A 288358-nucleotide genomic window follows, 5' to 3' on the forward strand; every position below is an offset into this window, starting at 1 on the left:
GTCCTAACCAAGGACCTAGGAACTGTTCAGGTAGCGTCGGAGGATATAAGCTGTTCCAAGTAGGGTAGTTTTTTTGTAAAATCAGGGTATTATTATTATTTTATTATTATTATTTAACATAGGTCATGTACAGATCCAATCACTTGATATGCAACACTAATAGAACTCATTGCAGGTACAAATCCAAATATAAATGTAAATAAAAGAATAACATTATCAATTGGAAGGGATCTTGAAGGTCTTGTAGTCCAACCCCTTGCTCAAGCACCATAAAATTGCAACAGGATACATGTTATACAAGTAGTCCTCGACTTACAACATTTTGCTTAGTGACTGTTCACAAAGTTACAACAGCACAGAAAAAAGTGAGTTATGAACATTTTTTCATAGTTACATTCTTTGTGTCATCCCCATGATCATGTGATCAAAATTCAAATGCTTGGCAACTGGTTCATACTTATGGCCATTGCTGTGCCCCAAGGTCATGTGATCACCTTTTGCAACCTTTTGACAACCAAAGTCAAATGAAGCCAGATTCACTTAACCGAGTTACTAACTTATCAACTGATAACAGCTGTGGCAAGAAAGGTCGTAAAATGGACGGAAAACAAATCTCACTTAACAGAAATTTTGGGTTGAATTGTGCTCGTAATTCGAGGACCACCTATAATTGGTTGTCTAAGGAAACTGACTGTCTAACAGCCTCTGATGTGATTGCAATGAAATCATGCCGGTTCCTTGAAATTTCCTAAGGAAGCATTCTTAAATTCAATGCTTTTGTGATTTTGGCCAAAAATTCTTTAAAAAGAACTTTTCACTGTTTTTTCCCTCCCTTTTTGCAGAAATGAAGTCGGTTGCCAGAGAAATTAATGCACAAGTTATGTTTCCCATTGCAAAGAGGGATTCTGATCTTTTATCAGATGTTTATTGATGTTAATGGCCAGATTAATCTAAGATGTTTAACAACTTGCATGACAGCCATGTTTTATATCTGTATAAAAACTAATCCTGGCAATGACTAGTTGTCTGCTGGATGTGAAAACACTGCATGGATGTTGTAGTTGGTGGGAGTGTAAGTTGACTTCCGAAATAATTTATAGATCAGAGTTTTCCAACCTTGTCAACTTTAAGATTCATAGAGTCCAACTTCCAGAATTCCCCAACAGCCATGTTGGCTGTAGAATTCTGGGAGTTGAAGTCCAGACATCTTAAAGTTGACAAGTTTGGCAAACCTTGATCTACAGAAAATATATATATCTGCAGATCCTACCCTGGCATACTTAGGGTAAATCTGGATGTGGATTATGACTGTGGCATCTTGTCTAAAATGTGTCAGGACTGGACATAATAAGACTGATAACCTTGTTACCCCTTCTTGAAGTTCCTCATCTTTTTACCTGAAAGATTCAACCAAAAATCACTATCCTAGGCAAAGCTGTTATCCACGGTATGTGGAAGATTATAACTTGAAATTTAAGAAGAAGAATAAGTGGAAAGGAGGTTCATTAACAAGTGATAGGAATGTAAGAAAAAATAAGACATTGTGAACCCGAAATTAAGAGGAGAGGCAGTTTTCTCTAGTGGGTAAGGCATCAGACTAGAAACTAAGTTGTAGTCCTGCCTTCCTTAGGGATGAAAATGAGCTGGATGACTTCTGTCCAATGGGTTCCAGAAGACATCGATTTCTAGTTCTGCCTTAGGCACAAAAGCTGGCTTGGATCACTCTGGGCCAGTCACTGTTTCTCAGCCCAACCCATTTCACAGAGTTGTGGGGAAAATAGGGGGAGGAAATATGTTCCCTGTCTTGAGTTATTTATAAAATAATAAAAGACAGGATAATAATATCAGAAAGAAAAGAATGAAGAAAGGGAGAGGGGGGGGAGTCTGTAATAGACAAAAGTGGTCAAGAAGCTATTAAGTCAATCAGAATACACCTGGAAGGGACCTTGGAGGTCTTCTAGTCCAACCCCCTGTTCAAGTAGGAGACCCTATACCATTTCAGATAGGTGACTGTCCACTCTCTTCTTAAAAGCCACAACTTCTGAAGCCTAGCTATTCCACTGGTTAATTATCCTCACTGAGGAAGTTTCTCCTTAATTCCAAGTTGCTTCTCTCCTTGATTGGTTTCCATCCATTGTTTCTTGTCTTGCCACAATTGAGCCCAGAATGTATGTTGCTAAGCGAGAAATTCCTTAAGTTTTTGCCCCATTGTTAGGGTTTGAGGATTAACCCCTAGCAGAGTATTGCAGCAGTAGTCAAGCCAGGCAGCCAAAGGAGAGCGGAAGGGCCCCAGAGTATACACACACTGAACACAAACACTGTTTGTAGTTTAAATAGTTTTTAATCCAGTTAGAGTTTAAGCATTGTCATTCAGTCCATTAAGTCATTCACAGTATTTCCATCCAGTAAGACTCACTAGTATAGTCCAAGTTAAGAGTCCTTGCAATATCTTTATCAGCCGATAAAGATATCTTCTCCTCCTCCGGTTTCACTCTCCAGAGAAACAAACGCTGGATATTCAGTAGAATTACGCAGTAAATCAGCAAAACAGTAGCAAACGAAAACAGTTCAGTCACAGGCACTCACAGTCAGTAATCACAGTTAGTCGCAGCAGCACACAGTTACAGACAGCTCAGACAGTAACTCACAGTAACAGCAACAGACAGTAAGCTTTCCAGCTTCTAATGCTTCCTTATATTGTAACTTCTAACCGCACCCTTAATCGGCTAATTGCCTGCTGCATTGTGCTTAAAGTGATAAGCACTTAAACCATGATATCTAAGTTTTATATATTTATTCACCCAAACCATATTTGGTATCAATGTTATACCTAACATACTCCCTTTTGGGTGAAATAAATATATAATATCTTTACAATCTTATCCCATATTTTTCACAACTCTCCTGGTGCTTACTGGCACCTTGGGCTTTAGTAAAATTATCAGCTAAATTGTCCTCCGACATACAGTACTCTAGCTGAATCATCTTACTTCTTACAGATTGTCTCACGTTTAGATATCTTAGATCTGTATGTTTGCTCCTTGTTTTTACTCCAATATTTGTGGCCATTTGAATTGCTGCCTGATTATCTTCATGTATAATTATAGGATAATCTACAGTTATACCTATATCAATTAACATTTGTTTATACATTATTAATTCTGTACATAACAATGATAAACAGGAGAATTCTGCCTCCATAGTAGACAAACTTATATGCTGTTGTCTTATTGACTTCCAGCCTATTAATGTATTACCCAGCATTATGGCTGTTCCTGAAGTCGACTTTCTAGTGTCTCTTTCTGATGCAAAACTAGCATCTGCATAAGCACTCAAAATTAAATCACCCTTTGGTTCTAAATACAATGAATAATTCATTGTCTTTTTAAGATATCTTAATATCCTCTTAGCTGCAATCCAGTGTCTTTCACATGGTGCAGAATTGAATCTAGTCAACTGATTCACACAGTACGATATATCTGGTCTAGACCAATTACTAATATAACTCAAACTACCAATTAAAGATTGATAAATCACCTTATCAAACTCAGGGCTTTGTACATCAGTGTTGCTAAACTCCTGACTCATTGGAGTCTTAGCTGGCTTACAAAGCTCCATCTTGTAATCTTTTAGTAATTTGCTTATCTTATCTTCCTGAGATATCTTAAAACCTTTCCGTGTTTTCTTTATATTCAAACCGAGATACTTCTTTATCTCCCTAATTGCTTGATCTTTATTCTCTTTCCTAATGATGCTATTATTTTATTTGCTTCATCATTAGTTTCAGTTATCAATGCAATATCATCTGTGAATAGTAATAATAATGATACTTTCCCATTTGTCTCCCTCTTAAACAGACATGGATCGGCTAAACCAGCTTTAAATCCTATATTGTCTAGTTCCTTTACAATATACTGGTTCCATTCATAGCCTGATTGTTTAAGACCATAGAGGCTTTTCTTTAACAACCAACAATCATTATTATCCTTATTTTCACTTTTAATACCAACAGGTTTTTTCATATAAATAATATGTTTTAATGGGGCGTGCAAGTAAGCAGTTTCCACATCTAAATGGTTAACTATATAGTTTTTACTAGCTGCCCACACTAAAGCTGCCCTCAAGGTTGCTGCCTTAAGACTAGGTGCAAACACCTCATCATAGTCATTAGCATTCTGCCTAAAACCTTGGGCTACTAACCTTGCCTTATGGATTAAATTACCATCCTTATCTGTTTTTACCTTAAATATCCATTTGCAGCCAATGGATTTCTTTCCTGCAGGTAATTTGGTATTTTCATACACCTTCATATCACTTAATGAATTCAGTTCCTTATTCATTGCTGTATACCATCTTTCTTTTTCCTTATTAGGATACTTATTAATTTCTTCTACAGAATTAGGAACTTGATTAATCTGGCACACTGTGTTAGCCTGGTACCTATCAGGCGGTCTAGATACACGTGTAGTTCTTCTGGGAATTACAGGGCTTACAGGAGGACTTTGTTGAACTACTACCTGTTCATCTTCCTCATCCTGTTCAGCTATTGAATCTGTTCCTTCCTTTATGGGCACTATTTCATCCTGTATTTGTCTCTTTACTTTATTTTTAAAGTTACAGGGATAACTAATGGGATTTCTATAGGATTCAATAATAACATCTTTATTGGCATCCTGTTCTAATTTCTCCCATCCTTCATGTTCTAGAAATTGGGCACTAGCACTACATAACACTTTAGATGTGCCTTTCTCCCAAAATCTATATGCCCTATGGTTTGCCTGATAACCAACGAAGAAAAATCTTTTAGCTCTATGTTGCCCTTTTTTTCTGAGTTGTGCAGGAATATGCACCCATGCTGGTGCACCAAATGTGTGCAGGTAACTTAGATCAGGTTTCCTGCCATGCCATCTGGTGAATGGTATTTCACCTGTTGTTGTATTAACAACGTTATTCAATATGTTATTAGCACACATTGTAGCCTCCCCCACAAAGAATCAGGTAACCCAGAATCAGTTAACATTGTTCTAATCATTGCCTGTAGTGTTTGGCCTCTTCTTTCAATAAAAGCATTATGTTCTGGCCTGTATGGAGCAGACTTCTTATGCTCTATTCCAGCTACTTTAAGTCTGTTCTGGAATTTGTTATTAATAAATTCCGCACCATTATCTGTCACCAGGGTTATCAGTTGTCGTTTAGACTTTCTTTCAGCAAACCTAAGCCAATTGAAAAATGTTGATATGTTTCAGTTTTGTTTTTCATTAAATAGCAAAACCCATATCTAGAATAATGGTCCATAATGCTCAGTATATATCTAGCACCCCCATACTGGGTTTCTTTGGACCTATTATGTCTGCAAATACCACTTCTAAAGGTTCTTTTGTTTTGAAACCATTTAGCCTATTTGCAGGCAATACCTTGCTCTTATCTTCACAGCAAACATTACAACGCAAATATTTATCACAAGATTTTAACCTTATTCCTTCAGATAACTCAACTGTACGTTTTAGCATTTTAAAATTTACATGCCCCAAACGCCTATGCAATAAATGGATACATTCTTCATGAGGCTTTATATTATTAAATACAGTTTGTGCCTCCCCTTTCTTACTATTATCTAAGACATATAATGTTCCATTTAAAGCTGCAGTTACCCTTTTGTTATCTTTTTCAATTATGCAATTATTATCTTTAAAAGTAATTACATAACCTAATTTATCTAATACCCTTACTGAAAGCAAATTAAACTTTAGTTGCGGTACATACAACATTTTTATATCCTGGTTTATGTACGGACAACGTGCAAAACCTTGACCTTTCGCTTTCAGGTTCCAGCCGTTTGCAAGAGATATATGTTGAGTACTTGTAGACATTTTTATAAATTTTGTCTTATCTCTTGTGATGCAGTGGGATGCGCCACTGTCAACCACCCATAAATTATTCTTCACATCAGAGTTGCTAAACGTGGCTAGTTCAAATGCTTTCTTTGGCTTTTTTACATTCTGGCTTTTTCTCTTTTTGCAGAATCTTGCCAATGTCTCTGCCTCCACAATTAAAACACTTTTTAATTGTGTATGCCGTTGAAGATAAATTCTCTTCTTCCAGGTGCTTTACTTTGCTTTGCTGGTTTCTTTCAAGCTTTGAAGATAATTTCTCTTCTTTCTTATCTTCTCTCAGCTCGTCACGCTCACGCCTTCTTCTGGCTTCTTCTAGTAGCCTGCCTGTTATGTCGGTTAATGAGAGGCTCTCTTTTGGCAATACCTCTAACGAAGTCACATAGTCATCATAGCTTTGATCTAATGAAGATAATATTATGTAGACTTGTTGCAGTTCATTAAATATAAGCTCTTTTTCTTGCAAATCTTGAAAAATGCTCTTCATACAGTTTAAATGAACTAACATATCTCCATTCCTCTGAAGATGCGTTCGAAAAAGCTTCCGTGTAAGATTTATATGTGCTCCTACACTGTCCCGAACATAAATCTTCCTGAGGTTCTCCCAGCAGTTTGCAGCATTTTCTTCTCCACGAATATGGACAAGCTGCTGATCACAGAGAGTCAGTCCTATGATGCATAAAGCCTGCTCATTCTTCAGTTTAAAGTCTTGTAACTTTTCGTTATCATCATCATTAGCAGGATCCCAGCTACTCACATCTGGTGGGTTTGCTATAATGTCCCACAAACCTTCTCTGCGTAGAAGTAAACTACATTTCATTGACCATGAAACATAGTTTGTTCCATCCAGCCTGGATATCATGGACAGTTGTGACAAATTTACTTGTGCCATTACTCTTCAGATATTTTGACTATTTTAAACTAATTAAAACAGTTTGATTTTACAGTAATGTGCAACTCACACCAACTCTCTCTGCTATATCCTGGTTAGTTAGACTATGCTGCTGGGCCCATAACCAATGTTAGGGTTTGAGGATTAACCCCTAGCAGAGTATTGCAGCAGTAGTCAAGCCAGGCAGCCAAAGGAGAGCGGAAGGGCCCCAGAGTATACACACACTGAACACAAACACTGTTTGTAGTTTAAATAGTTTTTAATCCAGTTAGAGTTTAAGCATTGTCATTCAGTCCATTAAGTCATTCACAGTATTTCCATCCAGTAAGACTCACTAGTATAGTCCAAGTTAAGAGTCCTTGCAATATCTTTATCAGCCGATAAAGATATCTTCTCCTCCTCCGGTTTCACTCTCCAGAGAAACAAACGCTGGATATTCAGTAGAATTACGCAGTAAATCAGCAAAACAGTAGCAAACGAAAACAGTTCAGTCACAGGCACTCACAGTCAGTAATCACAGTTAGTCGCAGCAGCACACAGTTACAGACAGCTCAGACAGTAACTCACAGTAACAGCAACAGACAGTAAGCTTTCCAGCTTCTAATGCTTCCTTATATTGTAACTTCTAACCGCACCCTTAATCGGCTAATTGCCTGCTGCATTGTGCTTAAAGTGATAAGCACTTAAACCATGATATCTAAGTTTTATATATTTATTCACCCAAACCATATTTGGTATCAATGTTATACCTAACACCCATTTTATGACTTTTCTTGCCACATTTGTTAAGTGAATCACTGCAGTTGTTAAATTAGTAACATGGTTGTTATGTGAATGTGGCTTCCCCGTTGACTTTGCTTGTCAGGATGTTGCAAAAGATGATCACATAATCCCGGGACACTGCAATCGTAAATCACGTGACCATGGTGATGCTGCAACAGTCAGAAGTATGAAAAATGATCATGTCACTTTTTCCAGTGCCATTATAACTTCAACCAGTCACTACATGAACTATTGTTAAGTCAAGGACTACCTGTATATGTTTGCAAGATTCACAGTTTAAACAAGAATATACAGTATATCCTAAAATTAGGCTCTCATGGTACAAATCAAATCGACCCCATCAGGGCTATTTCAAACGTGTTAAGAGTTCAAATTCTATAACCCCGTGTTTCTCAACCTTCTCAACTTTATGATACATGGATTTCAATTCCCAGAATCCCAATTTCTTAGAGTTGCCAAGGTCAAAAAATACAGATAGGCCTTGACTTATGACCACATTTACAGTGGTGGGATTCAAAAAAATGTACTACCGGTTCTGTGAGTATGGCTTGGTGGGCAGGGCAGGGGAAGGATCCTCATTCCCACCCAAGGGTGGGATGCTACCGGTTCTTCCCGGTTCTAAAGAACCGGTAGCTCTGAAGAACAGCAGACACCAAACCAGTTCTGTGTTTTTGCTGTTTTGGCCCACCCGCCTGCCCAGGCTCTTACCTGTCTTTTATTTCCTGCTTTTTCAACCTCAGCTGCTTTGCACGGCACAGCTGAGGTTGAAAAAGCAGGAAAAAGAGGCTTTTCAAACGCTGTGCACCTGCATGCAGTGCTTATCAGCTGTCCAGGCGGTTCAGCTGAAGGGTTTTTTTTTTACACATGCGCGCAGCGTAGTTAACACCAGTTGAATCCCACCCATGTTTCCACCCCACTCCAGGAGAAGGATACTGTAAAATCCCCATTCCCTCCCCACCCCACTAACCTGCTTTCCAGCTCTGTTCTCCTGGGCAGGGCCACCAAAGAAGACCCAGCCGATCTGCTGGGACTCGGGAGACAGAAAATAGATGGGGGCAGGGCCAGTCAGAGATGGGATTTGCCAGTTCTCCGAACTACTCAAAATTTTCGCTACCGGTTCTCCAGAACTGGTCAGAACCTGCTGAATGCTACCTCTGCACCACAATTGAGCCCAAAACTTCTGTTGCCAAGCGAGACAGTTGGTGAGTTTTGCCCCATTTTATGACCTTTCTTGGCACAGTTAAGTGAATCTCGTCAGTTATTAAGTTAGTTAGCCCAGTTGTTAAGTGAATCTGGCTTCCCCATTCACTTTGCTTGTCAGAAGGTGGCAAAAAGGGATCACATGACCTGCAGGATACTGCAAGCATCATAAATAGGTCGATCATCAAATGCCTGAATTTTAATCATGTGAACATGGGTATGCTGTAACGGTCGTAAGTGTGATAAACAGTCACAAGTCTCTTTTTTCAGGGCTATTGTAACTGAATGGTCACTAAACGAACTGTTGTAAATTGAGGATTACTTGTACTCCTATAATTTTTAACCAGTAGGCCTTACAAAAAGATAATGGAAAATCTAAGAATTATAGAGAGTAGAGCTTTTATTGATCATTATTTAGAGAGTAGAATAAAAATAATTAAAAAAGAGAGAGGGAGAGAATCCCACTTCCTAATATCCCAAGTCCTTCCTGAGATGACCTCCATTCCACGTCCTAGTATTAGCATCAAAATGGTTTTGTCTTCCAATATTTTTTCGCTAACTTTGTATTCTCTTTCCGGAGCAGACGCCAGTACTTCATAGTGTCCGGGTCCAGTTCTTCTAACTTCTTAGGGGGGCCCAAGTCCATATTGAAAAGCCTGGGATGGGGAGACAGGGAGAGGGAGAGAAACAGCCATAATAAAATAAATTCAGTCATGCAGCATCTTGAAAAGCTTATAAAACAACAGGGACTGTGGCTTTCTATGGAGGAAGCTGACTGATTGAAAGTGTTAGCAATAGCAGTAACACTTAGACTTATGTTATGCTTCACAGCCCTCTCTAAGTGGTTTACACAGTCAGCATATTGCCCCCAACTGCTCTGACCCAGGCTTTGTCAGACGTAATTAAACACAAACTTGTTTTAAAAGCAAAACCTATTTTATTACAACACTGGGAATTACTTTCATTCCCAGCCAGAACTAATTATAAACAGTTCCCAATAATAAGCACACGCCTTTAGGTACTGTGGAATGTTGCCAAAAACGGAAGTCTCCAATTATCACAGAAACCAACCGAAATACCAGAAAAAAACAATAACCAGAGCTTCAATCTATCAAACTACTTTGCTTCCTGCAAAGCTTTTGTCATTGAGGTCTGACTTTTATCCCTTATGGGAGGGGCAATCACCTCCCAGCCTTACTCCCTAGTTGCCCCTTCTGCTTCAGCTGCTCTTGCCTTCTAGCAGCTCTACGCGCACTGGGAACAGGCTCCCCTGGGTCCTCTGCTTCGCTGCTGCCAGACTCCGAAGGCAGCACCCCGCTCCCAGATGGTCCTGGCCCCATCCCTGCATCGGACACAGGACCCGTATCCAAGGCCTCTCCAGACTCCCTAGCTGGTCCCCTTTCTCCCTCACTGTTCAACTATGCTGCCGTCTGCACCGGCTGCGGGCGAACCACAACACCAATAATCTGGCTTCTCATTTTACTGACTTCGGAAAGATGGAAGGCTGAGTCAACCTTGAGCTGGTGAGAATCGAACTCCTGGCAGTCGTCAGAATTAGCCTGCAATACTGCATTCTAACCACTGCGCCACCACACTGATCAAACCTCTGTACAGGTAGTCCTTGAATTACAACCACAAGTGAGCCCAGAATTTCCATTGGTAAGCAAGACAGTTATTGAGTTTTTGTGCCATTTTTATGCCCTTCCTTGCCATGAAGTGAATCACTGCAGCTGTTAAATTAGCAACATGGTTGTTAAGTGAATCCAGCTTCCCCATTGACTTTGCTTGTCAGGAGGTCAGAAAAGGGGATCATATGGCCCCAGGATATTGCAACCATCATAAATACGAGTCGGTTACCAAGTGTCTTGAGTTTTGGTCAGGTGACCATGGGGATGCTGCAATGGTCATTGGTAACTTTAGTAACATTAGAAGACTGGTCAGTAACTTTTTTTCAGTGCCATTGTAAGTTTGACCAGTCACTAAATGAATGGTTGTCAGCGAAGGGCTTATCTGTACCTGCCTTAGTCACTGTTCTTTTATTTTAAATCTGGAAACAACAAACACACATAAATAATTTGATTTGGAGACAACAACTTGGTCCTCAACACCAATAAGACAAAGGAGCTTATAGTGGATTATAGAAGGAACAGATATCCAGATATAACAGATATAACAGACATCCAGCCCTTGCTTATCAATGGAGACCGAGTGGAGCAAGTGGCCAGTTTAAAGTTTCTGGGTGTTACCCTAAAAGAGGACCTGACCTGGGGTGCTCGCATTGCAGCACTGGTTAAAAGGGCCCAGCAGAGATTATACAACCTGAGACTTCTCAGAAAACAGCAACTGAATGAAAAACTGCTGGTGACCTTCTAACTGCTGCACCATAGAGAGTATCTTAACATACTGCACCTCTGTATAAACCATACATAAGCCAATTGCACAGTGGCAGATAGGACAGCACTCCAGAGGGTTAATGTCATTGCCCAGAAGATCACTGGTTGCCCTCTGCCCTCTTTGGAAGAGCTTTTTGGCTCCCACTGCCTTAAGAAAGTTCAAAACATTCTCAAAGATCCATCTCATCCTGGGCACCCTTTTTTTGAACTATTACCATTTGGCAGACGGTGCAGGATAATAAAAACAAGGACAAATAGGCTGAAAAACAGGTTCTATCCCAGGGCAGTAGCTCTGTTGAATTCTACTGTATAGTGCAATATGAATGCAACATCAGGGGTTTTCAATACAAGGTATAGAATGTGAAGGATGTGTGTGTGTTTATTTTCATAGTCATAATGTACACTGAAGACGGTATTTAATTTCATTGTACGAGGTGCAAAGACAATAAAGCAAACTAAACTAAACTTATTCAGAGATCATCATCATTCTAGCCACTGTCTATTCACTGCAGGATGAAGGCCTCTTTCACATTTTTTCAACCGGTAGGGTTCTGAGCTTTCTTTTTGCCAATTGGACCCAATTGGACCCAGTACAACTTTTGATGGACAGTTGTCAAAGGGCTTTCAAACTTGAATAAGAAGTGACATTCGGAAGCAATGGAAATTTGATTCAAGCAATCCTCAACTTACGACCATAATGAGCCGGTGTGACACAGTGGTTAGAGTGCAGTACTGCAAGCTACTTCTACTGCAGCTAGCTGCCTACAATTTGGCAGTTCAAATCCTATCAGGCTCAAGGTTGACTCAGACTTCCATCCTTCCGAGGTCGGTAAAATGAGGGCCCAAATTGTTGGGGGCAACAGGCTGACACTGTAAACTGCTTAGAGAGGGCTATAAAGGCACTGTAAAGCAGTATATAAGTCTTAAGTGCTATTGCTATCGCAATAATGGAATCCGGAATTTCCATCATGATGGTCCTAAGTCGAGTCCTTCATTTACCCAGAACAACACAATAGCAAAGAGAAGCAAAAGACTTCTGTAGCCCCAATCTCAGGGGTGGGCTTCAAAAATTTTAGCAAAGGGTTCTCTGCCTGGTTGCTGGGTGGGTGTGGTCATGGTGGACGTGGCCGCCCTAGTTGGCCTCCTGCACCACAGCGGGGGTGGGGGGATGTTTTTGCCCTCCCCGGGCTCCGGAGGCTTTCCTCAAGCTTCTGGGAGGGCGAAAATGGCCTCTGCGGGCTCCAGAGACTCTGGAAACAGGCCCATTTCCGGCCTTCCTGAACTTCCGGGAGGCCCGTTTTTCGCCCTCCCCGAGCCTCCACACACACATCCTGCACTTACCTGCATCCAAAATGGGCTGTGTGGGGACTCCTGGGAGGGGAGGGGCAGGGCGGGCGAGGCAAGCCAGGAGAGGGATTTGGGGGTTCTCCGAACTGCATAGAATCTTAGCTAGGGGCTCTCCCGAACCCCTGCGAATCCCGCCCAGCAGCCCACCCCCGATTGGAGGTCATTCCTCTTTTGCCTGTCATCGTAACCGAGACGGGCCACTGCTTACCATTCAGGATACTCAGAGTCCGGCTTCAGCTCTACGTCCGTCCCTTCCTTGTAGATGTTCACCCCCATAGCATGAGTGGTGAGCTTAACTGGGTCCTTGCATATTTCAGGGCCTTTCAGTTCTTCTTTGGAAAGACCTTTCATTCTGCCTTTCGCTACTAAAAAGAAAATATTTATTTCAGGAGCTGCTTTGGCATATGTGAGTACATTATTCAGGAGTAGGGGGGAAAAGGGGGGTCACTCCACAGTCAAATCAATCTCTGGGGATATGGAAAAAAAAGTTGCTTTTACATTCCTTTTTCACACTCTAGGACAGGGGTCGCCAACCACCGGTCCGCGGACCGGTACCGGTCCGCGGAACAACTCCTACCGGGCCGCTGGCTTGCTGGGCGCCGCCATCTTTTTTTGATGAAAACGTGCTTCCGGTGAGGTCACCGGAAGCACTTTTTCATCAAAAAGATGGCGGCACCCAGCTGATGCCGGCAGCTGATGCCGGTACCAGGTCACGGCCAAAAAGGTTGGGGATCACTGCTCTAGGAAACTCAGGCTAACACCCTCAGAAAAAAAATACTTTCAGGAAGCAGTTCAGAGAAGATGGCACTTTTTGTGAAACAATAGCAATAGCACTTAGACTTATATACCGCTTTACATTGCTTTAAGTGCCCCTAAGCGGTACAAACTCTGCAGATATTGCTATCATGAGAACTAGCTACTTTCTGCACATACAGTCATCTGCTTTACATAACCCTCAAGCTATACTGTATACAGATAGGCCTCAAGTCACAACAGTTCAGTTAGCGACTATTCAAAGTGACAGTGGCATTGAAAAAAGTGACTCATGACCATTTTTCACACTTACGACCATTGCAACATCCCCAAGTCGCGTAATTAAAAGTCAGATGCTTGGAAATTGACTCATAGTTATGACGGTTGCAGTGCCCCAGGGTCATGTGATCACCTTTTGCGATCTTCTGACAAGCAAAGTCAGTGGGGAAGGCAGGTTCACTTAACCGTGTTACTAACAACTCCCGCGATTCACTTAACGTCTGTGGCAAGAAAGGTTGTAAAGTGAGGCAAAGTTCACTTAACAAGGTCTCATTTAGCAACAAATTGTGGGCCAATTGTGGTCATAAGTCAAGGACTACCAGTATTTTGATTAGTTTGGGCTTAGTGTATTGCCTGAACTTCTACTAATGTCATATATATATATATCCAGATTCAGCCACAGTTTTGTTCCACATAGTGTCAACCTTGCGAATTCTCAAGCTTCCTCTTTCCACCATGTATTCAAGATGGACAGTGATTAATGTTTATATGTATTTATATGTTAGGGTGTAGGAATATACATATTTTTGTATATAGCATATCTATATGTATGTTATGTTGAGAACAGGCAATAAAATTTCATTTTTAATGTGTGCGAGAGTGCCCACAGAAAAAAAATGTCAATAAAGGTTATCTTATATATAAAATATATAAAGCTTAGACTAATACAACTAAGAGATAGTTTTGCTGTAGTGGCTAAAGGCAGACCTAAAGGCAGACCTAAAGGCAGGCTATAGTTCAGTGTTTTTCAATCTCAATGACTTTAAGAGGTGTGGACTTCAACTCCCAGAATTCCTCAGCCAAAATGCTGGCAGGGGAAATTCTGGGAGTTGAAGTCCACACATGTTAAAGTTGATAACGTCGAGAAACACCGGCAAGGATAAGTAAAAAATAATAATCTAAAAGCAATAAGGTTTTAAACTAATCCACTGGCTCCTTCCCTCTAAAAGGCTGGGGCGACAGCACAAATCGAACTTCCATGCAGAAGAGCAATCTACCAAAGATAAACAAAGGAAGAGGAAGGCTTTAACAGAATAACGAAGTTGGAAGGGACCTTCTGAGGTCTTCTAGTCGAACCCCCTGCTCAGCCAAGAAACCATTTTCAGACAAATGGTTGTCCAGGATGTGCAAGGCTCTTCTTAGATGCCCCTCGCCCCTCCATCCGACCATGGAGGACGCTCCCTTCCACTCTGGCTTACCCGTTTTTTTGGCAGCATAGTTTCTGACCGTCAGCCGCGACCATGAAAGGCTGCAGACCGAGGAGCGGACAGCAGCCCGCAGCTGCAGCCCAACCAAAGCCATGCGACCTCGAAACCTACCCGCTGGCTGGGTCTGGAGGCTCAGACGCACGGAGTCGGCGCAGAAATCAGAGAGCATTCTGGGAAACGTAGTTCGTTTGCCTCCTCCCTGTTTCCTTTTGCGGTCGCCGAGCGCTGATTACGAAGACGACTTCACTTCTTCCTTCCCCAACCGGGCGCCCCTGCCTCAAACGTGCTGCATCGCAAAAGCCGTCTTCTTCAGTCCGCCTGGACAAATATTTCACAGACTGCAATAGGTTCCTTCCAGGGAAAAATCTCCGCAGAATCCTGCACTTAATGAAATGTTATAAAATGTTCATTATAATTGACGTCCAAATGGAAAACACTCCCACCATCCCTAACCCGCTTCGTTAGCTGAAGTCGTTGAAGTTGATGGCATATTGTAGATTTGCTCAAAAAAGCGTCTATATTCTATTGGATTCTGATATATTTATGACAGAGAACAAACTACTGGTGCAGTTCTTTTCCGTCCCTATCATACAATATTCAGATTTGTCAGGATAGTCCATCTGTCCATTCTTTTTTTTAAAGTTCACTATATCTTAGATGAGTTTAAAATAGAATCTCTGTGTTCCAAGAGATATTTAGTGTACGCAAAGCAATCCTGCGCAAAGATGAAAATATGTACAGCTTGAATTAATCCCTCCTCACTACAAAAATAACTATTTTTCTCCACTACACTTGACCCCTCAGCTATTTTTACTTATGATTGTACTTTCATTCTAATGTTCACTATGGATTTTGAGCATGCCACATCTGACAGGTCAATGATTGTAAATACACTGTAGTGTACTGTCGTGTAGTACTTACAATTCAATCCTAAGGAATTTGGACAACTTTCAAATATGTGGAATTTCCAGTCCCCAGTCAACAAAGAATAATTTGTGGGTTGATGTCTACACACCTGGACATTTTTTTTAGGTTAGAACCCACTCATTTAAGATTGCTGATTTTAAAAATTATGTTGGCTGGCGGATGCTGCTGAATTACAGCCTACATATCTCCGTAATCAGTAGGACTTTATATTATATTAAGGGTGAGAATAAGGTTCTAGAAGGCAGTATTTTCAACATTAAGCAAAAATGAAGAACAGGGGGCGGGGGCAAATCTCAAACTGACAAGAGGAAAGTTCAAAAATAATGTCAGAAAGTATTCCTTCACAGAAAGAGGCGTGGGGAACATTGAAACCAACTCCCAAGGGAGGTTGTGAGTCAGTCAACAATAACTGAAAAACAGAATGATGGAGTTGGAAGGGACCTCAGTGGTCTTCTAGTCTGACCCCCGGGCTCAAGCAGGAAACCTTATATCTTTTCAGACAGATGGTTGTCCAATCTCTTCTTTAAAATCTCCAGTGTTGAAGAACTTCTGGAGGTAAGTTATTCCACTGATTAATTATTAATTATTCTTGTCAGGAAATTTCTCCTTAGGTTGGATCTCTCCTTGATTAGTTTCCATCCATCACTTCCTGTCTGACTTTCAGGTGCTTTGGAGTTTAAACATTTGAGTTTTACCAGTAACATGCTTGGGATAAAGACATGTCCATCATCTGACAAAAATATAAAATAAAATGAACATAATTAAAAACAATTAAAAAGAAAAAAAACAAAAACAAAAAGGCAGACTTAACGGACTACTGAGTCTTCTTCAACCATCAGTTTTCTATGACTGAAAATTGGTGGAAATTACAGTCTAAGAATGAAAGAATGATAGGACAAGAAAGAATTTGGAATTAACAATAAACTCCAGCAATTAGATAAAATTTTATTAGGATCAGGCAAAAAAAACTCACTTTACAAATATTTCACTTCGTAACATACATTTTGGGCTCAATTATGGTCATAATTTGAGAACTCTGTATCTGTCCAGAAAAGGGGACAAGGAAGGGAATTATTTTAATTTCCTGTGACTGCAGGGACTTTAAAAAAAAAGTAGCTAATATAGATGGTAAAAATGCCAAATCCAGTTTGGACAACTGGCTGACTCTACCATGAACTACAATATGAATAACTATTATATAACAACCCTGTGGGAACATAGAGTTGAAAACTAGTTCAGAATGAACAGATTAAAATATTGTGGGATTTCCAAATATAAACTGATAGCGTGTTGGCACATACACAAGATTTAAGGGTGGCTGAAAAGACAAGAGTGTGGAAGATTGATGTGGCAATACAAGGAGATAGTAGGATAAAAGACAAAAGAATTGATAGAAATCACAAATTTTTCACTTTTCAACATAGATTTTGGGCTCAATTGTGGTCGTAACTCGAGGACTGCTTGTATCTCCAGTCACAAATGGTGATCACATGATCCCATTGCTGCAACTGTCAAAACTTGCCAGTTGCCAAGTGTCTGAAGTTTAATCATGTGACCTTGGTGATGCTATGACAGTCATACAAGGGAGTACCAATCATAGTCATTTTATTCAGTGCCATTGTAATTTCAAGCAGTTGCTTAGCAAATGATTGTAAGATGAGGACTACCCGCATCTACCTATGATCTAAAAGCTTGGTGTTCATGTATGGCTTCCCGAATCTTTTTCTATCTGGGAACTGATTCTTAAATAAGATGATATTTGAATTTAAATGATTTTTTTTTTAAAAAAATCCTCTTGTCCATGCTCAGAGTTAGTCTTGTTTTGTTTTTAAAATTGGTGTGGCCCAGCAGTTTTTTTCTCTGCTTTGTTTTCTAAGCAAGGGTCACAAAAAGGTAGCTTTTTGTTGCTGTGAGAAAACTTTTCAGACTGTGAGAAAAAATAAATTCCCAGAATCCCCGAGCAAAAGGCAAAGCTCTATGACAGAAAATTGGCTACGTTTGAGTGAACTTATTTCTTTCTCTCTCTCCTTCCTCTCTCCTTCCTTCCTTCCTTGCCTGTTGTAACTATCTGAAAAATGGAAGTCTGGACTAAGAAGATGAGAGAAATGCTTTGTAGTACATTACGTTTACATCCCTCAGCAAACAACTATATTGTAAGCCACCCAGAGTTACTCTCTAGTAAGATAGGCGGCCAATAAATTTAATAAATAAAATATTGTAGAGTTAGGGTACACCCTAACACAAACAAGCTGCCAGAGACCAGCAGCTTCCCCGGAATCTAATGTTACTTATTCTGGATCTGTGACAAAAAGTGGAACAGCACCATAGATTTTTAAAGGCAATTCAATCCTCATCATCAAAAGGCAACCTGATCAGCAGACGCATGCTATTCCAGGCTCTGCTTCATTTGACAAAGAAAACAGGTGAAATATGAGCAAGGTTTTGCATTACATCAGCAAACAGGACGGCAGTCTGGTTTGTACAGTAGGCAACCAATTCTTCATGTTGAAAGGAAATAAACTCAACTCTGCAACCACTAAATTCATTTGGGGGAGGAATGCATTTTTTTTTAAAAAAAGCTATCTTTTTGTGACTTGATGAAGAAATTGCAGATTTCTGAATAACATAGAAATCTGGACCATCCCGTCATGAAAGCTAGGCAAACTCTCCTTTTTCAAATTTGTAAGGCGGATATACCGATACTTTTACTTTGGAAAGCTAAACCTTATTGACACAAAACTACATCTCCCAGAATCCTCTCTGAGCACATGCTCAATCCTAATGGGAACGAGTGAGCGAGCGGGCGAGCGAGAGCGAACCCCAGGAAGAAAAATACGTGGTTGAATATTTTTATATATATATGTTCAGCTTTAATCCGCAATTTGCTGGCCTAATCCTGGCTCGGTATTGGATCCCGGCCCGCAAGGGATTCCGAAGAACTTGCGACTCACAAAGGGTTCATCTTTCTCTTCAAACTTGAGAGCCAAACTTTTCTTAGAAGTAAGTTTGTCCAAAGGGATGCTTTTGTTTTAAATCTTGCACTCGCCCACCCACCCAAATAAAGAGGGGATGGGGAAAGGTTTTCTACAGTGTGTAGATTGTTTTATTCTCTTAAAAACGTATATTGTTAGAAACTTCTCAAGCCCCTTTGGGAACTTTTTGAAGTGAAATCTTTTAAAAACGGCCAAATTTTGATTTCCTAAGATTGCTTATTTTTTTTTCGAGAACTATAAACTTTCCTATATAGAATAGAAGGCCAAGTGTGATTGGACGCACAAGGAATTTGTCTTGGTGCAAATGCTCTCAGTGTACATAAAAGAAAAGATATATGGAGGGGGAGTGAAAGAGAAATGAAAACAAGTTTAAAAGAGAAGATCATCAGGTAGATAATGACATCAGAGGGATAGTGAAAGCAATCTGGATCAGACTGAAACAAAAGTAGAAAATAAATTCAGAATTCAGAATAATTTATGCAGAAGACTTGAGTATTCAGAGGGCTTTAAACCTAGAAATTTTTCTTTCAAGTGAACATGCTAAGAATTTATCTGGCCTTTAAGATGGAGCAAAAAATGTTCACACTCTTTACGCTGCATATAGCTGTTTTTCTCTTTCCTCTTTTAAATTTAATTTGGGAGACGATCATTGCATTTCAGTAGCTAAAACTTGCTGAATATTTAGCCGCAGCAATAAATCAGTTATATTGTACTTTTCTTCAGCAACCAAACCACACTGCACTGTATATATCTCTCCTTTGTTGTTTTTTTAAAGCAGGCATTGCATAATTTCCTGCCTATTTGGAAGCAAAGAAGTGTCAGCCAGATTAGTGGGTTGCTGGCTTTTCAAATCGATCCTGTCAGCAGATGCAGCATCCAACTGCAGCATAACAATCCTAACAAACCAAGTTTTGTGAAAGGACCTACAAGGATGAGCTATTTTTAATGTCTTCACATAAAAATTATTACTCCAGCAGTATATGTGCTGCATTTGATATACAGTACAGTGTGGATCTTAAGCCTTGCTCCTTCTACAAACAGGATCAGTGAGAAGCCCAGAAGAAAAATGTCCCTAGTATTAAAAGCATTAAAATAAAAACTTCTTTAAAACTAAATACAATAAAACAAAACAGGGCAAGCAACTTTTAAAGCAGAGATGACTGAGCATGCTCAAATAAATGTGGAGTGTTGATTGATAATTTTTTTAAAAAAATACTGAGTGGGTGGAATGAAAGAGAATTCAGCTGGCTGGGACTTTGAACAGACTTGGTGGTGTTGTATTTTAGCACAATTGCTGTGTAGCTTCAGTGCCCTTTGCCTAGGACGATGGCCTTGGAGATTGAGTCTATGTATGTCTCTTTGGCAAGTAGCCATCCTGCTTTTAATCTATCTTTTTCCCTCAGTGAACCATGCACAGAAGGTTGCAACCATATTTTCCTATATCCTGGAAAATTCTCACTGCAGTAAAACTTACCAGTTTTTAAACAGGTTATATCTTATCTGTGTTTTCCTACAAAAAAAAGCCTGATTTCATTTAGTGGATCTTGCCCTTTAATCAAATGCATGTAAGGTAGGCTGTGTTACATATGGTATATTTTCTAGGGCTGCCTTTTGTGTGTGTTTGTTTCAATTTCATGTTTTGGGTCTTCCATTACATTATGGTAGTTTTATTTTCCATTTCCCTTTTTTCCCCCTTTGCTTGCATTTTAGGAAAATCCAAACTTTTGTCAGGATTAGAAATTGTTTCCTGAGCTAGAAAAAAACAGATTTTAAAACAAGTTAACAGGATGAAGCTTAAAAAAATCTATTTTTGTAATCAATCTCAAACCCCATTGGTCTGCCAACTTTTGTAGTTAAATTACAAAATTTATCCTACCGCAATGTTAACAAGTTCATCTTTTTTAAAATCGGATTACACTATTGTTAATAGGGGCAAGCACTTAATTTCTGCTAAGATGGCAGCTTTAAGCTACAGGTTAAGGAGGAGTCTGGTTGCTAACTTTGGCTTTAACCCAAGTTTGTACGTACAAATGGATTGCCTGTTACTAAAAATGGTGGATCGTGTTGTCCTTCCTCAAGCTGAACTAAGCGTTGTTGAAGCCATCCAATGCTTTCAGGAACAAGCTGTATATTAAAAACACACACAACTCCTCTGGTTTCTGAAAGTTTTGGGCAGCGTTGCCTGGAGAAAGGAGAATGCCGAATGCCGTTTTAATACAGTTAGTCCTCGACTTGCAAACATTTGTTTAGTGACCGTATAAAGTTATAGGGACATGAAAGAAAAAAAAACCCTTACCGCCGGTCCTCATTTTATCTCCGTAGCAGCATCCCTGTGGTCACATAATCAAAATTCAGTTGCTTGGCAACCGAAGTGTGTTTATGATGGTTTCAAAATTCAAAATCAAAAGTCAAATGCTTGGCAACTGATTCATATTTATGACCAATGGTGGTATTCAGTTTTTTTTTTTACTACCGGTTCTGAGGGCATGGCTTGGTGGATGTAGTGTGGCTTGGTGGGTGTGGCAGGGGAAGGATACTACAAAATCCCCATTCCCTCCTCACCCCACTAACCTGCTTTCCAGCTCCGTTCTCCTGTGCAGGGCAACAAAAGAAGACCCAGCCAATCAGCTGGGACTCGGGGTGGCAGAGAAGAGATGGGGGCGGGGCCAGTCAGAGGTGGGATTTGGCGGTTCTCCCAACTACTCAAAATGTCCACTACCGGTTCTCCGGAACCTGTCAGAATTGGCTGAATACCACCTCTGCTTATCCTGGCGGTCATGTGATCTCCTTTGGCAATCCTCTGACAAGCGAAGTCAACGGGGAAGCCACATTCACTTAACAACTGCGTTACTAATTTTAACACCTGCAGTGATTCACTTAACAACTGTGGCAAAAAAGGTCATAAAATGAGGCAAAACTCACTTAACAATTGACTTACTTAGCAACAGAAATGTTGGGCTCAATTGTGGTCATAAGTCGAGGACTCCCCGTATTTAACTACCCTGACAGTTGCCCTACCATGCGTTCAGAAGAATGATTTCTCTCCCTCTCACGCTTCCCCTCCCCAAAATGATGCCTTGTGAGAAAAGGAATGAAGCTGAAACTCCTCCTGCCTCTACCTGAGGTCCAAGATTACACACACCCATTTTGTTTCCAAGTGTAGGGTCATTGGTGTCGCGTCCTGGAGGAGCAATCACAATGGACGGTGGCATGGAAGATGCAAGTGAGGGGTTCGGGATCCCCTCGGAATCTGTAGTGCCTCTCCCCACGGATTTGGGAAATGAGATTGAGGCTCCTGTTGATTCTGGAGAAAATGCTTCCGTTATCCAACAACTGCCCACCTCTCCTGGTGACAACCAGGTTCTCCCGGAGCTTCCAGATCTGGATTCAGGGCCCTGCTACCCCAAAGCAGAAGAGATCAGGATTGGCCTGGATGGGGAGGGTGAGTCCAAAAGATGCTCGGAACCACAAGAGACCACTTCTTTGGCTCCTGAGATCTGCAGGTAAAAAGTCTCTCTTCCCTTTCGTGTATTCCTGTAGAAATGGGACAGATCAGCAGTCTCCAATTTTTCTGGCTCAGTGGGGTTGCGGGGGGGGAGAAAGGAGATGATTTTGTGGGCACACACTGCTTTCACAAATGCAGCATCGCATGTGCATGTGTGCGCTTGCCCACCACTTCCACAGCCCGGTTGTGAACGGGCTGTGGACTAGGGGTTGGGGACCCCTGGGTTAGACAGACAGATGGGTGGGTGGGTGGGTGGATGGTGTGATGACCCAGGGTGGGATACAGAAGCAAGAAAGTCACAAAAACAGGTGAAGTCCATTTAATTCCTTCAAATTGGCTTTGAAAGTCCAATCAGATAAGAACTGACAAGACTAGAAATATTTTCACACTTCGCTTCCAGCACTGGCCCATGCACAGTTTGTCCTTTTAAACAGTCCTCACAGCTGCAGCCCATGAAGGGGATCAAGGCCCTTTCCTCCCCCGTAGACCACGCCATTCACGTTTCTCCCTTATCCGATCCTCCCTGCATGTCCTAGGATGAAGAGGGGATGGGCCTGGGTCTTCCTCTGAATGCCCAGCCGGCGTCTGCCCTTCCCCAGTTTCCTCCACACTCCCACTCCCTGTCGGCTGTTCCTCCTCTCGCTGGGAGTCAGATTCTAATAGGGGCATGACAGATGGATAGATTCATCTATCCATCCACACACGCACACCTCTAGTACATGGAGGTTGACAATTGGGCAACGTAAATGGATTCACCGTGCGTCTTGTATATTTCTTGCTTCAAAAATGGGAGAAACAATTTCTCTTCATTTCTAGCAAAGGGAAGGAGCTCCCCGTGTTAATCTTCAAATTGCTCACTAAGGCTCAGAGTTTTGCTTTAACAGCCACTGCAACTCGTCCAACACAGCATAGTTAAAGCAAATTATGACTCGATGAGATAGAATAGCTGGAAGGGACCTTGGAGATCTTCTAGTCCAGCCCCCAGGAGACCCTACACTAAGAGTGTCAAACTCATGTCGTCATGTTGGCATATCAGGACTTTTCCCCCCCTTTTCTAAACCAGGTGTGGGCGTGGCCAGCACGTGACATATCTGGCCTGCGGCCTGGGAGTTTGACAGCCCTGCCCTATACCATTTCAAACAAGTGTCTGTCCAGTCTCTTCCTAAAACCCTCCAGTGATGAACACCCACAATTTATATATATGAATAAATTATGAATATGAATATATTTTGCATTGACTTCCCTTCTTGGGGCAGGCAGCTTCTCTTGTGACCTGGAGAAATGTTAAAAGTTTGGTTTTCCTCAACAGGAATGGTATGGAGGAGGGAGCCAAAACTTCAGCTCAGAAAGAGAACATATGCTGCACACCCAAACCAGACCAGGTCTCCTCAGAGGTAGAGAGTAACCTCAAGATCTCTGTTGACCAGGGTGAAATTCTGAAGGAACTAGAGGAGAAGGATGTGGAAGAGGAGATTCCAGAGGCTGACCAGGCCGAGTTCTTAAAGCTTTTTGCCCGACTACAGAGACTTAACCCTGGCTTCCATGACAAGTTGCCCACTCCTGAAGATGACCTCTTGGCTGCCTCTGACGGCGAGGAAAGCCACGGGTTAGGAGATGGAGACAGGCGGCCCCTCCTTGAGCATCCCGAGGACCTCCAGGGACCTCCGGACAAACATGCCCCTTCTCTACTCCATGTAGCCACAGGGCAGGGCCTTCGGGCAGCCGCTCAGCACCTCCTGAGATCTGTCCAGGGACAGAGAAGTGGAGAATTGCTTTCCTCAGAAGCCCACCAGGAGAACCTGCTCAGTCTCCTCCATTACGAAGGGGGAATTTCCATGGAGGAGGAGGAAGATGACCAGATAACCCTGGCCCACTCAGATGTGATGATCAGGACTGGATGTCAGAAAATGGAAGTTGAAGGAAGGGCTGTAACCCCAGAGAAGGTCCCTTCTGAACCTGCTTGTGATGATCTGGAAGAGAGAAGAAGGAAAGGACGCAGGCCCAGATCGAGGCTCCTAAAAGAATCCACTAGCTTGGAAGCAGCTGCCTCTTCTGACTCCAACTTGGAGGCCCGCAGCTGGGAAGGCTCCCCAGATCCAGTGGGGGGACCTGTCCTGAATCGCATGGAGGATTCCTCTCCCATCTCTGATCCAGTGGTGAGTATCTTGCAGGACAATGTTCACACATTGCTCTGAAAGTCATCAAGGGGCCTTGATTACTTTTTTGACTTGTGGGTTGTTGCAAGCCATGATTTATGGCTTAGCACCATGCGCAAACGCTGCTGTCGCTTGTTTAACCAAACTTGGTTTGCATTGATGGGGTTATGAAATCATTGTAAACTAGAATAGCAATAGCACTTAGACTTATATACCGCTTTACAGTGCTTTAACAGATAATCAGAGTTGGAAGGGATCTTATAGGTCATCTTGTCCAACCCCCCCACCCAAGCGGGAGACCCTGACACCATTTTTGACAAATCGCAGTCCAATCTCTTCTTGAAAGTCTCAAGTGATGGCGCTCCCACAACTTCCGAGGGCAACTTCTGTTCCACTGGTTGATTGTTCTCACTGTCCGGAAGTTTCTCCTTATTTCCAGGTTAAATCTCTCCTTGTTCAGTTTCCATCCATTGTTCCTTGTCTGGCCCTAGGGTGTCTTGGAAAATAGCTTGACCCACTCCTCTCTGTGGCAGCCCCTCAAATATTGGAAGACTGCTTTCATGTCTCCTCTGGTCCTTCTCTTCACTAGACTAGCCAGGCCCAGTTCCTGTCACCGTTCTTCATATGTTTTAGTCTCCAGTCCCCTAATCATCTTGCTTGCTCTTCTCGGCACTTTTTCTAGAGTTTCAACATCTTTTTTATAATGTAGTGACCAAAACTGGATGCAGTACTCTAGGTGTGGTCTTACTAAGGCTTTATAGAGTGGTATTAGTAGATTAGTAGATACTTGATCTCGATTGTATCCCTCTGTTAATGCAATTTAGGATTGCATTAGCTTTTTTGGCTGCTGCTGCACACTGCTGGCTCATAGTTGGTTGTCCACTAAGACTCCAAGATCCCTCTCACAGTTACTGCTATGCAGTTCTCTCTAAGCGGTTTACAGAGTCAGCCTTTTGCTCCCAATGATCTGGGTCCTCATTTGACCCACCTGGGAAGGATGGAAGGCTGAGTCAACCTTGAGCCTGGTGAGATTTGAACTGCCAAACTGCTGGCAGCCGGCAGTCAGCAGAAGTAGCCTGCAGTACTGCACTCTAATCACCGCGCCACCGCGGCTCATGATGATGAATGTGGTTTCCTTGGTTTTGTCTTGGTTTGTGCTTTGTTGTGTGAATCCTGTCGATTGAATAGTTATACAATAATAGGAATTAAATTAGATGTGGGCATTTTACAGTCTGTTGGCCACATCCGGCCTGCATTCTGTCCTTGTCCAACCCACAGCAGAGGAAACAGAGAGAAATCGTAAAATGGGGCAAACTCACTTAACAAATGTTTCACTTGGCAACATAATTTTTGGGCTCAATTGTGGTCATAACTCGAGGACTACCTGTATTAGCGGCATCTTTGTCTTCCTACTATCTCTTATCTATGCTGTTAGCTGTCTTACTTTAAGGATCATGCACAATAGCTGAAAGGCACCATTTTAATAATGTTGTGCATTCATTACATGGGTATCCTGCCAGAAACCAAATAATCTGGGAGATTGTCTCCAGAGGTTTAGTAGATTAGTAACAGATTAACAGAGTTGGAAGGGACCTTATAGGTTATCTAGTCCAACCCCCTGCCCAAGCAGGAGATCCTACACCCTTTTTGACAGATGGCAGCCCAATCTCTTCCTCAAAGTTTCCAGTAATGAAGCTCCCACAACTTCTGAAGGCAACTTCTGTTCCATTGGTTGATTGTTCTCACTGTCAGAAAGTTTCTTCTTATTTCCAGGTTGAATCTCTCCTTGTTCAGTTTCCATCCATTATTCCTTGTCTGGCCTTTGGGTGCTTTAGAAAATAGCTTGACCCCTTCCTCTCTGTGGCAGCCCCTCAAATATTGGAGCACTGCTATCGTGTCTTCTCTGGTCCTTCTCTTCCCTAGACTAGCCAGGCCCAGTTCCTGTAACCATTCATCATATGTTTTAGTCTCCAATCCCCTAATCATCCTGGTTGCTCTTCTCTGCACTTTTTCTAGAATCTCAACATCATAATGTGCTGACCAAAATAAGCTGCCTTCTGGTTAGATTGATCACCTTACGGTAAAAACTCATGATATCAGGTGTGCATTGTGACATCATGACACAACAGCATAAATTACATAGTTTGCACCAGTTGTGCAAAATCAGTACAATGTGCTTGCAATAAAATCATTACTACATAGCTAACGTTGGCCAATTCCAGATGCTAAGCAGGGTTGGATCTAATACTTTCATGAGAATCCTCTAAAAAATTCCAGTGCTCTTGGCTAGAAAAATTGGGAAATTAAAAAAAAAAATCAGAAAAGGGCAGGGGGAAATATCAAGAAGACAGCATGGATGCTGACACCAGGAATCAAGGATTATTTAGCTTTACAGAAAAATACGCTTAGGTCAAATTTCTAAAACAAAATGTTAGGCATCCAGAGTTTGAAGGGGATTAATTGGATTGATTTCTGCAATTCTCCATTTTTAGCCTTTGAGGTTAGTAAAGTAATTTTATTCTGATTTTGTATCCTGTTTTTATTATGTAAAGTTGTAAGCTGCCTAGAGTCTAGTAGGTTTCAGGTGGTCAGATAAATGTCATAAATAAATAATTAAGATCTCCCCAGCTTTACAAAGCCAACTCTTTTTCCCCCCTTTCCTCTTTCTTTAACAGAATAAAGGCAATGTGTCATCTTTCCCACCTTATAAAGATGGTAAGTGAAGAATTTTGATTGATTGATTATTATGTCATGTGAACTTTGGGCCTGCCCCTTCCTCCCTCCCTCTTAGCCCAAAGAGCCAATCAGATGTACCGGAGAACTAGGTGGATTAGAGCAGGGGTCTCTAACCTTGGCAACTTTAAGACTTGTGGACTTCAACTCCCAGAATTCCTCAGCCAGAGACCCAGGTTCTAGTTCCTCTTCAGCTACAGAAGTCATTGGTTAACTTTGGGCTAGTCCCTCCCTCTCAGTCCAAGAGCCAATGAGTCCTAGCAGCAGGGAGACCCAAGTTCTAGTCCCTTCTTAGACAGAGAAACTGCTTGGCTTTTTTTATTTGATTTGTCAATCGCTTACAAGATAATAGGTATAAGCGTAAACATAGTTATGAATACATGAAATGGATACATACAAGAAAAATAAAAAGAAACAATAGGACAGGGACGGTAGGCACGTTGGTGCGCTTATGCACGCCCCCTACAGACCTCTTAGGAAAGGGGTGAGGTCAATGGTAGACAGTCTAAGGTTAAAGTTTTTGGGGTTTGGGGAAGAAACCACAGAGTCAGGTAGAGTATTCCAGACATTGACCACTCTGTTGCTGAAGTTGTATTTCCTGCAATCAAGTTTGGTGCCGTTAACCTTGAGTTTGTATCTATTGTGCGCTCTTGTATTGTTATGGTTGAAGCTGAAGTATTCGTTGACAGGTAGGACATTGCAATGCATGATTTTATATACTATACTTAGATCGGACTGAAGGCGGCGTAGTTCTAGATTTTCTAGGTCTAGAATTTCAAGTCTGGTGGCATAAGGTATTCTGCAACGAGTAGAGGAGTGGAGAAATCTTCTTGTGAAATATTTCTGGACTTTCTCAACTGTGTTAATATGAGATACGTAATGTGGGTTCCAGACTGATGAGCTGTATTCGAGTATTGGTCTAGCAAATGTTTTGTATGCTCTAGTTACCCTGTTTCTCCAACAATACGGCCTCCTCCAATAGGAAGTCCCAGCATGTTTTATAGGCATGAAATGAAATTAAACCCCTCCCCCCCAAATTAAGGCCTATATTAAAACATGCGAAATGGGGGGGAATGGGGGGCTTGCCATTAGGAAGTACTTTTGTTGCACACCCGGATATGGTGCTGTCTGCGTTGACCCCGATACGAAGTGCCCCACCAACGCCGAGGTCAACATCCAAGCCGTCGCTGCCTGCCCGAAGATGCAAGGGGGGAGAATTAAGTCACCCCCGAAAAGACAACTTAGCCATTTTTTCGGGGCTCAAAAAAAAATAAGACCCGGCCTTATTATATGAGAAACACAGTAGTAGTGTGATATTACCAGAGAAAAAGCTACATAAGATTAGGTTAACAACTCAAATGCCTTTTTGGCTATGTAGTTACAGTGGGCTGTAGCACTTAGATCATTAGAGATGAGTACTCCAAGGTTCTTGACAGAGTTTGGATCATCGACAAGGTCTTGACTATTCAGCTTGTATTTTATTTTCTGATATTTTTTTTTTGCCAATATGTAAGACGGAGCATTTATTTGTTGAGATTTGAAGTTGCCATTTGTTTGACCATTCTGATATATAGTTGAGGTCTTTTTGAAGGGTAGCAGTATTTTCTGTGGTGTTGAATAGCTTTACATCATCAGCGAAGAGAACGCGCTTGCTCTTAATGTGATCACAGAGATCATATTCTGGAGAACCAGTAGCGAAAATTTTGAGTAGTTCCGAGAACCGGTAAATCCTACCTCTGACTGGAGATTTTACAGTATCCTTCCCCTGCCACGCCCGCCAACCCACGCCCACAGAACCGGTAGTAAAAACATTTGAATCCCACCACTGCTCGTAGGATATTGTTAACATATGCTACATAGGGTACCTTATGGTGATGAGGAATGGTTGATGACACTGAGAATAATAATGTTATTAAACAAGCCTTTTCTATATGTCTCAGTCCCAGGTCCCTGTGAGCCCGAAGATCTGTTGGAAGGGGTGATCTTTGGAGCCAAATATCTGGGCTCCACACAGCTGGTTTCTGAGAAAAACCCATCTACAACCATCCGCATGGCTCAGGCCCAGGAAGCCGTCGATAGGATTAAGGTGGGAACAGCAGGAATGGGACACCAAGAGGGAACCTTGATAGCTACATCTACAGGTAGTCCTCGACTTACAATCACAAGTGAGATCAAAATTTCCGTTGCTAAGTGAGACAGGTGTGAGTTTTGCCCCATTTTACGGCCTTTCTTGCCGCAGTAGTTATGGAATCACTGCCGCTGTTGGGTTAGTCACATGGTTGTTAAGTGAAGCTGGCTTCCCCACTGACTTTGCTTCTCAGAAGGTCGAAAAAGTGATCACTTGGGCCCAGGACACTGCAACCGTCATAAATATGAGTCAATTAAAAACCTTCTGAATTTTAATCATGTGTCTGCTGCAACGATTGTGTGAAAAACAATCATAAGTCACCTTTTTGGTGCTAGTATAACTTCAAACGGTCACTAAACTGTTGTAAGTCAAGGACTACTTATACTCAGTTGCATCGAAGAAAAGGGGGCTCTGTTCCAATTGCAGCAAAATGGAACCTCCATGTTCAAGAGCAGCTTATCTTTTCAGTGTAGTTAGTGGAGCATTAAGTGGTGAACAGGGTGGTTGAGCTCCACCACCCTGATGTGGGCTTTGTGTCTTTGGTCAACCATGTTGGGTTAAATTAGGCCAGATCTATTGGGGTCTTAAGGAAACCATGCCACAATTACCTATTATCTCTCCAATCCTGACCTCTTTCCTTCACATGTTTTCTTTCCAATGCAGGCACCAGAAGGAGAATCCCAGCCAATGACCGAAGTAGATCTCTTTGTCTCCACTCAACGGATTAAGGTCCTCAGTGCCGATACACAGGTGCATTGACAACTGCCCGCTCAAAAAGCATTCAACCTGCTGCCTCCATTTGAGATCATGTCCAGTGGACAAGGCCCAAAATGGCTGCCTTGGGGTTGCGGGAGGGATGGCTACTCACAAAATGTCCCTTATCCAGAAGACCCACAAATGAAACTATGCCATTGCTTCCTCCCTATAACCAGGGTGTTCCATTTAACTATATCACTTTTTTTAAGATTAGTGGGGTGGGGCATTGAAATTTTAAGACTGTGTTGTGGTGTGTTCTCAAAATGGCTACCGAGGGGGTGGTTTCCTCTCACAAAACGACTGCGGACAGGCTGACAGGAAAGAATTACACTTTTCTTTTGGGTATAATATTTTTTATTAAATAATTGCAATCTTTACAGTACAGATAGTCCTCAATTTACGATCACAGTTGAGCCTGGAATTTTGATTTTAAGTTGTTGAGGTTGTATGTTGAGACCAGACTTGATTTTATGAAATTTTTAGGACAGTCATCAAGTATGTCGCCATGGTTGTTAAGCGAATCACATGGCTGTTAAGTGAAACATGGTTGTAGGTCTGAATCCAGCCTATCCAATGGGTGTTTTTTGTTGAAAAAAATTCTCAAACATGATTACATAACCTCAGGATACTACAAATGTATAAATGTAAGCCAGTTGCCAAGCACCAAAAATCAAGGACTGCCTGTTCTAAAATCAAATCAATCACAAGCAGTGTCTGGGGGTGTATTGGCACCATAATTGTCTAACTCTGTTGTATGTGTATGGAGATACATCGCACATGCGCGCGTGCGTGCACACACACACACACACACACATATATATATATATGGCATCAGCTTTGTTCGTCCTCGCCAAGTTGTGCTTTTAGTTGTAGCAACGCTTTCGGCAGAATCTCATCTGCCTGCCGAAACGTTGCTACAACTTTAAAAGCACAACTACAATGACGTGGGAAAATACCCGAACAAAGCTGAATGCCATACATGTAAGTACCCGCGAAAACTTAAGAAAACAAATTATACACACACACACACACACACACAGATATTTTAACTCAATTTTACAACAATGTGATTTTTGTATGAGTTCTGGAAAGTGATGCATCACTAGAAATGTTTGTGCCAGTATATTCTGTGAAACAAGCCGTAGAACAAACTGGGGGCTCCTGCAACAGGCATGGAGGCCAGCCTGGCAGAGGATGATGTGAGCTGTAGTTCAGCACATCCAGAGGACACAGTTGAGAATATTTCCCAGACAGTTGGAGAGTATTCTGTGAAATGGCAACCTGTCATTTCTGGTCTATTTCTTCCTTTCTACTTCTCCGGCCTCCTTGCCACCTTAGGAAACCATGATGGATCACCCCCTCCAGACCATCTCCTACATTGCTGACATTGGGAACATCGTGGTGCTCATGGCCCGTCGGAAGCTCCCTCGCCGGGCAGATGCTTCCACCGAAAAACAGCTGTACAAAATGATCTGCCACGTGTTCCACTCATCTGACGTGAGTGTGGGGAGATGTTGGTGGACAACACTGACCAGCAGAGTTCAGATGTGCACCCACTCTCTCAATTAGAGTAGATCTTGTCTTGTTAAGAGCAGGGGTGTCAAACTCGGTTTCATTGAGGGCCGCATCAGGGTTGTGTTTGACCACGGGGGACCAGGATGGGTGTGCCCAGGGTGGGTGTGGCCAGCATGATGTCACTTGTGTTGGGGATGCCTATGGTGGAACTGAATGTTGTTCTAGCAAAAATGGGCTCCTGAGCTCTGTTTTCAGCTGTGATGGCTTCCTGCCAGCGAAAACGGAGCTCAGGGCAATGGGTGGGATGCACAGCCCTTGCAATCTCAGTTTTCGGCTGTGACGAACTCCTGCAATCTTCTGCCAGCAAAAACGGAGCTCGAAAAAGCTGCATGTGGCCCTTCGCAAGCTCCATTTTTGCTGGCAGAGGCACTGTGGGTTGGTCCTTTGCTATTTCCAGGGAGGCCCCATGGGCCACATCTAAGCACCCTGCCGGCCGGATCCAGCCCCCGGACCTTGAATTTGACACCCCTGTGTTAGAGTAACTGCACACTTGGAAAGAAGCTAGTCCCGTAACTGTGGAAATGCTTGTCATTTGCTGCTTCCTGCCCTACAGGCCCAGCTGATAGCCCAAGCCATTGGGCAAGTCTTTAGCGTGGCTTACCAGCACTTCCTGCGGGCCAGTGGCATTGACCCCAGCCAGCTGGGCTCCATGCAAGACCAGAATGATGATGAGAAGGATCACCCCAGCCTGATCGAGGGAGAGGAGCTTTATAATGGAGACCTGGCTCACTTCTCCAAGCAAGAGAACTGTAAGGAAGTAAGAATGGAGAGGAGGTGTTTTGCTAGAGGTGGAGAGCATTGGAAATGCCTAACCACCACAGAAGGAAGTAGCTACCACCCATTTCAAATGCTTCCCCTCTATTGGGCCTTAGAATTGGTTCTAAATGGTTCGGCAGGCCACTCAGTCTTCACTAATCTTGTCTTGGCCTGGTTGGCTCTCTGGATGCATTGGACTACAACTCCATGACATCACACACACAGCCTGTAGCTGGTTGGAATGATGGAAGCTGTAGTCCAGCACACCCACTGAGCTGGCAGGAAGTTCATTATTTTCACCATCTTGCTGTTTAGCTGCATTTCAGGCAGATACACAAGAAAAGATCAAGAGTGTGAAATGATTGTTTTTGAAAGGTCGGCCCACTGAGGGTTGTAGTTAATGAGAAATGGGAAAATCCCCAGCTCTGTGCCCCAAGAGCAGGGGTGGGCAAGTATGGGCCCTTTATAACCTGTGGACTTCAACTCCCAGAATTCCCGAGCCAGCCATGCTGGCTCGGGAATTCTGGGAGTTGAAGTTCACAGGTCATGAAAGGACTATAGTTGCCCAAGAGGGTTTATTAAATGTACTGGATTGATAAACCTTGGGAAAGATCTGTAAATACGACCGGTCATCAGTGGGCACACATACACACCCTGTAGCCATGTGACTATTTTGGGCGCTTGATAACTAACCCACATTTACAGCTTATTTGCAGCATCATCACATGGCCACATTTTATGATGTGTTTTTTTTTACCAAAAGCTGGCATTTACTTCCGGTTGTCAGCAAAAGTGGCTCATAGCAAACAATTGGTTCACTGAAAAACCCTCATTTTAAAAAAGGCCATAAAATCAGGCCAGTCATGTGAGTGATCCCCTTTAAAACCACCATGACCTACAACCATAACGGACAGGCCCCATTACTTTCGTAAGTGGAGGACTTCTTGTATTGTGTCACATTTTATGATAAGATATTCCAATTCATATTAATGGATAAAGAAATAAATGATCTTGATAGCCAGTAGAAGATCCTTTAAGTTGTTCAATTGGCTGCCTCCATTTTGTCCAGCGTGAGAACATGTCAGGATTCTCCAGAACGTTCCATCTTTTCCCCAGACCGTGAAATTTAACCCCAGAGGGAGTGGTTTGACGGTATTTTGGCAATAAATGTTCTTAATATAGGAAGTGGTTCTGGAAGAGTAATATCCAGAAAACTGACAATCTCCCTGGGTGAGACTGATTAGTCTTGTCCTGGGGGAAAAAAACAAAACAGAATATTCTCCTCAGAACAATTCATCTCCTGTGGTTGTTTTTTTAACTTTACACAGCAAAGCTTTTCCCAGTTTTTTTCTTCTTCTCAGCAAGTTATTTTTTCAAAGAAAACAATGATTTCCTAAAGTGGGTGAAACAAAGGCAAGAAGGCTAAATAGCAATAGACATATTTTCTTTCAATGGGAGGTGGGGGAGGACGAAAGGCTCATTGGGACAAAAAACATGTGTCCCAACCTGCAGCGGAAATACTCTGTGGTTTGTCAGGCCAAAACATGAGCAGCAAAGGAAAACATGGAACCCACCTTCTCTATTGCGGTTGATTGCAATTCCTTGTTCTCTCTGTCCCCAGGGCTTCTGAAATATATGACAAATTGCTGATTTCCAGTTGCACAAAGTATTTCAGTTGCACGATATTTTCCTGTTTTTTGTTTTTTTTAAAAAAAAAACAAGTACGTGCTAAAATAACTTGATTAAGCTTCAGGTGCATTTAAGAGGTCTGGTTTCACACACGCACTTTAATCTCTAAGAGGTCAGGCAGCATATAAATGGAGTACATTATCATCATATACTCAGCAAGGTGAAGTCACAGCTGCCAGGCCTTTAGCTGGCATTGATCTTTATTTGCACTGAGTTCTTCCCAACAACCTGGGAAGCTGTAAAGCATTGGCATAGTATATGTGTTTGGATCCGAGCCATCTGGCCTTTTGCCATTGACAATGAAAATATTGTCAATGTGCAGATTTTCTAAGTGCCATCCAATATTTTTTGGTGTGTCTGTGGAGATTCACAATCATCCTTTTGGTTGTGCCAAAAGTTGTCTCCCAAAAACCAAGGAAGTCCTGTTGCCTTTTGAAAAAGCACCTTTGGGATTTATTTTGGTAAGGCACCCAGTATACCGATAATCACTGGGACCACCATATCTGGTTCATGCCATAATCTTTCAATTTTGAATTTCAGGTTTTGAAACTGTGATCACCATCAATTCTTTGTCTTTTAGTCTACTATCCCCTGATTTTGCCACATCAATTTTCCACACTTTTGTCTTTTCAGCCGCCATTAAATCCTGTGTGTTATGTGCCAACACTCTATCAGTTTATATTTGGAAATCCCACAATATTTTAACCTGTTCATTCTGGACTATTTTTCAACTCCATTTCCCCATAATGTTGTTATGTTATAGTTATTCATATTGAGGTTCGTGACACAGTCAGCCAGATGTCCAAACTGGATTTGGCATTTTTATCTACTTATTATCGACTTTTATTTTTTTTTAAGTCCTCGCAGTCACAGGAGATTAAAAGAATCCCCTTCCTTGTCCCCTTTTCTGGACAGATACAGGGAGTCCTCAAATTATGACCATAATTGAGCCCAAAATTTATCTTACAAAGTGAAATATTTGTAAAGTGAGTTTTGCCCCATTTTACGACTTTTCTTGACAGAGTTGTTAAGTAAATCATTGTATTTGTTATTAGTAACATGGTTGTTAAGTGAATCTGGCTTCCCCATTGACTTTGCTTATCAGAAGGTCGCAAAAGCTGATCACACGACCACAGGACACTGCAACCGTCATAAATATGAACCAGTTGCCAAGCATCTGAATTTTGATCATGTGACCATGGGGATGCTACAGTGGTTGTAAGTGTGAAAAATGGTAATAAGACACTATTTTCAGTGCCATTGTAACTTTGAACAGTCACTGTTGTAAGTCGAGGACTACCTGTATATAATAAGACTTGGAAGTACGTAAGTCTGTTCCCAACTTCCATCAGCTATAGAGATAATCCTTGACTTACAACCATAATTAAGCCTGGAATGATGGTTGTAAATTGTGACAGTTATAAAGTGGATCACCATGTGACTGGACCTGTTTTCATGACCATTTTTGGGGTTATCGTTAAGCAAATGCCACAATTGTTAAGCAAACCTATTGTTCGTTATGGATCCTTTTTTGATGGAAACTGGAAATAATCCTAGTTTCCCACAAAACTAACTGTGGACTGGTTGCTGAGCCTCTAAAACAGAGGTCTTCAAACTGGACAGCTTTAAGACTTGTGGACTTCAACTCCCAGTATTCCTCCTCCAGCCATGTTAGCTCAGAATTCTGGGAGTTGAAGTCCACAAGTCTTAAACTTGCCAAGTTTGAAGACTCTTGCTCTAAAATATGGTCATGTGGCTGTGGAAGGAGAGAGGCCTAAGTTGGAATTTCAGAACCAGATAAGCAGTTTTTGAAGCGTTTGTCATAACATCCGACAGTCACCAAAGTGACTGAGGAATTCTGGGAGCTGAAGTCCACCCGTCTTCAAGAAGCCAAAGTTGAGAAACACTGATTTGGATGACAGTAGCAGTTGTAGATTCCCAGGGCACCATAAAGGATGAAACACTTGATGTAGTGGTGGGATTCAAAAATTTTTACTACCGGTTCTCTGGGCGTGGCTTGGAGGACATGGCTTGGGGGGCATGGCAGGGGAAGGATACTGTAAAATCTCCATTCCCTGCCCATTCCTGGGGCAAGGTTACTGCAAAATCCCATTCCCTCCCCATCCCACTAACCTGCTTTCCAGCTCTATTCTCCTGTGCAGGGCAACAAAAGAAGATCCAGCCAATCAGCTGGGACTTGGGAGGCCGAAAATAGATGGGGGCAGGGCCAGTCAGAGGTGGTATTTGCCGGTTCTCCCAACTACTCAAAATTTCCGCTACCGGTTCTCCAGAACTGGTCAGAACCTGCTGACTTGATCTCTCTCTTTCAGTGCAACAGATCTCTCCTCTGCCATTCGGTGTCTCCATACAGGTCGTCATCTCCAAGCAGAAGGGCGCGATTCTGGGCGTGGTGATTGTAGAATCTGGTTGGGGATCCATCCTTCCCACTGTGGTCATTGCAAACCTGATGCACAGGGGAGCGGCCGAGCGATCCGGCAAGCTGAACATTGGAGACCGCATCATGTCCATCAACGGAACGAGCCTCGTGGGGCTGCCCCTTGTCTCGTGCCAGAACATCATACGGGTGAGAAAGCGAGGACTCCGATGATTCTATTTATTACTTTTTTTGCTTGGGAATAAAAGAGAAAGCAGCCCTCAGGTCCAGCTAGAGGTCTTCAACTCAAGGCTGGATTCTCAGTAGTCAGATGAGCATCTGGCATAGAGCAGGGGGGGTTGATTTGGATGACCTATAGATTCTCTTCCAATTGTGTGATTTTAGTATTCTTTCAATCCCTGGGGAATCATGTGAGCATCTTCATTTAGCTTTCCTGGCAAGACTACCGTAGAGCAGAGGTGGGCAACTATGGCCCTTTTATGACTTGTGGACTTCAACTCCCAAAATTCCTGAGCTAGCATGGCTTGCTCAGGAATTCTGGGAGTTGAAGTCCATAATTCATAAAAGGGCCATAGTTGCCCACCCCTGCCCTAGAGCAGGGGTCTGCGACGAACAGTTGCAGGAGCTGGTTGAAGAGAAGAATCAAGGAAAACATGATAGCACTCTTCCAATATTGGAGGGGCTGCCACAGAGAGGAAGGGGTCAAGCTATTTTCCAAAGCACCCGAAAGCCAGACAAGGAATGATGGATGGAAACTGAACAAGGAGAGATTCAACCTGGAAATAAGGATAAATTTTCTGACAGAACAATCAACCCATGGAACAGAAGTTGCCTTCGGAAGTTGTGGGAGCGTCCCCACTTGAGACTTTCAAGAAGAGACTGGACTGCCATCTGTTAGAAATGGTGTAGGGCAGGGGTGTCCAACCTGGCAACTTTAGATTTGTGGACTTCAACTCCCAGAGTTCCTCAGCCAGCAAAGCTGGCTGAGGAACTCTGGGAGTTGAAGTCCACAAGTCTTAAAGTTGCCAAGGTTGGACACCCTGGTGTAGGGCCTGCTATGACCTATAAGGTCCATTCCAAGATGACCTATAAGGTCCATTCCAACTCTTGTTAATCCGTAATCTAAAACCCCCAGAATTCCCCAGCCAGCATAGCTCCCAGGGAATTCTGGGAATTGAAGCCCACAAGTCCTAAAGGTGCCAGGTTTGGAGACTCCGATTCCTAGAAGAAAGGACTGGCCAATCATCTCTCTATAGATATGCTCTGCCATTCCACTTTTTTTTCTAGAATATTCTTTTTTTCACTTCTGAGTCTAGCCTCCAGCCCTAGGATTTTCTCTTATCTGCCAACACATTATGTCCCATTTAGGTCTCTTGGCCATAATAAATATTACATACATATTAATTAGGCCCAGCCCTGCTTAGGGCTGTTTTGAACTCAAACCAGTTTGTCCGGCACGCAAAAGAGATGATAAAATTGTTGTTGCTCCCAGGCTGAATACGTGCTAGAAAAGCAAAGGGTGGGGCATAATTTCCAAGAGATCAAAGATCGCGGTTGATGATCTCTTCCAGGCCTTGTGGAAGCAAGGTAAAGGGTAGTCCTTGACTTACGACTGGCCAGGCTCCATTAGGTTCATAAGTCATGACAATCTAAAGCAGGTCACACACATAACTGGCCCAATCTTATGATTTTTGTGGCAGTTATTAAGCAAACGCCATGGTCATTAAGCAAAGCAATTGTTCATTATGGGCTGGTTTTTGCCAAAAATGGGAAGTGAATGTCAGTTTTCAGGAAAAATGTCATGAAATGCAGTTTCCTTCTCCAGGAGGATAACAGATAATCAGAATTGGAAGGGATCTTATAAGTCATCTAGTCCAACCCCCTGACCAAGAGGGAGACCCTACACCATTTCTGACAAATGGCAGTCCAATCTCTTCTTGCAAGTCTCAAGTGATGGCGCTCCCACAGCTTCCGAGGGCAAGCTGCCCCGTTTGGTCCTTTAGGTCTTCCAATAGAGGCCCCATCCCCACTGTAACTTTTTTTCTTCTTCTTTAAATGCTCCTGTAATCCCTTGCATAGGGATGGAGTCAGGGCAACTGAATGGAGCCGAGCATTTACTGGCTGGATGCCCTTTCTGACGCCTAAGATGAGTCCACAGCAGATATTTTCTTGTTGTGCCCAGAGAGAGAGGAATAGCTGCCGCTACCTAGGATCGAACTCACAGCCTCCTGATTGTGAGGCGAGAGCTCCACCCACTAGGCCACCACACAGTTCCCTATCACTACTATAGCTAAATCCATCCATTTATTGCGGGTCAACCTCTTTTCTTTGCTTCCACCTTTCCTAGCATCAGTGTTTACTCCAGAGTTATGTCTTCAGCCTCAACCTGGATTTGCCATTTCAGATGATTGATACAGTTCAGATAGTCCTCAGCTTATAACGACAATTGAGCCCAACATTTCTATTGCTAGAATATTCTATTGAGTCATCATGGCGAACAGGCGGCAATACAAATCTAATAAATAAAAATAAAATAAGCGAGATGGTTGTTAAGTGAGTTTTGTCCTATTTTACGACCTTTCTTGCCACAGTTGTTAAGTGAAGCATTGCACTCGATAAGTTAGTAACCCAGTTGTTAAGTGAATCTGGATTTCCCCAGTGACTTTCCTTGGTAGAAGGTTGCAAAGGGTGATCCCCATGACCCCGGGACATTGCAGCCATCATAAATAGGAACCAGTTGCCAAGCGTCCTAATTTGGATCATGTGACCGTGGGGAATGCTACCACGGTCGTAAGTGTGAAAAACAGTTCTAAGTCACTTCTTTCAGTGCCATTGTTAAACAGTCACTAAATGAATTGTTATAAGTTGAGGACTACCTTTACCCTGAGAACTAGTCGGGAGGAGCCATCTTCATTCTCTTTCTCCCACGCAAACGATCTAACCTTCGCTGCCTCTTGCTCTTCTGGAATGCAGCCCTGGGAATCTGGAATACATTCCATCACACCACCTACTTTCTGACTCTGCCCCCTTCATGTTCAGACCTGTTATGGAGGCGTCATCAGCTCCTAGTAGCATACACTTGCGGGAGGGAATGGGGTCTCTTGATTTATAGCAGGGGGCCTTCAAACTTGACAGCTTTAAGACTTGTGTACTTCAATTCCCAGGATTCCTCCTCCAGTCATGTTAGCTCAGGAATTCTGGGAGTTGAAGTCTACAAGTCTTAAAGTTGCCACGTCTGAAGACCCTTGGGCTAGAACCGTGATGGCGAACCTATGTGCGGAGCCATTTGTGCGGGCACGTGAGCCCCAGCCAAACTTAACTGCACTGTGCATGCATGCACCTCCCAGCTGATTTTCGGCCCATTTGAGGCCCTTTTCACCCACCTGGGGGCTCAAGGGAAGCATCTGCAGCCTTTGGAGGCCGAAAAACGGGCCTTCCGGAAATACCGGAAGAGCCGAAACCAGAAGTGCCGAAATGGGCCTGTTTTTCGGCCTCCAAAGGCTACAAAGGCTTCCTTCAAGCCCCCAGGAAGGCTAAAATGGCCTCAAACGGGCCGGAAATCAGCTGGGAGGCATGCACATGTGCAGTGCAGGTAAGGGGTGTGCGCGCGCATGCGCAGGGGGGTGGGGCGCATTGCATTGTGGGTGGTGGCATGCGCGCGCTTTCGGCACACCACAACAAAAATGTTCGCCATTACTGGACTAGAACTTGGGTCTCCAACCTTGGCAACTTTAAGCTTTGCTGGCTGACGAATTCTGGGGAGTTGAAAGTCCACATGCCATGTTTGAAGACCCTTGATTTAGAGCAAAATGGTCGTTTTTGGCTTTGCTAAATCAGCAGTCCCCCTCCTTGGCACCTTGGTGGCTCAGCTGGGCAGGTATAGAGGAGAACCGGGCTGCACAAGCAGCGGGCTGGCACGCACGCACATACTCACTGACTCACCTCTCGTGCAATTGGAGCTGGGCGTGTGTGTGCGCGCGCCAGCCCGACGCTTGCGTGGCCCAGATCCAAATAGGCCACGTTAGTGGTCTGCAGCCCAGGGATTAGGGATCGCTTTGCTAAATGATGTTGTCAACTAAAAAAAAATAATACTCCTTTGGTCTTTTTAGTTGCCAGCAGAAAGAGAATGGGGGGGAAAGCAGTGCATTCCTCAAATGCCTTAGATAATCATCTTGGCAGCCCAAAGCTGTTGGCAGGCAAGATTATTACTGGAGAGCATGATTGATGACTCTTGGCTATGGATGTGTCCCATTGGAGAATATACATCCACGGGGTGGGGGAAAGACCATGGTCAAGGGGGAAATGAATGATGTATTTTAGTGTCGGCTGCACCCAACTAACACCAACATGGCCATTCCTAATAAAACATTTTTTTTTACTCTTGAGAGATGCAGCTAGAGACTTATGATTTGAATGGGGGTAGATTTGTTGGAGCCCTGACAGATGTGCTGTCAAGACATTCTCCATATTCTGCAGTCAATCTGCATCATTTAGCAGAGCATTTCTCAATGTTGGCCACTTTTAAGATGTCTGGACTTCAACTCCCAGAATTCCTCGGCCAGCAATAAAACAAGTTACTGCTGTTGGTGGAGTGCATTGATCTTAATTTCAGGTCAACGTAAAAGTTTCTTTTTCCCCAGGATATGAAAAACCAGACTGAAGTAACCCTCAGCATCGTTCATTGCCCTCCTGTCACTACAGCAATTGTTCGAAGGCCTGGCACAAAATATCCCCTGGGTTTTTCTGTGGAAAATGGCATCGTGAGTAGTCTGAGGGGGCCTGAGACAAGTTAAGCCAAGCCCCCTGTTTAGAGGGAATTCAGGTTACAAATTACAATCCATATCGGATTGACGGTGAGGTTTTGGAAATTGGGGGTTGTGCCTGGGCAAAATCTTGGCACATGGGTGGGTGTGGGTTAGCCATACAAGTGGACTTTTTCCTGTGCCCAGATCTGTAGCCTCATGCGTGGCGGGATTGCAGAACGTGGTGGCGTCCGCGTGGGACATCGCATCATTGAGATCAACGGGCAGAGCGTGGTGGCCATGCCGCATGAGAAGATCATCCAGATCCTTAGCCAGGCGGTCAGCGAGGTACGTGCACAGCGTGAATCTCTAGTTTTGAAAAGCCGATTGTGAAAAAGCCACACCGAACGAGCTTCCTCTCTCCTCTTTCTTCCTGGGGATTTCTTGGGCGAGGATTAAAAACAATTCAAACCCCAAAAAATCGGACGTCAACAAATTTGTGAAAAGGTTTTTTGGAACTGGGGTTGATGGCAAACCCAAGTCCTTGACTTACAACCATTTGTTTAGTGATGGAATTTTCAACGGGACTGAAAAAAGTGACCTATGACCAGTTTTTCACACTTCCGATGGTTGCAGTCATGTGATTAAAATTTGGATGCTTGGCAACTGGTTTATATTTATGGTGGTTGCAGTGCCCCAAGGTCATGTGATCCCCTTTTGTGACCTTCTACTTAACAACTGAGTAGTGTGCAGTGCACTTAACCAGAAAGGTTGTAAAAGGGAGACAAAACTCAATAACTGTCTTGCTTAGCAACATACATTTGGGTTCAAATCATGGTCGTAAGCGGAGGACAAGCTGAGCTGCATCGATTGCCTGAAATGGCAAATACAGGTTGAGGCTGAAGCAATAAAGCAGAATCTCAGTAAAGGCCTTAGAGCTGATTTGGGGGAATGTCGGAAAAAGCTACAGGTGGTACGCCTTGACCTACAACCACAATTAGGACTGGAAGTCCCAAAGGTGTGGGGAGTATGAACGGATTTCCAGAAAAATTGCAGACTGCAGGAACCGTTTGCACTTCAGTTTGAAATGCAGACTCATCCCCAACTGCCTGCACCTGAGTTCAACAAGGAAAAGACCCAGCACAGAAAAAACATCCTTCAGCCAAGAAGGCTCCAGTGACCCTGAGGACACCGATAAACCTCCAAGTGGCCTCAACGACACTTTAAAAAAAAATGCAAATGACCAGCTGTCTGCAAGGAATATCAATATTTCCATTCCCCACCATCCAGTTAGAGCTGAAGAAGCTTCTTGGATGAGAAGGGAAACCTCTTCAAAGAAAAACCAAGAAAATCCAATTGTGTCTTGAAAAAAAGCACCTTTGGGTCAACCATGACCTGGATGACTGAGAACCTCCATAGACTATTAAGACTGGAACTTCCATTGCTCAGTAATGCAGTTATTAAGTGAGTCAGGTCCAATTTTACGTGTGTGCCATGATTGTTAAGCGAGTCACATGGTTGTTAACCAAAGCAGCTTTTCCATTTATTTTAATTGTTGGAAGCGGGCTGGGAAGGTCACAAGTGATGATCACATGACCCTAGGACATCACAACAGTCAGAAATACATGCCAGTTGCCAAGTGTCCAGATTTTGATTACATGACCTCAGAGACACTGCAACGGTCGTAAATGTCCGTTTTTCTCAGTGCCATCGTAACTTTGAACGACTAAACCAATGGCCGTACGTCAAGGACTACCTATATTAAAGCGTATCTTAAGACAAGCCGTCACACAGTCAAGTGACAGAAATCCAAAAACTCCACCTTGATTTTGGGTAGGATAAGTTGGGACAGGTAGAAACTTGGACCAGGGCTTCAAGATTGAGGTCAGCCCTTTGAAGCAGGCCGAGACAAGGAACCAGAGTTTGCAAGGATTCTTGGAATGCGGCCTAATTTTTAATGGATATAATAATCGAATCCCAGAAACCCAAATTGAAATGGGTGTGATAAGAAGAGAAGAGAGGAATGAGGAGGGCAGAAGGGAGGATTTTCCCTTACATTTGCAATGAATATAGGCCAATGTTTTTCAAACTTGGAAGATAGGTGGACTTCAACTCCCAGAATTCCCCAGCATTGCAATAGGCCAGGGGTAAGGAAACTTGGCTCTTTTATCACTTATGGACTTTAACTCCCAGAATTCCTGAGGGAGCCATAAAAAGTTCCCCATCCCTGGCCTACTGGTTTTTCAGTTGTGGGGGAAATAAATTTTTGACTTGAATGGGACTATTTAATATACAAGTGTAGGACATATATGTGCTACATTTATGTCGTACATTTATACATATATGTCCTACATTTGTATATTACATTTGTATATTAGACAGTCCCATTCAAGTCAAAAATTGATTTCCCCCACAACTGAAAAACCAGTAGGCCAGGGATGGGGAACCTTTCATGGCTCACTCAGGAATTCTGGGAGTGAAGTCCATAAGTGATAAAAGAACCACGTTTCCCTACCCCTGCTGTAGGCCAATGGTGGCTAACCTTTTTTGGCTCCTGTGCCAAAAACTATGTGTGCACGTGCTTGCATGTCAGCACCCAGAAGGCAATGCGCGCGCCCCTGCCTCAGTGCATGCGCATGCAATTCCCCCATCCCACGTCCCCTCACCTGCACTGTGCCTCCCAGTTGATTTTTGGCCCATTTGAGGCCTTTTTTGCCTCCAGAGGCTTGATGAAAGCCTCTGCAGCCCGAAAAATAGGCCCGTTTTGTCACTTCCAGTATTTCTGGAAATACAGGAAGTGACAAAATGGGCCTATTTTTCAGGCTGCAGAGGCTTTCCTCAAGCCTCTGGGAGGCTAAAAAAGGCCTCAAACTGGCCGAAAATCAGCTGTGAGGCGTGCGCATGCGCAGTGAGGTAAGTTTGCCTGCAGCTCATGTGCCAGCACAAATGGCTCTGCGTACCACCTGTGGCACACGTACCGTAGGTTCACTATCATGGCTATAGGCGGACTTCAACTCCCAGAATTCCCCAGCCAGCATTGCTATAGGCGGACTTCAACTCCCAGAATTCCCCAGCCAGCATTGCTATAGGCAGACTTTAACTCCCAGAATTCCCCAGCCAGCATTGCTATAGGCGGACTTCAACTCCCAGAATTCCCAGCCAGCATTGCTATAGGCGGACTTCAACTCCCAGAATTCCCCAGCCAGCATTGCTATAGGCAGACTTTAACTCCCAGAATTCCCCAGCCAGCATTGCTATAGGCGGACTTTAACTCCCAGAATTCCCCAGCCAGCATTGCTATAGGCGGACTTTAACTCCCAGAATTCCCCAGCCAGCATTGCTATAGGCAGACTTTAACTCCCAGAATTCCCCAGCCAGCATTGCTATAGGCAGACTTTAACTCCCAGAATTCCCAGCCAGCATTGCTATAGGCGGACTTTAACTCCCAGAATTCCCCAGGCAGCATTGCTATAGGCGGACTTCAACTCCCAGAATTCCCCAGCCAGCATTGCTATAGGCAGACTTTAACTCCCAGAATTCCCCAGCCAGCATTGCTATAGGCAGACTTTAACTCCCAGAATTCCCAGCCAGCATTGCTATAGGCGACTTTAACTCCCAGAATTCCCAGCCAGCAGCAGAGGCGGACTTCAACTCCCAGAATTCTGGGAGTTGAAATCCGCCTATCTTCCAAGTTCCCAAGTTTGAAAAAAAAAAAACTGATATAGATTAGGGGTCCCCAACCCGTGGGCCACGTGAGTGGCTGGCCAGTGCATGTGTGTGTGCGTGCCTGCACCCTTCCCCACTCGCGCTAGTGTCGTGTCGACACTAGTGATGCCGCAAGCGCAGTGCGAGCGCTAGCGACGCTAGCACGAACGGGAGTGTGCGCTCACAGCATCTCCTGAGTGTTGCCCAGGCGCTCGTGGCCTCATTTGCACTGCATGCACAATCGCAACCCAGTTCGTGTGCACACTCGCGGCCCTGTGCACGCATGCATAAAGGCGCCTCCATCACCATCCCGCCTTGGGCAGCCAACCCAGAAAGATTGGCCACCCCTGATATAGCTCATAACACATATGACAGCCATTTTGTGACCAGGCGAACATCCTCCCGCCACAGACCCTCCCCATGTGAACCTAGTGTGCCATCACACAGCTTCAGACACGCCCTGTGTTTTTCTCCTTCCTTGCAGGTCCATATCAAAACCATGCCAGCCTCCACCTATCGTCTTTTAACTGGCCAGGAGCAACCCATCTTCCTCTGATGGTTCTGCCTTGGCCAATGGCTTCCGGTATCTGCTTCCTAAGCTTGCTGCACTTCCAAATCGGAAGCCGGCCTCCGGGCTCAGTGCCCCAGATTCACAAGAGCTTTGGGACTGTTTCTGCTGCACGAACCCTCCAGCCAAGTTTGTTGTTGGTTTCCTTTGCTGGGGACATTTATCTGGGGACTTGTGAACTTGGCAGTTATGCCTATTGCTTGAGGTTGGCTTCTACACTAGAAAGCAAGAGATTGGAGATTGAACCATACAATACTGTACTGTTCCTGACCTAGAATTGATGGATTAGACTCTACCACTTGCAGGGGAGACCAGAACCAAAGTGGGTGGATTAGACTCTACCACTTGCAGGGGAGACCTGAACCAAAGTGGGTGGATTAGACTCTACCACTTGCAGGGGAGACCTGAACCAAAGTGGGTGGATTAGACTCTACCATTTGCAGGGCAGACCTGAATTAAAGTAGATGGATTAGACTGTACCACTTTCAGGGGAGACCTGAACCAAAGTGGGTGGATTAGACTCTACCACTTGCAGGGCAGACCTGAATTAAAGTAGATGAATTACACTTGCAGGGGAGACCTGAACCAAAGTGGGTATTAGACTCTACCACTTGCAGGGGAGACCAGAACCAAAGTGGGTGGATTAGACTCTACCACTTGCAGGGGAGACCTGAACCAAAGTGGGTGGATTAGACTCTACCACTTGCAGGGGAGACCTGAACCAAAGTGGGTGGATTAGACTCTACCACTTGCAGGGGAGACCTGAACCAAAGTGGGTGGATTAGACTCTACCACTTGCAGGGGAGACCTGAACCAAAGTGGGTGGATTAGACTCTACCACTTGCAGGGCAGACCTGAATTAAAGTAGATGAATTACACTTGCAGGGAGACCTGAACCAAAGTGGGTGGATTAGACTGTACCACTCCCAGGGAAGACCTGAGTTAAAGTAGATGGATTAGACTGTACCACTTTCAGGGGAGACCTGAACTAAAGTGGGTGGATTAGACTACCACTTCCAGGGGAGAAGAATGGTGTAGGGTGGGAAGAATTCCTTATTATGATTTTTTAAAATTCTAAAGATTTCAAAGCAGGTGGACATAAGCTTTCCTATTTTCCAAGGTGTTCCTTTTTTACACATTTTACATTTCTTAAGGGAAATATGAAAATATAGCATTTGGTAAATACTCTTTGAAGTGGTTCAGTCCAGAATCAGGTTGCCACGACATTGTCAAGATCTCCCAGGAAAATTAGAAGATTTGGCCCAGCAAGATTAGGGGTACAGTAGAAAATCTACCCTATTCTCTCTGGCTGTGTGGGATCCTACTCCCAAAATTCATTTCTGCACTCATACAAGTCTGGTCTTTGCTATTAGAAATCGAAGCAAACTCTCCTGGTGTCTGGACTTCAACATATTGCTGACAATTCTATAAGTTGCTTTGGAGCTACTGTATGATTTTTTTTAAAAATTTAAACTACTAATACAAACTTGGAAATGACCAAAACACTAAAATTATTATTTCCCAAAACAGATCAGAGAGGGAGCGAAAGTGAGAGTAAGTGCTTTTTTAAAAAATTGTATTCTCTGCACACCAAAGATGAGATAAATAAATATTATTTGCTTTTTTAAAGCATCTTCTTGCTCTCACTTGAGAATGGGAAGAGTTGTAAGAGTTGACACCTTTTGGCAAGACAATCCATGTTAAGCAGCCTTAACTGCTCAGGCAGCTGGAGGTTGAACTTGTTTTGTAAATGTTAAAATAGCAGAATTGCAAACTTCTCTCCAAAGCTTTCAGGAATGTCTAGAAAGTCTTAGAAACTGTATTAAGTTCTGGTTTGTTTTACCCTATGTGCTAAGCCTGGGTCAGCAGCATTCATGTCCTGGCTCCCAGTTCCAAAAATAATAATAAAATTAAAATCCACTGTGTTGTGTTTGCATTCTTGTCCATATTTTCTTGTGAAATTTAGGTGATTTTGTAGAATTCTAGTTTTTCTTTTTTTCCCTAGGACTATATCTTGGAGTCTGGCGGGCTGCTGACCTCTTTGTTAAGTAATAAACCATGGTTAAAAATGACGCCTGAATTCACACATTGCTGTGCGGTGAACTAAGGCAAAGTTAGCCTGTGTTGTTTGAACTCTATGTTTCAAATTCAAATTCCTGATAATATTCAATTATTTTAACACATTGGAAGAATGGTTTCCTTTCCCGCCTCAAAAGCCTCAGAGCCACTGATGCAATTTGTATAGGTTTTGCATGCGTGCAAACTGAGGAGAGTCACTGACCAACAACACCGCTGTTTTCAAATGCTAATTGGCATTGGGTTTTGCAACACACCTCCTCCTCTACAAGCTTCTGTCAAGAGGAAACGGTGTGCTTCTCCCCGTATTTGGGTAGACCAGGTTGCCCTGAGAGAAAAAACAGTTCTGTCAAGAGGTTTACCTCACAAGGCTTCTGCTTGAGAAACAACCATAAAAGAGGACCTGACCTGGAGTGCCCACGTTGCAGAAGTGGTCAAAAGGGCCCAGCAGAGATTATTCTACCTGAGACTTCTCAGGAAACAGCAACTGGATGAAAAACTGCTGGTGACCTTCTACCGCTGCACCATAGTATCTTAACTTACTGCACCTGTGTCTGGTTTGCCAATTGCACAGTGGCAGATAGGAAAGCACTCCAGAGGGTTAATGTCATTGCCCAGAAGATCATGGATTGCCCTCTGCCCTCTTTGGAAGAGCTTTTTGGCTCCCGCTGCCTTAAGAAAGTTCAAAACATTCTCAAAGATCCATCTCATCCTGGGCACCCTTTTTTAAAAAAACTATTACTATCTAGCGGACGGTACAAGATAATAAAAACATTTTTTTTTTACTACTGGTTCTGTGGGCATGGCTCGGTGGGCGTGGCAGGGGAAGGATAAAATCTCCATTCCCTCCCCATTCAAAATCCCCATTCCCTCCCCACCTCACTAACCTGCTTTCCAGCTCCGTTCTCCTGTGCAGGGCAACCAAAGAAGATCCAGCCAATCAGCTGGGAGGCAGGAGGCAGAGAATAGAAGGGGGCGGGGCCAGTCAGAGGGGGTATTTGCAGGTTCTTCAAACTACTCAAAATGTCCGCTACGGTTCTCCAGAACCTGTCAGAATTGGCTGAATACCACCTCTGCTGCCAAGATTGAAAAACAATCCCTCAGACTGCCTGAACGGATTTGAGCATTTGCAAAAAGCAAGTATTGTTCATTGCCAGGATATTGTTTAAATTAACAAGGAGATAACAAAATATCTTGCTTTTTTTCCCCCCCTTCCAAACCAGCGAGTCGGTCAGCATCCCACATTTGGTCTTCTTCTCTGTGAAGATCCTTGTAAACTTAGCTGAAAAGGAATGCTTTAATGATACAAAAGGCACAAATGATGGACGGACAAGCCACAGCTCCTCCTCCATCTTCACTCATCACATATGGAGAAGATTGTCACATACATTAAGGCAATACATCAGATTCCCTCATCCCAGGCTGCTCCTTGTCAACGGGCGCACAAAAATGCAAAAGGGAAGAGAAATCCCAAAGGGAAGTTATACGGATTTTAAAAAGTAATTAAATATGCTTAATACTCTGTCATATTTTTTTGATTAAAAAGGCAGAATTAAATCACCCTTTCTGACTACCACATTGCAAATTATAAAAGGGAGTTACAAAATCCTAGGGAACCAGAACAATAGTGCCCCTAATAAAGTTTATGCCAACTTTTGACCATAATGGGCAAGCTCCATTATGGTCATAACTCAAGGACTGTCTGTACTATAAATGTGTAGCCTCCCAATTGAACTTTTTTTTTTTTTTTTAAAAAAAGCTGAATCGTGAAGATTGAATGAGGCCAGATTGAATGAGATTTTGGAGTTGTATAGTAGTCAAAATTGGCCATCTCGTGAATTTTCGGCCTTAATTTGTGGTTGTGTGAGATTATATAGTTTAGGTCTGAAGTGAAAGGGTGAGGAAGGGGCTCTTGACTGCCAAGTAGGGAGCCATATTAGCTGGTGATTATACACAAGGGGAAAGATTTAAAAAGATAAAACACGGAGTGTTGTTTGTAAGCAAAAATAGTCCTCTGGTGGGGAAAGACAATATATGAGGTGTGGATTTAAAATTCTTGAGACAATCCTCAACTTTGCGAATGATGGTTTCTTAAAAGTATTGTGTATCAAGTTAAAAACATGAGGTGGAAGTTCTTCGCCTCACTTGAAGTATAAAAGTGGCCTAATGAGGCTGTGTATAGTATTCCTCCATCTTGGCAACTTGAAGATATCTGGACTTCAACTCCCAGAATTCCCCAGCTAGCAGAGCTGGCTGGGGAATTCTGGGAGTCGAAGTCCAGACATCTTCAAGTTTTTACGGTTGAGAAACATTGATGTATTTGCAGCTTGAAGCTTCTTATTCCGGTTAAATGGATCCAGAATGACATTAAAATGGTGGTAAAGTCCTCCCAGGCCATATTATGAGTTTGTTGGCCGGTGGAAATCCTTGATCTTGAGCAAAGGGCAGTAGTAACTTGAACGCACCAGATATCCATCCAGCTTGAGATGAAACTGCCCAAAGAAAGGACGGTGGAGAAGTTCAACTGAAGACCAAACTTCCATCCAAGGTGGCATGTTCCTCCTGGCTGCTCTGGGATGTCCCCAACTTAAGGCAAGACGGTGAAAGAGTCACCGGAACATTCCCGGAACAAGCACACGAGGACCTCCAGCCGTTGCAAATCTTGCCCTATTCCCCACGTTTTTAGCGCTCTATAGGAGAATCGAAGGCCTCAGAAGGGTGCCAGCAAAATTGGAATGACAAGGCCAGCTTTGCACGGCCATCCAAGTAAGTTGCAGGCGGGCAACGTAGCTGCTGGCATGGTCACAGGTCTGTGGCAGGTCCCCAGTCGTAACCATAGTCCTGGTCTGACTCAGAGTCGTAAGTCTGTGCATGGGTGAACTTCTGCCGCAGCGCTTCATGTTCGTATTCCCTGACAAAGAGATGGCAAAGTTGTAAATCAATGCACTGCATAGATTTTACACAGGCACATTAAACAGGTTGCATTAATAGAGGGATAAACCTGTATACTGCAGAGTCAAAAAGAGGGTTGTGAAAATATCTACTGACTCCCTCACATCCCGGACATAAACTGTTTCAACTCCTACACTTAGAACGACGCTATAGAGCACTACACACCAGAACAACTGGACACAAGGGGAGTTTTCCTCCGAACGCCATCACTCTGCTAAACAAATAATTCCCTTAACACTGTCCAACTATTTACTAATTCTGCATTACTATTACTATTAATCCTCCCATCCTTCCTTTCACCCATCTCCTCCCACTTGTGACTGTATGACAGTAACTTTGTCTCTTTGTATTCTTACGATTTTTACTAACTGTTTCCTAGTATGATTTGATTGCTTATTGTACCCTATGACTATCATTAAGTGTTGTACCTGATGATTCTTGACTCTTGACGAATGTACTGTTATCTTTTCTTTTTATGTACACTTTCTTTTTATGTGCATTTGCATCAAGACAAATTCCTTGTGTGTCCAAACACACTTGGCCAATAAAGAAGTAAGTCTGTCTGTCTATCTCTATCTATCTATCTATCTATCTATCTATCTATCTATCTATCTATCTATCTATCTATCTATATCTCGTGAAGTATTACTACCACCCTACAAAGCCTTAGTACGACCACACTTGGAATACTGCATTCAGTTTTGGTCACCACAATATAAAAAAAATGGTTGAGACTCTGGAAAGAGTGCAGAGAAAAGCAACTAAGATGATTAGGGGGCTGGAGGCTAAAACATATGAAGAACGGTTGCACTAATTGGATATGACCGGTCTAGTGAAAATAAGAACCAGGGGAGACCTGATAGCAGTCTTCCAATATTTGAAGGGCTGCCATGAAAATGAGGGCGGTTGACCTATTTTTCACAGCACCAGAAGGCACAATAAGAAACAACGGACGGAAACTGACCAAGAACTAAGGAGAAATTTCTTGACAGTTAGAACAATTAATCAATGGAATGACTTGCCTCCAGAATGCCCATGGAGATTCTCAGTGATCCAGGTCATGGTTTACCAAAAGTGCTTTTTCAAAAGGCAACTGGAATTTTGGCAACTGGTCCTCAAGGAAAAACAAAGTCTAGTTGCCATATGAAATTGCCTCCAGAATTTGTGGGTACTGGAGGTTTTTAAGAAGAGATTGGACAACGATTTGTCTGAAATGGTATAGAGTTTCCTGCTTGACCAGCAGGTTGGACTAGAAAACCTCCAAGGTCCCTTCCAACTCTGTTATTCTGCTTTCTGCCCTCCTAAAGGCCTTGAGATATTTGACCAGAATTTGTCTCCAAGAGAATGCATGCTACTTTTTCGAACACCAGATGCAAACTTAGAATGCACTGGATGGGTTCACACAACATGTTAAACCCAGTTCGCCACCAACCCAGATCAGCAATCTTAGTAACTCATTCTCACTGGCTGAGTCAAAAGTCACTACCCTTGCCTCATGAAGTGATAGGGACGTCTAGATTTTCCAGATAATACGTCTCATGCAGGAGTTGCATTAGTTATGGATATAATTCAAATTTTACCACATACATGGAGAGGCGTTTTGACTCCAACTGCAGGCTTAAGAAAATTCTTCCCAACCCATCACCAAGCATCAAATGAGTAGTTTATACCTGATGTCATAACTGCTGTGCCACTGTCCTTGGGGTTGGTGATCACTATCATGCTATAAGAAAGAAAAATATCCATTACAACTCATTTTATGGCACAGATTTCAAATGGTGGCTTGTGATGCAGTCCTAGAACGGCGGTGGCAGCGGAGGAGGAGGAGGAGAAGGAGAAGAAGGAGAAGGAGAAGGAGAAGGAGAAGGAGAAGAAGAAGAAGAAGAAGAAGAAGAAGAAGAAGAAGAAGAAGAAGAAGAAGAAGAAGAAGAAGAAGAAGAAGAAGAAGAAGAAGAAGAAGAAGAAGAAGAAGAAGAAGAAGAAGAAGAATTACACTTGTGTGCCATCCAATTTTGAGTGACTCACATCAATCAAGCAAATATTTATTTATTTAGCATATGGCACTTGTTAGCCAGGGATCACTGAGGTGGCTGGCTGCTTATGTGAAAGGAATTTTTACAGGCGGTGTTATCTTTGACGCCTGAATGCTAGTAGGCAATTGGGGGAGGGTCCTTTCTTGTCCCTCTGTGGTTTATTCTCTCACGGGGAATCGAGCCGCTGAGCTGCTGGCCTTGGCCTCGGCAGTGAGCAAGCCCAGCGTCTTACCACGTGAGCCACCACAGGCCCTCCTCAAGCAAAGAAATTAGAATGAATTCAAAACTATTAAAGTGACAAACCATTTCTGAAAAGGTTGCCAATAAAACAGTAGGGATTGGTCTGGGTAGCTGCCAGATCAGTGCCTCGAAGTCATCAAAATAAAGAGGGCGAACTAGTATATTAGACCAGGGGTCTCCAACCTTGGCAGTTTTGCTGGCTGGGGAATTCTGGGAGTTGAAGTCCTCCAGGCTTAAAGTTGCCAAGATTGGAGACTCCTGGTGCAGGCTACATCACCTTTAGGATCCCTTTCAAAGCCAGGAGGTTGACTCTCCTTACCACGTCAATGGGGTAGGCCAAAGCAGCTGCCACACGCTCATTCAGGTCCTGATCCAGGTTTTGTTCTGCCGGCTCCGAAGAACGGCTCAGAGCTGCCTCTTGATAGGGCTCATCTAATTCCTGGTCCGTGTAAGGTTCTCCTTCTGCGTCCGTTTCCTCATAATCACTGTTGGCCCGACTGTCACAAGTCAGGTCACCCATACTGATAGCCGAGGTCTGGTTTAATATGTCCAGGCTCTCCTCAGCCGAAGCATCCACCTGAAGGAAAAAAAAGGAGTGGAAAATTACAGAGTAGAAAGCAGATGGTTATTTGAGAAGGAAGGAAGTTTATACTAAGCCAAATCTTGTGGAAGAAGGGATCCCCATCCCCTGGGCAACGGACCGGCACCAGTGCATGGCCAACCAGGAACCAGGCTGTAGAAGCGAGTGAAGCCCCATCTGTGCAAATGGGGGATCCAGACAGTGTGCAAAACCACACCATCCAGTCCACAGAAAAAAGCGCCCTCCACAGTATCGGTCCCTGAGACCCAAAGGTTGAGGGTTGCTGTTGGAGAACTGTCAACTCTGAAGCGAACCTGGCTGTCTCCATTTTGTGCAGTCTCAAAGTTGCCATGAAGCCAGAGGGGGGAAGAGGACGGGGGAAGTAGATAGCTCAGATCCAGTCAAAACAAAAAGTTTTCCTGTGGGAACCAAGGTCATTAAAACAGGTGGCCATTGAAAGAGAAGAGGAGCCTGCTTTCCATCTTCATTGGACAATGTGACCAGTGACACCTGGGAGGGGGAAATTTGATTCGTTTAATTAGGTGAAAACCATGGGAACTGTTGGAGTTGGTTTTCACCGGCTATGCCGATATGATGTATCCAATAAACATATCCTTTAAGGAATCTACCTGCCTCGGAGTTATGCTTTCACTGGGTGCTGTGTTGTGGTTTGCCGGCAGCCTGTGCAGACTACAGTGGAATCGGACAGTGGGGAAGAATGGGGACCAGTCCGGGAGTCTGGAGAGGACTCGGATGAGGGTCCTGCATCCGATGCAGAGATAGGGCCAGGACCATCTGGGAGCGGGGTGCTGCCTCTGGAGCCTCTGGAGTCTGGCAGCAGCAAGGCAGAGGAACCAGGGGAGCCCGTTCCCAGTGCCCGTGTGCACAGAGCTGCTAGAAGGCAAGAACAGCTGAAACAAAAGGGGCGACTCGGGAGTAAGGCTGGGAGGTGATTGCCCCTCCCATAAGGTATAAAGGTCAGGCAAAGATGACAAAAACTTTGCAGGAAGCAAAGTTGTTCGTTCGGTTCAGACTCATTCTTGAAGCTCTTTGTACTTGGGTTGGTATTTTTTCTAGTTCATTTGATACTTCCGTTATTGGCAGCACTTCACAGAAAAGAAAGGTGGGTGCCTATCTCTAGGGACTGTTTGAGATTAATTCCGGCTGGGAATGAAAACAATTCTCAGCATTGCAATAAAATAAGTCTTGCTTTTAAAATAAGCGTGTGCGTAGTTATGGTCTAGGAAGCCTTGGTCAGAACAGGCTGACATTAAACCAACTCTGACAGTTTTTGCGGTTTTCAACTAATTAAAGGAATCAAATTCCCCCCTCTCAGGTGTCACTGGTCACATTGTCCAATGAAGATGGAAGGCAGGCTCCCCTCCTCTTTCAATGACCACCTGTTTCAATGACTTTGGTTCCCACAGGAAAACTTTTTGTTTTGAGTGGTGCTGGGTTATCTACTTCCCCCCGCATCTTCCCCCTCTCAGGCTTCATGGCAACTTTGACGTCGCACAAGATGGCTTCAGCCAGGTTCATTTCAGAGTTGACATTGGTTGCAATAGACTTTGGAAGACAACCCTTGAGAAACTTAAAGAGGTTTCGGACAAGCTACTCAAAGAAGCTTAATAAAATAAATAATTCATGTCTAATATATATAAAAAAAAATGAAAAGCAGACTAAATAGAAAACTTTTCTTACCAGATAATAAATAATCTAGATTTTTAAAAACAACAACAACTTCCTTTGGACTAAAAAGCTAACACGTTGCAGAGCCACCAAATGTGGACTGCAATCTGGATTTTAAAGTTATATTACTGCAGCATTCCACACGCTGGAACCCTGGAAGCAGTTGTCATGAATCCAGAGAGCATCAGGATGGGGAAACTTGCCTTGCTGCCTACAAGCCAGGTTAAAACCTGACTCCGCTGTGATTGTGCCCACCTACCTGTTCTTCCGTCATCCAGACAGGGCGGGCCTGCTCAATTTGGATAATCTCCTTCAGGGTCTGGTACCAGTTGTTGGACCCTCCGGCGAGGCTGATGGTGGCCGTGAAGAGGTGGCTGCAATACTTCTGCATCTTGGAGGCCTGCACATAGAGGCGCCGCGAACTCTTCTTGGAATCTGGCACCAGCCACTGCCTCATGGCCTTGATTCCTTGCCGGCTGTCCGGCTCACAGAAGACCACAATGGGGAAATACTGCACATAATTGAGACGTTCTACAGCAGCTGGTGTGATATCGAGCAATGCATGTTTATCCTGTTAAAAAGAGAAGTGAAATGTTAGTAACGCTTTACAATAATGTCTTGATAAGACCATGCTTGGAATACTGAATCCAGTTTTGGTCGCCATGAATGTAAACATGGAAAATAACTTCATGTCAACATAGTGTGATAGGCTTGTGGGGCTGATGTGTTGTGCAATCAGTTCACATGGTGCAATAAGATTGTGTGTGTGTGTGTGTGTTAGTAGGACCCACTGGATTGGGGAATTTATTTTTTTGTCTTCACTGTGAGTAGTATTGGGGGTGTGGGGTGTGCACGAAGGGAGGCTCAGCCAATCTTATTGTACACAATGTCAATGTTCCAGCAACACTCCATTCCAAACAATAACTCGGAGACAGACATCTTCTCAAAGGTTCCTTTTTATTTGGATAGTAACTGGCACAACTGTGGAATCCCGAATCTGAAAGTTCCGGGCTTCCTTACAATAAGTAAAAACTACAAAATCCAACCCCTTCACCAATCATCCACCACATGGCCCAATCAATCACTATCCATCTCCAGTTAAGACTTCCTCTCAGTTATGCGCCAACACAACCTGACCTTGACTCAGAAAAAGAATGTTATTGGGTATAACTAGATATACTCGAATATATTCCCCCCTCTCACTTTCTCAGGCTCAGATGTGGCAGCATGGGAGCATCTGATCTCAACATGGCTTCCAAAGCTGACACACACGTTGTACTCTGATAATAAAGCTTGATTTGATTTGATTTTGATTTGAAAAAAAGACGTTGAGATTCTAGAAAGAGCGCAGAGAAGAGCAACTAAGATGACTAGGGGGCTGAAGGCTGAAACGTATGAAGAATGGTTGCAGGAATTGGGTTATGTCTAGTTTAATGAAGACTAAGGGTGACATAATAGGTGTTCCAATATCTCAGGGGCTACCACAAAGAAGAGGGAGTCAAGCTACTCTCCAAAGCACCTGAAGGCAGGAGAAGAAGCAATGGATGGATATTAATCAAGGAGAGAAGCAACCTAGAACTAAGGAGAAATTTCCTGACAGTTAGAACAATTAATCAGTGGAACAATTTGCCTCCAGAAGTTGTAAATGCTCCAACACTAGAGGTTTTTAAGAAGACACTGGACAGCCGTTTAACTCCAATGGTAAAAGGTTTCCTGCTTGAATAGGAGGTTAGACTACAACAGCGGTCGCCAACTGGTGGGCCGCAGCCCACCGGTGGGCCGCAGAGAAATCTCACCCCCAGAGCATCCCCCCCAAAGCAATTAATCCAGGCTGCGCAGAAACACAAGGCAGCGCCACCCACATGGCCCGTGGGAACTCTCCCCGGCCACTCACTCCTTACCCAGCAAACTTGCCTGCTAAATTTCTATTTTTCCTTTTTCCGACCATCATCTGTTCATCATCTGTTCTGGAGATTTAGATTAGCTAGGAAGCAGGAAATGGTTGGATTTCTTGCTTTCTAGCTAGTCTTTAGATCTTCAGTTCTGCTTTTAAGCCGAACCTCCCTTAGGACTGAAGGTTCTATTATTCAGTGCAGACTCACGGCAAGCAAAGTTTATGTGACAGACTGAGCTAGCCGATGGTAGATAGATAGATCACTGAATGAATCTGTGATTCTGTGCGCAACTCAATCTGTCTGCCTGCTTTGCTTGGTTTTGGGTAAAAGTTGCTCATTTAATAAAAAAAATCAATATTTATATACATGGTGTGTTGTGAGTTAATTTTGTGAGTTTGCTTGCAAGCAAATTTTATGTGACAGACTCAGGTAGCCGATGGCAGATAGATAGATCTCTGAATGACTCTGTGATTCTGTGAGCAACTCAATCTGCCTGCCTGCTTTGCCTGATTTTGGGTAAAACTTGCTCTTTTTGTATAAAAAATTCAATATTTATATAAATACTTATAATATTTACATACAAGCCATGCCCAGCCAGTCACATGACCACCAAGCCACACCCACAAATTAGGCCACGCCCACAGAACCGGTTAGTGGTACCTGGGATTTTAAATTATGAGTTTGGTGGTCCCTGAGGTCCAAAAGGTTGGTGACCCCTGGACTAGAAGACCTCCAAGGTCCCTTCCAATTCTTCTGTTATTCTCTTAGAATGTCTGTACAGGACTATAATTTTAAACACCAACATTAAAAGTTTCATTATGTTATTTCCATCACCACTTCATTGCCTCACCTGCTTTGCAATTTGCCACACGGTGTCCAGTTTGATCACTTTAGATGTTCCTCCTTCTCTGATAACACTCTCTAAAAAAACAGAGAGAGGGAGAAAGAGATTTGAGAATACAGCTACTCCTTGAGTTACAATTATTCATTTATGACCAAAGTTACAACAGTGCTCAAATAGAGACTTGAAACCGGTCCTTGCAACTTACAACCATTAGGGCTGAGGAATTCTGGGAGTTGAAGTCTTAATGTGGGAGAAGTGGAAAAAATGCTGAACTTGGGGGGATTTCAAGGCACAGCTAGAGCAGTAGAGAATTCCAACAGGGCCCGAGATCCACCAGGTAGGAAACGCCGCTCCTCGTCCTTGAAACTCAAGCACACTCACCTGCAGTCTGAAATTGATCTGGCATCTCCGTGCTCAGTTTCTGCATGGCGATGTCAGCAATTGGGCCCAGGATCACCACAGGACGCTTAAAAGTGGCTGCATGAGAAAAATCACCTTGTAAATCAAGTTTCTAGTCCACAAGAGATTAGGAGAAAGACATCAGAGGAAGTATTGCCTTCCTTTTTTTTTTAGGGTTTGGCATCCTTCGAAAAATGATTTAGCAGTGCTTAAAGCAACCCAATATTTTCAGGGTTATGTGCGAAACTGAAAAAGGTAGCCAGGTAGTCCTTGACTTGTTAGCATTTGTTTAGTGACAGTTTGAAGTTACAACAGCACTGGAAAAAAATGGCTTATGACCGTTTTTCACTCTTATGAATCTTTACAGCATCCCCATGGTTACATGATACAAGTATGGCCGTTTGGCAACTGGGATATTTTCATGATGGTGGCATCATCCAAGGGACCTTCCAAGCTGGCTTCCAACAAACAAAGTCACTGGGAGAAGCTGGATTCATTTCACGAACGTGTGACTCACTTAGCAACTGTAGAGATTTCCTTAACTCAGGCAAAAATGTTCACAAAATAGGGTGTGACTCACTTCACAATTGTCTTGCTTAGCAATGGAAATTCTGGTCCCAATTGACAAGGACAAGACAAAACGGGACCAGGACAGGACCAGAACAGACCAGAACAGGACAGGATAGGACAGGACCAGGGCAGGACAGGACAGGACAGGACAAGACAAGCTTTATTGTCACATTTTTTTTCTGTGAACACACTGGAAACATTAAATTATGCAATTCTGATGCCTGCTCACAAAAGAAAAAAAAATATATACTCTCTCTCTCTCTCTCACACACACACACACACACACACACAGAGAGAGAGTATCATTTATTCAAATATTTCTGTCTGTCTGTCTGTCTGTCTGTCCGTCCATCCATCCATCCATCCATCCATCCATCCATCCATCCATCCATCCATCCATCCAGTTATCTATATGAGCCTTGATGGCGCAGTGGTTAGAGTGCAGTACTGCAAGCTACTTCTGCTGGCTGCCTGCAATTTGGCAGTTCAAATCTCACCAGGCTCAAGGCTGACTCAGCCTTCTGTCCTTCTGAGGTTGGTAAAATGAGGACCCAAATTGTTGGGACCAGTAGGCTGACTCTGTAAACTGTTTAGAGAGGGCTATAAAGCACTATAAGGCGGTATATATGTCTAAGTGCTATTGCTATCTATCATCTATCGATCAATCTATTATTTATTTATCTATCATCTATCATCTATCTATCATCTATCTATATCTTCTATCATCTATCCATCATCTATCTATCTTTCTATATCTTCTATCTATCATCTATCTATAGATATAGATATAGATATAGATATAGATAGATAGATAGATAGATAGATAGATAGATAGATAGATAGATAGATAGATATAGATAGATACACACACACAGAGAGAGAGATATATATACATATTAATCACAGACCATTTAGAATGCTTAGAACAATTCTAATTGTAAATCGAGGCCTACATATCTGCAACATATCTCCTCCTTCACTACTACAAGCACCTACCTTCCTTGAGTACAACCTTCTCGTAAGGCGGATAGTGGCCCTGCTTGGTAAGATTTGACAGATCTTCCCGGCTTTTGCGCAGCATCCGTTTGGCTCCCCGCAAACCTCGGAGTTTCCAGAACTCTGCTCGAGCCCCTAAAGCATTGGAGGTCTTTGACGTCGTTTTGAGAACCGATTCCAGACTGGCGAACTGTTCTGCCCTGGGGTCAAAAACGGCTGAGATCAGGGGGACAAAAGATGGAAGAAGCCACCTTGTTCTCCCAGTTAAAGCAGCTGGTTCAAACCAACCCCGATACAGGGTCAAGCCATGGCTGGAGAAGAGAATTGCAATAGAGTTGGGATAAGCTACAACGGCACTGAAAAAAAGTGACTTATGACTTACAAATGTTGGGCTCCATTGTGGTCATAAGTTAGAGTGTTGCAGTGGCCTTGAGGTGGAGCTCTCGCCTCACAATCAGGAGGCTGTGAGTTCGATCCTAGGTAGAGGCAGATATTTCTCTCTCTGGGCACACTGAGAATATATCTGCTGACCAAAACTCCGCACTGGCAGTAGGAAAGGCATCCGGCCACTCTGCTAGCTCCATTCACTTGCCCAAACTCCACCCCACAATGGATTATGGGGTCGTTAAATGATGATGATGATGATTGTGGTCATAAATTGAGGACTTACCTCTACACAGTGACATAACTACTCGGTTGGATATGCTATAATTTAGGGTTTCTTAAAAGGTGGCCTGAGGATCACTGGGGGTCTTTCCCCCAAATTCTCGTAGGGGTTTGCATAATCAAAATTATTTACTCAATATTGAAGATATTTGAATATATAATATTGAAAATATTAAACAATGTCACTCTTCTCATTATTTTTTATTTGCTAAAAATACGGGGGTTTTCATGGAAATATTGTATGTTACGGTCTAATGGGTTTTATAGTGTTATTTTACATTTCAAGAAATAAATACTTACAAATGTGTTTGTTTAATTTTTAATCTGGCATATGTTGATAAATATAACCCACACAGACAAAACGTTTTGGGGGAGCTCCATAATTTTTTAAAAGCGTGAAGGATTCCTGAGAACAGAAAATCTGAATAAACATTGTCATATACTGTAGGTAGTCCTCGACTCATGACCACAATTAAAATAAGAAATTCTGGTGTTAAGCAAAGCAGTTGCTAAGTGAGTCTCATCCAATTTTAAAACATTTACAACACCCAAATTTCGATCACATGACCGTTGGGGATGCTATGTAGGTTGTGAGAACTGGTTGTAAGTCACTTTTTTTTCAGTACTGTTGTAACTTTGAACAGTCACTAAATGATTCATTCTAAGTCAAGGACTACCTGTAATTGCTTCCTTCAAATGCCTGCACTTTGACATCACTTCAGGCCGTGATGGCGAACCTATGGCAGGCGTGCCACAGGTGGCACACAGAGCCATTTGTGCGGGCACATGAGCCCCAGGCAAAGTTACCTCACTGCGCATGCACGTGCCTCACAGCTGATTTTCGGCCTGTTTAAAGCCTTTTTTGGCCTCCCAGAGGCTTGAGGAAAGCCTCTGCAGCCTTTGCAGGCTAAAAATAGGACCATTTCATCACTTCCTGTATTTCTGGAAATACCAGAAGTGACAAAACGGGACCATTTTTCAGCCTGCAAAGGCTGCAGAAGCTTTCTTCAAGCCTCTGGGAGGCCAAAATCAGCTAGGAGGCGCAGTGCAGGTAAGGTGGCGGAGGGGGAGAATTGCGTGTGCATGCGCAGGGGGCGTGGTGGGGGCGTATGCATTGTCTTCTGGGTGCTGGCTCGTAAGCGTGCATGCACACACAATTTTTGGCACAGGAGCCCAAAAACGTTAGCCACCCCTGACTTAAAGGGTAGAGCTTGCATTACATATGCTCAGTTTGTTAGGTATAACATTGATACCAAATATGGTTTGGGTGAATAAATATATAAAACTTAGATATCATGGTTTAAGTGCTTATCACTTTAAGCACAATGCAGCAGGCAATTAGCCGATTAAGGGTGCGGTTACAAGTTACAATATAAGGAAGCATTAGAAGCTGGAAAGCTGTCTCTGTCTGTAACTGTGTGCTGCTGCGACTTACTGTGTGCTGCTGCGACTAACTGTGTCTTACTGTGACTAACTGTGATTACTGACTGTGAGTGCCTGTGACTGAACTGTTTTTGTTTGCTACTGTTTGCTGAATATCCAGCGTTTGTTTCTCTGGAGAGTGAAACCGGAGGAGGAGAAGATATCTTTATCGGCTGATAAAGATATTGCAAGGACTCTTAACTTGGACTATACTAGTGAGTCTTACTGGATGGAAATACTGTGAATGACTTAATGGACTGAATGACAATGCTTAAATTCTAACTGGATTAAAAACTATTTAAACTACAAACAGTGTTTGTGTTCAGTGTGTGTATACTCTGGGGCCCTTCCGCTCTCCTTTGGCTTCCTGGCTTGACTACTGCTGCAATACTCTTCTAGGGGTTAATCACCAAAACCCTAACATTGGTTATGGGCCCAGCAGCATAGTCTAACTAACCAGGATATAGCAGAGAGAGTTGGTGTGAGTTGCACATTACTGTAAAAACAAACTGTTTTAATTAGTTTAAAATAGTTAAAATATCTGAAGAGTAATGGCACAAGTAAATTTGTCACAACTGTCCATGATATCCAGGCTGGATGGAACAAACTATGTTTCATGGTCAATGAAATGTAGTTTACTTCTACGCAGAGAAGGTTTGTGGGACATAATAGCAAACCCACCAGATGTGAGTAGATGGGATCCTGCTGATGATGATGATAACGAAAAGTTACAAGACTTTAAACTGAAGAATGAGCAGGCTTTATGCATCATAGGACTGACTCTCTGTGATCAGCAGCTTGTCCATATTCGTGGAGAAGAAAATGCTGCAAACTGCTGGGAGAACCTCAGGAAGATTTATGTTCGGGACAGTGTAGGAGCACATATAAATCTTACACGGAAGCTTTTCGAACGCATCTTCAGAGGAATGGAGATATGTTAGTTCATTTAAACTGTATGAAGAGCATTTTTCAAGAATTGCAAGAAAAGAGCTTATATTTAATGAACTGCAACAAGTCTACATCATATTATCTTCATTAGATCAAAGCTATGATGACTATGTGACTTCGTTGGAAGTATTGCCAAAAGAAAGCCTCTCATTAACCGAGATTACAGGCAGGCTACTAGAAGAAGCCAGAAGAAGGCGTGAGCGTGACGAGCTGAGAGAAGATAAGAAAGAAGAGAAATTATCTTCAAAGTTTGAAAGAAACCAGCAAAGCAAAGTAAAGCACCTGGAAGAAGAGAATTTATCTTCAACAGCATACACAATTAAAAAGTGTTTTAATTGTGGAGGCAGAGGACATTTGGCAAGATTCTGCAAAAAGAGAAAAAGCCAGAATGTAAAAAAGCCAAAGAAAGCATTTGAACTAGCCACGTTTAGCAACTCTGATGTGAAGAATAATTTATGGGTGGTTGACAGTGGCGCATCCCACTGCATCACAAGAGATAAGACAAAATTTATAAAAATGTCTACAAGCTCTCAACATATATCTCTTGCTAACGGCTGGAACCTGAAAGCGAAAGGTCAAGGTTTTGCACGTTGTCCGTACATAAACCAGGATATAAAAATGTTGTATGTACCGCAACTAAAGTTTAATTTGCTTTCAGTAAGGGTATTAGATAAATTAGGTTATGTAATTACTTTTAAAGATAATAATTGCATAATTGAAAAAGATAACAAAAGGGTAACTGCAGCTTTAAATGGAACATTATATGTATTAGATAATAGTAGGAAAGGGAGGCTCAAACTGTATTTAATAATATAAAGCCTCATGAAGAATGTATCCATTTATTGCATAGGCGTTTGGGGCATGTAAATTTTAAAATGCTAAAACGTACAGTTGAGTTATCTGAAGGAATAAGGTTAAAACCTTGTGATAAATATTTGCGTTGTAATGTTTGCTGTGAAGATAAGAGCAAAGTATTGCCTGCAAATAGGCTAAATGGTTTCAAAACAAAAGAACCTTTAGAAGTAGTAGTTGCAGACATAATAGGTCCAAAGAAACCCAGTATGGGGGTGCTAGATATATACTGAGCATTATGGACCATTATTCTAGATATGGGTTTTGCTATTTAATGAAAAGCAAAACTGAAACATATCAACATTTTTCAATTGGCTTAGGTTTGCTGAAAGAAAGTCTAAACGACAATTGATAACCCTGGTGACAGATAATGGTGCGGAATTTATTAATAACAAATTCCAGAACAGACTTAAGATAGCAGGAATAGAGCATAAGAAGTCTGCTCCATACAGGCCAGAACATAACGCTTTTATTGAAAGAAGAGGCCAAACACTACAGGCAATGGTTAGAACAATGTTAAATGATTCTGGGTTACCTGATTCTTTGTGGGGGAGGCTACAATGTGTGCTAATAACATATTGAACAACGTTGTTAATACAACAACAGGTGAAATACCATTTACCAGATGGCATGGCAGGAAACCTGACCTAAGTTACCTGCACACATTTGGTGCACCAGCATGGGTGCATATTCCTGCACAAATCAGAAAAAAGGGCAACATAGAGCTAAAAGATTTTTCTTCGTTGGTTATCAGGCAAACCATAGGGCATATAGATTTTGGGAGAAAGGCACATCTAAAGTGTTATGTAGTGCTAGTGCCCAATTTCTAGAACATGAAGGATGGGAGAAATTAGAACAGGATGCCAATAAAGATGTAATTATTGAATCCTATAGAAATCCCATTAGTTATCCCTGTAATTTTAAAAATAAAGTAAAGAGACAAATACAGGATGAAATAGTGCCCATAAAGGAAGAAACAGACTCAATAGCTGAACAGGATGAGGAAGATGAACAGGTAGTAGTTCAACAAAGTCCTCCTGTAAGCCCTGTAATTCCCAGAAGAACTACACGTATATCTAGACCGCCTGATAGGTACCAGGCTAACACAGTGTGCCAAATTAATCAAGTTCCTAATTCTGTTGAAGAAATTAAAAAGTATCCTAATAAGGAAAAAGAAAAATGGTATGCAGCAATGAATAAGGAACTGAATTCATTAAGTGATATGAAAGTGTATGAGAATGCCAAATTACCTGTAGGAAAGAAATCCATTGGCTGCAAATGGATTTTTAAGGTAAAAATAGATAAAGATGGTAATTTAATCCATAAGGCAAGGTTAGTAGCCCAAGGTTTTAGGCAGAATGCTAATGACTATGATGAGGTGTTTGCACCTAGTCTTAAGGCAGCAACCTTGAGAGCAGCTTTAGTGTGGGCAGCTAGTAAAAACTATATAGTTAACCATTTAGATGTGGAAACTGCTTACTTGCACGCCCCATTAAAACATATTATTTATATGAAAAAACCTGTTGGTATTAAAAGTGAAAATAAGGATAATAATGATTGTTGGTTGTTAAAGAAAAGCCTCTATGGTCTAAAACAATCAGGCTATGAATGGAACCAGTATATTGTAAAGGAACTAGACAATATAGGATTTAAAGCTGGTTTAGCCGATCCATGTCTGTTTAAGAGGAGACAAATGGGAAAGTATCATTATTATTACTATTCACAGATGACATTGCATTGATAACTGAAACTAATGATGAAGCTAATAAAATAATAGCATCATTAGGAAAGAGAATAAAGATCAAGCAATTAGGGAGATAAAGAAGTATCTCGGTTTGAATATAAAGAAAACACGGAAAGGTTTTAAGATATCTCAGGAAGATAAGATAAGCAAATTGCTAAAAGATTACAAGATGGAGCTTTGTAAGCCGGCTAAGACTCCAATGAGTCAGGAGTTTAGCAACACTGATGAACAAAGCCCTGAGTTTGATAAGGTGATTTATCAATCTTTAATTGGTAGTTTGAGTTATATTAGTAATTGGTCTAGACCAGATATATCGTACTGTGTGAATCAGTTGGCTAGATTCAATTCTGCACCATGTGAAAGACACTGGATTGCAGCTAAGAGGATATTAAGATATCTTAAAAAGACAATGAATTATTCATTGTATTTAGAACCAAAGGGTGATTTAATTTTGAGTGCTTATGCAGATGCTAGCTTTGCATCAGAAAGAGACACTAGAAAGTCGACTTCAGGAACAGCCATAATGCTGGGTAATACATTAATAGGCTGGAAGTCAATAAGACAACAACATATAAGTTTGTCTACTATGGAGGCAGAATTCTCCTGTTTATCATTGTTATGTACAGAATTAATAATGTATAAACAAATGTTAATAGATATAGGTATAACTGTAGATTATCCTATAATTATACATGAAGATAATCAGGCAGCAATTCAAATGGCCACAAATATTGGAGTAAAAACAAGGAGCAAGCATACAGATCTAAGATACCTAAACGTGAGACAATCTGTAAGAAGTAAGATGATTCAGCTAGAGTACTGTATGTCGGAGGACAATTTAGCTGATAATTTTACTAAAGCCCAAGGTGCCAGTAAGCACCAGGAGAGTTGTGAAAAATATGGGATAAGATTGTAAGGTATTATATATTTATTTCACCCAAAAGGGAGTATGTTAGGTATAACATTGATACCAAATATGGTTTGGGTGAATAAATATATAAAACTTAGATATCATGGTTTAAGTGCTTATCACTTTAAGCACAATGCAGCAGGCAATTAGCCGATTAAGGGTGCGGTTACAAGTTACAATATAAGGAAGCATTAGAAGCTGGAAAGCTGTCTCTGTCTGTAACTGTGTGCTGCTGCGACTTACTGTGTGCTGCTGCGACTAACTGTGTCTTACTGTGACTAACTGTGATTACTGACTGTGAGTGCCTGTGACTGAACTGTTTTTGTTTGCTACTGTTTGCTGAATATCCAGCGTTTGTTTCTCTGGAGAGAAACCGGAGGAGGAGAAGATATCTTTATCGGCTGATAAAGATATTGCAAGACTCTTAACTTGGACTATACTAGTGAGTCTTACTGGATGGAAATACTGTGAATGACTTAATGGACTGAATGACAATGCTTAAATTCTAACTGGATTAAAAACTATTTAAACTACAAACAGTGTTTGTGTTCAGTGTGTGTATACTCTGGGGCCCTTCCGCTCTCCTTTGGCTTCCTGGCTTGACTACTGCTGCAATACTCTTCTAGGGGTTAATCACCAAAACCCTAACAAGTTTATTTACACTTTCTATTTATTTATTCAATTTATTCAGCACGCAGCCCATCTCACTGGTAAGGCGACTTTGGGTGGCTTACAAAATGGTAAAAAGATAAATATAAAATTAATAAGACTTTACAAGCGGCCTCCACTCGCACCGCCCGGGCTCCGCTCAGGTATCCGGCTGGGGCTGTCAGGAGTTGCTACCGCCGGCGCAGCTCCACGCGGCTCCAGTCCCGCGTTGCCTCGGGAAGGGAAAGGCAAAACCAGGATCCGCTGCTGCCGTTGCAAAGCGCCGCTGCGGCTCTTCCTTTTTGCCTTTCCCTTCCTGAGGCAACGCCGGACAAAGTCCGGTTCCATGTTTGCCAACAAAAACCAAGCCAGACAGCCCAGCTTTTACAGACCAAGAACTGAGGGACAGCATCCAGCTGTTTCTTGGCTGTTATTTTTTTTTTTAAACTAACAATTAATAATGAAAGTGACATTTTTATTTTTACTTATGCCACCCCTGCTTGGAATTCGTTTTTTGCACTGATTATGGAGCAGATTCCCCATTAGTAAGGTGACCAACCATCCTCCTTTAGGGAGGACAGTCCTCCTTTTGTAAGTTCTGTCCTCCCACGAAAAGTGTCCTCCTAAATGTCCTCCTTGTTGATATTTGGAGACTAATCTGTAAATCTCCCTATTCGATCGATGCCAAGCTGATCCGTTGTGTGTGATGTGACGTATTTGTATTTGACATGACGATTCGTCAGGGCTCGGTACAGTGCGACGAGACGCGATTATGAGACGCATGCGCTCCACACAGGAGAATTGTTTTGAGAGAGTGCGCCGCGCGCAAGTGGCTTTGTGTTTTTTTTCCCTTCCATTTATTCGTGTCCTCCTTCTCATTGTAAAAAAGTTGGTCACCTTACCAACGGGGACAGTTAAAATATTAATAACAGAGTTGGAAGGGATGTTGGAGGCAGGGGTGGGCTTCATAAATTTTAGCAGAGGGTTCTTCTGCCTGGTTGCTGGGTGGGCGTGGCCGTGGTCCTAGTCGGCTTCCTGCATCACGGCGGGTGTGTGTGCTCTCCCCGGGCTCTGGAGGCTTACTTCAAGCCTCCGGGAGGGTGAAAACGGCCTCTCTAGGCTCCGGAGGCTCTCTGGAAGCCGGAAACAGGCCCATTTCCAGCTTCCTGAACTTCCGGGAGGCCCGTTTTTTGCCCTCCCCGAGCCTCCGTGCATGCCCTGCACTTACCTGCATCCAAAATGGGCCACGTGGGGACTCCTGGGAGGGGAGGGGCAGGGCCAGCCAGGAGTGGGATTTGTGGGGTTCTCCGAACTGCACAGAATCTTAGCTAGGGGCTCTCCCGAACCCCTGCGACCTCCCCCCTCCCAGCAGCCCACCCCTGATTGGAGGTCATCCAGTCCAACCCCTTGCTCATTTCAGACAAATGACCATCCGGTCCCTTTTAAAAAAATCTTTAAAAATCAACAAGCTTCCCCCCGGCGGAAAACATACGCTTCTACCTGCTCTGGTTTGGGATAATGCCCTTGTCCAGCTCTTGAAGTTCCTTTCCGATCCGCAGAGCCAGCCAGCTTCCTAATTTCCCCCGGTATATCGTGTCCACCACGTGGAAGACTTCTCCCCGCGTAAAGCTCAGGGCCGAAGGCGTATCTTTCTCAAAATCAAAGTGGGTGCGGATGTAGAACGAATCTCCCAGGTTGGATTTGACCATCTTCTTGTAAACTAGGGAAAAGAGACCAATGGGAAGCACTCATTCCGGCTCAGCACAGCCTACCTTACAGGGATATGGTTACACATATATATATATATTTTAAAAAAAGGGAAGAATTCTCCACCCGTGACTGGAGTTGATGGCATTTTGGAACACTGATAAAACACAGGTGGGCAATTTCTTTTTAAAGGCATGTATCCGTATGTCCACCTTTTCATCCATCCCTCTTTTTATCCATTCATCTGATTTTCAGGAGCCTCAGTTGCTTGTCTGGCTGGGTTGGATTTGTAGGGCTGATTCTTTTTGATAGAAGGCTTAACAGAATATCAGAGTTGGAAGGGACCTTAGAGGTCTTCTAGCCCAACCCCCTGCTTAGGCAGGAAACCCTACCCCATTTCAGACAAATGGCTGTCCAACCTCACCTTAAAAACTTCCAGTGTTGGAGCATTTACAGCTTCCGGAGGCAAGTTGTTCCACTGATTGATTGTTCTAAAATTTATCCTTAGTTCTTGGTTGCTTCTCTCCTTGATTAGTTTCCATCCATTGCTTCTTATCCTACCTTCAGGTGCTTTGGAGAATAACTTGACTTCCCTCTTCTTTGCGGTAACTGCTGAGATATTGGAAGACTGCTACCATGTTACTCATAGTCCTTTTCATCAAACTAGTCATATCCAATTCCAGCAACCATTTTTATATGTCTTAGCCTCCAGTTCCCTAATCATTTTTGTTGCTCTTCTCTGATAATAATCTTGGTTGCTCTTTATTAGCCTCTCAACATCATTCTTACATCATGCTGACCAAAACTGGATGCAGGATCCCAAGTTTAAGGGTGCTAACTTCACCCATAACCACATCCCCTGACAGGAAACGCACACGTGGGAGGGAAAGGAGGGACAAAAAAAAAAAAATCTACAAATGAGGAATAAATCACTTACTGTCCTGTTTGTTTTGAACATGGAAGGTCACTTCTTCCCCTGGGAGCAACTCCATCAAGTACTGCACGGCATCCTCCCGCGTCAAGTTCTGGAAGGGCTTCTCGTTCACCTGCCGAAAGAAAGGGGCAAAAGGGGGTTTGCCCAGCACTGCCCACCTCATTTGCCCATCTGTATTGATCTTGCAATTATTATTATTTGAGGCACGTTGCCTTGCATTCAGGAAGTCGAGGTGACGTGCAGAGTTGAGGTCCGCAAATCTTAAAGGTGATGGCCCAGGTTGAGAAACACTGGTCTCCTCTGTAACTACATTTGATTGATTGATTTGTATCCCACCTTTATTATTTTTATTAGGGCAGCACTGTGGCTTGGTGGTTAAGATGCTGGGCTTGTCGGCTGGAAAAGCCAGCAGCCCAGGTTCGAGGCCCGAGCCCCAACAAGGCAGGGTGAGCTCCTGTCCTCGCCTCAGCTCCTGCAAACCTAACGGTTCGAAAGCATGCAAGTGCAAATAGATAAATAGGTACCACTTTGGTGTGAAGGTCACAGCACTCTGTGACCTCATGCTGGCCATATGACCGTGGAAATTCTTCAGACAGCGCGGGTGTCAACTAAAAAAAAAAAAGATGCCCCTTTGGTCTTTTTAGTTGCCAGCAGAAAGAGAATGGGGGAAAGCTGTGCATTCCTCAAATGCCTCAGATAATCATCTTGGCAGCCCAAAGCTGTCGGTGTGCAGGAATATTACTGGAAAACATGATTGATGACTATTGGCTATGGATGTGTCCCATTGGAGAATATACATCCAGGGGGTGGGAGGAAGGCCAGGGTCAAGGGGGAAATGAATGATGTATTTTAGTGTCGGCTGCACCCAGCTAACGCCAACATGCCCATTCCTAATAAAACACTTTTTTTTACTCTTGAGAGATGTGGCTAGAGACTTACGATTTGAAGGGGGGGGGATTTGTTGGAGCCCTGACAGCTGGCTCAATGGCCTTGCAACTGGAATTAGCACTGTCCCCTACACTGTCCCCTACAACACTATTGGAGTAAAATGTGCAGGGATTCCTTTACCTTTCATAATTCTTACAAATAACTCAAGGTGGGCGAACATATCCAACACACTTTCCTCCTCCCTATTTTCCCCACAACAACAACCCTATAAAGTGGCTTGTGCTGAGAGAGAGTGAGTGGCCCAAAGTCACCCAATTGACTTTCATGCCTAAGGCGGGACTAGAACTCTCAGTCTCCTGATGATTGGCCCAAAGTCACCCAGCCGGCTTTCATGCCATCAGAAGTTGTGGGAGCGTCATCACTGGTGGCTTTCAAGAAGAGACTGGACTGCCATTTGCCAGAAATGGTGTAGGGTCTCCTGCTTGGGTGGGGCTTGGACTAGAAGGTCTACAAGGTCCCTTCCAACTCTGTTCATCTGCTATCAGCCTAAGGCGGGACTAGAACTCTCAGTCTCCTGGTGATTGGCCCAAAGTCACCCAGCCATCTTTCATGCCTAAGGTGGGACTAGAACTCTCAGTCTCCTAGTGATTGGCCCAAAGTCACCCAGCCATCTTTCATGCCTAAGGCGGGACTAGAACTCTCAGTCTCCTGGTGATTGGCCCAAAGTCACCCAGCCATCTTTCATGCCTAAGGTGGGACTAGAACTCTCAGTCTCCTGGTGATTGGCCCAAAGTCACCCAGCCATCTTTCATGCCTAAGGCGGGACTAGAACTCTCAGTCTCCTGCTGATTGGCCCAAAGTCACCCAGCCATCTTTCATGCCTAAGGCGGGACTAGAACTCTCAGTCTCCTGGTGATTGGCCCAAAGTCACCCAGCCATCTTTCATGCCTAAGGCGGGACTAGAACTCTCAGTCTCCTGATGATTGGCCCAAAGTCACCCAGCCATCTTTCATGCCTAAGGCGGGACTAGAACTCTCAGTCTCCTGGTGATTGGCCCAAAGTCACCCAGCCATCTTTCATGCCTAAGGCGGGACTAGAACTCTCAGTCTCCTGATGATTGGCCCAAAGTCACCCAGCCATCTTTCATGCCTAAGGTGGGACTAGAACTCTCAGTCTCCTAGTGATTGGCCCAAAGTCACCCAGCCATCTTTCATGCCTAAGGCGGGACTAGAACTCTCAGTCTCATGATGATTGGCCCAAAGTCACCCAGCCATCTTTCATGCCTAAGGTGGGACTAGAACTCTCAGTCTCATGATGATTGGCCCAAAGTCACCCAGCCATCTTTCATGCCTAAGGCGGGACTAGAACTCTCAGTCTCCTGGTGATTGGCCCAAAGTCACCCAGCCATCTTTCATGCCTAAGGCGGGACTAGAACTCTCAGTCTCCTGGTGATTGGCCCAAAGTCACCCAGCTGGCTTTCATGACTAAGGCGGGACTAGAACTCTCAGTCTCCTGGTGATTGGCCCAAAGTCACCCAGCTGGCTTTCATGACTAAGGCAGGACAAGAACTCAGAGTTTCCCCGCTTTCTAGCCTGATGCATTAACCATAAGACCAAACTGGCTCTCCACACCAGGAGTCTCCAACCTTGGCAACTTAAAGATCTGTGGACTTCAACTCCCAGAATTCCTCAGCCAGCTTTGAAGTCCACAGGTCTTAAAGTTGCCAAGGTTGGAGTCCCCCGCTTTACACTTTCTTTCCATTACTTCTAGTTTTCTCCTTTGGAGCCAGTAATCATTCAAGCACATAACCAAGATTCCACATCTACCAAGATCAGAGGTAGCTCATTAGTCGTTCCCACCCCTAAGATACCTGAAGGATTTGGTTGCCTTCTTGGATGCCTTGCGTCTCAGCCGGGCTGCCCTCCTGCACGCCAGACACAAATATCCCAACGTCATTTCCACCAGTAAGAAGGAGCCCGATGCTCTTGGCTTTGACAAAACGCACCACCTTCAAATCGGGGCTGTACCTGCAAAAACAGAATGTGGTTCAAATCCACAGTCTTGTGTCTGGATTCTGCCATGCCAAAAAGAGTCTGCCACTGTGGAGCTTACCCTGAAATCCTGTCATTTTGCATCATGGAATTATTTCCTTGGAAATTGTACTCATCGGTGGGGGATTCCTCGGGATCTAGAAGAGGGTAGAAAGAACCCACGGAATCATTTATTTATCATATTTATTTATTTATCATATGGCACATTCACCTCACATTTTGATAACAACACAAGAGATAAAAATATGCAGTAAAAAGTAAAGGTTCTCCTCGCACATACTTGCTAGCCGTTTCAGGCTCTAGGGCAGTGGTCCCCAACCTTTTTTGTACCAGGGACCAGTTTCAAGCACAAACACTTTTTCAAGGACCGGGGGAGAGAGAGAAGAATCCGAGTTTGGTGGTTTGCTTGCAGACGTTTCATTACCTGACTAGGTAACATCTGATGTTGTTACTTAGTCGGGTAATAAAACGTCTGCCAGCAAACCATCAAGTTCAGGGAGCGCATCAGCCCTGCCTCCCTCAGCCCCATCCCTCAGGTGTCTCCCTCCCTCCCCCAGGTGTCTCCCTCCCTCCCTCAGGTGTCTGCCTCGTTCCTCTCTCAGTCGCTCTCTCGCTGCTCCACCAGCCCAGGAAGAAACTGCTTCAAAGAAGCCGGGGGGGTGGTGGCTTTTCCTGTCGCCACAGCTCCTCCAAAGCGCCTGTTTACCCCCACCCCCACCCCGCCCGCGCGCGGTTCAATCCACAGTGCTCCGTTCTGCCTGCCTGCCTGCCTTCTTCGTTTCGGAGCAGCTTCGGCTGATAAAAAGAGGCGAATAGTTATTATTCTCAGCCGAAGCTGCTCCCAAACAACCAGACAGGCAGGCAGGCAGAACTGGGCACTGAATTGAAGCGCGCGTGGGCGGGCGGGGTGGGGGTAAACGGGCGCTTTGGAGGCGCTGCGGAGACAGGAAAAGCCACACACACACCCCCCCGGCTTCTTTGAAGCAGTTTCTTCCTGGGCTGGTGGAGCAGCGAGAGAGCGACTGAGAGAGGAACGAGGCGGGAGGAAACCGAAGCTGCTGAGCCAGAGAGCAGGACAGGCTTCGGTTGCTTCCTCCCTCCCCTTCTTTCATTTGTGTCCTTGATCCCCGATCCCAGCAGCATTCACCGAAGGCGAAGAAAGCCGCCATTTTTTTAATTTATTTTTCTTTGCGGCCCGGTACAGAGTGCTCCACGGACCGGGACCGGTCCGCGGCCCGGTGGTTGAGGACCCCTGCTCTAGGGGATGGTACTCATCTCCATTTCTAAGCCAAAGAGCCAGCGCTGTCCGAAGACGTCTCCGTGGTCATGTGGCTGGCATGACTAAACGCCGAAGGTGCACGGAATGCTGTTGCCTTCCCATCAAAGTGGTCCCTATTTTTCTACTTGCATTTTTACATGCTTTCGAACTGCTAGGTTGGCAGAAGCTGGGACAAGTAATGGGAGCTCACTCCATTATACAGTGCTAAGGATTCGAACCGCCGAACTGCTGACCTTCCTGATCAACAAGTTCAGCATCTTAGCCACTGAGCCACTGTGTCCTTTTTAAATATGCAGTATGAAACCTAAAATACATGTAGTCATCAACTTACAACAGTTTATTTAGTAATCCTTCAAAGTTACCACGGCATTGAAAAAAGTGACATATGACCATTTTTCACACTTACGACCATTGCAGCATCCCCATGGTCTCATGAAATTCAGACAGTTTGCAACTGACTCATATTTATGACCATTGTAGTTTCCTGGGGTCATGTGATCCCCTTTTGCGACCTTCTGACAAGCAGAGTCAATGGGGAAGCCAGATTCATTTTACGACCACGTTACTAAGTTAACGACTGCAAGTGAGTCACTTAATAACTGTGGCAAGAAAGGTCGTAAAATGGGGGCAAAGCTCACTTTTTTTCAGTGCCACTGGATGGTCACTAAAGGAACTGTTGTAAGTTGAGGACTGCCTGTATAATACAGCAGAATAAGACAGCAGGGTAGAAGAGGAAGAACAGGAGAAAATCACAAGATACAACGACCTGCAATTAGAAGTAGAACAACAGTGGCAAAAGAAAGCAAAGATAGTATGAATAGCAATAAGGGCCTTGAGTGTAATTCCAAAATGTCTGGAGCACCACTTGAATACCATCAACATTGACAAAATCCCCATTGGTCAATTGCAAAAGGCAGCTTGACTTGGAAAAGCTTACATCCTGCAACTATACCTTCAACACCATCAAACATCAACATCTGCCTACCCCCCAGGTCTTTGGGAAAGACTCGATGGGTGGACAAAAATGCAAAGTCTAATCTAAACATCTGGCTGACGGTGCAATCAACCATAATAGTAATAATAATAATGAGGACGAGGACGTCTGTGTTTGCAAGTGATCCCAGATTTTTCCCCCTCAAGAGACATCGCTCATTATCATCGACCTTACAAGAGAAGCTAAGTTCAAGGCACTTACTAAGAACGGGTGGTGAAGTCAACTCTTCCGTTGCTGTCTCTTGTCTGCTGTAGTCCCTGTTTGATCTGGCCAGGTGGGTGGGGTGAGAAAAGAAGACAAAAGCCAGAATGATAATTTGAGGGAAAGAATAATATCTTAAAGCTCTCCAGGGTATCTTTTGCAATCATTATTTAAATCAGAGGTATCCAATCTTGGCAACTTTTAAGAGTCCTGGGCTTCAACCATGCTGGATGGGCAATTCTGGACATCCAGAAGTCTTAAAAGTTAATTATAAGACTTTGGGAGAGATTCTTACCGGAGAGAATCCCTTGTTGGAGATTGAGGAGAATGGGGTGTACTTCCCACAGGAGGGGGAGGCGAGATGTCTGAACCAAGATCAGATATATCTAAAAAAAAAACCAGAAAACTAGAATTATACAAGACAGATACTTTGTTCTGATTAATATTCCTCTACTTAGAAGCAAATGAATCTGATAAATTTGGACAAAGTAGGAAGTCATCGCGTGATTTGTCTGGTTGTTTTTACAAACCACGATTTAGTTATTTATTTTATTTATTTATTTGGTTTGTCAATTGCTTACAAGATAATAGGTATAAGTAAAAACATAGTTATGAATACATGAAATGGGTACATATAAGAAAAATAAAAGAAACAATAGGACAGGGACGTTGATGCGCTTATGCACGCCCCCTACAGACCTCTTAGGAAAGGGGTGAAGTCAATAGTAGACAGTCTAAGGTTAAAGTTTTTTGGGGTTTGCATGGCCATTCCTGGAGAGGAAAATATTTGCTCTTTTAATTAGGGGGAAAACCAGGGGAACTTTTAGAGTTGGTTTTCAATAGCTGTGCCAATCTGATGTATCCAATAAACAGATTCTTTGAGGAATCTACTTGCCTCGGACTTCTGCTTTTGGCAGAGGCGTTACTTGGAATGCTAATATTGACTTTGTAAACCGCTTAGAGAGGGCTGTAAAGCACTATGGAGCGGTATATAAGTCTAAACGCTACTACTATTTCTATCTCGGCAACCTCAGGAATCCACTTCCATTTCCCCCCACATCCTCTTTCCCACCCCAGTTTTTCTCCCGAGTCCCTCCTCACCGTCCAGGTGGGAACTTTCAGTATCGCTGTCTCTCACTTGAGGGATGTTGACCAAGAACTGGCTGTTATCACGTAAAACAAGTAAGGTAAGTTTTCCCTCAGACTGTTCGATCAGCTGTCGCGTCTCTTCCAAAGACATGTTCTGGCTGATGACACCGTTGATCTAGAAGAGATAAAGAAAGGAGTCAGGCCAAGTAATGTTTTCTTTGCTCAAAAGCTTATCTCCACCTTATGTCAGGAGCAAGATGAGCCATAGTGGCACAGTGGTTAGAATGCAGTATTGCAGGCTAACTCTGCCCATTACCAGAAGTTCGATCCTGAATGGCTCAAGGTTGATTTTGCCTTCCCTCCTTCCAAGGTTTGTAAAATGAGGACTCAGAATTGTTGAGGGCAATAGGCTGACTCTAAACCAGGGGTCCCCAACCACCGGGCCCCGGACCAGTACCTGTCCGTGGAACATTTTCTACCGGGCCGCCGGTTTGCTGGGCGCCGCCATCTTGTTTTGATGAGAAAGTGCTTCCGGTGAGCTTTTCCGGTTGGAAAGCGGCGTTTGGCGTCCCTGAAGGAATCCTCGCGCCTTAGTTTCATCGAAGGGGGGGCTTCAACAAAACTAAGGCGCGAGGATTCTTTCAGCACCCAAGGCAAGGCAAGCCGAGCGACCGTCCCGAAGCGAAGCCCATCGACAAAGGTACAAAGGAAGAGTTGAAGGTGGCGGGGAGAAGCGGGGGACGGCTGGCTGGCCGGTCGCTCGGCTCGCCTTGCCATGCGTGCTGATGCCGGTACCAGGCCGCGGATCATTTTGTGATGCCGGTACCGGGCCGTGGCACAAAAAAGGTTGGGGGCCACTGCTCTAAACCACTTAAGGTTGTAAAGTACTATGAAGCGGTATATAGCAATACCAACAGCAATAGCACTTAGACTTATATGCCGCTTCACAGTGCTTTACAGCCCTCTCTAAGCAGTTTACAGAGTCGGCCTATTGCCCCCAACAATCACAATCCCCATTTTACCCACCTCGGAAGGATGGCAGAAGACTTTATAGCATTTCAAACAAAATTCAGTCCTCTTAAAAACCTCCAGTGATGGAGCACTCACAACTTCTGAAGGCAAATCGTTCCACTGATTGATTGTTCTCACTGTCAGGAAATCTCTCCTTAGTTCTAGGTTGCTTCTCTCCTTGATTAGTTTCCATCCTTATTGCTTCTTGTCCTGCCCTCAGGTGCTTTGGAGAATAGCTTGACTCCCTCTTTCTTGTGACAGCCCCTGAGACATTGGAAGACTGCTATCATGTCTCCCCTGGTCCTTCTTTTCATCAAACTAGACAGATTCCTGCAAGCGTTCTTTATATATTTCAACCTTCAGTCCTCTAACCATCTTTGTTGCTCTTCTCGGCACTCTGTCTCAGTATCTTTTTTTTTAATATCATGACGACCATATAACTTCTAAGGGACATATTTGCTGTCTATTTTTAAGTGTTGTACCTTATGATTCTTGACTCTTGACAAATGTATCTTTTATGTACACTGAGAGCATTTGCACCAAGACAAATTCCTTGTGTGTTCAGTCACACTTGGCCAATAAAGAATTCTATTCTATTCTATTCTATTCTATTCTATTCTATTCTATTCTATTCTATTCTATTCTATTCTATTCTATTCCCCTATCCTAATTCTTATTCTATTCTATTCTATTCTATTCTATTCTCTATTCTATTCTATTCTACTCTATTCTCATCCTATCCTATCCTATCCTAATTCTTATTCTTATTCTTATTCTTATTCTTATTCTTATTCTTATTCTATTCTATTCTATTCTATTCTATTCGGATGCTTCTATTCTATTCGGATGCTGGATGGTGGGGTCTTCTTTGGTTGCCCTGCACGTTGGGATTGTGTTGCATTCAACTTCTCTATTGGCCTCCTATAGTCATCACAAGTGGGATGGGTGATTACATTAAAGAAATTAGAAATAAACAAAATCAATGAATGAATCAATAGTAGTTTGCGTGGAGGCTGTACTGCATTTGGAATTCAGGAGAAACTTCCTGACAGTGAGAACAATTAACCAGTGGTAAAGCTTGCCTCCAGAAGTTGGAGGTGCTTCATCACTAGAGGTTAAAGGAGAGATTGGACAGCCACTTGTCTGAAATGGTACAGGGTGTCCAGCTTGAGCAGGGGGTTGGACTAGAAGACCTCCAAGGTCCCTTCCAACTATTCTATTCTATTCTATTCTATCCTATTCTATTCTATTCTATTCTATTCTATTCTATTCTATTCTATTCTATTCTATCCCATCCTATTATATTATATTCTTCTCAGTGACATGACAGGAATCTTTCCTCAAAAATGGAGAGGATCACAGCAACATAAACAGGCACAACCAGATCATGAACTATTGTGATAATAGCAACCTTTTCCAACTCACCTTGAGAATAAGGTCCCCTTCCTGTAGGGAGTTATTCTTGGCCGCCAATCCTGTCTCGGCGATGTGTTTGATGAAAATCTGGCTTCCCAGCTTCAGTCCGTATTCTTGGGTTTTCAGGAAGGAAATTTTGTAGTTAGCAAAATGAACATTGTCCTCATTCATAAAGTCCTCTTTTAGCAGTGGGAGGAGGGTATGGTTGTTACAGATTGTTCTCGACTTTATGGCCACAACGGGGACCAGAACTTATATTGTTAAGCAAGGGAATTGTTCAGTAAGTTATGCCCAGTTTTACAACCTCTTTTGACATGGTTGTTAAGTGAATCGTGCAACTGTTAAGTGAATTCAACTTCCTCCATTGATTTTGCTTGTTGGAAGCCAGTCGGGAAATTTGCAAATGATAATCATAAAACCCCAGGATGCAGCAACCATTGCAAATATATGCCACTTGCCAAGCACCCAAATTCTGATCTCATGACTGTGGGGAGGCTGCCACAGTTGTTGAGGACCAGTTGTGAATTACTGTTGTGACTTTGAATGGACGTTAAATGAACGGTTGTAAGTCAAGGACTGCATGCATAAGGCACAGTCTTTTATTTCAGACAGTTGCCCCTTAGAATTACTTATTTTTTTAAACACTCACGTTTGGCCTTTATCTTGATCATCTGACTTTAACTTTAACAATAGCATCAGCAATAGCACTTAGACTTATGTATCGCTTCACAGTGCCTTAAGCCACTTACAGAATCAGCCTCTTGCCCCCAACAATCTGGGTCCTCATTTGACCCACCTTGGAAGGATGGAAGGCTGAGTCAACCTTGAGCCTGGTGAGACCCGAACTTGCCAAATTACAGGCAGCCAGCAGTCAGCAGAAGTAGCCTGCAGCACTTTATTCTAACCAGAGGTGGTATTCAGCAGGTTCTGACCAGTTCTGGAGAACCGGTAGCGGAAATTTTGAGTAGTTCAGAGAACCAGCAAATCCCACCTCTGACTGGCCCTGCCCCCATCTATTCTCTGCCTCCCATTGAGTCCTAGCTGATCGGCTGGGTCTTCTTTGGTTGCCCTGCACAGGAGAAGGGAGCTGGAAAGCAGGTTAGTGGGGTGGGAATGGGATTTTGCAGTAACTGTCCCCTGCCACGCCCACCAAGTCATGCCCACAGAACCGGTAGTAAAAAACTTTTGAATCCCACCACTGATTCTAACCACACCGCAGCTCATACTACTTTACAAATGTTTCCACTGAATGCACAAGTCTGTCACATTCAGGTGAAAAATTAGAATGTTGGCAGATCAGACCGATCGGCGTTTCTTAAAACTAGGCAAGTTTAAAATGGGTGTCTATGGAGATTCTCAGTCATCCAGGTCACAGTTGTCCTAAAGGTGCCTTTTTTTCAAGAGGCGACTGGACTTTCTGGTTTTACTTTGAAGACATTTCATCCAGGAAGCTTCCTCAGCTCTGACTGGATGGTGGGGAATGGGGATGGCTGGACTTCAGTTCCCAGGGGAATTCTGGGAATTGAAGTCCTCCCATGTTAAACTTGCTAAATTTGAAAAACAACTGAGATGCATAAACTGCATTAGGCAGAGAAAAAGTGGCAGAGAAAAAAAAAATAGAGAAGCGTACAGGTGATCCTCCACTTACAACCAAAATTTCCATTGCTAAGCAAGACAATCGTTAAGTGAGTTTTGCCCCATATCACGACCTTTCCTGCCACAGTTGTTATGTGAATCACTGCAATTGTTAAGTTAGTAACAGGGCTGTGAACTGGTTTCCCCACTGGTTGCTTGTCAGGTTACAAAAAATTGATCACATGACCCTGCAACAGTCATAAGGACATGCCAGTTGCCAAGCATCGGAATTCGGATCAGGTGACCGTGGGGATGCTACCACGGTCGTAAGGGTGAAAAGCAGTCATCAGTCACTTTTTTTCAGTGCTGTTGCAACTTCAAATGGTCACTAAACGAATGGTTGTAAGTTGAGCAGGGCTGGGCTGCTGGGGGTTTGCAGGGGTTCAGGAGAGCCCCTAGCGAAGATTCTGTGCAGTTTGGAGAACTCCCCCTATCCCACTCCTGGCTGGCCCCACCCCATCCCCTCCCTGCCCCCCCCCCCAGGTGTCCTCACGCGGTCTGTTTTGGATGCAGGTAAGTGCAGTCATGCACGGAGGCTTGGGTAGGGTGAAAACGGGCTTCCAGGAAGTTCGGGAAGGCTGGAAATGGGCCCGTTTCTGACTTCCAGAGAGCCTCCAGTGCCCAAGGAGGCTGTTTTCACCCTCACGGAGGCTTGAGAAAAGCCTCCGGAGTGCGGGGGAGGGCAAAAACGCCTCCCCTGGGCTGTGGTGCAGGAGGCCGACTAGGCCACGCCCACCATGGCCACGCCCACCCAGCAACCGGGCAAAGAACCTTTTGCTAAAATTTTTGAAGCCCACCCCTGAAGTTGAGGACTACCTGTATCTTAATTTGGAAAAGCAGAAAAGGATAAACGGGTGAAAAAAAAAAGAAAAGTTAGCCGTTCACCTTCACTCTCCTTCCGTTTCACCAAAACTGAGCGGACGGGTTTCATCGGCACGTCCTGCCTTGGCAGTCTCTTAAACCCAGACATGAGGACAAGCCCGCTGTTGCTTCCTTTGTAATGGTGCCCATTGGCCAGAGGGGGCTTATCAGACCCGCTGTCTTGGCTCCGCCTCCGGTAGCCGCCCTCTTGGCTCCGCCTCCGGCTCCTGAGGGGTTGCCTGCGGGTGCTGTCATTTTCATCCTCACGATAATGTCCCGAACTTCTCTCGCTGGACGAATCTCCATCGTAACCGCGGTTATGTTCTGCTTCTGTCCGCTGCCGGCTCTTCCTGGGATGTTGGCCCGAGGGGGCTGACTCACCCCCCTGGTACCCATAATCCTCATCCGAGTCATCATTTCTCCCATCCGTCGCATGTTTAGTAGGAGTCAAGGGAGGCTGGCTTTTTGGCTGGCTGGATTTGGTAACTGGGAGATGGATTTTTCTGGGTCTTTTTACCGTCTGCAATAAGAGAAAGAGAATTTGCATCTGGGATTTGCATCTGGGCTAATGTTTCTCAACCGTGGTAGCTTGAAGATATGTGGACTTCAATTCCCAGAATTCCCCAGCCAGCATGGCTGGCTGGGGAATTCTGGGAGTTGAAGTCCACACATGTTAAAACTTACTAAGGTTGACAAACACAGCTCTGGGCTGTCCACTTTATTAAATAAATTTTTAAAAAACACCAAAATCCGTGCAAAAAGATTCAAACCCATCAGATGAATTAAAAAACAGAAGTATGAAAAGTTTTTTTTTTTTTTTAGGCAACTTGTCCACTTTTCCTATCGTGGGGAGGAGAATATTCAAGTCCCACCCAGCAACAACTTTGGCACAATTCTTTTCCTCAACAATTTTTTTTTTCAAGATTTTTGACAGAGATTTTGTCTCAACATTAAAAAAATAACGAGGGCTATAAAATTATTGAAACTGAAATTTGATGCAGCTCCCTAGTACACAAACCATAATCAACTTTAACAGCACAGCCTGCTTAATCGAATGGCTAAGGCACCAGGCTAGAAATTGGTAGGCAGTGAGTTCAAATGCCGCCTTAGGCATGATAGCTGTTCTGGGTGACTTTGGTCCAGTCATTCTCTCTTAGTCCAACCCACCTCACAGGATTGTTGTTGTGAGGGAAATAGGAGGAGAAAGGAGTATTAGGTATGTTTGCTACCTTGAGTGATTTGTAAAAATAATCAAGGCGGAATACCAATAAATAAATACAGTATAAATATGATCCATGTAGATCTGTCACTCCTGTTTTACAGGATGAGCAAGGAAACAAAAATAGCGGAATAAAAAAGTTGGAAGGGACCTTGAAGGTCTTCTAGTCCAACCCCTGCTCAAGCAGGAACCCCTATACCAGTGGTAGCTAACCTTTTTGGACTCCTGTGCCAAAAATTGTGTGTGCACGCGCACTTGCGTGCCAGCACCCAGAAGGCAATGCATGCACACACACCCACGGCCCCTGCGCATGCATGCGCAATCCCCCCGCCACGCCCTTACCTGCACTGTGCCTCCCAGCTGATTTTTGGCTTCCCAGAGGCTTGAGGAAAGCCTCTGCAGCCTTTGCAGGCTGAAAAATAGGCCCGTTTCGTCACTTCCGGTATTTCCGGAAATACAGGAAGTGATGAAACAGACCTATTTTTGGGCCTGCGAAGGCTGCAGAGGCTTTCCTCAAGCCTCTGGGAGGCCAAAAAAGGCCTCAAATGGGCTGAAAATCAGCTGTGAGACACATGCATGTGCAGTGAGGTAACTTTGCCTGGGGCTCGTGTACCCGCCCGCACAAATGGCTCTGCGTGCTACCTGTGGCACGCGTGCCATAGTTCGCCATCACGGCCCTATACCATTCCAGAGAAACGGTTGTCCAATTTTTTCCACTGATTAATTGTTCTAAACGTCAGGAAATTTCTCCTTAATTCTAGGTTGGTTCTCTCCTTGATTAGTTTCCATTCATTGCTTTTTCTTCTGCCTTTAAGTGCAGAAACCAGAACATCTTTACGTAACCTCAACTTCCATTTTTCTGAACTGAAAAGCTATCATTATCTGAACAAGCCAGGATACTAAACCAATATCAAACTTGACTTCATCTTCTTGGCTCATTCTGAGACTCGGTTAAGCTAGCAAAGAAAGAAAGAAAGAAAGAAAGAAAGAAAGAAAGAAAGAAAGAAAGAAAGAAAGAAAGAAAGAAAGAAAGAAAGAAAGAAAGAAAGAAAGAAAGAAAGAAAGAAAGAAAGAAAGAAAGAAAGAAAGAAAGAAAGAAAGAAAAGAAAAGAACAAAGAGATTTGGAAGTCCTGCTTCTTCTCCAACAGATCTGCTTCTGCTGCACTCACAATATTAGCCAACTTGCCACAGGTTTTCAAAGTGGAGATGGCGAAAGACGAAGACACGTTCTCCATGGAGAGGCCATTGACCATGGCAATCTTGTCCCGGGTCCTGCCAAATGTAAACAGGGAGTTAAGTAAAGGCCTAACACAGAGGGGTCAAACTCGCATCAAGTGGTGTAACAACCAGTTTGGTGAGCATGTGCTTCGTCCAAACCAGTCTGAACTGGTATAATCCGACCTCTGCTCGCATCGTCACGGTGTCGTCACGTGACGTATTGTGACTTCCCCCCCCCTTTGCTAAACCGGGCATGGCCCACAGGCCGCGAGTTGGACACCCCTGGCTTAACAAGTGAGAAAGAAGCCACAATGTTTCCCCTCTCCTCTTTCTTTTCCAAAAAAATTAAAGAGTATTAAAAAAATCTCTTCAACCCGCTTTTACCACATGGGACCAGAGGTGGGACCTTCAATTTGTTTTACTATTGGTTCTGTGGGTGTGGCTTGGTGGGCATGGCCTGGCTTGGTGGGTGTGGCTTGGTGGGCATGGCCTGGCTTGGTGGGTGTGGCTTGGTGGGTGTGGCAGGGGAAGGATACTGTCAAATATCCATTCCCTCCCAACTCCTGGGGGAAGGTTACTGTAAAATCCCCATTCCCACCCCACCCCACTAACCTGCTTTCCAGTTCCATTCTCCTGTGCAAGGCAACAAAAGAAAACCCAGCCAATCAGCTGGGACTCGGGAGGCAGAGAATAGATGGGGGCAGGGCCAGTCAGAGGTGGGATTTTCCAGTTCTCTGAACTACTCAAAGTTTCCGCTACCGGTTCTCCAGAACTGGTCAGAACCTGCTGAATACCACCTCTGCATGGGACATGCCACTCCTTCACCCTCATGGCCTGCAAGTCAAAGTACTTTTACTGTGCTCCTTCAGGATACCATAAGGTTCTAGTCCTCATTGTTCTAAATGAACAAACAGGAATACAATAGGAAACTGGCTTACACAGCTCATATTTTTTAACCTATTGTTTTATGATCTTTCCTGTCCCGGCTTCTCCAGAAATCACAACTGGGGTCTAATGCTCACCTATTTAGAGATATCAGAATTTGATCTGTGGCATATAAGCCAAGGACACAGACTATTTCCCATCTCCAGATCTTCTTCATGTAAAAGTCCACTGAACTATTTTAAAAAGCAGCATGCACACAATACAGTTGTTTGAGACAGCAAAGAAATTTCATCGCACAATGTGGCACAATGGAATTAAAGTGCCAAGAAGGGAATGCCAAGATCACCCTCCTGAAGGTGAAAGTTTGACCATTTAATAATTACATGTAGTCCTGAATTGATAACCACAACGGAACCTGGAATTTCCACCATAATGGAAAAATGGAAATAATACTGAGGCACTCAAATGACAGGCCCAATTTTGTGACCTTTTCTTGCAGGGGTTGTTAAGTGAATACTGCAGTTGTTAAGCAAATTAGTTCATTCCTATTGGTGATTTTTGTTGGAAACTGGCTCAAAGGATAGGTTTTCTAGTCCCCCCCCCAATATATATATATATATATATATAGTTGCCAAATAACCAAAATGCAGTCATGTCTCTGCTCAGTGTGTATTGTGTGTGTTTGTATGTGTGTGCCACCTTCAGTACTCCAGAATCAGATCATAGGTCCCTTCTGGGAGGTGGGGTTCTGTTGTAACTTTGAATGCTTGCTAAGCGACCAGTCGTATGTTGAGGGCTACTTCTAAGTGCTATAACTAAGAAATATTATCCCGTTTTTCCACCAGAAACATCTCAGCTAAGGTGGGGCACAGTGTAGGCACTAAGTGAGCAAGCAAGTGGGTGCCCAAAGAGATAATTTACACAATTGCTGTCCCCAGAAAGCCGTAAGCATGGCCCATTGGCCCAGTCGTTGGTTCAATTGCTGTGACATCACAGAAGGCAAAGAGCAACTGGATCTTGAAAGAGGAAAGAAAAACTTTCGTTTTTCTTGATTCATGAGTTTGCGATTTTAAAGTACTTACTGGAGTCGTCCCACAGCTGGGCCTCCAGGCACCACATCTGATATGATAATAGAGGTGTCACCATCTGAACTGTTTGGACGATCACGGCCACCCGAAATGGCAATGCCAAAACCCTTCCGGGGATCCTGCATGAAAGGAGAAACGGTTAAGCTCTTTTCTTGCACTTCTCATTGCAAGAAAATAGAACATAACTCAATATTGCAGGAACTAGGTATGTCCAGTCTAACGAAAAGACTAGGACTAGGGGAGACGTGATAGCAGTCTTCCAATATCTCGGGGGATGCCCCAAAGAAGAGGGAAGTCAAGCTATTCTCCAAAGCTCCTGAGGGCAGGACAAGAAGCAATAAGGATGGAAACGTATCAAGGAGAGAAGCAACTTAGAACTAAGGAGGAATTTCCTGACAGTTAGAACAATTAATCAGTGGAACAACTTCCCTCCAGAAGTTGTGAATGCTCCAACACTGAAAGATTTTAAAAAAGATGTTGGATAACCATTTATATGAAGTGATGTAGGGTTTCCTGCCGAAGCGGGGGTTGGCCTAGAAGACCTCCAAGGTCCCTTCCAACTCTGTTTTTCTATTCTATTCTAAGGAGAAGAAGATATAAGACTATAGGAATTGATATGAGAAATAAATGCAAAATTTCTTTTGTGGGGTCCTTGGCGCTCTCTGGGCTTGGTGGTTTTCTTGCAGATGTTTCATTACCAAACTAGGTAACATGATCAGTGCTAATAGGAAGTGGGATTTGCTCAGAGCACTTTCTATTAGCACAGATGATGTTACCTAATTTGGTAATGAAATGCCTGCAAGAAAACCATCAAACTCAGAGACCACCAAGGACCCCACAGTTTAACCCTGAGCGTCAAATATTCTCTTCTATTTCTTTTGTTCTATTATTTATTTCCTGAGATTCAAGGATTGAGTAAACCCCAGCGAGTCCACAAATTCTAATGATTACTTTGCCTCAAAGGCGCTTTTTCAAAAGGCAGCTGGACTTTGTGTTTCCTTGAAGAAGTTTTGCTCCTCATCCAAGAAGCTTCTTCAGTTCTGACAGTCAGTATTGAAGAAGCTTCTTGGATAAGAAGCAAAACCTCTTCAAGGGAAAACAAAATCCAGTTGCCTCTTGAAAAAGCACCCTTGGGACAACCATGACCTGGATGACTGAGAATCTCCATAGATAATGAACTCTTTCTAAATAAAATCAATATATAACAAAATAATATTAATTTAATAACAAGTCCATTTATTCCACATTAAATTTAAAAAATTAAATCTACTCTATGAATATCACAAATACAAAAACAAAAGAAAAACTATTAATATGGAAACAAACACTTCAGACAAGGAAATATGGAAGTATAAAAGACATGTAGCGTGAAATTATTACTATTTATTTGATTCTTATGGTGGCTACTACAATGCCTCTACTTACCCGATTCAACGTAATGGTATATTGTTCCCAGATGGTCATTTCCTCCATCTCTGCAACCTAGAAGAGCATCAAAAGGGGAAAAAATATTGAAAAATTCCAGAATTTTGGAAGTGGAAGACATCCCAGAATTATCTATCTACCAATTTTCAAACATTTAGGTTTCTCGACCCTTTTACATGTTTAAGAATGATAGAGGATCTGGGAACTTCCGGTTTGTCGAAAGCGGCGGCAGGGATTTGCGAAGCTGTGCGATCCCTGCCGCGCTAGTCGTTTTTGGGGCTCCGACCCAGCCGGGTACGAGCTAGGCTGACCCTGCAGGGGCAGCTGAAGGTAGGGGGGATCCGGAGAAGGGTTTGGGGGTGCTGCAGACCCCCTCCTGGCCGCAGAACCCCTTTTCCCAGGATTGCAGCGGCGGTCCGTAATGGCCGCCACAAAGAAGCTGGCAGCCGGGTAAGAATGCGCAGGAGGAAGTGGAGAAAGTGATTGAGAGGAGAAAGTTTTTCTTGGCTCCTAGGACTCTAAGACATATTTAATAAAATTCCTGAAAAGTATGACTTTCTGAATAATACCTGCCAGAAGAGGAAAAAAGCGGCTGCTTGAAGGTGCTGAAAGGATAGCTTTCCCTCTTTTCCTACGGAATAAATAACTGGATATTAAGAAACCTATTTTTTAGGTGGAAATTGGTTTTAAGCGATGAGTGGGAAGAGAGAGGATTAAAAAGAAAATATTTGTATGCTAAGATTTGTTGGAGCAGATGCCTTAAGGATTTGAAGACTAGAATATATTGTAACAAGACTTTAAACAGATTTGGACTTTCTTTCTCTTTGATTGATATCACCCCAGAAGGAGAAAGTGAGAACTCTGCCTTGGTTTGGACTGATTGATAACTTTGGGACTGTTTTATCTTTTTATTTTCTTTTGAATATTCTGGTTGTTGTAAGAAGAAAGAAGGAGAAAAGAAAAGAAAAGATTTATAATGGCTCTTTCTGTTGAGGAACTAAGAAATGGTGTGGAAGAAGCTTTCCTTTTCTTAGAAATGGCGCTTACTAATTATCAACAAAAATTACAACAGATGAAGACAGCAGAGGAACAAGAAAGAAAGGAAGGAGCCATCTTTAATGAATCTCAGAATTTGATCCAGAAAAAAAGAAGAGAAAAGAAAAGAAAAGAAGAGAAAAGAAGAAAACTAAAGGATTTAAGGACTTAAGATCTAAAAACATTTAAGAAAGGGAAAAATAAAGTGCAAAACCAATATGATGATTGTAAACAAAGGGGAAAAGAAATACGACAGAGAAGGGAAGCCGGTAAGGTAGAGGCTAGAAGAAGGGGGGTAGAAAGGTTTGTTGGGAAAAGAAAGAAAGGGAAAAGGTGGAGAAAAGCTACAACGTTTTGAAATTAAATGGAAAAAGGAATTTTTATGGATAATGGATAAAGTATAATTTTTTTTTTTAAAAAAAGATTTTGCAAGGTACATAAGATGAGATGGTAGTATTGCAATGGTTTAAGAGTTGATAAGAGATTAAAATGTTAAAATGTTTAAAAATGATTGGTTTTAAAACTTAATAATAGGAGGGGTTTAGAATATTGTTTTAATTAAAGAGTTTAATAAAATTATGGTATTGATGTTATTATAAAATCTTTATTATAGTATTTCTTTTTAATATTTGGATTTATTCTCTAATTATGCACTTAATTGTGTTGGATGTATTAGTTAGATAGAATGTACCAAGCAAAATCTGATTGGGTATTAGATATTATTTTAAAGATTAATTTGATTAACTTAGGGGGAGATAGAAAGGCATCATACTCTGATTAATGATTTCAGGAGAAACTGATTTTCTTTTTTTCATAAGGGATGAGACAAAGGGATGATAAAAATGGACAAAAGATACAAATATAATGATTTAAACTAAGATGATTAATTAAGGTAGAATTAAGAAGTGTGAAATATGTGGAGAAGTTAATATAGAAGGCTTAGAATGGTAAATAAAATAAGTAATGATATGTAAGATGAGCATGAATATAATTGAAGTCCATGAAGAGAGAGACACCTGGGTCCAAGTTACTTTCCAAAAGATATTTTTTTATGTTTTGTGTGTTGTGTGTATATGTCTTTTTGGGGGAGAATTGGTAAAAACTTGTAGAAATATAGAATGAGAATAATGGTAACTAAGTCAGAAAGAATCAGATGAAATAATAATAATGATATTGAATAAGAGTAAAGAGAAGTAAAGAGAAATTGAATAAGAGGTTTTGGTATATTATATGGAAATGGTTTAAAACAGAATCATAATTTATCTGACTTGTTAAATTTACAAGGGAAAAAGGTTTAAACATGTAATGAATAATGATAATTTGTGTGTTTTAAAAATTAATAAAACTTGTTAAAAAAAAAAAAAAAAAAGAATGATAGAGGATCTCAAAGAACTTTGCTTTATGTGGGTGATATCTCTGGATATTGACTGAAAAAATTAAAACTGAGAAATGTAAGATTATTAAAAGTAAGGTTCTACATTCAGGCAAAAAAACCCAAATGCACGGGTGTAGTATAGGTGGCACTTGGCTCAATAGCAGTAACTGTGAGAGGGATCTTGGAGTCTTAGTGGACAACCAGCTAAATATGAGCCAGCAGTGTGCAGCAGCATCCAAAAAAGCCAAAGCAATCCTAAATTGCATTAACAGAGGGATACAATCAAGATCAGGCGAAGTGTTAATATCAGGGCTGAGCTGCTACCGGTTCACACTGGTTCAGGTGAACTGGTTGTTAATTTTATGTCCAGTTCGGTGAACCAGCAAATCCCACCCCTGGCTGGCCCCGCCCACCCCACCCCTCCCAGGACTCCCCGCATGATCCGTTTTGGATCTCAGGTAAGTGCAGGGCTGTGCAGAGGTTTGGGGAAGGCGAAAAACAGGTCTCCCAAAAGTTCCAGAAAGCCGGAAAAGGGCCCATTTCTGGCCTCCAGAGAACCTCCAAAGCCCAGGGAGGCTGTTTTTGCCCTCCCAGAGAATCGAGGTTACATTTTTTGAAGCCCACCCCTGGTTAATACCACTTTAGACTGCCTTGGTAAGACCACACTTGGAATACTGCATCCAGTTTTGGTCTCCACAATAAAAAAAATGTTGAGACTCTAGAAAAAGTGCAGAGAAGAGCAACCAGGATGATTAGGGGACTGGAGACTACAACATATGAAGAACAGTTACAGGAACTGGGCCTGGCTAGTCTAGTGAAGAGAAGGACCAGGGGAGACTGGATAACAGTGCTCCAATGTAGAGTTGCAATTGCAGGAATGTTCCAATCTCTCGGATGGCAAACCTCAGATAAAGAATGTTTCCAGGCAAATACAACTCAGGCAAACAAAGTCACTAATCTAGAGGAGGATTAGAGAGAGGAAGTAAACATATGTTAGACTTTAACTAGAAATAATTCATTGTGTTAATTACTATGCTAAACAGTAACGAAAGTTAAGCAGTAACCAAAGTTAACCAATGATTGAGGATAACTAAAAATGTGTATAAATACAAGACTAGACTCCAATAAAGATCATCATGATTCAGTTGATCGTGATCAAACAACTCGACTGCCTCATCATTACAACACTCCAATATTTGAGGGGCTGCCACAGAGAGGAGGGGGTCATGCTATTTTTCAAAGCACCCGAAGGCCAGGCAAGGAATAATGGATGGAAACTGAACAAGGAGAGATTCAACCTGGAAATAAGGAGAAATTTCCTGACCGCTTTTTGATGCTTTTTATAACTACACAGCACTTTATACAACTGTGTAGTTGTGTAACTACACAAATGTTGCAGCTTTGAGAAAAAAAGCAAAAAGGCAATTTTTAGAGCTGACTTTGAATACGATTTTCCTGTTCTCCTTGTAAGTTGAAGGACTGGATGGTATTTAGCAGCAGAAACGTAACACTGAAATATTTTAAGGAAAGGAAAAGTAGGTCATCTTTCCCTCTGAAGCAAATCTTACCATCAGTTTCTTGCCAAGGAGCCAGACGATGAAAGATATGTCCCTGCAAAATCCTTGGGGAATTCTGCACAGCCTTTTGTGGTATATTTATGGAAACAATTCTCAAGGCATTTGCAAGTAAGTGCCCAAGACAAATCTGCCAGTGTAATTAAATGCAAAGGAAGACATGCCCTTCTGTTGTGCTTTTAAATTCAAAAGTGGGATTTCAAAAAACGGAAGCTCAGGCTCCCTGGTAGTGTTGTATTTTCACCAAAGATGAGCTGCAAAATGCCAAGAAAACACTCTTTCGGATATTCCCCTGGTCCCGTCGTGCAAACCAACTAGCACCACGAGATCTAAGTGTAGACAAATTCCCTCGAGTCATGTGCAACTTCTGGTAAAAAATTTTCTTGGCACTGATTTTTATTTATTTACACATTTATTTTTAATCCCACCTTTATTGTTGTTTATAAATAATTCAGTAAAATAATATGAACATGATTTTGCTGCTGTTTTCTTCTAGGTAGGATATTAGTGTCAGGTGTGAAAGACCAAGCCCACATGTGAAGATTCAATTACATTGATTTTTTGCTAAAAACCAGAGATGGTATTCAGCAGGTTCTGACCAGTTCTGGAGAACCGGTAGCGGAAATTTTGAGTAGTTCAGAGAACCAGAAAATACCACCTCTGACTGGCCCCGCCCCCATCTATTCTCCGCCTCCCATTGAGTCCCAGCTGATCGGCTGGGTCTTCTTTGGTTGCCCTGCACAGGAGAACGGAGCTGGAAAGCAGGTTAGTGGGGTGGGGAGGGAATGGGGATTTTGCAGTAACCTTACCCTTCCACGCCCACCAAGCCCCTCCCACAAATTTGAATCCCACCACTGCTAAAAACCTCTGCACAGGAATCTTCTCAACCAAAGGTTAGCACTGTGTTAGAGTTAGGTAAGTTTCAATGACATTCAAGGGGGATTTTGGACTCATTTGTGGCTACGTAGCGATTCTAGGCTGATCCCTCTTATGACTCCACCCCCAGGTTCTGCTACTCCTTCTATAATTTTCTTCATTACCGATCTAGATTTACTGGTGGTCTCCCATCCCCATTCTAATTGCTTTGGTTTTTGAAAAATTGTCTCTATTTATTTATATAATTTATATGAGCCCCTTTCCCCCATCTTAGCTTTGTGACACCAACTGATGTAAAATATAACACCAAATATTTTTAAAAAATTATAATTGGTTTAGGTCAAGGGTGGGATTCAATTTTTTTAACAACTGGTTCTGTGGGCATGGCTTAGTTGGTGGGCATGGCTTGGTGGTAATGTGACTGGCTGGGTGTGGCCAAATCAACATCACTCACATCGAGGCATGCATCTCCTCGCCTGGCCTCTCATGACTGTGGGGATGCTGCAACAATCGTAAGAGTGAAAAATGGTCACTTTTTTCAGTGCCATTGTAACTTTGAATGGTCCCTCCAGACAAGCAAAGTAGCAGCAAAGGAGGAAAAAAACTCCAGAAGTTCCTGAGACAGGAAGTCTAGTCCTGCCAAGAATGTAATAAGGGTTAATGGAGAGGCAGCTTCTGTAAGCAACACCAGAATGTTTCCTTCCTGCCTTCCTTACAGGATTAGGCCAGTAATTTCTTCTAACAACCAGTTCTCCGAACTGCTTTTAATGTTAACAACTGGTTCTAGCAAATAGGTGCGAACCTGTAGAATCCCACCACTGGTTTAGGTCCTTTTGGTGTTGCCTCTTCTTGTGACTGTATGTTCAGAATCCTTTTAAAAACAACAATTCTTTGTTTCTTGAACCTTTTTCTCTCAGGACCACTTTCTAGTTTTAAAAATTATGCACTCTAAAAGAGCTTTTGTTTGTATAGGTAACATTTATTGAAATTTCCCATATTAAAAATTAAGATTGATGTGTTCGCTGCCACTATAGTTTCTCATAATGGTCTGATGGGATTCTAATATGGTATTATTTTTCAGCATAGGCTAGCAAATAATTTTGATTTTTTCAGATCCCTGACAGGATCTTCAGAGACAATTCAGCCTACATTTTGAGAAACATTGAACATGCATAAAAAAGGGGGACAACAAGACTTTAATTTTTTTTTCTTCCTACTGTTTTTTTCTGCAGTGCTTTTTTTCAGATTAACTGAGAATTGATCCATTGGTTGTGACAGGAATTGACCAACTGGTTTATCACCCGAGCCTGACAATGTCACCCAGCTGGCTTTCAAGCAGGAAACCCTATACCATTTCAGACAAACAGTTGTCCAGTCTCTTCTTAAAAACTTCAAGTGTTGGAGTATTCACAACTTCTGGAGGCAAGTTATTCCACTGACTGATTGTTCTGTCAGAAATTTCTCCTTAGTTCTAGGTTGCTTCTCTCCTTGATTAGTTTCCATCCTTATTGCTTCTTGTCCTGACTTTCAGGTGCTTTGGAGAATAGCTTGACTCCTTCTTCTTTGTGGCAACCCCTCAGATATCGGAAGACTGCTATCATGTCACCCCTGGTCCTTCTTTTCATCAAAGTAGACATACCCAATTCAAGCAACCGTTCTTTACGTGTTTTAGCCCACATTCCCTTAATCATCTTTGTGGCTCTTCTCTGCACTCTTTCTAGAGTCTCAACATCTTTTTTCACATCGTGGCGATCAAAACTGGATGCAGGATTCCAAGTGTGGCCTTACCAAGGCATTAAAAAAGAGGTATTAACACTTTATGTGATCTTGATCCTGTCCCTCTGTTAATGCAGGCTAGGTGTTGGCTTTTTTGGGCAGCTGCACCACTCTGCTGGCTCATATTTAAGGGATTGTCCATATTTAAGTGACTGTCCAACTCACCGTCTCTTAATGATTGGCCCAAAGTCACCCAACAGCTTTCATGCCTAAGTCAGGATTAGAACTCAGAGTCTCCTGATTTCTAGCCGGTGTCTTCATCACTAGACCAAACTGGCTTTCTGGGACGAGACTTTAATTGCCTTCTTGCAATCATCACCACCTTGATTTTTTAGGTCGGCTCCCTCCACCAAGTCCCTTGTCTGAGCCCATTCAGCCGGGGGAAGGAAAAAGTAATAATACTCATTTGAGATCTAGCAACTTGTAAAATTTATCATGTCATTTGGAATATTAATGGAAAATCCTCTCACAAAACAAAAGGGATAATAAAGGACAAAGTAAACTGCAAAGCATTTTGTGCTGAACTGCTCCACTGCAACAATTCATAGTGCAAAACCGCATTTCAAAAGAATTTCAGAATACTGTGTTTTGAATGCTGTATCCTGGAAATAATCCAAGTTCAGAATATACAATTTTGGGGTCAAAATGATCCTCAGCTGTTCAAAATGTTTGCACTCCAGCTAGGACATCTACCAATATTTCATGCACAGCCTCGGAGGGGAAAATCAACCTGTTTTGGTGCACATGATGTTATGAACCAAAAGTACTCCCTATAAGGAAGTCTCCGTGTTTGCAAACTGCAGAAATATGCAATTAAAGAACAAAAACTTTACTAGATAAATTCATCTAGTAAAATCATTTAATATGTTTGAATATAGTTTTATATAACTGTATTGACCTCTGGACCCTGTCTAAAAAAAATAACCTGGTTATTTTTTTCTTTCTTTTCCTGTAACACTAGAATTCTAGGAACACAGTGATTTTTCAAAGGTATGGCAGACTTGCAAAATTGCGCCCACAATATGCATTACTCCCACAACTGGGACCAAAATTTCCATTGCTAAGCAAGCTGCTTGTTAAGTGAATCGCACCCAATGTATTATGAACTTTACTGCCACAGTTGCTAAGCCAATTGCTGCTCTTAACAGATAATCAGAGTTGGAAAGGACCTTGTAGGTCATCTAGTCCAACCCCCCCCAAGCGGGAGACCCTATACCATTTCTGACAGATGGCAGTCCAATCTCTTCTTGAAAGTCTCAAGTGATGGCGCTCTTGTTAAGTGAATCCTCTGGCCATTAAACGAATCAGGCTTTTCCCACTGACTTTGCTTGGAAGCCAACTGGGGAAGTTGCAAAGAGCAATATTTCGTAAATATATGCCAGTTGCCAAGCATCAAATTTCTGATTGACCGGGGGAACGGGGGGGTGAGAATGCTGCAACGGTCCTAAATGCGAGGACTTGTTATAAGTCACTCTTTTGGTGTGGTTGTTAACTTCAAATGGTTGCTCAAAATTGTTGTAAGGCGAGGACTATTGTGAATACCAAAAAGAACTTCTCGGTTCAGAGGCAGTCTATCTCAAGAGAAAACCAACAGAAAGAGAGTGCTGGTCTTCATAAACCCAACAGAGATGAGGATAAAGTGGGGAAAATAAGACCCTTCAGCTGCAAAAGCACTCTACCTGAGATTTGGAATTTAGAATAGAATAGAGCTGGAAGGGACCTTAAAGATCTTCTAGTCCAGCCCCTGGCTCAAGTAGAAGATCTATATACCAGTGGTTGCCTACCAGTGGGCCGGGGACCACTGGTGGTCCGTGAGAAAATTTTGCTGGTCCACAGAGAAATGTCACCCCCAAAGCACCTCCCCAAAGCAATTAATCCAGGCTGCACGAGAATACAGGGCTGCGCCGCCCACATGGTCCACGGGAACACAAGGCTTGCGTCGCTTGCATTGCGAACAACATGAGGTAGTGAGGGGAGGGGGGAAAGGCCAGAGGGGGGGAACTTGCCCCACTCATCTCACACGCCTTACCTGGCCACCAGGCTGCTTCTTTCCGCTTCTTTTTTCTTCTGCTTTTGGCTGCACACAAGGAAAGCAGCAAAAGACTTTCTTTCTCTCCTCCAAACTCTGCCAGAAATGAGTCTTTGGGACCCTGCAAGGCATCATGCTCTAAGAGGCTGCGCTGGCAAAGACTTATTTCTGGTGGAATTTGGGGGAGAGAAAGAAAGACTTCTGCTGCTTCTGCTGCTTTCCTTGCATGAAGCCAAAAGTCTCTCTCTCTCTCTCTACCCCTGAGAACTGAGCTGGAGACGGTATACTACAATCCCAAATAAAGAATTATCAATTGGTAGGACAATGGGGTGGGGAATTTTCCTGCAGACTTTATTTTGGGATTTTCTCAGGATCTCTGGTCCGCGGGATTTAAAATTATGAGTTTGGTGGTCCCCGAGGTCCAAAAGGTTGGCGACCCGTGCTATATACCATTTCAGACAAATGGCTGTCCAGTGTCTTCTTAAAAATTAGATTATTTCTTAATTAAAAAGTTAGTTTATCTTCTTAAAAAAGATTATTTGGAACCGAACATAAAATGAATGCTACTTCAGGCTCAACTCACAGAAAACAAGAATAGCATGGCCTTCAATTTTACCCAAGAATGTGCATACTTCATATTCCTAAACAATGAAAGCCTAAATAGTGAACTGGTGCTAAAAATGCCACTTAGCTACGGTGGATAAAATAAATACAAAATGTTGACATAAACAAAACGAACAAACAATTCACTACAGATAACATCAGCAATGACTCCAAAGCAATTTATTAGGTGAGTATTTCAAAATTATACCAAAGGCTGAGTAACTTAGAATTTGGCAATAGGCTAAATGAGTATCAAAGTAATGAGAATGTTGTGAGCTTGTCTGTTTATGTGCCACGTCAATATTGCCTCATAATCTCCACATAGATAGGTTTTCTCCAGACTGATCAGTCCCTAGTCTGTCTTTTAGGTCTTCCAACAGCATAGAAATAGTCCTCGATTTATGACCAATCGCTTAGAGACCGTGATTTATGACATTTTCTGCTGCAAACCAGCCTTTACTTCCAGTTTCCTCCACAAAACGTCCATTGCAGACAATGGATTTGGTTAATGACCATGGCATTCACTTTATGACTGCCGCAGGAAAGGTCACAAAACTGGGTGCAGTCACGCGGTGACCTGTTTAACAACCCACACGCTACTTAACAACCACAATTCAGGGGTCCATTACAGTCACAAGCTGTAATGGGCCCAAAATTTCCATTGCTAAGCAGGACAGGGTTTAAGCGAGTTTTGTCCCATTTTACGACCTTCCTTGCCACGGCTGTTAAGTGAATTGCTGCAGCTGTTCAGTTAGTAACACAGGTGTTGAGTGAACCTGGCTTTCTCATCGACTTTGCTGGTCTGAAGGTCGCAAAAGGGGATCATGTGACCTCAGGGACACCAAATCCGTCACAAATACATGCCAGTTGCCAAGCGTCTGAATTTTGATCACATGACCATGGGGATGCTGTAAATTATTATAAATGGGAATTTACAATTTTTCAGGGGGCTGGAAAGGTAGGAAATCAGGCTGAAACTTTAGACAAATTTCTAGGTTATTTATTCATTTGTGTCCTACTTTTATACATAACTCAAAGTGTCAGACATTCTTAATACTCCTTCTTCCTGCTATTTTCCCTGCAACAACAACCCTATGAGGTGGGTTGGGATAAGAGACAAAACTTTGCTGTTTTCTTTCTGAATGGATTTCATCACTTGGAAACCTGACAGACTGGCCCAAAGTCACCCAGCCGGCTTTCATGCCTAAGGCAGGACTAGAACTCACAGTCTCCTGGTGATTGGCCCAAAGTCACCCAGCCGGCTTTCATGCTTAAGGCTGTACTAGAACTCACAGTCTCCTGGTGATTGGCCCAAAGTCACCCAGCTGGCTTTCATGCTTAAGGCTGTACTAGAACTCACAGTCTCCTGGTGATTGGCCCAAAGTCACCCAGCCAGCTTTCATGCTTAAGGCTGGACTAGAACTCACAGTCTCCTGGTGATTGGCCCAAAGTCACCCAGCCGGCTTTCATGCTTAAGGCAGGACTAGAACTCACAGTCTCCTGGTGATTGGCCCAAAGTCACCCAGCCGGCTTTCATGCTTAAGGCAGGACTAGAACTCACAGTCTCCTGGTGATTGGCCCAAAGTCACCCAGCCAGCTTTCATGCCTAAGGCAGGACTAGAACTCACAGTCTCCTGGTGATTGGCCCAAAGTCACCCAGCCGGCTTTCATGCCTAAGGCAGGACTAGAACTCACAGTCTCCTGGTGATTGGCCCAAAGTCACCCAGCCGGCTTTCATGCTTAAGGCGTACAGAACTACATCTCATGGTGATTGGCCAAAACACCAGCCGGTTTATGCTTAAGGACTAAAACCAGAGTCTCCTGGTGATTGGCCCAAAGTCACCCAGCCGGCTTTCATGCTTAAGGCTGTACTAGAACTCACAGTCTCCTGGTGGTTGGCCCAAAGTCACCCAGCTGGCTTTCATGCTTAAGGCTGTACTAGAACTCACAGTCTCCTGGTGATTGGCCCAAAGTCACCCAGCCAGCTTTCATGCTTAAGGCTGTACTAGAACTCACAGTCTCCTGGTGATTGGCCCAAAGTCACCCAGCCGGCTTTCATGCTTAAGGCAGGATTAGAACTCACAGTCTCCTGGTGATTGGCCCAAAGTCACCCAGCCGGCTTTCATGCTTAAGGCAGGACTAGAACTCACAGTCTCCTGGTGATTGGCCCAAAGTCACCCAGCCAGCTTTCATGCTTAAGGCTGGACTAGAACTCACAGTCTCCTGGTGATTGGCCCAAAGTCACCCAGCCGGCTTTCATGCTTAAGGCAGGACTACATTCAGGAGTGACAATTTTGCCTAAAACAGAGGACCCTCCTCCATGGAGAGGTTTCGAACTGAAACTCCTCTGTCTGAAACATTAAGAAGATGTTCCTTACACGAAGCAGGGAATTGGACTACAACTAGATGACCTCTGAGAACTCATCCATTTTACAACGGCTTGTCCGAACCGGCAAAGGCTCTTCCAAAAAACTAACGTTTCTTCTCCTTGCCTGGTTCTTTATCTCTTTTTCATCTGGGGGGATTCAAACCCTCAACCTCATGCGTGTCATGGTCCCACAATCCAGGACCGCACAAATCCCACCAGTTCAGTGAGGAGACTGGCTCATTAAGGCCACGGGGGGAAAATGGCAGGCTTCTCCCCCATAACCCAACTCTCTGGAAAGGCAAAGAGTTCCCTCAGATATAATGGGAGCCGTCGCAGCCGGTGACAAACCTACTTTCCTGGGCTGTTGACGTTATAGCTATCTGGAAAGCCTTTAGTTCAGGGGTGTCCAATCTTGGCAACTTTAAGACTTGTGGACTTCAACTCCCAGAATTCCTCAGCCAGCTTTGCTGGCTGAGGAATTCTGGGAGTTGAAGTCCACAAGTCTTAAAGTTGCCAAGGTTGGACACCCCTGCTTTAGTTTATCTCAGTAACCCTAATCTGAATATGACCGCCACCTTCGCCTTCCCAATGCTCGCAATTCAACAGTTTTACAAGCAGGAAGGTATCTCCCTCCTTCCCCCCACCCAACTCCCTTCCCACGGGGCATTCTCTCCATTCCAGGGGAAAAGCTACATCTGTTGAATGACTACCTGATCTTGCTTGTTCACTATCCGGGATACTGAGATCTGGAGAAATCAGCAGCAGGTTTCCACTTCAAAAAGGCCCCCTGGGGCTCAGCATGGATGGAAGAACAGAATATTTGAGTCCTCGGTAATTAGCCTATTTCTTTCTCGGGAACGTGATACTTGGACTTCAGCCACGTGTGTAGAAACCACATTCCACCCCCAAACACAAAAAAATCACACACACACACACACACACACACACCACACATGGCAAGACGTTGACTGTGAACAATTCAATGACCTGCAGATTTTTCCAGGTGTCCCAAACACACTCGCCCCTTTATTGTTTCCTGGGGTGGGGTGGGAAGTTTACAAGGAAAATTGCAGAAACATTTTTTTCAAACTGAATTAAAAACTAATGTTGCAACCTTGGAAACAACCAAACGTGCTTCTTGGAACTGCCCAGTCGGAACAGCCTATATTAATCGCCTTTGTGCCCCAGACCAGCTGCCATTGCACACCCAGCTTTGCAAGGAAAATGCTGTGGCCCAAACCCAAACCCACCTGGCTGGCGGGATCAAATCATCAAGATTTTAATTGGGGGAGTGCAAACTTTTTCTCACCAGGAATATTTCCTTTTTGGGGGCGGGGGTGGCAAGGAAAGCAGTGGACAAACATACACAAACACACATATTTTTTTTTTGCATTTGCATTTGCACTTGCCTCAAACCGCACAGCCATGTTGCTCAGTTGTCCCCTGACCTGGTCACCATCTTCCTCAAAAAAAGGCTGGTTCCAAGGAGTTTTAAAAGTAGGGGCTCACAGAGTTCCGGAACCCCATCCAAATCCGAGGAAGACTTTGTTCTACGTGCTCCAGGTGAGCCTTTCCCCAGAAAAACAGGCTGGCAAAGCAGCAGGGCCGCCCCCTGGCATTCCCCTCCTCCCCTTTCCTTGAGTTTCCCAAGCTCCGCCCCCAGGCACCTGGGTCAGGTGAAGCCTCGCCAACTGAAGCAGGGATTCCAGGTAGGGCCAGACAGAGCACGCCAGTTCTCTGCCAAGCTATGTAAGTCCAGAGGTTTCTGCGGATATTAAGAAAACCTCGGACAGTCTTGAGAGGCAGATGTGGTTGCAGCTGGCCCAGAAGCCAGAGTGATCTGCAAGAGAGGAAGGACTTTTGATTCCCACCTCTGTTTGTTTTCCTTCCTGGTGGTTTTTTTTTCCTTCAAGAGCAGATTCTGTCCCCCCCGCCCCCGCCCCTGATCAATTGACTGTTGATCCATTGATTGCAACAGGAATTGATCGACCGGCTTGACGTCGGAGCCTGACATTGTCATCGAGGGCTGAGAGGGAGAATGACTGGCCCAAAGTCACCCAGCCGGCTTTTGTGCCTAAGGCAGAATTAAGAGTTAGCCTGGTGTTTGAACCACTACTAGACCATATCTTTAACCACAGAAACTTTTAAAAGTTTCCAGCCTTAGTCTGCCTGCTTAACCATGGTGGTGGCTTCCTATGGAGTGAAATTGGGTAGTTACAAGGAACATGGATACGTTCTGGAGATTTAGCCTAAAGCAGGGGTGTCCAACCTTGGCAACTTTAAGACTTGTGGACTTCAACTCCCAGAATTCCTCAGCCAGCAAAGCTGGCTGAGGAATTCTGGGAGTTGAAGTCCACAAGTCTTAAAGTTGCCAAGGTTGGACACCCCTGGCCTAAAGTATCCCAATAACATATCCCTAATGCCAGCTTTAGCAATGCTGTTGTGCTTCGTTACTTACGCTGGTGTGTTTCCAGCAATGAATTAACATAAAGCACCAATATTCCCACGGTTCATTTTTGGACGCTGTACTGATTTATTTACTTAGCAGAGTACAAGGTCCTTTTTTTTATTTATTTTTTTCCTTCTTCAGATCAACTCAGTGTTGATCTATTGGTTGTGACAGGAACTGACTCAACAGCCTGTCAGCTGAGCCTGAGGTCATGGGCTGAGGGGAGAGAGAGACTGGCTCAAAGTCACCCAGCCGGCTTTCATGCCTGAGGTGGGACTAGAATTCACAATCGAGATTGCCGTTCTTTCTCCTCTTTAACAGAATAACAGAGTTGGAAGAAACCTTAGAGGTCTTATAGTCCAACCCTCTGCTCAAACAGAGATCTAGTCCATTTCAGACCAGTATCTTCTTAAAAACCTCCAGGGATGCAGCACCCACAACTTCTATGAGCCACCGTGGCGCAGTGGTTAAGAGTGCGGTACTGCAGGCTACTTCTGCTGACTGCCGGCTGCCTTCAATTTGGCAGGTCGATTCTCACCAGGCTCAAAGGTTGACTCAGTCTTCCATCCTTCCCAGGTGGGTCAAATGAGGACCCAGATTGTTGGGGCAATATACGGACTCTGTAAAACTGCTTAGAGAGGGCTGTAAAGCACTACAAAGCAGTATATAAGTCTAAGTGCTATTGCTATTCTGGAGGAAAGCCGTTCCACTGATTAATTTTTCTGTCAAGAAATTTCTACTTCGTTCTCATCTTGATTAATTTCCATTCATTATTTCTTGTCCTGCCCTCAGGTGCATTGGAGAATAGGTCGAGACCCTTCTACTTTATGGCAGCCCCTCAAATATTGGAACATTGCTACCATGTCACACTTGGATCAACAAAATCTTCTGCTTTCTAGCTGTTGCCTTCACTGTTAGATTCGGGGTGCGAATGGAAGAGAACCAGAGTGATTTTCAGCAAAAGCTCTTTATGGAGTACGAAGAACCAACAACAGTCTGGCTGAACAGCGCTCCTTTGATAGGGAGCTGTCAGCCGGGCAACCAATCAGATTAAAGTATTTTCCCGCTTCAACAACGGACCTGAGTGAAGACCTCAGCTACTAACTTCAGCAACTAATTACAATACGTAACATTCACCCCTAAAACCAAGCTGGCTCTAAACCTAGATGAAAAGTCAGTAGAGAAAAGGACAGAAGAGAAAGAGCTTTGCTGCCTTCTCGTGACCCTTTGTTGATAATTCCTTTATAACTTTTTTTTTATCAGACCTGCCGACCAGTGGCTGATGTCTTCAATATGAACTCATGGGTTCAACAGTTCCTTCCTTTATTAGGCCTCAGGAGGTGAATTCAAAACACTCAGAGGGATTTCAAACACCAACCTTCTGCCTGAAAAATTGCTGACCTTGCCTCTGAATCTGTCTCTGAATTTAGTAAACTGAAGATAATTCTAGTTTCCCCTTCTGCTCCCAGGGTCAATATTTGTTGTGGAAGGTTTGGACTGGGGTTAGCAGACAAAAAAAGGGGGGAAATGGCTTGGTAGAGGTCAAAGGTAAAGCCCAGATTTTAACAAAATCTCAAAACAATGCAAAAATGCTAACTCAGCTTAGCCAGCCTGAAGTTCTTCAGGTGCATGGGTATTGTAGTTGCAGGATTGAGAATGGCCGATTTGTTTTCATGCAGAGGTCAAAACTAGAGTATTTCTTAAAATCTGATTTTCCTTTGGAAATGGGATTGTGATCAGCATCTCAAATGCTCGGAGGGGGGAAATGTTCTCTGCCTCAAATGTAATCAGGCACCCCCAGTCAGTACAGGAAGCTTTTACAATGGTTTCATTCACATAAAAGCACTCCCTTTCTTAAAAAAAAACACCCTTCTGTTTTTAAACTTCACAGTAGAAAGCAACCGAGAGAAAATAACTTTTAACTGAGCTCTTGAGAAGGAATGAAATATTTAATCTGATGCAGTGTTTCTTCAGGAACTTGAAGAGGTATGGACTTCAATTCCTAGCATTCCCCAGCCAGTCTTGGTTGAGAAACTACAAACTGATGTAACCAGTCAACTAAAACAGTCCATATTAGATTGTCGCCTTCTTTAGATACACAAATAGAAAGAGACAATTGACAAGGACAACTGAAGAAGCTCACAAACAAACCCTTAAATTATGGGATGTTCCCAAGGTGGCAACCAACAGGAGGAAGAAAGTGCCCTGGGTATGTTTGACACCCTGAGTTATTTGTAAAAATAATGAAAGGAGGATATAAATAAATAAATAAAAATAAGTAAGTAAGTAAGTAAGTAAATAAATAATCTTGGTATTTTACTCATTTATTTGATTGTTTTATTATTAAATTTATATGCTATCCATCTTGACACTGGGCGGAATATAAATTTATTTATACAGGTAGGCCTCAATTTACAACCACAAATGCAGCCCAACGTTTCTGCTGTTGAGTGAGACATTTGTTAAGTGAGTTTTGCCCCATTTATGACTTTTCTTGCCACAGTTGTTAAGCGAATTACTGCAGTTGATAAGTTAGCAACCCGATTGTTGAATGAACCTGGCTTCCCCATTGACTCTGCTTGTGAGACGGTCACAAAAGGGGGGAGTCACATGACCTTGGGACACGGCAACGGTCATAAATATGAAACCGTTGCCAAGCACCTGAATTTTGATCACACAATCATGGGGATGATGCAAAGGACATAACTGTAAAAAACTGTCGTAAGTCACTTTTTGTCAGTGCCATTGTAATTTTGAATGGTCACTAAATGAACTGTTGTAAGTCGAGGACTACCTGTACACAGTTTTAGCCTTATCTGAGAAGTGTTATACAACTTTGCTGGTTTTTCCAGTTCTGGGATGTTATATATGGAAGTGAACAGCAGAGGGCGACTTGCTCATCAGCAGCCAACATCTTATATATAGATAGTCCTCCCCTTATGATCAGAATTGGGATGGGATGTTTGGTTGCTATGCGATACATTCATTAAGCGAGTCTGATTTTAATACCTTTTTTTGCTATGGTCATTAAGGAAATCACATAATCATTAAGGTATTGCATTGCATTGCATTGCATTGCATTGCATTGCATTGCATTGCATTGCATTGCATTGCATTGCATTGCATTGCATTGCATTGCATTGCATTGCATTGCATTGCATTGCATTCTATTCTATTCTATTCTATTCTATTCTATTCTATTCATTAAGTGAATCTGGCTTCCCTAATTGACTCCACTTGTCAAAAAAAAAACCCAGGAAGGTACCAATTGGCAATCATATGACCAGAATAACAGAATAGAATAACAGAGTTGGAAGGGACCTTGGAGGTCTTCTTGCTCAGGCTGGAAACCCTATACCATTTCAGACAAATGGTTGTCCAGTCTCTTCTTAAAAACTTCAAGTGTTGGAGTATTCACAACTTCTGGAGGCAAGTTATTCCACTGACTGATTGTTCTGTCAGAAATTTCTCCTTAGTTCTAGGTTGCTTCTCTCCTTGATTAGTTTCCACCCATCGCTTCTTGTCCTGGCTTCAGGTGCTTTGGAGAAAAGTTTGACTCCCTCTTCCTTGTGGTAGCCCCTCAGATATCGGAACACTGCTAATCATATCGCTCCCAGTCCTTCTTTTCATTACACAAAGCATACCCAATTCCAGCAACCGTTCTTTATATGTTTTAGCCTCCAGGCCCCTAATCATCTTTATTGCTCTTCTCCGCACTCTTTCTAGAGTCTCATCATCTTTTCTACATCGTGGCTGTTGTGAACGAAAGAAATGTAATTAATAAAGACTCATTTGCCTAGCAGGATCGTAATCCTGCCACGTCCTATTGGCCCATATAATGGCAAGTTATGATTGGTTCATTCGAGCAATCTGACTGGCTGTTGGCGGGCGCGCCAAGATTCAAATGCTATAACACTATCCATTGGTTATCCGGATAGCAGCATACTCTATAAAAGAGTGACTGCTAGCCGGGGTTTTTTGTCTCTGTTATGCTCGTGAATAAAGAGCTGAAGTTCACGGTTTACAGTCTGGTCTCCGTTCATTAAACCCATGCCTCAAACATAACACTGGCGACGAGGATGGGATGCGGAGACAAAAGAGCTGAATAAACCCTACAGAGCACCAACCGAAGCACGTGGCTGAGAGCGCATCTACATCGGCAGGATGTCAGGTGGCGCTATACCACCCGTTCCTTTTGACCCGGAAAAGGAAGACTGGGAGTCGTATATGGATCGGTTCCAAATGTTTCTAGAAACCAACAATTTGAAAGACGCAACAGCCGGAAAGAAGCGGGCGGTGTTCTTGACCCATTGTGGACCAGCCGTTTTTAGAATGGCAAAGGCGCTCGTGAAACCGGCTGAAGTGACAGCAATGGATTGGGACAACCTCAAGCCTATCCTACGGGCTCACTATGCCCCCGCCATACCAACGTTGGTGCGGAGACACGAATTTTATCAACGGGATCAGCGGAAGGGTGAAAGTATTGCAGACTTCATCACTGACCTAAGAAACCTGGGAGGCCTCTGTGGGTTTTCAGACCTAGAAGAAGCTATGCGAGACCGCATAGTTCTGGGGTTAGATGACCACGCAGTACAGAGACAAGATCATGGCAAGGGGACATCGATCTTGCAGATGCCATTGCTGACGCTACTGCAGCAGAGGCAACCAAGAAGTCGGCCGCTCGAATGCGCCGCACCAACACACCACTCCGTCAGTTCGCCCGTGAAGCCTCGCCTCAACTAGAAAGACACTCAGCGACAGCGCACCATGAGGACCTCGAGTCCCAATCCGAGAGTGATGAAGAAGAGGTTAACAGACTTCGGGCGAACGAGATCAACAAACTCTAAAACTTCAGCGCCCATGTGCGGGTTGTGGGGAAACCACCCGCGATCCGGTTGCAAATTCCTCGACGCAATCTGCCGTTCCTGTGGGAAGAGAGGCCACATCGCACGGGTCTGCAGAAGTAAGAGGGAATTCAACACAAACAGAAAGAAGAACGCTCTTTTCAAAAAGTGAAAGATTTATTAACATCCGATACTGTTCTAATGCAGTACAATGAGACTTTGCCACTAAATATTACGTGTGACACATCACCATTTGGAGTTGGAGCCATTTTGAGTCACGTGTTACCAAACGGGCATGAAGCTCCCATTGCGTACTTTTGCGGACATTAGCGAAGGCTGAACGAAACTATAGCCAACTTGACAAAGAGGCTCTTGCTATTGTATCGACCGTGAAGCGATTCCACGAATATGTTTACGGGCGACCCTTTACTCTAATTACAGACCACAAGCCTTTACTCAGCATTTTAGCAGGTGATAAACCAACCCCATACATATTATCGCCTAGAATGACTCGCTGGTCAGAATGCCTAGCAGCCTACAGCTACGCACTGCAGCATCGCCCGGGAAAGCCATTCCCCACGCTGGCGCTTTGAGCCGTTCCCACTTCCGGAAACCGTCAGCGACCCAGCTCCAACCCTCACCACGCTGCAAATTGAAACTCTCAACTCGCCGCCACTAACGGCAAGAGATATCGCTGCCGGCACAAAACGAGACTCTATCCTCGCAAAAGTTCTCAGTTGGGTCGAACGCGGGTGGCCAGTCGAAGAAACCCCCGCCATTTTCACGTCGTTCAAACACCGGCAAACGGAACTATTCTCCCAGAAGGGCTGCATCCTATGGGGAGATAGAGTCATTGTGCCACAGAGACTACAGCGACTCGTGTTGCAAACCCTGCACGAAGGACATCCGGGCATCGTCCGCATGAAGGCTCTCGCTGAAGCTACACGTGGTGGCCAGGCATTGATAAACAAATTGAAGCCTGGGTTACCACGTGTAGAAACTGCCAAGAAGTCAGCAACGCCCCACCAAGAGCAATTCCCACCGAATGGGAAACTCCTCGAGGCCCGTGGTCCCGCATCCACATTGATTTCGCGGGACCCACGAAAGGACACACTTTTCTCCTAACCGTGGATGCCTACTCCAACTGGCTCGAAATCCACAAGATGAAAAGCACAACTACTGACTCGGTCATTATAAAACTAGATAGATTATTTGCAACACACGGTTTCCCGGACGTTCTAGTTTCCGACAACGGACCCCAGTTTACAGCCCTCACCTTCGAACAATACTTGGCGGACCGGGCATCCGTCACGCCTTAACCGCCGGCTCACCCTGCGGCAAACGGTAGGGCTGAACGGATGGTCCAATTCCTTAAAAAGACACTCCAAAAAATGGATCCGGGGAACATCGACGCTAGATTGAACAAAATACTCTTACTACAACACATTACCCCCACAGTGTCACCAACAAGACCCCAGCCGAACTTTTAATGGGGCGGAAGCTTCGCTCCCACCTCGACCGACTACACCCGTCTTACTCGCCAGAGAAACCCTGTGGATTCAGCGGAACGTATCGCCAATTCAAGGTAGGCGACTTGGTCTACGCAAAAAACCTTTCCGGCGAACCGCTGTGGGTCCCAGCCACCGTACTCTACCTCACTGGCCCTAGATCTTACCGCCTTAAGACGACAGATGGCAAGATATGGAAACGCCACATAGACCAACTCCGATCTCGTTTACAATCAAATATTCGCGACCCTCCGGACTTCCAAACTCAGGGGGAGGGAATACCGAAGGGACGAAGACCGCATAGACGACGACGTAATCGGGGACAGACAGCCACTAAACTGAGTGCTCGCGCCACCTGAAGAAGGCCAGGGATCGGGGCATCCTCCCGCAGAGGAACACCATAGTGGAAACATGCCCTCCCGATGCAGGAATGGACTTAAGGGACTTTGATAGTGTCGCGGAATCAACCCGGGCGAAGATGAGCCTTGCGTTCCACCGAACCAAACTTTAAACAAAAACCGTGGAACAGCGAAAATCGAATAGACAGGTAAAACGACCTGCATACCTGCATGATTATGTCACCACGGCCGTCAAAACGAAACCCAGGGGAGGGTGTTGTGAGCGAAAGAAATGTAATTAATAAAGACTCATTTGCCTAGCAGGATCGTAATCCTGCACGTCCTATTGGCCCATATAATGGCAAGTTATGATTGGTTCATTCGAGCAATCTGACTGGCTGTTGGCGGGCAGCGCCAAGATCAAATGCTATAACACTATCCATTGGTTATCCGGATAGCAGCATACTCTATAAAAGAGTGACTGCTAGCGGGGTTTTTCTCTGTTATGCTCGTGAATAAAGAGCTGAAGTTCACGGTTTACAGTCTGGTCTCCGTTCATTAAACCCATGCCTCAAACATAACACTGGCGACCAAAATTGGATGCAGTATTCCAAGTGTGGCCTTACCAAGGCATTATAAAGTGGTATTAACACTTCATGTGAATCTTGATTCTGTCCCTCTGTTTATGCAGCCTAGAACTGTGTTGGCTTTTTTGGCAGCTGCTGCACACGGCTGGCTCAAATTTAAGTGGTTGTCCACTAGGACTCCAAGATCCCTCTCACAGTTACTATTATTGATCCAGGTACCCCCTATACTACACTTGGGTTTTCTTGCCTAAATGTGGAATTTTTTTCACCATTGCATTTCATTTTGTTAGATAGCGCCAATGTTCAAATCTGTCAAGACCCTTCTGCATCTTTAAGCCTGTCTTCTGGAATGTTGGCTATTCCTGCTGGCTCGGTGTCGGCTGCCAAGGGGCACTGTAAATATTGTAAAGACGTGCTGATTCCTAAGTACCCAAATTATGACCATATGGGAACACTGCAATGATTGTTATTGCAACGAGTGCTACCGTGTTTCTCCTATAATAAGGCTGGGTCTTATTTTTTTTTGAGCCCCCCAAAAATGGCTAGGCCGTCTTTTCGGGGGTGACTTAATTCCCCCCCCCCCCTTGCATCTTCGGGCGGGCGGCGACGGCTTGGATGTTGACCTCGGCATTGGTGGGGCACTTCGTATCGGGGTCAACGCAGGCAGCATCATATCCAGGTGTTCAACAAAAGTACTTCCTAACGGCAAGCCCCCTCACCATTCCCCCCCATTTCGCATGTTTTAATATAGGCCTTAATTTGGGGGGAGGGGCTTAATTTCATTTCATGCCTATAAAACATGCTGGGACTTCCTATTGGAGGAGGCCGTATTGTTGGAGAAACAGGGTAGTTACTTTTTTCAACACCTTGACTTACGACCACAATTGAGCCCCAAATTTTTGTTGCCAAGTAAAATATTTAAGTGAATTTTGGCCCGTTTTACTACCTTTGTTGCCACCGGTTGTTAAGTATTATCGGGTTTCCCATTGACTTGGCTTAAAAGAAGGTTGCAAAACGTGACCATGACCCCATAACGGTCATAAATGTGAGTCAGTTCCCAAGCGTCTGCATTTTGATCACATGACCAAGGCAGGAGATGCTACAACGGTTGTGTGAAAAACGGTCATAAGTCACTTTTTCCAGTGTGGTTGTAACTTCAAACACGAAACGAACGGTTTTAAGCCAAGGACTACCTGTAATGCTATTATTGCCTTTGATTTGTTGCCTGACTTGTTTGCCAGGGCAACCAGGGTGGATCAAAAGTCAGTCAGGGTATTGAAGCCGCCATCTTGACTTATTTAACTCCTTTCCCCTCCTGTGGACATCGCTGGTGTTGCCTTTTCTTTCACAAACCCTGTGCAGAGTTAAGCAACCATCAGCAGCAGCACAAAGATTGCAGCCGATAAGACCAGGCAAGGGTGGACATTGAGAAATCTCCAAAATTAGCCACGAGGTCAATTCTTTTCTCATGCCCTGCAAATAAACTACTTTTTTTTTGGTGGTATGGCTGGCTGGCAGGCAGTCCTAGATAAATTCAACAGAGGTCAAACATGAGGAACAATATTAGTTTCCCCTTCTCTAATCAGCTTAAGATCTTGAGTCCTTCCTCTCCGATATCTCCTCCCCAACAAACAACATCCAAGGGGTGCCTAGGTAAATGTTTTGCAGCAAAAAAACAAACGGAGCCATTGTGGAGCCTTGGTGAAACTGCTGGAGTAGTGAAGGGCACACGATATGGACTTTGTAGTACCAAAAACGTGGACTTTGTGGAGAGTTGGTTTCTGTTCAAAACTTGTTTTACTGGAAGTTTTCAAGAAGAGACAGGATTGTCATCTGTCAGAAATGGTGTAGGGTCTCCTGCTTGGGCAGGGGGTTGGACTAGATGACCTACAAGGTCCCTTCCAACTCTGATTATCTGTTAATCTGTTCCCTCATAGCCATGGAAGACCCCTGGAGGACTTTGAGACAACCCCCGGTCGCTCAGCTTCAGAACCAAGGTGGCTCAGAATAGAATAAATACAGAAAAAGTGCAGAGAAGAACAACCAGGATGATTAGGGGACTGGAGACTAAAACCTATGAAGAACGGTTGCAGGAACTGGGCCTGGCTGGTCTAGTGAAGAGAAGGACCAGGGGAGACATGATAGAGGTCTTCCAATATTTGAGGGGCTGCCACAGAGAGGAAGAGGGGTCAAGCTATTTTCTAAAGCACCTGAAGGCCAGAAAAGGAATAATGGATGGAAACTGAGCAAGGAGAGATTCAACCTGGAAATAAGGAGAAACTTTCTGACAGTGAGAACGATCAACCAATGGAACAGAAGTTGCCCTCGGAAGTTGTGGGCTCGCCATCACTTGAGACTTTCAAGAAGAGATTGGACTGCCATCTGTCAGAAATGGTGTAGGGTCTCCCGCTTGGGCAAGGGGTTGGACTAGATGACCTACAAGGTCCTTTCCAACTCTGATTATCTGTTATCTGATTTTCAAGAATAACAGAATTGGAAGGGACCTTGTAGGTCATCTAGTCCAACCCCCTGCTCAAGAAGGAGACCTTATCTGACAGCTGGCTTAACGGTATAGGTGCTGGACTAGATGTTGGGAGAGCTGTTTCAAGTCCCCCGCCCCCCAGAAGCTCATTGGCTGACTGGTCTCTCCCTCTCAGCTTGAGAACCAATCAGGTGTAGTAGGGAAGGGGCTGAAAGTCCATTTTAGACATACAAGCTTATTGGCTGACTTCCCCTCTCAGGCCAAAGTGTCAATCAAGTGTAGTGATAAAAGTCCTGGACTAGGAGTGGGGAACCTCAGGTTCTAGTCCCACTAACCATGGGTGCTCATTGGCTGACTTTCTCAAGCCAAGAACCAATCAGGTGTAACAGAGAAGGGACTGGACTGGGAACAGGAAAACCCAGGTTCTAGTTATCCTCCCCCTCATACACCCCTCAGCCTCACAAGCTCATTGGCTGACTTTGGACAACTCCCTCCCTCTCAGCCTCAAAAACCAATCAGCTATATTGGGGAAAGGGCTGAGTTAGTAATGGGGAGACACACATTATGTTCCCCCTTCAGCCATGGAAGCTGTTTGGGGGACCTGGGGCCAGTCCCTCTCTCTTGACCCAATTTACCTCAGAGGGAATAAATTAATAAGTCCCCTGCAAATTGCCTTTTGCTCCTGAAGAAAGTAGGGTATAAGTCTGACAAATACATGAATAATAAATAGCGGTTCTTCAGAGGTGATGAAATTCACTATTGCACATATGATTATGATGTACACAAGACCAGAAAATTCAGTTTTGTTTTCCCTGTAACTCCTGGCCCCAAACCCGTCTGTTTTTCTCCAACTAAAGATGAAGAGATATTTCCTTATCTTAATCCCACAAGGGAGGTTAATTTTTCGGACAAAGGACAAAAAGTGGACCTGAGCAACATCTTGAAGCCAAAGTCTGATTAAAGTCTGGTTTCATTTTAAACTGGATTAAATTAAGCAAATTCTATGCACTTGCTCCTGATGCATTGGATAATTTCCCACTCAGATCTTAAAAATTATAATTCAACTGTAGCTTTTAGGGAGTGGGGTGAATCAGGGCTGTGCCATTGAAGTACCATCCTTTTAAAGTGGATTTTTATTAAACAATTTCACCACTTCTTTTTCCTGTAATGTGTGCAGCCAGCCATTATGCTCTGTTAAATCTGATTTAGGTCATAGCGTGATATGTGAACCTAGCCATTGTGGTGGTGTTTTTTCAACCTTGGCCATTTTAAGACACGTGGACTTCAACTCCCAGAATTCCCCAGCCAGCTATCTTAAAGTGACCAAGGTTGAAAAATTATTATGGCTTATTCAACTACAGAGTTAACATGAAGGTTGACTGCCCCCACCCCAAAATATATTGAATATTGACTTTGATTAGTTACTTACTTCCTCTTAAGTCAGCCTACCTCACAGGATTATCGTTGCCTGGATGAAGTGAAATGAGTTTCTAAACTAAACTATAAATGATTAGACTTTTTGTATTGTAGTTTGAGCAGTTTCCCAAAGATTTTGCGCTCTGTTTGCTAGGCAATCCTGCCTTTCCCCCCCAACCCCCAATCTCTGGCTCCTTAAAGGCAGGTTTCATAACAAAGGAAACCCGGGAGCTGGAAATTCAAACACACAAAAGAAAAAGAAACAGGGAAACAAAAGCAGAGGTTACGACCAGCCACTCTCTCTCCGATTCCTCTTCAAAATCAAATAAAGCATTCAATGGGGCCACACCGGGAACGCCCATCCAAGCAGTTTCTATTTGTACACGGTTCCCACTCGAGGAATTGCTGGTGTAACCCGATCCTAAGGCACTTGCAAGCGGGACGGCCGCTTTTCCCGACCCAGATCCCACAGAACCTGCGCCCAACAAGATCCCAGATCCCCGCTCCATATTCCTGGATCTCCTCTGCCCAGACGTGCTTAAGAAGGGCACCCCTCAAAAGCAAAAGCCAATCCTTAACATGCAATCCTTAACAGCAAGAACCGCGCAAATGGGAAAGGGAGAGCCTTGCGCGCCCCATCTCAGGCGCCTCCGGGGCTCCCTCGGCCAGAATCGGGGCTCTCCAGAAGCCGGGGGGGGGTTGGCCTTGCGGGATCGGGGGCCCGGGAGCACCGACTACCGCCCCGTCCTCCTTTTCCTCGCTCCCGACGGTCGGTGCTACGAGCGAACGGGAGGACGGGGAAACTGCCTCGCCCTATTCGGGCATGAGCCCAGAAGCGCGCAGCCCTCTCCAGAGAGGGGGGAAACTGCGCGAAAGAGCCGGGAGAGGAGGGAGAGTCCGGGATCAACCCCCTCCCCGAAGCACTCACCCGGTCCGGCTGGGAGTTTCGAGGCGGTAAAAGACGGGCTGGAGAGTCCACCACCACCAGCAGCCCTTCGGCACGGCGGAGCGAACTTTCTCCTCCCCGGCGGCGCGCAGGTGAACCTTTCGCCCAGGTATGCGGTAGAGCCCGACGGCCGCCTCCAATTTAACCCTTCCTGGTTCAGGGAAAGAGGAGGGCGCCCCGGGGTGGCACCGAGGCACCTTTGCCCTCGGCTGCTGGACAAGGCGGTGGCAGGTGAAACGGCTCTTGGCACAAGATCATGGCACTGCTGCCATTATATTATTATAGGTGCCATTATCATTATTATAGGTGCTATTATTATTATTATTATTATTATTATTATTATTATTATTATTATTATTTATTATTTATTATTTATTATTAAATCTTTAGTGAGATTCACAGCCTTTGGGGCTGGTTGGTAGCTCAACAGCTCGAGTCCTAACCAAGGACCTAGGAACTGTTCAGATAGCGTCAGAGGATATAAGCTGTTCCAAGTAGGGTGGTCTAAAAAATTCAGAATTTCCAAATAGCGAGGCAGCCCTTTAGTTATTGCTCCAAGGGCTCCAATTACATCATCATCATCATCATCATCATCATTATTATTATTAGTGGGCGATCTACAGTTAAGATTCGCAGTCTAAGATGGGTGGCAGCTTAATACAGGTAGTCCTTGACTTACAACAGTTTGGTTAGTGGCTGTTCGATCTTACAAGGGCACTGGAAAAAAAAAGGTGGGGGGACTTATGACCATTTTTCACACTTACGACCATTGCAACTTCCCCATGGTCATAAGATTAGAATTATATGTGACCATTGCAGGGTCTTGAGATCATGTGATCCCCTTTTGCCACTTTCGGACAAGCAAATTCACTTAACAATGGTGTTACTAATTGAACAACGGCAGGGATTTGTTTAACAAATGTAGCAAGAAAAGTTGGGAAAGAGGGCAAATCACTTGATGAATGTCTCGCTTAGCGACATATATTTTGGTCGTAAATTGAGCACAGCCTACCTGTCATTCAAACCTAATCTAGGATCTAAGAATTATTAAAGTACTAAGAACATAGGTCAGGGGTCTCCAAACTTGGCAGCTTGGCTGGCTGGGGAATTCTGGGAGTTGAAGTCCACTAGTCTTAAAGTTGCCAAGTTTGGAGACCCCTGATATAGGTAGTTTCAAGCAGGGTGGGGTCCCTTTGTGTAAAATCGGGGCATTCAGATCTCATAAATCCAGTATTTCCAGATATCAAGTGAGTACTACAGTTAGTCCTTGACTTACAACCACAATTGTGCTCCAAATTTCCGTTGCTAAGCGAGACATTTGTGAAGTGAATTTGGCCCCATTTTACAGCCTTTCTTGCCACCGTTGTCATGTGGATCCACAGGGGTTTAGCCACACGGTTTTCAGTGAATCTGGCTTCCCCGCTGACGCTGCTGGTCAGAAGGTCGCAAAAGGGGATCACATGACCCCCGGGGACACTGAAACAGTCATAAGTTTGAGTCAGTTGCCAAGTGTCTGAATTTTTATCCTGTGACCGTGGGAATGCTGCAAGGGTGGTAAGTGTGAAAAACGGTTGTAAGTCACTTTTTTCAGTGCCATTGCGACTTCGACTGGTCACCAAATGAACTGTAGTAAGTCGAGGCCTACCTGTATGCTAGATTAGGGACTCTCAGGTATTATGTGTGTTCACTGCCTTGAGGTACTTAATGCAAGTAATAAAAGCAAGTTATGTAAGTAAGTAGCCTTGGGACGACTTACAACCCAGATGTGAAGTTACAACAGTCGAGCCTCCTCCAGTAGTCACATGACTGCACTTCTGGTCCTCGGCAATGTGTCCATATTTATTTGCAGCAAGTGCCCTGCAGTCACACGACCAAGTTTTGTTGAAAACAGGCACTTTGGCAAAGCCATGCCCATAGCAAACCATGGACTCGCTTAATAACTGCTGTTTAACAACAGCTGCAGCTGCTTTATGATTTGCGGTGTTTGCTTAATGACAGCTGCAAAAAAAAAAAAAATGGCCATCCTGACATATAACGGGCAGGTTCCATTATGGTCATATCTTGAGGACTACCTGCAAGAGAATACGGTGGATGGCAGCAGAGCCATTGTGGGTTTTAGGGGAGAAGATTTACAGATTAGGAGTTGGAAGGGACCTTGTAGGTCATCTAGTCCAATCCCCCCCCCCTGCCCAAGCAGGAGACCCTACTACACCATTTCTGACAAAAGGCAGTGCAATCTCTTCTTGAAAGCCACCAGTGATGAAGCTCCGACAACTTCCTAAATCAGGGGTCTCTAAGCTTGGCAAGTTTAAGACTTGTGGACTTCAACTCCCAGAGTTCCTCAGCCAGCTGGCTAAGGAACTCTGGGAGTTGAAGTCTACAAGTCTTAAAGGTGCCAAGGTTAGAGACCCCTGTCCTAGATGCTAGACTAAAAGTGGGAAGACCCTGTTTTTAGTCCTGCCTCAACCACAGATGCTCATTGGCTGATTCTGTGCTGGTCCCTCCCTCTCAGCCCAAGAGCCAATCAGGTTTAGTGGAGAAGGGACGAGGAGTGGGGAGATCTGAGTTCTAGTCTTGCTCTAGCTCGAAAGCTTATTTTCAGTGTAGGTCCTATTTTCAGGGAAACACGGCAGCTGCAGTGATTCACTTAACTGTGGCAAGGAAGGTCATAAAATGGGGCAAAATTCACTTAACAGATGTTTCACTTAGCAACAGAAATGTACAGGACTAACCTGTACAGATGTTTTTTTTCTTTCTCTGTTTCTTTAAAAGAATTAGTAAATATATTACAGTAGCAGCCTAACACTGCACTAGAAGCCACATCCCTTTCTAGCCACATGCGACATATATTATAAAAAAGGGGTGGGATTTTAATGTACAGTTGTGGCTACCATTGTGATTTTTTTTTTTACTTTTTCTACTGCTAGGAATTTCTGCTCATTTTTATGCAGGTAAATCAGCATTTTCACCAGTTTGGGGGGAATTCTGGGAGTTGGAGTCCAAACATCTTAAAGCTGCCCTGGTTGAGAAATTCTGGTCCATAGGGCTGTAGGTTTAGGACCAAACCAACTTGAACAAAAAAAGGAATGTTTCACCAAGTTAAACCCAAAGGCCCAGAAGGATCTTCCATGTTTCCCCGAAAATAAGACCGTGTCTTATGTTTTTTTTGCCACCCCAAAAAGCATCAGGTCTTATTTTAAGGGGATGTCATCCACTTGTATGCGTCGCGCCCCGGCCTCCTTTTCGCTGTCAGAAGCCTTCAGGAACTTCTTCTGTGGCTGGCAAGCTCTGGATCGATCCAGAGCTTTGTTATCAGCTACAGAGGCCTTCAGGAAAGCCTTGCCAGCCTTGCTGGCTGCAGAAGAAATGGGCTGGCAAGTCATGTGTCGGGGTGTGCGAGGTCTGGCTACAACTGTCCAAAGGTAAGTAGTAGGGCAGCTCCACCCCCACATCCCCATCCTAGCTTAATTTTTACCTGTGCACTCTGGAGTGGGTGGGATCTTAATTAGGGCTTCTTTTGGAGGGGCTTATATTGGGCGCACGTGTAAAAATCAAGCTAGGACTTACTTTCAGGGTAGGTTGTATTTTCAGGAAAACAGGGTTACAATCTGAAGGCTCCTCGAGAGTCCTCTTGTTTATCCCTAGCAATATAGGATACCTTTGATTATCTCAAGTAATGACCTTCAGGTTCCTTTGAAGGTGATGATCCCATGCTAGAATAAGAATCTTGTGAGATCAACCCAGTGATTCGGGATCCTGTGCTCAAGAGCAAGTTGTGAAGAGACTGAAACAGATGGACCTTGGAGAGCTTCCAAACAGGATGAGGTTATTCCTCAGGGGCTATTAATCACTTAAACCTTTGAATTATCAGGCACTGGAAGCCATAATCAAGGTACTTGTTCTTCATGCTTTGCTTGTGAACCTCCCAGTTGGATCTGAACGCTGGATGAGATGGCTTGGAGGGGTCCTGATCTCATCTTCTCATGACCAGCAGGCTTGCTTCAATTTCCTCTTTAGGTTCAGATTTAATCCTGGCTGCTCAGCCTCAGCGCAGGCGCCTCACGGAAATACAATCCTGGTTTAATTTGCCAGCGTTTTAACAAGGTTTCCTGAAATGACCTTAACCTCGAGAAATTGAGTGAAATTGAAGTCCACTCACTTTAAGATGAGTGAACTTTAATTCCCAGAATCCCCCAGCCAGCCATGCTGGCTGGGGAATTCTGGGAGTTGAAGTCCACAGGTCTTAAAGTGGCCCAGATTGAAAAAAAACATCCATGTGCAAATAGAAACATGCCTGGCAACAACTGCTGCCTCTTATCACCTCTCCCAAACATCCCCACCATCTTAAAACCTCCTTCAAAATCCTCCCAAACTCCCCGTGCAACCAATTCGGTTTTGCCTATAGAATGCCAAGATGCCGTTATGCAGTGATCCCCAACCTTTTTTATGCCGTGGCCTGGTACCGGCATCAGCTGGGCGCCGCGGCCCGGTATCGGCATCAACTGGGCGCCGCCATCTTTTTGATGAAAAAGTGCTTCCGGTGACCTCACCAGAAGCACTTTTTCATCAAAAGATGGCGGCGCCAGCGCTTCGGTGAGCTTTTCTGGGTAGAAATGGCTTTCTACCGGAAAAGCTCACGAAGCGCTGGCGCCGCCATCTTTTTGATGAAAAAGTGCTTCCGGTGAGCTTTCTACCCGGAAAAGCTCACCGGAAGCACTTTTTATCAAAAAAGATGGCGGTGTCCAGCAACCAGCGGCCCGGTAAGACTTGTTCGGGACGGTGCGGTCCGCGGACCGGTGGTTGGGGACCCCTGCCGTTATGTGTCTTTTCCCCTCCGTAAAAACCACCCAGCACCCACAGAAAGACAGGTTAGTCATGAGCAGATTAAGGAACGGCTGTAATTAGAGGCACAGCAACGTATTACAGATCTCATGTATTCACAGCCTCAAGGTTGCCATTTCTCCTTCCTAGCTCTGTCCGTCGTTCTTTTTTCTTTTTTCCCCTCTTTTTCGCTGATGTATAAATTTCCCTCTCAGATGCATAAGCACCTCTCCTTCCTTCCCTCCCTCCTCCCGCTTCCCATCCCCAATATATAGCTGAGGATATCTGGATTTTAATTGGGGGGAGGGGGGTGTGGCACGGATGCCCACGTATTAAAACTAATAGTGCAATTCTCGACATGTCTGCTCGGAAATCAGCCCCTCCCAAGAGGCCTTCCTTCCAAAAGCTGCACGTCCAAATTGCAATCTAAAGCATGCAGCCGAGTTTTTGAAGTTTTCCGTCTCTCTTTTTTTCTCTCTCTCTCTCTCCCTCCCTCTCTCTCTCTCTCTCCCACCCGTTCCACGTTGTGGCTTATTACTTTAATGAACGGTTGCGTTTCAAGTTCTCCTCTAATGCCAAGAGGATTGTCTTCACAGACTTGGGGGAAGAGAAGAGTTCCAGGGGGAGAGAAACCGGCAGTTAGCGGAGGGGAATCCTGAGCACGCTTGGATGGGTGAACTTGGCCAGCCGTCCAGATAATCCAGGGTGGATCCTCGGCGATGGGATTCTCCAGTTGGTGGGGTGGGGGTGGCTGGATCCAAAGATGGAGCAAATAGGGGAAAACAGATTTGGCAGAAGATGATAGAGAAATATTCTCAAGTGGGAGATGGGAGGCCCGTTGGTGGACTCCCTTCAGAATGCCGTCTCGTGGTCTTCGTTACAGGTAGTTCTCGGCTTACGAAAGTTCATTTAGTGACCGTTCAAAGTTACGGTGGCACTGAGAAAAGGGACCGGTGACCCTTTTTTTCACACTTAACAAGCATTAGCAGCATCCCCATGGTCCCGTGATCAAAATTCAACCGACTCCTGTTTATGACGGTTGCAGCAGTGTCCCGGGCTCCTAGGATCCCCTTTTACGACCTCCTGACAAGCAAGGTCAATGAGAGAAGCCGGATTCATTGAACAAACTTGAGTCGTTGTCTTAACCACGGTGGCAAGGAAGGGTCGTAAAAAACAGAGCCAAACTCACAGGATAACCGTCTCGCTTAGCAACGGAAATGTTGGCCTCGACGGTGGGCCGTAAGTCGAAGGTTACCTGTACAGTCCTGTACAACATAAAAGGTGGGTGATTCTGAACGTTGGGCTAAACCGTCCTTAGATGAAGCAGGTAAATTTGGCATACCTGCTGTATTCACACACCTGCTCTTTCGGTCAGCTTCAGAATAGGTCTTTTTGTAAATGAGGGAGGAAGCCCCCCACCCCCAATTTCCAAATCAGAGTGGCAGTTCAAGGTTGGGTTGATTTTTTTAAAGTCAGAGAATAGACTTGTTGTGGGGGCGTTTGTGGGACTGCAATGTTGAAGCATCTCCTTCCAACACAGGAGATATCCAGAAAGGCCCTTGCAAATTTTGACAAGAAGTTCAGCGTTTGGAGTCAACTTTTTCAAACCGGATGGTTGAAAATTTTGAATTCTGCTTCAAAGTCCCACTTCTTTGCACAAGAATGAAAGAAAAATGCTCCTGTATAAGCAGTTGACCCCACTCAAATAATTCTGAAAGTCGGTTTGCAACCCCCTCCTGCCAACAGCTGCTGGGTTTGGGGGTGGTCTTAGTTTTTGCAACCTTCCACTCATTTCAAAACGTTGTTTGCAAAGAAAGAAAGAAAAATACTGGCAGTCCTTGACTTACAACCACAACGGCATCGGAAAAAATGACGTGCAACCAGTCCTTGTACTTAGTAATCGTGGCAGCATCCCCCGTGGATCAGAATTTGAGTGCTTGGCAAGCCAGCCTATGATCATCATTTGCAACCTTCTCAGCTAAGCTTCCGACAAACCAAGTGGCAACTACTGAAACAATGCCGGTATGTCGCCTCTAATAAATCCTTTGAATTTTTTTGAAGTTTGGCTCAAGAATCGTGATTTCATCAGAGCGATTGCTGGAATCCTGACACCAAGTCAATGAAGGAAGCCAGATTCACTTAACAACCATGTGATTCACTGAACAACTTCAGTCATTTGTTTAACCGTGGCAAAAAAAAAAAGGGCCTAAAATCAGGTGGGGTTCACGTAGCAACCGCTTTGCTTAGCAACGGAAATTCTGGCCCCAATTGTGGTTGCAAGTCAAGGATTACCTGTATGTTTTGCTCCTTTGTGTCTTTTATTATCTCTCACAAGAAGTGATTCCTCTAATCTTGTGTGTCTAAGAAACGCTCATCCAATCCTCCTCGTTTTGTTAAGAATGGTATGTGTGTGGCTAGCTAAGAACATCCCGGTAGTTTGTCAGACCAAGCTGGAAGGCTGTCAAACTTGTGTTTTCTCCACCTGCTTCTCTTTGATGGCGGGCTCCACCATTGGGCTGGGGGTGTAATTAAACGGGCTCACCCGAGCAGCTCGGCTTGGGGAGCTGTGCTTGCTGGAAGGGAAATTCCCAAGAGGGCTGACCGACCCTTCGTGAGTGAAGGAGATGGACGCAGTGGTGGCCTTCGCGGGAGCAAAGCCATCTCCTTCGTAGCTGTCGGTTGGGATCTTGACGGCCTTCTGGGTCTCCAGAGTAGGGGAGGTGCTGGAATTAGTCTTTGTGGTGGAGAAGTCTTCAGTCTGCACGACTGCGTCACTCGTCTTTGGCTGGAGGACTCCAGGCGTCTGATCCCTCTCTTCTTCTTCCTGCCAAGCGCTAACCAGGGGCAATGCCGTTGAAGGAAGGGTGCTCTTCAGAATATGGGGTATATCTTCATCACGGATCCGTTTCCAGGTTCCTTTCACCATCGCTGGCTGCTGTGGCTGCAGCTGTGGCTGTGGCTGTGGTGGCGGCTGCTGTGGCTGTGGTGGAGGCGGCTGTGGCTGTGGTTGTGGTTGTTGCCGCTGCCGCTGTTGATTTTCGGTGCCTTTCTCTGCAGGAGGAATAACCGGTAGTTTTGAGACCTCCTCATTCTTCTTTCTCCCGCTTGAGGGTTCAGGGCCGTCCGACAGAGTGGAAATAGGGCTGGCGGCCCTCTTGACGATGTTGATTTGAGGAGAGGACGAGTAACGCTTGAAAGGCTCTGGAGGAACATTGTTGGATTTGATGGGAAGTCGGGCGGGGCTTTCTGAGCTTGTCCTGCGGGGCAGCCTTGGGGGCCCCCCTGCAGAGGGATTCTGGCTGGGAAGAGGCCCCCGGGAGATGACGGGGCGTTGACTCGACCTAGTTGGCTTATCTGCTTTGAGATCGTCGCATCTGGAAGAGCAGAGGAAAACGGTTGGCAGGCCAAGGCGGCCTCTCCGCGGCGAGGCACCCTGAGAGAGTGAGGACAAATGCTCGGAAGAGGAGACCTCGGAACGTTGCCTCATGCGAAGAGTGGGTGACTCCTTGATGAATGTCAGCTGCCGTAGGAAGCCCGACTGGTGGGAGTCACTGCTGAGGGATCTCGCTGAGGACATGCGCATCAAATTAAGGTGGTTGGCCTGGAGAATACTTTTCCCATTGACCTTAGGCCTTAGCTCACTGCTGCTGTTTCCTCCTCGTTCCTCCAGCGTAGGCATGGTGTTCCTCACCGGAAGAGTCTTCTTAACGGGCTTCTGCATAAAAGGGATGCGGACAGGTGATTTCTGGGTCTTGTGTTGCTTGGACATGGGGGATTTCTGGACCGATTTGGGGGCTGGGCCAGTGGGTGTGGTGCTTCCACTGGTCTTTCCGGCTTCACGTGATGGCGTCTGTCGGTTGGGTTGCTGCGATGGTGATGTGAGCTTCTTCTGGTTGGGTTGGGAGGGTGTGGACGTTCTGGAGGATCCGGACGACGGTGCTCTGTTCATCCTGGCAGGTGGGGTCGCGCTTCTTTTGGGCAACATCAACTCCACCACTTCTGAGATCTTCCCAGGCCGATGGAGACTCCTGGATCTCGGTTGGTTGAGATTCAGAGTTTTCTCGGGGATTTCCTGCTTAGTGGCCCCTCCTGTTTTCTTTGGGGTGGACCTGGAGCTCTGCGCTGGGGATTCCTTGGCTGCATCAGGCATGTAGATCACTGTCCTGCCTCGGAAGACGACGGGTAGGTTGCTCAGTGGCTTCTGCTGCCCTACATTTTTCTCCGTCTTATTCCTGCTGCCGGCACCTCTTGTTTCATTCAGATTCTTGCCATCTTGGAAAGATTTGGGGAGGTTTTTCTTCTCCATGCCACCGGTGGGACCTTTCCTGCCTTGGATCTTGTCTCTTCTGTCCAAACTCAGCTGTAAAGCAGAGCTTGCCGAAAGGCCAGACATAAAAGACAAAATGGAGTCAGATTCTGAGGACGTCTCCTTGCCAAAGGAAGAAGTAGCTTGGTGCAGCCAAGTAACGATGGAGTTTGCTCCTTCCTGGATGGCTTTCCAATCAACGCTATCCAGATCTGAACCTCTTTCGGAAGCAATTTCATCAGGAAATCCCTCGGGCTTCCATCCCTTGGCCTTGAGACCCTTCTGCTCCTTCTCAGCGTTCTTCCTTTTGGCTGAATGGCGTCTCCTCTTGGGCCCGCTCAAGCCGACGCCCTTCTGCAGGAGATCATTGTCTGAATTGTAACTGAGGGAACTGGCAGAGCTGTCCCTCCCTTTGGACACAGCTGCTCTCGTCCCCTGCCGACGGTTCATGGTTGGTTGGCGGTTAACTTTGATCTTGGACATCTGCATCCTTTCTCCAGTTGCATAGAGTTCGAGATCGCTCAGGGAACTTAGGGAGGAGCTGAGAGAGTAACAAGGTGGAGTCTCATCTGCAATCAGGTTGCTCCGGAGATGGGGCGCCATCTTGTTTTTAGCATGAAGCTGCTGACTGGAACTTAGCTCAGGTTCTTTCTTAGCCCAGCATTCTTTCTTTTGAACTTTGCTGGCCAGGTTCAGTTTCCTCTTGGGTGAATTCTTCATGTCTAACTCCATTAGGTCATCAGAGTCATTCTCATAGAAGCAGTAGACAGCCTCTTCGGTTGGTGTGGTGTGGCAGAAGGATGGGAAGGCTCCGTCGCTGTCCTGGCTGCTGTTCTCCCGAGGTTCCTCCTTCTTCTTGGAATGGTTGCCTTCAGAACTTGCCCTTGAACTACCTTGCCTCAAGAAAGTCAATTCTAGGTTTCTGAGGGGAACGTTTCCTCTCCTGGATTCAGCCGATTGGGCCCGCGTTGCACGGAGCGGGCTGGTGTGATTCGATCCAGTTTTGTGCTTAGAAGAGGAGGCCATTTTGGTTGGTGTGGAATGGCTGGAGGTGATTCTTCCAATCCGGGAGCTGCTTTGTTCAAGCTGGCGGATCTCCCTCTTGAGTCCCCCCATCGGAGCCCCCGTTACTTCCTTTCTTTTTCCAGAGCAATGCCGTGAATCTCCCTCGTCTTTCATAGGGTATTGAAGGGTCTCATCGCTCAACGAAGCAGCACTGGAGAAGTTGACGGGGGTGCCTTCTGCTGAGTCAGTGAAGGAATCCTCATTGCCCAGATAGTCCTTGTTGGGTCTGGTGACCGTGGCCCATCTGTGCTTAGGGATACCCAAGTGGGAATTGGCAGGAACTAACATGTAGACTGGAACATGCATTGACTTCTTTGACTGAGGGTTTAGGACTTGTCCTGGAAGGCCCGAGACAAGGGATGTCCTGATCTTCCGGAAACGGGGTGGCATGGCCGAATTGATGCACTCCCTCAGAATTTCAATATCGTCATCTGACATCAACTCAAGGCACTCTAGTTTCCTTTGGCCCTCAATGGCCCTTTCATCATCTCTCTTTTCATGTGTCATGAAGTTCAACCCACTCCTTTCTGGGAACGGCGGGATAAGTTTCAACTCAACATCCTTCTGGACATAGTGCTCGTGGAGGGGTAATGCGCTCAAGCTGGAGGCACATGAAAAGTTCTCATTGGGTTTCTCCACCGTGAAGTAGACCATGGAGTCGAGGTCTTGGGGCATCTGGAAACGCTCCTTAAAATCCGTGATGTCCATAAATTTCTTGACGTTGTTCTCCCACTGGATGTTGAACTGGCTGGCCTCCTTCTCTGGCTGGCTGTTGAGTTCAAACAGAGGTGTTTTGCTACGGCTTGGAGGCATGGTTTGACCTGGGCTATCTGGGAGCTCACTTGGACTGACCGTACCACTAATCATCTCACTGCAGGGTTCACTCTGGATAGAGCTGGCAATGGACGGGCTCTCAAAACTGCCCAGAGAACTGACTGAACTGCAGCGACTCATCACCAATGGAGTGTCCTGGATGTAGTTTTCAGATGAGCTGGAAGGGGTCAAATCCTCATGGCGAGAAGGTGACGCCCCTCTAAGAAACATTTTCTCTCTTTTAGGGAAGGGGATAGCAATGGGTTGTGAAGATGAGTTGAGGGGTTCCACCCCCTTCTTTGCCTTCTTTTCTTGATTGTCCTTCTGAGCTTCTTCCACTTCTTCTACCTCGATGATCTCTAGAGAGGAATCGGTGTCCATCTCATTCTCACTGTGGCTCTGTCCGTCTAGGACATTATCGGCGGAGGAAATAGAAGACAGGGAACTGCATCGGGAGAAGCAAATTGGCGTATCTTCCATCGCGTATTTCTGCAGCCGTTGTTTCGCTGGTTCTGCTGTAGTCAATTTCTCTGGAACCTTGTTAAGATTATCGGTGGTTTTCATGGATAAGCTGGGATAGTAAGAGCTGGTTCCCAAGACCCCCATAGCCCCAGATTCTGTGCCATTGTTCTCTATGAGGGGCACATGCTGATAGGATGGGGAGAGTTTGATTGTGTGGACTTTGGGATCAGGATCTAACTGTCTGCCTCCGTCTTTCTTCTCACATTCAGACTCCTTCTCAGCAACATCAGGGTCAGGTGGAAGCCTTGTTACCTTGGCTTTTTCAAGTAGTTTGTCTCTTTCTGGTTTCTCCACTACCACATTGGATTCTTGCGGTTTCTTCTCAGGCAGTTCCATCTTTTCTGGCCTATTCATCAAGATGTTCTTCAAATCAAGACGGCTGGGCCGTTTCTGATACCGGTGTAGTTCATCTTTAAAGTCCAAGAAGGTTGTCCGAGTGCATGGTCTCATGTGTTCCTTTGGGCAGTAGCCATCACTGGTGCTTCCGCTGTTGAGGCTATCATTGGACAAGCTCGTATAAGCGTTTTTCAGCCGCAGGAGAGTGTGAGCCCGGCTCAGACCTTCACGCTTCATAATCCCACTGGTGTCCGAGAGGCGGCATGGAGAGCATGACTGGGCACGGGCCTCATGGGCTTCATCCAGACCATACTGCCATTCAAGGCAGTGGTCTTCAGAGCTGAGGCTGAAGCTGTCATCAGAGGAGGTATGGAGAGTGGTTATGTCTTCCACTAATTTATCTATCTTGGCCACAGTCGTAGTGATCTTGTTGGCTAACTTCTCAGCCACCGCGGAGACGTCATCGCCCTGGGACGCAAGCAACGGGGAGACCTTCTTGGCTTCTGTGGACTTCCCACTTTGATCTTTCTCTGGTTCTGGGCCTCTTCTTTGGGAAACTGTTCTTGGCAAAGTTTGACTTTGGAGGAAGGATGAATTTAAGAACATGGAGAGAACCGACGCATTTCCTGTCTCCGTACTGCTAGAGACGTTGGGCACTTCGTCATCGTCAAAGCAGCCTGAATCAGAAGCGTAGTCCTTGGCCAAACTATCCATGTGCCGCATTGGTTTCTTGGTCACGCTCTGCTTCTTCATCGTCTGCTTCTCCATGGTGTCAAAGGTCTCGGCCAAGTGCTGGGCATCCAGTTCAGCCTCCAGGGCCTTCTGTTTCCGCATATAGAGGGAGGGCATACAAGAACCTGGCGAGACAACCATGGCATCTTTATACTTGAGCGGCCGGTTGGCAAGGAGGTTGCGGAGGGCTGCGGTGCTGCCCATGGCAATCATCTTGTGTTTGGAGTGGACGAGATTCCGGAGCATGCTGACTGCCCCCAGGTCCCACAGTAGCTCTTGGTCTTTGGGGCTCCGTGCAGAGAGGTTCCACAGGGTGCCACAGGCGTTGCTGACGATGGTCAGGCTGTGTGACTTGAGGTGCTGAAGGAGAGTTTGAAGGCAGTTGTGATCCCTCAGAATTTGCCTAGGAAAGAACAGATTGAGGGTAAGATAAAATCAGCCCAGATCCCGGAGGAAAATGCAAAGGTCAAGCTGGCAAAGGAAAGGTCAAGGAATGTCTAAGATCCAATCTGGGACGGTCACTGGGACCAGAGGTTTTGTTTTCCGAGCTTTCGGATTCCTATTATTTACAGATTAACAGAGTTGGAAAGGACCTTGTAGGTCATTTAGTCCAGTGGTCACCAACCGGTGGGCCAGGGACCACTGGTGATCCATGAGAAAATTTTGGTGGTTCACAGAGAAATGTCCCCCACAAAGCACTCTCCCCAAAAAGCAATTAATCCAGGCTGCGCGGGAACACAAGGCTGCACTGCCCACATGTCCCACCCACCTGCTGGCCCCCATCCTTTGGCCAAGTGCAAACCTTACCTTGAGTAGAACCACACAAGCTGGAACTGGAAGGTAAGACCAATAGCGGGGGAGGGAAATCTGCCCCAGGGTGGCTTGCTGACGTTGGTGGGAAAGTTGGTCCCATATTCCAGAGCTGCAGTAGTCACAGGTCATCTTGGAGCAGCTCCTCCAGTCCATGGCAGGCTGGTGCACCCGGGTGGAGGAGCAGTGGGATGACCAAAGGGCCAGTCCTGTGACTATTGCAGCTCTGGAATATGGGACCGACTTTCCCACCAACGTCAGCAAGCCACCGTCAGTCAAAATTCATATTAGTGGTCCGCGGGATTTAAAATTATGAGTTTGGTGGTCCCTGAGGTCCAAAAGGTTGGCGACCCCTGATTTAGTCCAACTCCCCCCCTCACCCAAGCAGGAGACCCTACACCATTTCTGACAGAAGGCAGTCCAGTCTCTTCTTGAAAGCTTCCAGTGATGAAGCTCCCACAACTTCCGAAGGCAACTTCTGTTCTCTTGGTTGATTGCTCTCACTGTCAGAAACTCAGGTTGGATCCGGCAACGTTATCCTGGGGTACCTATATTCACTTTCATTTGTAAGGTATAACTTCGTTATTACTTAAGGAGGGGAGGAATTTGAGAGCTATTTTAGGAGCTCTGAATTCATAGTCCACTTCTGAATACCAATTGCTGGGAACAACAACCCAAGTGGGGTTTTAGCTTTCGTATCCAAGGTGTGGCTATCCAAAAGGAAAAATGGACCACATCGGTGGGAAAAAAGTATACAGGTCATCCTTGATTTAGAACCATTTGTTTAGAAACCAAAATTACAACGGCAGTGTTCCCCCCCCCCCCAGTCAAGGGATCCAAATTTCGGGTGCTTGACCACTGGCCTGTATTTGTAACGGATGCAGCATCTTGGGGTCGTGTGGTTGCTTTTTGGGGACCTTCCCGGGAAGCACCAGCAAGCAAAGTCAGTAAGGGAAGTGGATTCACTTAACAATCACAGCAAAAAAAAAGGAAGTAAAATGAAATGTGATTCACTTAACGATTGCATTACTTAGTGATGGAATTATAGTCGTAAGTTGAGGACTAGCTATATAAGGATTTTCAGGAGATTAAATGGAAATAAAGCTCCTCGTTTTCTGGCAGACTAGAGGATTTTGGAGAGGGGTCAGAGATGTGGTTGGGGACTGCAAGGGATGGTTTGGACTCTACGGATGTACAGTGGGACCTCATTACTCATCTTTAATTGGTTCCGGGAGGCATGATGAGTACCAAAAATGATAAATACCAAACAATTTTCCCCCCATAAGGAATACATACAGGTAGTCCTTGACCACAATTGAGCCCAAAATTTCTGTTAAGTGAGACATTTGTTAAGTGAGTTTTGCCCCATTTTATATCTGTTCTTGCCACAGTTGTTAAGTGAATCACTGCAGTTGATAAATAAGTTGTCAAGACTCCAACAAATCCACCCCCATCTTTTTAGCTGACATAAGTAATTTCATGCCCCTGTTGGAATCTGATTCTGAGGGAGAGGTGGAACAGCTGACAGGGAATGGGAGTGTGGCTTCAGTGGCTTTGGAGGAAACTGGGGAAGGGCACAGGCTAGCTGGGTGTTCAGAGGAAGACCCAGGCCCACGCCCTCTTCATCCTAGAGTACGCAGGGAGGAACGGATAAGGGAGCAATGTGAGTTGCGTTGTTTACAGGGAAGGAAAGGGCCCTGATCCCCTTCATTGTCTGCAGCTGGAAAGACTGTTTAAAAGGGCAAACTGCGCATGGCAAAGTTGCTTGAAGCAAAGCGTGAAATTATTCTGGTTTGTCAAGTCTTATCTGAATTCTGACATCCTCCCAAGTGTGTGTATTTCGTTATCTTTTGACGTCTTCAATCCCTTATCCTGCCCTGTCGGGTTAATGGCGGCAGTGTGGTTTTTGTTGGTTTTTCTTTATAATTTATATGTACTTTGAGTTTGGACAGAATTTCTTCCTTTTAAAAAACTGTTCTTGGGAGAGTTTTTTCTCCAGCTGATGATAACCGGACAATGGGGGCCAAGTTGGAGATATTAAAGGGACTTTTATCTATTTTTGTGATTTTGTTACTTTTGCGCCACGCCCTGGCTCATCACGGGTAACCTGATTGTTAAGTGAATCTGGCTTCCCCATTGACTGCCTGTCGGAAGTTCTCAAATGGGGATCCCATGACCCTGGGACGCTGCAACGGTCATAACTATGAACCAGTTGCTAAACATCTGAATTTTGGTCACATGCAAAGGTCATAATTGTGAAAAACAGTGTCATAAGTCACTTTTTTCAGTGTCGTCCTAATTTTGAATGGTCACTAAAGTCAAGGACTACCTGTAATGCAGTGAGTCACAAAGTAGCCATCATCGATAAGTTCTAGCTTGTCCATTGAGTACCAAACAAACAATGAGTACCAGGACAATATTGTCACAACAAAGGGCATTGAGTACCAAGGTACCATTGTACCGATGGGGGAAGGAAGATGTTTCTGGCTGCAAAGGAGGAAAAGGGAGATTACTAACCGGTAATCTTCCCTGGTGGCAATCAGGCTGGAGACATTCCTTAGGATCCCACCTCCACTTTCAATGATGGCAAGGGAGTTACTCTGGCACTTGTAGGTGAGTGTGCTCACTAGGAAGCCGAGCGCTCCTTCCACCATGCAGATGGCGGTTTTATTCTCAGTGCTGTGAGCTGAGAGGTTCCACAAGGCACTGAGGACGCTCTTCAGGGTGGACTCCTACGTAGGAACAACAACAAAAAAAAGACGAAAAAAGGTTCTCTTTCAAGAAAATTGGAAGGTTATTGACTGCCAACACTGAGCAATGTAGTAGCCTGCTTGGAGCGAAACAGGTTGAGATCAGGAGTGGGTTTCTACCGGTTCTGTCCACCTCTGTGGAACCGGTAGCTCTGAAGAGCAGCAGACATAGAACCGGTTCTATGTCTGCTGATGTTTTTGCCCACCCGGGCTCTTACCTGACCTTTATTTCCTGCTTTTTCAACTTCAGCTGCAGTGCGAGGCACAGCTGCAGTGAAAAAAGCAGGGAAAAAGTGCTTTTTCAAAAAAAGCTGGAAAAAAGTGCTTCTCTGCACGCAGCATGCTGATGACGATTTACAAGCGCGCCCGGCAGCGTGCAGGGAAGCACATCGTCAATCGCCGAACCTCGTAAATCACCGAACCGGTACTTAACCCACTCCTGGTTGAGATCCAGACATCCAGACACCACTACTGCTAAAGCAGGGGTGTCAAATTCAAGGCCTGCGGGCCGGATCCAGCCCGTGGGGTGCTTAGATCTGGCCCATAGGGCTGCCCTGGAAACAGTGAAGAACTGGCCCACGGTGCCTCTACCAGCAAAAATGGAGCTTGGGAGGGCCGTGTGTGATCTTCCTGAGCTCCATTTTCGCTGGCAAAGTGCTCGGACCACCACAGGCGCCCCTGACATGAGTGACATCAAAAGACAGAAACTTACTTTCTGGACTAGATGACCTGCAGGTACCTTCCAGTCCTGGATTGCTGAGCTGTTTCAAAACATCTTCTGAAGCTGCGTCTAGTGCCAAGGTTTGAGGTCCTTCCTCTCCTTTTTCCCTCCCTCCTTCCCTCCCTTTCTTTCTTTTTTCTTTCTCTTTCTTTCTTCCCTCCCTCCCTTTCTTTCTCCTATCCTTCCCTCTTTCTTTCTCTTCCTTTCTTTCGCAGCACTCCCCCCCTCCATCCCATTTTTGACCTAGTGGGCCTCAGGGAAGCCCTGAAAAAATAAGCATTTTGAAGTGAGGGTGAGGATCAGCTGTGCCGCGCAATTTGGATGAGCTAGAAAGCAAGAAACCGATGATTTCCTGCTTTCTAGCTCATCTAAATTGAGCGTATAGCGTTTTTTTACTACTGGTTCGGCCGAAGTGGACCGAACCGGTAGAATACCACCACTGTGAACGTGCCGTATGATAAATCAATATCAATCAATCCTAATGTTGGCAACAAAACTTAATTAAGATTATTGTTTCGGAAGCCTACTCATTCCCAGACCCAGATTCGACTCTTTGTGGGTTGAGGTCCACGTGGGCTTGTGACCCCCGCTGGTAGGAGCTACGGCCAGGAGGGTTGTTGTCCATTTTGTGCGAACATCAGTGGTGACCATACTCAATGCTGAGCTACTGGGAGTTTGCAAGGTTCGGGAGAGCCCCTAGCTAAGATTCTCTGCAGTTCGGAGAACCCCCAAATCCCACTCCTGGCTGGCCCCACCCATCCCAGCCCTCCCCTCCCAGGAGTCCCCACATGGCCCATTTTGGATGCAGATAAGTGCAGGGCGTGCACGGAGGTTGGGGAGGGTGAAAAATGGGCCTACCAGAAGTTCGGGAAGGCTGGAAACGGGCCCATTTCCACCTTCCATAGAGCCTCCGGAGCCCGGGGAGCCCGTTTTCATCCTCCTGGAGGCTCAAGGAAAGCCTCCGGAGCACGGGGAAGGCAAAAACGCTGGTGGTACAGGAGGCTGACTAGGCCACATCCACCATGGCCACACCCATTCAGCGACCAGGCAGAGAACCCATTGCTCAGATTTTTGAAGCCCACCCCTGACCATATTTTAGCAAAGTTGGCTGTCGATTCCACCTCTCCCGTCTTACCTTGCTGGCCCGTAAGGCGCACTGCATCAGCGCAGAGACGCTGCCGACTTCTCGTAAGACTTTCTTGCTGTTCATATCGGCTCGCCACGAGAGGTTGCGTAGGATGCTGGATACCACCTAAGAAAGAGGTGGGCAATTAATTTTCCTAAGGGGCCACAAGAAAAGCTAGGGACTGTTGTGGAAGACCAAACTAATAAGGCTGTGAAGGTGTGTAGGTACACATGCACACAAATATAGCAGTAACACTCAGCATATTGCCCCCAACAATTTGGGTCCTCATTTTACCCACCTCAGAAGGGTAGAAGGCTGAGTCAACCTTGAGCCTGGTGGGATTTGAACTGGCAAATTGTAGGCAGCTGGCTGCAGAAGTAGCTTGTAGTACTACACTCCAACCACTGCACTACAGAGGCTCCTTATGTCCCGAAGATGCTTTTTCGAGAGGTAACTGGGCTTTCTTTGCTTTTCCTTGAAGGTGTTTTACTTCTCATTCAAGAAAAACAAAAGAAAGTCCAGTTGTCTCTCGAAAAAGCACCTTTGGAACAGCCATGACCTGGAAGTCTGAGAATCTCCATAGACATACACGCAAATAGGTAAATAAAAAAAATAAAAATAGCAGTCGCCTTCAAAATAAAAGCAATCCTCGCAGACCAGATAGGGACAGCCGAAGGGCCAGATGTTTTATAGTCTAGGGGGGGAGCATAAAATGGCTGCATGGCTGGCTGGGGAATGCTGGGAGTTGAAGTCCACCCATCTTAAAGTTGCCAAGGTTGAAAAGCACTGGATTAGAAGCAGATTCTGCACCAATTCCTCATTTACAGCACAACTAACTTCATGGTTGTGTGAAAAGGGAGGAGTTACAACCGTTCCTAAATAAAAGGTGAGCTTTAAATCTAATAAATAACATTCATTTTTCGGAGCAAGGAGTGTTTCAGAGTCAAAGCTACCTTTCAGCAGCTATTTTTTCCCAATGGGCCAGATCGAGAATCTGAGGTCATATAAAGCAGCTTTGAAGTGCCTTCTTTACATGCTCAGAGAAGAAGGCCTGGGCCTGCTGGAGAAGGGCAGGTAGGGTGCAAATTCAGTGACCATCCGGTCTTCTTTTGACCCACCGTACCTGGTGCAGTTCCTCACTGTCAGAGGCTAATTGGTCCACGATAGCTTGCATACACCTTGGCCGCGAACATAATGTTGCCTAAACAGCAAGAAAAGAGTAAAAATAGGAGTTAGGGATGGATGGTTTTTTTTAGGATTGATTTTATTTTCCTCTAAAGGATCATAAGTCCAGTGCCATTGTAACTTTAAAAGGGATGCTGTGGCTCATTGGCTTGTCGATCAGTAAGGTGGGCAGTTTGGCGGTTCGAATCCCTAGCACCGCGTAACGGGGTGAGCTCCGGTTATTGTCTCAGCTTCTGCCAACCTAGCTGTTCGAAAGCATGTAAAAAATGCAAGTAGAAAACTTTGGTGGGAAGGTCACAGCGTTCCGTGCACCTTCGGCGTTTAGTCATGCCGCCAGCCACATGATCACGGAGACGTCTTCGCCTTCCGGACAGCGCTGACTCTTCGGCTTAGAAACAGAGATAAGCACTAGCCCCAGAGCCGGAAAAAAACTGGCACATATGTGCGAGGGGAACCTTTACCTTTTATTGTAACTTTGAACAGGCACACAACGTTGAATTTTAAGTTGGTTTTAAGTTGAGGACTACCTGTAACAAAATACCTTGACAGTTTGTTTCATGACCAATCAAAGTTACAACGGCACCGAAAAATGTGACTTATGACAATGTTTCAAAGTTACGGCCTTCGCAGCATCCCATGGTCAAGTGATAAGAATTCAGATGCTTGGCAACTGGTTCATACTTCATGACCGTTGCTGTGTCCCAAAGTCACGCGATCCCCTTTGGCGACCTTCTGACAAGCAAAGGCAACGGGAAAGCCAGATCCCCTTAACAATCATATTACTAACTTGATAAATGCAATGATTCATTTAACAATGGTGGCAAGAAAAGTCGTAAAAGGGGGCAAACTCACTTAATGCATGTTTCACTAAGCAGCATAAACTTTGGGCTCAATTGTGGTCATAACTTGAGGACTACCTATAACAGGAGTTCTCCCTGAAGCTGGCTACTGCACTTTAAAAAATGGGGTAAAAATCTATTTAGGTAAATACTTGAAGAATTGACATTTTACAACTCAGGCAATAAATATAATGTTGTATAATCTAATCTAATCTAATAATAATATAATATAATAATAATATAATCTAATCTAATAATCTAATCTAATCTAATAATCTAATATATAATATAATATATTATATAATATAATCTAATATAATATAATATAATATAATATAATATAATAATCTAATAATCTAATCTAATCTAATCTAATCTAATCTAATCTAATCAATCTATAATATAATATAATATAATATAATATAATATAATATAATATAATATAATATAATATAATATAATATAATATAATATAATATAATATAATAATTATATATTATATTAATTATATTATAGATATATAAATATATAACAGATAATCAGAGTTGGAAGAGACCTTGTAGGTCATCTAGTCCAACCCCCTGCCCAAGCAGAAGACCCTACACCATTTTTGACAGATGGGAGTCCAATCTCTTCTTGAAAGTCTCAAGTGATGGTGCTCCCACAACTTCCAAGGGCAACTTCTGTTCCATTGGTTGATTATTCTCATTGTCAGAAAGTTTCTCCTTATTTCCAGGTTGAATCTCTCCTTGTTCAGTTTCCATCCATTGTTCCTTGTCTGGCCTTCGGGTGCTTTAGAAAATAGCTTGACCCCTTCCTCCTCTCTGTGGCAGCCCCTCAAATATTGGAAGACTGCTATCGTGTCTCTCCTGGTCCTTCTCTTCACTAGACTAGCCAGGCCCAGTTCCTGTAATGGTTCTTTGTATGTTTTAGTCTCCAGTCCCCTAATCATCCTGGTTGCTCTTCTCTGTACTTTTTCTAGAGTCTGAACATCTTTTTTATAGCGTGGTGACCAAAACTGGGTTCAGTCCTCTAGGTGTGGTTTTCTTACTAAGGCTTTATAGAGTGGTATTAGTACCTCATTTGATCTTGATCAAGTGAGGTACTAATAGTGAGGTTCTAATAAATATACAGATAGATGAAGTGAGGTACTATTAGTACCTCACTTTATCTGTCTGTCTGTCTGTCTGTCTGTCTGTCTGTCTGTCTGCCTATCTATAATATATCTTCCTGTTCTGTCTCACCTTTCTTCTTTCCCAAAAGATGAAAGAATACAAATTCACACAAACACAGGCAGGCAGGCTGGCTCAGACTTCACAGAGTTAATTCTTTTGAACTGATAACGTCCTTGGCATTCCAACACGCTCTGCCTGCCAAGTCCGAACTGATAACAAGTAAAAAGCTACTTACAGAAAATTACAAGGCAGTCCACAAAAATCATTCCCAAAGAAAACCTGAAGTAAGATCAAACTTTGTCCCATACAAAGTTCCAGCTGACAACACACCCAATTTTATCCCCTGTGGGGTGTGGCTCAATGACTCAGCTCACTCTCTGACCCTCCCATGCCTCCTACGTTGCTGCTCACGTTTCTCCCTACGATGCTGCCTAGGATCAAGCCAACATTCTTCCTATTGACTCCCTGTCAGGGGCTGCTCCGATATGCCTTCCTCCTGATTAATCCCAGGCTGTTCCTCTCGGTTGTCTGATGGAACCTGAGGCATTATCAGGGAGGAAGGCATTGCCAGAGAGGAAGGTCCTGGGGAGGAAGGCATTCCCAGTTCCTCCTCCTCATCTTCCAAGTCCTCTTCCTCTAGCAGAATCGGAGCCACAACACTTCCTTTCCCGCCTGATTCAGTTTTTCTGTCTTGGGTCCCATCGCACCTTGTTGACCACATCCCCAAAGGTGAGGTTGGTCAAGGCCATGCCTGTGTAGCGCCTGAGTGCCAGGTTGAGGGGGTCATTGGTCATCTTGTGCATCTCATAGTCCACCTGCAGCAGCTCAGCAATGGCCTGGAGTCCACCTGGGAAGGGAAACAGAAGAGAAAAACCGTGAGCGATGAGCCCCCCTCCCCACAACAGCAGTGCGCAACCAAGGGTGCAAAATTCACCCAATTACATTTATCAGGGTCAATGCAAAGAAAAAGCAGTCAGATGATAGAACTGTGGAAAATAAATAACTGCGCAGTCCTCAACTTAACGACACAATGGAGACCAGAATTTCCATTACTAAGCAACTAAGAGAGTTGTTAAGTGAGGTGTGTCCAATTTTACAATTTTTTCCCAAGTCGTTAAGTGAATTACTGCACTTGTTAAGTGAATCATATGGTCATTAAGTGAATCCTGCTTCCCCCCAATTGATTTTGCTTCTAAAAAGCTGGCTGGGAAAGTCGCAAATGGCAGCAACGTAACTCGGGGACATTGTAACCATGGTAAATGCATGCCGGTTGCCAAACACCCAAATTTTGACTCTGAGGAAGCTGCAACATTTGTAAGTGTGAGGCCTGGTCATAAATCTTTTTTTTTTCAGTGCTGTTATAACTTAGAATGGTTGCTAAATGAATAATGCTATAAGTCAAGGACTACTTGTATGGGATTTTTCCAAGTCAATCTTGATTCCTGGGGACTAAATGGGCAGTTCCTTGTTTCCTTGGCATCATTTTTGCTATCTATATCATTTTTTTCTTGTTCTTCCCTTCTTTCTAGGTCAAGGAGACTGTGGCTGATCCAAAGTGACTAGGCTGACCTCAGGTCTACAGCCGGTTCAAAACCTTAGCCACTGTCCCACATCCACTCTCAGTTGGCGAAGACTTCTGAAAATACCTGGTTTAGGCCCGGGTGGCTCTCTGTGGCAGCCATTTTGAAAACCCCAATGCCTTCTCTAACAGCAACCATTTTGTTGACCTCAACCCTCATCAGAAGTTGTCGGTGGCTACCGTTTTTTCTTTTAAAAGGTGATTTCTAGGCAGCTTTGACAGGTTGCCTGGATTGCCAGCTGTCAGAAATGGTGTAGGGCCGTGATGGCGAACCTATGGTATGTATGCCACAGGTGGCACACAGAGCCATTGGTGTGGGCACGCGAGCCCCAGCCAAACCTACCTGCACTGTGCATGCGTGCGCCTCCCAGCTGATTTTTGGCCCCTTTGAGGCAGTTTTCGGCCTCCCAGAGGCTCAAGGGAAGCCTCTGCAGCCTTTGGAGGCCTCATCAGCTGGGAGGCGCACCCATGCATAGTGCAGTTAAGGGGGTAGGGAAGGGGTGTTGCGCACGCATGCGCAGGGAGGGCGAGGCGCATTGCATTGTGGGTGCCGGCATGCACACGTGCGTGCTTTCGGCACATCACAACAACAAGGTTCACCATCACTGGAGTAGGGTCTCCTGCTTGGGCAGGGTGCTAGACTAGATGATCTATAAGGTCCCTTCCAACTCTTGTTAATCTGTTATTTTGGAAACCTAAAGAACATCAGACCTATTTAAGTCAGATGTCAGGATTCCAGCAGTTACCCCAATTAAATCATGAAGACCATAGAAATATTTTCTGAGTTGACATCATACTTATTAAGGGTGGGGGGGGAAGTCCATCCTGGAAGATGAGGGCAATGGTGAAATACTTCTACTGGTAGTCCTTGACCTACAACTGGTTGCTTAGAAACCGTTTGAAGTTATGGCAGATTCAAAAAAGCTACCTGTATTGTACAGCATTTGCGGCCGTTTGCAGCATCCCACCGTTATATGACCACAACTTACAGGGTGGTGGTTGTTTTTTTTGCCAGAAACCGGTGTTTACTTCTGGTTTCCAGCACAAAAAAAATGCCCATTGCAGACAATGGGTTTGCTTAACAACCACTGCAAAAAAAATTAATAAAATCAGGTCGGCCACATGATGGCCTGCTTAATGCCTGGCATGACTTAGCCTTAGTACCATTATTCCAGGCTTAATTATGATCGTAAGTCAAGTACTACTTGTATGTGGTTGCCAAAAAAAACTTCAGAAATGTGTCCATGAAGTCACCCACATTTTTGGAAGACACATTACAGAAGATATGTTCCTTGGAATGGGAACATCTGAACACCAACATAAAGAGTTGTGGAATTCCCAGATACTGGCCACTGGCATCTTGGTAGCCCTGCCACTGACAGTCCCTTTAAGACTGGCCAACCTTAAGCCAACTGGATTTGCAAAGCTTTTGGATTTACTTAGGATAGGAGCCGGGGTGGTGCAGTAGTTAGAATGCAGTACAGGTAATCCTCAACTTAAAACAGTTCATTTAGTGACCGTTCCAAATTAGGACAGCTAGCACTGAAAAAAGTGACTTAAGATCATTTCTCACACTTACAGCTGTTGTAGCGTCTCTGTGATCATGTGATCAAACCTCGGACACTTGGCAACTATCTTGTATTTATGACCGTTGCAGTGTCCCGGGGTCATGGGATCATTTTATGTGACCTTCTGATAAGCAAAGTCAATGGGGAAGCCAGGTTCACTTAACAACCTTGTTATTAACTTAAACACTGCAGTGATTTGCTTAACAACTGAGGCAAGAAAAGTTGTAAAATGGGGCAAAATTCACTTAGCGAAGGTCTCATTTAGCAACAGAAAATTTGGGCTCAATTGTGGTGGTATGTTGAGGGCTAGCTGGCATTGCAAGCTGACTCTGCTCATTGCAAGTTTTTAAGAAGAGATTGGATAACCATTTGTCTGAAATGGTATAGGGCTTCCTGCCTGAGCAAGGGGTTGGACTAGAAGACCTCCAAGGTCCCTTCCAACTCTGTTATTCTATTCTATTCTATTGCCAGGAGTTTGATACTGACAGGCTTGAGGTTGTCTCAGCCTTCCATCCTCCTGAGAAATGTGGACTCCGATTGTTGGGGGGGGGGGCTAATATACTGACTCTGTAAACCGCTTAGAGGGGGCTGTAAAGCATTATGAAGCGGTATACAAATCTAGTAGGGACGGGGTGGCTCAGTGGCTAAGACGCTGAGCTTGTTGATCAGAAAGATCTTCAGTTCAGCGGTTTGAATCCCTGGCGCTGCGTAACGAAGTGAGCTCCCGTTACTTGTCCCAGCTTCTGCCAACCTAGCAGTTCGAAAGCAGGTAAAAAATGCAAGTAGAAAAATAGGGACCACTTTGGTGGGAAGGCAACAGTGTTCTGTGCACCTTCGGCATTTAGTCATGCCGGCCACATGGCCATGGAGACATGTTCGGACAGCGCAGGCTCTTCGGCTTTGTAATGGAGATGAGCACCGAGTCCTAAGAGCCAGAAACAACTAGCACATATGTGTGAGGGGAACCTTTACCTTTATATAAATCTAAATGCTATTGCTATTGCTGTTTCTCTGAGGTGGCAGATTGCACCGCTCCCATGTGTAACTCACCCAGTTCATTCATGGCACGGCGATATTCTTCATCAAACGAGAGCTTCATGATAGCGCAGGTAGCTTGGCAGATCTGGGGCTCGATTGGAACAGGAGCTGCAGAGAAGGAAATGGAACGCGGTGAATGGAACAGAAACCCAAACCCAGAGTCATTGCGTCAACTTTGGATGCATTTCAAGTGGATTCACATCCCTTTGATGGTTTATACCCCAAAATGAACCCATTTAAAGTAGGATTGTGAGAACTGGGCACAAGCTCAAAAAGTTGCTGGTTAGGTCAGCGGGCTAGAAAGGCTTATGAAGAGAAAAGGAATGAAAATGTTTAGAGAATGGAAAGAGAATAGCTAAACGGTATAGCTCAGCTATAAACGGTATAGCTTAGCTAAATAGCTTAGACGGTAGCTAAAAAGGAGAGATAGCGAGACTCTTCTGAAATATTAATAAGCTCCCCTACATGAAGAAGAACATTATGATTGCTACGGAGCTCGTGTATTTTGCAATGCAAAATACAGACATTTGGGAAAACTATAACTTCAAAAACATGTTGGTAAGAACTTAGAATTCTTTATTGGCCAAGTGTGATTGGACACACAAGGAATTTGTCTTGGTGCAAATGGTCTCAATGTATATAAAAGATACATTTGTCAAGAATCATCAGGTACAACGCTTAATAATAGTCATAGGGTACCAATAAACAATCGAATCATACTAGGAAACAGTCAATATAAATCGTAAGGATACAAGTGACAAAGTTACAATCATACAGTCACAAGTGGGAGGGGATGGGTGATAAGGAGTGATGAGAAGATTAATAGTAAGGCTGTCTTTTAAATGTTTGGTTTCTCATCAGGAGAGGCATGGATAAATGCTGTTCAAATATTCTTTAACAAGCCTCTTAGCGAATCTAACTACTGGAAGCCTGGCACAGAAATATTCCATGTAAAGAAATATTTTTAAAGTCAACAGAACTTGAGTATCTGCCATTGCGTAACCTCAAGTCAGTTTCTGCCTCTAGGTCTAATGTAATCATTGCATTGTTATGCTAATAAAGGGAGAGTGTGGCCTTTATTTATTCAGTTCATTTCCTTTCTCTACCGCCCTTCCAAAATAGCTCAGGGCAATTTCCATTAAAAGTTAGGTCGTTAAAAAACACTGAAGCAAAACAAAACTGGACTAAAAATCAAAGTAACCCTCATGCAGAAATTATTTTGAAAGGCTAAGTGTTTACATTTTTCAGGTTGGTTGAGGACCTGCAAAGGAAATAAGAGTTCTGGGCTCTATGAAAACTGGGGGGCCCATCTCTAAGAAGATTGTGGAGAAGTTGGTGAGCTATGGATTTCTCTGGAAAGTCTCCATGAGCGATAGAGAGCAGCTAAAACAGTCCCAAAGGTGCTTTTATCAGGAGGCAACTAGACTTTCTGGTTTTCTTTTGAAGACATTTTGCTTCTCATCCAATAAGTTTCTTCAGCTCCGACAAGATAGTGGGGGGATGGAAGGATTTATATTCCTTGCAGACAGCAGGTCATTTGCATCCTTTGGGAGGGTGGTTGAAGCACTTGGGGGTTTATCTGTGTCCTCGGGATCATCCGAGTAGTGCTCCTGGTTCCTGTAGTCTGTAATTTTTTTTTACAGACTTTTGGCTATGCAATTTCGTCTGAAACACCCTTTGAATGGTATGGGAGTAGGAATGGATTTCCAGAGGAAAAATTGCAGACTACAGGAACCAGGAGCACCACTTGGACACAGATAAACCTCCAATGCGTCAACGACCTGCTAAAAGGATGCAAATTGCCAGCTGTCTTCAAGGAATATAAATCCATCCATTCCCCACTATCCTGTCAGACAGTGGTGGGTTTCCATTTTTTTTTCCCTGTTGGTTCTATGAGAGCGCTTCTCCCTAGTTTCCTGGACTGTAAAAGTGAGGGAGAGGGATGTACTTTCAGACTTAATATAACCTTACAATAAAGATAAGAGATATGGTGTCAAACTCTATTTCATTGAGGGCCACATCGGAGTTGTGTTTGGCCTCAGTGGGCTGTGGTGGGCATGGCCAGGGTGGGCAGCTCGACATTATTCATGTCAGGAGCACCTGTAGTGGCCCAAGCGCCCTGCCAGTGAAAACGGGCTCCCAAGCTCCGTTTTCGGCTGCGATGGCCTCCTGCAACCCTCTGCCAGTGAAAACGGAGCTTTGGAGAGTTGCTTGCGGCCCTGCTGAACTCTGTTTTCACTGGCAGAGGCACCGCGGGCCAGTCCTTTGCTGTTTCCAGGGTGGCCCCATGGGCCAGATCTAAGTACCTCACAGGCCGCATCCTGCCTCCGGGCCTTGAGCTTGACACCCCTGCTTTAGACCACCCGGAAAGGCCGATAGGTAACCCCAATCCTCCCTCTTGTCAGGATTCGCCCTTATTAAATCATGATTCTTGAGCCAAACTTCAAAAATCTTCAAAGGATTTATTAGAGGCGACATACTGGCACTGCCCCGTATAAAGCCAATTCTGGCATACATAATTTACAGTCCCCTGTGACCCTGTTTTCCCCCCCTCCCCCCTGGGTGTCTCATAAATCAGATTCTCCAATTGAGCACGTTCACAGGCTGGGTGTCATCATTCACGTTCTCCAGTTAAATATATTTGTGGGCAAAAGCTCTGGTAGTTTAGTTACAATCTTTTAAAGATAAGAGTTGGAATGTACTTTCGATTTCAAACTGCTGCATTGCTCTTCCAGATTTTCTCCTTCCCTCTCCCCCCACTTTTTATGGCAATTACTAAAACAGGTTTAGGAATGTTTTATGAGTTGAGACCTCTACCTGCTCCCCCCTCGGGGATCTTGGCCCCTTCCTTCTGCATCCTGAGCCAGTCCCAGCAGGTCTCGGAGTAGGAGCGGATCTGTTCCAGCACGTGTAGCACCCGCATCTCCTTCTTGGCCTGTCCTTCATCAGGCTGAGAGAAGATGATATTGTGGAGGGCAGCATTGGCCCGCATGCGACAATCCTTCCCTGCAGCTCCAGGGCTATCGGGGGCGCTCGGTTCCCGGTCTGAATCGTGGAGAATCTGGATGAGGAGAGGGAGGCACCCCGACTTGCGCATGGCCAGGCAGCTCTCCTGGGAACTGGACATGGCCAGCAGCGTGCGCGACATGTCCTCCTTGTCTCGGGTGGCCAACATAGAAAGCAGCCAGAAGACCACCTCCACCTGAGGATCAGGAGAAAGAAATCCCTTTTTGATTCACACTTAGCACAGCAGTGATTTCTTTTACCTTGCTGGTCCTTTGTTTTTTTGTTCTGTACAGGACGTCCTTGACTTATGATCACAATCAAGCCAAAATTTCCACCACTAAGCGAGACAGTTGTTCATTGAGCTTTGCCCCATTTTACGAACATTCTTGCTACAGTTGTTAAGTGAATCACCGTAGTTAAGTTAGTAACGTGATTGTTAAGTGACTCTGGCTTCCCCTTTGACAGATAACAGATAATCAGAGTTGGAAGGGACCTTGTAGGTCATCTAGTCCAACCCCCTACATCAGGAGATAAGCAGGAGACCCTACATCATTTCTGACAAATGGCAGTCCAATTTCTTCTTGAAAGTCTCAAGTGATGACACTCCCACAGCTTCCTAAGGCAACTTCTGTTCCATTGGTTGGTTGTTCTCACTTTCTTTGTCAGGTCGCAAATCGTGACCACTTGATCCTGGGACACTGCAACCGTCATTAATATGAGTCAATTGCTAAGTGTTTGAATTTTGATCACATGACCATGGAGATGGTGCAATGGTCTTAAGTGTGCAAACTGGTCATAAGTCACTTTTTTCAATGCTGTTGTTAACTGTGAACTGTCACTAAACAAACTGCTGTATTTCATTTCCTTCTATATTGTTGCATTTTATTTCACAATAGTCCTTTATATACAACAGTTCATTTAGTGACTATTTGAAGTTACAATCAGAGATGGTATTCAGCAGGTTCTGAGCAGTTCTGGAGAACTGGTGGCGGACATTTTGAGTAGTTGGGAGAACTGGCAAATACCAACTCTGACTGGCCCCGCCCCCATCTATTCTCCACCTCCTGAGTCTCAGGTGATTGGCTGGGTCTTCTATGGTTGCCCTGCACAGGAGAACAGAGCTGGAAAGCAGGTTAGTGGGGTGGGGAGGGAATGGGGATTTTGCAGTAACCTTCCCCCAGGAGTGGGGAAGGAATGGAGATTTAACAGTATCCTTCCCTCGGAGTGATGATGGAATGGTGATTTTGCAGTATCCTTCCCTTGCCACGCCCACCAAGCCACGCCCACAGAATTGGTAGTAAAATTGTTTGAATCCCACCCCTGGTTACAATGACACCGAACAAAGTGATTTATAACCATTTTTCCACCCTTGCAATATTGGCAGCACCCCCATGGTCACGTGATCAACATTTGGACGCTCAGCAACCCTACTCATATTTATGACTGTTGCAACATCTTGGGGGGGGTCACGTGTTCACCTCTTGCGGCCTTCCGACAAGCAAAGTCCATGGGGAAGCCAGGTTCACTTAACAACCGTTACCAATTTAACAACTGCAATGATTCACTTAACAACAGCGGCAAGAAAGTTCACCAAATGGCGCAACGTTCACTTAACAATGTAAATTTTGGGCTCAGTTGTGGTCGTACGTCGAGGACTACCTGGTACAATTGGCCTTTTTTGGAACAAACCAAACCTGAGAAGATTGGGAGCTGCACATTTTGATGCTGCCACTAGATGGCACTCACGTAAAAGGCCAGCACCTGAGATTTGAAACTATGATTTGCATCATGTAAAAAAATAATAATAAAACAGGCAAAACTTTGTGTGGATGTGGCCCTTATTTTGACTTTTGTTTTGACTCTTTCCTCGCAGACAAACCCTGTTTTGTTTTCTTGCTTGGGTCGGGGTTGCCTTCAAGTCATTGTTGATTCCTGGTGACTGCCTGGATAAGTCCCTGAAGTTTTTTCTTGGCCAATTTTTAGAAGTGACTTGCCATTGCCACTTCTTTCTAGGGCTGAGAGAAAGTGGCTGGCAGAAGATCACCCAGCTGCCTTTGTCCTGGTGGAAGTTAAAACCCACCCCTCTCCTGGAAAAAATGAAGAATTTTAGGATTACACTGAAAAGGCAGAATATTTTCCCTAAAAAAGAAATAGAAACTCAGAGAGGCAGAAACTCAGCCCCCACCCCACCCCCCTTTGTTAATGGGCCATTAAGGCCTGGGCCAGTCTATTCTACATAACAAAGATCTACCTCCTTCCGGCAGAGCCATTCATTGCACCACCCATCAAGTTTCAACCAAACTTGCACACAGACAAACTACAAAGCTAGCTCTGACCTCTGACAGCAACCAGTCAGGATACACTTCCTGTGACCCAAGAAGTTCAAAGCCAGAGAGGGTATAAAACCCAGGTACTCTCAACATCCTTGTTAGGGATAACATTGTTTACCCTAACTGGTTTGGGTAAAAATAATAAATAAGGTATCATGGTTTGTTGATTAAAGTGTGTGTAACTTTAATTGCAAGAATGTAATTAGGGGTGTGGTTGTAAAAGCACTATATAAGAAGCGAGGCAATTGCAGCTCTCTCTCTGGCTTACTGATCCCTAATTACTGGATGGATTGATGACTGCGTTCTTGCTGGAACGGGAGAGAAAAAGGAGTGTTGATTCTTCTCAACGGAGAGAAGATAAAGATTGGACTGATTTATTGTAAGTGAACTGACATTGGCTATTCAACACGGACTTTGCAAATATAGTATCCCGACAAGATTGACTGAAATTGATATATGACTAATGGACCGTTTATTTTGACTATGCTATAATTCTTAAATGGAATAAACTATATTCTTGATAGCACAAGCGTATCTGTATTTTTACTGCGTGTTAACTAGAAAACTTATCTCACACATTTACCTGTCTTCCTATCTGACTTCGCTGCATGTTCTGTTTAGTTTGTTTTCCTTAACACCCGTTGGGGAATCCAGGCTTAACAATCCTTCCCTTTTCTTTGTGCAAGAACTCCAAGGCATGTGGCCCTGTCCACCATTAAACCATCTTTCCAAACAGCCTCCATGTTTCCAGTGTCTTTTTCCCCACTTGGAACTGAAGGATATTTCTGCCAACAGTGCCTAAAACAAAACTAGAATTCAGAGTTACCCAGTTCCCAGCCTGGATGCCTTAACCATCTCAGATAGTCCTCAACGTATTACAGTTGCAAGGTATAGTGGTCATTAAACAAATCACAATGTGGCTGTGCCTGATTTTATGATCTTTTTTCCTGTGGCCATTAAGTGAATGTGGCAGTTGTAGAGTGAATGCCCGGTTATTAAGTGAATCCATTGTCTGCAATGGGAGAGGTTTTTTTTTTTTTTTTTTTGCTAGAAATGAAGTAAATGCTAATTTCCAGCAAAAAACAACAACACACCCCATAGTAAAATATTGGTCATATGACTGCAGAATGTGGCAAACAGCTGTTAAGACGGGCCAGTTGCTGAGTGCCAAAAAGTGATCATGTGACCATGGAAGGGGGCAGCTGTCAGAACTTCAAATAGCTTTAGGGAGGTCCAGGGTAGCTTTGAATGGTCATGAAGTGACCAGTCGTACATCCAGGATGATGTGTACAGCAAAAGTAGGTGTGATGACCTGGAGTGTAACACAAATGTAATGAAATCCAAAACATAAATAAATGTCCTTTAATGCCTCCAACTTGGCCTCACTGTTCAGTAATTCTCAGTTGGAGATAAAACTTATTCAAAAATAGTCTTCAAAACAAAGCAATACAGTCTGAACTTAATGAGCAGATAGAAGTGAAATAAAAAACCAAACTACAATGAAGAAATTTCCACAACGGACCAGATAAGTAATTACCAACTTCAAGGAGATAACAAGGCACAGTCTGTTGGAAGGACGCCAACCAAGATAACTTCAGCCCAAAATAAAACACACTTTGCTTCTGGCAACACTGTGTTTTAACCGTCTCTCTTATATACTAGTCTTCCCAGCTGCAACTAATGAGGGGGATCATGGCCGCTTCCTCTCTCGTAAGCCAAGTTGTTGCCTTCTCTGTTCCTCCTTGCGTGCCCTAGGATGCAGAGGGGATGGACCTGGGTCCTCCTCTGACTGCCCAGCCTGCCTCTGCCCTTCCCCAGCCTCCTCCACAACCTCCGGAGCCACACCTCCACTCCCTGTCAGCTGTTCCTCCTCTCCCTCAGAGTCCAACTCTACCAAGGGCATGACAGTAGGATTGGGTTAAATTCCAGTAGCGAAACGACACCCAGCCTACCCTGTGGAACCACATCCCCATGGAGATCCAGATAATCCCGACCACGTTAACCTATCTAAGGCATTAAAGACATGGTTGTTCTCCCATGTGTTTAGGCCATAAAGTTAATTGGTTTTTGGTTGATTCATTTCCAAACTATGGGCTCTAAATGGGGCGATTTTAGTCCTCGCATGTACATTACATATGCATGTTTGTTTACGCTGGGATTGTGTTGCATTCAACTCCTCTATTGGTCTCCTATAGTCATCACAAGTGGGATGGGTGATTACATTAAAGAAATTAGACAAAAGCAATGAATCAATCCATAGTAGTTTGCATGGAAGCTGTACTGCATTTGAAATTAAGGAGAAACTAGCTTGACAGTGAGAACAATTAACCAGTGGAACAACTTGCCTTCAGAATTTTTAGGTGCTTCATCACTGAAAGCTTTTAAGAAGGGATTGGACTATACCATTTGTTTGAAATGGTACAGGGCTCCCTGCCTAAGCAGGGGGTTGGACTAGAAGACCTCCAAAGTCCCTTCCAACTCTGTTATTCCGTGATTCAAATCACTTATATGCCTTTAAAACAACAGAAGGCTGTCTGCAGGTCATGGTTATGCATATGCTCATAAAAACCATCTTGTCTTTTTTGACTGCAAAAACATAGTCCTGTACCTTACTGCTACCCAGCTGACCCTTCGCTTCCTCTGAATGGGTTGCGATGTCGAGCCTTCCATCCCCTTCGCTGCTTGGCAGTTTTCCAGAAGGCTGGAAGATAAGAATTGGGAAACACAGAGAAACATTTAATAAAAGTTGCACTGCACTGGAGTCTGCCTGCCAGGATCTGCGGAACCCATTTTGGTGGATGTGCAGACCTCAAAACGACGCTTATAGAGCCCTGCATACCAGAACAACTAGACACAAAAACATTTTTCCCCAAACACCATCACTCTGCTAAACAGATAATTCCCTCAACACTGTCCAACTATTTACAAAGTCTGCAGTACTATGACTATTAATCTTCTCATCACTCCTTATTACTCATCTCCTCCCACTTGTGACTGTATGACTGTAACTTTGTCGCTTGTATCCTTACTATTTATATTGATTGTTTCCTAGTATGATTCGATCGCTTATTGTACCCTATGAGTATTATTAAGTGTTATACCTTATGATTCTTGACTCTTGATGAATCTATCTTTTCTTTTATGTACACTGGGAACATTTGCCCCAAGACAAATTCCTTGTGTGCCCAACAACACTTGGCCAATAAAGAATTCTAAAGAATTCTATTCTATTCTATTCTATTCTATTCTATTCTATTCTATTCTATTCTATTCTATTCTATTTTAGACAGTTAGGCTCACAAAACTGGTAGAAACTGAATTGTTCAAGACCCAACTAAGAACTATTAAGTAGCACCTTAGATGCTTAGGTCGGCCAGATGTTTGGACTGGATTTGACACTTTTATCTACCCACTGAGTCCTTCCAAAGGATCAGAGATAGGCAGATGTTGATAGCTTATGGTGTTAAAGGTATTATTGCAGAATGTCAGCTGTTCCAAGCAAAGCTGCCTTTTGCCGTTGACTGACAGTGAATTTGTCAACGCCAATGGTGTTCAAGGGGTGCTCCAGATGTTATGGGATTGCACCAGACTGACTGGCCCCGCCCTCATCTATTCTCTGCCTCCCGAATACAGTACGTCTGCTTTTGTTGCCCTGCACAGGAGAACGGAGCTGGAAAGCAGGTTAGTGGGGCAGGGAGGGAATGGGGTTTTTGCAGTATCCTTCCCCTGCCACGCTTCCCATGCCACGCCCACCAAGCCATGCCATACCATGCCCGCCAAGCCACGCCCACAGAACCAGTAGTAAATTTTTTTGAATCCCACCACTAGGTTGCACTCAAGGGGCCTGTTGCTATTCGTACTAACTTTGCTTTCCTTTGCCAGGGTCGTTCTGCTTCTATTTGCAGGCTTTTGTATTTTCTGACCTTCTTTATGTTATTATTATTTGCAGGGGGTTCCATCCCATTCCAATTCAATCATTCCCCCCCCTCCCCTTCTTCATGCAAATCTCACAGCAGACGCAGGCCAATTTTGGGTGTGAGCCAGATCATTCTCTAGCCGTTTGGCTCTCCCACCCCAGCAGCCTGAGATCCTAGCTGCCCAACCCTGGCATGGCCACCAGCTGCTCTCCATCCTTCGGCTGGCCTATTTTTCATCTCCATGGCAACTGCCTCTTTGTCACTGTATAGGAAATGCACACAAAGCCCACACTCTCCATTGCCTCCGGGCCAAAGGGAGGAGGGAGGGAACAAATCCGGAATTGCCCTCTCATTATTTGACCCCATTCTCATGCAAGGCGACACCTGCCCGCCAGCCTCCCTCCCTCCCCGCCTGACCCATCATATTGGGGGACACCCTTTGTAAAGGACAGGTAGTTCTCGACTTATGACCTCAATTGAGCCCAACATTTCCATTGCCAAGCGAGGCAGTCATTGAGCGAGTTGCTTTTTTGTCACAGTTCAGCGAATTACTGCAGTTGTTAAGTGAATCGTGCGGTCATTAAGCGAATCTGGTTTCCCCCATCGATTTGGCTTGTCAGAAGCCAGCTGGGAAGGCCGCAAATGGTGACACACGACCCCAGGATAATGCAACTGTCATAAATATGAGACAGTTGGCAAGCGCCCAAATTTTGGTTACAAGACCTTGGGAATGCTGCAACGGTCATAAGTGTGAAAAACGGTCATAAGACATTTTTCCCCCACTGTTGTTGTAATTTTGAACAGTCATTAAACGAATGGTTGTAAGTGAAGAACTACCTAATGCAATCCTAAGTTGCATTAACAGAGGGATACAATCAAGATCAAGGGAGGTACTAATGCCACTCCATAAAGCCTTGGTAAGACCACACTTGGAATACTGCATCCAGTTTTGGTCACCACATTATAAAAAAGATGTTGAGACTCTAGAAAAAGTGCAGAGAAGAGCAACCAGGATGATTAGGGGACTGGAGACTAAAGCATATGAAGAATGGTTGCAGGAACTGGGCCTGGCTAGTCTCGTGAAGAGAAGGACCAGGGGAGACAGGATAGCAGAGTTCCAATATTTGAGGGGCTGCCACGGAGAGGAAGGGGTCAAGATATTCTCCAAGACACCTGTAGACCAGATAAGGAATAATGGAGAGATTTAACCTGAAAATAAGGAGAAACTTTCTGACAGTGAGAACTATCAAGCAATGGAACGGAAGTTGCCCTCGGAAATTGTGGGAGCGCCATCCCTTGAGACTTTCAAGAAGAGATTGGACTGCCATTTGTCAGAAATGGTGTAGGGTCTCCCACTTGGGCGGTGGGGGGGAAGGGGTTGGACTAGATGACCTATAAGGTCCCTTCCAGCTCTGATTATCTGTTATCTGTTATCTGTTACCTGTGTTGTTCTGTGCAGGCTCCAGGAGGGACACTGAATAGCCAATGAGTGATCTAACTACAATCACCTTTGTCCACCTAATTCAGTGATGATGAACCTCTGACAAACATGTCAGAGGTGACAAATCACATTTGGGGTGACATGCCAGCGATCACCAACAGCTGGCAAGAACTATTTTCAAAAGCATGGTTTTCAGAGACTGTGAAGGCTGCAGGAGAATGGGGTATGCTCTCACACAGCCTCTGGACCATTGATGTTTCTTTATATCAAGGGTCTTCAAACTTGGCAAGTTTAAGACTTGTGGACTTCAACTCCCAGAATTCCTGCACTAACATGACTACAAGAGGGATTTCTGGGAGTTGAAGTCCACAAGTCTTAAAGCTACCAAGTTTGAAGATTCCTGCTTTATATCATACATAGCACCACATATGATTGGACCAGTGGTGGTATTCTACCGGTTCTCCCCGGTTCACCTGATCCGGTAGCTCTGACAATCATCGGTGAGCGAACCGGTTTGATCCAACGATCAGCTGCTGGGTCCTCCCACTTGCCCTGGCTCCGTACTGACCATTATTTCCTGCTTTTCAACCTCAACTGCTTTGCACAGCACAACAGATTGCGGTGCGTCGGCTGTTGAAGACACAGGGAGAGTGCAGGATTGTAGGAGAAGGTTAGTGGCAAACCCTCTACGCGCGTGTGCAAAGTGCGCGTTTGGTGCAAAGTGCGCAAAGCACTTTGCACCGTGTGTTGCATGCAAAGGGCGCTCGCCAAGCCACGCCCACAGAACCGGTGTTTAAAAAATGTTGAAACCCACCACTGGATTAGACTGTATATTTTAAAAACTAACTGAATCTGTATAGAATTGTTTCCCTTCGATTGGTGGTGGAGAGTGTGACATTGCTAGCAGAATCAAGTCAGGTGATTCCCAAACTTTCGATACACTGAGCCCAAAAGATTTTCCATCACTGATCTGATTCGTGCAATGTGTTAAGCTTTGACCTTGTCTGATCGTGGCTTTTTTTCAAGAAATCCAAACGATTTGCTGTACACATGCTAAGTCATAAAGTATGGTTTAACCATCGCAGCATCAGAGTTTGTAGGATGTGCCAGGCCAAAATGTGGTTTATGGAATTAAAATCATCATAATTTTATCCTGAGATAGATAAATAAATGAGAGGGGAGAGAGAGACGGATGATGGATAGATGACAGATTAGAAAGCGAGAGATGACAGGTGACAGGTGATAAATAGTTAGATAGATATATAGATAGATAGATAGATAGATAGATAGATAGATAGATAGATAGATAGATAGATAGGTAGATAGATAGATAGATAGATAGATAGATAGATAGATAGATAGATAGATAGATATGGAGATGGATGATGGATGATGGATAGATGACAGATTAGATAGCAAGAAATGACAGATAGATGACAGGTGATAGATAAATAGATAGATAGATAGATAGATAGATAGATAGATAGATAGATAGATAGATAGATAGATAGATAGATAGATAGATAGAGATGGATGATGGATAGATGATAGGTTAGATAGCGAGAGATAGATGACAGATACCTATATATATATAGAAAGTGAGAAATGACAGCTAGATGACAGATTAGATAATTTGCGGACAAGATGTGTTATCCAGAGGCCACGCCCACCCCAGTTCCGCAAATGGGAAAAATGCCGTGAAAAGTCTTGTGATGGCAATGTGATGCCACAAATTTGACACCCGTGGATTAGATAGATAGATAGATAGATAGATAGATAGATAGATAGATGATAGATAGATAGATAGATAGATAGATAGATAGATAGATAGATAGATAGATATAGAGATGGATGATGGATAGATGACAGATTAGATTGCAAGAAATGACAGATGGATAGATAGATAGATAGATAGATAGATAGATAGATAGATAGATAGATAGATAGATAATGATGGATAGATGACAGATTAGATAGCAACAGAGAGAAAGTGAGAGATGACAGATATAGAAAGAGAGAGAGAGGACAGATGATGATAGATAGACAGACAAACAGGCAGACAGATAGATAGGAGAGAGAGAATAGATAGATTGATAGTTAGATACATAGAGAAAGAGAGAGAGAAATAACGCTGAAGGCAGCAAATACCAAATACAGTCCTACCTCATACTTTCCCCACAACAACCTCCCTGTGTGACAGAGTGATTGACCCAAAGTCACCCACCTGGAGTTCAGTAAGTACTTTAAAGGAAGAAAAAGACTGCTAGCAAGTGTTCTAAAAATAAGCAATTACATTTTCCTCCTTCTGCCCATTTTATTTCAGGCACTTGAGACAGACCAGCATAATTATGCAATAATTATATAATTCTTTCTTTCTTTCTTTCCTTGGAATTGCCTTCTCGAAAGAATAGCTCTCAGCATAGGTACAGAAGAAATTGGGCAAAAATTTATCCTTCCTCCATTTTGGGGAGTGGGGGAATATTTGTCCAAAAAAACTCAAGATGGCAGCTGTAGCTACACAGTCAACATCCTGATCCTTTTTCACCCCTATGAAAAGGACAAGGCTCCCATCATGCAACGGCAGCTGCCATCTTGAATTTTTTGACCCTTCTATGCAGACCCCACTGTCTAGAATAGTGTTTCTCAACCTTGGTAGCTTTCAGAGGGGTGGACTCCAACTCTCAGAATTCCCCAGCCAGCTGGCTGGGGAATTCTGGGAATTGGAGTCCACCCCTCTGAAAGCTACCAGTGTTGGAAACACAGGTCTAGCATCTTGCTCAGAGGTGGTATTCAGCAGGTTCTAACCAGTTCTGGAGAACCGGAAATTTTGAGTAGTTCGGAGAACAAGCAAATCCCACCTCTGTCTGGCCCCACCCCCATCTATTCTCTGCCTCCCGAGTCCCAGCTGATCGGCTCGGTCTCCTTTGGTTGCCCTGCACAGGAGAACAGAACTGGAAAGCAGGTTAGTGGGGTGGGGAAGGAATGGGATTTTGCAGTAACCTTCCCCCAGAGGTGGGCAGGGAATGGGGATTTTACAGTATTCTTCCCCTGCCATGCCCACCAAGCCACGCCACACCCACCAAGCCTCGTTCACAGAACCGGTAGTAAATGTTTTTGAATCCCACCACCGATCAGTCAATATAAATCATAAGGATACAAGCGACAAAGTTATGGCTGTAACTTTGTCTCTTGTATCCTTACGATTTATATTGACTGATTCCTAGTATGATTTGATCGCTTATTGTACCCTATGACTATCATTAAGTGTTGTACCTGATGATTCTCGACTCTTGATGAATGCATCTTTTCTTTTATGTACACTGAGAGCATTTGCACAAGACGAATTCCTTGTGTGTCCAATCACACTTGGCCTTCTATATAATTCTTACCGGCTGTTCCGAGGGCTGCACTTTATCTTGTGCTTCCATCAGCTCTTTGTCAATCTGCTCTAGGCGAGATGCCCGGATCTGCAAAAATTTAAAATAAAAACGTGGCATTAGAAGCCATTCCTCTTCTCCCAAGAGATGAGCCCTGCCATAGGATAGTCGGCACTGTGCAGGAAACCTTTTTCAAGTGAGAGGGAAGACACCCTTTTAAAAAAAAAAATTATTATTTTTATGTGTGGGGAATATCTACAGTTAATGTTGTGGCCCGTCAGCAGCCAGCAGAGTTGGCGGCAAACTCAGACAACAAGGAGGTTGGGAGGAACATGGGCCAATCCTGGAGTCTTGAGAAGGCCCTGATGAGTGCTCTGCATCAGAGGCACAGATGGGGCCAGGGCTGCCTGTCAGCTGCCTTCAGAGTCGGAGATCAGTAGGGCAGAAGAATAGCTGGAGCCTGTTCTCAGTGTGCACATGCACAGAGCTGCCAGGGGAAGGGAACAAGGGTCGACTCAGGAGTAAAGGCACAGGTGGATGATGAACGGCCACTCCCATAGGGAATGAAGAGGAGCGAAAGGGGAGGGGTGTTTGTAGGAGACAGTTAGTTCAATTCATGAGGTCTGTTCCTGACTCCTTGCCAAGTATTGCCTGCTACAGAGTGGCGTATGGAAGATATCGGCCTGGCAACTCTCCCAGCCTGATAAAGGTCTGCAGTTGTACAATCTCTTGAAAGACGGTTGGCCGGGACTTTGCTGAGATGTGGAGGAATTCACTTTAACCTAAATAAAAGGGGTTTTATCGGGACGAGGAGTTTGCTTCGTGCTTTTGGGAAGGCCAGGTCACAACCGTTAGATTCACAGTTTAAGATGGGTGGGAGCTTAATCGTTCGTGGCTTTTGCAACAAGTGTGCAAAAACAACCGGAACATTTGACGCCCTTAAAAATGGAGCTGGGTTTTGAAGGTGCAATCGTGGCCACTATCTGATGGCCCCCAATGGCCCCCATCCTGCAAGCTGGTTGGGAAAGCAGGGGAGAATAGGCCAGGCCAACATCCTCCTCCTTCCAATATTTGAAGGGCTGTCACAGAGAACAGGGGGTGGGCCTATATTTTAGGCAGGCACCTGAGGGCAGGAGAAGAAGCAATAGATGGAAACTGATCAAGGAGAGATCCAACCTAGAAATAAGGGGGAAATTTCCTGACAGTGAGAACAATGAATCAGCGGAACGGCTTGTCTGCAGAAGTTGTGGATGCTCCAACAATGGAGGTGTTCAAGAAGAGGTTGGACAGCCATTGGTCTAGAAGGGTATAAAGGTAAAGGTTCCCCTTGCACATACATGCTAGTCGTTTCTACCTCTAGAGGTCGGTGCTCATCTCCGTTACAAAGCCGAAGAGCCAGCGCTGTCCGAAGACGTCTCCGTGGTCATGTGGCTGGCATGACTGAATGCTGAAGGCGCACGGAACGCTGTTCCCTTCCCACCAAAGCGGTCCCTGTTTTTCTACTTGCATTTTTTACATGCTTTTGAAAACTGCTAGGTTGGCGGAAGCTGGGACAAGTAACAGGAGCTCACTCCAATACGCGGCGCTAGGGATTTGAACTGCCGAACCGCCGACCTTTCGATCGACAAGCTCAGCGTCTTCGCAACTGAGCCACTGCGTTCCTTGACTAGAAGGGTATACAGGTAGTCCATAACCAGGGGTGGGATTCAAATTTTTTAACAACAGGTTCTGTGGGCGTGGCTAAGTGGGTGGGCGTAGCTTGTTGGTCATGTTATTGGGTGGGCGTGGCCAACTCAATATCACTCACATCGAGGCATGCATCTCCTCGCCTGGCCTCTCAAGACTGTGGGGATGCTGCAACAGTCATAAGTGTGAAAAATGGTCATAAGTCACTTTTTTCAGTGCCATTGTAACTTTGAATGGTCCCTCCACACAAACAAAGTACCAGCAAAGGAGGGGGGGGGGAAACTCCAGAGAAGTTCCTGAGACAGGAAGTCTAGTCCTGCCAAGAATGTAACAAGGGTTAACGGAGAGGCAGTTTCTGTAAGCAACACCAGAATGTTTCCTTCCTGCCTTCCTTACAGGATTAGGCCAGTAATTTCTTCTAACAACCGGTTCTCCGAACTGCTTAGAATGTTAACAACCGGTTCTAGCGAATGGGTGCAAACTGGTAGAATCCCACCCCTGTCTTTAACTTATGACCACCATTGAGCCCCAGAATTTCTGTTGCTAAGCGAGATAGTTGATAGTTGTGAAGTGTTCCATTTTATGACCTTCCTTGCCCCAGTTGTTAACAGAATCAGTGCAGTTGTTAAATTAGCATCCCAGGTGATAAGTCAATCTGGCTTCCCCACTGACTTCGCTTGTCAGAAGGTCGCAAAAGGGGATCACGTGACCCTGCGTGACACTGTGACTGTCATAAATAGGAACCAGTTGCCAAGCGTCCAAATTCTGATCATGTGAGGCTGCAATTGTCCTAAATGGGAAAAATGGTCCTAAGTTGCTTTCTTCAGTGCCGTTGTAACTTCAAGCTATCAGTAAACAAATAACTGTAAGTCCAGGACTACCTGTGGGGTGTCCTGCTTGAGAAAGGAGCTGGACCTGAGGTCTCTAAGGTGACATGCAATATTATTCTGTATTATTCTTCCTCCTTCTCTTCTTCCTCCTCCTCTTTCTCCTCCTCTCCCTCCTCCACCTCTCCCTCCTCTTCCTCTTCCTCCTCTTTCTCCTCTCCCTCCTCCATCTCCTCTTCCTCCTCCCCCTCTCCTTCTTCTTCCTCTCCCTCCTTCTCCACCTTCTCTCCTTCCTCCACCTGCCCTTCCTCCTCTTCCTCCCCCTCCGCCCTTCCTCCTCTCCCTCCTCCATCTCCTCTCCCCCTTCCTCTCCTTCCTCCACCTCTCCCTCCTCCCTCCTCCTCCCTCCTCTCCCTCCTCCATCTCCTCTCTTCCTCCCTCTCCTTCTTCTTCCTTCTTCCTCTCCCTCCTTCTCCACCTTCTCTCCTTCCTCCACCTGCCCTTCCTCCTCTTCCTCCTCCATCTCCTCTCCCCCTTCCTCTCCTTCCTCCACCTCTCCCTCCTCTCCCTCCTCCTCTCCTCCTCTCTCTCCTCCCCTCCTCCCTCTCCTCTCTCTCCTCCCCTCCCCTCTCCTTCTTCTTCCTCTCCCTCCTTCTCCACCTTCTCTCCTTCCTCCACCTGCCCTTCCCTCCTCTTCCTCCCCCTCCTCCCTGTTCTCACCTGGGCTCTTTGTACCATTTCATCGGTTGTCCCAAAGCGCTCCTCCATGAGTGTCCGGATGTGCTGGGCTTCAAATTCCAGCTGCTGACGGATCAGGTCCATCTGCATTGAGAACTGGGGGGGGGGGGGGGGCAGAAAAGAGGTAAGTCAGAGACGCCCCCTCTGCTTATCACGCCCTTCCTGGTCTCTCCTCCCCCCCAAAATTTAAGGGCCAGAATTTAAGATAAGGGGATGTTGAAGGTGGGGCTGAGATACGCTTGGGGAAATATCCCTCTCCTTGTCCTTGAGTCGGGGGGGGGGGTCCTGCCACCCACCAGCCTGGAAACTCACCGTCTCCACGTGGGGCAGTTCATCCAGGCGCTTAGAGAGACTCTGCAATTGAGTGTAATACCAGAGTTTCTCTTTTTCCTCCTTTTCAATCTCGCTCAACAGAAAACATCTAAGAGTAAGGAAAGACGGCAATTAGACAAGGAAGGAAGAGCGATGTAGAGGGAAGGAGGAGGGGGGAGGAAGGAAGGAAGGAAGGGGGGAAGGAAGAAAAGGAAAGAAGGGTAAATAGGGTAAATAGAAGAGGAAGAAAGGAAAGAGGAAGGAAGGAAGGAAGGAAGGAAGGAAGGAAGGAAGGAAGGAAGGAAGGAAGGAAGGAAGGAAGGAAGGAAGGAAGGAAGGAAGGAAGGAAGGACAGAGGAAGGAGGGAGGAGAGAAGTTACCATGGTTGATGTGGGGAAGGAGGAAGAAGAACGAAAAGAAAGAAGATTAATATAAATTTGGAGGGAAGAAGGAAAGGAGGAGGGACAGAAAGGAAAGGGGAAGGAAAGGAAAAAGGAAGGGAAGGGGAAAGGAAGGGAAGAGAAGGGACGGGAAGGAAAGTCATATAGATCCTGGGAGGAAGAGAAAAGAGGAAAGTGGCTTACCATTGTACATTGGAAGGCAAAAAGAGGAGGGAGGGAGGAAGGAAGAGAGGAGAAGGGAGTCTTCATCACGAAGGACAGAAACAAATATGAATTCTGCTGAAGGAAAAAAGAACAAGAAAGAAACTGAAAGTTCTCTTCCTCCAAACATGGGCACCCAGCTGGATCCTAGCCACATGTTAAAAGAAAGATTGGCTCCACTTGAATTCATGAATAACTCAAGAGGAGGAGGAGGAGGAGGAAGAAGAGGAAGAAGAGGAGGAGGAGGAGAAGAGGAGGAGGAAGAAGAGGAGGAGAAGAAGAAGAAGAAGAAGAAGAAGAAGAAGAAGAATCTCTGTTCCAACAACTTCACCTCTCCCTGTCCAGCTCCTCCAAGAGACGGATGGTGGCCCGACCCAGATCTCCCATGCTGTCCTTCCTTTGGAGAGGGGCTGAATGGGACAGGCTCTGCTCTGGACTGTGATCCTGGCAGACCGGCTCAGGAAGCAGGGCCGGAGGGTGGAATTTCAGGTTGTACAAACTGGTGATGTCCATCTGCAGGGCTGAAGAAGGGAAGGAATATTGTGATTATTTTGCTTTTGGTTGTCCCTGTTGAATGGCATGTAGATGTTGTTTATCATTGTGTGCCCGTTGATGGCTGGTTTATCCGAGCGTCAGACCTCCAGAAATTCTCTAGTCTAGTGCATTGTTTCTCAACCGTGGCAACTTTAAGATGTGTGGAGTATCTCTCAGAAACCCCCAGCCAGCCTGATGTTCCACACATCTTAAAGTTACCAAGGTTGAGAAACAATGCTCTCATGAGTGTTTGGACTTAGCTTGGTCTGGGACAGAGGTGTCAAACTTGATTTCAGTGAGGTGGGATTCAAATTTTTTAACAACTGGTTCTGTGGGCATGGCTAAGTGGGCGTGGCCAGGTGACTGAGTGGGCGTGGCTTCTCTTTTTCTGCAGCACCCTCTTGGTTTTTTTCCTGGGCCTCAGGGAAGCCCCCTGGAGGGGGGTTTTGTTCCCAGGAAGCTTCCCTGGGGCCCAGGAAGGCAAAAAACAGGGCACGGGGGGGGGGCGCAGCTCCTACCCCAAGACACCCCTTTTTGCCTCCTGGGCCTTAGGGAAGCCTCCCGGGCGAAGCAGTAAGACAGCGAGGGGGATCCCGGCACAGCTGATCGTCAGAAGGAGGAAAAAAAAGAAATACCTTAAGGCAGGGGTCCCCAACCACTGGTCCCCGGACCGGTACCGGTCCGTGGAACAATTTCTACCGGGCCGCCAGTTTGCTGGGTGCCGCCATCTTGTTTTGATGAAAAAGTGCTTCCGGTGAGCTTTTCCGGGTAGAAAGCAGCGTTTGGGTGCTGAAAGAATCCTCGCGCCTTAGTTTCATCGAGGGGGGGCAGCTTCAAACAAAACTAAGGCGCGAGGATTCTTTCAGCACGCATGGCAAGGCGAGCCGAGCGACCGTCCCGAAGCCGTCGCGAAGCCCATTGACACAGGTACAAAGGAGGAATTGAAGGTGGCGGGGAGAAGCGGGGGACGGCTGGCTGGCCGGTTGCTCGGCTCGCCTTGCCATGCGTGCTGATGCCGGTACCGGGTCGCGGATGATTTTGTGATGCCGGTACCGGGCCGCAGATGATTTTGTGATGCCAGTACCGGGCCGTGGCACAAAAAAGGTTGGGGGCCACTGCCTTAAGGAATGACTGGGCAGGGGAGAACACAGTCAGCAATGTCGGGCATGTGCAATAAGGACTGACTGGGCAGGGAGGGGAGAGGCGGGTGGAGAGGGGTGGAGCCAGCCAGGGGCACGATTTGGCGGTTCTCTGAACTGCACAGAATCATAACAGCCGGTTCTATAGAACCAGTCCAAACTGGTAGAATCTCACCCCTGAATGAGGGCCACTTCAGGATTGTGTTTGACCTTGCTGGGCCAGGTGGGCATGGCCAGTTCGACGTCATTCGTGTTGAGGGTGCCTGTGGTAGCCTAAGCGCTCCACTTGTGCTCCCGAGCTCTGTTTTTGGCTGCAACAGCTTCCTACAACCCTCTGTCAGCGAAAACGGAGCTCTGTTTTTGTTGGCAGAGGCACCGCAGGCCCTGTTTCCAGGGCGGCACTAAGGCCAGATTGAAACACCCCATGGGCCAGATTTGGCCCATGGGTCTTGAGTGTGACATCCCTTTTCTAGGAGGCTCCCAGTTTCCCAGTTGGAACTATGGTGAAGTCTGTCCATGCGATATGCAATTTTCATCGTAACTTCTGACTTGAAAATAGTCTTCAGGATATAAACCTCCCACTCACCTTTTAGCTGATCTAAAACCTCCATTTGTCCTGAAGACACCATCACCTTAGCCTCCTGTTCCAATTTACCCTGCAGATGCTTCAGAACCACCTGGAGAAGAAGGAAGAATTAAAAAATAAAAACACAAGAAAGTGAGAACAAGGAAGCGAGCTGAATAAACCCGGGAGAACTTTTTGTCCTCATTCTCTGTGCCGCTTTCGCTCTCGTGACGAGATAATCCCTAAATTTGGGCAAAATCTCTATTATCCTCTGCTCGGCGTGATTGCATATGGAGACTGTTTGGCGCTGTTTTTATTCATTGTTTAAGCTTCCCAATGGATTTTTAAAATCAAAACATGGTTGGGGAGCACCTGCAGCATGGTCTTATTATCCACTTGTTACTCATCCCTAACAAATTGCATGTACATGCTATAGAAGTATATTTGGAAATATTCTTTTTTTTTCATAAGGAATAAGACAAAGGGATGATAAAAAATGGACAAAAGATACAAATATAATGATTCAAACTAAGATGATTAATTAAGGTAGAATTAAGAAGTGTGAAATATGTGGAGAAGTTAATATAGAAGGCTTAGAATGGTAAATAAAATAAGTAATGATATGTAAGATGAGCATGAATATAATTGAAGTCCATGAAGAGAGAGACACCTGGGTCCAAGTTACTTTCCAAAAGATTTTTATGTGTTTTGTGTGTTGTGTGTATATGTTTTTTTGGGGGAGAATTAGTAAAAACTTGTAGAAATATAGAATGAGAATAATGGTAACTAAGTCAGAAAGAAACAGATGAAATAATAATAATGATATTGAATAAGAGTAAAGAGAAGTAAAGAGAAATTGAATAAGAGGTTTTGGTATGTTATATGGAAATGGTTTAAAACAGAATCATAATTTATCTGACTTGTTAAATTTACAATGGAAAAAGGTTTAAACATGTAATGAATAATGATAATTTGTGTGTTTTAAAAATTAATAAAACTTGTTTTTAAAAAAAAAAAAAAGAAGTATATTTGGAAATATTTCTTATCTCTTAAATAGAAGTAACAACCCAGCTTTCCTTGGGGAGCAAGACTTGTTAATAATAAAGAGTAAAAACCTCCTTGTTGCAAAATTTAGTGTCCAGGGTTAAAGTTCTGGTTTGCTGGGCTACAATATTAATTAATGTATTGATAAGTCAATTGATCGTATGAATGCAGGCCGACAGTCACAAAATGGAAGGTATAATGCTGCATTTTTCTACTCAGCAACTTTAAGATGGGTGGACTTCCTCAGAATTCCCCAGCTAGGGTGGCTGGCTGGGGAATTTTGGGAGTTGAAGTCCACCCATCTTAAAATTGCTGAGGTGGAGAAACAGTGGTATAATTTTTTCATATATAGATTGAATTTTGGGCATACTACAGGTGAGGGGTGGGATTCAAATTTCTTAACAACTGGTTCTGTGGGTGTGGCCTAATTTGTGGGTGTGGCTTGGTGGTCATGTGACGGGGTGGGCATGGCTTGTATGTAAATATGATAAATATTGATGTAAATATTTATTTTTTTTATAGAAAAAGAGCAACTTTCACCCAAAATCAGGCAAAGCAGGAAGGCAGATTGAGTTGCTCACAGAATCACAGATTCACTTAAAGATCTCTCTCTCTCTAATCGGCTAACTGAGTCTGTCACATAAAATTTGCTTGCAAGCAAACTCATAAAATTTGCTTGCAAGCAAACTCATAAAATTTGCTTGCAAGCAAACTCATAAAATTTGCTTGCAAGCAAACTCACCAAATTAACTCACAACACACCTTGTATGTAAATATCGAATTTTTTATTTAAAAAAAGAGCAAATTTTACCTAAAAGCAGGCAAAGCAGGCAGGCAGATTGAGTTGTTCACAGGATCACAGATTCACTTCGAGATCTATCTATCTCCAATCGGCTAACTGAATCTGCACTGGAAAGTAGAAGTTTCAGTCCTAAGGAAGGTTCGGCTCTGCTTTTAGATTAATCTAAATCTCCCGGCAGAGTAGAACAGATGATGGTCGGAAAAAAAGGAAAAAATAGCAACTTACTAAACCAGGCAAGTTGGATGGCTCGCATGCCAGGTGAGTGGGTAGAGAGGAGAGGGGCCAGCCAGTGGAGCGATTTGCCAGTTCTCCAAATTGCATGTGTGTGCAGCGTTTGCAAGAAATCAGCTGTGCCGCCTGGACAGCTGACAAGTGCTGCACAGGGGTTGAATATCCTCTTGTTTCCTGCTTTTTCAACCTCAGCTGTGCCGTGCAAAGCATCTGAGGAGGGAAAAGCAGGGAATAAAGGACAGCCTAGAGCCCAGGCAGGTGGGTGGGCCAAACACCAAACCGGATCAGTGTCAGCTGCTCTTCGCAGATACCGGTTCTATAGAACCGGGGCGAACCGGTAGCATCCCACCCCTGCTACAGGTTCAGGTAATCATCCGTTCTCTTTCTGACAGAACAGAACAGAATTACAGAGTTGGAAGGGACCTTGGAGGTCTTCTAATCCAACCCCCTGCTCAGATCAGCAAGAGTCTGTGGAGCTGGATGGCCAATACATTTGAATAATGATAATAATAATTTCCCCAAACAATCCCATTTTTGTACAATCTACAATCCGGACATTTCACTGAGGAAAAGCAAAGCGTTATTCTTAACACGTCTATTTTTACTGCAAGAATTCCTGTGGGCGTAGAATTGAAGATCCTTCCCTCAAGGTTAGATATTATGCAAAACATCATCCTGCTGTTATGGTTATCATCATCGTCTCTGAGCATTTAAAAAAATCTAGTGAAATGACTTCAGTTGGTTTTGTTTCTTTTTCTCTAGGGGTGTCTGCATGGAGAGATCAAAGGAGTCAAGATGGATGTGGATACAGAGGATTTTAAAGATCAGTACAGACAGTCCTTGAGTTACAACCATTTGTTTAGTGACTGAAAAAAGTGACTTATGCCTGTTTTTCATACTTATGGCTACTGCAGAATCTTGTGGACAAGTAAATTAGAATGCTTGGTAACAGTATTATAGATAGATAGATATAGATAGATAGAAATGTTTTAGATAGGTTTTAGACTAGGTTTTAAATTATTATTATTTTAATTATTTTAATTTTTAAATACTCTGTAGTGTGATTGTGATGTGGCGTTTGGGGCACTGTGCTGGAGTAGCTTTCAAATTCCATTGTATTCGTGGAATGCAATGACAATAAAGGTATTCTATTCTATTCTATTCTATTCTATTCTATTCTATTCTATTCTATTCTATTCTATTCTATTATGAAGTTTGTAATGTCCTGGAATCACACAATCACTTTTTGCAACCTTCTGGCAAGCATTCAACGGAGAAGCCAGATTCCCTTAACAACCATATAACTAACTTAATAACTGCAGTGATTCACTTAACACCTGTAGCAAGATAGGTCATAAAATGGAGCAAAATTGATTTAACAACTGTCTTACTTAGCAACAGAAATATTGGGCTCAGTTGTGATCAAAAGTCAAGGGCTACATGTATTCAATTGAAGATAGAGCTTTTCCTATTAGGATTAATATCTAAACAGGAAAAAGGTAAAATAAAGGTAAAGGTTCCCCTCGCACATACGTGCTCGTTTCCGGCTCTAGAGGGGGCGGTGCTCATCTCCATTACAAAGCCGAAGAGCCAGCGCTGTCCGAAGACGTCTCCGTGGTCATGTAGCCGGCATGACTAAATGCCGAAGGCACACAGAACACTGTTACCTTCCCACCAAAGGGCTCCCTATTTTTCTACTTGCATTTTTTACGTGCTTTTGAACTGCTAGGTTGGCAGAAGCTGGGACAAGTAACGGGAGCTCACTCCATTACGTGGGTGCTAGGGATTCGAACCGCCGAACTGCCAATCTTTCTGATCGACAAGCTCAGCGTCTTAGCCACTGAGCCACTAAGGGAAAAAAAAGCTATGGATGGTTACTTCAATATATATGCAGAGAGTTGGAAAGATTTGATAACTAACCTGCTATGGAGGAAAGGTTAGTGAAGTGGTTAGATTTTGCAGAAAAAATAATAAGTTGACTTCTTGGATTCAAGAGAAAACATTGTCTACATTTATTGGTGACTGGAAGCTTCTTTTGAACTTTTTGCATAAAAATTTTAAAAAATGAATGTGATTTTTGATTTTGTTGATTTAAATAAAGTAGATTACATGTAGTTCTTGACTTGTAACCATAGTGTAGTCTGCCCATCATAGTTGTAAGTTGTGATGGTTGTAAAACAGGTCAGTCAGGTGACGGACCCATTTTTATGACCTTTTTGCAATGGTCATTAAGTAAATGCCATGGTCATTAAGTGAACCAGTGGTTAGCTATGGGCATGTTTTTGCTGAAAACTGGACAAAAGGGCCGGTTATTGAAAATGTTCTAGTCCTGCCTTAGTCATGCAAGCCAGCTGGGTGCCTTTGGGCCAATCGCCAAAGATGGTGAGTTCTAGTCTCGCCTTAGCCATGAAGGCCAGCTGGGTGACTTTGGGCCAATCACCAGGAAAAAGTGAGTTTTAGTTCCACCTTAGGCATGAAAGTTGGCTGGATGACTTTGTGCCACTTTCTCCCTCTCAGCCCAACTCACCTCACAGGGTTGTTGTTGTGGGGAAAATAGGAAGAGGCTGGGGTGTTGGATATGTTCACCACCTCGAATTATTTGTAAAAATAATGAAGTGGGATACAAATAATAAATACAGCCCATAGCAAATAATGGGTTTGTTTAATGACCATGGCATTTATGACCATGGCATTCACATTATAATTGCCATATTCACTTGAAGACTACTGCAAAAACGGGTCATAAAAAAGAGTCTAACCACATAGAGATCTGCTTTGTGACCATCACAATTAATGATCGTAATAGGCAGGCTCTATTATAGTCATAAATAGAGGACTACCTGTGTAGACATTATATACAGTATATTAATATACAGTATAGGGCAGGGATTCTACCTGGGATTCTACCTGGTCGGACCGGTTCTATTGAGAACCAGCAAATCGCGCCACTGGCTGGCCCCTCCCACCCACTCACTCCTTACCTGGCATGCACGCCATCCAACTTGCCTGCCTTGTGCCTTTGCCCGGTAAGTCCCTATTTTTCCTTTCCCCCCCCCGACCATCAGCTGTTCTGACTATCAGCTGTGCATGGAGATTTAGATTAGCTAGAAAGCAGGAAATAATTGGATTTCTTGCTTTCTAGCTAATCTAAAAGCAGAGCTGAACCTTTCTTAGGATTGAAGCTTCTATTTTTCAGTGCTGACTCAGGTAGCAGATTGCAGAAAGATAGATCTCTGAGTGAATCTATGATTCTGTGAGCAACTCAATCTGCCTGCCTGCTTTGCCTGATTTCTGGGTAAAAGTTGTTCTTTTTTTAATAAAAATAAATAAATATTTACATATTTACAATATTTACATACAAGTCACGCCCAGCCAGTCATGTGACCACCAAGCCATGTCCAGGCAGCAAGCCACGCCCAGCCAGTCACATGACCACCAGGCCACACTCACAAATTAGGCCACACCCACAGAACCGGTTGTTAAGAAATTTGAATCCCACCCCTGGTATAGGTGCAGTCTGTGTAGTTTTAGTTTTATTAAGAAAATGCAGTAGAATTAGGAAAAGCAGTAGGGTGGGGTGGAAGCCAAAGCAGATTGTTCCTCATAAAGATTCTGCAATCAAACTGTAATAGATATGTTGTCATTATAGATCGATAAATGGAAATTAAGCTTTTAAGCTTTTACAGATGAATAATGAAGGGAGCTAAATGGACTTGTTCTTGTTTTCTTTTTTTTTCCTCCTGCAGAAAGCACATTTCTGTATTGCGCAGATTATCTTAAATCCTAGGCTTCTTGGTTGATGAGAGTTATTCCTTAACAAATCCGCATGAGCTTAGGGTATTCTAGTGATTGCAATATCTTTCTAGCCATATCTTTTGTAATTAAAAAAAAACTATTGGGTAATTGGGGGGGGGAGTATTTTGTTGTAGTATCCATACTTATCATCAGTGTTTAAAGAGATCATAGGAGTGATTGGGATGGAAGGTTGTTCACTGGTCTGTCATTTAGAATAACAGAGTTGGAAGGGACTTTGGAGGTCTTCTAGTCCAACCCCCTACTTAGGCAGGAAACCCTACACCACTTCAGACAAATAGTTATCCAACATATTTTTAAAAACCTACAGTGTTGGAGCATTCCCAACTTCTGGAGGCTAGTTGTTCCACTGATTAATTGCTCTAACTATCAGGAAATATCTCCTTAGTTCTAGGTTGCTTCTCTCCTGGATTGGTTGCCATCCTTTGCTTCTTGTCCTGCCTTCAGGTGCTTTGGAGAGTAGCTTGACTCCCTCTTCTTTGTGGGAATCCCTGAGATATTGGAAGACTGCTATCATGTCTCATGATAGTCCTTCTTTTCATTAAACTAGACAAACCCAGTTCCAGCAACCATTCTTCGTATGTTTTACCCTCCTGTCCCCTAATCCTCTTTGTTGCTCTTCTCTGTACTTTTTCTAGAGTTTCAACATCTTTTTTACATTGTGGGTGACAAAAACAGGATGCAGGATTCCAAGTGTGGCCTTACCAAGGCATTATAAAGTGGTATTAACACTTCACATGATCTTGATTCGATCCCTCTGTTTATGCAGCCTAGAACTGTCTGTGGACTTCAACTCCCAGGATTCTCTTAACATGGTCAGAAAGCGAGGGGGGGGAGAGAGATGGATGGATAGATGACAGATGAGAGAGAGAGAGGGAGATAGGGAGAGGAAGGGGGGGAGAGAGATGGATGGATGATGGATAGATGACAGGAGAGAGAGAGAGACACAGAGAGAGAGAAGGGGAGGGAGGGAGAGGGAGAGAGGGACCATTGGAGCAACAAAGACTTTGTGGCTAGAGCAGCCTCATTTAGTAGTCACTCTAGCCTGTCATCTTTGTGTTGAAAGCCAGAAGGGTAGCTAGCTCTCCTATCCAGTTGCAAAAAGTATGAAGAATCAAGATAACTAAACCAGCAGCCAAACATGGTCATAAACTCTAATTTGGAAACTCTTAACCAGAAGATCAGCCATGAAAGGAAGAATGGGAATTTTGCTTTCTCTCTCATATGGAAAGAAACCAAGCATCAAAATACAGAGGAAAGTCACCTAAAGCTGGTCAATTAAACATATCCAAATACACAGCAAATCTATCTCATGGAGGGGGTGGTATATTAAATTGATTAATAGCAATAACAACAACATTACTTGGAACAGTTACATCCTGTGATCATACTTATCACACTAACAAATAACACCTGTCTGTCCTAAACCTGGGGCAGGACTCAATGGGTGAATAAAAATGCCAAATCCAGTCTGAGCATCTGGCTGAGTGTGTAACCAACCACAATAATAACAGATATTTCTAAGAAGCAGCCATAAAAGTCCACACAGATCACACTCACAATATCTCCAGGTACATTTGTATAACAGAGATAAGAGCCCTCCACTCTGCAATTCCACAGTTACATCAAATATCCTTGACTCAGAGATTACAAATCCCAGCCTCAGGATCTCCACTGACTAACATACTAAAAGATGTCCCAAAGGTGCTTTTTTCAAAAAGCAATTGGACTTTCTTGTTTTTCTTTGAAGACGTTTCACTTCTCATCCAAGAAACTTCTTCAGCTCTGACTGGATGGCAGGGAATGGAAGGATTTATACTCCTTGCAAACAGCTGGTCATTTGTATTTTTTTTTAGAGAGTTGTTGAGGCCACTTGGAGGTTTATCTGCCCCTGCAGGGTCACCTGGGAGGTCCAAGTGAGTGTATAGTCTTCTTGGAACTGCTGAAAGGACTGTGAAATTCCAAGAAGTTTCCACACCCATTTGCACTACTCAGGTGACCCTAACGACACAGATGAACCTCCAAGTGGCCTCAATGACTGTCAAAAAATAAGGCAAATGACCAGCTGTCTGTAAGGAATATAAACCCTTTTGTTCCCCACCATCCACTCAGAGCTGAAGAGTCTTCTTGGATGAGAAGTAAAATATCTTCAAAGAAAAACCAGAAAGTCCAGTTGCCTCTTGAAAAAGCACCTTTGGGACAACTATGATCTGGATAACTGAGAACTCCCATAGACAGATACTCAGAGTTGTAAAGTGTTTCTTTTGGAAAGGATGCTTAACAGAATTTGGAGAGATATTAAGATAATACGAGGGCTATCCAAAAAAAGATTACGTTTTCATCTGTAGCAAGAAGGGGCGGAGCTAGCGTGGCCATCTTTGGTCTGTGCGTCCACCGCTCAGTCTGCATCTAGTCGTGTTAGTGGGAGGTTCGTATCGTTGCCCGTTATTTCACAGCAAACGTTTGAAATGTGTGCTGCAATTGAAAATCCCTCGAGTTGTGAGGTGCAATCAGTGATAAATTTTTTGTTGGCAAAAAACCATAAACCGATTGAAATTTTTCGGCAACTGTGTGAAGTGTACGGGGACAACATCATCACTGAAGGTGGAGTGCGCCAATGGTGCATTAAGTTTAAAAATGGCCGAACTACGGCACTTGAAAAGTCCTGAATGCTTTCAAGTGGGAGATTTTTCCTCATCCGCCCTACAGCCCCGATCTTGCACCAAGCGACTGCCACTTCTTTCTGAGGATGAAGACCTGGCTTGGAACACAGCGCTTTGACGCCTGAGATTTGAGCCAGTCAGTCACGCCCGCCCGCAGTTCCGCGTCATCGTCAAAGCGCTGTGTTCCAAGCCAGGTCTTCATCCTCGGAAACAAGTGGTAGTCGCTTGGTGCAAGATCGGGGCTGTAGGGCGGATGAGGAAAATCTCCCACTTGAAAGCATTCAGGACTTCTCAAGTGCGATTTGCTGTGTCTGGTCGGGCATTGTCATGCAAAAACAAAATTTTTGAGTTTAACTTTCCTCTACGCTTGTTCCGAATTGCTTTTCTTAGTTTTTCAATTTTTCAATTAAAATTTCAATCGGTTTATGGTTTTTTCCCAACAAAAATCTTAGCACCGATCGCATCTCACAACTCGCGGGATTTTCAGTTGCAGCACACATTTCAAACGTTTGCTGTGAAATAATGGGCAATGATACGAACCTCCCACTAGCACGACTAGATGCAGACTGAGCGGCGGACGCACAGTCCAAAGATGGCCGCGCTAGCTCCGCCCCTTCTTGCTACAGACGAAAACGTAATCTATTTTGTGGATAGCCCTCGTAAAAAACAAATACAGGTAATCCTCAACTTACAACAGTTTGCTTAGAGTTTTTAAACCATTCAAAGTTACTGAAAAAAGTGAATTATGACCACTTTTCACACTTACGACCATTGCAATATAAAGCCCTATGGTCACATGATCAAAATTCAGATCCTTGGCAACTGGTACATATTTATGACAGTTGCAGAGTCCCTGGGTCATGTGATCACTTTTTGCGACCTTCTGACAAGCAAAGTCAATGGGGCAGCCAGATTCACCTAACAGCCATGTTACTAACTTAAAAATTGTAACAATTCACTTAAAAACAGTGGCAAGAAAAATCATAAAACGGGGCAAAACTCACTTAACAAATGTTTGACTTAGCAACATAGATTTTGGGCTCAGTTGTGGCCAAAAGTCGAGGACTCCCTGTAATCTGGAAAAGCAACATTTTCACAACTACGAGGGCTATCCACAAAATAGATTACGTTTTCGTCTGTAGCAAGAAGGGGCGGAGCTAGCGCGGCCATCTTTGGACTGTGCGTCCACCGCTCAGTCTGCATCTAGTCGTGCTAGTGGGAGGTTCGTATCGTTGCCCGTTATTTCACAGCAAACGTTTGAAATGTGAAAATCCCGCGAGTTGTGAGATGCGATCGGTGATAAGGTTTTTGTTGGGGAAAAACCATAAACCGATTGAAATTTTAATTGAAAAATTGAAAAACTAAGAAAAGCAATTCGGAACAAGCGTAGAGGAAAGTTAAGCTCAAAAATTTTGTTTTTGCATGACAATGCCCAACCACACACAGCAAATCGCACTCGAGAAGTCCTGAATGCTTTCAAGTGGGAGATTTTTCCTCATCCGCCCTACAGTCCCGATCTTGCACCAAGCAACTACCACTTGTTTCCGAGGATGAAGACCTGGCTTGGAAAACAGCGCTTTGATGACACGCAGAACTGCGGGCGGGCGTGACTGACTGGCTCAAATCTCAGGCGTCAAAGCGCTGTGTTCCAAGCCAGGTCTTCATCCTCGGAAAGAAGTGGTAGTCGCTGGTGCAAGATCGGGCTGTAGGGCGGATGAGGAAAAATCTCCCACTTGAAAGCATTCAGGACTTTTCGAGTGCTGTAGTTCGGCCATTTTTAAACTTAATGCACCATTGGCGCACTCCACCTTCAGTGATGATGTTGTCCCCGTACACTTCACACAGTTGCTGAAAAATTTCAATCGGTTTATGGTTTTTTGCCAACAAAAAATTTATCACGGATTGCACCTCACAACTGGAGGGATTTTCAATTGCAGCACACATTTCAAACGTTTGCTGTGAAATAACGGGCAACGATACGAACCTCCCTCTAGCACGACTAGATGCAGACTGAGCGGCGGACGCACAGACCAAAGATGGCCGCGCTAGCCCCGCCCCTTCTTGCTACAGACGAAAACGTAATCTATTTTGTGGATAGCCCTCGTAGAAAAGAAAGCCCAGTGTTTTCAGTGTTGGAAAAAAGATGGTCTCCCTACCTTCATATCAGAAGTCTCATTTTCTAACTTGGAGAGATGGTTGGAGTTGTCTTCCAGCTCCTGACGGAGGTGTGTGTTCTCTTTCTTCAACGCCTCCACCTGCTTCACCAGTTGGTCGTAGGACGCAATGGATCCAGACATCTTCAGCTCTTCCATTGCCTGGAGAAGAGAAGGACATAGGAGACATCGTATGATGAACGGCTATGGGAACTAGGTATGTTAATGAAAAGAAGACCCAGGGGAGGCATGGTAGCCATTCTCCAGTACTTGAAGGCAGGGGTGGGATTCTACCAGTTTGCACCTATTCGCTAGAACCGGTTGTTAACATTCTAAGTAGTTCGGAGAACCGGTTGTTAGAAGAAATTACTGCCCTAATCCTGTAAGGAAGGCAGGAAGGAAACATTCTGGTGTTGCTTACAGAAACTGTCTCTCCGTTAACCCTTTTTGCATTCTTGGCAGGACTAGACTTCCTGTCTCAGGAACATCTCTGGAGTTTTTTTCACCTCCCTTGCTGGTACTTTGCTTGGGTGGAGTGACCATTCAAAGTTACAATGGCACTGAAGAACGTGACTTACGACCATTTTTCACACGTACGACTGTTGCAGCATCCCCACAGTCATGAGAGGCCAGGCGAGGAGGTGCATGCCTCGATGTGAGTGATGTTGAGTTGGCCACACCCAGCCAATAACATGAGCACCAAGCCACGCCCACCAACTAAGCCACGCCCACAGAACCGGTTGTTAAAAAATTTGAATCCCACCCCTGTGTTCGGCATTAACCTAAATGAAGCCAACTCTGGCATAAGTAATTTACAGTCACTTGTGACTCTGTTTCCCCCCTCTCCCCTGGGTGTGTCATCAATCAGATTCTCCAATGAAGGATTTTCGAGGGTAGAAGATCAGGTAGCCTAGCTACAATCTTTGTAAGATAAGTGTGGAATGTACTTCTGGTTTTAAACTGCCCTACTTCTCCTTCATATTTCTCCCCTCCCCTCCTTGCTTATGGCAACTCGAAAACTGGCAAAGGAATGATTTACGAGTTGACACCAGCCCTATGACTCCATGGTTATTTGGCTTGCTTTCACCAACATCTGCGGGGATTCACTTAACAATGGTGGCAAGAAAAGTTGTAAAAGGGGACACATTTCACTGAACGACTGTCTCTCTTAGCAACATAAATTTTGACCTTCCATCGCCAGAGGTTTTTGAGAAAAAATTGGACAGCCGTTTGTCCAGAATCATATAGAATCTTAAATGGGGGGGGGGGGTGTCCAACTAGAATATCTCCAATTTCCCTTCCTACTTTGTTATTCTGTTACCAGGCAGCTGTGTGAAGTGGACCTTTGATCTAGTCTAGCTCTTCTAGAGACAAGTAGAACTTTTATTGTTTTTAAAATGGTTTTTATCGTTTTTATACTCTGGGAATTGCAAACCAGCCAGAATCAATTATTGAAATGAGTGGCTATAGAAACTGAATACAGGAATAAATAAAAAATGAACACTTCCAGGCACCAGGGAAGTGGGCTTACAATGTTAATTACAGAGCAGGAAAAAAGCGATACCCTTCTACTGACCATAGGAAGCACAGTTGCAAGACTAAGTTAAACTCTGCTTTGAAAAGTTTCTCTTAAGTTTGAAGGCAAGTGTATCCAAACTTGGCAACTTTAAGACCGGTGGATTTCTTTCTTTTTTTTTTTTTAAATAAATAAATTTTATTAAATTTACAATTAAAAACATATCGACATCACATACACAAAAGGGAAAAAACAAAAAAAGAACACTCGGTCTTACAAACCGGAAAGAAAAGAGAAGAAGAGATGTAAAAGAAAGAAAGAAACAAAGAAAGAGAAAGAGAAAAGAAAAAAAAAAGATGCGTTTAAAAACAGCCAATATCCTTTTTGACAGTCTGCAAGATCCAATTCTCCTACATTAATTTGAATACACACATCTTATCGATATCTATGCTTAAATTACCCATTGTCCATTAAGCAGTTTATCTCTGGACTAACCAATTATACCAATTATATATTTCAACTCCCAGAATTCCCCAGCCAGCCATGCTGATGACGTTACCCAGTTGGGTAATGAAACGTCTGCAAGAAAACAACCACGTTCAGAGTGCACCATGGACTTCAATAACCAGCATCATCTAGCACTGATGGTGATACCTAGTTGGGTAATGAAACTTCTGCAAGAAAACAACTACGCTCAGGGTGCACCATAGACTTCAATAACTAGCACCATCTAGCACTGAGGATGTTATTTAGTTGGGTAATGAAACGTCTGCAAGAAAACAACCAGGCTCCCAGAGCATCAAGGTACCCACACACGACACACCCATCACTCACTGTCCCCTGTACTCCGACTGGCTGCAGCTTCCAAATGGTCTTCAAGAGTAGCCCCATGTAGGGCTTATTAGGGTAATCTAATCAAAAGGTCACCAAATGTGGCCGGGCTGCATTTCTCCCTTTCTTTAAAAACATGCAGATGTGGAACCTCTGTCCTGAAATCTCTACTCAGGACAAAGTGTCCCCTTGGACCAAACCCACCACTCTTCATGTTTCCCCAAATAAAACGGGCGTCGGATGCCGGATTCATTCATTCACACCTCGATCCTTGCAATGCTTCTTGTCCCCTTTTGATCCATGGACCTGGCTTCCCCTCCACCACCACCCATACCCCAATCAGCTTAGAAACCCTCTGAATACCAAAAATCCAGCTCCCCCTGCCAAACCGTGGGCAGATCCCAAGAGCAAAAATAATACCATTCTTTCATTACGGAAACCTTTCTACTGGACCATTGACTCGGAATGAATAAACTCCTATACCAAATGTGTTCTTTTTCTTAAAAGGACGCAGGAATCTGAGCTGGGAGGGAAGGAACCCCTTATTTAGAAAAACGGGCCATTGTTCCTTCTTTTGGGACCCTTTCTGATCTTCATAGATCATCCTCTTTCTCTCTCTCTCTCTCTCTCTCTCTTCTCTCTCTCTCTCTCTCCTTCCTCCGTCCCTCTCTCTCTTCTCTCTCTCTCCTCCTCCCTTTCTCTCTCTCCCCTCCCTCCTTCCCTCTCTCTCTCTCTCTCTCTCTCCTTCTCTCTCTCTCTCCCCTCCCTCCTTCCCTCCCTCCCTCTCTCTCTCCCTTCCTCTCTCTCTCTCTCTCTCTCTCCTCTCCTCTCCTTCCTCTCTCTCTCCTCTCCCTTCCTCTCTCTCTCCCCCCCCTCCTTCCTCCCTCTCTCTCTCTCTCTCTCCTTCCTCTCTCTCTCTCTCAGGCTCCACAATCCCACTCTTTTGTCTCTCCTTCCTCTTTCATCTCTTTGTCTGGCAGCAAACTCCAGTTCCCCCCCCCCACCTTGAGAAATTGCCTGGGAGGGGTGGGGTGGATGGGAGTTTCTACTTAATGCCTTTTGCAAATACACGGGTTTTTCTCCTCCCTCCCACTTTTGTCCTCCGATCTAGGAGAGATCCCTTTGGATTCTCTCTGCTGGGCCCCATTTTTGGGGTTGCTTTTTTTTTTTTTTGCACACCACTGCCCGATTACAAAGGGAAGATGCTGAACGAGCAGACTTACCCCCGTTCCTTTGCAAGCCATCCAGCCAGCTGGATTCCCCTAGGTTAGGAGATCTCCCATTATGCTCCGTTCACAAGAGACAACCTCCAGCTCCCCAAATCCTGCATCTGATCCCACCTACCTTGGATCTTCCTGATGCCGCTGCCGTTCTCATGCTGCCTTATCCAGAAGATCATCACTCCAGTGGCTTTTCAGAGCAGAGGCCTACACCTCTGTGCCATCATTCAATATAGGTATATATATATATAAACCACCTATTGTTCTATTCGGTGTTTGAACGATTGATGGTTCAAAGGCGGGGAGGGAAAAAACATTCCAATGCATCTGGGTTTCGTCTCCTTTTCAGGGGTCCCTGATTGCAAATGACAGGTCATGTGACTGGATAGATTGACGGCATAGCTCTTTGCATGCGCGAGCGCACACACACACACACACACACACACACGGGCACACACGTGCGTGCGCTGCTCCCCCTCCCTTTGCTAGCCAGGAGGGATCTCACAGGGCTTAGGCACACCTTCCCTGCCACAGGGCAGCCCTGGCCTTCCGCACCTGAGTCCTGGGAGAAGCCAGGGCTTCCGACTGAGAAAAATAGGGGAAATGTAACCTGAATCAGACTGGACTGGAGGCTAAAAGATATAAAGAACGGTTGCTGGAATTGGGTTCGTCTAGTTTAATGAAAAGGAGGACTAAGGGAGACATGATAGCAGTCTTCCAATATCTCAGGGATTACCACAAAGAAGAGGCAGAGTCAAGCTATTCTCCAAAGCACCTGAGGACAGGACAAGAAGCAACGGGTGGAAACTCATCAAGGAGAGAAGCAACCTAGAACTAAGGAGAAATTTCCTGACAGAACAATTAATAGTGGAACAAGTTGCCTCCAGAAGTTGTGGATGCTCCAACACTGCAAACCCTACACCACTTCAGACAAATGGTTATCCAACATCTTTTTAAAAAAGATGTTGGATAACCATTTGTCTGAAGAGGTGTAGGGTTTCCTGCCTAGGCAGGGGGTTGGGCTAGAAGACCTCCAAGGTCCCTTTCAGCCTCTTCTCTTCTCTTCTCTTCTCTTCTCTTCTCTTCTCTTCTCTTCTCTTCTCTTCTTTTCTCTTCCTTCTCTTCTCTTCTCTTCTCTTCTCTTCTCCTCTTCTCTTCTCTTCTTTTCTCCTCTTCTCTCCTCTCCTCTCCTCTTCTCTTCTCTTCTCTCCTCTCCTCTCTATTCCATTCCATCTTCTCTTCTCTTCTCTTCTCTTCTCTCTCTCTTCTCTTCTCTTCTCTTCTCTCTCTCCTCCTCCCTCTCCTCTCCTCTTCTCTTCTCTCTCTCTCCTCTCCTCTCCTCTCCTTTCTCTTCTCTCCTCTCCTCTTCTCTTCTCTCCTCTCCTCTCCTCTCCTATTCCATTCCATCTTCTCTTCTCTTCTCTTCTCTTCTCTTCTCTTCTCTTCTCTTCTCTTCTCTTCTCTCTCTCCTCCTCCTCTCCTTCTCTCCTCTTCTCTTCTCTCTCTCTTCTCTCCTCTCCTCTCCTATTCCATTCCATCTTCTCTTCTCTTCTCTTCTCTTCTCTTCTCTTCTCTTCTCTTCTCTTCTCTTCTCTTCTCTTCTCTTCTCTTCTCTGAAGAATCAGGCCATTCCCCCTTCTAGGTGAATATAGGCTCCCACAGAACATAGAATCATAAGGCTGGAAGGGACGTTGGAAGTCTTCTAGTTCAATGGTTGCCATTGAAAGGAAGGAAGGAAGGAATATGGAGAGGGAGAGAGGAAGGAAGGAAGAAAGGAAGGAAGGAAGGAGATGGAGAGAGGAAGGAAGGAAGGAAGGAAGGAAGGAAGGAAGGAAGGAAGGAAGGAAGGATGGAGAGAGGAAGGAAGGAAGAAAGGAAGGAAGTAAGGAAGGAGATGGAGAGAGGAAGGAAGGAATATGGAGAGGGAAAGAAGAAGGAAGGAAGGAAGGAAGGAAGGAAGGAAGGAAGGAAGGAAGGAAGGAAGGAAGGAAGGAAGGAGATGGAGAGAGGAAGGAAGGAATATGGAGAGGGAGAGAAGAAGAAAGGAAGGAAGGAGATGGAGAGAGGAAGGAAGGAATATGGAGATGGAGAGAGGAAGGAAGGAAGGCAGGAAGGAGATGGAGAGAGGAAGGAAGGAATACGGAGAGGGAGAGAAGAAGGAAGGAAGGAAGGAAGGAAGGAAGGAAGGAGATGGAGAGAGGAAGGAAGGAATACAGAGAGGGAGAGAGGAAGGAAGGAGATGGAGAGAGGAAGGAAGGAATACGGAGAGGGAGAGAAGAAGGAAGGAAGGAATACGGAAATGGAGAGAGGAAGGAAGGAATACGGAGAGGGAGAGAGGAAGGAAGGAAGGAAGGAAGGAAGGAAGGAAGGAAGGAAGGAAGGAAGGAAGGAAGGAAGGAAGGAAGGCGATGGAGAGAGGAAGGAAGGAAGGAAGGAAGGCAGGAAGGAGATGGAGAGAGGAAGGAAGGAATATGGGGAGGGAGAGAAGAAGGAAGGAAGGAATACAGAGATGGAGAGAGGAAGGAAGAAATACGGAGAGGGAGAGAAGAAGGAAGGAAGGAAGGAAGGAAGGAAGGAAGGAAGGAAGGAAGGAAGGAAGGAGATGGAAAGAGGAAGGAAGGAATATGGAGAGGGAAAGAAGAAGGAAGGAAGGAATACGGAGATGGAGAGAGGAAGGAAGGAATACAGAGAGGGAGAGAAGAAGGAAGGAAGGCAGGAAGGAGATGGAGAGAGGAAGGAAGGAATACGGAGATGGAGAGAGGAATGAAGGAAGGCAGGAAGGAGATGGAGAGAGGAATGAAGGAAGGCAGGAAGGAGATGGAGAGAGGAAGGAAGGAATATGGAGAGGGAGAGAAGAAGGAAGGAAGGAATACGGAGATGGAGAGAGGAAGGAAGGAATACAGAGAGGGAGAGAAGAAGGAAGGAAGGAAGGAAGGAAGGAAGGAAGGAAGGAAGGAAGGAAGGAAGGAAGGAGATGGAGAGAGGAAGGAAGGAATATGGAGAGGGAGAGAGGAAGGAAGGAAGGAAGGAAGGCGATGGAGAGAGAAGGAAGGAAGGAAGGAAGGAAGGAAGGAAGGAAGAAAGGAAGGAAGGAAGGAAGGAAGGAAGGAAGGAAGGAAGGAGATGGAGAGAGGAAGGAAGGAAGGAAGGAAGGAAGGAAGGAAGGAAGGAAGAAAGGAAGGAAGGAAGGAAGGAAGGAGATGGAGAGAGGAAGGAAGGAATACAGAGAGGGAGAGAAGAAGGAAGGAAGGAATACGGAGATGGAGAGAGGAAGGAAGGAAGGCAGGAAGGAGATGGAGAGAGGAAGGAAGGAATATGGAGAGGGAGAGAAGAAGGAAGGAAGGAATACGGAGATGGAGAGAGGAAGGAAGGAATACGGAGAGGGAGAGAAGAAGGAAGGGAGGAAGGAATGCGGAGAGGGAGAGAGGAAGGAAGGCAGGAAGGGTGTATCTGAGTCCTTACAGCCCAAGTGTACTTAATCAAGCTCATAGCTGTGATACTATATTATGAAAGGGAACTATTCATTTCTGACCATATCCCTGGGCAGTGTCAGCTCAAGGGCACATGGCACCCTAGGCCAAGTTGACTGATGGTGTCATTGCCCAGCAATTAAGATTTGCATTTTTAGAAAGATTCGGAAGGACGGGGCAGCGTGGGCACCCTTGAAGCTTTGACGCCCTAGGCTAGGGTCTGCTCAGCCTTAGGGCAATGCTGTCCTGTCCTTGGGAAACCCATTAAGAGGAGCATGAATGTACCAACCCTCCCGGCTGGTCTGCCCCGAGCAAGAAGCATTCAGCAGACTGCCTGGGAACACGGTGGTTCCCTAAAGCCAGGACAACCCATCCTCCCATCCAGCTCAGTTTTTAAAAATATATACAGGTGATCCTTGACTTACGACCACAATGGAGCCCAAAATTTTGGCTGCTAAGCGAGACACTTGTTCAGAGAGTTTTGTCCCATTTTACGACCTTCCTTGCCACCGTTGTTAAGTGAATCACTGGAGTCGTTAAGTTAGTAACTTGGTTGTTAAGTGAACCTGACTTCCTCATTGCCTTTGCTTGTCAGGTCGCAAAAGGGGATCATCTGACCCCTAGGAGCCAGTGGCCAAGCAGCTGGATTTTGATCACATGACCCCAGGGATGCTGCAGTGGTCATAAGAGTGAAAAACAGGCATAAGTCACTTTTTTCAGTGCCGTTGTAACTTTGAACCATCACTAAATGAAGTGTTGTAAGTGAAGGACTGCCTGCATTTTCTGTCATAATCCCATAAAAAAATCAGCATTTCACAAACTGGTAGTCCTTGGCTTACAACAGTCCATTTAGTGACCGTTCCAAATTACAACTGCCCTGGAAAAAAAAATGACTTACGACTAATTTTCACACCATCTGACTGATTTTCACACACAAGCCTCCTCGTGGTCACATGATCAAAATTCAGATGCTTGGCAACTGGTTCATCTTTATGACCAGGGGTCCCCAAACTTGGCAACTTTTAAGACTTGTGGACTTCAACTCCCAGAATTCTCCAGCCAGCATACCTAGAATTCTGGCTATGTGGACTTCAACTCCCAGAATTCTTCAGCATAGAATTCTGGGAGTTGAAGTCCACAAGTCTTAAAGTTGCTGAGTTTGGAGACCTCTGTTTATGACGGTTGCAGCATCTGGGGGGGGGGAGCAGTTATGGGATCCCCTTTTGCGACCTTCTGACAAGCAAAGTGTGATGACCCGGGGCGTGACACAAAAACAACAAAATCACAAAAGTAGGTAAAGTCCCTTTAATACCTCCAACTTGGCCCCCAATGTCCAGTTATCATCAGCTGGAGAAAAAGCTCCCCCAAGAACAGTTTTTAAAGGGAAGAAATTCAGTCTGAACCCTAAGTACATATAAATTATAAATAAAAACCAACACAAACCACACTGCAGCAATTAACGAGACAGGGCAGAAAAAAAGAATTGCAGACTTCAAAAGATAACAACACACACACAGTTGGGAGGACACCGGAACCCAGATAAGACTTGACAAACAAAGATAATTCATGCTTTGCTTCCAGCAAGGTGCTGTGCACAAACACCCTCTTTATTTTGTTTTCCAAGCTGCAGCTAATGAAGGGAATCAGGGCTCTTTTCTCCCCCGTAACCCACGTTGCTCCCTTCTCTGTTCCTCCCTGCATGCCCTAGGGTGGAGAGAAAGTGGCCCTGGGTCTTCCTCTGAATGCCCAGCCAGACTGTTTCTTCCACAGCCTCCGGAGCCACACTCCCACACGCTGTCAGCTGCTCAACCTCCCCCTCGGAATCAGATTCCAACAGGGGCATGACACAAAGGCAGTGGGGAAGCCAGCAGGAAAGGTTGCGATCCAGTAGATGTCTTGCTTAACAACTGCATGAGGCAAGATGAATTTTCCTGTCTCAAGTGAGATCATAAGTCGAGGACTACCTGCATTATGGCTTTGGATGGGACTCGGGAGCATAACACTCTCTCCTCCCCTTGGGAGACGATCTGGAAAAACCAATTAGTTCAACATTAACTCAAAAAGGAAGGGTGTTTCTAGATTGCTATGGGGATCTGATTATGCCGCGTTTCACCAGCTGTGCATAATCTTGACTGCACCAGCCACTACTAAATCAATGCGTTGTTGTTGTTTTTTCCTTTGACCTTCTGTAGAAGCCAAAGTTGGACTTTGAAAAAAGAGGGAGAGAAAGAGGATGGAGTTTCTATGGAGATTCTCAGTCCTCCAAGTCATGGTTGTCCCAAAGGTGTTTTTTTCCCCTCAAGACTTTCTGGTTTTTTCTTTGAAGGACGTTTCGCTTCTCATCCAAGAAGCTTCTTCAGCTCTGACTGGATGGTTGTCAAGCCTGAAGCTGGCCTGGCTGCGGCCATTTTCTTTTCTGTAGTTTTTCTGTAGGGATTTTTCTCCACATGGTTTCAGGCTAGACACAACCTGGAGCTTGAGGCCAGGGAAGGGCAGAAGTGGGATGATGCCAGTTCGCACCGGTTGGTGTGAACCGTTAGTAAGATTCTGTGTAGTTCAGTGAACCGGCAAATCCTACCACTGGCTGGCCTCACCCCTGCTCATTTTTCAGGCTGTTTTGGGGGGGGGCATTCTTGGCCCGAAAACCAGGTTTACCATCCATCTTAGCCCCTCTTTCAAGGGAAACAGCTCTCTCCATCATGATCTTTATATTCCTTTATACTAACTGGCATGGGGGATTAGCCAATATCTCAAGTAGACTGCTTTGGTTAAAAAAAAAAAATCAAAAAGCCTCTTTTAATTCCCATTTCTTCTCTCAGTTTGATCAGTTGCTCTAACCACTCCACCATTCATTTTTAATTGCTGGTTTTCTTTGTAGCTCTTGACTTGTTTAGAGTGTATCTATATTTTGAAATATAATGTTTTGGTGAGATCTACCGTTATATTTTCAAATATATTGCCTTGGCATGATTTACTATTACATGTACAAATCTATTATCCTGCTGAGGACTACTATTTTATTTTCAGATATATTATCCTGCTGAGATCCACCATTACATTTTCAAATTTTTATTTTCCCCATTTCTGAACTGTCCAGCTCCCTCAGAGGGATTCTGGCAGTGTAGAACAAAATATTAAAATACAAAAAATATATTGACCTGGTGAGATCTACCATTACAGAAAGTCTTTGATGTACGACCCCAATTGAGCCCCAAATTTCTGTCGCTAACTGGGTTTTGTTCCATTTTATGACCTTTCTTGCCATCGTTGTTAAGTGAATCACTGCAGTTAGTAACATGGTTAAGTGAATGTGGCTTCCCCCTTGATTTTGCTTGTCAGAAAGTCTCAGTGTCAGGATTCCGGCAGTTACCCCCACTTAAATCATGAGTCTCGAGCCAAACTTCCAAAATTTCAAAAGGATTTATTGGGAGTTAACATGTCCGGCATTGCCTGGGTGTAGCCAACTCTGAGGCATATAATTCTCACCCTTGACCCTGGTTTTCCCCCACCAATCCAGGGGTGTATCGTAATTCATATTCTCCAATGGGACACACCCATAGCCAAGAGTCATCAATCATGCTCTGCAGTTAAGAATTTTGTGTGACAGAAACTTCAGTCACCTAGTTACTATCTTTGAAAACATTTATGGAATGCAGTTTCGGTTTGCAAGCTGCTGCACTGCTCCCCCTTCCCTTTCTGTTGGCAACTCTAAAAAAAACATAGAAATATTTTATGAGTTGACACTCAAAAGGTGATCACATGACCCCGGGACACTGAAATCGTCATAAACACAGTACCTTCCAGCTGCCAAGCATTTGAATTTTGATCCGGGGACCACCGGGGATGCTGAAACAGCCGTAAGGGTGAAAAACAGTCATAAGTCACTTTTTAAGGTGACATTATGACTTCAAATGGTCACAAAATAAACAGTTATGAGTTGAGGATTCCCAGTACATTTTCAAACGAAGAGCAATATAGAATTACTGGAAGTAACTAAAGCAATCAGACTTTAATTAGGCCTTAGAGAATGAAAGCAATTTGGGGTGGCTGAAACATTTGGCCTAATCCACCTCACCACTCCAAATCTCTAACATGAACCTTTTTCCACATCACCTGAAAATTTCCCTTTTTTTTTTTAAAGGAGGAGGAAATCGCAGCATTTTTTAAAACATGCAATTAAGTCTTTTGGCAGTATAAACAAAGACATCCCTGCAGGATTCTACCTCAGAGTAGATAACACCGGGGCAATTAAAGTACTTTGCAAATATCGAGCTTCAGTTTTATTTGTTATTTGGGGTTTGAATCTGTAGTCTTTCCTCACTCGCCTCCCACCCCAACAATCCTAAAAGTTTTAGACACAAAGGTTATCTGGCGCTTGGGATTTCAAGAGCAAAAGGGTTTTGATCCTTAAGCCTATTTTGCATCCTACATCTAATCTTACTTGGTTTTTGTGGGTTCTACAGTATCTAACATCTTGGTTAGAGAGAACCCTGTGGAGAAAGCCTGGTGATTGAAATTCACGAAACTGGAGAGGAAGGTGAACTGTAAAAGGCCCAGCTGCATCTAGTCATCAGAGTGTACAGTTGAGGTGAGAATTTTGGAAAGCTAACCCGCTTTGGTTAAGATTTGTAGTGTAGTTGTGCACTTTGATCCTTTGAACCCATTAAAAAGGGTGTGTGTGTGTGTGTGTGTGTGTTTCAATTGGGAAGGAGATTCCAAAGGCCTCGGCTGTCATTTCAGCACCTTGGACAAAGGCATCCTCAAGTCCAGATATTGTGATTCTCACCAGCATTTTTGCTTCTAACCCTTTTCAGATCTATTAAACCACAAGTACAGAGACTCCATCTAAATACCCTCACTGTGGGATTCTGAAAATAGTTCCACCTGCTATGAGTCACAGTTTTACACATGGTTTCCCTTGGCAGGCATAAAGCCCTAGTAAACACACACACGCGCAGAGAGAAAATTCTGAGCTAGGTGGCCTTTAATGTGTCTCACCAGAAGGTCCTCCTAGGAGGAATCAGATGGCATGGCTCGGTTGCTTATTCGCAAACGATTAAAATCATATTTGAACAAGCACCCAGGCTTGGAGAGTCATCCATATTACAGCTAAATCTCACATTTTTCTCTCTGTCTTTGCTGCCAGCAAGGGGGCATCTGTGTTTCCAATTCCCTCTGTTGAAATTAGGAATAAGAATGAAATTTCTAGTTGGAAAGCCAGTCCACTGAGCAGATAAAATAGGTTTTAGATATGAGCCCAGATGTTTTTAGAGGGATTGCTGATCTGGAGGAGCAATCATTTATAATTTATGTTGCTCACCATGTTTAGAGAGGCAGATAAAAGACTTATGGGGGAAAACAACAACAACAGTCTTAGAGCACTGAGACAAAAGCACATTTATTTGTTTGTTTGTTTGTTTGTATCCTGTCTTTACTATTTTTACAAGTAATTCAAGGCAACATATCCAACACACCTCTTCCTCCTACCTGTGAATTGGGATGGACTGATAGGGAGAGGGACTCGCCCAAGGTCACCCAGATGGCTTTTATGCCTAAGGCAGGACTAGAACTCACCACCTCCTGCTTTCTAGCTCAGTGCCTTAACCACTAGACAGGTCCCTGCTGCCCAAAGAGTTGGGGCCACTGCCCTACAGGGTGTGATAGTTGTGGGGGGAAAGTGAAAAGAAGCTCTTGGTATATATGCTATTGTACTATTGGAGGAAAGACAGGATATCTTAAGTATCTAAGAGGATAATTTAACAAAAAAATAAATGCTTTTCTTAAAAGAGAGAAAATGTGTGGAAATTTAAAAAGTAACAAAAAAAAAAAAGAACAATTAGAGAAGGAATTTACTAAATTTGGATCTCCCCAAATTCAGCAAGTGATATTTTTATTTTTGGTTAGCCAGTTTTTACTTGAATTATTTTCATTTTAGTCCTAATTCTAGGTGGTTTACAGATTATAAAATAAGGATATGACTACATTAACCATTAATTGTTGGGTGCTGATTTTATAAAAGGAAACAAAGGATATAATTGTTTTAATTCAAAGTGAATTAATGAGGCATAACTCACAATGATGAAATTGAAGAAAAGCTACTCCTTTTCACATTAAGTAGAAAGGATGTGGGAAGTGTAAATTCAATACAAAAAATGAAGGAAAAAGAGAAATCTAAATCAGAAGAGGTATGAGCCAAAATATTGATAATATTAAAATAAGAAAGGAGGGGTTTAATTAAAAAGAAAAAGAAATGTACAAGGAAGGAGAAAGAGAGAGAAGGAAGGGGGAAGGGAAGGAAGGAGAGAGGAATGGAGGGAGGGAGGAATGAAGGGAGGGAGAAGAGAAGAAAAAGAGAGAAGGAAAAAGAAAGGAAGGGGAAAGGAAGAAAGGAAAAAGAAAAAGGAAGAGAAAGAAAGAAAAAAGAAAAGGAAGGGAGGAAGGAAAATAAGAGGGAGGAAAGGGAGAGAGGGAGGAGAAAGGTGGAAAAAGAAAGAAAAAAGAAAGAAAGAAAAAGAAAGAAAGAAAGAGAAAGAAAGAAAGAAAGAAAGAAAGAAAGAAAGAAAGAAAGAAAGAAAGAAAGAAAGAAAGAAAGAAAGAAAGAAAGGAAGGAAGGAAGGAAGGAAGAAAAAAAATAAAGAAAGGAGGAATGGAGGGAGGGAAAAATAAAAAAGAAAGGAAGGAAGGAAAAAGAAAGGAAGGGGAAAGGAAGAAAGAAAAAGGAAGAGAAAGGAAGGAAAGAAGGAAGGAAGGAAAGAAGGAAGAAAAATAAGAGGGAGGGGAGGAAGGGAGGGAGGAGAAAGGTGGAAAGAAAGAAGAAAGAAAGAAAGAAAGAAAGAAAGAAAGAAAGAAAGAAAGAAAGAAAGAAAGAAAGAAAGAAAGAAAGAAAGAGGAAGGAAGAAAAGAAGGAAGAAAGAAAGAATGGAGGGAGAGAATAAGAAGGAAGGAAGGAAGGAAGGAAGGAAGGAAGGAAGGAAGGAAGGAAGGAAGGAGAAAGAAAAGAAGGACAGAAAAAGAAAGAAAGAGAAAAAATAAAATAACTGAACCTGAAAGAGAATCGGGGGAGAGAGAACAAAGAAAGGGCTACAGTGTTGGGCTCCTTCCCTCTCTCCAGCCTGCAGCCCCCAAGGGCGATTAAACAAACAAGCTGTTGTTATCCGTTTCTGCTGACTGAAATTTCATCTGAGTTCCAGGCCAAGGGGGGAGATGAAAGGAGAAAGGGAAAGAGAAAGCCCAACCAGCACAAACAAAGGAGCCCCTAGAGCCCCCCACCCTTCCCCCCCTTTTCCATCTCACGCCCCCCCCCGCCTCCCTTCTGCGTTCCCCTCTCTGTGTTCCTGCCAGCCAGAGTGAGGGTGGGAGGGGAGCACGATGGGTGCCCACCCCCAGGTGTGTGTGTGCGGGGGGGGGAGGGGGGGCTGGTTATTATTAGTCACCCTTTCGTCCTTTCCTGCTTTGCTTTTCAAACTTTTACTCTGATTTGACTGGCACGGATTTAATTGTGTTATTCCGTTTTGCTATTTGGCTCCGTCGTGCCTTTGACTTCAATGGCAGGTGGTCTTCAAGTTACGACCAGTTGCTTAGCAACCGTTTGAAGATCCAACAGACCCTCACCGGAGGTAGCAACAGCAAAAGTGCTTAGATTTATATACCTCCCATTAGTCTCTAAGCAAGTTTACAGAGTTGGCCCCCTCCCTAACAATCTGGGTCCTCCTTTTACCGACCTGGGAAGGATGGAAGGCTGAGTCAATCTGGAGCCCCGTCAGGATCGAACTCCTGGCAGTGGGCAGAGTCAGCCTGCAATACTGCAGTCTAATCACTGCGCCACCACAGCTCTTATAAACAGATCATGTGAACGCTGCCATATATTCCTTTTACTTTCTGAACCATTCTTTTAAAAAATTCCCCACCGAGCTGCAATGTTACATTCTAACCACATTCTAACCTAATCAGGAAGGAAGGAAGGAAGGAAGGAAGGAAGGAAGGAAGGAAGGAAGGAAGGAAGGAAGGAAGGAAGGAAGGAAGGAAGGAGAGAGAAAAAGAAGGGCGGAGAGAAAGAAAAGAAAGAAAGAGGGAAAGAAGGAAGGAGAAAAGGGAGGGAGAGAAAGAAAGAAAGAGGAGGGGGAAGGGAGAGAAGGAAGGAAGGAAAGAAGGAAGGAAGGAAGGAAGGAAGGAAGGAAGGAAGGAAGGAAGGAAGGAAGGAAGGAAGGAGAAATAGGATGGAGAGAAAGAAAGAAAGAGGGAGAGAAAGAAAGAAGGAAGGAAAAAGGGAGGGAGAGAAAGAGGAAAGGAAGGAAGGAAGGAAGGAAGGAAGGAAGGAAGGAAGGAAGGAAGGAAGGAAGGAAGGAAGGAGAGAGAAAAAGAAGGGCGGGAGAGAAAGAAAAGAAAGAAAGAGGGAAAGAAGGAAGGAGAAAAGGGAGGGAGAGAAAGAAAGAAAGAGGAGGGGGAAGGGAGAGAAGGAAAGAAGGAAGGAAGGAAGGAAGGAAGGAAGGAAGGAAGGAAGGAAGGAAGGAAGGAAGGAAGGAAGGAAGGAAGGAAGGAGAAATAGGATGGAGAAAAAGAAAGAAAGAGGGAGAGAAAGAAAGAAGGAAGGAAAAAGGGAGGGAGAGAAAGAGGAAAGGAAGGAAGGAAGCCATAGCAACAGCACTTAGACGTATATACCGCTTTACAGTGCTTTACAGCCCTATCTAAGCAGTTTACAGAATCAGCATCTTGCCCCCATCAACCTGGGTCCTCATTTTACCGACCTTGGAAGGATGGAAGGCTGAGTCAACCTTGAGCCAGCCAGGATCGAACTCCTAACAGTGGGCAGAATCAGCCTGCAATATTGCCTTCTAGCCACTATGCCACCACGACTTGATGACTGAGTTTCGATGGCTTCCACCCCCGTGGTCACCTGATAACATTTTGGGCATTAGGCAAACAGCCCACATTTAAGGCTGTTTGCAGCATCCCGCAGGCATGGGACTACGGTTTACGTTTTTGTTGGAAAGCAATATTCACTGCCACAAGGAAAGGGTAGTGAAATTGGGTGGGTCACATGATGACCTGCTTTAGGACCATCACAACTTACAATCATAATTGCCAAGCTCAATTAAAGTTCTAAATTGAGTATTATTATTATTATTATTATTATTATTATTATTATTATTATTATTATTATTATTATCAACACCACTACAGATAGCCCTCAACTTACAACCACAATTGAGACCAGAATTTCTCCTTGTTAAGTGAGATGGTCGTTAAGTGAGTTTCACCCAATTTAATGACCTTTTTTGCCATGGTTGTTAAGGAATCACTGCAGCTGTTAAGCGGATAATGCAGTCATTAAACGAATCCAGTTTCCTGTGTTGACTTTTCGTGCTGAAAAACAGCTAAAAGGGTTCCAAAGGGTGATCATCACACAACCATGGGGGACGCTGCCGTTGGTTGTAAGTGTGAGGATTGGCTGTTAAGTCACTTTTTTCAGCATGGTCACTAAATAAATGGTTGTAAGTCGAGTTGTATTGTATTGCTTATTTTATTTGTACGGCTTAAAACTCATCTTAAAAAACAACTTGGTGATTGCTGCATTTTTGCATTTTGAGAAGTAATTGGGTTGTTTGTTTTTTTAAAATGTGATTTGTCTTTTTGTGGGCATTTTTCTCTTCAGGGATGTTTCTGTTGGGCTTTTTTTAAACCCCGCAGTGAGTCCATATTGATTTGGCCAAAGACACACGTACAGTCAAGCTAACAAATGCATAAATATATAAAAACAAAATACCACTCACGCATCATCACAAAATCTCCAGAACTGTAAAGCCTACAAACTTGAAATTTGGCACGTATGTTCCTCTTGACTTCTAGGTGTTCACTAAGAAAGAATTTTTCAAAATGACCATCAGAGCATTAGTATTTCCTATATTATTATTATTAACACGCTCTGATGCTAAGGAGTTCTACTCCCCCTCCCCACCTGAAAAGAAATCTCTTCCAAATGCAAAACACAAGCAGAGGAGTTTCAGTTTCTGTTTCAGAGCACCAAGCAGCTTTAGTACAGAACAGTTGAGCTAAGCCACGCCCAGGCTCCTTGCCGTCTCCTTCTTGCTCACACAGCAAATACAGTTTCGGTTTCCAAACAGCCCTCAACTCCCTCACACACCGACAGGACGCTAGCCAGATGATTACAGATTACAGATAATCAGACTTGGAAGGGACCTTGTAGGTCATCTAGTTCAACCCCCTTGCTTAAGCGGGAGACCCTACACCACTTCTGACAAATGGCAGTCCGATTTCTTCTTGAAGGTCTCAACTGATGGCGCTCCCACAACTTCCGAGGGCAACTTCTGTTCCACGGGTTGATTGTTCTCACTGATGAATACTGATGGATGCTGGTAGGCCGTGGCAGAATTCCTCCCCGCCTTATTTTCCTCCCCAAAAACTAAGCCCGACCACATAGTTTTATAGCGAAGCACGGGTACCCAGCTGGTGCCTGGGTACCCAGTTTGACTTTTTCCAAGTAAGGTCAATAAAATTCTGGGCCCCAGAGAAATCTATAGCCCTTCCCCTCCCAAGCGATGCTCTTCACACACGGATCTACATCAAAGGAAGATGCTGAACGCCCCGTCGCCCAATCAAAAGAGAGCAGGATCGCCATGGCAACCAGACTGGCTAGTTATCCAGGTTTATCCCTAGCTTAGCTTTCTCCACACTGGCAGATGGGATTTAGTCAACCTGGAGGGGATGAAGAGAGAAGCCGGGAGACAGGTACGCCGGGATGAACATCGATCTGTCTACAATATCTGGGGAAGGGAAAGACGATCAGGAAGGAGAGAAGGAGGGCAAGGATCGGAAAATAAATAAATAAACAAGCAAAGCTACCTGGAAAGCCTTTTTTTAAAAAAAAATAATAATGAAAAAACCAAGTACAGGTAGTCCTCGACTTACGACCACACCGGAGACCAAAATTTCGGTCGCTCAGCGAAACATTGGTTAAGTGAATTTTGCTCCTCGTAAAGACCTTTTTTTTGCCATGGTTGTTAAGTGAATCGCTGCCATTGTTAAGTTTGTAACACGGTCGTTAAGGGAATCTGGCTTCCCCGTTGACTTTTCTGGTCGCAAGGCCGCAAAAGGGGAACAGTAGGGGAATATTGCAAAGCGTCATAAATAATGAGTCATTTGCCAAGTCCTTGAACGTGGATCACGTGATCATAGGGGTTGGCTGGTCATAAGTGTGAAAAAGGGCCATAAGTCACTTTTTTCTCAGTGCCATTGTAACTTTGAATGGTCACGAAATGAACTGTTGTAAGTCGAGGACTAGCTGTGCATTGGTCGATTTCTCCATGATGCCCTCTAGGAAAAAAAATTAATGAAGTTAATTTTAACACTGCTTTAACACAACAAGGATACCAGAGCTGGAAGGGACCTTGGAGGTCTTCTAGTCCAACCCGCTGCTCAGACAGAAAAACTTGTCATGCCCCTGGTGGAGTCTGGTTCTGAGGGAGAGATGGAACAGCTGACCGGGAGTTGGAGTGTGGCTCCGGTGGTTGTGGAGGAAACTGGGGAAGGACACAGGCCGGATGGCCATTCAGAGGAAGACCCATCCCCATCATCCTAGGGCACGCAGGGAGGAGCGGATAAGGGAGAAACATGAGTGGTGTGGTCTATGGGGGAGGAAGGGGCCCTGATCCCCTCCATGGGCTGCAGCTGGAAGGATTGGTTAAAGGGACAAACTGTGCATGGCAAAGGTGCTGGAAGCAAAGTGTGCATTCTTATGGGAGCTTATCTGTGTTTTGGCTTCCTCCCAACTGTGGTTGCTGCATTATCTGGTAGAAGTCTGCAATTAATCATCCTTGCCTGCCGTAGTAATTCTTTCGGTGTGGTTTGTGTTGGGTTTTTTATTTCGAATTAACTTTACTCTGGGTGCGGACTGCATTTATTCCCCCCGTAAACTGTTTTCTTTAAGAGTGTGATATCCAGCCAAAGATAATTGGACATTGGGGCCAAGTTGGAGGCATTAAAGGGACTTTCTTCTATTTTTGTGTCTTGGTTATTTTTGTGTCACGCCCCGGGTCATCACAAAACCTTATCCCATTTCAGACAAATGGCTGTCCAGTCTCTTCTTAAAAGCCTCCAGTGATGGAGCACCCATAACTTCTGAAGTCAAGCAGTTGCACTGGTTAAAATGATCTCACTGTCCGGAGATTTCCTCTTTAGTCCTAGAAGGTCCTGGGTCCCTCTTTGATACATTCAGCCTTGCAAGATTTGGTTAAGGAAATCTTACAGTAAGGACACAGAGCAGAGGTGGGACTCAATTTTTTTAACAACAGGTTCTGTGGGCGTGGCTTAGTTGGTGGGCGTGGCTTGGTGGTCATGTGACTGGGTGGACGTAGTGGTTATGTTATTGGCTGGGCATGGCCAACTCAATATCACTCACATTGAGGCACACATCTCCTCGCCTGGCCTCTCATGACTGTGGGGATGCTGCAACAGTCATAAGTGTGAAAAAAGGTCATAAGTCACTTTTTTCAGTGCTATTGTAACTTTGAATGCTCACTCCACACAAGCAAAGTACCAGCAAAGGAGGGGAAAAAAAACTCCAGAGAAGTTCCTGAGACAGGAAGTCTAGTCCTGCCAAGAATGTAATAAGGGTTAACGGAGAGGCAGTTTCTGTAAGCAACACCAGAATGTTTCCTTCCTGCCTTCCTTACAGGATTAGCCCAGTAATTTCTTCTAACAACGGGTTCTCCGAACTGCTTAGAATGTTAAAAACCGGTTCTAGCGAATAGGTGCGAACTGGTAGAATCCCACCCCTGAGACAGAGCTAGTGCTCCTGGTGGGGCTTCCTCACAAGACCAACACTGAGGGAGGTTCATGGGAGGGTGTGTGTCAGTGGTGGTATGCTACCGGTTCAGACCGGTTCAATCTCAGCTGGTGTGAGGGAAGCTGCGTGCCATTATTAGGCAAAGCACACCCACCAAGCCACGGCCACCTAGCCACGGCCACCGAACTGATGGTAAAACAATTTGAATCCCACCACTGGTGTGTGTGTATCTAGAAGAGTGTCCAAATACACTCATGCTGGCTGGGGAATTCTGGGAGTTGAAGTCCACACATCTTCAGGTGGCCAAGCTTGAGAAACACTGCTTTAAAGCAGGGGTCTCCAACCTTGGCAACTTTAACCCTGGAGGACTTCAAAGCTGGCGGGGGAATTCTGGGAGTTGAAGTCCTCCAGGCGTAAAGTTGCCAAGGTTGGAGACCCCTGCTTTTTTTTTTTAATTAATACCTTTACTGAACATTAATAAATACAAAATACAATACAACTCGTTAAAACGAAAAACACTATAAACGTTACAAATCAAACCCATTATTGTTCCAGTACCTATTTCATATTCCTGGTTATTTTTCAAGCATTATCCTCTTTAAACTCTTCCTTCCATATTTATTTCCTCGTTTATCTCTTTTGTAGATTTATCCATTTGTACCAGTTTTCCCAAACTGTATAGTACTTTTCTTTTAATTTTAGAGTAAATTTATCAGTGGTGGGATTCAAATTTTTTTACTACTGGTTCTGTGGGCGGGGTTGGTGGGCGTGGCAGGGGAAGGATATTGTAAAATCTCCAGTCAGAGGAGGGATTTGCCGGTTCTCCGAACTACTCAAAATTTCCACTACCACTTCTCCAGAACTGGTCAGAACCTTCTGAATACCACCTGTGAAGTTTATCCATTTCAGTGCAATTGTAGATTTTTTGGATTATTAAACTCTCTGTTGGCATGAGGTGGAGATGCTTTAAAGGGTTGCTTTAAAGGGTTACAGTTCTGTACCGCTTGGCTTCAAAACCCAAAGCATTATATAACCTTATTCATTTCCCTGGCAGCATAAAAGAAAGGGAGATGGGCAGTTAGGAAGTATGTAGGCAGGGGTGGGCTGCTGGGGGCTCGCAGGGGCTCAAGAGAGCCCCTAATAACCGCAGAAAGACAAGCAGCAAGGGAAAGCTCTTAATAAGCTTAATTGAACTTCACACCTCGTAAAAGTAAAAGCTAGATAAACAATCCACTCAGCGCTTGCGAGGGAGCACCATTGAGAAAATCAGATAACATAGCACTAGCTTCCAAGGGGATTAATTCCCAAATAATAAGAATTATGTAACTCACCAGAAACTCCACAAAGACTCCAAGATACCTCTCACAGTCACTGCTATTAAGCCTGGTTTCATCCAGTCTTTTATTTAAGAATGAAATGCACGAAATAATAAACAACTTTTTGGTATATATCTTTTTTATGTAATTAGAGCAAAGAGGTGATGTCGAGTTGGCCACACCCATCCAGTCACATGACCACCTAACCACGCCCACCCATCCAGTCATTAGGGCAGAGAGACCCTTGCTAAAAAATTTGAAGCCCATCCCTGTATGTATGTATGTATGTGCATGTGTGAATGTGTGTATAGACATACACAAACACACAGCTAGTCCTTGACTTACAACATCTCATTTAGTGACCATTCAAAGTTAACAACGGCACTGAGAAAAGCAACATAGGACCATTTTTCACACTTACGACCATTGCAGCATCTCTGCAATTGCGTGATCAAAATTTAGGCGCTTGGCAACTGACTCATATTTATGACGGTTGCAGTGTCCCGAGCTCATGTGATCGTGTTTTGTGACCGTTAGATCAGCAAAACGAGGGGGAACCCAGATTCACTTAATAACCGGGTTACTAACTTAACAAATGCAATGATTCACTTAACAACTGTGCCAAGAAAGGAAGTAAAAGGGGGGAAATCTCACTTAACTAATGTTTCCCTTAACAACAGAAATTTTGAGCTCCATTGTGGTCATGTCAAGGACTACCTGTATATATGTATATGTGTAGGTGTATGTATACGTATGTATGTGTATGTATATGCATTTATGTGTATCTATTAACTATATGTATGTATATACTGTACAGTATAGTATACAAACTTATACATATGGTGTGTGTGTGTGTGTGTGTGTGTGTGTGCGTATGTATGAAGTTTCATAGAATTATAGGCCATAAGGATGGAAAAGGGTCTCAGAGATCATCTAGTCCAACCCCCTTTCTGCCCAGTGCCAGAATCAGCATCCCTGATCAATCTTCACTTCGGCCTCCATTTAAACACCTCCAGCGAAAGAGTACCCAACACCTCCTGAGCTTTTTGTGCCTTTTGTCAATTGCTGTACCTTCCTCCTTCATTTGGTAGCTTTATTTGTTGCATTGTCACTTTGTCTTTGCGATTATTATTTTGCACTGTTTTTTAGATGAATAGGCCGTGAGTACAGCAGTAGTCGATGACCGATGTATTTATGGAAACAAAATCAATCAAAAGCACATGGCAGGGAGAGGAGTCTTTTAGAGGTATCACAGGTATGGTGGCTATAATGGTGCAATTGAAGACCTGCCTATTTTTGTAAATCTTTTTATAAATCCCATGGTTTCCCCGGTGACTCCTTTCTCTTTAGTAAGAGCTGGATGAATTTCGGATCAAAAAAGTATGTAAAAACCATGTGCAGTAAGTGCAAAGGTTAGTTGCAAATTACTCGACACAGAGTACCAGCTATTTGAGTAAATGGGGGTAAAACCAAGTTCATTACTTATTTAATGTATTTAGATCTCATTTTTTATTATTTTCATACATAACTTGAGGTGGTGAATATACCTAATATTCCTTCCTCCTATATTCTCCACAACAACAACCCTGTGAGGTGGATTAGGCTAAGAGAGAGTGACTTGTCCAAAATTATCCAGCCAGTTTGCATGCCTAAGGCAGGACTGGAACTCACAGTCTCCTGGTGATTGGTTCAAAGTCACCCAATTAACTTTCATGCCTAAGGCGGGACTAGAACTCACAGTCTCCTGGGGATTGGTTCAAAACCACCCAATTAACTTTCATGTCTAAGGCCGGACTAGAACTCACAGTCTCCTGGTGATTGGTTCAAAGTCACCCAATTAACTTTCATGCCTAAGGCAGGACTAGAACTCACAGTCTCCTGGTGATTGGTTCAAAGTCACCCAACTAACTTTCACGCCTAAGGTGGGACTAGAACTCACAGTCTCCTGGGGATTGGTTCAAAATCACCCAATTAACTTTCATGCCTAAGGCAGAACTAGAACTCACAGTCTCCTGGGGATTGGTTCAAAGTCACCCAGCCAGTTTTCATGTCTAAAGCAGGACTAGAATTCACTGTCTCCTGGTTTCTAGCCCGGTGCCTTCACTACAAGACTCAAAGTGGCTCTAAATAGCACTTTCCAAAATGATCTGATATAACACATAGCTAAAAGCCTGAGCTGTTTATTAGAAAGTCCCAAATCACAATCACAATGGGACCACGGTCAGCAAAGATTAAGTCAAGAGACCTAAATTGTTGTGTCAATATTAAGGTTTATTCCGATACCTACTTGCTGGATGCCTAGTCACAACAGTGACAGCCTCTGAGTTTGGAAGTTAAGCAGAGTTACCACTCATCAATAATTGGATGGATGACTAGCCGAAAAGAACCCCTCCAAAACTGAGCGATGGGCTAAACTGGAAAGTTACATTAATTAGAGACCTCAAAGGTTAAGTAGATATTCTAAAAGAAGGCACTAAATGACCATACTAAAGCATAAATGAAAAGCCACACAAAAATAGATGCCCAACTCACAGTTAACAAGGAGAGATTCCAAGTTTACAAAACATTTAAGCCCAAAAAGATTGGGGCCAATGCAATTTCCACAAGAGGAAAATTAAAGTCAGACCACCCCGCCAGATACAAACACCCAATAAGTGCCTCTAGTTGGAGTGTCTTCATCCATGCAGAAGAACATCCAGGCATATTCACGAGAGGCAGAATTTTCTGTTCTTTTTTCTACGCACAGCAGCTTGCAAAATTTATTAAGGAAATCATTCAGGCCAGTGTATTTTCAACCTTAACAACTTTAAGACAGGTGAACTCCTTAGCTGCCTGGGAAATTCTGGGCATTGAGTCCCATTGAGTCCATTGAGTTGCCAAGTTTGAAAAACACTGATTTAGGCCAGTGGTTGCCAACTGGTGGGCCAGGGACCACTGGTGGTCCATGAGAAAATTTTGGTGGTCCGCAGAGAAATGTCACCCCCAAAGCACCCTCCAAAGAAATTAATCCAGGCTGCGCGGGAACTCAAGGCTGCACCGCCCATATGGCCCGCGGGAACACAAGGCTTGCGTCGCTTGCATTGCGAACAACACGAGGTATTGAGGGGAGGGGGGAAAGGGCGGAAGGGGGGAACATGCCCCACACGCCCCACGTGCCTGGACTGGCCACTGTCTTCTTCTGCTTTTGGCTGCACACAAGGAAAGCAGCAAAAGTCTTTCTTTCTCTCCCCCAAACTCCACCAGAAATGAGTTTTTGGGACCCTGCAAGGCATCCTGCTCCAAGAGGCTGCGCTGGTGCAACAAGTCTCACCAAGATTTGTTGCCAAGTTTGGGGGAGAGAAAGAAAGACTTCTGCTGCTTCTGCTGTTTTCCTTGCATGAAGCCAAAAGTCTCTCTCTTTCTCTCTCCCCCTGAGAATGGAGCTGGAGATGGTATCCTGCGATCCCAGAGAAAGAATGACCCGTGGGATTTAAAATTATGAGCTGGGTGGTCCCTGAGGTCCAAAAGGTTGGCGACCCCTGATTTAGGCCATACTGCAAACACAATGGAGGAAAAAGCATCTTTAATTTAGTACAAGCCAAGAAAGTCCTCCCTTTTTCAAATCTCCTTTCAAATCACACAATTCTCTTCATCTCAGCTCCTCCCTTCCAACAACAAGGCGTGTGGGTGTGTAATGAATCTGGCCTACTACACAGTATATTAATATCGTTACATAATGGGTGAAAACCATATTGAACATTTGGTAGTACTAAATTTATAATTCACCCTTGTAATATTAAATTTTCTCGGCAATTACAAATAGAATAATATATATATAAAATCAATCCCTGGCAAGTTAAAATATAATAACTCGATAATGAAAAAGCAGATAACACAATCCTTTGTTAGTTTACTCTCAAGCGCTCTGCAATACAGGCAGTCCTCAACTTACAACCACACTTTGAACCCAAAATTTCTGTCGCTAAACAAGATAGTTGTTTAAGTGAGTTTTGTCCCACCTTACAACCTTTCTTGTCACAGTGAATCACAGCCGTCGCAAAGTTAGTAACACGGTTGTTAAATGAAGCTGAGTTCCTCCATTGACTTTGCTTGTCAGAAGATCACAGAAGGGGATCCAGTGACCCCTGGACACTGCAACCGTCATAAATATGAGTCAGTTGCCAAGCGTCCGAATTTTGATCCCGTGACTGCAGGGATGCTGCGGCAGTCGTTAAGTAGGAACACCGGTTACGAGTCACTTTTTTTTCCAGTACAATCATTGTAATTTAGAATGGTCACTAAACAAACTGTTTTAAGTTGAGGGCTACCTGTAGCTCGTTTTTAACTACTTTCTGGAAGGCTGTTAACCAGGGAGAGAATTCCTAGAGAGGCCATTCCAGAAGACAGGAAGGTCAACGGAGCCTAAGAATTCCCTCACTCCTCAAAAATTGGGGCACTACCAACATTTTCTCCTAGGAAACCGGTGCCTGGCATATCTTGTGCCCCAAAACCTGGCACAGCTAAAGCAAACCAAAGCACTTTGGAGATGGCAACATAATTTTTTTTTTAGCATGCAGACCATAAAAGAGTAGACAATGCAGTACACAGGGCTTTCTCAGAAAGCACTGGCCGCGGTTGGCACCCTGAGCCAAGGAGAGCCACAGCCTCTCTACCTTTGGCCTCCTACCATACAAAGGCAGGAAAACGAAAAAGGCATGGAAGCGACAGCACGACATTGGAGTGTTTTATGATAAAAGATCTGAGTGACCTTCTTATTTCTTTCTTCGGTGGCGGCGGCAGCAGAAGGAATGTGCCACTGAGGGGAAAAGGCCCATGTAACTTCTTTTTTAAGCAGCTGCCAAAGTGGGAAACCCATCCAGGACATTTAATGGACCCTCCAAAGGGAGAGGCAGTCTACCTCGGAAGGCCGGTGAACAGAGCAAAATGACAAGGGAAGGTCACCGCCTTCTTTCCGCTCTGCTTGGCAAACTCCTTCCCAACCCCTCCTGGCTGCCAGCCATCTGGACCGGAGAGATGGTGACCTGTTTTGTTTGCAATCCAAGAAGGCAGCATCGTTTTTTTTCCCTGCTTGGGGCAGCAGCGTTTGGATGACAACCCCACGGCATTTGCTCGTCCCAAGTAGCATCCCTCATGAACCTCGGCCAATTGGTTAAGCTTTGGGGAGGGAAGGATGTGTGTGTGTGTGTGGGGGGTGTTGTCTGTGTCTGTGGAGAAGATGGCACCCTTTGGGACCGGATCCATACGGCGTGTCCCCTCCCTGCCAGACAGACCCTACCAATTGCAACACCGACTCTTCAACTACACCCACCCCCCCTTGGCATTTCTTCTCATCGCTGGACTAGGAGAGCAGAAATAGTGCATGACCATCGCCCAGAACAGGAGGGGGGGGAGAATGGACACCCCCTAGACAGAACACACATGCGCGCACACACACCCAGCGCACACATGCATCCATGCACAGATTCTATGGCACAGCCACCACAACGAGAGGAAGAGACAGCAACGCTACTTGTCCGGTTGTGGGTTCTTCAAAACCGCAATGGGGATCGTTAAAAATAGAAAACGACAGTCTAGCTTTCCCCCCAGGGTGGATCGACACCCCCCCTCCCATTCCTAATTTATTCTCTGCGCCCCCCCCTCCCAAGCTCTGGGACCTTGTCGTGTCACATCCAGCCCCTGAGAGGGACGTCGGTCTCTTTTTAATATGCTGCTCAGGTTGGCACTGGCTGGCATCGGGATGAGGGGAAGGTTGGGGGCAAGGCTGGAAAAGCAGCCCCTTCCATTCTCCATCTGTTTTCTCTCTCTGTCTCTCTCTCTCCCACCCTCCTTTCCAGCTTGCTGCATTGACTCCTGCCTGCAAAAGCCCCCCCCCCACTTTCTCCCTCCCAAATATATATAGATATAGATATAGATATATATATCAAAACACAGAGAGGGTCTTACCTCATCCCCGAAGAAGGTGGAATGGAGAAAGGAGAGGACCCACAGCAGACCCATAGAGCCCACTGCATCCTTCTCCTGCCTCTCTGCCAGTCTCACTCAGATGGGCTTGGCTTTCCCCGGAGAGGGAGAAAGGCGTTGCAGTGCAGGTCTGGGGGCGCCAGGGGGCAGTGGGGAGCACCTGGCGGGTTGCTGGGGTGGAGTGGGGTGGGGTGCGGGGGAAGAGATGAAATAATAAGGCAGGGCCTTAGGGCGCAGCTGAGCGAATCTGTCCGGATAGAAAAAAGCTGATATGATCTTTTACACTTTGTAAGTGTGTCTGATCTTCTTGGTGGGGGGGGGCAGTTTGTGTTAAGAACCCCAGAAATGTGGAGCTTGAAGCTGGAGAAACTGTATTGACAAGGAAAGAGCCAGGAGCCGAGTATTTTAAAGACAGTATCCCACACACACACATACACACCTAAAGCTACCCATCTGGGACCCTGAAATTGGGGAAGAAGGCTGGGCTTGGAAGTGATGTAGGGTTTCCTGGCTAACAGATAACAGATAATCAGAGGTGGAAGGGACCTTGTAGGTCATCTAGTCGAACCCCCTGCCCAAGCAGGAGACCCTACACCATTTCTGACAAATGGCAGTCCAATCCCTTCTTGAAAGCCACCAGTGATGAAGCTCCCACAACTTCTGAGGGCAACTTCTATTCCATTGGTTCATTGTTTGCACTGTCAGAAAGTTTCTCCTTATTTCCAGGTTGAATCTTTCCTTGTTCAGTTTCCATCCATTATTCCTTGTCTGGCCTTCAGGTGCTTTAGAAGACAGCTTGACCCCTTCCTCCTCTCTGTGGCAGCCCCTCAAATAATGGAAGACCACTATCATGTCTCCCCTGGTCCTTCTCTTCACTAGACTAGCCAGGTCCAGTTCCTGCAACCGTTCTTTGTATGTTGTAGTCTCCAGTCCCCTAATCATCCTGGTTGCTCTTTTCTGCACTTTTTCTAGAGCCTCAACATCTAGGCAGGGCAGGGGTGGGATTCTACCAGTTCGCACCTATTCGCTAGAACTGGTTGTTAACATTAAAAGCAGTTCCGAGAACCGGTTGTTAGAAGAAATTACTGGCCTAACCCTGTAAAGGAAGGCAGGAAGGAAACATTCTGGTGTTGCTTACAGAAGCTGCCTCTCCTCTCTGTTAACCCTTATTATATTCTTGGCCGGACTAGACTTCCTGTCTCAGGAATGTCTCTGGAATTTTTTTTCCTCCTTTGCTGGTACTTTGCTTGTGTGGAGTGACCATTCAAAGTTACAATGGCACTGAAAAAAGTGACTTATGACCATTTTTCACACTTACAACTATTGCAGCATCCCCACAGTCATGAGAGGCCAGGCGAGGAGATGCGTGCCTCGATGTGAGTGATGTTGAGTTGGCCACGGCCAGCCAGTCATATTACCACCAAGCCATGCCCACCAACCAAGCCACGCCCACCAACTAAGCCACGCCCACAGAACCGGTTGTTAAAAAAATTGAATCCCACCCCTGAGGCAGGGAGTTGAAGTAGAAGACCTTCAAGGTCCCTTCCAACTATTCTATTCTATTCTATTCTATTCTATTCTATTCTATTCTATTCTATTCTATTCTATTCTTATAGGGCAATGGGGAGCAGTGACAGCCTTAAGGCCATTTCAAGGCAGAGCACCCCATTTCTGAAGCTCTTGGCCTTTTCAACAGCACTTCCTTGGCGTTCTTCAGCCAGGTGCCTTTCTGCTGTTGTGAAAGAATGGGCGGCTGTAACACATGCTTTATTTATTTATTTATTTGTATCCTGCCTTTATTCTTTTTTTTTTTTACAAAATAATTCAAGGTGGGCGAACATATCCAACATACCTTCTTCCACCTGTTTTCCCCACAATGACAACCCAGTGAGGTGGGTTGAGGAGAGAGAGAGAGAGAGGCACACCCAGTTGGCTTTCATGGGTTAAGGTGGGACTTGAAGTCCATGGGTGATGAATTCGCCTCCTGCTTTCCAGGCTTTTAAATTAAATAAAGAAAGAAGCAACCTCTTCTTGGGTTTGAGTGACTTTTAGATAGCTTGTGATACAATTTTAAAAAATGATTTAAAGTTGGCATTTTAACAGTGTTATTTTTTTTAGTTCAATGGCATCCTCTCCTTTCCTTTCTTTCCTCCCACCCTCCTTCTCCCTCTTTCTCTTTCTCTCCTTCCTTCCTCTCTCCCTCCTGCTCCCTCCCTCCCTCCCCCTCTCCTCCCTCCCTCCCTTCCTTCCTTCCTTCCTTCCTTCCTTCCTTCCTTCCTTCCTTCCTTCCTTCCCTCCCTTTTCTGCAAGCTAATGAGAGAAAAAGAAAATGGGCTGGGACTTTACTTTTTATAACCTGCCTTGTGGGTGTATATAAACTGAACCCTGGACTATAAACTCAGACATAAGTAAATAAACTTCAAATTCTATGGCTGTAGATGATGGCTATTAGGAATCAAATGGAGCTATCCAGATAACCAGATTCAGACCTGTCATTCCTTTGCATCACGGGCTGCTTTAAATTCCCACTTTCCTCCCCACCCCGCTCCTTTCCCTCCCTTTCCTGGTCTCACCTGCTCCTAACTGCTCCAAACTGGAATCTCTGCCCTGAGCTTTATTTATATCAAAATATACCCCAGAAGGAAAGCACTTCCTGTTCTTTCTTCTTGCTGCCCTTGACTAGAGGAATGATCTCGACAGGCACCCATTTGTTCAGGAGATCTGGATCATCTCCCCAAAATCTGACATCCATAGAGCAGATCTGGAGATTATACCCGTGCTAGGTGAGTGTGCTAGAATTGCAGTCTCATGTTGCCTGGTTTGGGATTTGGCTGAAGCTTGCTTACTTATTTTTTTGGCAGGGATCTGAAATCCACATCAATCCTGATTTGGGGGTCCCAGAAGAGGAATAAAACCAATAATCCTGATGAAAAAATTTGTCTAGGGGACTCCTCACTTCTTATAAGACAAAATACAACAAAATCCCTATTATTTTTTCTCTCACCTACAAAGTTCAGATTGAAAGTTCTTCTCCTATTTGCCTTTTTCCTTAGAGCAGGGGTGTCCAACCTTGACAATTTAAAAGCCTGTGGACTTCAACTCCCAGAATTCTCCAGCCAAGATATGGGAAGCTCAGAGGTGCTGGCTGGGGAATTCTGGGAGTTGAAGTCCACAAGTCTTAAAGTTGCCAAGTTTGGACATCCCTGTCTTCGAAAAACAGCTGGTTTCGGCTTCTTGAAACTTGGGGAAAGACTAAAGTAGTAACTCTTTTGTTAAAATAGGACAATGAAGCAAATTCCTTCTCTCCATACAATCAGCTCCAGCTTGCTTCTTGGAAGCTGGGATTAGTACTCTAGTTTCAAGCTTCTAGTCCTGCTGAAGGATTGTGCTCGAAGCCCTGGGATTTTGAAGTAATTTAAAACCAGACGTTGCCAACCCATCTTGGAGGATAACAAAGAAAAGTAATTCCCTCAGTGTTATTTGGATCAGTCTTCTTCCGCCTGGAACCAGAATCCCATTTAATTTAGGATTTGCTTATTTTCATTTGTTTAATTTAGGATTTGCATATGTCTGAGGTTACCAGATTGAAAAAGGTGGATTTAAATTATGGGATGGGATGAAAAATGACGTTGAAAACTCTTTTAATATCATAATTGCAGCCCACTCTGTACTTAAATATATATCTCCCTTGGAATAATATTTTTAGCAATTGTCATTATAATTTGTCCTTTAAATGTGACTGTAACTGCCTCAATTCCAACTGTTAATCATAATTAATTAGCTGGAATTCTGTCTTCCTTTTGGGTTGTTGTTTGCCACCCACTCCTAAAGAGCTTCCAGACGTGTACACAAAATTCAGAAAATCCATGAAAGATGTAAGAGTTGTTTTCACTCTAGTTTGAACCATGATTTAGCTCACCCAAGCCAACTTTGTAAGGTTTATATAATAAAAACCCAGCTGGCTAATTTGATAAACCATGGATAAGCATGTCAGGGGAAACCAAAACAGAAACACATCTAAACCAGAGGTCTCCAACCTTGGCAACTTTAAGATTTGTGGACTTCAACTCCCAGAATTCCTCAGCCGGCAGCTGGCTGAGGAATTCTGGGAGTTGAAGTCCACAAATCTTAAAGTTGCCAAAGTTGGAGACCCCTGATCTAAACAACTACTAAAGGTACATCTGGGTGTGTATACAGGGAGTTCTCAATTAATGACTGCAATTAGGGCCTCATTTGTTGCTGAGACAGCTGTTAAGTGAGTCACACCCAATTTTATGACCCTTTTTTTGGCCACAGTTAGGTGAATCACTATGGTGATCACTAAGCGAATCACGTGGGAAGCTGGCTGGGAAGGTTACAAATCAGGGGTGGGATTCAGAGGTGGGATTCAGTAGGTTCTGACCAGTTCTGGAGAATCGGTAGCGGAAATTATGAGAACCGGCAAATTCCACCTCTGACTTAGTCAGAGGATTTGATAGTATCCTTCCCCAGCTGTGCCCACCAAGCCACACCCACAGAACCAGTAGTAAAAAAAAAAAATTGAATCACACCACTGGTGGGATTCTACTGGTTCGGACCGGTTTGGGTGAACTGGATGTTAAAGGTACATCTGTTTCGTCGAACTGCTTTTTCAACCAACTGGCTGGCCTCTCCCCTCCCTCCCCACCCCTCCCAGGAGTCTCCTCGTGGCCCATTTTCGATGGAGTAAGTGCAGGGTCCGCATGGAGGCTCTGGGAGGGGGAAAAATGGGCCTTCCGGAAGTCTGCAAACAGGCCTGTTTCCAGTTTCCGGAGGGCCTCCATAACCCCGGGGAGGCCATTTTCACTCTCCCAGAGGCCCCGTGGAGGCCTCCAGACCCTTGGGAAGATAAAAAAAAACAGCCCTCCCGGAAGTACCAAAAGTTCAGAAACGGGCCTGTTTCCGGCTTCCGGTGGGCTTCCAGAGCCCAGGGGAGGCCGTTTTCGTCCTCCCAGAAGCAGGGCCAGAGGAGGGCGGAAACAGCTTCCCCTGGGCTCTGGAGGCCCACCAGAAGCCGGAAACAGGAAGTTCTGGTAGGCCACACCCACCAAGGCTAAACCCAGCCAGCAACCAGGTAGAGAACCGGTTGCTGGGATTTTTGAATCCCACCCCTGTGACAAATGGCAGTCACATGACCCCGGGATGCTGCAATGGTAAGTAAATGCATACTGGTTGCCAAGCAATGGAAATTTTGATCATGTGACTGTGGGAACTCTGCAATAGGTGTTAAGTGTGAGGGACCAATGGCAAGTCCCTTTTTGCAATACTGTCGTAACTTTGAATAATCATTAAATGAATGATTGTAATTTAAATCCAAGGGCTGCCTATATGTTTATGTGTATATGGATATACGTATACAGGCAGTCCTCAACTTACAACATTTCATTTAGTGACTGTTCAAAGTTACAACGGCATTGAAAAAAAGTGACCTATGACCATTTTTCACTCTTTCGACCATTGTTGCAGCATCTCATGGTCACATGATCAAAATTCAGAAGTTTTGCAACTGGTTCATATTTATGATGGTTGCAGTGTCTCGGGGGTTATGTGATTCCCTTTTGCAACCTTCTGACAAGCAAAGTCAATCGACAAACCAGGTCCACTTAACAACAGTGTGACTGACTTAACAACTGCAATGATCCACGTAACAACTGTAGCACGAAAGTTCATAAAATGGGACAAAACTCAACAGATGTCTCACTTAGCAACATATGTTTTGAGCTCAATGTGGTTGTAAGTTGAGAACTGCCTGTATACACACACACACGTGTGTGCATGTGTGAGATATATATATATACTGTATATATATAGCAATCCATCTCACATGAGTCTGAACAGCTTACAGGATTAAAATACACAAACCCGTCAAGACAGAAATCTTGACTCTTACTTTTTTGGCAATGTTGCCTTACTGGTGTGTTACTACTTTCAGAATCAATTCCCACATTGTGCCAAAGCAACAGAATTTTTTTTTTTTTAAATCTTTTTACTATTTTTGCTGTGTTAACCAAATGCAGGATTGGGTTCATGGCTCAGCACTGGGATGGTGAATGTTTTTGGAAGAGGTTCGTTTAAAACTCAGAAGTTAAGATGTTGCAACGTCAAAGCCTCGCAAGAGATTTATAACGTAATTGCCTCCAACAAGTCTGAGTAAACACATCCCTGAGGATCTGATCTTTCATAGCCCTCCAGGGGCTCTGGAAATAAAGCCAGTGGGAGGTTCACAGACCACCCATCCTCAACTTTCCATTGTGCGAATCTGGACAATTGTGGCTTATTCGGTGAACAATACCTTAGTGTGATGTTTGAATATAACTTTCTCCCTTGAGCCAAGCTTAACTCCTGCTCCATTACAAAAAGCCCTCTCTGCTGTTCCCATGCCAACAGTGCAGAAGCGGTTTGCCATGGCCTTCTTCAAGAATGTTTTTCAGTCTCTTGACTAGTCTACTGTTTCTGGTGCTCCACAGATTAACCAGGTCCAACTTGGCTTAACTAGGGGGGGTGGGGATTATCCAAGATCAACAAAACACGGCCACCTATTGTGGAGTGTTTATGCGCCCTCATCCGTGATGCTGCTGGTTTGCACCGGTTCTAGCGAACCGGTAGCGACACTGAGCAGTTGGCCCTGCCCACCTGCCCCCATCCTTTCCTGTCCTTTCTTTCCTTGGTTTTGAGCTCAGCCGCGCCTCAGCTGTTCGAAGCTCAAGATCGGTGGTTTTTGACTGCTGCACGAAGCGGTCTCTCATAGAACCGGTAGTAAAAAAAAAAAAAGGTTGAATCCCACCCCCAGCCACAACGACCACTTGCTCCTCAAGCAGCAGTTGTGAGTCCAGGAGACATCCTTCCCCCCCAAGGTTATACACCGGGTCCATCTGTGGACCAATCTCTTGAGTCCTAAAAGAAAGGAAGAATTAGGGGTGACCTGAGAGCAGCATTTCAGTATTTGAGGGGTTGCCACAAAGAAGAGGGGGGTCTAATTATTCTCCAAAGCACCGGGGCAGGACAAGAAAGAATGGTTGGAAGAGAGGAACCATTTGGAATTAAGGAGAAACTTCCTAATAGTAGTGACAATTAACCAGTGGAACAGCTTGCCACCAGAAATCGTGGGCACCCCCATCACTAGATGTTTTTAAAAAGAGACCAGTCACATGTCTGAGATTGTACAGGGTCTCTTGTTTGAGCAGGGGGCTGGACTAGAAGACCTCCAAGGTCCCTTCCAGCTCTATACTATTCACGGGCAGCGTCCAACAAACGTGAGCAGCTAAGCATAACCATCACCGTGTGCAATATTTTTTTCATTGCAGCCAAAAAGCCATACTCAACACCATGGAGAAAGAAACGGTCACAACTCTGCTCAGTGGCACTGGCGGTCAAGTCCCACGGTTGTGCCGAGCCAGCCTGGCCAGCCTCATGGTTTTCCGCCTGGGATTCCTGATCGTAGGAGCCGCAATGGTTTGGCGGGACGAGTTGGCCGACCTGCGGTGCAATTCCACCCGGCGGAGCTGCCTCCTTGCTTGTTGGGATGAAACCTTTCCCATCTCCCCTTTGAACCTCTTCCTGTTGCAGACGGCCAGCCTCCTCACCCACGGCTTGGCCTGCGTGTTCCTGTTTCCCTCCCAGGACGTCCAGGCCAAGGCCTTTGGTGGGAAGAGCCAGACCTGGGCCAGTGGTCTAGAGCTCAGGTTGCATTTGGTCAACCTCTTGGCCAAGACTCTTTTGGAAGGCCTCTTCACGATGACCTTCCACAGCCTCTACAGCCGCTATCCAGAGACGCTCTATTTCCCCCCCTCTGAGTCTTGTCCTGAAGCCACGTGGTGTACAATCCAGGCAGCCAGCTGGAAGGAGGCATTCAGCCTCTTCATAGCAGCGACATCCTGGGCTTCTATCGCAGTGATTGTTGTTGCTTTGTGTCTTTCAATCAGGGAAATATGCTCCAAACCACCTTCTCGGCGTGCAAAATGAAGATGTCCCCAATGGGAACGCCTCTCCTTCGTTCAGTGTGCTCACCACCCTCCAAATGGGACCTTATGTGGAAGAGATCTTCCAACGGGATTCCACTTTAAGGGGTGTGATGATTTGGAAGTCTTCACCTCTGTGGCCTTGTCTGGAGATAAACTACCAGTAGTCCTTGATTTACAACCAGGACTGGGACTAGTTCTTTAGCAAAGCGATTGAGTCATGCTCCATTAACAATTTTTTTTGCTATGGTCGCTAAGTGAATCACAGTCATTACTGTTTGTAGAAGGAAAATTAAGTCTTATTTGACTATCCACCCACTCCCAAATGGAGAAAAAAAATTAATAGTGTATTATGGTTCTAGTCCTCTTAGCTACTACAGGACGAACTGAAAATCCTACAAACTCAAAAGCATGACTGAAGTGAATCAGGGCCTTCCTATCCAAAGAGGAGACCAGCCAGCTGTTTGGGAAATGTTTTTATTTACACATAAAAATACCCCAAAACTCTTATTTCAGAGGAATGAACCGAGATGAGTGGGTGGCCCCAATTCCAGGTCGACCATGTTTCACCGGCTTGTATGTGATGGAAAATTCTCCCAAGTAGTGGCCAATCATTTCAGGCTGAAATAGGAAAATAAAAATTAAAAAAAATAAAATAAAATTAATTAAAAAAAAAAAACATTTGTCTCCATGAAAAATATAATAGAAAGGAATGTAAAGGTGAGTCTTTCAGGAAGGTAATAGGAGAAAAGTAGTTTTATAAATTATAAATTAGGCAGCACATAGGTATTAGGGATACAAAAGAAATGTCACAGCACATTTTCTGTTAATTAAAAAAATCATTAACTTCAAAGCTAAAAGTACAGGTAATCCTCAATTTACAATCATTCTTTTAGTGACTGTTCAACATTACAACAGGATTGAAAAAAATGACTTATGATCATTGCAACATTCCCATGGTCACATGATCAACATTAAGATGCTTGGCAACTGGCATGTATTTGACAGTTACAATGTCTTAGATCATGTGATCCCTTTTGGAAATATCTGACAAGCAAAGTCAATAGGGAAGCCAAATTCACTTAACAACAGTGTTACTAACAAATGCAGTGATTCACTTAACTGCACAAAAGGTGGGGCAAGAATGGGGCAAAAGTCACTTAACTGTCTCGCTTAACAACAGAAATTTTGAGTTTAATTGCGGCGGTAAGTTGAGGACTGTATACCTGTATATAAAGAGAGAAACTCCCTCACACTATTCCACAAGATTTATTATCTAAAAAGGTTTTGCAACACGGGACAGATCTGGAAGGGAATTAAGTCATTTAAATAGAACTGATATTTTTTTATTTGTAATAATGACAGCAAACTTGGTAAATCTTTCTGATGTACTTGCTATTCTTGTTGATAGATAGTGGGATTGTTAAGACAGCTGATGACTGAAGCAACCTATGTTGAATAAAATGCATTGATTAAATTAGGCATTCTGTCTTTCTAGGATTTGGCGCAGATAATTTGGCGCAGATAATTTGAAATAAAATTTTGTTTCAACGTAGCTTCCCCTTTTCCTTGCTCATAAAGTTTCGAGGTTTAAACTGGAGCGTCCAATTCTGGCAACTTTTAAGATCTGTGGACTTTAGACTCCCAGAATTCTGAGAGTCGAAGTCCACAGGTCTTAAAAGTTGTCCGAATTGGACACCTGTGGTCTAATCCCAGCCACAACCGATGTCCCGCTTCCAACAGGGGTAAAGGAATTACGTTCTTTTATCCACTGTTCGTCTTGCCTGCAGAAACGCGGTCACTTGAGGGAGGTCTAAAATGGATCCCTCCCTCCCCTCCCAGTCTCACCTTTATCTCCACTTGGTTGAAGGTCTTTCCGTTGTACACGCCCACCATGCTGCCTACCATCTCCGGAAGAATGATCATGTCGCGCAGGTGGGTCTTCACCACTTCTGGCTTTTCCATGGGAGGCGCCTCCTTCTTGGCCTTGCGGAGACGTTTGAGCAGCGAGTGCTGTTTGCGGCGCAGACCCCGATTCAGCCTCCGGCGCTGGCGGGCGCTATACAACTGCATCAGCTGCTCACTGGAAAGGAGGAGAGAGGCCCTGTCAGGTCAACAGTGATGCCTACCATCCCACATGAATTAGGCTCAAGGGTCCTGCAGGATAGCGAAAAGGGTTTCCAATTGGAAATTGGGTGGGTCTTGGAATGAGATCCAAATCCTAGAAGGGGGAGAGGGATCAGGAGGATGCAGAGCAGGCACAGCTGGGGATGGAGTTAAATATGTCATCGGGTTAGGGTCCTTACATCAGCACAAGCAACCCAAACCCAGCTCCCGCCTTGAATTCCCTGGACCCTTATCTCGTGCCGATCCTGATTTGAACTTCAGCTGACCAGATTCTGGCTTGAGCAATAAACTTTTCGAATTGCAACTTAGCATGTGGTCCTGATCCTTTGTGGGTCAACCTTGCAGCTGACCTGACCGAAGCCACCTTGGAGCTTCGGTGTTGCCACACGGGAGCTGAGGGAGAGGGGGAAACTGAGATCGTTGGGACTGCAGCCAAAACAAAATACTGTAGTTTCTCTTGGGAATTAAGGACATTCTCACACCTGGTTGGAGGAAGGAGGGGTGATGTCACTAGGCAACCACACTGAGCTGTGATTGAACTATGTGACTGATTGCTTTTGGAAAGCGAATTTTTTTTTAAACTTTTTTTTAGGCGAAAACTGCGGGAACCCTCAGAGTCGGTTGTCAGAATATTCATGAACTGGCAGAGACATGGGTAACAAGGTCAGCCAATGGGAGCTGAATTGGGGGCTGAGATTGGAAACTGTCTGGGTTTGGCTTAGCTCCATGCTCTGCTCTGAAGAAATGAAACTTACCTGTGCTTTTTAAAAGTGAAACTAAACCTCTCTCCTCTGAGCTCTGAAGCTGATGCTTGTGTTTTGTTTGTGTTAAATTGGAAGAATCTACTATTGGTATTGTAAACTTTACTTCAAATGTTATTATGTATATAAAGAAGTTAATGAATCCTGCTGAATCAGTCATCTTTGTGTGCTTTCTGGATTTGAATTTCTGCTGCAAAATCTACCATCGGTTTTCACCAGATATGTGCCAATATGATATTTCCAATGAAGCTATCCTTTGAAGAATCCACCTGCCTCGGAGGGTTTGCTTGCTATGGATCTACTACTTGGAACCTTGACATTGTGCCTGACAGGTTCAGTGTCAACGCCTCTCACTCTTACAAAAAAAGTAGAACTCATCCCAAATTGTCAGTGAGACTTAAAAAAATGTCATCAATAATGCAACGAGCATCATTCCCTCCAATCAAGCCACCCCACTCAACTTCTAATTCAAGATTTTCAAGCAATGCTTTTTATCCAGATAGTGCTCCAGAGTTCTACTTCTGGAACAGGCCTATCTTCTAAAGCCCCAACACTCTCGCTAAACAGATTCCGACTGAATCTTCTTCATTATGCTGGCTGTCAAGTTTGAAGTAAAGGAGCAGAGGCGGTTAAATGAGAGAAGAGAGATCTTACTAAGACATGTCGAGGAGCTGGTCCAGGTCAACACCTCGGTAGGTGAATTTCCTGAAGGTTCGCTTCTTTTTCTGTTCCACTTCCGCCTGTTGCAGAAAGAGAAAAACACATGACAATTGCGTCCTGAGATATGGAGAAACGGTAAGGTAAACTGGACCTCTATGCACTCCTTCGTTTTACAACCTATTATGTATCCGGTCAAGGATGCCTTATGATTTAACATATTCTGTGAATTCAGTCAAGTGCGATTTTTATTCAGACTAGAAATTTATTCAAAGTAAGAAATTATGGCTAATCACACTATGTGGGACTAAAGTTTAAAATACATGAAGAACGGTTGAAGGAATTGGGTATGTCTCGTTTAATGAAAGAAAGGACCGGGGTGACACAATAGCAGTTGTCAACTCCCAATAAATCCTTTTGAAGTTTTGGAAGTTTGGCTCAAGACGCATGATTTAATTGGGGTAGCTGCCGGAATCCTGACAGCAGTCTTTCAATATCTCAGGGGCTGCCACAAAGATGAGGGAGTCAAGCTATTCTCCACAGCAGCTGAAGGCAGGACAAGAAGCAACGGGTGGAAACAAATGGAGAAAATCAAACTAAAACTAAGGATAAATTTCCTGACAGAACAATTGATCAGTGGAACAACTTGCCTCCAGAAGTTGTGGATGCTCTAGCACTGGAAGTTTTTAAGAAGAGACTGGACATCCATTTGTCTGAAATGATACAGGGTTTCCTGCCTGAGCAGGGGGTTGGACTAGAAGACCTCCAAGGTCCCTTCCAACTGTTATTCTCTTATTCTGTGGGTCTATTATCTGGCCATCAGCCTTCCCTGTCTATACTTCATTACCAATATGTCTACGGATAGCCCTGATTTACAACCATTTCTTTAACTATTTGTTATGACAGTGCTGAAAAAGTGATTTAAGACTGGTCCTCACACTTAAAACTGCCCTAGCATCCTTCTGGTCACATGCACAAAATGTGGGTGCTTGGCAACTGGCATCTATTTTCAATGATTGCAGCTTTCTGGGTTAGCATGACCATCCAGTTCCCAGGGGGCTTTCAACAAAGTAAATGGGGGGAAATGGATTTGCTTATAGACTGCATGATCTACTTAACAACTGTAGCATTAAAAACCAGGCATGAATCACTTAATGTCCTATCGCTTAGCAACACAAGTTTTGGTCCTTAACTGTATTCGTAATTCTATATTCCTCACCTCTGTCATCCTCTGGTATTCCTCAACTAAAGACCCACTTCCTTGCCTATCTATATAATCAACTTCCAGATTATTTTCTTATTAGTTATTATGCCTGATCCAACTCCTGTGCTCAAATTAGCAATGGCAAAGCCATCATGTACTTTTCCCATTCCATTTCAATTCAGTTAAGTTTTATTGTTTTGACTGCAGATTGTAACACCACAAAATATAAAAAGAACCCTTTTTTCTTAAACCATTCATGCCTAACAACTATGATCTTATTTATTTACAGATTATTAATCGCTCTAAAGCTGAAAAGATCTTGGTGGAACATAATTCTCATTTATTGTACATTCAGATAAAAAACAAATTAAACAATGCCACATAAATAATAATAGACACAGTAAGGAACATTAAATGGACCCAAAATTAAAATACTATTCCTCACCAGAGGGAGCAGTCATAACAACACTGGGGGGTTTGGGGCTGATGGAAGAGCTCTTTTAACAGGCTTCCTACAAGCCAGGAAGGGAAGGCCATTCTGATATCTAAGGACAAACTAGTTAGTATAAAACCTACTTGTAAGCTACCTAGAGGCACTCTGCATACAATCTGACAAATAAAGAATATTGAAGAAATAAAGAATATTGTAATATTCTAGAAAGAGTGCAAAGAACAACAACAAAATGACTGGGGTCTGGAGGCTAAAATATATGATGAATAGTTGCAGGAACCGGGTATGTTTAGTCTAGTGAAGGACTAGGGGTGACATGATAACAGTCTTCCAATATTTGAAGGGCTGTCATAAAGAAGAGAGGTTCCACTCATTTTCCAAAGCGCTTGAAGGCAGGACAAGAAGTAATGGATGGAAGATTACCCAAAAGAGATCCAACCTACAACTAAGAAGAAATTTCCTGACAGTGATAACAATTAATCAGTGGCACCGTAGTAGGTGCTCCATCTCTGGAGGCTTTTAAGAAGAGACTGTCTGGAATGGTATAGGGCAAGAGTCTTCAAACTTGGCAAGTTTAAGACTTGCGGACTTCAACTCGCAGAAGTCCTGAGCTAACATGACTGGAGGACGAATTCTGGTGGTGGAGGTCTACAAGCCTTAAAGCTGGGGTTGGACTAGAAGACCTCCAAGATCCCTTCCAACTCTTGGTATTCTGTAGGGGATGTAGAAGGCGCAGTTGAGAAGTTTCCCAAAGTTGGTGGTCTTTTGAGAGGGAGCATGAAATGCCCCCCCCCCAAATGTTGTTTGTGTGTGCTCACACATGTGCAAATGGGATGAGGAGATCCTACAGGCATTCAGGTCCTGAGCCATGACTAGAATTCATGGCTAGAAGGGACCTTGGAGGTCTTCTAGTCCAACCCCCCTGGTCAGGCAGGAAACCTATACCATTTCAGGCAAATGGTTGTCCAATCCCTTCTTAAAAACTTCCAATGTTGGAGCGTTCACAACTTCTGGAGGCTACAACACTGGACATTTTAAAGAGATTGGACGACCATTTGTTGGAAATGAAATTTACAGTCATTATCCTTCAGCCCACCAAAGCGCGCAGGCCATGGCTCTGCCATCACTTCAATGGATCCACATTCTGGCTACACTCCAACCCCTAAAAAAACAACACGAATGCAATTCGCCCCCCCTCCCCCCAATTTCCCCTTTCCACAAATACTTGCTAGCGTTTTAGAACCCATTATTTCCAATCGGGAAAGAAATCCACAGAATACGGGGGGGAGAGAAATACAACTCAACACGCAGAGGGCCACAACGTGTGATGGATACACAAAAGGGCAGAAATTCAGAAGGCGAGGCAGGAAACCCCCTTGGCTATAACTGCTCTCCCCCGCCCCACTTCTCTATGGGCCGTCAGCAGGCTGCGAATTCAAGCAATAAAATGCTATTAAAAGGCCCAAGGAATCCAAACCAAACCACGTACATTGTGAGCACCTTCCTTTTCTGGCTTTGGGAAACTCTGATAATGCTCAGAGGCACTGTGTTTGTTTTTTTTAAAACCCCTTTTCCAGCTTTCTCTAGATATGTTGAGGCTTTTATGACAACCTCTCCCCCAAACGGTGGTTCTGGGCAGGATATTTATTCATTTATTTATAAAAATTATTATAAAATAATAATATATGCTAGTCCTGGGCCCAAATAATGCTCTCGCCAGCCATTCCTCCGGCTTTGGCTAATCTCTCTTCCATTTTCTCCTAATTTCCCCTTCCGTCCCATCCCGGCCCTTCTCATCTCCTTCTCCCATCCCTTTTTCACGACTAAAGCGACCCAAAAGGCCGCCCTTCCTCTCTCTCTACAGTCGGATGGATGCAGATTTCAAAGCCCGAGCGAAACACTCTCCTAATAATACGCACCATCTTAGCCGCAGTCTTCTTCGAGAAAAGGCCGAATTCTCGCGCGACCCAGCTCTTGATATCGCGAGAACCACCAAGTTCCGGTCGCACGAGAATGACGGTTATCCCAACCCCCCCTCTCTCTCCCCCCCCCCGACTTTCGAAGTTACCGCTTCCGCCCACAGTTGGGAAAAGGACGTGATGCGCATGCGGAACTTCGGAAAAGAAGTTTAGGTAGAGTTACTATGGGGCAGTATTGTGCTCTCTTTTTTAACCCCTTCGACTGCTCCATAAGATAATATTGTCTTAATGGGAAATAAAGCAAAGTGAATGCGTTAAGAATGTTTGTTATTGACCTATAATTTCAAGACACCCGAATGCTAATTATATAAAAGATTTAGGACAATTTTACAATTTTATCTCTTGGAATGAGATTTTTAAGACGCTACCACCGGGATTTTTAAAACAATTTGGAAGCTGGAGTCAGTTGGGGTCTTTTTAAGCCCCAGATGATAGAAACCAATTAGTTTTTTTTTGCATTCATGCAAGGATGGCAAATTTATATATAAAATTTGTGACCCAAATCCCTGGGAAAACAGCCAGATCTTCACAGTTTTGGAAAAGGTTCACAAGTTGGGGTTTTATAGGAAAGACTTTTAGCTCGGTATTTTCTCAAGCTTGGCAACTTTTAAGATATGTGGATTTCAACTCCCATAATTCCCCAGCTAGCATGTTGAGAACACTAGTTTAAATTGCATCATTGCCTGGTACACATTATTCTTTCTCTGCCTACTTCAAAAGTATGGTTTAAAAAACTAATATATGATCTCACTTTTAAATCATATAATTATTATGTAACAAATCCGTGAGGTGGATTGGGGAGAGAAAAGAAACTGGCCCAGCTAAGCAGCCATTTTTCATGTCTTCCAATCATGCCTACTGTCCCTGTCCTATTGTTTTTTATTTTTCTTATAAGTATCTATCTCATGTATTCAAAACTATATTTATTCTTCTACCTGTATCTTGTGATTGACAAATCAAATCAAATGTAAAATGTAAATGTAAGATGCAAATCACTTCAATATATATGGCGGATTACAAGCTTAAAGTTTACAAGAGTCAAGGGGGCATCTTCCTTCAATATCCCCCTACATAGGCAGCAAATGAGGATAGCTAGTTATAGACCTATTTATTTTTAATAACTTCCTTGGCGTACCTTTTATGCCCTTGGTTCATAAATGGTCACAATAGATCTTTCAGATTTAAGGAAACCTTAGACACCTGTTGCTTCCCAACTATGTATTTCCACTTGGACCAGCTGAAAATAATTTGCGCAATATAATTTGCAATAATCCCCAGGGGCATTTCATCCACTAGAACAGGAGTCCCCAAACTTGGCCACTTTAAGACTTGTGGACTTCAACTCCCAGAACTTCAGCCAGCATAGCTCTGAACTACATGAATAGACCAAAGGCCACTTTTAATCTGAGTGGGTGGTATTTGATCTGATGATGGAGGACACTGTGGTTCATCCATTGCCCACACTTAGATCACTTTCTAGTCCACATTAAGACTAGGGCTGTGGTTGATCTCCACAGGGTGTGGCCACTGGGAAAATGATTTGTCAGGTGTATCCTCCTGGATTTCAATGGGCACTTTTGGGATTTTCTCAGCAATGCCTGGAACAATTCTGCCAAATATCTGGTCAGATTCCGGAAGAAAGACAACCAAAGCTCTTGGCAAGATTGTCCGTCAGTGACTTCTCTGAGGGGTTATACTAAAGTAGCACTGATGATGTTACCTAGTTTGGGTAATGAAATGTCTGCAAGAAAACAACCAAGCTCAGAGAGCACCAAGGACTCATGTCAACCCTGAGCTACAAATATTCTCCTTTTATTAGTTCACCAATCCTTGGTTTACCAAGCAGCTCCAGAAATATAGCAATTGATGGAGTACTAGCTGAGAGAAGTTAGAAATGAACTTGACCAAATGTGGATAACTCATGACTGAGCCTATACTATGGCAATAAGAGTGTAAGAGTAGCAAGAATCAAAGTTTCTCCATCTTGATTGCTTCAGATTATGTCCCAGAAACCTAGTTTAGAGCTGCCTACTCTCTTTTGGAAAAGGATCAGCAGGAACATTGTCCTGTGGTCTTCTTTGAGCTGACGGTGACCTTCAAATTTGCCTAAGGCAAGATCTGAAGAAATGACTCACCCAACATCTTATTAATAGGGTTCATTTTGGAAATACAATAGAGCCTAAGAACTACCACTTTTGGGCTCTTAGCATTTAATTCCATCATTCATGGTGTTCTTCTGGGCCGCTTTTGAAGGTTCAGAATAGAGACCCAGTGCTATAGCAGTTTCACTTCCTGAAACGGAAGTTCCCGTTGATGGGTGGAAGTGGAAAAATCAACCAAATAGTTTCTCCTCCCTAGTTTTTCAGCATCTGCACAAAGCCAAAGTGACTGTTGATTTAGGATGTGGTCTTGGTGTATTATTGACATTCATATATCGCCACCCTATGTTGAGGTATGGATGCAATGGAAGTCCTATCAATGCATTGGATTGGGAAGACGTAGCTGAATTCATTCCCTCAACTCCGGTTGTGACTCTGAATGGGGTGCAATTTATGACCATAATCGAGCCCAAAATTTCAATTGTTAGGCAAGTGAGTTTTGCACAATTTTACCTTTCTTGCCACGGTTAAGTGAATCATTGCAGTTGTTAAGTTAGTAACACTGTTTTAAGTGAATGTGGCTTCCCCATTGTCTTTGCTTGTCAGAAGATTGCAAAAGGTGATCACATGACCCCAGGGACACTGCAACCGTCATACATGCATGCCAGTTGCCAACCATCTGAATTTTGATCACCTGACCAAGGGGAATGCTGTAATGATTGTGTGAAAATGGTTGTAAATCGCTTTTTTCAGTCCTGTTGTAACTTTGAACAGTCACTAAACAGTTTTAAGATGAGGACTGTCTCTGCATTTGACTTGGAAATTCACAGGTAGATGGGCAGGTGGAGCTCTTCCTGGAATGGGACACCTGGGCAAAAGTAACCCACACCTTCACTGCACTCTTCTGCGGTCGTTACCATTCAGAAACTGCCAACAGAGCCAAATGCAGTTGCTCACTTGCTAGAGGGTAAAAAAATAACACTAGTTGTGTGAGGACTGCACTGACTGCCAATAGATTTTAACAATACAATTCAATGTGATTTTTAACATAGGGGGGCCTTTACAGCTTGATTCCTAAGGGTTTGGAGCAAGAGACAAGATTTCCTATCAACCTCCTATTCCTTTGGAATAGATGAGGTTCAGATGATGCTCTCCTTCCTAGTAGTTAGTAGATGGTTAGGATAAGGCTGTTTCACAGGTTTTTAAATCTGTAATGTTGTTTTGGGTTAAGGACACTAGATAGGGTTGGTGGCTTTGTTCCTTTGGAGTAATTGATATTTTGACAATGTAAATTTGCTGGAAGTTCTTGGAATTGTACAACATACAAATAATAAATAACCCATTACGTTTGCAAAGATAGACACGGGTGCATCTACCTGCAGATCCTATTGATAAAATTAGGAATTTTCTCCCTGGCAGCAAAATCATTTTAACACACAAGACAACCCAATTATGTGCTGGCGATTGACATGCTACGACTGCATGAAAAGGGGAATCCAAGCACTTTCTTTGTGTTTTATCAGAAACAAGATGCAGTCAGCAATGAGAGCCACTTCACACTTATGGCAGGAGTGGCTGTATTTTGAAAAAGTTAAGAATTGGCAGATTTAAAAGTTGCCAAGTGGCCTCAAGCCTGAAGGATATTTGGGATATCGGAAACAACCTTTTTTGACACCAGCTTCCTCTGGTTGTGTTTTGTTCTTTGTGTGCAGTACTGAGCAGGAATCATTTTGGGCAAGTAGCTGACAGGCATGTGAGTTTCAATGAATCACACAGCACAAACCTATCAAGTGGCAGAAGAGAGAAATAAGAAAATGGCTTTTGATGACCAATACAAACCCAAAAGTAACTTGCAGTTTAGCAGGTCCTATGAGAAATTCAAGCATTTTTTGTAAAAAAAAGAAAAAAGTGGAGACAAGTTTGCATTTCTAATCCAAATGTACTTTTCTTTATTCAAACCAGGGGAAATCGCTGGTTAGTGCAAAATGCACCCCCATTTTTTTTTTTTTTTTTTTTGCCTGAGGGAAATCTACATCTTCACAAGGCTTCCATTAACCCCCTTAAAGAAATTCATATCCCCAAAGAATTTTTTTTAAGAACATGAAGCCTCAATTGAAATGCTGTGCTTCAAGAAGTGATACGCTGACCCCTTTCAAACAACTCCGCTCCTGGATTTTTTAATCAGATCCAAAACCAGTAACAAAATGACAAACGGACATACTTAAAATTCCTTTCCTATTTCCACTTCCCACTTTTTTTTTTTAATAACTCAGTTTCTGGACCAACCACATTAACAAAAGGAGGTTCAAAACTTGACCCTCTAAGCAGTGCTAATGGAAACCCTGTTTTTTTTTTCTTTTAAATTAAAAAATAAGCCTGCATACATAGTAGAAAATTTCTCTTAAAAATCTCACAATCTGTAAATGTATATATTTTTCTTCTTCTTTGAACATAAAGTTTACAATATATGGTAAAACAAAGGCTCAGGAAAAAAAATAAATTTTCAACAAAAATAAAGAAACCTGAAGATTTTTTTTTTAATTAAAGCTGAAGACATTTTTAAAACCCTGTAGTTTGAACCAGTGACACTCTTTATTTTGTGCTGATGGGTTAAAGAAAAAAATTTTGTTTAAAAAAAAATGCAGTCCAAACACCACAGACAACTCTGCTTTCAAAAGCTGCCTCCTCTTCCTCCCCCAACACCCCTCCAAAAGATGTTACATTTGTGGTCCCCCCCTCTGGTAAAGTAGGTGATTGTCACAAGTTCATAAGTCTGGGCTTCCTGGGTTTCAGCTGATACCAGATATCCTGCTCTGGACAGAACTCCCTGATTTCTAGGTGGGCACGCTAGCGTCGGTAGGGGTGAAAACCTTGAACGTTATGGTTCTGTCCACGGCCAAAACCACTGCCCCCTGCGGGCGGCCCACTTGAGGGTGGTACTGAAGGGCCTCCATAGGAGGGGGGCTGTTGGCTGGGGTCGGCAAAGCCTTGTCCAAAGCCACTCAAGTCTTGTCCATATCCTGGAAGGAAGGGAGAAAATAAAAGGAGAGAGTTGATGAAAAGTCAAGAGATGGAATCCTACCAACAGTCAGCAATTGAACTCCAAAGAAACCAGAATAAAAAACTCCAGGCCAAAGGAAGGAAACACCGGGGTGATTGCCAGATTTCTACAGGTAGTCCTCAACTTATGACCGCAACTGAGCCCAAAATTTATGCTGCTAAGTGAGGAATTTGTTAAGCGAATCATTGCAGTTGTTAAATTAGTAACCCAGTTGTTAAGGGAATCTAGTTCCCCCACGGACTTAGCTTGTCAGAAGGTTGCAAAAGGGGATCACGTGACCCAGGGACACTGCAACCATCCTAAGTGTGAGTTAGTTGTCAAGCATCCAAATGCAAATCACATGACCACGGATGGGGATGCTGCAACAGTCGTAAGTCTGAAAAATGGTCACGAGTCACTTTTTTCACTGCCAAATGTTTATGGAGATTCTCAGTCATCCAGATCAACTGTTGTAAGTTGAGGACTACCTGTGGTTCCCATCGACTTCAACCACCAGTCATACTAGCAGGTTGGGTGGTGCTGGCATTGCAGAACACTCTCCTCCAGCTTTATTTACAGGTATTTCTCGACTTATGATCACAACTGAGCCCAAAATTTCTGTTGCTAAATGAGACAGTTAAGTGAGTTTTGCCCCATTTTACAGCCTTTCTTGCCACAATTGTTAAGTGAATCAAAGCAGCTGTTAAGTTAGTTACATGGTTGTTAAATGAATCTGGCTTAGTTTGTTAGAAGATCATAAAAGGTGATCACTTGACTGAAGGACAAATATCAGCCAGTTGCTAAAGGTCTGAACTTTGATCATGTGACAGTGGGGATATTGCAATGATCATTAAGTGTGAAAAATGGTCATAAATCACTGTTGTAACCGTGCTATTGTAACTTCGAACAATCAATAAATGAATGGTTGTAAGCCGAGGATTACCTGTATATGGCCAATTGATATGGCCACCTCGTTATAAAGATTCTGGGTGACTAACCACAAATAATATACATAAGACATTTAAATAGCCCAGCATATATTTAATGATCACCAAAGTAAGACACTGACCTATAATAATTCAAAATGATTAACTCACAATCCCCAACCCTTCCACTCCTGTACACCCAGGAACAAATGTGCGTTTTCAAGGCTTTCTAAAAAGTTGGCAGGGTTAGGGCCAACCCAATCTTGAGATGAGTATACTCTTCCTGATAAATACCATTGGTTCATTAGTTGATACCGTAGTACTTTGCAGTTCTGGGTCTGTGAATAGGACAGTATTTTAGTATTAAAGAGTAGGGGAAACGGGATGGAAAAAGGAACACTCTCCCACCAATTTTATGCTTTCCACAGCCAAGTTACTTCTTGGTAACGTCTAGGTATCTGCCTAGTCTTATTGCAAGATTGTTTGTTAACAGGAACAAAACCAGCAAATCACCCAAGACATTGGAGCAGATGCAGCTTGATTTAACTTGCAAACAGACTTCTTGACAAAACCATTCTGATTTAATCTGCAGATTTACTAACAGAAATAGGGATTAGGCTGCTTGATTCTTTACTGTAAGCAGGTCTTTTTCCTGAAAATCCCACCCAACTTAAAAAAAAATCATAAAAGAGAAGAAATTGAGGAGCAAGGAGAGCTGAGACTTCCAATATAGGGAGCTGCATTATACCAAATTTGAATAGTGGTCCATCCAGCCCACTCCAGTCTATTCTTGCTGGCACTGGGATTCAGTCTTGGGAATTTCAGGAATGTTTTCCCCCCCAGTTCCTTTCCAATGCTGCTCAACAGGAGGTGCCAGGGGCTGATCCTAGGACCTTCTGGATGTGGGCATGATCCTACTCCAGCATTCTGATTTCACAATTGCTCAGATTGCACCGATTTTGCACCGACTGTCAATTGCACCGATTTTTTTTGAGTGCCTTCCCTTGTACCCTAATCTATAGATAGGAATTTCCCATAAATAGGAACATCAACTTCCTTGTTTGCTGAAGGGAAGGAGTGCGTTTTTGTACAATTTCACCTTTCTAATGCTACAGCACACAGACTGTTCATGTGCAAACTTTCATAACTGAGCCAACTGGTATAATATTTTCAGATTTCGCTTTTTGCTTTCTTTCAAATATTCCTTCCTAAAGAGGACTGACTCCTTGTAACTTGAAATTTGTCCTTTGCCTTCTTGATTAAGAAAATTCAGAGAAAGTAGGCATGGAAGAGGAGGCAGATATCTTGAAATAAACAGAGTGTCACTGCAGCTCCTCCTCTAAACTGTATCAAATCCTCTTTGATCATTAAAGAGGTAGAAATATAGGCTAAAGGAACCAAGATAGTCTCATGTAGTTCTGTATTTGCACAGTGTTCCTTCTTTTAATGCAATTAGCATTCAACCTACCAAATAGCTCTCAAAAACTTTCACTTAACCGTATCTGAATGTATTCAGAAGTGCTGGACTAATGCTGCCTTTTGCATCATTTTAACAGAATTTTTTAAAAAACTTAGATCTCTTCCTCTTTCAAATAATTGGGTGTATTCATTAACTGAATTTTATATGCGGTTCACTTCTCCTGTCTCACATTACATGTAGTCCTTGACTTACAACCATAATGCAGCCTGCTAATCACAGTCATATGTCGTGACAGTTGTAAACTGAGTCACAAACTGACTTGGGTGACCTTTTTTTTACAGTGACTGTGGTTGTTAAGCACACAAACTGTTTGCTGTGGGCCAGGATTTTCTGAAAACCAGCAAATGCCCTTTCTTGCAACCCCCCCTTCCCCATAAAATGGCCATGTGACCACGGGATGCTGCAAATGTCCATAAATGCAGGATGGTTGACAAGCGTCTGACACAAGATCATGTGACTGCCACACCCCAGTTGTCATAACTGGGTTGTGAGTACCCCAGGGAGGTTGTCGTAACTTCCAATGAACTCTAAGCAACCAGTCATAAGTCGAGGACTACTCATATGATCTTCTTCAAGCTTGGCCACAGTTCCCTTCAGAAACGTTAAGAATGCCTGTAAAGTTTTCAGTCAGCTTGATTCTCAGGTGAGAGAAACCTGTTTAACTGAGAATATCGAGAATTTAAACTGGGAAGGAAGGGGGAGAGAAAGAGGATCTAAAATCCATCTTCTTCTTTAAGGCACTGGCAATTCACTAATGGTAAATTAAGAGACTGAAGTATCCCTGATATTTAATTTAAGATCGAAGACATGTCCATTTCTAGAAAAACCTCATTTTTCAGTGTGTAAGGTTGCCAATGAAAAAGGTATCTAGAATTTCGTTCCAATAGTTAACCTGAGAGAGTTTTTGATTCCTGGTGACTGCCTGAACAAATCCCTGAAGTTTTTGTGGCAAGGTTTTGGGGAAGTGTTTTTTTCCCCTTGCCTTTTTCCTCCTAAGGCTGAGAGAGAGGATCAACCAAGGTCACCTAGTTTGTCGCTATGCCCAGGGTAGGATTTAGAACTCATGGTCTCTTGATTTCTAACCTGATCCCTTTAGGTACTGCACCAATGGCTCTGTAACTTGAAACTTGTGTTACTGAAATTGCAAGGGGGTAAGAAAAGATTCAAGTTTAACCTTTTAAACTTATTTTAAACCCAGTTTAAATTAAAAGTTTTAATTTGTCAGAATGTTAAAAACATCTCTTTAGGTTTTTGCAAAACAACTTCTGATAGTTACAGGTAGTCCTTGACTTACGATCACAATGGAGCCCAAAGTTTATGTTCCTAAGTGAGATATTTGTTAAGTGAATTTTGCCCCATTTTACAACCTTTCTTGCCACAGTTGCTAAGTTAGTAACACAGTTGTTAAGTGAGTCTGGCTTCTCCACTGACTTTGCTTGTCATAAGGTCACAAAAGGGGTTCACATGACTCCAGGACATGTCATAAATGTGAGTCACTTGTCAAGCATCCAAATGCAAATCATGTGACCATGAAGATGCTGCAACAATCACAAGTGTGAACAATTGTCATTAATCATGTTTTTCAGTGCCGTAGTAATTTTCAACGGTAACAAAGTGAACCATTGTAAGTCGAACACTACCTGTATTACTTTTTCCTCTTCTGCTATTTTTTTTTAATCTTCATGTTTTTGGCTCAATCAACTTTGCAAATTTCGTACTAAAAAAACCCCACAAGCCTAATTTGTTGAGACTCATAACTCTTCATCACATGCAGCTTCTCCACTGAACTTTTATCAGAGGCATTTCATTCATTTAATTCCTTGCACATTAAATTGGACTTGTCGCATTTATTCTAAGAAAAAAAATCTGGATTGTGCCCCAAAGTGAAGGTGAGATTATCACAGGTCATATAAAAGCAAATAATTATTTTAAATAACTTTTTTTTCCCTTGCAACCAAGTTAAGTGTGGGAAGAGTAAGAGTCTTCTTCCACACACAACACCCCCAAATTTGTAAATCTGTGATCCAACTCATTATCATCAATACATTTTTCTAAAATTGAGGCATTCTCTTCTATCCACAAACCTTGATATTTCACCTATCCCACCCACCCCAAGAGAAAATCCTCTTTAGCCAATTTTAAGAAGTGTACATTACAAGAGCAGAAGGTTACCATCCCTAAACCCCAGAGCAGATGTGCACAACAGTGTTTGTGTGAAACACAGCCGATTTTTTTTTGGGAGGGGGTGGGGTGGGTGGGTTATTAAATAAGTAATTCAGCAAACTATTTGAGTATGGTAGCAAAACAAGCTTGGGTGAGAAGAATGACTCCTTGTAATAATTTTTCAGTGGAAAGAATGCCTTACGCTCTTCCATACATTGAAAGAGATAACACCCCTGCAATGAAAAAAAAAAGGTTACTTGTCTCCCGCCACCCCCTTCCCTCCCCACAAGAGATTACAAGTAAGAGGATTTGGTGTAAATAGGCTCCACCTACCTACGGTAATTCACTTCTCAGCCTGACCATAAGTGTGAAAACAAAGTATTGGCCCGAAGCCTGAAGGTTCTTGAGAATAGGTACCCAGCCCTGGTAAAAAATGGAAACCAGGGTGACTAAACCCCCAAGAGAGCCCTGCACAAAAGCTACAATTCTCTTGGAAAGGACGACTTACCCATATTGCAAACTTAGGATGATCACTTTTGCATTTGAGATTGGTGCTGAAGAGTCTGGACTTAGTGCCAGAGTCTTTTTTTTTTTTTAGCCATAACTATAGACCCCACTACTGCAAGTATCTTAGAAACAGCTATGTATTTTGAAATGGTAACATGCAAAACAGGGAAAAACAACAACACCCACCCTTTGGTTATATTGCTTAAGTATTTGTGTAGACATATACATGAAAAAAGAACTTATTTAGTCTTAAATGTATAATTTTTGCTGAGCTGTTAAAAGTTCGGTAGGGATCTTTATCAAGTTCTGGGTACATATATTTCACAGAATACTTTGCTATACTGAGATCTATATTTTTTTTTGTTAGAGGAGGTATACCGGAGTTATATTAAAGAATATAACAAGAGCCATAATCTCACTGTATTTCTCCCTGTCTTTCGTTCTCTCTTAGGTTCCTCTCGTGAAAAATTAGTGATTTAAACGGATTATAGACTTTATGCAAAACTCCTGTCAAAATATTAAGAAAATATTCCATATAATTATAAAAGGGGTGTGTGTGTGTGTAAATATGAGCTTGTTAAAATATGACAAATATATCTTTCCTTAGTCTGACTATTTAAATTCTGTCCTCTTGGAATTTAATTTTGGCAAGGATGACCTAAGGATTGTGCAACATAGCATGAGATATTAAGTGTGCTTATCATAACAATTCAGTTAGCTCTGGCAATAGGCCATCTGCCCATCAACATTCCTTGAGTATAACTCAATGGTTCCCAATTTTTCTGGCTTCATGGACCGCTGGTGCTGGGAGGTTTTTTTTCATCACGTGCAACCTAGATCCTGCGCGTGCAAAAATGAAGCTCTGTGCACTTGCCCGCCACTTGTGTGGACCAGTCCACAACAACCTGCAGACTGAGGGTTAGGGACCCCTGATATAACTGAAAAACACTTGATAATTTCCTTAATATAAGAATCTGCCCAGGAGAATATTTAAATAGTGTACATTTTTACTGCTTTGATCTGTCTGACATAAAAACAGATGTCAAAACATGAATTCCACATGCACCATCCATTATGTGCAGACAATTTCAATAAGGCACTTCTAGGCAATGCTCAAATGAAGAAGACTTCCTGATGGGAGATGGAAGACACTTTCGTTCATCTTTTTCTTTTTTTCATTCCAAACATTCATTCATTATTAGCCTCCCTCTACTCAAAAGTCAAAAGATTTCTAAGCCATTTGATAAAAAGAAAGATCTCTTTAAATAGTGCAAGTACCACTCTTAACTTAAATAGCTGTCTTTAAAATTAGAACAAAAGATGGAAATATTAATGAAGAATATAAACATCCAAAAGCAAATGGAATTGAGGGGGAAATGGTTTTAAGATGGAGAAAAAATTGAAAAACTGACTATCACTATGACTAATATGAATTGCATGTTATATCAGAATTATGTTATGACATAGAGTAAAATTAAGAAGGACATGTTAAGGTGGGAGAAATCACAATTGTCACTGGAATGAATATTTTGCTAAGGATGACTCTTTTTTGTTTCAAACAATATCTATTCTGACATCTACCATTTAAACAAAGGCAGAAAGACATTTCTAAGTTTGTATGGCAAGAGGAAAGAAATGGGTTAAATATGAAATATTTCAGGATGCAAAGGAACAAGGACGACTGGGATTGCCTGATTTGAAATTGTATTTTGCAGCCTGCAACTTAGTTTGGATGGAAGAGTGGGTTCTGCTGAGAAATAAAATGATTTTAGAATTGGAAGAGCACAATCAGAGGTTTGGATGACATAGTTTTCTATGTTACACTAAAGGTAAAGGAGATTTTAAAAATCCTAATATCAGAAATGCCATATTAAGGAATATGGAACATAATATTCCAGAATAACGCTTGGGGAAGGGAAAAAGAAAAGAAGAGAGTCATAATCATTGCAGTTGTTTTCTTGATTTCCCCCAGAAACCTAAAAATGGGGAGCAGCACATCTGTCAATTGTGTCATCGAGGCAAAGAAAGAAAAAATGTGGATCATCAAGAAAATGAACTCTGGAGGATACGCATGGGTAAGACTGTAGCACGGGGGAAAAGGAGATTGCATTCAGGGCCAGATTAGTTCAATTGTAACTAGCTGATCTATGAAGATCAAGTGATGAGTATTTCACTTCCAGCTAATAAAAGCTTTACAGATAGTCCTCAAGTTACGACTATTTGTTCAGTGACTGTTTGAAATTACTACGGCGCTGAAGGAATGGTTGTTATGACTGGAACTCCGCATTTCAGTCATCCAAGCACTGCTGCACTAACATGGTTACAATCTAGGCACCTGGCAACCAGCTTGCATTTATGATCAGTTGTAATGCCCCATGATCACATGATCACCATTTGCAACACCCTTCTCCCACCAGATGGGGTAACTCTCCCCCACACATCCACCCTTCCTCAGCCCTTCTGTGTTTGCGCCTGGTACTTGTAGTACTGCTTTTGCACCTGGTATCTGAATACCCTTCCCGAGGGGTGTATGACAACCCGCCAACTCATCACAGAATAACTTGCCTCTGACAACTCACCAAGGAATAAGAGTTATATTAATATCAGTAAGTGATGGAATAGAATCATTAAAGGATGCAAAAGGAGGGGCAAAATGAAACAGGAATGAGAAAAAAAATATTTAAAAATTATTTTAAATAATTACATTTAATTATTAAATTATCCTGCGGTGAGTTGTCACGTGGGGAGTTGGCCGAGGCGAGTTGTCCCATTCTGCTCCCCAAGCTTTGCTGTACACCTCCCTCGTACTCCACTGCAACTCTTTCCCACTTCCATGCACCCTCACCATACCTCACATCCCTCTGCACCCTCACTGCACTTCCTTTATGCATCCCCTGACACTCTTCTCAACTCAGCAGCATCTACTTACCTGCCTACCATCCTGCATGCAGGCCACCTGAGACCTGCCAATTCCTGCTGGCTTCTCCATGGACTTGGTTGAGAGAAACCACCAGGAAGTTGCCTCACCTAACAACTGTGGGATTCAGTTAATGATGGCAACCGGGACTGCAGGGATTGCTGTTGCTAAGTGATTGCTTTTGATGACTGCAAGGCTTAGCGACAGAAATTCTAGTCCCAAATGCTGTCGTAAATCGAGGACTATGTGTACCTTGCTTCTAACATAGCCTTAGTCCTTATTATAAAATAATTCCTGCTAGATGGGAGGAGAATTTTTTTTTTCATAAGTAAATGGAATCCCTGCAATCCCAGAAGGAAGTCAGCCTGGATCTAAGAAGGCAAGATAAGAATCCTTATGGAATATCTGCTAAAATATTAGGACGTTAGAATTAACTAAAAAGCAGCGCTAAGGTTACTAAACAAGAATAACTCCGAATAGTGGTGAAACTGAGCTATTTAATTCAAAATGTAAAATCTGTGACTTCATCCAGTTTTGAATGTTGAAAATTGCAATTATCTTCCTGAAAGGATTGTGTATTCATGTACGTACATTTTTTTGCAACTAACTTTTACATAAAGAAATATATACTTATGCATTGTACAACTTATTTTTTCAGATGATTTTTAAGTACTCTTTAGTTCAAGAAAGATGGAACTTGTTACTTGTGATAAATTCACATGACTTAGATTCAAAACTACTGCCCTTGCCCCTGTGCAGGGGTTGGACTAGAAGACCTCCAAGATACCTTTCAACTCTTGTTTTTCTGCCACCCTCATATCAAACCATTATTCCTCAAGGCAGAAACGATAGCTACATCTTTAAATGGTAAATGACTACTCTCTACTAGTCCCATGAATGGGCAGAGGACATGATTATCCTGTCTGGATCCCAGGGATCAGTTACCTTGACAAATGATGATCCTAAGTTTCTAAAGCTGGCAAATTTTTAAAATGTGAAATTGATACCATGGTGACAAAGGGTATAGGGAGATCCTTTGTCAACATTACTCACATACAGCCCCCTAATTCTATTTCCCAACAATATTATTACAAACAAAATGAAAGGTAGCAGAAAGAAAGACAAGCAGCAGGGAAAAGCTGGGGCCCAGACAAAGGGCCACAGCTCTTGGAACTGTCACTTACCAAACTGGCTATAGGGGAAATCTGGTTGGGCAGCTGGAGGCTTGTTCATGTCCTGAGTTGGCTGAGATGGTGGTGGAGGTGGAGGGAAAGCGAGTGGTGTTGCCCCAGGGGTGGCAGGAGGTGGAGGAACACCAGGAGGAGCAAACTGATCAGGTGGAGGAGGTGGGGCACCATACCCAAAGCCTAAAGGGAGGAACAGAAATAGGATAAGTTTTTACAGTACAACTCATGTCCAAGTTCCCCAAGCCGTGATGGCGCAGTGGTTAGAATGCAGTACTGCAGGTTATTTCTGCTGACTGCTGGCAATTTGGCATTCGAATCCCACCAGGCTCAAAGTTGATTCAGCCTTCCATCCTTCTGAGGTTGGTAAAATGAGGATCCAGATTGTTGGGAGCAAGATGCTGACTCTGTAAAACCACTTAAGAGAGAGGGCTGTAAAGCACTGTGAAGCAGTATATAAGTCTGTGTTATTGCTAATTTACTGACTTAAACCAAGGCTAGGGAAACAAAGGGAAATGCCATCTCGCAAGAGCTTTTCAAAGACATCCCCACAAATTAAAATCAAGGATTTTTTTCCCCTTTCTTTTAACAATTCTGTACTCCCTTGCATTAGGTTGGAGTTGGGGCAACTGAATGGAGTTGAGCGTTTACTGGACGGATGATCTTCCTGATGCCTACATGAAGTTCACAACAAATATTTTCTTTCTTTTTTTAATCTAGAAATATCTGCCACTGCCTAGGATTGAACTCATAGTCTCCTGATTGGGAGGTGACAGCACCACTTCTAGGCTACCACATCGCCCATCAACTTAAAATCAAGGAATAAAGCTAGGAAAATAATGTTTGAGAAGAATTTGCAGCGAGCGGACACCAGCATCAGTTCAAAACATGAAGCCTTAGGCTCAAGTTCAAGCTTGGTTTTAATAGCATACTCTCAGCCTATCACAGGCGGGGGAGTGCCAGATATGTGCCATGAGCTCTTTCATAAAAGCTGGGATTAAAAGTGTTACAATGAGAGCTGGAAGGAGTACTTACTGAAGGGCGGAGGGGTGCCATATCCCTGTGCGAAACCCTGCGGGGGTGGGAATCCTCCTGGAGGTGTCGAAACAATGTACGAGGTAAAAGGCGGCGGTGGAGGTGGCGCTCCTCTACCTGGTGGAGGGGGACCATACCCACCTGGAGCCAGTAAGAAGTGTGTTGAGAAAATCAAAAGTACTTAACACATGAGCCAACCCCAAGAAAAAGGGTGTTCCCAATCTATTGCACTAGGCATCATATTTCTCCAAAACTTGGAGGCACTAAAGTCAAGACAAATTGTGGAATTGGCATTCAAGCTATAGAGACTGTGGAAAGAATCAATTTAAATCATTATCTGGTGTGAATAACTTAGCTTCTGCATGAATATTTCTTCCTCTCTCTTTTAGGAACTGGTTCTACAGCACTTGTATCTAGGATACTTTAGTATTTAAAATGGTCTCCAACCTCCATTTCTTACATTCAAACTGCAGAAACCAGACACTCAAATTTTTGGTGTTTTTCAATACTGAAGACAACAGAATGATCTACCATGGGGAGAAATCTCTTCTGGCTTTTTGGTATTAGGAGTTCAATGGGCAGCAGCCATTTCCACAAAATATTTCACAGGAACCCCCATTCTCTTTTCTAGCTTTAATCAGTGTTGATTAAGCTTCGATTACATGCACTTCAGCTCTTTGAAAATAGATCATAGGTCACTCTGTGACTCACCTATTATATATTTTTCATCCTATACATTTGAGGATAGCGCAACTGATGCCCCAAAGGTAACAGTAGGCAAAAACCTGTAGTGTGGTAAAAGATCGTTCCAGTGACTTCCGGAACATTCCATCGCCAGACTATCAAATGGCCCACCACACCCCTTTTTAAATATTTTTTTTAGAAAAGCAACCTTAGATAAAGTACAAGAATGTCCCCATATTTAAAAACTGCCATAATGACACTTCTATTTGCTTTGAAAATGGAGGGGAAAAATATCTAAAGGTCAAATCCAACTTCAGGTTGGCAGCAAGTCTCGCCAGAACAAAAGCGATTCTTTTTCAATTCTTAATTATTTTATCCCACTTATTTTATCCCATCAAGCTCATATGAACTGGTCCATTATACTAAGATTTAAAATACAGAAATCAGTTAAGCCTAAGCTTGGCAATAAACATAAGTAACAGTAATAGAGCAGCCCAAACATAATGTGTCAAGAAAAACATACACCAAATGGCCCGTTAAACAATATTTATCTTGCCTTTATTATTTTTATAAATAACTCAAGGTGGCAAACATACCTAATGCTCCTTCCTCCTCCTATTTCCCCAGAACAACCACCCTGGGAGGTGTGTTGGGCTGAGTGATTGGCCCAAAGTCACCCAGCTAGCTTTCATGCCTAAGGTGGAACTAGAACTCACAATCTCCTGATGATTGGCCTAAAGTCATCCAGCCAACTTTTCATGCCTAAGATGGAACTAGAACTCAGTCTCTTGGTTTCTAGCCTGGTGCCTTAACCACTAGTCCAAACTGGCTCTTGTGGTCTTGATGCCTTGTGAAATAGCTACAGGAAGGGTGCAAGGTGTAGCTCCAGAAGCAGCTTGATTCAAAGCTTGGGGATTGCTACAGAGGAGGAGTATCAATATAATATTGGTATTAGGTCCCCCTGATTTGATGCAGGGAGGGGCCCTAAGCCTTCCCATCCCACATGCACACCTGGGCTAGGGCAGATTTCACTTCATCCGGCAGGTATCTAGCAGCCACGCCATGCGGGGCCTTGTAGCCATGCAGCACTTTGTATCAGAAATGTAGTGGTAACCAAGGGAGCAACTGGAGCAGAGGAATTCTATTACAGTAGGGACTCGCACCTGCTAGTATCCTGGCCATTGAATTTTGTACCAATTGCAGTTTCCAGGTCATTTTCAAAGGTAGCCCCATGTAGAGCGCATTCCAGTAATCTAATTATGTGGAGATGAATTACAGCCTAGACATGGAGAATCTGTAACTGGAGATTTTATTTCTAAGTACAAAATATATAAATGCACAAACCCTGTGCATAAGGAAACTGGAGTAAGATTAATATCTATTGTCCTGTTTCTTTCTCCATACATGGAACAACTTCTGTGCAGGGCTACTGGGATATCATTGGGTTTAAGCTACTTTTCACATGGCCGTACTAAACTCTATCTTCTGTTTTGGCATTAGAAGAACAGCCTCTTTGTGCACAAACACACCATGTGGGAAGAAAAAGGACTAGGTCACTAGGAAAGGGTGATTCCCTGTCTCCTCCAGATCTTCCCAGTTATCTGACAAATGATTAAATGTACACACATACATACACGCTCACACAAGCTTTGATTATCTATGGGAAGTTCTAAGGTCCAATTATTGTCTCCCATCTCAAGAAACCTATGAATTCTTGTTCAAAGGGCCCGAATGCTTCAAAACAACAGATGCAAAAAGATCTTTGGATAACAAAGGCAAAAAAATGTGCACAGAATAAGATTTTGCTAAAAATCTGAACCTGCATAATTACAATTTCAATACTGAATATGCACATTTTTAAAATTCTTAGAACATACTTACCAAGTGCTTGTCCAGCTGGTACCCACATACCTAAGGCAGATGGAAGAGAAGAAATAGGGACACACACACACCAAAAACAAGTTACCACAACTGTATCATCAATTCATTGTCAGTGTTACGCATTTATCATTCTGCAAAGTTTAATATTATCTATTAAGAAAGTTACTAATATTACACACAATTACTCTGAAGACATTTGGATATCAAAATGGGGAATGTTACAGGGAATTCAAGATGCAGCCCTAATGGAGATGCCCAAAACTAATAAATCCACAAGGGAGTAATAAGACTGGATTTGGATAAAAATGGGACTTAATCTTTCCACCTCATGACAAAATTCAAGGAGAGAGACTCTTTTTTTTATAGAGCTTATGTCCATTTTCAGAAAGCAAAAGTTAATTTCCTTGGAACAAATGAAAAAGCAGAGCTTGGTATTCTCTCACACAGGCTACAGAAGGTTTCCAATATAGACAGTTCTCAACATGGGAGCCTGCCCATTACAGTTGTATGTTGTGATGGTCATAAAATGGGCCCCTCACATGACCGATCTAATTGTATAACATTTTATGAACCATCATTAAAGCAAACCAATGGTTAAGCAAATTCAGCAAAACTGTCACAAATGTGACCTTAGATTGCTGCAAACTGTAAATGTGGCTGTGTGGTTGGGTGCCTGAAGATCAGTCATGTGACCCTGGAGGGGCCCGAACTGTCAGAACTTCAGATCCAGGTTGTGAATCCCCCTTTTCAGGTCTGTTGTAAATTCAAATGGTTAGTAAGTGACTGGTGGTACATCAAGGACTTTCTATACTCAAGCGATAAGGAATTTCTACTGCCCATCAAGATCACAGAAGTATTGCATTATAGCATAATCAGGTGGTACAAGAAACCACATAATCCTGCATCTGACAGGACCATAAGATTTTCTCTTCAGGGCCTGGCCTCAAGCAGGCCTGATTCTGATTTGAGTGATGCCACAAATGGGCCTGTGTCAAGGCAGACTGAAACCACCCAGGATGCCAAAACCCAAATGGAAAACCGGTACCTTGAGGTCCGTATCCTTGTTGCCAGGTGGGTGGGGGCTGTCCTGCCCAGCCATTGGCGGCACTTGGCATGATCCGGCTTCCCCACTGGCTGGTGCCTGTTGGCCCTGGAGTCTGGCTCTTGCTATCCCGGGGTTCGGCTCGCTTCACCTCCACCTAAACAAAGAGGACAAATGCTCAGCCCTAGGCGGCAGAAAGATAGCTTGCCCCCCTTTACCCATCACACACACCCTTATCTTTACACTTAAAAACTTTATCTTAGCATGTTATGACTTATTGCTAAGTACATAAAAGTATTGCAAGCTTATATTTTAAGGCTGCTAATTTAATCAATGTTTCTCAGGTACAATGGATAACAGAGTAAACCATTCTGGAAGTCTTAACTTCATACGGTGCTAGGATAAAATATGCCTATTCGTGATTTCTCTTCTGTTTTGCTACTTTCTTCCTCATTTTAAAGCAGCAGTACCATCTCCTCAGTGGGTTTTCACTCTCCATATGTAAATCTTGATACCAAGATAGGCCAAAATGATTGTTATAAACAAGGGTGAAGAGAACATTATGGAGGAGGTACTAAGGCTTTAGCCGGTCCTTGGGGAGGGATTGTTCTGGACAATGTTGAAAAAAGAAGTTAAATTGATAGCTAAGATCTATTGCAATTAAATTGCTCTTCAGTTTTGTTCATACCTGAGAAACACACGTTGTATTCATATTGTCTGCTGATTTCAAATCCTTTTTATCTTAAAGATTTTTTAAAAGTATTATTTAAAAGTCTAATGGAAGATAGAGACTTACCTTTCCCAGGCTAACGCTTAAAGAACCTCAATTAACTCAAACAATGTCAGAAGGAATGGATGTGATAAGAGAACCTTACATTACATCTAACAAAAAAAGTAAACAAACATGCAGGTAATAAAAAATGGACAGTTGAGTCAATAAGAAGCAAAACCTTCATACTGTGTTCAGTCATGGAAAAAAATTCTTTGCAAAGAAGGGGAGGAAAGACCAAAAAGGAAGGGCACCGCTGTACGGTGGGGCTTTAAAAATGGAATTGGCTAAAAAAAAAAAAAAGACTTCCCTGTAGAATTGCCTGGGGTTAATCCAAATACACTCAGCAAACATAATTGCAAGATTTAATGGGAGGGATTCAGCTCTGCATCACCGAGTGACATTGGAAACGGAGCAGGCTTAAGAGTCCAGTTTCTCTCTAGGTACATTTCAAGCATTTTTACTTATAGAGTTTAGTTAAATGGGCATGGGACTTTCCTTAAAGCTAAGTGGGTCTTATTGTGGGAGACAATCAAGAATCCTTTACCTTCTCTTGTGAATTAACCTGGCATGTGAATGGCAGAATTAAAATAAAACCACATCTAGTATTCTAGGCTGTGCTTCTATGCTGAGCAAATCAATTCTGCCTTCAAATGTCCTGGAATCTTCCCAAGGTTTAATATTCTAAAATCAATTTGGTTACCATCTGTTTAAGAGGGTGGAGTAGGATGCTGGCTTTCACAATGAGTTTTCAGATCACAGAGAGTACAGGAAGTCTTCAACTTACAACAGTTCATTTAGTGACTGTTCAAAATTACAATGGTACTGAAAAAAAGTGATTTTTGACCATTTTTCACATTTATAACCGTTGCAGCATCCCCATGGCCTGTGATCAAAATATGGACGCTTGGCAACTAACTCGTATTTTATAATGGTTGCAGCATCCCGGGACCATGTGATCAACATTTGCGACCCTCTGACAAGCAAAGTCAGCGTGGAAGCCAGATTCACTTGGAACAATTGTTATTATTAATTTAGCAGTTGCACTTAACAACTGCGGCAAGCAAGGTTGTAAAATGGGGCAAAATTTATTTAATGGTCTCGCTTAGCAACAGAAATGTTGGGCTCAATTATGATGGTAAGTTGAGGGATTATCTGCAGATGGGTTATTTTAAACTTTTCACAGTAAGATTTTAGGACATTTGAACTCCTGCAGTTTTCCTAGTAATAATGTTTCAAGACTGAGGAAAAATAGGGTGGGATTTCCCCAGATGTCAGCAATTTGCATTTTACTAGCCAACAAAAATCTTTGCATCTGAACTTTGTTTTGCTCTCGCTTAGCATGCATTCTGCCCCTGTGCTTTAGTCTGGTCCATCTGAGTTTTTGTCTCCAGTTCATGAGGATGCTTCTTCAGGAAGGACCATGAAGGATGCTCCTTTTGAAACTGGTCCAGGAGGTCCTGGAGATTTGCCTGAACTGCTCTGGCACTTGGTAGAGTTGCTCTCCTGGTTCCACCAGACCAGTGTTAGCAGCTCCTGGATTTAATTAGCACCAAACCAAAGATGAAGTAGTTCCAGTTCTTGCTTAGAAATAAACTTCACTAATTGTTTAAATGACATCAATTGCTCATGCATTAATAAGGATATCCTAGAATATGCTTCCAGGGTCCAGGAAAATTTAATGGATTTTGACAAGAAATAATTTAAACTTGAAATAAAAAAAACATTTAACAGTTATAAAATATAAACCGGAATGCATCAAGAGGATAGGATACCCTGTTTTTCAATAAGCAAATATTTTTGGAAAAATTATTCCAGTTGAAGGCTTTGCTGTTTTGGTGAATCCAGCAAAGCAGCAAGACTTTCCTATATTTATTACTACAACTATACACTGCTGCTTCATTTCTAGAGACTTTGAGCAGCTTATAATTTATGTTTGGTATAAGAGCCTTCAATGTTCCCTTTTCAGCAGACTTTTCCCACAAAGGTCAAAGCTGCACTCTGTAGTTCTTAGTTACTCTTCCTCTGGCTTGGCTCCTAAAGCGAAGCCCTGCTCAAAGGCAAGTAAGAAGGCAGAAACCTTTTCACCTGTAAAACCTCTTTAGAAGTGTTGACAACACAGTATGAAGATAACAACAATCAAAAGGTCACTTAACTGTATTGTGGTTAAAAAGTACTATTAAAAGAATAGGTGGATTCATTTCAAAGTCTCACAGTAAATGACCCATTTTTTTTTATTTCAACCATTCCTTCAGGATGCCTCTGTCAATTGGTTACTTAGGTTTAGTTTCCCTTCCTTCCCCCACACCTCCAAATCCCTCCACCCCGAGTTTGAAGGTGAAACAAAGAACACACATCTGAAGGAATAGTAATGGGAAGCTGAGCCTTTGGCAACATAGAGATTTCACTGCCGTTTCAAATGGAAAATAAAGGTTAACTTCCATTCCCTTTTTGTATTCTGTATTTTCAAGATACAAAATATGTCTGAACAGCAATGAAGGTACAACTTAGAATTTAGACAAGCAAATGCAATGGCCTTCAACATATTAGGACTCCAAAATTAGTGCATTCTGTAACTCAATAGAGTGGTCTTAATTATGAAAGTCAAAGTTTTCAGAGACATATTGTAGCTTTTCTCCATGTCAGTTTATTTGAAGTGTTTCATACTTCAAACAGACAAAGCCTGTCTGTTTTTCAGTATTTCCTACTCTGTACTTGGGGATGAAGAATATCTGATTCTAAGCAGTGCATGGTATGAGGAGGTCCTTGATGCTGAGCTTGGTTGTTTTCTTGCAGACCTTTCATTGCTCAAACTAGGTAACATTGTCAGTGCTAGTGACTAACACTGATGATGTTACCTAGCTGGGTAATGAAATGTCACTAGCACTGATGATGTTCCCTAGTTTGAGCAATGAAAGGTCTGCAAGAAAACAACCAAGCTCAGAGAGTATTTAGGACCCCTTATTTCAACCCTGAGCTACAAATATTCTCCTTTATTGGCATTGCATGGTATGATGAGCAAGCTGGGTCAGATCAAATGAGGTAATTTCAATCCAATAAACCATTCTGCTGCCTATTTGGCTTCTGTTCTCTCTCACACACCTCTTGATATGATGTGGTTTATCAACCCTGAAAGTCTGGTGTGAAAGTGCAAGAGAGAAGTGAGTGAGCAGATAGAAAAACTGTTTTTCTGACTCATAAACCTTGGTTTATTGGACTAAGTCCATGATGCCTGAACTCAAATATTAGCTGTTATGGAAGTTGGTCTGCCATGATTCTTCTCAAAACAAAACATTCCAAAGGAATCTATAGGCAGCTGTAGCATACATTTTTTAAAAATCCAATATGAACTAACTTATAAAATGTTTTTCTGAATGTGGTTTTACCCATTCAAATTGGTTTTTTTTAACCCCCTCTACTCTACAACCCAGTTTCTATTCGCCAGCCAAATTGCTAGTTGCCTCAAGACTCAGCTTTGTCTTAAGGTAAAATAAAACTACAACTACACACTTTTTTGCCCATGATGTCGTGAAAATGCATGTTGACAGCCTGGTCCACTGATTGTTCGTCCTCGAAAGTAATAAATCCAAAACCTAGCCAACGACGAAGAGTGAATCAAGGTAGCAGGGTGTTGTGACACAAAACAGGATGATGAACAGTATTAGGGGCGGACCAAGGGTTCAAACAAGGGCTTCAGGTGGACTTGGGCTGTGGGAAGCTCAGTGCTAGTTTGCAATTACTGGACCATCTTGGATCAGGGGGAATAAAATAGTTAGCTCAGCACTCCATGCAAAATTAATTGATGGAGAAAACATGGTTCAATGTCCACAGATACACTCTTTTTTTTTTTTTGCCTTTCTAACAAATGCGTGGGGGGTGGAGGGGGGGGGAATCTGACTAAGTTCTGTGCAGAACACCTGCATCAAGTAACTATGGCCAAATCAATCCATAACCTCCATTACATGATATTCGTACATTTGTTTGTTTAAATGCCACTTGGCAAATTTAGAAAAGCAACTGAGCAATAGCACAAAGTGAAAAAGAGAGAATGGTATGGGACAAAACATTTTGGGACAGGTCGTTTATTGGCTCCCTCCCTCCTCCCCAAAACCCGAGATTTCCCCCTTGGTTTCATTTTGCTTTGCAGCTAGTGCTGACAGCAGCCATTTATTGCTCTAAAGCGTTCAACAGAAAAACAGATACAGTTTCTGTAACAGTTAGTGTCTCTCTAAGCTTATCCAACTTAGTTGGGTAAACTCGTAGAGCCTTATTGTAGAGATTTATACTTAATAAGACACAAAGATACAGGCCAAGATTGGTTGCAGCAGGTCAAAATTCTGCTGTCAGCAACAAGAGCAAGAAACAAATTAAGAAATGGCAGTTGAGGAGGTGGAGGAGGCAACTTTTAAAGCATCTCCTGCAGATAAGTGTTTGCATTATGACCAAACGGGAGTTGAACCAGTGACGCACAAGCCTTTAAAGAACAAGGAACCTTTTTTAAAAGCCAAAATATGAGTCTGGGGGATATTTAAAAAAGAAAACTGCAAAAAGGGGCATTTCTGCATCCCAATGATAACACAATATAAAAATTTAAATATTGATTTTAGAGGAAAATATAGAATAGTGTGTTGTTTTTCTTGCTTGTGGTTAGGAGAAAAGAAAAAGGCCGTGGAACCAAATAAAGAGAAACCAGCACTGCAGCATTAGAAAAGAAGACACAGCAACACCTAAAGAATTTGAGCCAGACTTGATGATTAATGTGTTTATGGGATGACCAAAAGTAGAGAGGGTACTTGGGTACTTTGGGCAGAGATGTCATCATACACAAGTTTGTGAAGTGAAGGGGTGAGGTGGGAAATCTCGAGAACCAAAGAGTAAATAGAGGCTGGATGAACAAATGGGGCACTGCACTGTACTTCATATTCAGAGCAAGGCAAAGAGAGAAGTGCCCTTGAAAATACCTTTAGAAATTGGAAAGAATAATATTGATGAAATAATCTGAAGAACTCTTATAAGAGATAAGATTTTGAACCTAATTATGAAGATTTAAATAAATTAAGAGAGGTAGAGTTGGACTTAGACCAACAGCAAAATGGATTTAAAAAGGACATTGAGAACAGATATGCCTTAATTTCTTCCTTACAGGTTTTTGTTGTTTCTTCATAACAAAAAGTCTAGGGGAAAAGAAAAAAGGACAAGGGCATTTTTTCTCACATCCTCAAAACAATCTCTTCCCAAGATGAGAGTCCAAGAGGCTTCTAGCATCCTTCAAATTGTTGTGAGACCCAAATAGGCAAGTGTCGTGCCAACCAGATGTTTTGATTGGTAAGAACCTAAATGTTTGACCACAACTTGCCATCTTGGTAACAGCATAGAGGAATTCTACCTGGAGGCACTAGGTTGCCTATCTCTGCCATAAACAACCAGGTACCTCAATGGAGTGATCTTCTCTGCCTCTTTTCAATTAGACCCACCTATCAACTGTCCAATGATAACCTGAGGCAAGGGAAGTCCATCTGGTTACTCAACAGCAGAGATGAGATGGAGATGAAAGGTCCAGTCAATGGATGCATGCTCTTTGAATACCAAAAACCAAGTCACACATTTCTCTGGGAGGGTAGAGATTAAAAAGCAAGACTGGAATACTGCAAGCTACAGGCCCGTAATGCCAACTCCAAGTTGGTATAATTCAAAGGAGATTAGGCTCTTTAGCTTGGTTGACAGTTGTGCATAGGCATAATTAAATTTCTATATGCAATTCTGACATTGATTTAAAAAAATCTTCAATTTGCTGGGCAAATTATGTTCTCCCTGGTGACACAATTAACCTGGCTCTTTTTTCAGCTTAATTATTCAGATTTTGTAAAACAAAACCTCATGTAAAGACATGATTATATGTCAGGTTCATAAAGATGATTTATGAGGGGTGACACTACTATATTCCAAGTCTAGAGAGCCATTGTTATTTCGAGATGACTTTGTTGTTTTGAGGATTAGCTGTTCACCAACCGGTCTTGCAAAAAGACTTAGTGTAACTCAATTGGGAAGTTTATTAGTCTTGGGGGAAAATTGTGTTCAGCTCAGATTTGAAACCACTGGCTGATTTTGCTATGAACAAAGCATAACTAAAAGCAAGAGGACATGTAAGATTCAGAAAACTGTTGAAAAAAAATACAAAAAACATAGGATCTCTAAAAAGTAGGCCTTAGAGTTTTACTTGGGAATAAAGAAGTTGTCCTAGCAATCTTATAAGCAGCCTTTGCAGGTTATCATAGTGCCAAATATATTCATTTTTACTGGCCTGCTGTCTGATTTTGCTGATCAAACTTATTCCAAGGGGAAGAGGCATAAGATCATAATGGGAACAGTGAATACAGGTAAAAGCAGGTACTGTAAGCCACCAGCTAAAAGGAGATTGCTTGTGCCTGGAATGTAAGATTCAATTACTGAATTGTAGATGAACATTGAAGAACTAGCTGAACACTGAACACAGTGAGCCAAGGCAGCATTTTAGTGGCCCTTCAGCAATCCTCAAGAGGCACCCTGGTTACAAAATGGTGCCTGCAGGGACAGCTGAAGTCAAGAGGACCGGTTTCCTCCACAGCTCCGAGTGTTTTGGAGGGGGGAGCACGATTGACAGCACAGGCTTGCAGGTCAGAAAAGGAAAAGAGATGAAGATTAGACAGCAAGTGTTTTATAAAGGACTTTATAGGTGAGTTAAAAGTATTTTTGTGATAGTATGTGGGCAAGTCAGAGTTTCAGGGCCATCCATCACAAATGTGTTAGGTTTACGTTTTATTTACTTAGAATATGGTGTGGACTGATGCAAAATATTCCAAGACTTCTGAATGTGGGGTATTTTTTTTTGCAATGAGAGAACAAAATAATGGACCGGGTAGGCAGAATTCTTATAGTTGATTTCTTCTACTAGCTTAAGCATATAAGTACACACAGCGATAGGTACATAAAGTTGCTGCTCTTTGCTGTGTCGGTGAATTTTTCTGTTGAAATAGTGCAAAGCTGTTGCAAAACAAATTAGAGCAACTGCCCCTCATAGCTCCTCCCACACCACATAGTAAAAACTTTATTTACACTCCAATAAAGACAAAGCCCGGTCCCTCCTCCGTTTGTTGAAATGGCCTGTACCTCTGTGATAATCTATCACCTAGAGAGAAGAAATCTAAAGAGATATTAATCACAAATCAGTTTACAGAGAGAGAGAAAAAGAGAGGGAAAGAAAGAACTTAATGTTTACTGTACTTTTACTATGAAACACTTATATATGTCACTAAAGATGTGTCTAAATTAAAGATAAAACTAATACTTAACAGCTTAATAAATATGAAGTGAAGAATTTATATATATATATATATGTCTATATATATTTCTTTAAATAACAGAAACAAGAAGAAGTGGAAAGTCCAGATGGCAAACTGTTTTCCAGCATGTTTCACATGCTATCGTGTGGTTGAAATGCAATTCACACTGATGATGTTTTAAAAGTATTGCTTCTACAAAAAAAAAAATGACTGAAAGGTGACTGGTGCAATGAATAGCTGGAGAACACAATGGCCACTTTCTGCTGGGACCAAAAACGAATTATGTAAGTGGCTCAGGTCTGCCAACTAAGGGAGTTGATTTTTCCAATATACAAGCGGAATCGCAAAATTAAAAGTGCCACATTGACTCCCATCCACAGAATGTTTCAAGCAACAAATGGCTTTTGGCTCCAAATTTCAGCTGTAGCCACTTAAAAGAAAGAAAATGTGAGAAATGTAGCAAGCATTAACATCTGTTCCAGTCTGGCACCTCACAAGGATTCCTGTCCTAAAAACAAAAATAGGCGCTTGGTTCTTAATGGTGCCCACCTTTAAAGGTGGAAAAATCAAAAGTATCTAGTTACTCCTTTCTCATGGCTTTTGAGTTAATTGAAAGGAGCAGATCAATACAAGTGCCATGCCTTTGTTAAGGAAAACACCTTTTCAGAGTGGTATAAATGAACAACATGGCAATGTAGTGTCTGACTTCTAAAACAATAATACTAGATAAAATAGCATGAAAAGCCTCTGTGAAAGTCTGCTCAGTGAAATAAATTCCTGAGGCAGCTTACAAAAGACATATATACATATATGAGCACATGTGTCCATACATATATATGTGGATGTTGTGTAAGTTTGCCATCTGACATAGGAAGAGGATAAAGAAAAATCAAAGGTTAACTAAATTCTTCTTTACCTCGGGGTCGCTGTTTCTCTGCATCATAGATCATTACCACTTCAGTAACCTGAAAAAAAGATAAAAAGGAAATTCTACTAATGATTTTATCAGACAAAACTTAAGATGAACCTGATTTTATCAGCGGAACCTTTATCAGCAAGATGAAGTGAAGTATAAAAATATCATTGAACTTTTCCTGTGGGATCCTTGATGCTCTCTTAAGTTCTGTTTCCTTGCAGATGTTTCATGACCAAACTAGGTGACAACATCAGTGCGACACTGCACTACACCAGCACTGACGATGTCAACCTAGTGTGGTAATGAAAGGTCTGCAGGAAAATAACCAAGCTCTGAGGTCACCACAACCCCACAGTTTAGCCCTAAGCTACAAATATAATCTTCTGTCATGAACTTTTGCTATGTGGCTAACCGGGTAAATGTTCACAAATCAGTCTCCATTCTTCAAATGGGGCTTTGGTATGAAGGACCATTCCATGGCTTGCTTCCTTATACAATAATGGTTCCTGCAGATTTCCCAGCCTGGCTACTTTGATTGTGAGAAGTGTGAGAAAAGAACCTTGGCTTCAGAGAAACTCCTGTCAATATGAATCAAAGCCACAAATACATAGCAGGAAGGTATTGTGGGCATATTAAAGAGACTTCGGTGAAATCCAGTCTTCCCATTGCTGCCTCCAAACATAGTATACTAGCACTGGAGCTGCCATCATAATTTCTTATTAGGAAGAAAATCAAAAGAAAACAAACTTCTTCCAGCGTATGTCTTACAGACTGAGGCCAATCCCCTTCTATTTGAATCTTCTCACTTTAACAGTAGAAGTATGCTGCCATTACTATTAGTACTGGTACTGAATAATTATGAATAATCAGCAATTTAAACACCAACAGGACAAGGCAAAGGCCCCTCTTGAGAATCCGGTACACAATACTATGAACCCTTTGAAAGCATTCAACAGATGTGGCCATGGTTAATTGTGCTGAAGCAGCAGAAAAACATCTTATTAAAAAAAGAAGAAAAGCAGGTAGCTCTGGGGAATGAGGACCGATGCCTTAACCAGACGAAAAAACAAGGAACACTGAGTACAGTATACTTTACAATATGTCTTTGTAATTATTTTAAACAGGTAATTCAACTCCCTAAGGTGACAGACAAAGCCTGTTAGTCTAAGTAGCTGTCACGCAATAACTATCTTTACTCACCTTTGATTTGCTTGTGTATTCAAGAGGCAATTTAGAGACTGCTACAGTGTGATGGAGAGCAGGGAAAAATACAGAGCTCCCGATTAGACTTTCTTTTACCTGGAGACAGCATGCTTCCCTCAACTTTCAACCCCATTTCCCAAGCAGCCCTCTTTCTTTCACACCCTATAAAAGAAGCTGAACAATGTGCGGAAGAGCCATCGCTCAATCCCAACTTTATACTTGAGTTTACCTGTGATTCTTTAAATCAGAAAAGGGTTAGGATTAGTTTGTAAATAAGAGGTGAATATTTTCCCCCTATTTAGAAAAAAAAAACAATGAACTTCAGTTTAAAAAAAAGAATACATATCAATCTAAGATAAAGGAAGTCAATCAACTCTTCTCTGCATCTCAACCAGTATCTGCTACAGCAAAAGGCCCTCTCACATAGAGAGGCTCTTTTGTTGAGCACCAAGAAGCTACTTTTCACAAGGGGAGGCTGAGCCTATGTGGCTGGAAGAACAGCAGCAGCGCAAAAGATCATTGGAAAGAAGGGAACATATTGATCATTCAAGGGCTTTTAAGGAACATTTGTCCTAAAAGCTGCAAATTTCTCCCAAGGGAGGACTTTAGACCCAAAGGACAATTACATAATGAAAAGGAATAGGCAGGGTGAGGTTTTAGTGTTAATCTGAAGACTGTTTAGTTGCCTTGGTTCAAATTACCAAATGGAAATCCTTCTATTGTGGATTAATTCCCTTTTGGGGCATACCCAATTATGCCTTGACAACTGTCTTCTCCCAAAAGGAAAGTCAAGTTTCTGATTCAGCTGGGCAAAATAGTTAAAAACACCCCTTGATTCCCTTTACTTATACCTTGTCTTTTCTGTGAGTTCAAGGCAATTTACCTCAGGTCTACCCTGATTTTACATCTGGTACTAATTATTGTACTTTGTGTGAAGTGGGTTAGGCAAAGGGAAAAAAAAATGAATGGACTGAAGTTATTCAAGAAGTTTCACAATCAAGTGCATAATCTAGTTCTCTCCAAGCTCAGCATCCTAACCACTATATGAAATTGGCTGTTTGTCTATGGAGATTCTCAGTCATTCAGATCGTGGTTGTTCCAAAGGTGCTTTTTCAAGAAGCAGCTGGATTTTCTTCATTTTTTCTTGAAGACATTTTATTTCTCATTCAAGAAGCTTTCTCAGTTACAACAGTTCTGACTTCTTTAGTCAGAATGGAACAAGCTTCTTGGATGAGAAGTGAAATGTCTTCAAGAAAAACAAAGAAGGTCCAGTTGCCTTTTGAAAAAGCACTTTTGGTACACTGGCTGTTTTATTTTGTTGAAAGCTCTTAGACGTATCACATAAAACTTAGCGAGATAACTCAATTCATATCTGCCAAGGTTCTCTAAAATGCATTCATAAGCTTAACCTCTCTTAAAAGTAATTAAACTTACTACAAATAAAAATAAATATGGTTCCAGGCTGGCAAGATGTAAATGGTCCTTTCTGCCATATAAACTATTTTAAAGATATAGCTACACGAGGCAGCTGTTTTTACACACTATATTACACTAATCCTTTTCCATATGTGCTGGCTCACTATTTATTTTCAAGAAAGTTATCCAATAAACCTACACTGCTAATTTCTTTCACATTGCCCTTTTAAAAATGTACCTGTAATAGTTCTATAATTTAGACTGCATATGTAACCCCAAAGAGAAGGAGCTTTAGTGCTTCTGTAAAGTATCACTAGTCACCTTCCTAAAGATACTTACATGCTGCATTTGCTTTTGGGGAGAGGATTCGGTTGGAGATTTTACCACCACAAAATAATGAAAGTATTTTTAAACAAGGAAATAGAAAACATAGTAATAGCTCTAGTTTCATCAAACATTTTTCTCTGTCAGTCATAATTTTCTAAAATGCCAGAGTATTTTCTATTCTGGACTTTATTGTTGACATGCCCTAACAGTAGCTTCACATTGTGGAATAATCCATGTTTAAATTACAGTTTAACATGATGTCATGAATAGGATGTGATTATCATGGTTCACACATATTAAGCAAAATAAACCACCTAATGGCTGAGTGGTATAGTGAGCAAACAAGGCATCTCACTAAGTGAAGCTTTTTTGATAAGAAGCAATAGAAAATTTACAGCGTATATACTCTTATCTTTACCTGCCACAATTATTTTTATAGGCTTTGTTGATTTAATAGAATCCTATAATGAAAGCTAATGGGTATAATTCAGTATAAATACTAGACTAGCACAGAGGGACTGGAGCAGAGAAGACAGCATTTGTAAGATTGTGACTCCTCCCATACTATTTAATATTGACATATAAACCTGGTTTCCTTCAGAGTTTTGGACTGTATCCCACACCTTTCCCAAATGTTACTGCCAATTGTGAGGGATTACGGGAACTATGCTGCATAATATTTAAAGGTATTTTAGACTAGGAAAGGCTGTTGTATAACATACAAAAATCTTACAAATAAAATGATAAATTGCATTTGTCTATGTAACGAACTACTTTCACTTACCTATTTTGGAAAGAGGAGAAAGAAAGAAAACTAAGGGATGGAGTGAGCAGAGGAGGAAAGTAATATAACCCAACGCAAGGTATGTGAATATTTAATGAAAACTGAACAATCTTGCCAAAGAGGCAATGAAAAAGTTGTTTGAGGTGGGAGGCAGAGTTTTTATTTTGTTAGTCCTGTTTATGCAAAAAGGCCAGAAACCCTGAGTATTAACAACCAGGACCAAGAATAGACTACCATATTATAATACAATACAATCTCCTTATATTCCCATTATAAATTTCCCAGTTTGCTATCTTTCAAATATGCTGACATATTGGTGTCTGACAAATATGCTGACCCATCAACTGTAAACACTGGGGCATTAAGAGTCAAACTTGGCTAAAATGTAAAAATCCAATCCAATCCAATTAAAAAAACAAAACAAATGCATCTGCGAATGATCCAAGGTAACAATTGCAAATTTTATCAATTTTTATCAATTGTATTGTTGTCCAAGCAGAAAGTTACTGAGTCCTTATTAAAGGCTTCAGGTTGTTACTTAAGATACTGTTTATCCATTAACTCTCCCCTCAACAAAACATTATTTCTGCAGCAAAACCACTGCTGAAATCATATGAAAGTAAACAGGGGTGGGATTCTATCGGTTCTGTCCACCTCTGTAGAACTGGTAGTTCTGAAGAGCAGCAGACAGAGAGCATACATAGAACCGGTTCTATGTCTGCTGCTGTTTTGGCCCACCCACCCGCCTGGGCTCTTACCTGTCCTTTATTTCCTGCTTTTTCAACCACAGGTGCTTTGTGTGACATGGCTGCAGTTGAAAAAGCAGGGAAAAAGGGCTTTTCCAACTGCTGCGCACTTGCACGCAGCGCTGCTCAGCTGTCCGGGCAGCTAAGCAGGTCGTAAATTGCACTCGCACAACTCAGAGAGACAGAACCGGTAGTTATACCGGTCAGATCCCATCCCTGAAAGTAAACATGTAACAAAGCTTTGTAATGTTGCAAAATTCTATTGCCAAATTACATGGCATCCCGTTAATAAAAATGTCAGAAGAGGAGAGCAAAAGCACAAGCTCAGAAATTCTCAAACAGAATAAGTTAGAATGAAGGGCTTTTGTAAACATAAGAAATATCTTTTTTTTTTTCTCAAACGAACACCACCCACCCACAATCTTATTTAACTTATTTATCCCACCAAATGAAAAAACTAATATTTTAAAGAGTTAGAAGGTGAAGGACAACACCCCTTCACAAAATAATATATTCCATCACAATAACTCACCACTCCAAACTTCTTGAAGTATTCCCTGAGCTCCGTTTCGCCACAGTTGTGAGGGATCCCACCAACAAAAATTTTATGGGACTTGCTATCACTCCTGGATCCTTTCTACCAACAGAAAAGGGAGAGTTGTACTGAAATTAGGATTTCTCTATTTAAAAAAAAAAAAAGTTATATATTTCCTGACATGTGGAAGTTGGCAAGAATATTTCATCTCATGCTGGTGGAGCTGACAGCTCTAAAATATTTAAAATTGAATGAATGAATGAATGAATGGATGGATGGATGGATGAGTAAAGTGTTACCTTGCTTACCCTCAAGGCATTTGAACTGAAATTTACCACATATAATACATAGAACAAAAAAGACAGGGAAGGAAAGAACTCAGCTATAATAGCTTATGCATAAGAAAGCAGTCAAGGAAAAGTCTAAAAGGTTGACGAAAAGAAAGGGCAAAGCAGGGATTCGTAGGACTTCAGTGCTGTAAAAACAATGGCAACACAACTGGGAGAGAAAAAAGGATGAAACCAATGATTTGAAGGAGAACAAAGAAGCATTAAGGGAGGCAAGAAGTATGATTCAGAATCACTTTGAACTTTAAGGCAGGTGGCTAATAAATAAAATACATAAAAATGATTCAAGTTGGAGAACAGTTAGATAAACACCTACAGTTCATTTACCCTGCCTTACTTAACTGAGTTACCCTCTCTGCCTTCACAACTCTTCATGATATGGACCCAATCTGACTAAAGTAAATTCTCCTATAGAACCACTTGGTCCTCTGAGGATATCGTCAACTTTACAAAACAAATTTTTGCAAACTAGTATCAGTGGCAAATTCTATTATGGATTGGTAGGTCAAATGGAAGACCAATAGATCATATAACCTAAAAACAACAGGCAGGAAGTTAAGAAATTTTTATTCAAGAATTTTTTTTTGTCAGTGCATCTCCTGGTTTGTAATATTCATTCATTTTTGCTGGAATCAACCACGGTAACAGTTGTAACCAAAAGTAACTACTGATCCAACTGTATTTTTCTATGAGTTTTCTACTTTTGTTTTGAGCAACAGTTTAGAATAATATCTGAATGGGAGATTTCACGCCTACCTGATATTCAACCTCACAAAGTAGAATGAAAACATGCATCCACCAAATGCAGTTGAAATTTCAGATTTCGTTTTTTAGAATCTGTTGGAAACCCTATGAGTTACTTTTCAGCAAAATGTGACATCTCATCAGCTAGGTTTACTCCTGAAAATTCCATTTATTTTTAGTTGGCACCTCTGCATTTGATAGGGTGCTTACAACAAAGCCTCTTGGTCTTGGGAGACAACCACCACATTTCAATGAAGATACCAAAAAGAGGACGAATTTATGAATATGAAGCAGCATGAAGACACTTCCTTACCCATCCTTCCTTTGGTCGTGTTCTCTCAGGCTGCATTCCTCGAGGGGTACAGGGTTTGGGATCAATCTGTAGAATGAGGGCAAAAGTGAAGAGGGCTTACTGGTACCAGCATTTGAGAAAATAAGATAGCATATTAATTCCTGCCACCTCACTTTCAAGATGGTGGAATCAAATTACATATTAAGATGTTCGTATGATGAAATAATGGAAAGCACATGGGTCAGCAGTGGTAGAGGCATGTGCAACTCAGCAAAGTTATATTATTCTCCTAGAGAAAACTAGAGAAATGTGACACAAAAAATCTCCCTGAATTAAAGGAAGGCTTTATTAAAAATAATCTGTTAAAATGTCACCTTGGAAAGGTCACATGCCAGAGGAAAGTAGGAAAAGCTGGAGGTGACCAAGTACAGATGACATTATAAACCAAAAGAAAAAGTTTCTCTTTTTAGAAGCTATTGGGCCTGAAATGGTATATGACAATGTAGTACACAATCACTGTTGAGGTTTAGTAACATTAGTAGATCCAAACTCTACCATTGTATTTACTTTGATGATGGCTAACCCAGGAATTTAGAATGTTGCAGTAACTCCCAAAATAAGGAGGGAAAGGACAATAATTGTAGTAATAAAGAAGTGATTTCTTATATACACTTATTAAACCGATTTATATGACTGCCCAAGTGATGAAAGCAACTCTGGGCACCAATAGCACATCAAGACAATAAAAATAATGTTAGCAAATAATAAAAAACTACAGTGGTCACCAAGGAGAAACTCAAATAAAACTATCAACAAAAAACTCTCCATCTAATGTCCCAACCTCAGGTCCTGGAGCAGATTATATTCAAATAGTAGGGGCGGCATGTAAAATAAAGCTGAGGTCTAGTAGGTCCTAGTCTCCAGTAGAGTCAGGATTCAGCAAAGACATTATTGCTCAAAAGGCATTATTTAATCACATTCATTTTAAGAGTCAATTGGACACGCAGTTGTATTCCTGCACCCAAGTGGAATAACTTACATTTCGGCCATCTAACGTGTGGGGTCTGCTGGCCAGGACAGTTCCCACACAGTTGGGATCTTTGAACTTGACAAATCCAAATCCTCTTGACTGATTTGTAGTCTTATCTTTCATTATTACACAGTCGACAACTTCCCCATACTGGGAAAAATAGCTACGGAGAGTTTCTGTTAAACAAAAAACATGCTTTGTTGAGATCAGTCTGTTAAAAATAAAATTTGGACCAATACGGAAATAAATGCACCCCAGGTAGTTTGCAATTTTACAGGAGGATATTCTCAGGTGTAAGTGAAGGCATGCTTCTGGGGATGCAAAATACAGTATGTGGCCCTCTGGTACTCCTTTTGTAGTTCCAGAGTCCTCCCCACTGTTGGACCAAATATTTGCCTTTTTCTTCTCCCACTCCCCATCTTACAAGCTAAAAATGCCTTTGCAAATTTTAACCTTCCTGTCAAGTATCATTCAGAGTATGGTATTCAACACACTGCAATAAGCCCAGAATGACTCGAGTCAACCACAGTTATAAGCCCCTTCTCTTTAGGACAAAGAGAGCAACATATAAAATAGTATTACCTTGAAATGGGTTTCCAATCACTCGGGGCTAGGGAAGTAGTGGAGCTCTGTTCAGAATAACAAGGTCAACTGAAGGGGGATATGATGGTGGTGGTCAATGGGCCAATATACGCAAGCAGGATTTTAAAAATCAAGGGAAATTTCTGAAGATTTCTGTTTGAGCCCTAGGAAGACCAGCCTACCTATCACTTCTTTCTGTACCTTAAAGGAGAACAGAGGATGCAGAACCATTAATGAATGGATTTTGGGGGTTGTGCCATTCAAAAAGAAACCACAAAAGGCCGAAGACAAGTCCTTCTTGGGATCTTGTAAGGTGCAGTGTCCTGCTTTCAACTGGGAGAAACTCATACTTTTGATCATGAGATAGTTTTAAGTTAAGATGTTTAGGACCAATATAAGAGGCAGATCAATTTACCTTGTGTGGTGCTCCAATCTAGGCCTCCTACAAATAATTTCCTGAAATTCAAAGAATAAGTTAGTTAATTATTTCCCATTCCAAACATAAAAGATTCTCAACAGCAAAGCACTTTCAGTACTCATTATCCCAAAAGACTGCCTGAGTGGTTTGTAACAATCAGCAGGATGGTAACTGTTGCTCTTAGATTAAATGGCTTTTCTGTTGTGATGCTTGTCCTCTGGAATAATATCTCCCCAGAGATTCATTCTGCTTTCACCTTAATGATGTTTCAAAAGTTGTTGAAAACCTGGGTGTTTTCCCAGGCAGGCACTGAACCTTTATAGGGTTTTTTGGGTTGTTTTGCTGTTTATTTTTTATTGTTCTTGCTTTTAAAGTGTAAATCACCCAGAGCCATTTGGAGTTAGGCAGCCCCTAAATTACAAACAAGCAAGCAAAATTTATTTTAAAAAAATAGCTAACAAAGAAAAAGAAAAAATGCAGTAGGGAAAAAAATGATTTGGGCACCTGTTCTAAAAGTCACAACTGTATGATTAAAGAACAGCAGTTTATATACTTTACAGAACCTGAAGTCATTGGCAAGGGAAAAGTTCTTTTCTAAATTTATTTATATTATGAAACATTTTTTAAAAAAATATGTCAAGCCAGCAAACATCCATGAAAGTACTGCAGCCAACATCTGCTGTAAGATTGCACTGATAAAATATAGCAAATATGAAATAATACATTTTGAGTTAATAGACACTACAAAGAATTTACTCTGAGTTAGACGTTTTTATTTCCATTTTACAGATTCCCCCCACCCTGCAAAAGGTAGCAATTTGTCATTTCAACCAAAAAACTTCCAGCTGGGCTGAAGTCTGATCTCTTACTAATATTGTCAGTGAATGTTTTGGAAAACCATTTTGGCGAACTAAATGTTTTGCTGTAAGTGTTTCATAAAGCATCTGAGCCATATCCAGAAAATTGTCCAGTAACATGTCATTTACTAGAAAACTACTTGCATGTTTATCTTTGGATTTCTTAAATACTGAGGGAGGATTCCACAATTTTTGTGGCATTCAAACATTTGCACAAAACAAATATCTAAATCCTAGTTAAAGGCTTGAACAACAGAACACCCTCTTTGCATGTTTTCAAAAACTCAGCTCCTCAACCTGCTGTTCTCTCTTCATGTTACTTTTGAAATTTCTTCTACCCTCATGGGATGAATGAAGAGAATGGTAGTTCTGGAGAACCCCAGATGGTGAAAGTCAGTTCTTTACATATTCTACTGCATTAAAACCTCAGTTGCACAGTAACACAATAGTGTAACTTGAGCACTGCTGACATATGATCATGGTAACACAAAAGCTGTGACTCGGTATGGTTACTATACCAATGGAACAATTACAGGCAATTAATAGCAGCCATTGACTATATCAACAACATGCCATAGGGGGCAATTATCATCTTATGCAATTTCCCTCTCTGCTACCTTATTAGAAATGCATTGTTCATCCTCCTAGTGTTTTCATAAATATACACAATTTTATTTACTATGCTGTGAAGAAAAACATCTTCAATAAGAAAATTACATTTTGCTTCAAACCTGAAGGTTCTGCCAAACTATTTCAGATGAACCCTGGCAAACTTGAAACAAAAACCAAAATAATGTTGATGGTTCAGAAGACATAAAAATTTAAGAGAAGTCCCAGAGTGATTTTAAGGTTCAAGCACGGCAAAGCTGATATTCATTGCCCTCTCCTCCTCCCTCCACAGCTTGTCTACCCACCCCATCTTCTCAGAATCTTCTCTCTTCTGCTTCCCCTCAACCACTGATAACCCAGCACAGCCCCATATCTGCCCCACAATTTTGCCTCACACCCCCATTCCTCCCCCCTGATCCCTTACTCGTCCCTGCTGCCTGTTCCCTTCCCTCTCTTGTAGTAACTCCTCCGTACAGAAGGAGAAATTACTTTTACAGGTAGTCCGCAACTTACCTTATGACCACAACTGAGCTTTCTGTTGTTAAGCAAGAGAATTGTTAGTCTTGCCCCATTTTATAACTTTTCTTGCCTCAGCTGTTAAGTGAATTACTGCAGTTGTTAATAACATGGTTGTTAAGTGAATCTGGCTTCCCCATTGACTTTGCTTGTCAGAAGGTGGCAAAAGGCAATTAAACGACCCCAGGCATAGCAGCTATGATAAATATGAGTCAGTTGCCAAGCATCTACATTTTGATCATATATGACCATGGGGATGGTGCAATGGCTGTGTGAATGGTCATTAAGTCACTTTTTTCAGTACCACTGTAACTTCAAATGGTCACTAAATGAACTTTTGATAGGAAGACATGGGCCCTACAAAACATTTCACAAAACATTTACAATGTTCACAAAACATTTACAATGGGAATGTCTGAAGATTCTCAATCATCCAGTCACAGTTGTCCCAAAGGTACTTTTTCAAAAGGCAACTGGTCTTTCTTTCGTTTTTCCTTGAAAATATTCTGAACTGAAGGTTCTTGGATGCGAGCAAACAAAGAAAATCCAGTTGCTTTTTGAAAAAGCACCTCTGGGATTTACAATGGGAAGTTAAGGACAGCAAGCCCAATCCTGTTCACTGCTGAAATCCAAACTATGAAATGGCAGACAGATAGTTTCTAGCCTCTGCTTCAACATGCCCTATAAAGTAAGGTCATCACCACCCTTAGTAACCTTGGTTTTGGTTCCACTCTCAAACCATACATTCAATGTTGGGGAAAAAACAATATTTCCATCTGTTTATTGCAATTTATGACTATTACAGGTAGTCCTTGTCTTACAAAAGTTCACTTAGCAACCATTCAAAGTTACAAAAGCACTGCACTGAAAACAGTGAGTTTTGACTTTTTTTCACACTTACAACTGTTGTAGCATACACATGGTCATGTGATCAAAAGTCAGGCACTTGGCAACTGGCAAGTATTAATGATGGTTTGCGGTTGCAGTCTCACGGGGTCAGGTGCTCACCCTCTGTGACCTTCTGACAAGCAAAGTCAAAGGGGAATAAATACATAAATCTCAGCTTTTGTTTCCCCCCATAAAACCCTCTCCCATGTAGTCCCATTAATATATTGGCACAACTGGTGAAAACAAGGCTGCACCCTTTTTAAATAAATATTTTTTATCCCTTATTTTTTATATAATAACTCAAGGTGGTGAACACATTTAATTCTCCCTTCCTCCTCCTATTTTCCACACAACCACCACCCTGTCAGGTGAACTGGGCTAAGCGAGAATGACTGGCCCAAAGTCATCCAGCTGGCTTTCATGCCTAAGGGGGGACTAGAACTCACAGTCCTCATTTCCAAACTCATGAAGCCTCAACCACCAGAACAAACTGGCTCTCGTTTTAGAATTCAACTAAAGGAAGTTAGGGGAGCTTAGTCACCATATAATTTAGAATTTGCCAGCTAGGTTTTGGACATCAGAGATACAATTTTTTTTCTTGGACAAAGAGGCAATCTATCTCCCTAAATGAAATTGCCTTTCAATTATCTTCTACACCATAAAAATAAAATCCAAGCAGGAGCCCTATACCTATTTTTCTGTAATGACCTCTGAAAATATGCTGAAATCCAAGAGTTTAAGGAGGCATTAAGAAACTAATTTAGCTACGCTGACTGTATCGATTTTAATTAGAAAGCTGGGTATTGCCTTCCCTTGTGTTTCCTACACATTTGCCTTTTTGGCTTCAATATGTAATAAGCCATTTTTAATTGAAACCTTCCCTCTATGCAAGTCAGCAGGGTTATGCAGCCTTCCTTTGTGCTTCGGAATTGGCAATAGGTTTCTTGAATTCTGAATTTCTGAGCACTGGAGATAAAGATCTTAAGGCACCTATGTTTTCTTAGGAGTAGAGGGACAAATCCATGATAGGTGAGGTGAGAACTTTCTACCTGGACAATTTAGGAGAATGGCAGGAGATACAGTCTGATATGAGGTTGTCTGTTAAAGGTAGTCCTCAACTTACAACAGTTCCATTTAGTGACCGTTCAAAGTTACAATGGGATGTGAAAAAGGACTTATGACCAATTTTCACACTTATGACCGTTTGGTCGTGTGATCAAAATTCAGATGCTTGGCAACTGGCTCATGACTATTGCTGTGTCCTGGGGTCATATGATTCCCTTTTGCGACCTTCCTGCCAACGAAGTCAATGGGGAATCCAGATTCATTTAACAATCATGTTACTACCTTAACAAATGCAATGATTCACTTAACAACGGTGGCAAGAAAATTGGTAAAATGGAGCAAAACTCACTTTACAATTGTTTCACTTAGCAACCTAAATTTTGGCTCAACTGTGGTTGTAACTTGAGGACTACCTGTATAAGAATTTTATGCTATCAGCTTCTAAGGTAGTTATCACATAGAAAACCCTTTATGCCTAGGAACTGGCTATCTGAGAGGCTGCCTTTCTCCTACTGTCTCTGCCCATAAGATCCAACAGAATGGGTTTGCTTCAGATCCCACCTATTTAGCAATACCACCTGATGGAATCTAGGAAGAAATGTCTTCTCTGTCACAGTACCTGACAGAATGGAAGGAATGGTGTTCCCTGGGGGTTTGAAAAATCACAACCCTGCTATTCTTCAAATGAGTCTTCAACACCTGACTTTTCCCTCAGATTTTGAGTTAGATTAGCATCTATGTCCACCTGATCAGAATTAAACTAGATAGTGCACAGGACATTTTATAGCAAACTGTAAAAAGAACTGATGTCAGGTTAGCATGAAGATCAGTGATTTCATTCTCAAAATGCCTCACAAATCTATCTTTGTAGTTCTAACATTCAAATTTTTGGAGGAGGTAACAATAAGCTAGCCATCACCTTTTCAGAGTCCATTGAATCCTAGAATGGAAAGAATCTTGGAGATCTAATATACCCTTTTATAACCTTAGCAACTTTAAGTTGTATGGACTTCCAACTCCCAGAATTCTCAAGAAGGAGCATAGTGGCTGGAAAATTCTGGGTACAGAAGGCCGCACTTCAGGAAGCTGCCAAGATTGAGAAACATTGATCTTCTCTGCCACATATACTTGTGGCACTTGTACCACAGTACATTGGTACTGTGCATTTTTTAAAAAGATAAGTGAGGTGTGAATGGTCATATTCAAGACCATTTGTGCTCTACTTATTTGTGTGTGGGGGGGAGGGAGGGAGGGAGGGAGAGGGAGAGAGGAGAGAGGGAGAGAGGGAGAGAGGGAGGGAGGGAGGGAGAGAGAGAGAGAGAGAGAGAGAGAGAGAGAGAGAGAGAGAGAGAGAGAGAGAGAGAGAGAGAGAGAGAAGTTGGGTCAAACCTCTACAACTTAGCTTGCCCATCCATGTGTAAATAATATCCACAAGAATTGATTTCTTGTACTATAATTGTAAATGAAGTCTCATAAATAAAGCTGCCCAACTAAAAGTGATCAATGAAAAATGCCATTTGTGCAGATTGATAACTGGATGCTGTTATCTCTCCCCTCCCCCCAAATGTTACTGCTAATTGCAGTTTCCGTGTTCAGAGAACACACAGCAGCAACAGTGATGGGCAAATACTGCATTTAGGAATCCAAGCTATCCTTCAGAGAGAGTACCCTGTAACTTTAAAATAGATTTGTCTACTATTTCTTCCTTTGTTTTCATAAGGCTACTGTATCAAAGCCATCATGATGTTGTTGTTTTGCTTAGGATGCTTTGTGGACCCAGCCATTAGAGTATGCAAACTATAGTTCTAGAAAATAAGGATAATATGTCTTGTGTGGCCTAGCATTTTTTGGGCATGAAAAAAAAATGACCCGCCTATGGAAACAAGGAGAACTAAATAGCTACTTCTTCCTTTTGTTTTTGCTCAGTTTCAAAGCCTCGTGTTTTGTTTAGTGGATAATTGATTGATACAAAGTGGGAGCAGTTTATATTAAAACATCACTAGCAGATTCCTTTTTCCAAAGCTTCCTCAGTAAAAGCTTTATATTTTAAAGGGATACAGCCACACAACTTACAGCTGATCTGAGCAACATACACATTAATATAGCAAAACCTGAAAGGTTAAACCAGTTCTTTAAAAAAGATAATCATAGCTAGGGAGTACATTCATACTACAAACATATCAAATATAAATCTACGAGATCACTTTCAGTTCAAGAAATCCAAAGAAGGCCATTTGTAGCTCTCTGGCCTATCATCGGAGCTCATTTGTACTTGACAAAAATGAAGGACTGGGTAAATCCAGAAAATAGATACATGGATACATGATGGAATGGTACCATTGATCTTAAAAAAGGCAATGTTCTATTTGCTCCTGAAGAAGGCTTCCCCAGTTGCAGGGAATGATGCCAACTATTCCTCTATTAACAATGCCCCTTAAACAAAGTCTTTAAGAGAGTGTGCTGTCTGTGCAGCTGCAGATGTACTTGGATATGCTGAACTTTTCAGTCTAGGCTTTGGTTCACACTGCCCTGATCATCACAACGGATGTCCCCTTAAGGAAGTGCAATTCTTCTGAAACTATTTGATCTTTCTGCAACCTTTGATATTGCCACTCAGGGCTCCTTCTGGTCAATTATGTAAATTAAGAGGCACTCTTATGTAGTAAGGTCCTGATCTTACTTGCAGGGACGATATCAGAAAGTAGTACAGGTAGTCCTCAACTTACAACCACAATTAAGCCCAATATTTCCATTGCCAACTGAGACATTCGTTAAGTGAGTTTTGACCCATTTTACGACTTTTCTTTTCAAGTTGTCAAGGGAATCACTGGCTTTGTTAGGTTAGTTAGTAACCTGGTTGTTAAAGAGAATCTGGCTTCCCCAATGACTTTGCTTGTTAAAAGGTTGCAAAAGATGATCACATGACCCCAGGATAATACAAACTTAATAAATATGAATCAGTTGCCAAGCGTCTGTATTTTGATCATGTGACTACGGGGGGGGGGGCCTGCAATGGTTGTAGGTCACTTTTTTCAGCGCTGTTGTCATTTTGAATGGTCACTAAATGAACTGTTGTAAGTCAAGGACTGCCTATATCAAATGAGCATGCTACCACGGCAGCTGCAATACAAGACAGTAAAGGCATTATTTTACCTTCAGTATTATTGAAATATACATGAAGATACTGGGAATAGTGAGCAGGTATTTTGGAGCAGGATGTCATTAACGCGCCAAAGATTATTATATTTTTCCACAATATCTGAATCACCACTTCTCCACAAAAACTGGAAATGGGCGTTGGTATAATTACCTGAGAACGCCCTTTCTATCTACGCTGCAAGAGAGTCCAGGATGGGTTAGACCTCCTCCCTGTGACGACACAGAGCTGAGTCTGCCACTATATAAAAAACCAAGCCCTTAGCTGGCTCCCCAGCTTTAGGTGAAGATACTTTATAGATGCAGAGTGTCTACGGAAGCAAAAAAAGAATTAGAAACAATGCCCCCCGCTTACCAGAACCGGTCGTAGCGAGGGTAGGGCTGGACTCTCTTACAGCGTAAATAGAAAGGGTGTTCTCAGGTAATTATACCAATGCCCATTCTCATCCACGCTGCACCTAGAGTCCAGGATGGGACATACCAAAGCCTGCATGTCCATGGGAGGGTCATCGTCCGGTCTGCTTACTCCAATTGCAGGACAACCCTCTGGAGCACCCGTCTGCCGAATGCTGCATCCGCCAAGGCAAATGAGTCCAGACGATAGTGACGGATGAAGGGTGACGGAGATGCCCAGACCCTGCAGATCTCTTCAAGAGATGCCCGAGTGGCCCAAGCGGCAGAGGTCGCTGCGCTTCTGGTGGAGTGAGCCGTTAGGTTCTTGGGCACCGAAAGGGACAAGGTCTGGTAGGCATTAGAAATACATGCCCTGATCCATCTACTTATAGAGTAGGAGAAGAGGCCTTGCTCCCCAAGGAGTTTGGAGAGAAGGAAACATAGTCTCAGTTTTTCGAAACGCAGCAGTACGTTTGATGTAGATATGTAGGGCTCTCCTTACATCCAACGTATGCCACTTACGCTCCCACTCATGGTGTGGCTGAGGGCAGAAACCTGGTAACACAATGTCTTGAGCACAATGGAACCAGGTATTAATTTTTGGGACAAAAGTAGGATCTAAACATAGAACAACCGTTCTCACGAAAGGTACAGAGATCCTGTCTGACTGAGCGTGCCATCAGTTCTGACACTCTCCTGGCTGATGTAATAGCCACTAGAAAAACCACCTTAAGGGTCATGAATTGAAGTGACATTAATCCGAGGGGTTCAAACAGAGGCCCCGTAAGGACCTGCAACACCTTAAGGAGCTCCCACGTATGGGACGCTTGATCCAGTTGACGTCGATCCACTCCGCACATCGAGACCTCTAAACTACATTGCAGTATGAACCGGGGGATGGACGTTGGAAGCCCCTTTTAAAAACCTACGAACTGATGGATGATGGGATAGGGAAGAATAGTTTTCCCAGGACAGCATGGATGGTAGGGCCACCACCTGGCAACGGAGGGTGTTAGGCAGGAGCCCTTTATCTAACCCATCCTGAAGGAATAGTAACACATCAGCTACAGATGCTGAGGTGGTATTACAGTTTTCCTTCAAACACCAAGTGCAGAAAACCTTCCAGGTAGCATCGTAAATGCGAATCGTTGAAGGTTTACGGGAAGGTGTGGATCACCCTATCAGGAAGGCTAGAGTCCCTCAGATGTTGCCATTCAAGTGCCACACGGTCAAGCAGAACCACTGAGGGTCCGGATGAATCAAGGCTCCCTGATGGAGGGAGATCCTGTTGGCCGGGATCCTCTATGGTTGGGCTACAGACAGGTTCACCAGATCGGCAAACCAGGGTCTCCTGAGGCCAATGTGGTACCAGGAGAATCAGCTCCACCTTTTCCTCCAACATCTTCCGAATGACTGCTGGAATGATAGGAAGAGGGGGAAAGGCGTAGAGGAGACCTGGGGAGCCATCTGCTCCGAAGCGCATTGGTCCCCTCCGCTCCCTGAAAAGGAAATCTGGTGAAAAATCTGCTTACCTGAGCATTTAGGGGAATGGTGAAAAGGTCTACTGCTGGTGTTCCGAACCTGAGAGAAAGATCCCTGAACAGGGAAGGGTGGAGACTCCACTCCAAATGGTTGACCTTGCTCCGACTCAGCCAGTTGGCCTGGGTGTTGTCGACCCCTAAGATGTGGTCCGCCCTGATGGAGAAAAGATGCCTCTCCGCCCACCGCCCCAAGTGTTCGGCTTCTCTCCTCAGGGCCCTGGACCTTGTCCCCCCCGTCGGTTGACGTGTGCCTTTGTGGCCACATTGTCCGTCATCACCAACATGTGGGACCCTGCAACCCTGGTCTGGAAACGTTTCAGTGCCAGGAAGATGTCCCTGGGCTCTAGCCAATTTATGGGGCAGATCCTGTGTACCTGAGATCAACTCCCTTAGGCTATCTCGCTGGCCAGATGAGCCCCCCAACCCTGCAGACTGGCATCTGTGGTGAGCAGGATTCTGTCCGGTTCTTTGAACGGATGTCCCTTCCAGACTGCCACCACCTGAATGAGCGAAGGATCTGTGGTGGAACCTGAACCCTGGAGGAAATGTGGCTGGTTCCTGCTCGTTGAAATGGCAGCAGGAACCATTGAAGAGCCCAAGAATGGAGCCATGCCCATGGAATGATGCCAATGCAGGAAATCATTTTCCCGAGGAGTTTGGACAGATGGGACAAGGGGACTGTGCGCTGCCGTCGAATCTGAAGGATGATCTCGTTGAGGCTTTCCCCACGATCTGGGGAGAGAAACACCTCGCAGAGGGACGTATCGATGATCGCACCCAGACAAAGTAGCCTGGTCGTGGGAGAGAGATGGCTTTTCTTGAAGTTGATAGAAAACCTGTGATCCTGTAGGAGCTGCAATATAGTGTGGAGGTCTCGATGTGCGGAGTGGATTGACGTCAACTGGATCAAGAGGTTGTCCAGGTAACATTGGATTCTCACTGGAACAGCCCAAAGCGAAGCCACCAATGCCGCCAACACCTTGGTAAAGACTCTGGGGGCCGATGAGAGCCCGAAAGGGCTCAGTACTGGAAATGCTTGTTCTGGTAACAGAAACGAAGAAACTGGTGGTGATGGGGCCAGATGGAAGTATGGAGGTAAGCCTCCGTGAGGTCTATGGAAGAGAGGAGGTCGTTTTCCCGAAAGCTCTCTAGGATCGAATACAAGGTCTGCATCTTAAAACTCCTGTACGGGATGAACCTGTTCAAAAACTTGAGGTCAAGAATGGCTCGCCACCCCCCACCCCCCGATATCTTTGGGATCACGAAGAGCCAAGAGTAGAAACCTAGCCCTCGTTGATCCACTGGAACCGGTTGTATGGCCCTTATGTCCACGAGATATTGGATGGCTGATTCCATAAGGGCCTGTTTGAACTATCCTGAAAAATAGGGCAGCCCACAAAAAAACTTGGGGGTGGTGAGAGTCCAGCCAAAGACCTGACCTCACTATCCTGAGCACCAGGCAGCCGATCTGGAGGCGAAGAAGGCCAATGACCTCCGATGGGGGGGGCGGGGGGGGGAGAATGGGCATTCACTTGGAGTGTGGGAAGGAACGACCTCCTCCTTGAAAGGGCTGTTAACCCGTATTCTGTTATTGTCTGCCTGCCACCTCAAGTCGTTGCTCCTGGCATGGAGGGAATCTCCTCTAGTTTCAGGAGAAGCAAGTGTTGGACTCAGTCTGGAAGGAAGAGGGACGGAAATACAGAGCTGGACGATAATCCACCCTCTTTCCTGTTGAAGAAAAAACCTTTCTTTTGGCCCTGGTTTCAACCAGGTATGATTCCGGGAGTCACCAAAGAGCTTTTCTCCAGCGCATGGAGCCAATGCCAACTTCCACTTTTGGCAGCAGTCAGACTGCCAATTTTGCAGTCACAGGAGCTGCCTCGCTGCCACTAAGGAGGCCATGGCCCTTGAGGTGAACTTGGCCTATGGCTACCCTGGATGATCTGACCTTGAGGGGGACCCCAAGGAGCCTGCTTAAAATTGGGCCCAGATCTGCTCAAATCCTGAAGACAGAACCCTTCACATGCATTATGGCCGATTGCTTCCAAAATGGCTGCTCGCACGTGCGCTGGTCCCAGGAGAATGGCCACCTAGCCTTGATTGCTCTTTAGGCTTCTGCGAGCCCTGAGCGGAGAAAAGCAGCAAACAGCTGTGTCGGGCAAAACAGCTGAGAGGCGCTGAAAAAACCATTCCAACTCACTGAGGAGCGGCAGCCCGATCATGATGGGGAAGGCTGCGTGGGAAGTTCCCTGAATGCTCCCCGTACTTACAGCCTCTCGAGGGCAGCGTTGAATCCTCGATGCTGCAGGAGAGTGGGTCTTCGCTCTCCTCATGGCACAGCTCCACCGGAGCTCTCGGAGCTATGCAAAAATGGATTTTCTTCCTTCCTTCCTAGCTATCTTCTGTTGTGAACACTCTGGCTGCTTCCAAAGGCACTAGCTCAATAGACAAGGAGCGGAATCAAAGCTGGGGAGCCAGCTAGGGGCCAGCTTTTTATATAGTGGCAGACTCAGTTCGATGACATCACAGGGAGGAGTCTAACCCATCCTGGACTCTCGGCACAGCGTGGATGAGAACATTACAATCCTTCATGATATACCATAACAGAACCCATTCTACAAAACCGCCCAATATACACAGCCCCTAAATCTTAATGTGACAGCAGACTGTCTGTTCTTGTGCTAAAAATACATCTTTTCAAACGCTGGTTTGAGATTTGACCCCTTATGACTGAAATTCTGTGCAAATAGAAATTGCACTCCTTTAATGTAGACATTTCTTCCTTATAGATGGTACTTGTGAGACTTAAGACTTCTTATATACAACAATTGGCCCAATACAGAGAAGTCAAAATAGTTACAGATTAAATGTATCAGGCCAGATCGAGAGAACATCAGGTTCAAATCCACATTTATCTATGAAGTTGAGATGTTTCTAGGATATCAACTCAGCCTAGTCTAAGATAAAAGATTGTTGGTGTACATCAGAGGTGGTCTTCAACAGGTTCTGACCAGTTCTGGAGAACTGGTAGTGGAAATTTTGAGTAGTTCGGACAACCGGCAAATACCACCTCTGACTGGATATTTTACAGTATCCTTCCCCTGCCACACCCACCAAGCCACAGAACAGGTAGTAAAAATTTTTGAATCCCACCACTGGTGTACATAACAGGAGATGGGTGTGTGTGTGTGTAACACAACAATTCACTATATTCCTTAGGAGGAAAGGAAGGATAAGCTTGTGATAAATAACTACTGGGAAGAGCATATATAAACCATGAAATCAACATAGTTTTCATCTCTTCATTATGATTTCTTTGTGAGTTGGGCAAAGAAACAAAAAGTGCTATATATTTAGATCTGTAGAGTTAACAGAGGTAATGGTAGTGCATGCATGCCAACTAAGAACAAGGACTTGCTAGTGTGACTGGAGTGATAAAAAGCCTTCACAGAAAAGTTTTTTGAAAGTCCTGAGAAGTTTTATTCTACTCAAAGATAGTCTATTGCCATTATAAATTACTTACACTCTCCCCACAAAATGTATTCTTTTATTGACTTCCTTCAAAATGTCTATTTTACTTAATAAAGTAAATCATTGTTATTTATATTCAGCATCAAATGCTAACAGTGTATTATCTAATAGGGTTGGGGTTATTTCTTTCTCTTTATAGGAAATTCCTATAAAGAACAAACTGCAGGCCTAGTGACATCAAACTGTCTTGGGCTTTCCAGCAGGGAGGGAAATACATTATGGATTTATTTTCCAAGTACAATACGCTAAAGGAAAACAAAAGTTGCACATTTGTTCCTCACTTTTTTGCAGAACAGCAGTAAATCAATTTCTCCATGGACTGCCACTTACATTAATCAACACAATTTTACAAAAGGGGAGGGGGGTTAGGTCATCATAGTGTTATGATTACTATCTGTATTCTAAAGGGTGGAGCACAACTAAATGTCCTTTTGTATCATACCCGTTTTCAATAGTTTTAGCTTCAAAGAAAGAGGATATAGTGTTTTGGGACTGGATCAACTGGTAAAAGGTGAACAGGATTCGATAATGTGATTTTTACTCCAAACACATCCTTTTTTACCTGCCCAACCCACATGTGATCAATACTTTCCAAACTTGTTTTTTTTTTTTTACACTCCCCCCAAAAAAGTTTATTTAAAGAATAACTATCATGTTTCAAAACCAACAGGGCTTCCTGAGATACAACAACTGTGGGTTTGTATACAGTGAACTCAAGTGTAACAAACAATGAATTTTCAGTTCATCTTTCTCCCTTGCAGCTGCCCCCAGAACTGTTCCAGAAAACCCTCCTCCTCTCCTCACAGATTTCAGGGAGTCATGGAACTTCTGGGAGAGTCAAATCCTTTTGCAATGAATGGCAGTCTAAATCTTTTTCAAGTATACAAATGAAAAGAAAACCAGGATTTTACTAATGTTTCAACAAGGAAAAGTTGAATTCACAGCAGGATCACTGCAATATGATCTATTTGGGGCTGCCCTTGAAGACCACCCCAAAGTTAGAATGGCATGCAGTGATGGGTGCCCCTAGCTCATATACCTTTTGCACCAACTGAACTGGCTCCCAGTTTCTGGGTGCAATTCAAGGTGGTGGTTATTACTTTTAAACCCTAAATGGCATAGGATCAAGTTATTTGCAGGTAGCCTCTCCCAAAGAACACCTGCCAGTCTATCAGACCAGACAAGGGTAGGCATGCTGCTAGTGCTTTCTGTAAGATGTTGCCATCTTATGGTACCTAGGAAATGTGCCTTTTCTGTAGCAGAACTGAAAAAGCTTCTTGGATGAGAAACTAAACATCTTCAAGGAAAAACAGTTGCCTTTTGAAAAAGCACCTTTGGGAAAAATCAGCAGTAAGAATCTCAGTCAAAATGTTCATTTGACAGAGCTTCAGACTGTTAAAAAGATATAATTGAACATAGCAAGTATAAACCATAGCAAATACAGCCTCATGCTTTTCAAATACTACGGTGACAGTTCTAGTCCCAATAATCTGGCAAAGTAAGTCTCATGAGCACTAAAGCAAGGCAAGTTAAATTCAGAATAGACCTCAAAGCCAGCAACATAAGCCAAGAGAATCCCTACACACAATGATATCAAAACCTCACAGGTGGGGATGCCAGATGTCCTTCAGTAGCTTCTGAAAAGAAATTTAAGTACTAGAATACCTAATTGTGTGTTAGGTTTTTCAGGGAAGATTATTCAAAATGAATTTAACTCAGTACCCTGACTATTCTCCCAGGGATTGGGGGCAAGTTAGTTGCCAAGCCCCCACTTGATGGAGTTTGTGGATTAATTTGCTTGTTAAAGCACATTAAAATTAAGTTTAGATTCAATCGAACACAAGAAAACAGGAAACTGATTATTTCAAGTTAGATTGTTTTTCTGTTGTTGATCTTGGGTCTTTCTGCTCTACCACTTAGTTTGATTGTATCTGTGAATCAGAATCAATTTTAGCATAAAACCAGACAACTCTGGCTCATTGTTTCACAGATATTTCTTTAACCTCAACAGAAAAATGGAATCACCAAGAGTGAGTAAAAAGCTGTAGGAACCAGAGTGACTTCTGACTTTCTGCTGGCTTCCCCATTGAATTTCCTTGTAGGAATCTGTCAGGAAGCATAGGAAACCATGGAATTTGGACACATTCTGGAAGTCAGTCCATTTGAGTACCCTGTTGTTCAAAAATTGTTTCTCCATGATTAACCATTTTGCCCAGTTAAAAGGTCATGACAACAAGAGTCTTAGTAGTATATACCCTGTAGATCCAGTTTGGTGTAGTGGTTAAACTACTGGCCTAGAAATCAGGAGGCTGTGAATTCTAGGCCAGGAAAACCAATTGGGTGACTTTGGGCCAATTATTCTTTCTCTTAGTTTACCTCACCTCACTAGTTGTTGTGGATTAAATAAGAGGGTGCATGTGTGTTTGATGTTTACCATCTATTTGTAAAAATAATAATAAAGGCGGCATTAAATACAATAAATACAATAAATAGTAAAAACATCTGATTTTTTTTTAATACAGTAGTCCTCGACTTATAACAGATGAGCGTTCAAAGTTACAACAGCACTGAAAAAAGTGATTTATGTCCATTTTTCACACTTACAATCGCTGCAGCATCACCATGGTCATGCGATCAAAATTCAGTTGTTTGGTTAGTGACTCATATTTATGATGGTTGTAATGTCCTAGGGTCATGTGATCACCTTTTGCAACATTCTGACAAGCAAAGTCAATGAAGAAATCAGATTTACTTAACAACTGGGTTACTAGATGTTCAACTGCAGTGGTTCACTTAACAACTGAGCAAGAAAGCTTGTAAAATGGGGCAAAACTCACTTAACGAATGTCTCACTTAGCAACAGAAATTTTGGACTCAATTGTGATAATAAAGTCAAGGATCACCTGTACCAGGAATGAGCAACATGTCATATAGCAACAGTTAAATTCAATTCCCAGCAGTCTCAACAAACAATACATAGCTAATGTTGGAGGCTGATGGAAGATCAGCCAAATATGTCTGAGGATCACACAACAGGCTATCCCTGTTGTTAAGCAAATATTTATAAAGTTTTGACAAGCGGTAATGTAATGGTTGGAAATGAATGTATCAATAAAGAGTAACAGAGAACTAAATCAATTTGACTAATTCACAAGATGAAATGGGAAGCCATATAGGGCAATGTAAAGCTGCCCAATTGAAAAAGGTGAGTATTTTATTAGTACTAGGTATCTCTGTATGCTTGTCTAGAATGTTAACTTCATAATTTTGAAAGAAGGGCAAAAAAAAGTCCAGTTCTGGCTAAGAACTTAATCTTCTATCTACACTGATAATCATTGGTATAATTATTAATCAAACTGGGAAGAGGGCATCATCTAGAAAACTTGTACAAGAGATACTGTTCCATGTCTCAAGGATTCATAAATTAACTATTAATGAACAATGCTTGCTTTTTCTTTATTCTGATAGGTGCCACACAACAGTGGTAATGAGGTCATAATATTGCAGCTTTAAATAGTGCCTAAGTCATTCATGGCAGGGCCACACTCTACTTCCATTTTCCAACACTAATAAAAATGTTTAACAAAAGGCACCTCCCAGTGCAAAAAAAGCACTTGTTTTCTATTTTGTTTAGCCACCAAGACAAAAGAAAGCCAACTGCTCTAATAATTATTAATACCTTTGTCTTGATCCATCTTGATCCTGATACACCGGATCTATAGAATAAAATGAGCCATATCCTGCCAATGGCTGCCATTATGCAGCTAGATTAACCTCGGTGGCACACTGGTTAGAGTGCAGTATTGCAGGCTACGTCTGCTGACTGTTGGCTGCCTGCAATTTGGCAGTTCAAATCCCACCAGGCTCAAGATTGACTCATCTTTCCATCCTTCCAAGGTGGGTAAAATGAGGACCCAAAATTGTTGGGGGCAATATGCTGACTCTGTAAACCACATAAAAGCACTATGAAGCAGTATATAAGTCTAAGTGCTTTTGCTATATTTAAAAAAGGTAAGAGTCTCTGCAGATTTTACTCTGTTAGTCAATTATATGGGTGCTCATCTCTGTTTCAAGGTCATTGAGCCAGTGCTATCTGAAGACATTTCTGTGGTCATGTGGCCAGCATGACATCAGAGCAGAGTTATCTTCCCATCGAAGTGGTAGGTACCTATTTTTCTACTCACATTTATGTCCTTTTGAATTGCTAGATTGGCAGGAGTTGGGGGGAAAATGGAGCTCACCCGGTCATGTAACTCAGCTAGGACCCAAACATAAATAACAACAGAAGTAATAGGAGCAAGAATGACAATGTCATAAATGGATATAGCCAGAAAAAATAAGACATGGAGACAGCTTTTATGTTATACTAGCTCTTTACCCATGCTTTGCTACTAAACTATGTGGTCGGGCTTAGATTTTGGGGAGGAAAATAAGGGAAAAAATTGTGCCTCTGCCTACCAGCATCCATCAGTATTCATCTGGCTAGTGTCCTGTCAGTGTGTGAGAGAGTTGAGGGCTGTTTAGAAACTGAAACATGGAAACTGAAACAGTATTTGCTGTGTGAGCAAGGAGACAGCAAGGAGCCTGGGCATGGCTGAGGTCAACTGTTCTGTACTAAAGCTGGTTGCTGCTGAAACTCCTCTCCTCTGCTTGTGTTTTGCATTTGGAACAGATTTCTTTTTAGGTGGGGAGGGGGAGAACTCCTTAGCATCAGAGCGTGTTAATAATAATAATATAGGAAATACTAATGCTCTGATGGTCATTTTGGAAAATCCTTTCTTAGTGAGCACCTAGAAGCCAAGAGGAACATAGGTGCCAAATTTCAAGTTTGTATGCTTTACGGTTCTGGGGATTTTGTGATGATGCGTGAGTGGTATTTTGCTTTTATATGTATAGGTATCAAGTTTAAATGAGATAGTGCTGTATTGAATGAAAGCTATTTGAACAAAAGTACCAGAAAATTAAGTTCAATGGACAGTCTAACTTGGGGTAAAGTGAATGCTATGTCTATTTGGAATAAAGTGATAAAAGTGACAGATAAACTAATGATGTCAGGACAGAAAACAGCACAACACATCATTACGGTTAATACTGTCCAGCAACTAATGAAAATAAGAGATGGGAGCATTCTTCATGGCACCTTGAGTTATACAAAATAAAGGTGAGATACAAATACATAAGTTACTTCTCCATTAAGACAGATTCAAGAACTTCAAGATAATACTCTTGAAAAGAAAAAAAATACTTATAAAGATAGAAAGTATCGGGATGGCTTAAGTGTTTAAAAAAAAAAGCATGAATCTAGGAGACAAATGTTTCTTTTTCAGCATCTGAAATGCAATAAATCCAATGGCACAGACCATGACTTAGAGCCATTTTGAAGTGCTTCTAAACTGATTCTATCATGAGCAAAACTGAAATGTGATTTTAAAAAAAACTATTTCCTTTTCTGTACTCTTTCAAATTTCAGAGCACAGATTTCAGTGCAAGTACATGAATAATAGTCATAGTGTCACATGCAATCTTCCATCAATAAAGTAGAGAAAAGGAAGTTAGTATTATCATTCCCAAAACACAAAATTGACACATAAATCATCACAAATATGACTCCAGGTAGGCCTTAATGTTCCATTTAAAAGAACACAATCTCCATTAAAGAGAGCTTCAAACAGAAAATACAATTTGTACAACAAACTGAGGGCCTAGTTAGGCAGTCACAATTAATTAACCAATTTCAAATGGCTAAGTTCAGAACATACAGTATGATGCAGTATGCTTATACGATTGTTACTATTAGATTACAACTTCCCACATTTCTGGCTACTGGACATGCTGCCTAAGGCTTAGGAGTTGCCTACTAATCCTTGCTAACAAGAATAACAGAAATTAAATATTTCCATTTTATATAAAACTGAGCTATGAGATTATAAGCTGCACAAGGATATCCAAATAGCAAACTAACTGATGAGAGTAGAAATCACAAAGTGAAAAGAATTCTAAAACTGGAACCGAATTTTGTTTCCTGATTTTCCACAAACATCTTTTCTATTGATTTACTTTTATTTTGATAACTTATTCAGTCTTCCTGCTTTAGAGACTAAAAGCAAAAAACAAACAACCCCCTCCTCTCGATTACAGAAAGGAAATGCACATTTTCTAAAATTCAAGTATATCTCTGCAAAGAGACACCAGAAATACAGTATGCAATCTTAAACCACCTTGCATATTTACTAGAAACTGAATTTTATATTATCTCGTACTAAAAGCCACATAAAATGAATGACATTGATGTGCTGAAGTCACACACTGGTGCACTATTGTGTATTTGACTGCTTACGTGCAACCATTTCTGACACATGAAATAGCATGTGGAATGCAGATTTTTCCTTTCTCAGTGGTCATTGCAGTCTCCCAGCTCTACTTGAAATTATTTATGGAAACCTTGGACACCTTGATGAATATTCAGACAAAAAAAGGCAAGGTTTTCTGAGGTCAAGCAGAGCAGCTGTATATAAACACAGTGCTGCTATTTATACATGGCTCAATAGATTACCACAAGCTAAGAGAGTTTTGGTATTTGACTTTGTGATGGATGAATTCTGGTATACTGAGTAAATGTAGATGAACCAATGACACAGAGCCTGAAGAAATAAAAATCTGGATAGGTGAAGAAAAAAATTGTAAATTAATCAAAGGACACAACTGACTTGATAATCAAGACCTGTATAATACAGGTAGGACTGCTGAATTTTCTTGAGCTGTTTTTTGGGGGGGTGAGGGATCCCTTTACTTATTATATGTGCCAAGTTGTTCCATTTAATAACTCACGTGCTGATTGTGTAAAACAACACTTTTTTTCGAGATTTTTTAGGATAGTATAGATCCCTCTGACATTGGCTGCCCATGCCCAATATATCTTGATAGTTCCTGCTCATTTATTTGTACTAGTTTTTAATCTGTATCTGACTGGTGGCCTTATAGCTGTAATAAAGTTTTGATGTTGATAATATTTTTGGTAATATTTTTTCTTTAACAAAATTAGCTTAAACCTACCAAACTGAAAGCACAAAAGAAGCCAAGCAGATGTGATCAATTACAAACTCCATAATAATATCATTAAGCTTTAATAAGTTTGAATAAATAATTTTAAAATACAGGTAGTCCATGGATTAAGAACTGACTTAACATAGTTTCAAACAAGCTGCCCATTATAGCACTGTACTTAAAATGGAGGACAACTGATCAGCAACATGATCTGACTCAAAATGGCAGGTGGTGTCCTCCTTGAGTCAACAAACCACTGAAGTCATGCAATGCTTTCATAAGCATCACAAAGTGATGTGTGTTAATATACTGTTTCAGTGGTTCATGAAAACATTGCATTTCAAAGAAGGAGAATGTCCACCATTTTGAGTTGGATTATGGATATCTAGCCAGAACATTTCGCTACCTTCATGATAGTGAGAGATGAATGGAGTTCTAATGGGTTCTCCTAAATTGGGTTTTCCTTGCTAGAAGTTGGTTTTTTCCATATTTTTCAGCTGAAACAAATCTTACTATCCTAGTCTATAATTTCTAAAGGAGGCATTGGTGCTTACCTGATGTATGATCCAAAGTAAATCTCATATGATATTTTTTCATATTTACTGCTTCTCATGCAAGGGATTCAAGTTAAATGAATTTAAATGCTTTAAATAATTGCTTTAAATAAATGCTTTAAAGGTTTTTCAGTGCAGAAAGGGCAGAGCACTCCAAAAACTCTTCATGCAGTGGGATAGATGCTTTACAATCACATGTAACATGTGAGAAATTCAAGATAAGGAAATTAATCATAGGAATTGAATTCCAGTGATTGAACATGTGATGAAATTTTAGCTGAACTTTTAACACTAAAGGACTTATAGGCCTTTAGTCTTGTTTAAAATACAGACAGGTTCTTTCTTTTGAAATTACAGGTAGTCCTTGACACATAACCACAACTGGGACCCAAACATTCATTGCTAAACAATGTTGTTCTGAGTTGTGCTTGATTTTTATGATCTTTTTCACTGTGATCATTAAATGAATCCTGCTTTCCTCATTAATTTTGCTTAACAGAACTCCCTATGAAGATCATAAATGGCGATCATGTGTTTCCAGCACACTGAAACCTTTGGAAATACATGACCATTCCAAGCATCCAAATATTGATGTGACAGCAGAGATGCTGTGATGGCCATAAACCAGTTTTTTCAGCGCTCTCATAACTTTGGTCATTAAACACATGATTGTTTAAGTCGAGGACTATCTGTATTCAAATAGAGAGCTCAATACTTGATCCCCATGCTTTCTTTCTAGGGTCTGTAATTCCGGTTTGGTACTGGCAGCTAGATTATAGCCAGAAATAGCTGCAAACAAGTTGAAACTCAATCCAGAAAGAAGTAAGATTAAATTTTGGTTTGAAGAAAAGTCAAACTCATAGAGATAAGCTTTGAACTGTCAGAGTGACCATATAATTTTCTTTAAAAAAAAACATCCATAGCATCGTGGTAAAAGAATGTTGCCTGCCATTTTGAATCACATCACCTTCCAGTTTTTTCTCTATTGACCATGCCTCCAAAGTAAAACTGTAATGCAAATGCTGGGGATGCATCAAAGTAAAAGAAAATGATCACCACTGAAAATAAAATGAAAGTAATGAAGCATCCAAAAAAAAAGGGAAATGCCATAAAATGTTCAAAATGCATTAGGCTACAGCCAGTCAATAATCAGAACAATTTTAACAGATAAAAAACAATGGAGCATGTACAGCTTCTGTGAAAGCTACAATTATTACTAAGCAATGCAGTTATTTAATAACTGAAATGGAAAGGTTATTGATAACGTGACTAGAGAATCAAAATCGGCATTAAATACCCATTAGCCTTTCTTTACTGCAAGAAAAGGCTCAAAGCCCTTAAAAGTTGCAGGAGCAGCAAATAAAGGTGATTTTTTGATGAAGACTTTTGGGAGAAGGTTCAATCATTTCAAAATGAGGGCAAATTTACATAACATTAAAGTGCAAGGCGAAACAGCAAGTGCTGATATTAATTACTGCATGTGATTTTCCTAACATGTTTAAAATTATTATTGAGAAGGGAAGTTATTTGCCAGACTACATTTTTTTTTGGGGGGCGCTCCTGAAATGATCTACATTGTAAAGGAGGAAAAAGGTGCACCAGGCTGTATGGCATCGAAGGATAGGTTATTGTTAATGCTTGGGGTGACACATCAAGGAATTTCAAGTTCAAGCCTTTGCTTGTTTATGACTGCCTAAATCCGAGAGCACTTTACCATATAATTAAAGCATCTTTTCTTATTATTTGGAAAGCAAATTCAAAGGCCTGGGTTATAACTGCTATTTTTCAAGAATGGTTCTTGAACCATTTGGTCCCTGTTGTTGAATGCTATTGCTTGGCCCAGCAAATTCCTTTTATGATCCAGGCACTTTAGATAACTTTCATCCCAATGTAAAGATGGTTATTTTTATCCTCCAACACTACACTGCTACTTACAACCAATAGTGTAGGCTACTATTTATGGCAGACTTTCTCACAAGCAGTCAAGGCTACCCAACATGATGTGATGAGCTTAAGGGAGTTCTGGAGGAATTATAATATCTATGATGCAATCAAAAATATTGAAATGAAGCAGTCAAATATCAAAGGAGTGTGCAACAAATTGAGTCCTCTATTTGCTCATGCTTCTCCAGAGTTTATAGCTAACAATGTTGCAGAAGCCAGACAAGCTGTGGTTGACATTTGTAATCAACTCAGGTTAGATACCAGTGCAAAAGATGTAACTCGACTCTCCTGCTGAAGTACTGACCAATAAAGATCTTATGGAACTAAAGCAGCAATTGATAGCATTTGTGGAAGCCTGGGGCATGCAAATCCAGAACCGGAAAAAGGTTTTGAGAAAAGGCTTAGCTGAAGACTCACTGCAGTAGGGATGGCAAAGTTAAAGGAGCAAGAAACTAATAGAGAGGGTTACAAAGTTTAACACACAATTATGGAGGGCTTTTATGATGATACCCCCCCTCCAAAAAAAAACACGTACGCCCAAACCTCCCTTGATGCCTATTTCAAGAAACTGACACCACTATCCGTATTTCTCGAAAATAAGATCCAGTCTTACAATTTTTCAGGCTCGAAAATAAGCACTAGGGCTTATCTTGGGAGAAACATGATTTCAGGTGATCAGCCTGGCTGGGTGCCCCACCCACAGGCATGCGCAGAAGAGGTGGCAGCCTGCCGATCCCTTGGTCAGTGCACTCTAGGGCTGTGCCAACTCTTGGCTCTCCTGCAGCCCATCCGGATCATGTCCCTGCCCCGTGCCTCTGCCTCCATCTGCTGCTGGTGCCACCACACAAAGATGGGCCTCATGCAACCAGCTGCTGCTCTGGCCCACTGATTCTCGGCTTCCCTGCAGCCTGCATGGTGCAGCCAGATCACCTGTCTCCCCCCACCTGTACCTCTGCCTGCTGCTTGGACAGGTAATCAACTCACCTGCACTGCATGGGCTGCAGCGGTGGCTGGACACTGTTGGTCCGTGCATGCTCCCCGCCTCTCCTATGCTGGCCACCCTCATTCCCTTCACTAGGGCTTATTTCTAGGGTGGATTTATATTAGGCACTCTCTTAAAAACAAGACTAGGGTTTATTTTCAAGGTAGGTCCTATTTTCAGGGAAACATGGTAGTTAACTTGCTCCTCCAGCAAGTAGATTCAAATCTTGACTTTCCAGCATCAGGCTCAACATTTTCAACAGTAACCATCTACTATTAACCTTTAATAGTACTTCAAATCTTGACTTTCCAGCATCAGGCTCAACATTTTCAACAGTAACCATCTACTATTAACCTTTAATCATTTCTTTATCTAAACTGTTTTTAAAAGTGTTATTATGGTTGGTCATATAGTCAGCCAAAGTTTAGACTGGATTACATTATGTTATTGTTACTATTATTATATAGTGTATTATGTTTAAGATGTTGTATAGTTGGAAGTGTTTTATGTTTTTTAAATACATAGAAATGTAAAATAAATACTACATACTAAGACAAACATTTAACAAAATAATGTGTTATTTATTAAATTTATATGCTGCTGCCTATTTTATTACTGTAATTAAAAAACTACCAGTTCATATAAAATAATTATGCAAATATACACAAACCTTAAAATATGCTCACTCCAATACTATTGATATCACAACCCCAAAATAGGCGTTTAAAAATCTTATTTAACATTCTGAATGATGTCACAATTGACAATGGTTACTAGAAATGCTACTATTTTAAAGCACATGTATATTTCTCATCTTAAAGGACATTTGCAAATTTAGCCCCTTCAGCTGAAATAATAAGTCTTGTACTTTTATGTCTGAGACTGTATAGTATTATATTGACATCATGATCTAGCATGTTCTATATGGCTAAGAAAAATATCTCTCAGAGATCTTATTAGGAATAAAATCTAGAGTAGATCCAGCTCTTTTGTAGGGAGCTCTCTAGGTTGTTACTTGAATATACATATATTGACTTGGTTCATTGATTACTTTAAGCCATGGTGTCATTATTACATGAGTTTATTTACAAATTGCAATGACTAGATTCACCAAACACTAAGAACAAATCAAAAATTCATTATGGCCCTGGACAATTAGTAAGCCCAGCAAAATTGTCCAAAACCACTGGTTTTGGATATTGTAGTCTTCTTATAAAACCCAACTGTTTCTGACTCAACCACACAGAGGAAATCATTTGAATCATAAACAACTGACAAATCTAGGTCATTTCCCTATAATCTCCTTTTTCCTATATACAAAATTTAAATACACTTCAAATGAGACACTAGTTATTCTTGTAATATGAGGCTCAATTTTTAAAATGGAAAAGCAAAATTATTTTCCAAAAGGATCTGTAACTATGCACTTGAAGTTTAAAATGTAAATCTAAGCACTTAACAGTAAAAGTCAAAATGACAAATATCACTTGGTCTCATCAATTGAGAGCCAAAAGCTAAGCAACAAGGGAAAAAAAGGTTTTGACTGTTTGATTTCATAAAGGAGCGTTAGTTCATATGGGACCACTGCCAAAGCACCTTTTCTCAATACTGGGTCATTTCTTCTTCCAAGCTTGGGTGTTTGCTCTGGAAGCTGTTCTCTGTCATCTTTGTTTGCAACCACTTTCCTTCACATAGAAGCAAAGTGATTGTGTATGCACACAACACATGTGAAAGCAGCAGAAAGCAGCTTTTCAAAGCAACTGTGATAAACTGAGGAAAAATGAGGCTGCTTTAAGGTATTTTGTATATGTTCCCTTTTAAAGGAGTTCTATAGTCCTTTTTAAAAAAAGCAGTATATGATTCCAAGTACAAAGCCTCATAACTACTTGCAGCATCCATATTTCCTGCCCTGGGATATAATGTGGCTTAATTTGTTAGTGCTTATTTAGTTTAATACAATATCTATACTGTTCAAATGCTCAAAATTAAATATATTTTGATAATGTAACTGATCAAGTCACAGCAGATCTTCAGCTTAAACAAACAATTTTTATATTACTATAGTATATCAAGATTCCAATTCTGAGTTATCTATACTTAATATATTGTAATATCAGTAGAAAGAATGAGTGATAATTTAAAGTATTCCTCTAGCTCTCTTCCTATATACACTGCAGACATCCTGCATAATATTTGGAAAAGGGTGATTAAGGAAAATATACAAAATGACACAACTGATGAGCTATACTGGGATTACAAAATAAAAATATAAAATCAGTTGATTTTATGAAACAGAATTCATAGTTCCTTGCCTTTTGCAAATTCAGACATAGAATTTGGGTAGAAACTGTTATGTAGATATTGGTCCAAGAATAAAAAACATGGACACCCAGAAGGGCTGGCAGAAAAATTAAAAGAGCCGCCAAAAGAAAATCTTTATATTAATTTCCAAGCTTCTTATACAGATTTCCAAAGCCACTCATGCTTTTGGCAGTCAAGAGGAATACACTCCGACTTCATTAGAAGTACTGAGTCACCAATGTTCTGTCTTATACAGGTTGTCTTCCTCCATCAACAGTAGGATACATAATACCGTAACAGCAGCAAATGTCCCAATATTATGAAGGATCATTTATATTAAAAAAAAAAAAGAGGTGAAAGTTATTGCTTTTTTGGCCAATATCGCCCTTAAAATGCAAAGAAACCAGGGAATTAGATGAATTCTGCATTTCTATAGAATGCAAGGAAGACAAAAGAACAGTTGTAGATTCTCCCCTGTAAGGAATCACCTTATGACCTTGGGACCTTTCTGGTCTTAACATTGAGTCCCCAAGTTAGAAACCCAGTACCCAGAAGCAGACTGGGTTTCAACATTTGTAATAGAAAACTCCACTATGTACATGGTCACGGATAGATTACATAACTAAACAGGTAATTAGTCTATATTTTGATTACATAGTAGTAAATAGAGAGCACCGAAAAATATTTCAAACTTTCAGTACTACATAAAGACATAAACATATACAAAGATTCTGGGTGGTTTGATTTAACTTCTCAAATATGTGGCAGAAGAGATGGATCCTAGAATCAGGCTCAAACAAGTCAAAGCATATGATCTCATGTCACCTAACTACTGAAGGAGCCTGATACCACAGTTACTCTGGCCTCCTTTGTCTCTTCACGCCAAATATGGAAAAGAAAATGTATTTCTGTAGTACCACAAAACTCTTCCCAACTAATGAGGGCTTGAATTAAAACACAACCATCAGCTCCATTATTTCTTTCAATAACTCAGCATTAAGTATTTCTGCCCTGAAGATAGTGATTTCCCTCAAAAACAGCTCTGTTCTTCAATATCTGCCACATATGGATGTTGCTTCATGACCTTAGGGAACAAACACCCCCAGTATTCTTGCTGCCAAGCATCCCATACTGCTTCCTTAAACTGGCAGTTTTATCTCACTATCACTTAATTGCTTTGTTGTATAGCCATCCCTGATAGATATAATTGTCCTCATCTTTCATGAATCCCACACACTTCCTTTTAAATGTCCTGAACCTCCAACCTCCTAATCTTACACAATAATAGCTCTATTATGAATAAGATCATTTCTCAATGCCTATGAAGATTCTCAATCAACCAGGTCATGGCTGTCCCAAAGGTCTTTTTTCAAAAGGGAATTGGACCTTCTCAGAAGATTCAAGGAAGTCCAGTCGCCTTTTGGGAAAAGTACCTTTGGAAAAATCATTTCTATCCACTCTCACTTTATACAGCATGCATAATTTTACAGAGCATTTTCATTATACCCTCCCTTTTTACACCTGCTTATTTTGAAAAAGTGAAAGAAAGATGCAGATCCTTACATGACAGCTCTTCAAACAACCCTCCCATCTTGCTCTAAAGCCCTTTGGGCCCCAATTATCAGAAAGGAACTATAGGCAGTCCTCAACTTACAACAGTTCATTTAGTGACCAAAGTTACAACAGCACTGAAAAGGCAACTTATGACTGGTTTTTCACATGACCATTGCAGCATCCACATGGTCATGTGATCAAAATTCAGAGGCTTGACAACTGGACTCTTATTTATGACAGTTGCAGTGTCCCGGATCCCGTGATCCCCTTTTGCGATCTTCTTACAAGAAAGTCAATGGGGAAGCCAGATTCAGTTAATCACCGCTACTAACTTAACTGTGACTAGAAAGGTTGTAAAAATGGGGCAAAATTCACTTAACAAATGTTTCCCGTAGCCACAGAAACTTTGGGCTCAACTGCGGTCATAAAATCCGGGACTGCCTGTAAGGGGAGGGCTTTTTTTTTTAATGCAGCAATTTCGGCTTCTCAACTTCCTCCTCTCTGTCTCCACAGCGTGCTGTTCCTCTGGTACACAGGGAGAGGCCGAAGAGACCGGCGTTAACCAGGGAAAGAGAAAAAGAGCACTTGGAGATCCCATCCCAACTCTCTCTGAGGAGAGGTAGGAGGTGTTTCATATATACAAGGCTCTCCAAACCAACAGGGAGGCTTGCACGATTCCCAGCAAGGCCTCGCCAATCTCACCTGGCTCGGCGGTGCGGAGGCGCTTTAAAACGACTTTCATCACCTCTAGCGAATAAAGGGGCGCTTGGCTCCCCTGGGGGGAGGGGAAGGGTGATCGGTCTTGGTGTCCCTCCGCTTTCCCGGCTTTCTTCGGCTTCCCCCTCTTTTGAGGTCAGTCAGACCCCGAGCAGGGGCCTTCCTGCCACCACCCCCCCCGATGCTCCATGCCTCGCCCCTTCGACAGAGGCTCTCTTTAGGGTGGGGGGTCTCCAAGTGGGACGGGGGAAATACCTTCGCTGCGCACGTGCCCCTCCCCGCAGTCGTCTGTCGCTTTCCCTCACGTGCCCCCCCCCTCCTTCCTTCCCAGCTCATTCGCCTTCAGGACCTCACCCGATCTCGTCGGCGCCCCCGACGCTATTCATGGCGGCGACGGGGGCAGAATGGCCTGGGGGGGCGGGGGTAGGCCCCGGTCAGCTGCCGCTCTTCTCCTTCTTTCTTTCTCTGGCGGCGCCGCGAAGAGAGGCGGTGGCGGCTCCTTCACGCCGCTTTCCCCGCGTCCGCTTCTTCCCTTGGGCTTCACCGCCTGCCACAAGCGCCCTCACAGCTCCAGGCGCCGCCGCCGCCGTCCTCACTGCCGCCTTTTTCAGCTTTACCTCACACTAGAGGGGCCCGGCGACAGTCAGCCAGCGAGCCGCCGCCGTCGCCGTCGCGCGCCTGCGCAAGCGCACGCGCGCGCGCGCGCGCCTCCTTCTCTTCACCCCTCCCCGCCCAATTTCCTTCCCAATTCTCCGGCCGCCACCAACCGCCGCTGCAAGAAGAAGCCGGGTAATACGCCTGCGCGGTAGAGTCGCGAGACTCTTTCTCCCCCCCCTCCTTCCTCCCTCCCAACAGCCGCCAAGAATATCATTGGCTGCTACGGGGTCTCCGGTAGTTGAAGGTGGGCGGGAGGAGGCGGAGAAAGGAGGGAAGCCCACGCACAAGAGCGTCTGGAGGACCATTCTCTTTGTTAGGAGCGGGTAGAGTGGTTGCACGCGGTCTGACTTCCGCTTTAAGGAACAAAGGGTATGATGGGGGATGTAGTTACTGTACTTTTCTCTCTCTTGGTTTCTTTTTTTCTTTTTTTTTAAGGAAGTGGACCGCTTGAGCGTGTTCGGTTCCGGAAGTTTGTCTTTGGACTTTTGGGAAGTGTAGTCCCGTTGAAGAAGGAAATTATAGTTTCGATTCTGCGTCTCTGTCTGCGGTTTAAAAGGAGGAAGAAGAGAAACGAAATGGAAGCGCCTGCATGTGGGCTGGAATCCGTAGAATGAAGAAGAAACTATTTGGTTTATTAGAGAAAAAAAGTATTATTGATCAATCGTATGCTGCCTTAGCTGTGAAACCCATCGATATGACTAAAAAAACAACGCAGCCCTAAAGTTACGAAAACAAAATATCATCATGCTATTAACACAGTAGCAGTTTTCAAGCTAGTGTGCTAATCCTTTACAACAGTCTTAATCTGGTGGCTTCCAAGTAGTGTGGAGGATGGGAACTGTAGTTCCCACCTCAAGAGGTTCATGTAGAGAGGAATTAAATTAATATCTTTGGTGTAAGGTGAGCATGTGGGCATCTGGAGTTTGTACAAACAAGATTAACCACCATAGTATTGGACTCTGTTTTCTGGATTCACACAAACCCCCACAAATCTTTCTTAGCTGCTCATTCTGCAGAGACGGATAATTTAACATCTTTTTTTATACTTCAAAACAGGTTTCCAAGGCAAGAATACAATTCATCCAAATAATGGTTTTGTTTAGAATGCCGTCTGTGTAAATAACTTAACAGACCAACAGTTTTTGATGTCGTAAGGAAGCTTTCTATGGTGTCCTGAAGGCCAGGACTTGGAGGGTATTTAATCTACAGGTAGTCCTCAATATAGTCCAAAATTTCCATTCCAGACAATTGTTTAATGAGTTCCACCCCATTTTACGACCTTGAAGTTCACATATCTTCAAAGTTGCCAAGTTTGAAAAAAAAATATTAACCTAGTCCAAAAGATGTTTTTTTAGGAGCCAACTGGACTTTGTTTTTTTCTTTGAAGACATTTCACTTCTCATCCAAGAAGCTTCTTCACTTCTGACTGGATAGTGGGGAATGGAAGGATTGCTGATCATTTGCATCCTTTTAGAGAGTTGTTGAGGCCACCTGGAGGTTTATCTGTGTCCTCAGGGTCACCTGAGAAGTGCAAATGGGTGTGGAGCCTTCTTGGAACTGTTGAAAGGATTGTGTTGTAGACTGGAGATATATGATATTGTATCCTTCCCGCTGTGTTGAAAGAGGGCTGTTCAATTGTGACATACGTGGCTCTTTATCTTGCTGTCTGCAAGGAGTATAAATCCTTCCATTCCCACCATCCATCTAGGGCTGAAGAAGCTTCTTGAATGAGAAGTGAAACGTCCTTCAAAGAAAATCCAGAAAGTCCAGTTGTCTCTTGAAAAAAGCACCTTTGGGACAACCATGACCTAGATGACTGAGAATCTCCATAGAAATTAATCTAGTCCGACTTCCAACTTGCCACTGCAGGAAACCCACTACTGTAATCTCCCCAATTTCTGGGTATTCAGCTCTGCTTTAAATATCTCCACCAAAGGGGTGGAGAAATCATCTGCTGTTGTTGAAGAGCTTTTATTTTACTTTATGTTCTTGTCCTTTTGAATCACTCTTGGCTCCTAAAACACCTGGATGAGTGCTTGCAGGTTTCTTGGCAGCATTTCCAAAAAGTGGATTTTCCTTGTCCTTTCTGGGGCTAGAGAAAGGGACTGGCCCAAAGTCACCCAGCCGGCTTTCATGCCTAAGGCAGGACAAGAAGCTTCCCTGTTTCTAATCCGGATCCTTAACCACTGCGTTAACTTGTTGTTATGGCTTGTGCGTACCTGCCTTCAAGTTGGCCTTTACATCTGAAACTGCCTGGAGAAATCCTTGCAATTTTCTTGCAGCGTTTTTCGGAAATAGTTTGCCATTGCCTGCTGCTTCCCAGAGCTGAGTGAAAGGAACTGTCCCCCCCCAAAAAAGCCCCAGCTGGTTTCCTGCTTAAGACCGAACTAGAATTCATGGTCTCCCAGTTTCTAACCTGGTGCCTTTAACATGACTTTATAAATAACTTAGGATGATAAACAGACATACTTGCTCTTTCCTCCTCCTATAGTTTAGTCCTTGACTTATGACCATAACTGAGCCCAAAATATTGTTAAGCACGACAGTTGCTAAGTGAGTTTTGCCCCATATCATGACCTTTCTTGCCACTGTCATTAAGTGAATCTCTGCAGTTGCTAAGTTAGTAACATGGTTGTTAAGTAAATCTGGCTTCTCCGTTGATTATGCTTGTCAGAAAGTCACGAAAGGTGATCTCAGGAAATGGCAACCGTCATAAATAAGAGTCAGTGGCCAAGCACCTGGATTTTCATCACGTGACCATGGGGATGCTGCAGCGGTCGCAAGTACGAAAAATGGTCCTAAGTCACTTTTTTCAGTGCCTTTGAATAGTCACTAAATGAATGGTTGTAAGTCAAGGACTATCTTATCCCTATAACAACAACGCTGTCCATTTACCTTGAAGCAAGATGGGTGGCGTATATATTTTATAAATAAATAATTAACAAACAAACCCCTATAATTTTGGTTGGGCTGAAAAAGAGTAATGGACCCAAAGTCACCCAGCTTTCTTTTATCCCTAAGGCAGGACTAGAACTCACAGCCTCCTGGTTTCAACTTGGTGTCTTTACCACTAGACCAGGGGTTCCCAAACTTAGCAACTTTAAGACTTGTGGACTTCAACTCCCAGAATTCTCCAGCCAGTGCTGGCTGGAGAATTCTGGGAGTTGAAGTCCACAAGTCTTAAAGTTGCCAAGTTTGGGGACCTCTGCACTAGACCAAACTGACTGCCCTTGTTAGAACATTCTTCCTGATACCTCACCAAAATCCATACTACTTATAGGGGGACTGCAATTTTAACTCGATATTACAGTAAAATCAAAGAACTTGCTATCTTCTCTGGCTAAAGGTTGCCTGTGGAGACCTCACAAGAATACCAGTCTTCTAAGTAAGGTCAGGGGAATCAAATTAATTGATCATTCATTAAAAATGGAGCCTTATCAATGGATAAGATCAGAACATCAAATTGCCTTGTCAAAATTGTCAATAAGACAGTCAGATTTCTATTTTATTTATTTGTTTCTCCTGCTTGAGCAGCGGGTTGGACTAGAAGACCTCCATGGTCCCTTCCAACTCTGTTATTTTATGTTCTATGACTTAATAGAATAGAATAGGAATAGAATGGAACAGAACAGAATAGAATAGAAAAAATGGAATGGAGTAGAGTAGAATAGAATAGAATAGGAATAGATTTCATACATTTTAGTCTCCAAGCCTTTAATCATCTTAGAATAGAATAGAATAGAATAGAATAGAATAGAATAGAATAGAATTCTTTATTGGCCAAGTGTGATTGGACACACAAGGAATTTGTCTTGGTGCAAATGCTCTCAGTGTACATAAAAGAAAAGATACCTTCGTCAAGAATCACAAGGTACAACACTTAAGGATAGTCATAGGGTACAATAAGCAATCAGTTTTTTACAAATTCTTTTTTTTAACAAATAACTCAAGGCAGTGAACACCTCCAACACACCTTCCTCCCTTTCCCCCCTCACCCTGTGAGGTGAGTTGGGCTAAGAGAGAGTGACTGGCTCAAATTAATCCAACCTGTTTGGTTGGACTTAAAAAGTTAAAACTTAAAAAAAATGTATTAGCAGCACAAAGGATTAGACTACTTTCATCTGTTCTCCATCCCCATTTTTATTCATGAAAAAAAAATAGTCCAACTTTAGTGGCGTCAGCTTTTTCCAAAATATTCTGGACTAGAAGCAGTGGATGGAAACTAATCAAGGAACAAACCAGCCCAGAACTAATGAGAAATTTCCTGACAGTGAGAACAATTAATCAAACCTGCCCCAAAAACTGGACAACCATACAGAATAGAGTACAGAATAACAGAATTAGAAGGGACCTTGGAGGTCTTCTAGTCCAACCCCTCTGCTCAGGCAGGAAACCCTACACCATTTCAGACAAATGGTTGTCCAGTCTCTTCTTAAAAACTTCCAGTGTTGAAGCATTTACAACTTCTGGAGGCAAGTTGTTCCACTGACTGATTGTTCTGCCAGAAAGTTCTCCTTAGTTCTAGGTTGCTTCTCTCCTTGATTAGTTTCCATCCGTTGCTTCTTTTCCTGCCTTCGGGTACTTTGGAGAATAGCTTGACTCCCTCTTCTTTGTGGCAGCCCATGAGATACTGGAACACTGCTATCATGTTGCTCCAGGTCCTCCATTAATCTAGACATACCCAGTTCCTGCAACCCCTGTTTTAGCCTCCAGTCCGTTCATCCTCTTTGTTGCTCTTCTCTGCACTCTTTCTAGAGTCTCAACATCTTTTTTTTTTTTTTGCATCATGGTGACAAAAGATGGATTTAGTAAGTCCAAGTGTGGCCTTACCAAGGCATTACAGAGTGGCATTAACACTTCACCTGCTCTCGATTCTGCCTCTTTGTTAATGCAGCCTAGGACTGCATTGGCTTTTTTGGGTGGGCAATTTCATTTGCCTGAAATGGGATAGGGTCCCCTGGTTGGACTAGAAGACCTCCAAGTTCCCTTCCAACTCCATTCTTCTGTTCTTCTGCTTTATCCCACCCAATAACAAGAGCCATCTACACCTGACGATCTGCAATGGTTCAGTTTCTCCAGAAGGTGTCCCCTTCACCTGCCCCGCTTTCCAAGCGGGAATTGCAAACTCCCCCTTCCTCCCTTAACTCCCCTTCGCTCACTCAGCTCTCCTCCTCTGCTCCACCCCCACAACTATTTCAAGCTCAGCAGGAGCCCAGCGGCTCCAGTTCCAGATCCCTGGAGCTTTGACAACCTCTTCCATATCTTTTTTTCTCACCTTCCAAGGGAGCCCTTAGACCTTCCGACATGGCTTGTCCCATCTTTCTGGAAGGGGAAAACTGTAAGCCTTCTTGGAAGGAAGCCACTGCGGGTTACAATCCAGCCAACACTCACTTGGAAATCATGGGGAAGCCGGTGATGGAGCGGTGGGAAACCCCCTACATGCATGCCTTGGCCAGCGTGGCTGCTTCACAAGGTAAGATCACCTTACGGGACACGTTCTCAACTTACCTTGCTCGACTTACAACCGAAACCAAGACCAAAATTTCCACAAAGCTACACATTTGCAAATGTGTGTTTTGCCCCATTTTATGACCTTCCTCACCACAGTTGTTGTGAATCACTGCAGTGGTTAAATTAGTAGCATATTTGTTAAGTGAGTCTGGCTTCGCCACTGACTTGGAGGGACCTGGGAGGTCGTCTAGTCCAACCCCCTGCTCAGGCAGGAAACCTTACATCATTTCAGACAAATGGTTGTCCAATCTCTTTTTGAAAACTTCCAGTGTTGGAACAACCACAACTTCTGGAGGAAAGTTGTTCCACTGGCTAATTGTTCTAACTGTTGGGAAATTCCTCCTTAGTTCTAGGTTGCTTCTCTCCTTGATTAGTTTCCACCCGTTGCTTCTTGTCCTGCCTTCTGGTGCTTTGGAGCAGCGGTCGCCAATCAGTGGGCCACGGCCCACTGGTGATCCAGGAGAAAATGTTGGTGGGCCGCAGAGAAATGTCACCCCCAAAGCACCCCACAAAGCAATTAATCCAGGCTGTGCACAAGGCTACACCACCCACATGGCCCATGGGAACCCTCCCCGCCCACTCACTCCTTACCCCGCAAACTTGCCTGCTAAATTGCTATTTTTCCTTTTTCTGACCATCAGCTGTTCTGCTGTGCCTGGAGATTTAGGTTAGTTAGGAAGCAGGAAATGGTTGGATTTCTTGCTTTCTAGCTAGTCTTTAGATCTTCAGTTCTGCTTTTAAGCACAGCCGAACCTCCCTTAGGACTGAAGGTTCTATTATTCAGTGCAGACTCACGGCAAGCAAAGTTTATGTGACAGACTAAGCTAGCCGATGGTAGATAGATCACTGAATGATTCTGTGAGCAACAATCTGCCTGCCTGCTTTGCCTGATTTTGGGGTAAAAGTTGCTCTTTTTTTTATAAAAATTCAATAATTTATAAAAATATTTATAATATTTACATACAAGCGGCATGCCCAGCCAGTCACATGACCACCAAGCCACACCCACATTAGGCCACGCCCACAGGGGGGAACCGGTCAGTGGTCCCTGGGATTTAAAATTATGAGTTTGGTGGTCCCGGAGGTCCAAGAATTGGCGACCCCTGCTTTGGAGAATAGGTGCCAGTAAGTCCCTGAAGATGATCACATGACCCCGGGACACCAAAGGCCATAATGTGAAGTCAGTTCCCAGCGGCTGAACTTTGATCATGTGACCAGGGAATACACAACCGTTAGAAGTGTGAAAAAGTCAAGAAGTCCTTTTTTTCAGTGCCGTTGCTCAACAAAAAAAAATAAGACCAAACCTTATTATATGAGAAACACGGTAGATCACTGAATGATTCTGTGAGCAATTCAATCTGCCTGCCTGCTTTGCCTGATTTTGGGTAAAAGTTGCTTTTTTTTTATAAAAATTCAATATTTATAAAAATATTTATAATATTTACATACAAGCGATGCCCAGCCAGTCCTATATGACCACCAAGCCACACCCACAAATTAGGCCACGCCCACAGAACCAGTCAGTGGTCCCTGGATTTAAAAAATTATGAGTTTGGTGGTCCCGGAGGTCCAAAAGATTGGCGACCTCCTGCTTTGGAGAATAGGTGCCAGTAAGTCACTGAAGATGATCACATGACCCCGGGACACTGCAAAGGCCATAAATGTGAGTCAGTCCCGCCATTGTTTCTGAACTTTTATCTTGTACCACGGGATATGTACCCATTTGAAGTGTGCAAAACTATGTAGTCCCTTTTACTTAGTGTCGTTGTAAACATTTGAAAATCAAATCAATAAAATAACTGAAAAATGAACTGTTGTACATTGAGGACTACCTGTATCTCCCTTGTCTTAGCTCCTGATGCTTGATTCCATGCACCTGCTACATCCTACTCTGGGGGTCCCCAACCCTTAGGCTGCAGCCCGTTATCGGACAGCGGCCTATTTGCAACCAGTCCATGGGGCTGCTACGCATGCACACGTGCACAGCTTGACCTGCAGTAGTGGTGAATTGATGTGCACGGACATGCCTGTGCGCACCGGCCCACCGCTTGCATGGCCTGGTTCCCCTCTTCACACACACCCCGGGCCACCAATCGGCAAAGGTTAGGGACCACCATCCTAGTCCTTTTTTGCATTTCGCATAACATCGCATACTCCGATAAGGAATAGCACAATGGGTAGGGACATAGATACGTTCTTGGGGGTCTTTTGCTCTCGGTTGAGCAAGTTCCCCCCCCCCACAGCATAACCAACCCGCCCCCCCCCCAAACCCATGGATGCTCACACCCACCAGAGTCAAGTTCCTGGTTGTTTCCAGTTGTCTGCACTGCAACCGAGATAAGAATAGCTCTGTGGTGAAAAGTCTGTCTGGAAAGGCTGGAGGGGGGGGGAAGGTGGGGGGGGGGGGCTGGGCGTTTCAGGGGTCTCGCCCTTTGCTGACAGCTGCAAGCTGAGGCCCAAGATAAGGGCTGCTGTTCCCTTGAGCCAGAGGCAAAGGTCTCTTCCAACCTCCAAGACAACAGCTTGCTGCAAAATAGCGATTTGGGCCGAGCTTGCACAGGGCCGGAGAAGGAGACAGAAATTCCACAAAATTGTGTGTGTGTGTCTGTGTTTGAAATGCAGCCCTCGACTTACAACAATTCATTTAATGACCGTTCAAAGTAACATCACTGAAAAAAAAAAGACTTATGACCATTGTTCACACTTCATGACTGCTGCAGCGTCCCCATAGTCACATGATCAAAATATGGACGGTTGGCAACTGACTCACATGTATGACGGCTGCAGTCTCCCGGGATCATGGGATCTCCTTTTGCGACCTTCTGATAAGCAAAGTCAATGGGGAAGCCAGATTCACTTAGCAACCTAATGTCAGGATTCTGGCAGTTACTCCAATTAATTCATGAGCCTCGAGCCACACTCCCAAAACTAAAGAGGATTTATTTGAAGATAACATTCTACATCCGGCATTAACCTGGGCGTAGTCAAGATACGTAATTCACTGTCACACTTGATCCTGCGGAAAAAAAACGTCCATAGCCAAGAGTCATCAATCATGCTCTCTCTCCAATTAGATTTTTGCGTGTGGCAGAAGCTTCAGTCATCTAATCAGTCCCTGAAGAAAATATGAATGGAATGTACTTTCGATTCCACACTGCCGCCTGCTCTTTGAAACTCCCCCCCCCTTTTTTCTGTTGCCAACTATAAAACGTGTATACGAAATGTTTTATGAGTTGACACCTAACTTATCAACTGCAGTGATTCACTTAACTGTGACAAGAAAGGTCGTAAAATGGAGCAGAACTCACTTAACAAATGTCTCGCTTAGCAACACAACTGTGGGGCTCAATTGTGGTTGTAATGTCGAGGACTACCAGTCATGGTGTAATGGAGAAAAGGGTTCAGCCCCTGGCACAGAATAGGAGCTTATTCTGCAGAAAGCAAGAACCAGGGCTGGGCTGCTGGGGGTTCGGAGGGGTTCGGGAGAGCCGCTAGCTAAGATTCTGTGCAGTTCAGAGAACCCCCAAATCCCAGTCCTGGCTGGCCCCGCCCACCCTGCCCCTCCCCTCCCCGGAGTCCCCACGTAGCCTACTTTGGATGCAGGTAAGTGCAGGGTACACACGGAAGGTTGGGGAGGGCGAAAAATGGGCCTCCCAGAAGTTCGGGAAGACCAGAAATAGGACCAGAAATGAGCCTCCGGGAGGCCGTTTTCACCTTCCCGGAGGCTCAAGGAAAGCCTCTGGAGCCCGGGCAGGGCAAAAACGCCCCCCTCCCAACTGTGATGCAGGAGGACGACTAGGCCACGCCCACCCAGCCAGCCACCAGGCAAGAACGTTTGTTTTCTGGGCAAAAATAGATAAATAATTTGTCACTTCCTCCTCTTTCTGCCAGTCTAGGCTGCAGATCTCTGGTTCTTCTCTAGGAATTAATTCGATCTGACATTCTTAAGGCTTTATTTTTAGGATAAGAAACCGATTCCTCGAGAAAGACAGAAATTCTATTTTATGTACAGAGCCTCTAGTAACCGAATTCTGAAATTGACTGATTTCCCCCCCCCCTCTTTTCTTCCTTTTATGCCAAAGAGAGTCAAGGTGCGACCATCTTGAGTTTTTCTTTCTCTCAGACAAGAAAGAAATCATGTCTTTGTAATCTTTTTAAAAAAAAAAAAAAATAAAAAAAAAAAAAAAAAAAAAAAAAAAAAAAAAAAAAAAAAAAAAAAAAAAAAAAAAAAAAAAAAAAAAAAGGAAATAAGAATTGGTGGGTTTTCTTTCCTTTTCCCCTTTTTCCAAGGGGGGGAGGGGTGGGGGGTTAATGGTGGTTGTGGGGTTTTTTTTTTTTTGGTTATCCGAAGCATAGTTTCTCCAAGATAATATCTGTGGCTTTCATAGCAACTTAGCTAACCAGATCTAAGACTCTTTGGATAGCGAGAGGGGCAGCATATAAATGCAATCGATCAGTCAAGCAATCAAATTTTCCTTTCAGGAGGCCGGGTGCTGGAGGTTGGCTTTGGCATGGCCATTGCTGCCAGCAAAATTGCAGAGTTTGACGTCCAGGAGCATTGGATCATCGAATGCAACGAAGGAGTCTTCCAGAGGCTGCAGGAATGGGCGAAAACACAGCCTCACAAGGTTGGAGCGAAGGGGCCTGGGTGAGAGAGGGCACGAATGCCCAGCAGGAAAGCAACCACAGCCCGCCCGCTATGATGTCATCATGCAAATCATGCAGGGGACATCATGAAGATCATTGTCAGGGTTCCAACACAATGCAGGACGGGAAAGGGGAGCTGGGACCCCAGAGCAATGAATGGGGAAGGGAAGGGAAGGGATGTAACCAATTCCATAAGGTGGTTCTAAACTGGGCAACTGTGAGCAGATGGAGGGAGTAAGGGCATGTGAGAAGGTCTTTGGGAGACAGGAGGGAGAGGAGCAGACAATGAGGTATAACGGATACCAGGAAAGGCATGGGAAGCTATTCAGAAGGAATTTCCCCCTCAGTTTTCCAGAGAGGAACAGGAGGGGAGAGTCAGTTTGGTGTAGTGGTTAAGGTGTCAGCCTAGAAACCAGGAGATGATAAGTTCTAGTCCAGGGGTGTCCAACCTTGGCAACTTTAAGACTTGTGGACTTCAACTCCCAGATTCCTCAGCCAGCAAAGCTGGCTGAGGAATTCTGGGAGTTGAAGTCCACAAGTCTTAAAGTTGCCAGTTGGACACCCTGACTAGTCCTTAGGCAATGAAAAGTTGGCTGGATGACTTTGGGCCAATCACCAAGAGACCGTGAGTTCCAGTCCCGCCTTAAGCATGAAAGCCATCTGGTGTCTTTGGGCCAATCACCAGGAGACCATGAGTTCTAGTCCCGCCTTAGGTGTGAAAGACAGTTGGGTGACTTCTAGCCAATCTCTCTCTCTCTCTCTCAGCTCAACCCACCTCACAGGGTTGTTGTTGTGAGGAAAATAGGAGGAGGAAGGAGTACTAGGTATGCTGTTCGCTGCCTCAAGTTGCTTAGAAAGTACCAGAGAGGATAAAAATCTCATAAATAAAAATACTTTCAGTCTTGCCAAATTCTTTTAATGGAATCTTACAATAAGGATAGAGTTAGAATTTCTGGTGGTGCTTCTTCTCTGGACTACTTCACAGATCTGAGACTTTGATTGCTGGGGGGCCATGAAAACGCTCGTTTTCCTCATTTACTTGCATTGCAAACATTTTTTTTTCTTTTTACGAAGACACTTTTGCCCTACAACATGAGCATGCTTTTCTGGCAACACGGCTTGCCTCTTCATTGATTGTACTCCATCTCCTCCTTGGGCTCCCATAGGTTGTCCCCTTGAAAGGGCTGTGGGAAGATGTCGCACCAACCTTGCCGGATGGACATTTTAACGGTACGAAACAGGATTGCCTCCATTTCTCTGGGTGATTGTTTCCCACTTTAGCAATTTTGCAACCTGTGGACTTCGACTCCCAGAATCCCCTGGGGTTACAAGCAGGGGTGGGCAAATGTGGCAACTTTATGACCTGTGACTTCAACTCCCAGAATCCCCTGGGATTATGGCAGGCGTGGGAGACTGTGGCAATATTATGACCTGTGGACTTCAACTCCCAGAATCCCTTGGGGTTATGGCAGATGTGAGACACTATGGCAACCATGCTCAGGAATTCTGGGAGTTGAAGTCCACAGGTCATAAAGTTGCGATAGTTACCCACCCCTGGATTACAAGTGCTTTTGAACACTTGGTCCAACAAATAAATAAATATATGATAGCACATCGACAGCCAAATTATATTGAAGACAAGGAAGAGTCCTCCCATGTTCCTGATTGTTGGCCACTGTGGCTGGGTCTCATGGATTGAAGGAAAACCTCCAGAAGTTCATT

At 43.3% G+C, this 288358-nt stretch overlaps 7 protein-coding genes and 1 long non-coding RNA gene across 15 annotated transcripts in view; 3 read left to right on the forward strand and 5 right to left on the reverse strand.

The window, feature by feature from the left end:
* Window positions 1–9148: 9148 nt before the first annotated feature.
* LOC113425604 (large ribosomal subunit protein mL54-like) lies at window positions 9149–14896 on the reverse strand. The gene is made up of 3 exons (XM_026687828.2): window positions 14738–14896; window positions 12715–12871; window positions 9149–9422 (listed from the first exon to the last, which is right to left on the reverse strand). Exons 1-3 carry the CDS (start codon window positions 14838–14840, stop codon window positions 9290–9292), a joined length of 393 nt encoding a protein of 130 aa, XP_026543613.2. The 5' UTR covers window positions 14841–14896; the 3' UTR covers window positions 9149–9289.
* A 3529-nt stretch (window positions 14897–18425) lies between these two features.
* LOC113425603 (amyloid-beta A4 precursor protein-binding family A member 3-like) lies at window positions 18426–45991 on the forward strand. 3 transcript variants are annotated; one of them, XM_026687827.2, is made up of 12 exons: window positions 18426–18673; window positions 21825–22169; window positions 23481–24327; window positions 27003–27042; window positions 29001–29146; window positions 29852–29938; window positions 31283–31441; window positions 32073–32276; window positions 36336–36548; window positions 41000–41119; window positions 41309–41449; window positions 45291–45991. In XM_026687827.2, the coding sequence occupies exons 2-12, from the start codon at window positions 21865–21867 to the stop codon at window positions 45360–45362; spliced, it is 2334 nt and encodes a 777-aa protein (XP_026543612.2). In that variant the 5' UTR covers window positions 18426–18673; window positions 21825–21864; the 3' UTR covers window positions 45363–45991. The 3 variants fall into 3 exon arrangements, 2 of the variants coding, with proteins under 2 accessions (XP_026543612.2, XP_087808840.1); XM_087952714.1 differs by having other exon boundaries at window positions 21830–22169; XR_003372608.2 differs by lacking the exons at window positions 18426–18673; window positions 45291–45991 and having other exon boundaries at window positions 32073–32268; window positions 41309–41447.
* A 2742-nt stretch (window positions 45992–48733) lies between these two features.
* TJP3 (tight junction protein 3) lies at window positions 48734–113085 on the reverse strand. 3 transcript variants are annotated; one of them, XM_087952712.1, is made up of 20 exons: window positions 112929–113085; window positions 86741–86797; window positions 85310–85434; window positions 83294–83396; window positions 80929–81424; window positions 78418–78521; window positions 75994–76156; window positions 75188–75278; window positions 74893–74957; window positions 72480–72555; window positions 72238–72394; window positions 69483–69591; window positions 68339–68558; window positions 59649–59848; window positions 58065–58160; window positions 57690–57760; window positions 55204–55515; window positions 52995–53252; window positions 52073–52125; window positions 48734–50361 (listed from the first exon to the last, which is right to left on the reverse strand). In XM_087952712.1, the coding sequence occupies exons 2-20, from the start codon at window positions 86786–86788 to the stop codon at window positions 50253–50255; spliced, it is 2856 nt and encodes a 951-aa protein (XP_087808838.1). In that variant the 5' UTR covers window positions 86789–86797; window positions 112929–113085; the 3' UTR covers window positions 48734–50252. The 3 variants fall into 3 exon arrangements, with proteins under 3 accessions (XP_087808838.1, XP_087808837.1, XP_087808839.1); XM_087952711.1 differs by lacking the exon at window positions 112929–113085 and adding an exon at window positions 99786–100032; XM_087952713.1 differs by lacking the exons at window positions 83294–83396; window positions 85310–85434; window positions 86741–86797; window positions 112929–113085 and adding an exon at window positions 81923–82036.
* A 4740-nt stretch (window positions 113086–117825) lies between these two features.
* APC2 (APC regulator of Wnt signaling pathway 2) lies at window positions 117826–196711 on the reverse strand. Its single transcript, XM_087952706.1, has 15 exons — window positions 196611–196711; window positions 169516–169674; window positions 158828–158918; window positions 156900–157089; window positions 155967–156075; window positions 155637–155750; window positions 152416–152493; window positions 146277–146369; window positions 141150–141534; window positions 138345–138440; window positions 134855–134994; window positions 132072–132149; window positions 130958–131074; window positions 128869–129083; window positions 117826–125944 (listed from the first exon to the last, which is right to left on the reverse strand). The coding sequence occupies exons 1-15, from the start codon at window positions 196662–196664 to the stop codon at window positions 120229–120231; spliced, it is 7635 nt and encodes a 2544-aa protein (XP_087808832.1). The 5' UTR covers window positions 196665–196711; the 3' UTR covers window positions 117826–120228.
* An 8356-nt stretch (window positions 196712–205067) lies between these two features.
* Window positions 205068–211898, reverse strand: RPS15 (ribosomal protein S15). The gene is made up of 4 exons (XM_026685155.2): window positions 211724–211898; window positions 208147–208232; window positions 206453–206687; window positions 205068–205225 (listed from the first exon to the last, which is right to left on the reverse strand). Exons 1-4 carry the CDS (start codon window positions 211724–211726, stop codon window positions 205112–205114), a joined length of 438 nt encoding a protein of 145 aa, XP_026540940.2. The 5' UTR covers window positions 211727–211898; the 3' UTR covers window positions 205068–205111.
* Window positions 211899–216395: 4497 nt separating this feature from the next.
* DAZAP1 (DAZ associated protein 1) lies at window positions 216396–276505 on the reverse strand. Of its 3 annotated transcripts, XM_026685149.2 has the most exons (13): window positions 276176–276505; window positions 248167–248207; window positions 247179–247345; window positions 246161–246226; window positions 244754–244858; window positions 239746–239794; window positions 235021–235103; window positions 230745–230898; window positions 229700–229729; window positions 227135–227275; window positions 226100–226282; window positions 221825–221914; window positions 216396–216902 (listed from the first exon to the last, which is right to left on the reverse strand). In XM_026685149.2, the coding sequence occupies exons 1-12, from the start codon at window positions 276205–276207 to the stop codon at window positions 221835–221837; spliced, it is 1131 nt and encodes a 376-aa protein (XP_026540934.1). In that variant the 5' UTR covers window positions 276208–276505; the 3' UTR covers window positions 216396–216902; window positions 221825–221834. The 3 variants fall into 3 exon arrangements, with proteins under 3 accessions (XP_026540934.1, XP_026540933.1, XP_087808853.1); XM_026685148.2 differs by lacking the exon at window positions 221825–221914; XM_087952727.1 differs by lacking the exons at window positions 221825–221914; window positions 235021–235103.
* On the forward strand, window positions 263862–277377 carry LOC148133541 (uncharacterized). The gene is made up of 3 exons (XR_015746968.1): window positions 263862–263930; window positions 275618–276610; window positions 276914–277377. It is a non-coding gene; the product is annotated as an uncharacterized LOC148133541 (long non-coding RNA).
* A 4211-nt stretch (window positions 277378–281588) lies between these two features.
* Window positions 281589–288358, forward strand: part of GAMT (guanidinoacetate N-methyltransferase) — a 10249-nt gene continuing 3479 nt past the window's right edge. Inside the window, exons 1-3 of one of the 2 annotated variants that reach the window (XM_026685152.2) lie at window positions 281589–281951; window positions 286472–286617; window positions 287803–287866. In XM_026685152.2, the coding sequence (XP_026540937.2) occupies window positions 281783–281951; window positions 286472–286617; window positions 287803–287866 (379 nt within the window). In that variant the 5' untranslated portion in view covers window positions 281589–281782. The remainder of the gene's footprint in view (window positions 281952–286471; window positions 286618–287802; window positions 287867–288358) is intronic. The other variant, XM_087952731.1, reaches the window with a different exon arrangement.

The sequence above is a fragment of the Notechis scutatus genome, chromosome 1 (genome assembly GCF_049901735.1).
Source record: "Notechis scutatus isolate UNSWTSFEM ecotype Mainland chromosome 1, rNotScu1.2, whole genome shotgun sequence".
Classification (NCBI taxonomy): domain Eukaryota; kingdom Metazoa; phylum Chordata; class Lepidosauria; order Squamata; family Elapidae; genus Notechis; species Notechis scutatus.

What these genes read in the sequence shown, in the direction of transcription:
- LOC113425604 (XM_026687828.2), bottom strand. Translation starts at nt 14,840, where the DNA reads ATGGCTTTGGTTGGGCTGCAGCTGCGGGCTGCTGTCCGCTCCTCGGTC. An exon ending in CTATGCTGCCAAAAAAACGG is followed by an intron (nt 12,872 to 14,737) that starts GTAAGCCAGAGT and finishes TTTTCTTTTTAG; the next exon opens with TAGCGAAAGGCAGAATGAAA. An exon ending in GACTCTGAGTATCCTGAATG is followed by an intron (nt 9,423 to 12,714) that starts GTAAGCAGTGGC and finishes TCCCCATCCCAG; the next exon opens with GCTTTTCAATATGGACTTGG.
- DAZAP1 (XM_026685148.2), bottom strand. Translation starts at nt 276,207, where the DNA reads ATGAATAGCGTCGGGGGCGCCGACGAGATCGG. An exon ending in ACTTCAAGAAGTTTGGAGTG is followed by an intron (nt 239,795 to 244,753) that starts GTGAGTTATTGT and finishes TCTTTTTTTCAG; the next exon opens with GTTACTGAAGTGGTAATGAT. An exon ending in TGGCACCCCTCCGCCCTTCA is followed by an intron (nt 226,283 to 227,134) that starts GTAAGTACTCCT and finishes TCCTCCCTTTAG; the next exon opens with GCTTTGGGTATGGTGCCCCA.
- RPS15 (XM_026685155.2), bottom strand. An exon ending in CAGCTCCTCGACATGTCTTA is followed by an intron (nt 206,688 to 208,146) that starts GTAAGATCTCTC and finishes CCTCCTTTCCAG; the next exon opens with TGAGCAGCTGATGCAGTTGT. An exon ending in TCAACCAAGTGGAGATAAAG is followed by an intron (nt 205,226 to 206,452) that starts GTGAGACTGGGA and finishes TTCCTATTTCAG; the next exon opens with CCTGAAATGATTGGCCACTA.
- TJP3 (XM_087952711.1), bottom strand. An exon ending in GTGGCAAGTTGGCTAATATT is followed by an intron (nt 81,425 to 83,293) that starts GTGAGTGCAGCA and finishes CTCTTATTGCAG; the next exon opens with ACGGTAAAAAGACCCAGAAA. An exon ending in AGATCAATTTCAGACTGCAG is followed by an intron (nt 57,761 to 58,064) that starts GTGAGTGTGCTT and finishes CTGTTTTTTTAG; the next exon opens with AGAGTGTTATCAGAGAAGGA.
- LOC113425603 (XM_026687827.2), top strand. Translation starts at nt 21,865, where the DNA reads ATGGACGGTGGCATGGAAGATGCAAGTGAGGGGTTCGGGATCCCCTCG. An exon ending in ACGTGTTCCACTCATCTGAC is followed by an intron (nt 31,442 to 32,072) that starts GTGAGTGTGGGG and finishes CCTGCCCTACAG; the next exon opens with GCCCAGCTGATAGCCCAAGC. An exon ending in CGTGCCAGAACATCATACGG is followed by an intron (nt 36,549 to 40,999) that starts GTGAGAAAGCGA and finishes CTTTTTCCCCAG; the next exon opens with GATATGAAAAACCAGACTGA.
- APC2 (XM_087952706.1), bottom strand. Translation starts at nt 196,664, where the DNA reads ATGGGTCTGCTGTGGGTCCTCTCCTTTCTCCATTCCACCTTCTTCGGG. An exon ending in GAGGAGCTGGACAGGGAGAG is followed by an intron (nt 156,076 to 156,899) that starts GTGAAGTTGTTG and finishes CCTTACTCTTAG; the next exon opens with ATGTTTTCTGTTGAGCGAGA. An exon ending in CCGTGCCATGAATGAACTGG is followed by an intron (nt 134,995 to 138,344) that starts GTGAGTTACACA and finishes TTCCCTTCCCAG; the next exon opens with GTGGACTCCAGGCCATTGCT.